A 288,358-nucleotide genomic window follows, 5' to 3' on the forward strand; every position below is an offset into this window, starting at 1 on the left:
TAACATCAACTCTTGTTGTAACAATCATTATCTGTTGACCACACACAGGCACTACACATTACAATAATTATTAATAATTGTTTTATGTTTTATGCTTTGCTCCTGCACTGCAGTGATTTGTTTGTGACCTCACAGGAAAAAGCAGTGCCATCATATTATGTTACTTTCAGTCATTCTGAAGGTGTAACTGTAGCAATATCATCCAAGGAAAATTTTTGAATTTTGGAACTGAGTTTTTAGATTGTGCATAACTTTAGTGAACAATGAGGCCAAAATTTTAATATACAGTGATGTGCAAAAGTAAGTACACAACACTTGTAGAAACGCCTTCAGCAGTAATAACTTAAAGTAATCTTTTCTGTATGACTTCTGTCACATCGTTGTGTGAGGTTCACAGATATTCATTTATTCAGCTCTCAAAGAATCAAGCCAGTTATGAAGGCAATAATGGATATAACCTGGTGCTAGCAAGGTAAAAGGTGGTGTCCAGTGAGAATATAAATCTTTCATATTATCTCGTTTTATATTTTTCAGTTTTGACTAGAGATGGACCGATTCGATACTGACCTAAATTACTGGATCGAATATCAGAGAGAAATAAAAAATGTAATCCGATCCATTAAATATCACAAAAGCAACTCACAAAACTTGCGACATGGCGTAACTCAGCTCATAACCTTAGCCGTTGGAGCAGTATGCTTCACGTGATAGAGCGGCTGTGGCGTGCAAGACCTGTTGGGGGTCTGGTTGAGCATTTGTAGCCTCGCTACCAAACCGGCATTTCATCTCAGAGAAAGGTTTCCCATAGAGAAGTAAAGCAAGTGTGTAAGTTCATCTCTGAATGTTTATAAAGCATTCCCACGTTAAGCTTAACGACCGATATATGGAGTGACTGCCTCTTCTATCTCCCTCCCTCTCCTGCTGCTACTTCAATCATGAATCTAATCAATGATCAGCTGATCAGCCGATCAGCACCAGGATCCTTTTCTAAGTAGCTGACGGCTGGTAACTGTGCGGGGGCGGGTCTAGCAAGATTTTGCCAGGGGGCCAGGTAGGGCATTAACAGGGAAAGGGGGGCAAAAAGACATACATTCTTTCTAATTGTCATGTCTAGCTTTTAATAAACAATTATCTGAATCTTTTTTTTTGTGTCCCGTTTGGATCTTTAGCCATCAGAATTGTTGTCTTAAGGCCAGGCGGATTTATTTTACCAAGTGGATCATCATGGCCTTGCCATATTGGTCCATTTGATTTACCTTTATTATAATTATGAATTTATTTTATTTTCAGTTGCTACAAACGGGACAGACATGACTGGGGGATAGGACAGGGAGAAAGAATGAAAGAAAGAGAGGGAGAGAAAGAAAACCAAAGGGGAGAAGAGACGGTGAGAAGGGGGGGAAGAAAGAAAAAAAACAAACAAAAAAACAAAACACCTGGGTCACTTGTATGGAGAAAAAAAACAGAAGAGAAAGCAAACAACAAAGAGCAACATAATAAAAAAAACAGCACCATCACAATAAACTAGCTAGCAGTAGATATCAGTAGATACTAAATAATAAACGATATTGTGCAGCACGCAAGATAGACAGCGCACAATGTGCTTTGAGGCAGCAGCCAAGAAAGCTGTAGTCCGCGTCTGTGATAATTATCTGAATCTTACAACCAAAGTTTTCATCTGATGTCAAATGTATAGAAGTCCATTATTGTATATCAGAACTATTAAGTCAAATTTATAACATAGTAAGCTATAACACTTTTTCCTTTGGGAAGATACCATCTGTGCAGTCTGCAATTCAGTTGAAGAAAGATATAGAATCTATTTAATTATTGTAGAAAAATAATTGATTTCTGTGCATTTTTTTTTCTTTACACGTGCATTAAATTAAGGTTGATTACGTCAATTAAGCATTGTGAGGCGGAGGGCAGGGGTTGGTTCCCTATTTTTTTTTCTTTTTGCTAGGAGTTGGCAACCCTATTAGTTAGGTTGCTTAATATTTCTACTAAGTACTCTTTAAAATACCACAATAGGAAGGATGGTGTAGGTTTAAGTTTATTAGATTGATCAGTGTTGCTGAACCATGAAATATTTTGGGTGCAGTGTATTTTTTGCACAAGGTATAACAGAATAGCTTTAGTTTTATTTTGTTTTTTTAAACTTGAGTATGAACTTATACAAAATGCAGCAAGATATTTAAAAAAAAAACGTTTTATTGATTATAAAATACCCTATATATAAATATTTATATCGGCAGATATCCAAATTTCTGATATCGGTATTGCACATAAAAAAGTGATATCGTGCCATCTCTAATTTTGACACAGCATGTCAGACAGCATGAGATCTGGACTTTGACTACGCCACTGCAATATGTTTATTTTTTTTCCTTTCAGCTATTCTGTTGTAGAGTTCCTGATACATGACATAGTCATACATCATTATCCTGTTGCGTGACACAGTTGTGGGCAAGCTTTAGCTTTTGGACATATAGACTCACATTTGACTGTGAATGCTTTTTGGTATTCAGAGGAAGTCCTGGTTGACTCGGTGAGATACCGTAGTCACATGTCTACAAAAGAAAACCAAATCATCAAAACAGCAAAAAGTGCCACCCTTTGATCTCACCAGATATTTGTCTAAGTCAAGATATTACAATTTAGTATTCCCCCTATTAAATACAGAAATGTCTCAATGAGTATTTAGTTCATAGGTTATTGCAAAATGTCATCATTAATTTAAATGGTTAATTCTCTGCACTTTCTTAACAAATCCCACAAAATAGGAAACAGAAAACGCAGCATAAAGAAAACTCCTCCAAAAATATGAAATTTGAATTGTTAGCACCATGCTGTATCCTCCTGTTGCCTTCATGACCATCCTGATTCATTGTGCATAGATTCAACAGCATGCTGGAAATATTCCTCAGAGATTTTGTTCCATTTTGACACAATAGCATTGCATGGTTGCTGCAGATTTGTCATCCGTCCCTGATGTGAATCTCCCATTTCAATACATACCAAAGATGATTGACTGGACTGACATCTGGTGACTGTCGAGGTCACTTAAGTTCAGGGAACTCATTGTTTGTTCAAGAAGCCAGTTTGATGTGATTGTGAGTTTGATAGCATTGTGATATGCGGTGTTACCTTGCTGGAAGCAGCCATCAGAAGATGGGTACAGTGTGACGATAAAGGGTGATTGGTATGGTGAGCAACCATAATAAGGCAGGCTGTGGCACGTGAACAATGCTCAGTTGGTACTAAGTGTGACAAGAAAATAGTCCCTACACCAGATATCAAGAGTCAACAAAGCCAGACATTGTTTTTCATCCTCCATTGTCCAGTTTTAGTGACTTTTAATCTCAATTCTCTGTTTTTAGCTAACAGGAGTGGCACCTGGTGTGGTCTTCTGCTGTTGTAGCCCATCGGTGAGACCCCAGAGACTGTAAATATATTACCATGCAGTTTGTGAGGTTACCCCAAGGAAAGTGGCAAACTGCATATAAAAACAGTCAGCAGCAATAAATGAAACACGTTTCTCTTACTAATTAAATCACAAGGATGTCACTGCGTGTTTCCTAATTGTATTATAGTTGATATTGACCAGTTAAATTGACCAAATTGCATTTACTGCAATGTACTCTGTTTTTGTCTGTGTTTTCATCGCTTGCTGGTTTGATTGTAATGGGCTACTTTCAGCGGACATGTAATTACTCCAAGATGTTTCCCAGCAATGCAATTAGACATGCTTTATTTGTTAAGATACCAACTGACAGGGTAACAAGGGAGCTAGTTACCAGTCTTTTTTCTCTTTGTCTAGGTGGAGTGTGGGGGGTAGAAACAGATGGATAAATGAATACATAGACAGTTGCTGATCCAAGGAGAAAATCAAACACTGCCCAAGTAAAGACAGGCATCCTAAAAAAAAAATCACACCTGCAGTCTTTGTACTAAGCTATTGACAATGCTACATCGTAGGCTGGGGAAAGAATCCAGCAAAATGCAGGTCATTGCCAGGTTACAGTGATAATGAGCTGTGAGGTTCTGTAAAATGTATTGTGTTTTTAAAGCATGATGATGCAAGCCTTGGTAATGATGTGTCTGTTAGATGCAGTGAAATTAGCTGCTGATGTCAGCAACTCGTTTTATTGTGTGATTACTCTCACACAAAGCAGACAATGATATGAAAGCCTTGCCAGCAATTAACATAGTGAAATTATTCAGTAAGCATACCTGTTTGCATGAGAATGTTTTATCCTCAAAAGTCTACTGTAGACACAATGGTTATTTAATTTAATTAACACTTGAGGTCAATTCTTCGGTAACACAAGCTTTTTTTGGAGAAACTGTGAAATTAAAGATAGAACCTAAAGACAGGTAATAGCTCAATATCCTAATCCCCTACAACAGATATTGTAAAACATCCCTCATACGCCTACGCACTATTAATAATTTTTGTGATAACCTTGCATGGCGTGTGAAGGTGATTCTCAGTTCTAACAAAGCCACGCTAGTTTATATGTTAATATCCGCACTAAAGTGTTGTGTATGTGTGTGCATGTGAGGTGTGTTATGTCAAATCAAACCGAGCTGATCTCTGGGGGAATCCACTACCTGCATGGCTCAAGGTGATTATCACACGCACACACACACACCAAACGCATGAAGGTGAAATTAGCCATCACACCATCAGCATGGCTATTACCAAAACCTCTGTATCAGCGGCTTGAAGAAAAGAGCTGCAGGGTGTGTGTGAGCGTATGAGTGTGTGCTGGGATTGAACTGGGGCTATATTCCCACTGGTGCTGACTGGGATTGTTCTCGGACTGGATGGATGGGTTTCTGGCTTTGGGCTAGTCCAGGCTGTCTCTTACGTCTTTGTATGAATGCATGTCTTCACATACTTGCCCTTGTGTTCGTCTGTCCCCCCTCTGTGTTCTTACCAGCTCAAGCTTACCCACCACTACACCCCTACACATTTTCATATCATTCATGACATTATGTGCATGACTCTGTGTGACTCTCCCTGTGTTTTCATTTGGCTTTACGTTTTTTCCTCCAGTCTGCTCTTAAATGCTTATATGTCTGTTAGACTGTCACTGTGTCAGTCTAAATTCAGGTGTCCCAGGGCACGATAAAGTAATTTTCTCTTGAAGAGGTGTCAATGGTCACAGTGTCCCAAGGGTCATTTAAAAATCATTGCAGAGATGCCTCTTTAATCATTATGAATGACCTTCAGCAGAACCTTAGCTGTCAGCGTAGGTGTGATTGCATGTGTCTGTGAATGTATCTGTCTAAGTATGTAGCAATGTAGGCATGTCTGAGGGTATATGCATATATTTCTATTTAGTCTGTAAGAGGGTCTAAATGTGTCTGTTTCTGTGTTGGATATTTCATTGAAGGTGATGTTCCCTTTCCCCAAAGGGTCTAATCCTCAGAACTGAAACCTAACTACTTGAAGTTTTTTCTTTGTTAAAGACTTTGACATGTTCATTTTATATTTATTCCCAAATAATATGTGTGTGCTGTATTTGTAAACATTATTATTGTGGGGTCTTTCTATTTTACCTTACAATTGAAAGCATCTCAGAGAATTGAATGGAATTAAACAGCAGACTGACGGGGGCACAGATACAGCTGAATGCAAAAATGAATGATATGTATAATATATTTCTTGGTGGTTAAAACTTTTTTTTAAACCACTTCCCAGGCACATAAAAACACACACTGTGTTGTATATATGTGGACAGATAAAGCTGCTCTCCTCCATGTAGCAGCCACCCTCAACACCTATTAAACTGTTACTGGAGGTCTGACCCTGACCAAATAAGATGCTGGTAAATAGCCTTATCCATTCTGCTACTGATCCGAGAAGCCTGCCACGAGAGGGCTGTGTGATGTCAAGTGGCTGGCAAGGACACACATTTTACATGCACACACACACACCTACACAAGCACACACAAAAACCTTGCCAGTGGTAGCCGTCTGGCAAGTCTTTGTGTAGCACTGGAGATAATGCACCACACACACACACACACACACACACACACACACGATGATCTCTTTCTCTCTACCTCTCTCTTTTTCTCTCTTGCTCCATCACGCATCCACACACACACACACACACACACACACACACACACACACACACACACACACACACACACAGTGTGTGTCTCCTTCATACAAAGGCAGCCAAGGGGGCATATTTGTCACTTACCCAGATGTTTTTCCAAGGTCCCTTATTCAAAGTAGTCAATCATATGAGCAGAAATGTCCCTAACGTGAGCTCCCTTTGGAGTACTGTCTGTGCTCAAATTTGTGTATGTTCACCCATGCATGTGTGTGCAAGGTCAGTAAAGGACACGATATGAAAGTGTTGTTAACCTAAGACACATGGAGGTAATGTATTAATAACAACTACAATACCACACATGCACAGCAGCCACAACAAAGGCAGAAGCCATTTTCCAGGTCTAATAAAGTCCGTCACTCAAACAAACTCAATTTAACTGCTCACACACTTTCTGAATCTTTAAAAAAAGGTTTATTGACAAGTCTCTTAGAAGCACATAAATTCTATGGGAAAGGATGACACTGACTGCAATACGTTAACCAAAATACTGTATAATAAAAGAAAATCTACTTATCTGTATTTTTTTGTTAAATTATCTTATCTAGTTGATTGGTATTAACCAGACGCATGTTTTTGTTTGTTTTTTAAATGATACCCTCTTTAAATTGCAAGGTTTTATATCTCAGTACAGTAAACCATACAGGTACAATACAAATAAACTGGTACTTAACTTGTCTTACAATTAGTTAAATACAGCCTTAGAAAACTAACAAAACATGAAATATTTTACTGTGACTGTGTTATTTATTTAGCAAATATTAAGCCAAAATTCAGAAGCCGTGTGTGAAAAATTAAGTACACCCTTACTGATTGCTTAAGTATTAAGAGCGTAAATAGCACATAATTAACTGATCATCAGCAAATGTGAGCTCATGTATAAAGAAGACAGTTCTGGAGCAAATGCAAAGGAGGTTAGACATCAGCAATGATCCTTAAAATGGCAATTGTTGGAGCTGTGTGGTATTAAGGCCATTTTCAAACAGTTTGAAGTCCAAAATTCTGCAGTAAGAAAGATTGTTCACAGGCTGAAAACATTCGAGACAGTTGACCATCTTCTGAAAGTGGCCATCCCAGAAAATTCACCCCAAAGACAGATCGTGTTTATGCTTAAAAAAAACAAAGCAAAACAAAACCAAGAGCTGCATCTCAGATTCTACAGGCCTCAGTTGGGATGTTAGATTTTAAAGTTCATGACCGTATACAATTAGCAAAAGACTGAACAAGTATGGCTTGTTGGAAAGGTGTGCCTCCTCTCTCTAAAAAACCCCATAACAGCATGGCTAGCTTTGCAAAATTGTATATGACCCAACCACAAGAGTTCTCATTTGTCATTTGAACCAAACGTGGTCCAAATGACTCATCACAATAATTAGTGTCATGTTTGGTGGAAACCAAACACAGCATATCAGCACAAACACCTCATACCAACTGTCAAACGCAATGATGGAGTTGTAATGAGTTGGGCTGGTTTTGCTGTCAACTGAGCACCTTGCAGTCAACCATGAACTCCTCTGTATACCAAAATTTATTTGGTTTTTTAAATATATAAATACAGCGTGTAATATGCAATGCGTTGTTGTTCATGTCAGACCAAATTTATTTTATTTTCTAAGACCCAAGAACTGACCAAGGGTGTACTTTCTTTTCACCATGACTGTACATTCCCATGTGCTATTCTTTTTCTTCTCACCCTCATCCCATTCTGGTCCACATTATTTGGTGAGTTAGTCATGTAAGAGAGGTGTATTTAAAAAAAACATTAAAAATGAGGATTAAAAATGAAAAAGATTTAGAAAGTTACATGTTGGACCTTGTATAGTGTATACTACTACATTTGGAGGTTGTTAGCCTCCTCAACCTTACTCTATAATGAAGAGGTGCTGCCTGCCTACTGAGCTGTCTCGTCTGATAATTATTTTGACATTACCTGCTGAGAGCTGGAAGGGAATTATCCTCCACAGCGTCTGCTTGCCATACATTTTCCATGTAAATGACCTTAGTCACTTTCTTTTTTACTGTAATAACAGTAGATTTAAGTTAAGTTGATCTGTATGACTGCATCCATCACAATTTTGCAAGCACTGATTTAATAAAAAACTTAAAGAGATGAATGGATCTGTTATTATTTTGTCAGTTTCTCTTGCCTGATTAGTTGATCTAGGGACTACAGTTAGCCTAACAGTTTAATTGGAATATCATGAGAATTTTTCACTAAACAGTGTAAGGCAGTTCCTTCCTGTTGTAATCAGGGCATGCATGATTTTTGTATATAGAGATTATCAATAAAGTGCAATAACTGCACATTTGTGTATCAGTTTCTTACTTTAAATAAGTATATTAAAGTGTTGTTCTTTTTTTTAAATTGACCAGGTTTATATCTGGTCATTAAAAACAATCAGATTGCTCTAATGTGCCCTATCATTTTTTTTCCAGAAGTTTTTGGTAAGCTCAGTTAGAGTTCACAATTCAGAACTCGCATTCAATATATAAAAAAGAAGAAAAGAAAAGTCTACAACAACAGTAGCAAACTTGCACTGCACCAAAACCCTTTATAGTACATAATATGGAAATTTGTGATTTTTCTTGGATATGTATAAACTGGAGTAAATGAGTGTGAGAATGCCTTAGTTTGGGTGAAAAACAACCCATCTGTCTTAATATTCCCCATGCTCAGCACAGACAGACTAATGACTATAATGCATCACCTGGAAATTGTATTTCAATAAAAAGTAAGTGCACATGTGTGTGTCTCCCATTTCTGTTTGGAACAGTTTTTCCCTCACTCTGTTTATCCGTATGGCAACAGCTGTTAATTTAACATGCTCTACACGCCACGCGTCATATATGTCTAATGAATTTGCTCTCTTTCCAATCCTGTCTCTTTAATGCTCATACAGTGAATTTGATGGGTGGGGTACGTTCACTTCAATTGCCGTTAAATTTCCATTAAAAACATGTAGATAACACCAGCAGTGCAGTGTGGCACACTGTAGTGGATGGAAGAATGGATAGGTAGATAAACTGAACCATCCAAAGGTTTTCACTTGAACCACCTTAGGTAGAGGTTTGTATTTCATCTTAAAATTTAAGATGGAATTGACGTTACTTCATCCAATACAAATAATGATTACAAAGAAAACAAACAAAAAAACGATTGTCCTTATTTTTACTGCCACATGCTTACTGTTTACACTCACTGTACACTTTATTAGGTACATCTTGCTAATAATTGTTTGGACCTCCTGGGGTTTTGCATTCAGTGATGCTCTTGATTGTAACAACTGTTTATTTGAGTTACTGTTGCTGTAGTTAGAGTTTAGAAGTATTCTGGACATTCTCCTCTGATCTCGGTCATCAACAAGGCACACTTTCTCTGAAGTGGCTGGTGAGTGTATATTGCATTGTTGTGCACATCTTGACTGACACAGAGCCAGTCATTCCAACCATGGATTCAGGAGTCAGTCTCAGCTAGTTTGCCATTCCAGGTGCTTAAACATGATTACTTTATCTTCTTTAACTATATTTTTAACAAATTTCCAAAGAATTTGAAAAGGTTAACAGCGAGCATGTTTGAAACAAAGGTTTTCTTCAGTTTCCAAGAATAATGGCTAGTACAAGTTACATATGAGCATAAATCTAAAAGAAGTGCTTGTTCAGTCTTTGACCTTAATTCAACTACTGCTCACTACAGTGTGCAATAAGTCATTATTAAGTCATGTTTCTAAAATGACTATTGATTTTCTCACACAGCAAGTGCTAGCCAAGAGCAATGACAAAATGCAGAAGCAGAGATAAGAGTGAAGTTTCTATGAGATCAGTCCCTGCAGACGATTAGTTATTATCCACAGCTGCTGATGAATCGCTCATCGCTGTGCTGCTTTGATCACTTTGCTCAAGGTAATTTCCTCTTATTTTGTAGTATCCCTGGCAGAAAAATCAATGACTGTTTGAATTACTTTGAATGGCTGAATTTGTATGAATAGATAAGTAATGACTGAATGATTTATAAGCTTTAATGGGGGGGGGGGCGCTTTCTGGGCACACAATTCAAATGTCTTCGTGAGGTTTAACAGCTTGAACTGAAATACGAGAATCCCAACTTCCTGGCTGCTTGACCTCATCTGCCGCCGTGGCAGATTCCACGCCACGTTGTTGAATGTTACTACTGTCACATTTTAAATACAGTTATTAAAAACACATATTGTGTGCATGTTTGTGCATGTGTATGAAAACCAATTAATCTCTATGTCAGAACATCTGGAAGTCTATGCGTTCGAGTCCATTAATGCCTCAGAATAGAAGAGAATCCGAAAGAGGAAAGATACTCATCCATGCATGCACACACGCAGAGCGCTGTATGTCTCTGATAGCTTCTATTATCTAGGTCTCCCTCCTGGCTGCACATCAAACATGGATGAGCTCCAGCCATAAAAGGCTCCATTTTCCTTTGATTTATACAAGGAATAAAAATCGGAAAGGTGAAAAGTCCAAACCATGCATATTTTATCAGCTCACTGACACCAAAGGCAAGACAGACCAAAAAATTTAACATATAGCTAAACCCAAAATAGACCATGATAGGACCAAAGACGGGAACTGCAATACTGAACCCCATTGATCTCAGTGACCAAACACCTTCTAACCTGATGTGTTACAGACTAAACTGGTAATCAAATTTGATCAACATGGAGATGAAGTAGATGATATGTTTTATATTTGTTCTAAATTATGATGGAGATGGAGTGAACAGATACTGTGTTAGGATCAATAAACCATTCCTCTGGGTCCTGTTTGTCTTATATCTTGTTAAAAGACACCAGTGATACCATCAGTACTGTGCCAAAGAGGGGCTTTATCTAGGTGTCCCTGTGGTTTTAGTTGTTATGAGAGAGAGGGTGAGGGGTTGTGAGGAATGAGTTTGTGTGTGTAGGTGGGGCTGGTGGGGGCTTGTGTGTACTGATAGAGTTTTGGTCACAATGAACATTATTATTATATTTTGTTTCATTGTCGGCCTTAGCAATGGTGGTATATTTGCAGCAGTATCTAGTATCTAAGACAGTTGTTGAAGTGGTTAGCATTGTTGCCTCACTCGTCATTTGGAAACTGTCCTTTGTGACCGTGACATTGAATGGTTGGCTGTCTCTCTGTCTTGGCCCAGTAATGGACTGGTGATTGGCTGGGAAATGCTCCTGCTCCTCTGTGACTTTGGTTAAGCGGTTAAAAAATGAATGTATGTTGAATAAAATTGTACATATGACATTGGACATCTCTGCTTAGACTGCTGTCCCATGTGGCCAAGACCTAGGTATGGGTTAGAAAATGGATGGATGTTTGACTATAGACAGTCGTCAGAGACAATTCCATCTCCTTTCTTTTTGTTGGTTGAGGTCTTAAATATCTGTTAGCCCTATCACAAGCTATATGTATCTATGCTCCTTCCTTCCACCAGTCTATTTTCATATCTAAATTGCTGCACACCTAGCCCTGCTCCCATTCCCTCCTTCTCCTCTCATCCTTCCTTCCTGTCTCCTCTTGTTCCTACTTCCCATCTTCTCCCCTTCCCCTTCTTTCTCCGTTAGCCATCCTGTCTGAATAATGCAGTGGCCACACAGCTGCACTACCATTGTTCCAGCTTCAATGTTAATGTTGTGTCCTTGTCACAATTATTAGGTCACTATCATCCATCAACGCTAATCATTGTCATACAGATACAAACAAACAAAACACATTATGGAGAACAAAGGCACACACATGTAGAGAACAAAGGCTTGTATGGAGCAAAGAACCACGTTGTGGTTTATGACACTCGTGTTAAATTAAATGATGCACTTTGAAAAGGCAAACACAACAGGCACTTTATCATCAGAGAGAAATGAAAAAAGGAAATTAATTTCTGTATGAAACCTTGATCTGAATTTAATGGCAGCATCAAGTCTATGGCAGCATCAAGTCTCAAAAATGCTGGGATGGGGCACCAAAAGAACAGGACAACATTAGCAACTGGTTTCCTCAGTTCCCAGAGGTTTACACTCTGTTGCTAAAATAAGGTGACCATGTCCCAACCTTTTGAGACATTCTGTGTCATGGATGGCTGTGTGGCAGGCAGGGAAGCAGGAGTGGTGGATCCAAAATGCAGGACTCAGACACAGAAGTACAACTTAAAGCGCAGCTTTATTGCTGGGAAAACCTCTTACTAAACTAAACTCACCAAAAGACAAACAAAAACGCTGGTGGACTAAAACACTGTAGCAGAAATACTGAACTGGCACTGGAGACAAAACACACACAGCTTGTTGAGGGTGAACAGACATTAACGACGCAACGCTGACACAAAGACACACTGGGCTTAAATACACTGAGGGAGTCATCAAGGAATTAGAGACAGAAGGGGGACACAGCTGGGAGAAATAAGACCTAACGAGACAGGGAGAGCAAAGCCGGAACACTGACATCAGACGGGAACAAGAACCTTCAAAGTAAAACAGGAAACAAAACACACTTTACTAAGACACGGACTAGACAGAGAGAGACAGACTTGACACTGACCAAAGTCTACTAAATAATCATCATAATCAAAACAGTATCACTGATAAATCATAATCTAGAAAAACACCAAAGCATGAAAAACAGAAAGCTGGGTCAACATGACCCAGAACCGTGACATTCTGCCTTCTGTTTTTATTGACACTTTGCAATGTATCCCAGCTATTCTATTATTGGGGATTAACAATGACAATGTTTGCTGCCACACAAGCAGACTGGGTGAGAATGGGAATTTGAGAGCATTTTATCAATAATAAAACTTCCGCATCTTCTGTGTCGATCACATCGTTGGGGTCTGGTTTTGCTTTAAATTTCTGGATTTCAAGAATGGAGAATGCTTGGGACTGAGCATGGCTCTTTTGCAGGGTCATTTGTTCATCAGACAAATCCTTTTTCCTTAAAGGGTTATGTATAGATTTGGCCCACTACAGGGCTGAGGATGAAGGCTAATATGGATTAGGTTAAATAAGCCCGTTGAAACATGAAAGGCTGCTGATAGCTGATGTGGGAGTATCAGACATCTACTTGTAGAGACCTGAGGCTTTGGGGTATTGGCCGAGTGTGTGTGTTTCTGTGTGTCTGAGTGCTGCAAATGAATCGATAGCGATTAGAGCAGGCTGGGTTCTATTGCCTATTTAATTATCCTCCATCAAACAAACACGGTAGCATGTTAAGATCACTTGGGCTGCAGTTCTTCACATACACACACCCTCACAGAGAGAGGGCAGCAGTCAATTTTATTTTTCAAATAGAAAAAAAAATGAGAGGATCAAGGTCACCAGCAGAGAAGGACAACGGCCCTTAACCCCTGTTCTCTGTTAGGGGGAAATCTTTAAAAAGGTAATCAGCGAGGCTAGTTGGCAAGATAGAATTGAATATGAATTAAGTAAGAAGAATCTGATTTCTCTGGGTTTACTTGATAAGAGTCAGTGTTAGTGTCTTTCCTTTTGGAACTGGAAACTTGGGCAATTGATCTTACGTACTGTTCATCAGCTCAGCCTCATCATACATAAAGCTTTGTCTGTTTTAAAGCATCTGAGCTGTTGTGGTCTACTGCCACCATCTGACTGCATGAATAATAAAGAATGGCAACATGTCAACGTAAAAACAAAACAAGCCATTTGGATGTCACAGCTTGGAAAGAGCAACATGGCCCCTGTCAGCGTCTGACAGACAGCTGTGAGAAGTGTGTGGTGTCTGATTAGTGCCTCTTTCTGTTTCTCTCTCTCTCTCTCTCTTTGGCATGATTACATAACAGGGTATGTCTAGTAAAATCTTGTGTTGTGTATGTGTTGTTACAGTATGTGCTGACTGACTCAGTACATATGTGTGACATAGATTCATCCAATAGTCTCTCAAGGATTTATTAGAGCGTCGTAAAAGTTTATAATCTATCTGCCCATTTATAATCTATAATGGGCAGCCTGCTCTTTCTCTTCTTTCTGCATCTGAGCATATCTTTTAGTAATCTTGGGCTTCTTGTGTATTTGTTTTTTTTCTTATTTCCCTTTTCACCTAATCTTCTCTCTCTGTCACTCACTTGGCTCTGAAACTATTTCTGTGCACTCCGAATTCCAGATTTTCTTTCAGAAATAATCGAGCATTTGTTTTGAAAGCAATGTTTTGGTTGCTTTGCTTTAGCTGATGAACTGTGACCTGACATCATGATAAAGATACCACTGTTGTACTAATCTTCATAAAAATATCTAGTGCTGGGCGATATGACGATATATATCGTGTGGACGATAGAAAAGTGTCTATCATGCCATTTGTCTTCTACCGTTTCTAACCTAATTTTATAAATTATTACATAAAATATATCATTAAACAGCCTGTGGCAGATATATTAGTGTTGTCTTCTCACTATACATACTCTTAACTTTATGCAAGAGAAAATAAAGTTTAAAAAAAGATATTTTTTGCAAAGAAACTCCGTCTTGTGGTTTTGCGACATGGTGCTGCTTTATGTGCATGCTTTACGGTAACTCAAAACGATGGACGTGCGACAGGTTGCAGTTTCATGCCTGGACATGCAACAGGAAGAGACAGCTACACAGGCAGCCCAAGAAGAAGCACTTTTACCGAAAAAAGAGGGGGTACGTCTGTGATTTGGTTACATTTTGGGTTCAACAGCACCAACACGTAGCAGAAGACGCCCATTTGACAACAATTCTGATGGCTAAAGATCCAAACGGGACACAAAAAAAAAGAAAAAAGAAAATGTGGTATCGAGGCCGATAAAAAAAAAAAAAAAAAAAAAAGAAGACGCCCATTTGCAAGCTATGCTATAAAACTATTCCTGCACCCAATGGCAGCACAACAAATCTCTTCTATCACCTACAGAAGGTCCACGAAGAAGAAAACTCAAGAATCCAGAAAATCCGAGCTAAACCAAGTTGTGGAACGATGGGAGCAAGTTGGGAAAAGAAAAACTATAGCCAGCTGAAGATACAGCAGTCTTTCGCACAAGATACGCCGTATGAGAAAACGTTCCAGCGCCATAAACAAATCACAGGAGCCATCTCGCGTTACATTTGTAAAGGCATGGTTCCTGTTTATGTAGTTGAGAAGGACAGCTTTCGTGACCTCATCAAAGTCTTTGATCCGTGGTACGTTATGCCCGGTCGTAAGCACTTCAGTAAAGTTGAGTTGCCACGCTTATATGATGCATGCCGGGCCAAAGTAGAGAAGGATGTTTGCAGTGTCGTGCATTATGCCTTGATGACTGACCTATGGACGAGCAGAGATACACAGCCCTACATGAGCGTAACCATCCCTTTCATTAACAAAGACAGCACCCTCTGTGCTCGCTGTTTACAGACTGCATACTTTCCAGATGACCACAGGTCAGGTGGTATATCGTGATATATATTGTTATCGTGACATAAAATAATTCATATCGTGATAAATATTTTTTCCATATCACCCAGCACTAAACATATCTGTACATGACTATATATACAGTGGGGCAAAAAAGTATTTAGTCAGCCACCGATTGTGCAAGTTCCCCCACCTAAAATGATGACAGAGGTCAGTAATTTGCACCAGAGGTACACTTCAACTGTGAGAGACAGAATGTGAAAAAAAAATCCATGAATCCACATGGTAGGATTTGTAAAGAATTTATTCGTAAATCAGGGTGGAAAATAAGTATTTGGTCACCTCAAACAAGGAAAATCTCTGGCTCTCACAGACCTGTAACGTCTTCTGTAAGAAGCTTTTCTGTCCCCCACTCGTTACCTGTATGAATGGCACCTGTTTGAACTCATCATCTGTATAAAAGACACCTGTCCACAGCCTCAAACAGTCAGACTCCAAACTCCGCCATGGCCAAGACCAAAGAGCTTTCGAAGGACACCAGGAAAAGTATTGTAGACCTGCACCAGACTGGGAAGAGTGAATCAACAATAGGCAAGCAGCTTGGTGTGAAAAAATCAACTGTGGGAGCAATCATCAGAAAATGGAAGACATACAAGACCACTGATAATCTCCCTCGATCTGGGGCTCCACGCAAGATCTCATCCCGTGGGGTCAAAACGATCATGAGAACGGTGAGCAAAGATCCCAGAACCACACGGGGGGACCTGGTGAATGACCTGCAGAGAGCTGGGACCAAAGTAACAAAGGTCACCATCAGTAACACACTACAACGGCAGGGAATCAAATCCCGCAGTGCCAGACGTGTTCCGCTGCTGAAGCCAGTGCATGTCCAGGCCCGTCTGAAGTTTGCCAGAGAGCACATGGATGATACAGCAGAGGATTGGGAGAATGTCATGTGGTCAGATGAAACCAAAGTAGAACTTTTTGGTATAAACTCAACTCGTCGTGTTTGGAGGAAGAAGAATACTGAGTTGCATCCCAAGAACACCATACCTACTGTGAAGCATGGGGGTGGAAACATCATGCTATGGGGCTGTTTTTCTGCCAAGGGGACAGGACGACTGATCCGTGTTAAGGACAGAATGAATGGGGCCATGTATCGTGAGATTTTGAGCCAAAACCTCCTTCCATCAGTGAGAACTTTGAAGATGAAACCAGGCTGGGTCTTCCAACATGACAATGATCCAAAACACACCGCCCGGGCAACAAAGGAGTGGCTCCGTAAGAAGCATTTGAAAGTCCTGGAGTGGCCTAGCCAGTCTCCAGACCTCAACCCCATAGAAAATCTGTGGCGGGAGTTGAAAGTCCGTGTTGCTCGGCGACAGCCCCAAAACATCACTGCTCTCGAGAAGATCTGCATGGAGGAATGGGCCAAAATACCAGCTACTGTGTGTGCAAACCTGGTAAAGACCTATAGTAAACGTTTGACCTCTGTTATTGCCAACAAAGGTTATGTTACAAAGTATTGAGTTGTATTTTTGTTATTGACCAAATACTTATTTTCCACCCTGATTTACGGATAAATTCTTTACAAATCCTACCATGTGGATTCATGGATTTTTTTTTTTCACATTCTGTCTCTCACAGTTGAAGTGTACCTCTGGTGCAAATTACTGACCTCTGTCATCATTTTAAGTGGGGGAACTTGCACAATCGGTGGCTGACTAAATACTTTTTTGCCCCACTGTATATTCTATGCATGGTCACCAGCCTTAGCTTTGATACCAGCTATTGAACAAACATTTGAGTTTTTGCGCTCCACAATGACATTCAAACAGAACTGTAAGGCAAAACGTACTAAGTTCAATTTTGTAATAGAGTCATCATCACCCAGAAGTGATCCGGACTCTGAAAGCGAGCTAATTTAAACTGCTAAATGTTTTATCAGATATCTGTAGGTTCCTCTCAGTAAAGAGCACTTAACACAACTTCATCTGCTAACAGAGACTAAGTGAATTACTTTTTCTGACTGAAATGAGCCTTTTCAGTCTTGCTTGACTTATGTCCTTGTATGTGTCACTTTTTCATCGTGGAAACAGATTTTTTCCCCCCTTTTTTGAGCACAGTTGCACTGCTGTTTAATCCAGGAGACTGTCAGTTCTATGTGAGCCAGTCACCTAACAATGTATCTGCAGGAGATGAACAGGACTCCCACTGCTGGAACTCTACAGCACATACCTAAAATACTGTCTTCTACTTTGCAACTCTATCACAGTGATAAGACAGGCAGTAGAGTGTATGTTATCTGCTCTAGGTCTCACACACAGGACCACTGCAGTATTTCACTTCTTCTCTCTCACTCTCACTTCTCCTTCCTTTTTCTTTTTTTTTTGTTCTTTGCCGAGTCCCGCCTCATCACCTCTCTTTCTCTCTTCCCACTCCTCTGGAGTTCTCTCATCTTTCTCCCCCCTGCTTCATCCTCTACCCCTCTCTACCTCTTTCCCCTCCTCCCCACATGTCTGTCTGTTCGAAACTGGAGCAACGTCTTAATCGAGGCTCCCGGACGTGACGGGAATTTCTAAGCAACCCCAGCTCTGCAGTACAGACACAAACACACATACACACACAAAAACACACACATTCTGCTTGGCAGCCAATTAACAGCCTGCGATCCCGCGCCAAAGGAATAACTGCATGTTGATGAGCTGGCGACCGTGTGCGCTTGTGTGTGCATGTGTGTTTATGATGAGCTGGTGGCCGTCAGAGCCACTTACACAGATAGAAGGATATGTCTTTTATGTGTTCAAGGGAACGAGGGGGATTATGGTGCATTAAAAACCATCTCCGTGAGGGACAAACTAAGACAGTAACAAGGAAGTGTGAATTTGCGCCTGGGATTCTCTTTGTGTGTGCGGCGCTGTCCCGACACTTTCAGGATATGTGGGTGTCGGTGCGTATAAGAAGCATTAGGAGAACAATGCAGATGATTTACTTGGAGCGGAGCCTTGCTTTCTCCTCCTCTTCCTCCTCCTCATCCTTCCTCTATTTTTGTTACTTTTCATTCTTCTCCACCTCCTCCTCACTTCTATCCTGCCTCCACTTTTGAGAGTTCATCCAAAGGTGAATGCTTGACAAAAAAGAAAAAGAAAAAGTATCTTTCCCACTCCAAAAAATCATATATTCTCTTTATCTGTCAAAAATATTGACACCAACCATGACACAATATCCCCGAGCAGCAAACTGCTGTATTTGCCAGTCGAGGTTTCATCATCCGTCTTGTTTTCTTGAGAGACACAGTAAATGTTGAAAAGACTGTGGGTTTAAAACCTGGCTCCATGCTGTTTCTGCCCTACTTCTCTGCATCATCATCATATTAGTCTTTGTTCTATACTCTTAGGAAAGGTAAAATAAGTAAGGATAGATGAGAGGTATAAACTGCTATTAGAAAATCTGACAAAAATAACATTCAGTGCTGTAAATTATCAGTTGCAACATATTACAAGGCATGACAATAATTAATTGATTAAAAATATATCTTTACATATTTTGGTTGGTGTGATTGTTTAGTTTGACGCATAAACAGTTGTTAATTTGTTTCTATGTGCAGAAGTATACATCCAGATGAGGGCTTTAATGTTAATTACCCTTTGGAAAAAACATGGAGTACATCTTGGATTGTGTAGTCTAGAGTCAGTATGTTACAATTATATGTGTATCATTACATCACATGGTTGTGTTATTCATTTCTAATCATAAAACTGTAAAACCACTAGTAGGAAAGTATTATTTTAACAAAAGGAAAATGCAAATTAAAAGGCAGGAAATCACAAAGCAGGTCTGCAAACAACTTGAAAAATAACAAGGAAAATTAATTTATTTATGTATTTATGCTTAGTATTTAATACCAAATATGGTATAATAGAAGACATATTTCAGAGGTATTTCAAAAGTTTTGGGAGTACATGTATGAGGAAGGAGATCCTGCCATCTAGTGGATGAAACCTCAAATTACTGTTGGAAGAATAATAAAAAGGCCCTATGTATAGACGAGGTGTTTCATACTTTCTTCATAGACTTGTGAAAAGTCGTCGATTTTCAAAAAAAAAAAAAGTCTGGTCTGTATTAAATGATTTCCACTAAAAATTGAGTTTAACTTTCGCACCATAACTGAATATTGCTTCCCTCAAATCTAAGCTTGGTAGTTTTGTAGTCTCTTATGATCACTGGTAAAAACTTGTAATGAAGAAATCATATGAGTGATGTCAGAAGTCCTGTGAAACCCTGGAAGAGTTCCCAGTCTTTCACAGGGAGCTGAGATGAATGCTGAGAGAATGAATGTCATTCATGTTCACATTATGCAATCTATAAAGAAAGCATATGTTTGGACTGTGGGAGGAAGCCTGATTACCAAGAAAGATACTTCAAAGTATCCATGATGATGGTGCAGTACTTAGCACAGTTTCTTCACTCTGGCCTCACAGCAACAGCGAATCTACAGCTGGCTGGTTCAGGACTTTATGTGTGTAGTTTCTCACTGAATCTATGTCGGATCTGTTCAGCTGCTTCCTCCTGCAGTACAACAACATGCAAGTTAACTTTACTGGCGATTCTAAATTTGACAAAGGTATGACTGTGTACTTGAGTGATCTTCTGTCTTTCTCTGTGTTGGCTCTTCGACTGACTGTAAACCTGTTCAGGCAAACAAGTCCTTCTTTTGCTGGAGTATGCTGTCGGCAGACACAAAAGCTGTGTGATGGATATATAATCTCAACTTCACTTTAGCAATTTAATGGAAATGAACAAATTCATTCTGAGTATTTACTCATGATGCTAAATTAAATTAAGGGGATATTTCAGAAATGATTATTATTTCATTGCTCATTTGGTCTTCAAGATAAACACACTTTTGTCTGACAGATTTAAAGATACACATATTTATTCAGTCTTACAGTAATGAACAGATTAAATGATTTCAATTGATTTTTCTCTTTACTTTTAATTTTGGCTTTGTCTGACATTCATATTCTTGTAGAAACATTATTGTTGTTTCTTTAAAGAAAAAAGCAGACATATTTAATCGTTTTATTTCTTCTGTCAATCTGGAGAAATTAATAAAAATGGGATTTGATTGTGCAGACCAAAAAAAAACCCACTTAATATTTAACTCCATGTGGGTAGTTTTAATTTTGTGTTGGTTCCCAACAAATGACAGCTCTGCATGTCAAAGTGAACAAGAAAACGTTTATCAGCTCAGGTGTTAAAAAAAATTAAAAACTGTGCATTTAGTTTCCACAAGGTCTATGTGAGCTGTGCTTTTTAATATCCAGCAGCCTATTTTACAAATGCAGTGCTACAGAATTCAAAGAAACATGAAGAACAAAATAAGTATCGGCTAATACACGCAATCATTTTACAAGTCAGATCATTTGAGCTGAGACTGAAAATAAATAAATAAATAAATGAATACTTTAAATATGATAATTATCAACAGCCAACTGTAGCAATTTAATAAAGTATGTTAAAGATTTACAGTTCTGATCCTACATTGAACATTAACTGAAGTCAGTATTCTTGAGAAAAAGCCCCACAAATTGGTTATATGTGATAAATGCATCAAACTGCACTATGTTCTGCAATTACCGTGAAAGAGTATCTAGGCGTTCTTGGATTTTGGATTTCTGGTTGTGTTTTTTTTAAATATCACATTTGAACAAAAATTTAAATAATGTAACTGAATATTTACTTAATCAAAGTAAACAATAAAAACTTGATGTCAGATCTGAAATATGTAGCATTTACGCTTATTACACATTTATATATTTTACATGTTTTTGTCACTGAGGCAGCCTATATGGACATTAGTAAATACATGCGGTAATCAAATAGTTTCACAGAAAAGAAGTGATGTCATAAATCCTGTAAAACAGCTCCACCCAGTGGAGATCTGTGGCAAAGACCAGAACATTCCTGAAGACTCTGGAACTCCTCCACTTAGTATATATAAACTGGGACAGTCTCACTGCTGAGACAGAAAGCAAGACAAGCAACACCAAGAAGACAACAGACACCTGAACAGTGTTTCATCTCACAAGAAGAGGACTCAACACTAAACCCACTGAAGATGCTGTGCTCTCATGGAGTCCAGTCTGCACTCAGTCCATTCATGGACTTCTACTGGCCTGTGCGCAGTCTGTGGCCAGAGATCAAGCCTCTGTTCTACCAGCAGGATCTCCTGCAGAGAAACCTACAGGAGCTGTGCAGCAGTCTGGAGCTGATGGATAAACTTCAACACAGGATCCTGGAGGAGACAGATCCTTTCCAAAGCAGCATGGCTGTGCAGCCAGTTGCCGTCCAGCTGGAGAAAGAGGGAGACAAGTTTGCTCTGATGCTGGACACTCGAGGCTTTTCCCCAGAGGAGCTGTCTGTCAGGCAGGTGGGCAGGAAGCTGAGAGTCAGTGGCAAGACAGAGAAGAAGCAGGAGGATGGGAAAGGCTCGTACTCTTACAGACTGCAGGAGTTCAGACAGGAGTTTGATCTGCCTGAAGGACTGAACCCTCAAACCATCACGTGCCACCTGTCTCCAGATGGGAAGCTCCACATCCAGGCAGCCAAAGCTCCGTGTGTTGAAGAGGCTGAGAGAGAGCTGACTATCAAGAGGAGCTCAGAGGACAAAGCACAGCAGAGTGTGTGTTCACAGGCAGAAGACAGCAGGACAGAGACACACAGCAGCACACAGGACAAACCTGTAAACATGGATATGAAATGATACCAATGTAAAATAAATGTTTTTGTATTGATATTCATTCAGTTTTCATGTGTTGAGAAATAAATGTTATCAAAGCTTAACTATGTTTTCTGTGTCATTCTTTCTAAGTCCTACATTAAAAAGAAAGAAAGAAAAAAAGCACAGAGGAGGATAGAAGGAGTTTTATTGAGGTCCTGTGATCCATGCATCCAAGTTCTCCAGCTCTAAAATTCTAAACTTTATGGCTTTTAAAAATAGAAACAAATGAGGACAAATTGAATTTGGTAGTTCAGACTGAAAACTGTTGTTTAATTCAACACCATCTGGGTTTGATGAATGAGCTCCTGGCTTTATCTGAGTTAACACTTCATAGACCAGGTGGTTTCAGAGTAGTTCATGCAATCTTATTGTCTGTTCCAAAAATGTGACAACACTCGATGTCAAAGTGAACAACAGAACATTCAGTTCACAAGTAAGAAAAATCAAATACTGCGCAATTAGTTTCCACAAGTTCTGTGTGTGTGTGTTGCTTTTCAATTTCCAGTAATCTATTAAACAAATGAAAGTTACAGCCTTCAAACAAACATGAAGAATGTACCAAGTATTGATAAATTGAGCAAATATTTTACAAGCCAGACTATTTCACCATATAATTTAACAACAATTATATACTGCACATGTGATAATTACTAACATCATGCTATTTGAAGTTAGCAAAACACATTTGCAAAAACATATTCTTATTAAGAATTATTAAGTGAACTCGGCACTCTTGAGAAACAACCCATCCTAGTGGATATATGTGGTAATGGCTATATGTTGAAACATGTTCACCTGTTTCTCTACACATTCTTAGAATTTGGAGTTTATGTTATTTGATTTTAATAATATGTTTTGGATTATAAAATTGATTTGAACTAGTGTTTAAAAAATATCAGCATGAACCCAAACATTTTTTGATCAGTAGACAAATAGCTTTTCACATCAGACATGAAGTGCATTCAGTTCACAAGTGACGTCAGAAGTTCTGTGAAACAGCTCCACCCAGTGGAGATCTGTGGCAAAGACCAGAACATTCCTGAAGATTCTGGACCCCTTCTGGGGAAATGGTGTACATCTAAGGCTTACCTCCAGTGTTTGCATTTAAATTCGTATTTAAATCAATGGACTTGTTAAAAACAAATTCACTGCATATATGGTTAGAATGGATATTCCAGTAAATATTGTATTATATTATACTTCTCAAGTAATGCGGAGTTTTGTTCTTTAGTTTATTTTTTGTATTTTTCAGTCTTGGTGAGAGCAGGTTGAGGGCTGAGGAAGAAGAGGTCAATTTCCTGCTCGTCTTTCATCAGCATGAATCAGATATTTGTTTAGTAGATATAGTTTTTCTTCTCAGTCAAAGCAAATGAAAATTTGGGGGGAAAATAGTACATATTTCAAGTCATGGATGGGGATTTAAGTTTTTCCAGCAGCAAAAGTGAGGTTCTGTTCCTGGGAAACAGCTCCACCCAGTGGAGATCTCTGGCAAAGACCAGAACATTCCTGAAGACTCTGGAACTCCTCCACTTAGTATATATAAACTGGGACAGTCTCACTGCTGAGACAGAAAGCAAGACAAGCAACACCAAGAAGACAACAGACACCTGAACAGTGTTTCATCTCACAAGAAGAGGACTCAACACTAAACCCACTGAAGATGCTGTGCTCTCATGGAGTCCAGTCTGCACTCAGTCCATTCATGGACTTCTACTGGCCTGTGCGCAGTCTGTGGCCAGAGATCAAGCCTCTGTTCTACCAGCAGGATCTCCTGCAGAGAAACCTACAGGAGCTGTGCAGCAGTCTGGAGCTGATGGATAAACTTCAACACAGGATCCTGGAGGAGACAGATCCTTTCCAAAGCAGCATGGCTGTGCAGCCAGTTGCCGTCCAGCTGGAGAAAGAGGGAGACAAGTTTGCTCTGATGCTGGACACTCGAGGCTTTTCCCCAGAGGAGCTGTCTGTCAGGCAGGTGGGCAGGAAGCTGAGAGTCAGTGGCAAGACAGAGAAGAAGCAGGAGGATGGGAAAGGCTCGTACTCTTACAGACTGCAGGAGTTCAGACAGGAGTTTGATCTGCCTGAAGGACTGAACCCTCAAACCATCACGTGCCACCTGTCTCCAGATGGGAAGCTCCACATCCAGGCAGCCAAAGCTCCGTGTGTTGAAGAGGCTGAGAGAGAGCTGACTATCAAGAGGAGCTCAGAGGACAAAGCACAGCAGAGTGTGTGTTCACAGGCAGAAGACAGCAGGACAGAGACACACAGCAGCACACAGGACAAACCTGTAAACATGGATATGAAATGATACCAATGTAAAATAAATGTTTTTGTATTGATATTCATTCAGTTTTCATGTGTTGAGAAATAAATGTTATCAAAGCTTAACTATGTTTTCTGTGTCTTTCTTTCTAAGTCCTACATTAAAAAAAAAGAAAGAAAAAAAGCACAGAGGAGGATAGAAGGAGTTTTATTGAGGTCCTGTGATCCATGCATCCAAGTTCTCCAGCTCTAAAATTCTAAACTTTATGGCTTTTAAAAATAGAAACAAATGAGGACAAATTGAATTTGGTAGTTCAGACTGAAAACTGTTGTTTAATTCAACACCATCTGGGTTTGATGAATGAGCTCCTGGCTTTATCTGAGTTAACACTTCATAGACCAGGTGGTTTCAGAGTAGTTCATGCAATCTTATTGTCTGTTCCAAAAATGTGACAACACTCGATGTCAAAGTGAACAACAGAACATTCAGTTCACAAGTAAGAAAAATCAAATACTGCGCAATTAGTTTCCACAAGTTCTGTGTGTGTGTGTTGCTTTTCAATTTCCAGTAATCTATTAAACAAATGAAAGTTACAGCCTTCAAACAAACATGAAGAATGTACCAAGTATTGATAAATTGAGCAAATATTTTACAAGCCAGACTATTTCACCATATAATTTAACAACAATTATATACTGCACATGTGATAATTACTAACATCATGCTATTTGAAGTTAGCAAAACACATTTGCAAAAACATATTCTTATTAAGAATTATTAAGTGAACTCGGCACTCTTGAGAAACAACCCATCCTAGTGGATATATGTGGTAATGGCTATATGTTGAAACATGTTCACCTGTTTCTCTACACATTCTTAGAATTTGGAGTTTATGTTATTTGATTTTAATAATATGTTTTGGATTATAAAATTGATTTGAACTAGTGTTTAAAAAATATCAGCATGAACCCAAACATTTTTTGATCAGTAGACAAATAGCTTTTCACATCAGACATGAAGTGCATTCAGTTCACAAGTGACGTCAGAAGTTCTGTGAAACAGCTCCACCCAGTGGAGATCTGTGGCAAAGACCAGAACATTCCTGAAGATTCTGGACCCCTTCTGGGGAAATGGTGTACATCTAAGGCTTACCTCCAGTGTTTGCATTTAAATTCGTATTTAAATCAATGGACTTGTTAAAAACAAATTCACTGCATATATGGTTAGAATGGATATTCCAGTAAATATTGTATTATATTATACTTCTCAAGTAATGCGGAGTTTTCTTCTTTATTTTATTTTTTGTATTTTTCAGTCTTGGTGAGAGCAGGTTGAGGGCTGAGGAAGAAGAGGTCAATTTCCTGCTCGTCTTTCATCAGCATGAATCAGATATTTGTTTAGTAGATATAGTTTTTCTTCTCAGTCAAAGCAAATGAAAATTTGGGGGGAAAATAGTACATATTTCAAGTCATGGATGGGGATTTAAGTTTTTCCAGCAGCAAAAGTGAGGTTCTGTTCCTGGGAAACAGCTCCACCCAGTGGAGATCTCTGGCAAAGACCAGAACATTCCTGAAGACTCTGGAACTCCTCCACTTAGTATATATAAACTGGGACAGTCTCACTGCTGAGACAGAAAGCAAGACAAGCAACACCAAGAAGACAACAGACACCTGAACAGTGTTTCATCTCACAAGAAGAGGACTCAACACTAAACCCACTGAAGATGCTGTGCTCTCATGGAGTCCAGTCTGCACTCAGTCCATTCATGGACTTCTACTGGCCTGTGCGCAGTCTGTGGCCAGAGATCAAGCCTCTCTTCTACCAGCAGGATCTCCTGCAGAGAAACCTACAGGAGCTGTGCAGCAGTCTGGAGCTGATGGATAAACTTCAACACAGGATCCTGGAGGAGACAGATCCTTTCCAAAGCAGCATGGCTGTGCAGCCAGTTGCCGTCCAGCTGGAGAAAGAGGGAGACAAGTTTGCTCTGATGCTGGACACTCGAGGCTTTTCCCCAGAGGAGCTGTCTGTCAGGCAGGTGGGCAGGAAGCTGAGAGTCAGTGGCAAGACAGAGAAGAAGCAGGAGGATGGGAAAGGCTCGTACTCTTACAGACTGCAGGAGTTCAGACAGGAGTTTAATCTGCCTGAAGGACTGAACCATCAAGCCATCACGTGCCACCTGTCTCCAGATGGGAAGCTCCACATCCAGGCAGCCAAAGCTCCGTGTGTTGAAGAGGCTGAGAGAGAGCTGACTATCAAGAGGAGCTCAGAGGACAAAGCACAGCAGAGTGTGTGTTCACAGGCAGAAGACAGCAGGACAGAGACACACAGCAGCACACAGGACAAACCTGAAAACATGGAATGAGATTTAAAATGACGTCAATTTAAAATAGATTTTTTTTTTTCAATGCAAATGATAATTTATGGTCCTATATGTTTTGGGGTTTTTTTTGGTTTGTTTTTTGTTTTTGTTTTTTTGTTTTTTTAATGTAATGACGATTAAAAATGTTTAAAGCTGAACTCTGTTTCCTGTGTGTTTTACTTAAGTCATATGTTTAAAAAAAAGGCCTTGCCTGAATGGATAGAATGGACATGCCAGTGAACATATAATCGTTAGTATGATTCTGAAATGATGTTTTTTCCCCACTTTTTTCTTATTCATACATTAGTATTATTTTAATTTTACAGAAATCACCAAAAATGAAATTTGATTATGCAGAGAAAAAAGCACAAAGCTTTCATCAATGCCACATGGATTATTTTCATTCAATTTTGATAGTGTTTCATTTAACACTTTAAACTGTTCATCTTTTGTGTCATGAAGAGTATCGATGTTAAAGAAAAGAACCATCATCAGTTCAATAAAATCAGATACTGTGTGATTAGTTTACAGAAGGTCAAGCTTGCTTTTGAATTTACCAATACATGTTGAAGAAATTACTTACTGCACCATTCATGCAAAATGGAACAATAAAACAAATACTAACAGAAACAATTTTGAGTTCAGGTCATTTGTCTTTAAAAACTTAAAACAGTAAACACTTTTGTGTAATCTTTTATTTGCCAGATGTATTTATTTTATCTCAAATTAGGGAAATACTATACATCTATTAATTACCTGCATTAGAAAATCTGAACAAAACATTAAAAAAAGACTTTAGTACATTGGGATTAATGAAGTGAAGTCTGAAATCCTGATAAAAAGATTCTCCAAATTGAGATATATGGGTATTGCAATAAAAAACAAATGCTAGTTTATAATCTGAAATCAAAGTTAAAACGTATGTTTTACTTGTTTTATATGTACATTATCCTATTTTTACATGTCTTTTTTTAAAGTGACACAGCCTATATGGATATTAATAAAAAAAGGCCACAGTGCAGTGACCGTGCTAACGACTGCACCACCATCATGGTTACTTTGAAGTATCTTTCTTGATAATCAATGTTCCTCCCACAGTCCAAACATATGCTTGATTGTAAGTTGTATAATATGAACATGGATGACATTCATTCTCTGTATGCCACCTATGGCAGCTGGGAGCTGGAGAACATGAATGGATGGAATAGATTATATTATTTATCACTTTCTTTTTCTATCATTTATGTGCTGTATTTTTTTAATGTATGAAATAGAAAAAAAAACCCACACAACATGATTCAGTGTTTGTGATGTTTATTTATCATCAGATATAAATCACAATTACACATATAAAAAGAAATTAATATTATTTTAAAAAAACCATTTATTTTACATTGGTATCATTTCATATCCATGTTTTCAGGTTTGTCCTGTGTGCTGCTGTGTGTCTCTGTCCTGCTGTCTTCTGCCTGTGAACACACACTCTGCTGTGCTTTGTCCTCTGAGCTCCTCTTGATAGTCAGCTCTCTCTCACCCTCTTCAACACACGGAGCTTTGGCTGCCTGGATGTGGAGCTTCCCATCTGGAGACAGGTGGCACGTGATGGTTTGAGGGTTCAGTCCTTCAGGCAGATCAAACTCCTGTCTGAACTCCTGCAGTCTGTAAGAGTACGAGCCTTTCCCATCCTCCTGCTTCTTCTCTGTCTTGCCACTGACTCTCAGCTTCCTGCCCACTTGCCTGACAGACAGCTCCTCTGGGGAAAAGCCTCGAGTGTCCAGCATCAGAGCAAACTTGTCTCCCTCTTTCTCCAGCTGGACGGTAACTGGCTGCACAGCCATGCTGCTTTGGAAAGGATGTGTCTCCTCCAGGATCCTGTGTTGAAGTTTATCCATCAGCTCCAGACTGCTGCACAGCTCCTGTAGGTTTCTCTGCAGGAGATCCTGCTGGTAGAACAGAGGCTTGATCTCTGGCCACAGACTGCGCACAGGCCAGTAGAAGTCCATGAATGGACTGAGTGCAGACTGGACTCCATGAGAGCACAGCATCTTCAGTGGGTTTAGTGTTGAGTCCTCTTCTTGTGAGATGAACCACTGTTCAGGTGTCTGTTGTCTTCTTGGTGTTGCTTGTCTTGCTTTCTGTCTCAGCAGTGAGACTGTCCCAGTTTATATATACTAAGTGGAGGAGTTCCAGAGTCTTCAGGAATGTTCTGGTCTCTGCCAGAGATCTCCACTGGGTGACGCTGTTTGACTGGACTAATGACATCACTCGTCAATTGCTCATCCATCATGTCTGACTTCTTTTCTGTGAAACTATTTGATAGGCTGCCTCAGTGACAAAAACATGTAAAATATATAAATGTGTAATAAGCTTTTACTTCAGATTATAGGTTTGCATTTCCATTTAATTGCAATACCCAAAAAATCACCACAGGTGACGGTTCATCAGGAATACAAACTTCACTTGACTATTCCTGTTGGATCAAAGACTTACTTTTGAATATCTTGTTTGGATTTTGTAATACAGGTAATTATTTGGTGTACAGTGTTTCCCCAATTTGACTTTATTTAAAGTTTATTTAAAACAATCTGTACCAAAAATTCTAGACAGTGCGTTTATTATTCCTCTTCCATCAAAATTTATGTTTTACAAATATTTTTATTCTACGTTTTTCCATGAAAGCTGCATTAATAAACGTCTTGAGCATACATCTGTAAATTCAAAAGCAACCTTGATATTGACCTTCTAAGAATTACACACAGTTTTTGATTTTACTGAGCTGATGAGGGTTCTTTTCTTCATGTACAGATGTTCTTCCTGACAAAGAAGGTTACAGGACTACTTGAAATATACTGTCATCAATGTACACAAATAATCAAGGATGTATTGTCTGTAACGTTGTGCCTTTTTTTCCTATGCGCAATCAATTTCCACTTAAAATACTAGTACTAAAAATAATACTAATATATAAATATAGAAGTATTCTCCACTGTGGTCAAAGAACACACAAAAATAAAAAAAACATGGAAAAAAACATCTGTCATTTCAGAATTATATTAACGATTATGTATTCACTGGAATGTCACCTCTATGCATTCAGGCAAGGCAATTTTTTTAACAAAATGACTTAAAACACACAGTTTAGCTTTTATGATATTTATTCATTATCAGATAAAAAATACTAAAGCACACAGAATCATAAATTATCAGCATTGTTGAGATGCAACAATGTTCAAGTGTCTGTTCTCTTGACTTATCCCTTCTGTCATTCTTCTTTCTCAAAAATAGGACTGTTTATCGTCTTTTGACCTCTTTTATAACTAAAAGAGGTCAAAATTCAGCAGGAACCTTCTGGTCACTACCACAGAGCTTCACTGGGTGGGGCTGTTACTCAGGCTTACTAACATTAAATCATCACTCCTGTGTTTTCAGGAACTTGCCTTCATTTGCGTCACTGCAACACTAGATGCCTGTCTAAACTATCATGAGCTAATATTGTCAGATCTAATCTGAGTATCATCTCAACAAAAGCACACATATAAACACATATAAATGTATATGTGTACACATAAACACAATTAGGGTCTTTGTTTTTATACAATGTTTTAAAAAATATATATTTTGTGTTTAGTATTCATCATCTTAACAATCTTTCCTGTCTTTTCTTTGGATGGACTCCTCCAAATGCATTACTCTGAAGCCACTGTCTGCCTATTAGTACTAAGATCAATAACTGAGACCAGACAAGAATGGGCTACTAATATAATCAAGAAGAAAGAAGAGACGAGCGCGCCAAACACTAGAGTTATCCATAAACATTTCAGACTGCAAGTGCGGAAATATTTACTTAAATGTGATCTCTGCTGTTTGTGCCATGCTGCTGATTTATAATGTGTCTATTAATGCACTTAAACTCTTACTGAGTATTTTATCTTTCAAGAAATGCTAAAGTTCATCTTTTTTATTCACAACCAAACTCCAGTGTTACAACATCTATATACCCATGAACATTGTCCATGTTTAAGGCAACTTATAGCGTTTTGAATAACAACTGCATAATTTTACTTTATCAGTGATTTTCAGATTTTCATGACTTGAAAGACGTTGTTTTATGCTTTATGATTTAATACAAGAAGTTGGAAGTAGTTAGCATCATAGATTGACACTAAAAAAACCATTTTTCTGGCAGCAGAGAACATAAAAAAAAAGACAAAGTTTTTTTCAAGGATTACAACCATGTAGATACACACCTTTCAAAGTCAAGCATTGCTTTTTTTGAGGTACAGAAGACATCACATGAAAATTATACATTTAATCAAGCTGTGTTGCAGTTTCGAAGTGAAAGTTAAACATCAGAACATTTTAAGAGAAACTGCTGACTTAAAGGGAAGAAAATAGTGCCAAGAAATTTAAGAAAGGGGAAAAAAAAAAAAACTATGTTCACCAGCCATTGTATAAATACATCTAAATCATTTACAATGGTAAAATATTTTCTATAGTCAAGAAAATAAAACCTTTAAGTTAAAGAAGAGTAAATAAATACAAATGGTGAATAAGGGGCCAGAATGTATGCCCTTAATCTGTGATGCCTTATTAACAAACCCTCTTTGAGGTAGATTGGTCTTCTATTCAGTTTTTAACTCCACACAGGAAATGTCCATTATGTGACCTTACGTAATGTGACAAAGCCTGATTGATATGAAGATGAAGCCAGTGAGTGTGGTTGTAGCAGTCATCCTGTACTCACTGAGTCCTATTTGGTTGGCAAATGAGCCTTAGCATTGACCAGGCAGGTTCCGGAGCTTTTTCCACAAAGTAACCATCTCCTTGGGACTCCGTTTGTGAACAAGCAGAACAGATCTGTATGCACAAGGATTTTCCCTTTCTCCTGCTGGGAGGTCAAATGTTAAAAAACCCGGGTGATGGGTTGGAGAAAGCCCGAGTCTGTGCAGGCACATTCCAAGATACACATCATCAATAGGGAAAAGGTGGACCCTCTCAGACACCTCTTTCAAACGTAATGCAAGTGATCCAGAATACACCACCCCTCCTCCACCAGCATAGGGTGGATACACTCCTTTGTAGAAATTTTCTGGTATGTAGTATTTTGTGGACGGTTCACGGTTTGGCATTGCATTAGTAATCACGTCCCCGATGAACATATCCATCTCAGTTTTCCTTTTTAAAAGTAGCTGTAGTTTGTGTTCCTCCTCGTTCTTGTGCAGATAATCCAGAAGGGCATTTGTTCTGACAAAGACGTCATCGTCTCCTTTGAAAACAAAGATGGCAGTGGGACAGTACTGCTCGAACCATTGCCAGAACAGCAAGTCCTTTAGGGTCAAATTATAAAAAGTATCTCTGAAGTCCCACAGTAGAATATCCCCATACTTCAGGTTCTCTAGCTCCAGGAGATTTTTTAGGTCTGGGTGTGGACCTGTACCTGAGTCCTGCCTTCCAAGAAGAAAGACTGTGCGCACCAATCCACCTTTTTTATTTGATTCCCCTTCCACCAGACCACTGCGTCCCCATGTTTCACGGATTGCCTGCCTATTTTCAAAGTTTCCCACTTGAGATTTGATAGCCATGAGGAGCATGGGAGAGTCCAGATCAAAGCTACTGTTGTCTTTCCTACACATACCAGGTTGGTTGATAAGAAGGGGGTACTCCCTGTAATACATTGACCTGATAAATGCCCTAATCTGTTCTGGCAGCTTGTTTATATCTTGCATGTGAGGGACTGAACACTTGTATGATGTGTTGTCAGAAATACATTCATTGTTAATCTCTGATAAAAATCTTAGCTTTGGGCTTCCTCTGTATGCGAGTTGTGTTTCCTATCAGTAGTGGATTGTGCTCACGGTCCCAAGCATGCTGAAGCTGGTTCCACAGAGCACTGTCCTCCAAACGAAGGTTCCAGAAAGGCCCGAGTGGATGGGAGGCCATAGTTGAAGAATTAGCAGAAATCCCTGGAGCAATATAGTGGATAGTTATTTTTGGCGGAGCGTAGGAGATGGTGATGAATATGGAGATGCCAATATAAATTAAAAGATGGCCAGTCATCATACAAGGCAGCAGACACAAGCACAGCAGTCTCCCATTGCGTTTGCAGCATTTTCCCATTGTCTGTGGTATACAAAGCAGACACACACCTGCACACAGAAAAACATGAGGCTTTCTTTTAAAGATAATAATGCAAAGCAGAGAAAGAAAAATGGCACTGCCTTCACTGTACAGATTTATACAACAGAACGAGTCTCATAAGAGGTTTTATAGCAAACACTGCCATCAACTCAAGGGAGGTTTTTTGTCTCCTTAGTGATGGTCCAGGGAGGTTTATTATCTGTTCTTCTCTACACATTCACAACATCATCTAATACCTACCTGTCGACAGGTACTCAGCCCCTGTAGGAACAATGTGGAAAATGTATTATGAAACAACAAGGATTATTTGCCTCTTTCATCAGTTACTGCTTCCATATTGTATTTGACTTGAAAAGAATGGCCTATTGATTCTACATCTATCTATCTAATTCCAAGGATGGATGAATAGACTAAACTTGCCTGCATCTTTTAGTCTACAAAATACACTTGTTAGAACTGCTACATGTGTTTCCTACAATTCTGTCAAACTCTTACAGGTTTAGGCAAGGGACGAGAGGAAACACAGAAGTACTTACAAGCGAGGGAACTTTCGTTGGTTATGGCGAGTGGGAAAAAAGGCACAGTCACCTGTGGTGTCCACTTCTTGTTTTAGTTTTAGCATCCGGCCTCGTCATGAGCTGGTTATTAAGCCGCAGCTGTGTAGCACAGTTTGTATTGTAGTGCATCATTTGGTCCTTCAGCGTATGGGACTTTCAACCGCAGCTGAGCAACGTGTCCCAGGTGAGTCCCATGCGCATCGAGCATGCGCTCCTTTGGCTCTTTGACGCTTAAGCATAACGAGGGGGAAAAAAGAACAAAGGGATCCACATGATTTGTTGTACTGTCTCCTGCCAACACATTGATTTTATTTACATGCGTTGCAGGTGTAGAGGCTATTTGCATGATGTAGCCAGATTGTCTGGACCCACCCAACCGCAAATTATAAATGATTAGTGGTTTAAGGTTTCACTTAAGTACACACATATACATATATATATATATATATATATATATATATATATATATATATATATATATATATATACATATATATATATATATATATATATATATATATATATATATACATATATATATATATATATATATATATATATATATATATATTCTGTGTGTCAGTATGTTTGTGTGCGTGTAGATACAGAGATACAGTTAGTGTACAAGTGTATTATGCAATTTTATAAAGATAATCAAGGTAACACCGACATACCTCCATGCATAACACCCTGTGACGGACACTGCCTCAGACCAATAGAGCACGCGTCTTGCAACAGGTTACGGGCTAAACAGTCGAGGGCTTTGGGGCTAAATCCCCGGATGTGACCAATAGAACCAGTTGGGGGGCGGGGCATTGTGAAGTCTTCTTACGTTTGTTTTGCGTGAAGCAATACATGTTTGGTTGAGCTTTGAATGAGGAGCCATCATCCCGGCGGCTAGGAGGTGGAAAATACATTTCAAAGTATCTCTGGATGAATTCAAAATGAGCAAGCAGGCTTTTTTCACAGGTACTCCAGTGACTGTTAAGCTTCACTTTATCTCGGTGCTGGGTAAGCGTGTTTTTTTTTTTTAAATAATGAAAGAGAATTGATTTGTAAGCGACAAAACATGCCACAGACCTGTTTGTCTGTGACAAAGTAGCAAGGTTGCTAGCAGATTTTTTCGCACTCTTGTTTTTTGTTTTTGTTTTTGTTTTTTTGAGAGAGAGAGAGGGGGCGAGGTGAAGAGGATGAGGGGGAACTATCAGTCATTCCGAGACAAAAGAAACCCTAATATCTTCACCAATATGTGGCTGAGGGCAAATGACAGCCAGCAATGAGACCAACTCGCCTTTTGTGGCTCGTTGAAGTCTACATCCCCTTGCCATTAAGTAGCGTTAGCTTATTCTTCGAATCGCGTGTGTTATGCAGGCGATCTCGGAGAAGAAGTAACCCAAACAGATCGTTGCAGACATATTATTGTTGCTTATTCCCTTCGTAAGATCCCGATAGTATGCCAGGATTTCGAGTTGACACGAATCAACGAATGGCCGAGGAGCAAATAACAAACGGCCTAATCGGCACGTTTTGTTCTCCTGACTCCTTAACTTGCATTGAGACTTTGTGTTCACTTTGAAGGCTCTCACACTCGCCAGCGGCTTGTCCCTGAGATTTTGTTATTTCGAAAAACCATTGCTTCTCTTCAGCATATTAACCACAACGCTTAAGTGATCATTCATGTGGACCAAACAATTGCTTTTCATTGAACTCAATCCGTTTATTGAAAAAGCCATTAAGCTTTCATCCAGTAGCTGTTATTTTGCGTACTGCAGCTAGAAATATTGCTTGGCGTGCTTTGCTGTTTGGACAGTATCAAACAAACACAGAATTAAGCTTGTAGTTAATTATTTTAAGGAAAGGTCTCTCTCTGGAAGCTGCTCTTACTGTAGGAGTCCAAGGGTTAAGCATTAAGTGAAAATAATTCTTAGAAGGAGCTTGGACTTTCAGAGTAACACACTAAGGATATTTATCCTTTCCACCTGGCAGCTAACTTGAGAAATCTGCATCTGCCAGTAGTTCTGTCTGGATTTATTAGAGTCCATTGATCTGTAGTGCAGCTGTCTAATCCAAAAGCAATGGAGTATACGTCTTGGCAAGACTGAGTCCGCAAAGAAGATGCATTTTCAAATTTCCTTTAGTAATTCAATTACAGTTGTCTCTGGAGGTCCTGTTTGAATTGCACAGTCTGAGCATGTGTGCTCTTCCATCAATAGGCTAGAAAATGGCTCTCTGCAATAAAAAAGACAGGTCTAATACAGGAGGAGGTTACACTTGCGAGTCAAAGCTCACATCAGTGTCCTGAACTTGGTGTTTAGTGTGTGTTCCACATTTCATGAGCTGTTTTCTGCTTAGTTGCTAGTCCAATTGAGGGTGAGGTTGAGGTTTAGAATTGCTCCACTCAGTTGTAGTGAAGGGGAATATCAGATTGAAAGTCTAAAGAAAAGCATCCTGGAAGCTTAAGAGTTTATCAGGAGTAGGTGGGCCAGCAGGTTTCATCTGAAATTCCCTCTAGGAACCTGCTACTGACCAGGATTAAACAGTCCTCAGTTTCCTTATGATAGGGTAATAACAGGTTTTGGTTACAGAAATGCTATAGATTGCTACCTAAGATGGGTGTTCTTCCCTGTTAAGTAAAAACAATACTTTAGCATAATTATATACCCTTTAGTTGTTTCCAAAGCCGACTATATACTGGGGAACAGGATCAAGTGCACCATCCACCATTTGGAATAACAGATTTATATGGGTTAGGATCCTTCAAAAGTTTAGTATTGATTTGTCTAGAGCTGCATTTGTATGAACAACATGCATGTGATGCTGAATAACTACATTAGGGACCAAAAAATTTGGTGTAAATAGTGAAATGCAAGGGGGCTGTACTAACAAGCAAATCCAGTATACCAGGATGAATTGTGATATTTGGGTTCACTCACTCTAACATCGGCAGTCGGGCTAAGTGGTCACACAACGGTTCCTATCAACTCGATAAGTCAAGCTAGGCTTTTCAAGTCTAGCTATGAGCACATTCACACAGTGGTGTTGGCCACATATGGCACAAACATGCATACATTTACTGGTAGCGGGGTGGCCTATTCTACTTTACAATAGAAACAATAATAGAAAACTACAATAATAGAAAATATGAAGTGGTCAAAGACACATGTCAAGCTAAAAGTAGCACATTTACTGCAACCAAAGCAGCATTGTATGTGTCTGGTGGGCATTGTATGTAAATGATATAAATAAGAAGTATATTAATGTGTGGTTAGGAAGACTGGAGCAGCACATAAAAACTCTATTTAAAGCCTAGTAGAAAACCAGCAAGTAAGCTTTGTATATGTAAGTTAGTAGACTTCTCAGCACCACAACTCTGTCATAGAAGCACAGGTTGAGCATTAGCTTGGTAAGATGGATGCAACCCTGGTGGTTTTAGACTGTGTGAGAGCAAGTAACGAACAAAAATATAAACAGAATTTAAACTGGCAGGTAAGTAGAACTGCAAATTTTATACAAGGTCAAAGCTTTATACCAGCCTTAGCGTTCTTTTAGTGTTATATAACTATTTTAAAGGCTAAACAACAACATATAAAATTGCTTAAAAACTGCTAGTAACCACAGGGTATGTCTAATTAGTTGTTGCCAGAAAATGACAAAAGTGAAAGTTATATTAAGTTAATAAGTAGGCAGTGGGTTTCAAAACTTGGGTTGAACCTAAAGTCCCTCCACTAAGCCCCAAATACTGCTTTGTAATATAGGACTGTCATAAATATGTATAAGTGTTGCTCTGTTGCCTGTACTTGAAACATGTTTCTGTAAATAGTGTATTGGTGGCATTTTTTTAGGCTATGTCAGTTAAGTACTCAGATTTTCAAATCAAATGCTGTTCATCATTTCTATATATCTTTAAATAGCCAGTGAAATGACCTGTGAGTGTTGTAGTCCTAAAAATATGTCTCTGTTTAAAGTGTTTGCAAAAGTTAGGTGTTAATGGCTTTAATAAAAAAAAACAATATATGAGAGGTGAGAGATGGTTGTTAATACGGATGCATCAAATTTTTGTGCTTTGTGTGCAGTGGGAGAGGTGATAGTGGAAAGCTGTGATACAAATGATTAAAAAAAACAACAACTTTAAGTTTAAAAGAAATACATTCAATTGTTCATCTCACTTAATATTTTTGTGCACAAATGTTAATGTGTGTTTTCTCTCTGTTTTCTAGGTTTCTTTGGATTTATTCCCCTTCAATCCCTATATTTAGTTTGACTTCTGAAGACCAATGCCTTAGTTCTGATCAAACATTACTCGTAAAAGACATACATACGCTGGGTATATTAACAGTGAGTTCAGACCAGTCAACTATATCACTCCCCCAAACCCTTCTTTCCCAACTCAAGACAGATTAAGAGGGGCATCAGAACATTCAACAAGCTACCATGTCCTCCATCCTTCCCTTCACCCCACCTGTTGTGAAGCGGCTCTTGGGATGGAAGAAGACTCCAGCGGGGAGCGGAGGAGCAGGAATCGGAGGGGTTGGGGAGCAGAATGGAGGTGGACAGGAGGAGAAGTGGTGTGAAAAAGCAGTTAAAAGCTTGGTAAAGAAGCTTAAGAAGACGGGACAATTGGACGAGCTAGAGAAAGCGATCAGTACACAGAACAGCAACACAAAGTGTGTCACCATACCCAGGTAAGATAGGGACCCAGAGATCCTGTATTTCTATGTTTTTTTTTTTTTGTCTCTGAACTGTAGACGCTCATTCACAACAGCTTTGTGCATTAATACATTTATATAAAGCAAATTTTTTCATTTCCACTGAATGGTTAAAAATGAAGACTACAACAGTGAACAATGCAGTTGCTTTTTTCAGCACTGTCACACTTCCACACAAAAACAAATCTGCTGGCAGCATGGAATGGTGTGCCACAATACCGCAAATTAGTGAGTGCAGTGAGGTATATCAACACACATGAAAGTAAGAAAAAGAGTGACAGGCACCCACACATTTGCAGAAAGAAGTCTCCGTTATGCAACAGTGGGTCCACTTCCCCAATACTTTGTGCCATAGGTTAGCAAGGCAGCAGAAGTGAAACCAGGTTGGAGGAAACAGATGTCCTGCATGCATTGCCAACCAAAACCATCTTGTGCTTGCTTTCATTAGAACTCACTAACCTATATGCAGAACTCGGGGGTGCATTCACACCGTCTGCAGAGTTTGCTCTATATTGATTTTTCTCTGATAATCTTTGATTGCATCAGCCTTGTGGTCTTCTGCACCTTAAGAATATGAACTGCCTGAGCTGATTTCAGTGTTTCCTTTGAGAACATTATACCGATGACTGATCATTCGGATGAATTTGATCGAAAACAGTGAAAAGATTAGAATAGAATAGAATAGAATAGAATAGAATAGCCTTTATTGTCATTGTACAGAGTACAACGAAATTGGAGTGCCACTCCCTTGGTGCAAGTTTCAATAATAAATATAAATGTAAAATATAAAAAGTACAAAAAAAACAATCGTAAGTACTCAAACAATAGTATGTACAATATATACAGGATAGCAGCATTAATATAATGACAGTATGAATAGCAGCATAATATAATAACAGTGAAAAGATTAACGTGCCTATTCTAGAATTTATCTTTAAAATCTATTCAGAAATTTTTTTTGTCTTGCACCAGTAGTTTGCACCATCTCGTCTCCTAATTCTATAAAGTTTATTTTCAAATCAAAGATCTAAATGTTATTTAAGTAATAAACGTCTCTGGCTTCAAAGGTAGGAGCATAATGTTGTTGTTTAACTGGTAGCATACTTTTAAGTACTTTCAGATAACAGCAGGCGTTACTAATTAAATAGCTGCTTTTTTTTAATTAGCACTCTGCATTGGCCACTTCACTTCATGAAGCACTTTAAGTCCAGTAAGTTTTGTAGAAATTATGTTATTACAACTCTCAAGCAATAAAGTAAGAGACAACCAAATGTGAATAGCTGTTGAAGCAATGTCCAAAAACTTAAGAATACCTTTGGTATGTAAAGCATTCTGCACCAGTTAACAAACTGTTTGAAATATGATGAACATTATATGATTACAAAAGTTGATGAAATTCTATTAAAAAATGAGTTGTGCAGTTTGTTACAGTGAAGAATATTCTCTTAACAAATTGCAGTTTTTGCAAACAAGTGAAGAAAAAACAAAAGAAAATGCATCTATTTATTCTTTTCATTCTGAAACTGTTTGCCATAATACCTAGTTCAAATAGTCGCTGGCTACCTCTCTTACATATGGCTTCAGTAGATTTCTGTTTGTCACATGAGAAGGTGTTGGAAGTCTCCAGATGAGGTGAGACAAAAAAGTCATGGAAACCCAACAAAGTACACATGATCACCTTTCATTAATTCACTGAGGATCGGATTATTAGAAGCTTCCCTTCTCAAGTGTTTTATGCAATGTAGTCTTTCTCTCCTTTCTGTCTTAAGCCTCATGTTAATTACAAATTATAATTTGGTATTATTTTAGTACCACACTACGTACTTATGCTGACCATAAATCAGCACACTCAGACTGGCCTGTCACTGAATTGATGGGTGCTATTCTTGATCACTCAACCCATTGCTTTCTATTGGTAGCTTTTGACAGATATGGAGAAGAAAAAGAAATGAAAATTCAGATCTAATTTACATCAGGTGTTCAAAGCAATTGGCATTTCAATAACATTTTTCTAGTCCTACATATGTGCTTTAGACTACAGGCCACATTTAACCATACATCCATGCAAGTGTCTTATTCTGTACACTAAAAGCACTGTATCTACCTCTTATCCATGGCCAATTAACAAAACAAGCTCACCTTTTGACTGTGGGACGAAGCTGGAGTATTGGGTAGGGCTGCCACAAACGATTATTTTGATAGTCGACTAGTCACCGATTATTTTTGCGATTAGTCGACTAATCAGATCATCATCCATTGGACGTACAGCGTACAGCTTATTGCACCAGCGGCATCTGGTCTTATATAACTATCATTAGCTTACAGCTTGAAGTGTTTGTGCTAACTAAAAATAAAGACAAGATGGTAGTTTATTAATTTTTAATGAAATTTGCAGATTGTTTCGGTGAAGTTTAATAAACTCCTTGCTTTCTAAAATATAACAGGACACCGGAGTATATTCTCCAGCGTCTCACACTTCTGATAATCAGCTGTCTGCTTGACAGTTTTAGCTGTGCAAAAACTATAACTTTAATCTCAGCCAAACCGATTTACTCAGGAACAAATAAAATACTAAAGAAAGCCAAACAATAACATTTTTAAGTTATCTAAGTGACTTATATATATGTTTAACCTGACTAGCAAAAGACGGCGGTGGGTTTGAAAACGATTTGCCGGGAGTCCGGTGTTCTCACGGCTCTAGTGACCTAGCCCCCGGCTAGCTATCGAGCTAGTGGGTAACAGACGTCTCCGAAAACGTCGGAGCGCTTTTGAAAATATGTGGTGTCCTGATAAACTGAGCAGATATTTGAGGTTTACACAGCTACATTCTCGCCTGAAAATATGTTAAACGTTTATTTTGTGACCCAGAAAGAATAATAAGAGTAACATTAAAACTAACTAGCTGCCGCCATTGTTGACAGCTGCGCTATGAATTCTGGGACACAGCTTCTTCTTCTTCGGGGTTTAACGGCAACTGGCAACCTTTTACATGCAGTGCTGCCATCTTCTGTTTCAGTCCGTTATTACACTCTTAAATCCTACTACTCATTCCTGCGTCCTTTGTGATCTTACAAAGCTTCAAACGATGCGTCGACTATTAAATTAGTCGTCGACGATTTTAATAGTCGACATAATCGTGACTAGTCGACTAATCGTGGCAGCCCTAGTATTGGGGTAGAAACCCATATAGTCACAGAGAATGCTGGTCAGATTTACCGAGAATATAATGGAGTTGAAACTAGCATGTGTCTGGTTTGGCAGACTGGTGCTTTCCTGCTTTCCTTCCATTTTTTTGTAACTTAGTTTGTGAAACAATTGAGGGCTTTGTGAGGTGACCAGAAATGTAAATGCAGCTAATGTGATGGAGTTTGCACTGTATTTCTTTTTTCCTTTTTTTGGCCTTGTAGCACACACAGGTTCACCTTCTGTATTAAGGAATATTAGACGACGTCCTTGGTGGGCAGATAGTTTCTCAGCAGTGCACTCTGGTCAGATTTCTGGCTGAGGTCAGACAGACATAATTACATTGCAGTCTTTAATGCAGTTGTGTAGATGTACTCTGAATGGATGAGCGCGCATATATATAGATAGATAGATAGATAGATAGATAGATATAAAATCAGTACTTTGCAAAAGTTTTAAGGTACCCATCATTTCTTTATATTTTGCTAAGAAACTGTAGAAATATGTGCAGTGATGTATTCAAACATGTAAAAACCTAAATGTAAATACAGTATAAAAGGCAAAAACAGGGTTTGTACAATTGTAGTAGACTTAATCTAACTTAGGCAAGCTTTCTTTAAGTAGTCTTCAGGAATTGTTCTCTTGAAGGACATTCAAAGTTCTTTGGATGCCAGATGTCTTTTGTTTTGTTCTCTGTCTAGATGATCCCTTACCACTTCAATAATATTGAGGTCCAGGCTCAGGGGAGACCAATCAATAACTGAAACTGACAGTTTTCCATTCGAGTGTGTTTGGGATCATTGCCAGACTGAAAGTTGCAGCCCATCAGATGCTTTCCAGATGGTATTGTGTGGTGGATCAAAATCTAATGATACTTTTCTGTAATCATGATACAATCAGTTCTTACAAGATCCCCAACACCTAGGGCTGAAATGCAGCCCAAGCCGTCATAGAAGCAAGATGCAAAGAAATGAGGGCCAGCACAACATTTTTGCACAGTATTGTATGTGGTTATGTACTGTATTCTAAACAGTGCATCTGAAAGTGGTCTAACTGTTGAGGAAGTTGTCAGAGATTTTAGCACAGATGAGAATGGCTCATCATATGTTGTCATCCATGTCCTGTAAATGAAAAAGACAAGACTTGCATGATGCTAAATGTCTGCTGTTTTCTTCTCATTGAGGAATGTAGGTTAGATTGTAGTTTCTGATATAGAACTGATAAAATCATGATAGTTACCGAAAGACATTTGTTTAGACAGTATGTTTTAAGGGTTGTAACTACACAGCTTGGATTCTTTTAGCTGCATAGTACGTCACATCGCCTCTAATTTCCTTTAAGCTCAAGAAAGTGACGATAAAGTCTAAGATTTTTTTTTTTTTTCTTTTGGTCTTTTTGTGGGTGGAGTGAAGGATGTGGAAAAAGGTATCTCGAGTATTGCAAGGTGTTTGTAGGTTTCTTTCTGACTGGAGGTAGGAAACACTGTAGCAGCTCTGCTATTTCTGGAGATAGTTGGTGGTAATGGAAATTTTAAATGACAACAGCCTAATGTTTTGTGCATACTTTGGTTAAACTTGCAAGAAGACTCTTTTAAAATACAGTTCTAGTTTTGTGTCAAATTATCTCCAGTGATCAATAGGTGAATAGATGAAGATCAAGGGTTCCCAGACAGGGGGCTTTTTGACGATGGACTCAAGAGACCTTGTACTTTTGACCTTTTTAAGTAGGAAAGGAAGAAGGCAAAGTGCTATCTGTGATTCTTGTAGTTGTAAAACTATGCATGTAGGGTGATAAGCTTCGAGATAGAGAACCTTGCACAGACAGGCATGACAATCATTTTGCTCTAATCAGACAACAGGATCTCTCACACAAACTCCTTATATGCAGATACACATTAGTGTTGTATCCTTTTTTTTTTTTTTTCTTTTCTCACGTCTTGACACACGAAGTGTTTAGTGATTTTTTTTTTTTTTTTTTTTTTTTTTTTTTAAATGTCCTCATTCACATATCATTCATGTTTAGATTAATATATTTCTTCACATCACACTTCTCATGTTTTTGAAAAAAACATGCCCAAATGTGTGGTTTTATTTTATTTTTATTTGTTTGTGTGTTCTTTGCAGTTGTGCATTTTAGCGGCTTATTAGCCACCTAAGTCAAGTAAATGACAATTGGATGCATGCCTGGAATTGTATTATCTTACGGAGCCATTCTGTGTCACCTGATTGCACCACATCACTATTGTCTGATTTGGATTTGTCTTGCAGTCATCTGTCATCTTGTTGGTCTCTTACTGGGAAACTGAAGGTGGAGCTTTTTCCTTCCTTCATGCCATTGAGTTACCAACTGTACATATCTGTGATTTCATCGTACTAATTTGGAATGAAACGCCTCATGTTTACCATCTGTTTGCTTTCATTTTGTATTTTTTTTTCTTTTTCCACTTGTGTGCGTGTGTATGTGTATGCATGTCTTTGGTGTGCGTGCCTGTGTGTTTCTGTGTCTGTAGCAATTGCTCAGACCTTTGGGGTCTAGGCTCAGGCCACATGATAGAGCAGTGGGACTCAGCAGGCATGTACGGATATCCTGACCACAGCAGGTGAATATACTCACATGCATGAAAAATACAGTGATCCAACAGATTTACTACATATGTCTTCATTATTGCAAAAGTTGTGCAGAAAAAAGTAATGCCTATTGTTTTTTTAAGATGGGGTCATTTCTGTTGTTTTTGTTTTTTAAACCAGATGTAATCACAACTTGTGCTACAACTTTGCATTTTTGGTTATTTAGTAGAGGTGGGAATCACCATACATCCCGCGATACGATATTATCACAATACTTAACGCACGATACGATATTATCACAATACTTAACGCACGATACGATATTATTGCAATTTTTTAAAATATTTTGCGATATTCAGATTCTGTACATAAAGGTAAACTTTATCAATATTCATTTTATCTGATATCAAAGTCTCACACTCAGTCTTTCTCTCATTTCAGTCAGTTTTATTGTTGACAAACTGAACGGTTTGTTTTACAGTCTAGTCCAACTTAACTGAATGCAACCATCTGGTACAATTATAGCTATTCTGAACTATGCAATTTATGAAAACTATGCAGCCCCTTCAGCAACTGAAGAATTTGAAAGTAAATTAAAACAAAATATAATTTTACATTAAATAAAAAAGTTTTAAACTTAATTAAAATAAAACATGTCTTAAATTAAAATAAGTAAACTGTCATGTTTATTGCTGCCAAAAAACAAGTTAAACACATTTGGACAGTGAAGGAATGATTCTTGCTCAGAAAAAGGATCAACATGCTCTGAAGTCAGAGCACAAAAACCTTTTTGTAACAGAATATCGATTTCTGCTGTCCCTGTATCGATACATAATTAGCAAACAAAATATCACCATACTACACAGTATCGATTTTTTTCCCCCACCCTTATTATTTAGACGATAAGGAAATAATGTAGCTGGTCATTTCCACTGAAAAGCTTTCTTTATAGCTTTTTAAATAATCAACTAGCAGGTAGGCTTTTAAAATAAGGTTTAGCCATGCAACATATCCAGTAACTTTTAAAAATATATATATATTAGTAAGCACTTTCAAACCAGAAATGACACAATCACCTTTCAGAGTTTCTGAGAGTTTTTTGTGAAGATCTTGGCGCATTATGAGCTGCTTTTCATCTTCTCTCGCTTAGGTCACTGGATGGCCGTCTTCAGGTGTCTCATCGTAAGGGCCTGCCTCACGTCATCTACTGCCGCCTGTGGAGATGGCCTGACCTTCACAGCCACCATGAGCTGAGGGCCATTGACACCTGCCAGTATGCATTTAACCTTAAGAAGGATGAAGTGTGTGTCAATCCCTACCATTACCAGAGAGTGGAGACACCTGGTAAGGGTCCTTGAGAATTGTGTGTCCTCTTACTTCAAGTACTTTTGGTTCTGGTGTTCAAGATGTCCTTGAACAACCCTATGAGCATGGTAGTCATAGCAAAATCATTGTTTTAGATCTCCTAGTCTCTTTCCGTTTTGTGCTGTTAAAATCAGTCTAAATGTGTTTATATTAGTGTTCATTCGTCTTTTTACAAGATTATATTTAGTGGAAAAATGCATATAATTATATCATATTAATTGGTATAACAATTTCCATCTGTACTTGTCAATAACACTCCTTTTCTCTTCAGTGCTGCCACCGGTGTTGGTCCCACGTCACACAGAGATTCTGACAGAGCTTCCGCCTCTAGACGACTTTACAAACTCCATTCCTGAAAACACCAACTTCCCTGCAGGCATAGATCCTCCTAATAACTATATACCAGGTATGTATGTTTTCCTTCATATTTCAGTAGTTTCACTCATTTGTTTAAAGTAACAACTGATCTTTCTGTGCTAACTCTTGAGCTTTGGTTTAGTATAAAAACCCCTTGGCTTTGTTTGGGTTTTAAGCAATGGTTGCTGTTAAGAATACACATCTTATTTAATGTTCCTTTTTTACAGACACTCCTCCACCTGGCTATATGAGTGAAGATGGTGAAACCAGCGACCAGCAGATGAATCAAAGTATGGAATCAGGTAGATTAGTTGAGTTTAGCACTTGGAAATATCCTTAAGATTATACTCGCATGTAAACTTCTGGATTTTTTTTTTTCCTCACACATGCACGTCATTACAGCAGTGTGTTTTACACAGGCAGTGTTTAAAATGCAAAACAGAGTACAACAAGATGTAATGTGTTGTATGTTTTTGTCATCAGGCTCACCAGCAGAAATGTCACCGAGCACCCTGTCTCCTGTCAGTCACGGCCTGGGTAAGAGCGATTTATTGGTTTATTTATTTATCTTTAGTTTCCTTGGAAATGATCAATAAATGATTCAATGAAAACTTTAAACATTACCACCTTGATTTCTTTCTTTCAGACCTTCAGCCAGTCACCTATAGCGAACCAGCATTCTGGTGCTCTATAGCTTACTACGAGCTAAACCAGCGGGTTGGAGAGACGTTCCATGCCTCACAGCCATCCCTGACCGTTGATGGCTTCACCGATCCCTCCAACTCTGAACGCTTCTGTTTAGGGCTTCTCAGCAATGTTAACAGAAATGCTACTGTTGAAATGACAAGGAGACATATAGGTACAGCATACACTGCCACACACTCAAAAATAACATGGTGTAGCAGCTACTCTGTGTGGGAAAAGCTCTTTTTAAGGATTTTTACAGTGTTGCGGCACTTTAACAATACCTGCACTATGAATCTCAGATTCATTACACTGACGTCCTTGAGCTGTAAATGTGTCTTTACAGAGATTTCAATTGTAAAGGTGCTGTGAGAAATACAGCAGTTCTTTCAGTGATGGCTTTAAAAATCTATCTGATAAAGACATGTTGCTGAATAGGTGTGACTGATTTAAGACTTTCCATAGCACTATGTCCACTGATATTTCACTCAAGTTCAAGCTTTGCTCCAGAGTAAGCCTTTGTGATTTTTTTTTCTGTCTTTTTTTCGTTAGCTTCACATAAATTTTTCTGTGATACATTCTGCAGGTCGTGGCGTGAGATTGTATTATATCGGAGGGGAGGTGTTTGCCGAGTGCCTCAGCGACAGTGCCATTTTTGTCCAGAGTCCTAACTGCAATCAACGATATGGCTGGCACCCCGCCACAGTCTGCAAGATACCACCAGGTTTGTACATGTTTTGTTTTATTTTTTAAATAAAGCTGAATGATTCTTATACAACAGTTTAAAAAGGTCCTGCCTGGTTTGCTTACAAGATACAGTATAGAAGATGTACTTTATTTATCCTAAAGATGTGAATTTTGCAAATGTCTCAGAAAGGTAAAAACTAATCTGGGATCAAAATGAGTATTAAAAAATGTTAAATAAGTAAATGTTTGGCTGACAATATTAGGTAGTAGCATACAATACAGTAAAAAAAAAATCTAAGTTTATAAAAAAGTGACTTACCTAGTGTAGTAGAAACAGCATAGCAGATATCAGATGCTATTAAAGTTTCTCAGTAGCAGAAAGTGCAGTACAGTGAAGTAAATCAGTAAGTGTTAAGTGCTGTGACACTGCAGGCCTGAGATAAACTTTTGAGAGATGATTCTCTGCTAGGCATATGTGTTAATTTGAACACAGTTATGGCATGAACCACAATTTCCTGTGTCAGTCAGTCTGGAGCTGAATCACTCTTAGTAAAAAGTGCACTGCTGCCTGTACAGTAAGTGGTTCAGAGGGCTTCTAACGTGTCCAGCTTGTATCACAGAGGTGGCCTTCCAGATTGGTTTGTTTAGTCTGTTGGCGTCCGACTGATAGAAAATCCCTAGTGTTTTGCTGTACACATTGAAGGATCTCTGCCTTCTCAGGGGATACAACCTGCTCGTGCCCTTCTTGGGGAAAAAAACAAAAAACCTTAGTGTTGGTCCTCCTCCAATGGAAGTATCACCAAACAAAGATTAAGAAAAATGATGGTGCGTGATGGCTGTGCTTTTTGTTTTTTGTTTTTTTTTTAAATTAAAATAGCTCTGATATGTAGACCCCCCCCCCCCTCTGATATTGATGAAATTGAGCTTGAAGAAAGGGAATACAGTGTGACAGTCTTTTCAGACACTCACCCACACTCTGACTCATCTGTACCCATGTAACTTTGAACATTTCATCCCTGGCCAAAAGAGCAGTGTGAACGCTATCATTACTGAAGCACACAGTGGTACTGAAATGCACCACAAAGATCTTTTGAACATTCAGGGGTCAGATTTGTAAGGCTTGTGTAGAATAATTCCTAACATGCAACACACCCACTCCTCACAATGGTTCAGCTTGGTACCTACAAATATAGCACAACTGTGATCTTGCTAATTCTAATATTCAGCTTACTGGTTTTGGAAATGCACATTTATTTAATTTGTTGTTAATTTGGCTTTATTTTTGTAAAATGTTACATGTGCACAAATGTGAAAAATGAAATGTCCTCGGAGTATTTGCATTAACTAAATTAAATCTTTCCTGGTGGGGATTATTAGTCCCACACATCATTTTGTTCGTTTCCTTTTTCTAATGTATTTTTTTTCTGTTTTGATAGGCTGTAATCTGAAGATTTTTAACAACCAGGAGTTTGCCGCACTGCTGGCCCAGTCAGTAAATCAAGGGTTTGAGGCTGTATACCAACTAACCAGGATGTGCACCATCAGAATGAGCTTTGTCAAGGGCTGGGGAGCTGAGTACAGGTGAATTTGTCTCTGAAGCACATGTTCTCTTACACTGCCATCCATAATGAATGGAGGGCTTTCTGGTCCCCATCAGACCAGAGAGTTGCTCAGTAAAACTCAGTAGTGTTGTCTCTCTCTCTCTGTGGACTGCTCAGGAATATAGTGTTTGCAATTTCTGAGCCGTTTAATTCATTTATTTTTCTCTGTAAACTGTTAATGTTGCAAATGTTGGCATGACTCTGATTGCTAACAATATTTTTCTGGTTCTATGAACTGAAAGGCTTAGGCCTACCTTCCCTTTTTAAAAACAACTTTTGGTTGTAATTTTGTGTACACATCAGTGTCCATCTAAGTTCTTTATGCACTAAAAATGAGCTTGTGGGTAGAGGCCACATAAGTGTCACAAATAGTTGTGACAAAGCTTGTGGTTCCCTTCACCTCTGCACATTTTGCTTGCCATGATGTGATGGTTGAATAGTCAGCAATAGAAGTTGTATTAGTTCTCAAGATGTTCTAGGGGGACTTTTCTGAAGCTATTGGACTGTGCATGAAAAAGACTGTAGTTTCCCTTAACACTGACTCATAGCTTGTATACCTTCAAGTTAATGGACTGAACCTAAGTAAATTAGTCTTAAGGAGAAATAGTGAATCAGCAACCTAACTTGAGAAAGTGATGAAGGACTTGAAATTCAAATCTAGGTACACTCTCACTCTCTATTGCGGTGTCAGCAGTATATCTTACATGCAGGTCGTAGAGAAGCAGCTCGTGCAAGATTTTAAGTGGTCATAGTTTGTGTGTGCACGTAAAATGTTAAGTTTTTAGGAGCTAAATGCATGGAACATCATTAACAAAGGATGAGGACTGACTTTTTGCCTTACTGCTCCCCAGTGTTCAGTGGAAGGTAAAACGGGTGCTTTTTACACCCCAAACAGTTTTGTATTTAAACAGAGTAGTAGTTGGTTGGCATGTCCCAAACAGACTGTGAGTGCAGTAAAGGCATCCTGCCAAGAGTAACACACAATGTAACAGTCTTGGACAAACTGCAAACTCAGATGTACATTTTAGTATTTTTAATCACACGTAAGAAATCTCATAATAATGTTTAACATACTGGGTTTTTTTTTTTTTGTGCTTTAAAAAATAAAAAATGAATATTGATATGAAATCCATCTATAAATGCTGCTTATTATCAATAACAAATCACATGAAATGCTACTTTTGTCCCATACCCATGTGCTATATTTTTATCCTTGCAGGCGTCAGACAGTCACCAGCACCCCTTGTTGGATTGAACTGCATCTCAATGGCCCCCTCCAGTGGTTGGATAAGGTGTTGACCCAAATGGGTTCACCCTCAGTGCGCTGCTCTAGTATGTCCTAAACAGTGTCCTGCTTTTGCAGATACAAAGTCAGACATTTCAGTGTTTGAACAGTGTATCCTAAAGGAGAGCACCATGCAGTCTTAAGTGATGTACAAACAACAAAACAAAAACAAGAAGAAAAAACCCCCACACACATTGGACCCGGAGGACAAGAGCTTGACATCACTAATTGACAATAGTGGTTTATTAAGTGATGCCACAATAGACCCTGACTCTGTTGGAACAACTGACACATTCTAGTTCTCATCAAGTGAGATCACCTTGCAATATCAAAATGACAAGAGAGTGATGTCCTATTGGGCGAGCCTACATTTCTGATCTGAAAACCCAAAGCAGGACAGAGCTTTATTATCCTCCTCACTGACACAGCAACAGCTGCTTCGGGCATCGAGCATGTGACCTTCTACTTGCTGGACAGTCTGTCCAACTACTCGTTCAGATCGCATCTTCACTACCTATTTACCACAGCACAACTTTGATCCCATGTCAGTATTTCTGTTTACACGACGCTGACTAACAGTACTACTGCCACTCCAGGCTCACAATCGACCAAAGCCAACTTCACATCTTCATTTTCTGGCGACCAAACTTCCATTTGATTTGGGATGCTCCTCTCTTCTCCCAGTCAGTCATGTGCTGTTGTTATCACTGACCTCACTATGTTGGAATGCAAAGTCTTCTGCTCTTAAAGGGGTTTAATTACTCATGAACCCCATCTTCGCATTTTCTCATGCACACAAACCATATGCGCTTTCCTTTTCCTTTGTTTTCATAATGATAAAGTGTCTCCTCTTTATACGAAGTGTGGACTGGTTGGTGAGGAGTTTCCATTAAATAGTAGTAGTCATCACTAACCACCTAGTGTAGATGATTGGAATTAAAGTTGAGGATTACTTGAAGCAAGTGTCTACAATATGTCACACTAGGCCAAAATTTGTTCCTCCCATGCACCCTCTCTTACATTCTCCTTATTTTATTCCACAGTTACATCGGCTTGTTTGTGAAGAGGAGCTCTGTATAGACTTTGAGATGCACAGGCTTAAGATTAAACACAAGGCTTCACTATTGCTTACGTCTAACAAGAGGAAAAGATAAACACCTATTCCCTATGTTTCACATTTGTGGAAGAGGCATAAATCTCTGCAATAGTGTATCATTATTGACATTTTATCAGTAAGTAAAGTCCTGCAGTGTTGGACTGTAATTAACAAGCATCCTCTATTCTGCACTTGCACTATCCTAAATTAAAAATGGTTGCCTTTCATGTAAAATATAGCAAGGTATGCTTTTAAATTGAAAATATAGAAGTGTTGAAAAGCCTACTCGATTCAAGATAATCACAGAAGAAGATTATTATTTTAGACTATTTACTGTAAAGATTTGGGCCCTTACATTGCATGAATTGGTGTTCATTTGATTTGAAAAATGAATAAATAAATAAAATTTCCTATCTGAAAGCCAGCTGGTACCGACATTGGCGTTTGAAAGCGTTTAAGTATTCAAGCTTTAAGTACTCCACAAGCTAGTTACTCTACAGTTATTTTCTTTACTTGTTTCCTTTAGCTACATTTTGTATTTTCTGAGTATTTTTTACATATAAATATATTTAAAATCTTTAAAGCTTTCTTCCTTTTTATTAGAATTTATTTTTCTTAGAACATACCTTCAGTTTGAAAATTATTACAGCTTGATGACTATTTGTGTGTGTGCGTGCGTGTAGCATAGGATATACCATTATCACTGAATTTACCACTTAAAGCACATTTAGTTATCATTGCGCTCAATGACTGACATTGTCCTAATTGATACCTTTCTTTCTTCAACGTGTGAAATTTGGAGACTTTCACCATATTTAGGCTCTTACAGATGTCATCTTAGTGATACCAGTATTTCATCTCAGAGTCTGACCAAAGATCGGCTTAATCTTTAAATTCACCAGTGGCTGTTTGAGCTCCACAATTAAAGATGAGCATTTTATGGTTAAGTACCACAGCTATTAGAAAAATTAAGGTGTTTCGATGACTAAATAACTGACCTTTTGGATATTGATGTATAATCCAACCGCCTCGCAATGGAGTATACAGCACATGGTATTAATTAATATAGCTCTGTTGCTGAAAGGTGTATTTGTGGAGTTAAGATTCCAGTGTGCAGTGAACAAACTGCATCAAAAGCTGATTGAGTTCCGTAATTCAACACATGCACATTAATTAACAATGAGTGTGTTTACTTGCACACGGGATACTAAGTTGAAGTCTCTGTACTGTAAGTGAATTCTTTACTTGGGATTTTAAGTGGGACATGTAAATATATAATAATGGGACTCACTTGCCTCATTGTTGTGGCTCTTGCTGTCACATTCCCAGTATCCTCATTTTACATTCTCTAAATAAAAGAGCTGTTGTTGGTGTGCACGTAAACACATTCCCATCTTCTACTTGATCAGTGATGCAGATGTGACATATTATTATTATTGCTATTATTTTATTTTTTAAGTAAGGACACCAAAATGAAGGTTTAGCTTCTCACATAATGAGGGCCAAGACATGAAGTCCAGAAATCCTGGTACATGATACATTATTGCATATTCAAAGATGTCAAACTTCAGTAGGTGGGTTTTAGAGCGCACAGTTGATGGATGACGTCTCTCATTAGGCAGTGTACTTCATTGCCTTTATTTTTATCTTTACTTTAGAGCCCTGCCTGTCTTTATACTGGTTTGACCCAGGCAAATGTTGACCTATACTCTTCACCTAACTAATGCTCATCTGTAACCAGACTAAAACCAGCTCAATGTGGTAAATGTTGTTTATCTTTTTGTTATTTATCTGTCAACCTGTCTTATATTTTCTTTTTTTATTTATTAGGGAAAATGTTGACTGGAAGTTATAGCCAGACTTTCCAAATGTTAAAGTGACGATATCATGGTGTATTATTGCTAACCCACGTTTGTTCTATGCAGAAACATTGATAAGGTTTTTGTTTTGTTTTTTCTTTTCGTTTTTTTTCTGATGGCTAGTCATACTGTTTTGTGCGTATTGCCGGGATCCAGCAAAAGCCTTCGCTTCTATTTGTTTTTAAGTGCCACCTAAGACTTTAGCCTGCCCTACAAATTACCAGCTCTCAGAGGGAAGATGAAACCAAATAAGGTTTCATGACGGCTGATTCAACACATTCTGAAGGTCCACATTCCTATTTAAGGATCACGTGTTGTATTATTATTATTGTTATTATTATTATTTCTTTTTGTTTCCTGATTGTGATGACAATTGTGTATCTTCAAATAAGCCTCTTTCAGGTGAATCGTCAAGAAGGTGGTTCTTTGGAGACAGTGAAGTTTCTACATGTCACTAGTGATGTGTTGTTATATAGTTGTACTTTTGTTTTTATCATACATGCTGTTCCTTTTGCTTGCTGTCAATGGAGCATATTCACTTAGACAGTCTCTTAGAATTTGTCTTTTCAAACACTTCACTTCATAGGCTTTCCAACTACCTTGCATATACAACTTCTTACTGTGTACACTAATAAAGCTGTTTTAATTCAACTGAAAATAGTGTCTTGTGTTGCATTGCAAATAGTTCTAGCCTTTGTTAGGCTGAGTGTTCTACATAAATGAATAAAGCTCATGTTGGTGTAGTCATCAGTTAAAACTGACAGTTTACCTGAATTTCTTTAATTTAAAATACTGTCCTTTGTGGTGTTTTCGCTCTCGGCATAAACAGGCTGGTTCTTGTACCTTCAGAGCTGCCTTAATTCTTCTTGGCATAGATAAAACAAGGAAACAGTCCTCGGATGCAGAATTGTCGGCTGCACATCCCAAACTCATACCGCATATCTCAGGTGGTCTGCTGGATTGAAATTTGTGATTGTGGAGGCCATTTGCGCTTTGCGACATGGTGCGTTATGCTGAAAGGGGCCATCAGAAGATGGGCACACTGTGGTTTTAAAGGGTTGGACATGGTCAGCAACAATACTCAGGGAGACTGTGGTGTTTAAACAATGCTCATATGATATGAAGAGGCCTAAAGTGTGTCAAGAAAAAAATCCCCCACATGACTACACCATCAGAACCAACAGCCTGGAGAGTTAATAGAAACTAGACATGATCCTTGCTTTCATATGGTTTATGTCAAATTCTGACCATACCCTCTGAATGTCACAGCAGAAATCAAGGCAACGGTTTTCTGTGTGTTCTGTTAACCAGTTTTGGTGAGCCTGTGTGTAGCCTCAGTTTTCTATTATTAGCTGACAGGAGTGGTACCTAGTGAGTCTTCCTCTATTGCAGCTAATCTGCTTTAAGACACATATTGTGCATTTAGAGATTTTCTTCTGCATACCTCAGTTGTAATGACTGTTTATTTGGGCCATTGTTCCCCTTCTATCAACTTGAAGCGCTCTGCTCTGAACTCTGTCATCAATGAGGTATTTTCGCCCCCTCACTGGATATTTTCTCTTTTCAGACCAAGCCTAGAGATAGTTGTGCAGGAGAATGACAGCAGATTGCAGCAGTTTCTAAAATACTCAGACCAACACCAATGTCACCCCCCCCGCTGATGCTCAATTTGACCTTCACTGAGTTGCTGCACACATTTTATGTGCACATAAAAAAAGTGTTTGTTTTTTTGTTTTGTATAATGAGACATGTTTATTTGCTCTCCCCAGAAGCGAAACTGATAAATATTAGTGTATTAGACCAACCAAATTATGATTAATTAGCTTAGGCCACCGTGAGGACACTTTTAAAATGGATTAGCTGCAAGATTTAGCTGGAATAAGTATTATCTCAACCACAGCTACAACAAGGACGGGCTCTTCCAGCTCATTAGCTAAACACTGAGTTCTTCGATGGATTCAATTAAACAGTAACACTTGAAGAATTTGCATTTCGGAGGTCCAGGTACTGTCTTTGGCTAATGTCCATCCTATAACTCTCGAGAGATATAAGTATAGTAAACTGTTTAAATCAGTAAGTTGATGCACAGACGTCTATTGAAGTTAGCTTTGTTTAGACTGTCTGTTAGAAGTCTTTTAGCTTGTGTTTGCTTTTAAAGCCTCGCTAAAGTGTATTTAGTGAGGCTTATGTGGTGTTTATAGTGTATTGCATGTAAACTGAAGGGCTTTGGTGGTTTAGTTCAAATACTAAAAAGGATGGCATTACTATTAAAAATGTAAGCAAATCACTAGCCTAGTAGCCTAGGTTGTAGAATATGGGTTGGTCCTGATGCTAGATGTCTTATGATTGTCGGTAGGGGGAGGTAGAAGCAAACTAATGAAGCGCCCCAGGGGTGTGAGGCGCAATAAAGAAGCTCAAAACCTACTTTAAAATTTAAATTTGATTTTTGTGTTTATTTATTTATTTGCATTATTTTACTCCCAGTTCACAACAGTATTATTAACCTGTGCACGTGTTAATTTGTAAATGTGTTTTAAGGAAAGCCGGACTGTTACACAGGTACACTACCTGTCTACAAGGACACTGACAGTTACTTAGCGTTGTAATGAAGATTTAAGTAGTTTGTATATTTCTGTAAAAACTGACCGAACCAGTTTGATAATAAATGTTTTCTTCTTTATGTGCACACTCACAAGCATATATACAGACACTGGATCACAACCCTGAAACAGTAACTGATCTGTAACATAAATAAAATGGTAATCTCTCCCTCCCTGAATTATTTATATTTGTTTACTGTCAGTGAGTGAAACCGTCTTTTAACCCCCTCCCTTGAAGTGAAATAGTCTACTTAGTGATATGGTGGTTTTACAGTTAAACATCCCAGACACATTAAAACACATTAAAACCTTTGCAGTTAAAAGGCTGGGTGGAGTAAACAGTCTAGAGAGTGGAGTATCTTTTATATGTGTTATAGTATGTACTGTTGTTGTTGGTTTTAGATAATTGGTGTTGTGATAAAAAAAAAAAAAAAGCAGTAAAATATATTTAGCAACACATTTTAACCTGTTTCGTGTAAATACTCAGCATCTTGGTCTTCCCAGTTAAATTTATGCCAGTACACCTATTACATCTTTTTTGCCTGCCTGAATGAGTAGTCTTTCTAAGTGACCCACTCCATTACCAGAGCATCATTAGGGTGTTGTTGTTGATGCTTACCCTCCTTCCTTATGGTTTGGCCTTGGATCTCATCCAGTCCCCTGAGTCCTCTTACAGTACAGAGCAGTAAGCATTTCCCAAACAAATTAATACCATATCCTGAGTGTGCCTAAACTTTCTGGAAGTGTAATATAGACTATTAATGGTGGCAGTCATGTTTTTTTCAGTTGCGGTGGCAGAAAAGATTTCAATTTATATTTCCGATTGGTTAATAGACGCAAGAACGTTAATTGTTGTGACTGTGGCGTCTGCTTTATGGACTAGATATTGATCGGATGTGCTGGCTATTCATGCAGAGGTTGCAAATGCAAAATATGTTTCCCAGTAACTATGAGAGTAATTCGGCTTGGTAAATTACAGTCAGCAGCAAATATAGTATTTTGCAACTGTGATCTTACTCCAGGCTGTTAGTATGTGTAGTGTATTATGGATTTCACGTGAGCATGAAGTTTATTTGAGTGTAGTTATGACATTTCATTGGTTTTACGACTGCTGCTCTTAACAGTATGGCTAATCTACGTAATGCGTACCGACAAGGGTCTCTCTCAGCTGGACTTATTAGCTTGACTCCTCATCATACATTTCAGCACAGCTATAAATAGCTGTCTTGTAATTTGTTTATCTATTGCTGTCCATGTCTCTGTCTTTGTTTATGTCTATGCATCTAAGGCAAAAAAAAAACAAAAACCTGACACAGGCGGGAGGATTTTTAAGAATACCTTTAACTCTCTCTGTCAGGTATTTTTTAATACCTGGTGATGTTGCAGGGTAGGTCCTGACATACAACCTGTGTGCTGACCCCAGACTGACATCTATCATTAATATGACTTTTTGTTTCTGACGTTGTGTTTGTGCCATTTGACGTCCCAGTGTAAGATTCCTTTCATGGGTTCCTTACATTTCACTTACCTGACCCCTTGAATCTAAACCTTATACGTGCTGCTTGATCCAACCATGTGTGTGTGTGTGTGTGTGTTTGTGTGTGTGTGTGTGTGTACACGAATGATGTGTGTCTTTCCTGGACAGGGTTAAGTGGATGGTTCCTTGGGAACAGTCGATACATGTGTAGATGAACCCTTCTTACTTCTTGGCTTTACATCTTAGAAAGGCACTTTGTGTGTATTTGGGCACCATAGGACCCGAAGAAGGTTGATCATGTATAAGTTATGTTAACTAATTAAGACTGGGCCCTAACCTATGGCTGACCCCAAGGAAATAACAATGAACCATCTAAAAGCCTTTGTACCTGCTTACCTGTGGCCTCTTGGCCACACTAGAGTGTTGGATATCCTGTGTGCCTGTGTGTGTCCATGCATGTGTGTGTTTTGGCTGGCTGGTAGCAGAGGGCTACTCTGACCTGGTAACTGGAGCACGATGAGAGAAGAAACGAGAGAGCAAAGAGAAAAGGACAGCGAGAGAGCAAAGAAGAAAAGAGCCATCTACCCCTCTCTTACTTTCTTTCACCGAAGAGGGGAAAGAAAGTAAGGGGGTGTAGACGGCTAGTCCATGTAATTAGGCCTAAATGAGTTTTCCACTGACTCAGTGGGTCGTGGCAGCGCTGGGACAAAGATATGCTGGAGGTCAGGGAGTCATCAAGTTTGGGGATGGGGCATGGTGTGGTCACATGAAGAAATGAGTGCAGCGTGGCAGGCGGTAGACCTCCTTTGGTCAAGGTTTTTTAGGGGAGACTGACACGACTTTTTTTCCCTGTTTCTTTATGGTTCTAAAAAAAATATCAGATCTTACATCTGAATATGAACAACATTTTAATGTGGGGGAATGCACAACTTAATTTCCCAAATGAAAGTGCATTCCTATGTCCACCCACAGAATTTCACATATTATCAACAGTTACAATTATTCTCATGAATATGTACAATAAGGAATGAGTGACAATTATATATCTGTAATCTGTTCACATATAAAAGTCCCAAAACGGAAGCAAAAGCCATACTTTCTGCTGCCTATTTGCCCCATAAATGTGTAATACATTGTCACCACAGGTGTAATTGTGCAAAAAGATTGCAAGGATACATTCTCTGCTGGAGGAATAACACGATATTGACAGTAATTAATCATATTAAATGACTTGTTTCACTTAAACAAAGAAAAAAAAAGTCTCTCCACTGCATTCCTGTAGCATTGAACATGCTGCTTAACCTGATATTCTATTGACCGTCTTGCTTACTTAACAATCAGCTATCCTTCAATTTCCATTTAACTGATTTACTATCAGAAATAGACGAATCATAGACAGCAAAGCACCTAGAACGCACTTGTCTTCAATATGGATGAAACTGGTGGCAAAGTTACCCTTGAAATAGTCTTTCTATATGAAAGGAATCAACTCAAGAACTCTATTCAAATGTGTTTGTCATTCTTATTGGTGAGTTCTGCTTTAACCCCAAAACGATCCCTCCAATTATGAGCTGTTATGAGCTCTAAGAGTGTTTGTGACGTCGTTATATCATCACCTCAACCGAGTTCAAAAGGTTACTCTGTAACAGAAATGGTCATTAAGGGGGAATTTTTACATGAGATTGTATGGTGGGTTATTTGTAATTAAGATCCGCTCATTATGTGGATGGGAAATATTACACTTAGCTGGGAACACTGAATATCTCTTGTAAAATCTAAATATACTTTCAAGGTTGTTCTTCTACGCTTTCTTTAAAATACAAGTGTAGCTGGTGTTAGATGGTTCTTCAGGTTGAAATGTCCGGTGAGAATGACAGCACAGGCCGATTGCTTCTTCTCATACAACTGCTTAATGGTACAAATTGGAAAAATGAAATTTAGTGCTGTGCACAGATATTCAACTATGCATATAAATGTTTTTGGGGATGGGTATTTGGCTTCAGATTTTGAAATTATAATTAATTTTTAGGTGATTTTTTAAGGCGCTGAAACACACACCATCTCAACCATTCCTTTCCTGCACAGCAGTGATCATGACGCTTCATTTCACCTCATTCTTGCCATCTTAAAGAATTAGCAAGTCTTCATATCTTCACAGCCACTTTTCCTTAAAAAATTGCATAATGATAAATTTAGTGCCCTGTGAGCGCGAGGTCTTGCTCTCCCACCACAGGCAAACCTGTCAGCATACAGCAGCACCTGTAAATGAGCTGTTTGTGGGGTTGTTTTTACAATGATGGAGGCTGTTTGAGCGGAGGGGGAGAAGACATTCTGTCCCTTCTAACCTTTTCACGTTGGTTGAATAAATAAAATTAAAGCACTAGTTGTTCTTTGTTTAGTTTAACGATTTTTTTACTGTCACTTTTGCAGTTCTGAATGTGGCCTGTAAGCTGCTTTTGTCTCCTTCGCTGATCTTCAACCTTTTTCTCTTATTTGTCTTTCCTCCCAATATCAATACATTGTGTGCAATAATATCAGCTAATATTATTCCCTGTTTGTTGCGAAGCAGATCATATTATGCATGTTTGTCTGTTAATTCTGTGTATTAAGTGTGCAGCTGTGTACACTGTGTATTTTCACATCATCTCACATTACTTTTTAAAGCAACGAGCTACTGAAGGCCGTGCGCACAAACAAACACGCACGTGTCTGTGCTCGCACAAACACACAAACTCTCCACCTTCCTAATATTCTCCGCCTCCCCCTACATGTGCTACATGGCGGGGTGTGTGTGGGGTTATGAAAACAGTTAGGCTTAATAATTGATGTTCTGCATTTCAATCAATTTCACCACAGTGTTAGGCTAATTAAGGTTAGCGCTATGCTCCCAGGGGCTGTGTATGTATGAGGGTGTGAGTGAATAAAAAAAAAAAAGTGTGTGTGAGATGGACGGTATATGTGTGTTTTCCTGCTCCTGGGGGCTCCATGCTCCATTTTATATCTCAAAATACATGGGAATTCTCTATTTCAGGAACAAGAGATGAGAGACGGTCCTTTTCTCTCTCTCTTGCATGCGCGCTCTCGCTTGCTGTTTCTCTTCCTCTCTTTCCCTCATTTTGTGTGTCTCTCTCTCTTGCTCACTCCTTCCCCTCTCTCTCCCCAGGCAGGATCCTAAATGCAATTAACACAGCCGCTTTACTGCCTGCTAATTATTAACACACACACACACACACACGCACACACACACTGGAAATGATTATTTTATGCTGGACTAATTTAAAGTTCATTGACAATTGTTTTAATTAATTAAATAAGAAAAGCACACACTTTAAGAAACACAGGCTGCCAGGCAGGCACTGCAGACGTTTGCATATGAATGTAATAATTATCCTCAGTGTGTTTTCGGTGGCTCACCTAAAGCATTTTTTTTCTCTTTTTGTGTGTGTATGTGTCATGTATAGTTCACCCACAACCTTAAGGTGTGTAAGTGTTAATCTGCGTGTGTGTGTTAATGTGTCTCTAAACCCTTTCTGTCAGTATTTAACATTAACTGGAATAACTAAAGAGTGCAATTAAGAAGCAAAGACAGCTTTATGTGCAGCGATTTTTCCCCCTCTGTCATTAAATAGTCAGGGATAGGCCACACTTCCCATAGGAGGCTGGACTGCTATTGCTGCAGATCAGCTGTGTTTGTGTATCAGCACTAAATGCCACATGGTCGGCTTTTGAGGTGCAGGGTCAACCTACACAAATAACGATTGCCTCTACACTTGACTGCACAGTGGTTTTGATATTTAGCAAATCGCTAAAGTGTCAACTTTCAGGTACATTTATGTTCTGAGATAATTGACTACCTGTGTCACAGGGGAGGTTTTGTCTGTACAATATGTCACGTTCTGCTCTTTTATTTACAATGCTTGACAAAACAGTATTTGTGATAATGAAACATCAGCTTAGACTATAGGTTGCAGATCCTCGTGTCTAACTCACAGCTTACATTGCCTCTAGTAAGTTAAATAGGTGCATTTGAACTTGAATTAGAAATGCAGTACAATGCAAAACTCTTCAGCCTTTTCCTTTATATTTTGCTAGCAAAATTAGAAATAGGTGTTTTTTTGAAACATCTAAAAAGATAAATGTAAATAGAATAGAATAGAGTCTGAACAATTCTAACAAACTTGAAAGTCAATATTTCGTCTGACCGCCTTAATTCTTCAACACAGTCTGAAGTCTGGGGCAAGCTTTCTTGTAAAAATAACAATTCTCCAAGCTAATTTAGGCAGTTTTTAATCTTTAATTGTAAGTTTAGATGCATGTTTGATTTGTAACTTTCCAGGATAACTATGGCCTTACACAGGATAACAGTCTGAGTATAAAAGAAAGACACCGATTGTATTCATTGGAGTAGTTTTGAAGTTTTGAAAAGTGCATGTCCAACAGAACCAGTCAAAATACAGGGTGTTGTTTCAAAATGTGGGACCAGGGGACAAGAAATTTCACATTTGAATTCATCATGCCCTCATCAAAAGCCTGTTCCCGCTGATTTTCAGACCACTTATTGTGTAATCTGGCATAACTCAGACTTTTCTCTCTGTTTTTCTTCTTTAAGAATAGCATCTTGACAGCCACTCTTCCACTGAGACCATTTCTGATGAGGCTTTGGTAATTGGATCAACTAAAGGGGCAGATGAATCTCTTAGAGCTTGTTCAGGTCTTTGCTGGATTTTTTTCCTGTTTCTTAAGGACGTGACTTTTGGATACTGTTCGTCTGCTGTTGAAGTCCACTTGTCCAGTATAAAGAAATATAAATAAATGAGGGGTTACTTAAGACTTCTGGACAGTACTTAGAGTCCAGAGTACTTTAGAGTGTTTTAATTATATGCAGTAAACCATAGTTTGAGTCCTCCTTAGATAAAAAAATATTTCCTCTCCTGAAATGATTTTTTGGGTTTTTTTTTATAAGCTAAATTTACGATTGATTGGACCATTTGTGGACAGCCCTTCAGCCATCATTCTGGACTTTAGTATTTGTAACTACAATGCCACTGAAGTGGGCTTGGACTAAGTCTTAAGACTGAGACATCCACCATGGTAAGAAGACAGAGATTGGATATGTACTTTGAAGAATTAATCTAGTACTGCTCTTGTGTTTGATGAGTGAACAGAGTGTGGCCTCAAGTAGCTAGACACCAGGTGTGTTTGTTTAATAAAGTCAGAAGAAAAGAAAAAAGGAGAGCCAAACAAAAGAAACAGAAATACTATAATATAAGATGAATATAAGATGAAAGACTGAATGGAAAGTGAAGGATCTCATATGAAAATGTGTGCGCTTGCTTTTGGTGGACTCAGGTGTTAAAGTACACTCCCATTACACTTAGGAGATGTCAGCCATGAGACTGGAGACACAACACCACCATCTTTCCACCACCCAACCACCTTTTATTAACCTTCTTTGTCTTTTTAAAACCCCTTTCTGCTCTTACCTCACAGTCCATCTTCAGTTCAGTTTTCAACACTGATTGAAATTCAGTATTAACTAGAAATTGTCTGAACTAAATTCTGTTAGTTAAAGCTGAACTTTATTATTATTGTCAAAACTACACTGTGGAGGGGGAAATGAACTCCACCTTATAGAAATCTCCATGACTTTGATTTTTGTTGTGCTTTATAGCATAAATAACCTAAATAAATACATTCTTAGCCATTCTCTGGGTGATGTGAGGCATCTTAAAGGAATGAAATATTTACACTTACAGTTGAAACAGTACTGATAGACTGGAATTGTTCATTTTTAGTTCATGAATTGTTTGAGTCACTTTTTTTTTGTGAATTTCTTACTTTCTAATTCCTCTTTATCCCTTCTTGTGTTACCCTTGCTGGCTTTTACTGTTTTCCACACATCATTTGTTCACTTCAAATGTATGTTTCTAGGTCTAGCAGTATTCACAGTTTATTAATAATCTCTCATTTCTTCTTCTTTTTGCCTATAACCACACAGAGAGGAGCTGCAGGAGGGCATCAGGAGGACACAGGGTCCTGAGTAGGGGGTAAGACCTTAGGCCTGAGGGCACAGAACCATATTGTGGGGTTAATGTGTGTGTCTGTGTGTCCAATTTATTCCTCTGTTGTTCTCCTCTAGCCTGACCATCATGTGTGTTTGAATGAATGCATGAATATGTGAAAGAGAGACACATATGGGGGTATATTTGTGCACATGCTTGTGTGCATGTGTGAATGAATGAGTGCGTGTGTGTGTGTGTGTGTGTGTGTGTGAGTGAGAGTGAGTGGAAGCCCCTGGCCAGGCCATTCGTTATTGATGCTCCTGCCTCAGGGTATGTCGGGGGAAATGGATGTGCGTGTATGTGGGAGTGTGCTCGTGTTCGCTTGTGTGTGCGCGCAGCTGTGTGCATGTGTGTGTACAGGGGGTCATGTTATGTCGTCAAACGGCGGCTGGTGAAAGATGGCCAGCACTGATATGATCAGTCATCTGTTGATCAAGATGTACTGCTGCCTCCTCATCGCAGTTTCTCTCTCTGAATTTCACAGTTAAGTCACTCTTGCGCTTCTCTCTTTCTCTCTTTGTCTTCTTCCTTCTTTTTCCCTGCTTTTTTCTTAAAAATGTCCTTAATTTTGCTTTCTTAAGCAGGTTTCAGAAGCAACTTTTTCTTTTTTTTCTGTTTTTCTTTCTACATTGCTGTATGCAAAGTGTCTTTGTGGCTTGGCATTATCGATGTCCACATGTCTTGCTTTTTGTGTCCCCCTATAGCTTGAATTTTTTGCGACTTATGTCGTTCAATATTCTTCTCTGTCATCTTTCTTCCCATTTTGCCGTTGTCTCTTCCACCCTTGTCTTTCTCTTCCTTTCATTAAAGTGTCGTGTTACATGTGTACACACAGACAAACAGCCAGGAAATGATAAGATATGCTCACATGCTCAGTAACTCACAAATGTTAAAATGCGCATACACATAAGCTAACCTGAGCCTGGTGTACATACTGCACAAGAGACACACAAGCATTCACATATACAAGTACACACGAGCTGTGGTAAGTAGGTAATGTGCTTCAGATACTGTGGTTAACTGTATACACCACCAGTCTAAAGTGCTCTGCCCTGCGGTGAATAGCTAATGGGCTTCAGAGAGTTTGGTTTTTTAACCTTAAGGCGCTGTTGTTTTCTGTGGTTAAAAGATAATGGGGGTTTTACTGTGTGGTTAAGAGCTGCACTTGTGTTTGGATGTGTGTGTGTTTATGCATGTATTCATGTGCATTTGTTTCTGTGCTAGGAGAATAGTCCCCACCAGTGATTTCATTTGTACCGTAAAAATTAAAAATTTAGAGTTTACTCATGCTAAGTTGGAAGTGCTGTGCATTTGTGAGGTGTTATTTCAAGCGTAATCCTGTGGGTTGTTTTTTTTTTATTATGGAATTAAAATAGGAGACAAACAGGAAAGGAATCAGAGTTGTTACTGCGTGTGTGATTTCTCGAGAAGCATTTTGGGAAATGGTCCAGCCTCAAGTTACGAGAAATAAGCAGAATGGATTTCATGTTTATGGGTGCATGTGGAATGGAAAATAACTGCTCTATATGTTCAAATCCAATACAGACTAGCTGTTGTGGAAAACTATCTCTTCTCCCTGCTTAAGCATGCAAGTTAGCGTTTCCACAGTCATTCTAGTTGTTCCACCATCTGCCATTTTAGCTACCAGAAGAAGTGTGCATAGTTATTGAGGAACACAAATGTAACGGTCCTGATGGTAGCGTAGTGGTTTACACATTTGTCTAACAAGCAAAAGATCCTCAGCTTGATCCTGGAATGAGGCACAAATCCCATTGACAGATGTGTCACAAAGAGTCTGTGGTATATAAAAACGTTCAGTGAAATCAAGCATGTACCTGCTCTGGTGACTCTTTGCGAATAAATAAGCAGACAAAAGCAGCATCTGTCTTCTTGATTTGGTTACAGTTGGGGCTTACGTTTTTCCTGGGGATATTTTGCAACCAGCACTGTAACTGCAAGACTTATAACAATCTCAACAGTTATGGTGCCATTATTTTATAACTGTTACATTGTACAATAAACCTTTCCTGCCAGTCCTCCTTTCATTGCCATTTTTGATGTTTGTTTGGGTTTTTTTTAAACTTATTTTTTAATTCATGTTTGCTCAGCCAAAATGCAGAATAGTTTGATAAGCAGTAAATAGTCTGTCTATTTCCTCAGATAACAGATTTTTTTGTTTTTGTTTCAGTGCATTTGTGAGGTGATATAAAAGTCTGCAGGCCTGTGGCATGTCCTGTGAATGTTGGAACTATTATCTGACTCATAACTATGCTGACTTGATTGAGATAGCTAATTTGGCTCTTTAAGGTGTGATTGCCTGTATCATTGTTGCAAATGGCTGTACAGTACCTTCTTATTTAATTTTATTAATCAAAGCTCTTTTTCTCTTTATAATAATACCTTTCTGTAGCGTACATGTAGCATACGGACATAAAACTTTGAGTATGAATGTATATATGTGTAGAGTATTTGCTGGCACATCAGTGCATGTCTTCTTAAATCACTCATCACATTGTCAGTGTTGTTTTCTGTGGGAAATGGATAATGCCTTTACAATGTGTGGTTAGAGTCAAGACCAGTACAGTTCACTGTGCGCTGACCCCAAACGATGCATAATGTAACAGCACTGACCACGCTGATGTATTAGTGGACTAAGTGACTGTATTAATGGTGCTCAGTACAGGGAGGGAGGCACTAAGAGGCCCGAAAAGTGCTTTAAGTGAAGGTGTGGAATGGTGATTGGCTGCGATAGGTGTGTGTGTGTGTGTGTGTGTGTGTGTGTGCGAGCGCGAGCGCGTGTGTGTGTGCATGACTTTTTGGGAGCTAATAGATAGATTAGGAAATCCATCACATTTAAGGACAATTTTCAAGGATTCTTAAATCTTTTTTTCTCTTCCTTTAACGGAGAAATTGCAGTTTCAAACAAAACAGAAGGTGTTTTCCTGTAGGATGCTGAAAGCCTGTCTAAACATTTCATTAATCAACCTAACATAAATGTTTTCAGACTGTGGGAGTGTCCAGAGAGAACCCACGTAAGGAGGGAGAACATGCAAAAACCCCAAACTGACGGTACCCACCCGGCTGTAGAGTCAAATCTAGAAGCTTCATTCTGTTAGGCAACAATGATAACCATTGCACCACTGTGCTGCTATAAATGTGATACAGTACATCAATACAGCCACTGGTATTTCTCAGAAACACCATCCATTACTCAGCATAGTCTCCCACAAATATGAGAAAAGGTTAAATCTTTCCAGTGTACTGATAGCCTCTACTTATGGCTTCCACCAAACTATCATGGATTTGATTATAAAAGTGGTAACTCTGTTAGGTAAGCGATTATATGAATAATACTTTGTATTTTACATAGATGTGTGTGTGTGTGTGTGTGTGTGTGTGTGTGTCTTTTGTTAACTTTTCATTGGTGTAGTTGACACAAAATATGAAAACATATCTGTGGTCCAAACAATTTTGAGTGATGTGTACTGTGTGCTAACATCAGCAAGTTGGCAAGTATCCTAACTTATGTTATCCCATCACAAATAAATTTTGCATATTTGGGGGGGCCTTATAGCCAATTTCCCCAAAAGCTGGCGGCAGTTTAAAAACAAACAACAATGTTTATGGATATATGTGAACTTTAAAACATAGGAAAATTCAGTCCAATCAGGATCTATATAGAAAATAAGAAAACATGCCATAAAAGTGAAAGTTACTGTAATCAAAATCAAAACTTTTGACTTTTGCTGGGAAAGATCAAATGAGAGTCACATTGCTTACTCAACAAGCGTAACTATTTCCACAGTTAAGTCTTATCTAGTGCCATTATGTTTTATGCAATCACAGCATTCTTGCTAAGCAGATTTGAATGAAGACTTACTGCTAGTTTAGGTTGATGCCTGTCTTCAAATTCCTGTGAAGTTCTATGCAGACTGACAGAAGGTATTCACTTTCTTTCTAATAGTTATACTTGCACTCTTCAATCTTGAGGGGGAGTGCCTAAAGTGGGAAATATGGGGGCACGGCCCCTTTTTTGATCCATGTCGGAGAGGATGCCAGTCATCATGACATGTCTGCCTGATTCATGTTTTTGTACTCTATGTAATCTAATATTCATTACTTATACAAGTAACATCATCATTAACTCCCCCTCTTCATCTCCTTTCTTTTCATTTTTTTTTCTTTCTACCTCCCTTACATCCTTGCATCCCTCTTCCTCCTTACCCACATCCATCTGTCATCCTCTCTATCCCCATGCTCCTTCCTTACTTCTTCAGTGTCTGGACCAAATTGTAAACAACTGTCATATCTGGCCTTCTTAAATAGCATTCAAAGAAGGTCCAGAGTGCGCACACACACACACAGACACACACATAGACACACTCCCATGCATATCTCATCAATGTTTCAGATCGAGGGCTGAATATCAGCTAGCTATACTCCATGCCTAGTCCTCACTTATTTACATCCGGCTGCCCCCGAGCCACTGAAACCTCAACACCAACATCAATGATTCATCAGCCAGTGTTTTAGCAAAATGCATACCTCCTCTGTCGATACTGAGGAGGAGAAGAGGGAAAGAAGAGGAGAAGTGAAAGGATGGGACCATGTAAGGAAAGAAGAGAAGCTAGAGAGAGACAAGTGGAGAGTAAAGGGAAGGTATTAGTGGCATCAGTGTAAAAAGAAAACTTGGAGGAAAAGATAGTGGATGAGGAAGAGGCAGGAAAAACTGGACAAAGGAAGAAAAGGAAGGCAGGTAAAGAGAGAAAGTCATAGTGGAAGGTAGGAAAAGACAAGGAGATTGATAAGGAAGAGAAGAAAATGCTGTTAAAAAACAAAAAGAGAGAAGCAATTAAAACATACCAGTGCATCCACTTCTTGCCTCTGCTTTTCTTTCTTTCTGCCTCCAACACTTGATCCCTCTTTTATGGATGAAACACGGTCTTTTTTATCTTATTTTTGTTCGAAATCAATGACATTCTGCAGGCACACTGAGACACAGGAGTCCGATATGTCTTTTACTCTTTAGATTTCAGTAGAACATGAACCCACTTTCCTCTTTATAGATGTTCACAGACATTTCCACATTGATTTTAAAGATGTACTTGCATTTTGAAATTGTGGTTTTATGGTGTGCAATTGCTTAAGAAACATAAAAACAGCCCTAAAGCCAAATGAACAGAATTTCCACAGTTGGAAAAAACAAAAGCAAAAAACCCCTTTTTTTTTGACTCACATGAATCCTGTATTTAAAAAAACCCTACAATTTACAACCGTTTACAACAGCTGCTTTAATATCAGTTTGTAAGAGATTCAAACTTTTTAACTATTAACTATTTTATTAACTGTTATTACATAAATGATGTACCTTAATTACACTGCAACTGGAAGTGCATAATAATACTAAAACGGTTTGATTTGTTACACTGTCTTATAGATAGATGTCTTCCTACTCCATTCAATGATTGAGTGGTCACTGAGATGTGCTTGAGCGTGTGTGTGTATGTGTATGTATTGCTTTGTTTTTATATGTCCAAAATAAAAGGTTATTATCAGCATATTTTTTAGCTAATCAGAAACACACAGTTAAATATATAGTATTTACGAGTATCCGAATCTGAATAGCTTGATTATTAGCAATTAAAGCAAATGCTCAAAAAAGCAAAATGTTAAAATAGAAGAAAAAAATAGGACTGAATAGAATAGCATAGCTACTTTACTGTCATTCAGAGCATTATGTATTTTAAAAAATACAATCTTATATATGTAGACATAAGAATATAAAAGAAATTAGGCACATGAAGAACAGCACGAAAGGAACAGGGGCAGAAACAGAGGCTAGAAGGGATAACTGGCCTTGACTTTGAGGGAGAATTGTTTCATGATAACAAGGACAAGACACTTCTACTGTGTTTTCTCTCTTTCTTTCTCCTTTTCTGTCATTTAGTGCCCAGGGTGAAATTATGATAATAAGAGAAAGGAAAAGCTATTACTGTGGCTGCTCTCTCATTATGTAAATGATATTAAACAGGCCCTCTGTGTGTGAATTTGTGTGTGTTTCCAGTGTGTATTCAAGCCTGAGCAGCTGAGCATGCAGGTGCGTGTGCATGAATGTTTGTGAAGGCTGCCGTGTTTGTGTGCGTGCATGTGTGTGTCTTTGTTTGGCTGTTTGTTCTTGTGTGGACGGGCTGAAAGTGTCTTTCTCCATTGGTGTGTATGTGTGTGTGTGCACGTGTATGTCCTGGGGCTAGGGTTCCTCAGTGCAGTGATTACAAGGTGTCAAACTCCCCCACATTGATTATGACATGTTAATTACACACTGTTTCCACCTGCTTTGATGACACAACACGCACATTAAAAGATGTCCTGCACACACAGTGTCTTGGACGTTGTGTTGGTATGGGGCCCTTGTGAATTCAAGCGAAACTTTGGACATGCCAGGATAAGAATAGGTTGCCTGTGCTTGTTTAAAAACAGCTAGAAGTAACCTAACTATTGTAGCTGTGTTTACCTGCAGCCAAGTGATGATTAACACAATAATTGTGACATGCATGGAAAACTGACTTTATTTTATCTGTATGTTACACACACACACACACACACACACGCGTGCGCGGCGCGTACTTATACACACACACACACACACACACACACACACACACACACACAAATAATAAATAAATAATAAAATAATTAAAAATACATCTTCAAATAAATATGCAATTTAGCATTTTGAACAGTTTGATGCTTGTTTGGGAACAGCCCCCTTTCCAACATGACTGTGCACCAGTGCACAAAGCAAGCTCCATAAAGACATGAATGAGCAAGTTTGGTGTGGAAGAACTTGACTGGCCTGTATAGAGTCCTGACATCAACCCAGCAGACCACCTTTCGGATGAATTATAGCAGCTGCGAGCCAGGGCTGCTCATCCAACATCAGTGTCTGACCTCACAAATGCACACTCCTACTGTAAACCTCCTTGACTCCTAAACCTTGTGGAAAGCCTTCCCAGAAGAGTTGAAGCTATTATGGCCACAAACATCATATTAAATCCTATGGATTAAGAATGTGATGTCACTCAAATTCATATGAGTGTGAAGGCAGACAAGTGAATACTTTAGGCAATATTGTGTAGGTAATCATGTGCACACAACTCCAGATTTTGTATGTTTTTTTTATTTGACAATATCATTGTGACAGTAATAAGATGCTGAATGGCATTGACAATCAATACTCCTGTTTCAGGTGATTTCACATAAAGCAAATCGCACTGGGAAGTATTCTGAGACCCCATTTACAATATTCCTTATGTGATTATGAACACTTCTGAAAAATATTGACTATCTGCTGAACCACTGTTTTTTTCTAGATATCCTTCTGTCTTGCCTTCAGTCTTCTGTTAATGTGTTTGATTTCAGATGCACTTTAATACATTCTTACTTTTATGTGTGTATGTGCGTGTCTTTTTTGGTGGTCTGTCTTGCTCTACTCCATTGCTTGTTTATATGCTTTATACCACAGGTCCTCGGGGGTTTATAAATATTGATTCTTACAAAGGATGGATAGATGCTTGATAGCTTGTCCAAGCCCTGGGAATACACACTTGAGTACATGCGCGCGCGCGCACACACACACACACACACACACACACACACACACACACACACACACACACACACACACACACACACACACACACACACACACACACACAAATAAGACACACACACACGCATTCCTAAATCCCTCTTTCCAAGTACCAGCAGCCCAATACAATCTCTCTCTTATGTGGTACTTTGATACAAAAGCAGTATTTTTAAATGAGAATGTGTGCAATACCTCCATGAATAGACTGTTGTATTGTGTTACAATATCTATTCTACCTCAACTTTGCAAAAACACTAAATAAAGCACTTCCACATTTTATGTTCTTATCTAGAGTTCAAAATCTTGCAGGAATCAAACGTTTGTTTGGTGAGTGATGTTTGTGTAACTATAGAGGTGGCCACATATAGTTAAGATAGATAGCACACAGCTAGTGTCCATGGTTACATCAACAAACAGCATGATTTTCCATTATTTAGTTTTTTACTAAAGGCTAACAGAATAAGATTTTTTATGGCTATTATGAATATTTCTGAGAAGCTGGTAGTGTTTGGTTCCTTAATCAAATGCTCTGTTTGAGCCTATAAATATAAAGATTTTGTGATTCAGAACTTTATTAATTTACAGTGAGGAGCACAAAATCACCATCCACTTTGTTTGGTATAGCACACACCTAGTATCAGGTTGACCCTAATTTGTTAGAGCTAAATTCTGACACCTCAAAAATTTTTGTTTATCAGACCAAGCAATCTTCTGTTGTCTAGTTTTGGTCAAACTGTGCCAATTGCAGTCTCAGTTTCCTGTTCCTAGCTGACAGGAGAGATACCTGATGTGGTCTAATGTTGCTATAGTCCAAAGTTCAAGGTTTGACATGTACATTCAGAAATACTGCGTACCTTCGTTGTAATTAATGATTTGAATTACTGTTGCCTTCTTTTCAGCTTGAAGCTGTCTGGCCATTCTCTTTTGACCCCTGGCCTCAACAACTTCTGGACACTGGCTATTTTCCCTTTTCCAGACTGTACTCTGTAAACCCTAGAGACAGTTGTGTGTGAAAATTGCAGTGGAACAGCAGTTTCTGAAGTCCTGAAACCAAATAACCGTGCAGTGTTGAAAGTCACTTAAATCACCTTTCTTACCAGTTCTTATGCTTAGGTTTTCTTGAACATATCTACATGCCTAAATGCACTGAGTTCCTGCCATGTGGCTGGCTGACTAGAGATTTATGATAACAATCAGCTGAATATGTGTACCTAATAAGGTGTCCAGTAGTTCCATTGTTATGAACATGACCCACAAAATTTGTCAAGCCTACTAAAACATTTGATAACAGAAGACCCTCTGGTTCAAGTACATCGGGAGATAAAAGCTGTAGAATCAAGTGGCTTTATATCATCTACTTAGTTGATGAAGGTTAAACTGTCTCACAAGACAACAAAAGAGAAATCCCATATTGTTCCATATGGTACCTTTTTACTTGCTGTTTCTGTAATCTCAATCAGAAGAACCTGGCAGCAAACATCTAATACTTTTTTTAATATTGTTTTGGAAACTTGACAGTTTTGTGTTCTTAGATCACAGTCTGTCTAAAGCATGCAACAGAGACTCCTTAAGATGTAATTTTATATTCTCCATTAGTGCTAGAGTGTTCAAAGCTAGAGAAAGAGTGACAGGATGGCCCCTCAGAGCATACAGCAGATTGGAGTGAGGCTTGGCTAAAAGTGCAGCAAGACCACTTGAAAAGGTAGAGTGTATGAACTGGAATAATGGGAGACCAAGATCAGACGCTGTTACCCTGATCCCATCTGCTATGCCAGATACTTCTGAACACTCTATAAACCACCTTTCTTACACACTTGTTAAAAGGTCCCCTGTTTGAGCGAGAAAGTGAAAGAGATGGAATAATGAGATGGAAAGATAAAAAGACAAGCTGATTCTGATTCTGTATTTCCTGGTATCCTACTACTGGGTTACTGGACACTTGTAAACACTCAACGTTTCACACACATTTCCTCCTCACACATAGTAAATAGTGTGTGTGCATGCATGTGTGTGGTTCGGTATAAAGATGGATTTAGGGCATCCTGTCTGCATTGTTCCTTTGCTCTGCTATACTGCAGGTATATCTTTGGTGACTGTGTGTGTGTGTGTGCGTGCGTGCGTGTGTGCGTGCGTGCGTGTGTGTGTGTGTGTGTGAGGGGTGGTGGTGGGGGGCAGAATATCGTATCTATCTTAAGTCAGTAAGGCTCTGGCAAAAATACTTTTTCTTCCCCCAAAAAATTATCTCTCTTTTTTTACTCAGTGCTAGGCTGTATTTTAAAGATGGTAGTTCTGAGGCAAATTACATAAGGGCAGCTAATCAATCATCTAAATGTTTATTTAAACTGTGCAATTAAATGACAGAAGAGGGTTTTTTTGATCTACTATAGATTTTTTAAGCCCAAAGAGTTGATATATTTCAATTACTACAGCAACATTTCTTTATCATGTAGAAAAACTAAGACTCATGGTTAAAATTACACTTCTTTTTCTTATATTAAATAATCTCAGGGGTTCTTTACACTGACAGAAAGGCGAATTTCACTGGTCTGGTACACTTGACATCAAAATGTGCTGTATGTGGCCCATGATGTGAAATGACATCTCTGCTATGAAGCACAGCAGCTTCACAACATTGGATCCAAACATTTAGGTCGATGTACAGTAGCCTAACTGGAAAAGATAACGTGCATCTTGTGATACTGAGGTTTTTCCATATCCCCACATAGCACACAGGTCTGGCCCGGATCTGGTGTCAAGCTGGCACTGCTGGCTGACTTCTGGCATGGTAAGTGGTATGTCATCCAGATATGGGGCAGGCCTGGCATAAATGGCACTGTTTATGTGATGGCATGCCATATCTGGCACGATTGCGGTTTGGTTTATGTGGCTCAAGCTCATAGAAAACAGGTCTGGCTCGGATCCAGCATCAAGCTGGCATTTCTGACTGACTGGTGTCATGACAGGGTGTATTTCAACCAGATGTGGGCCAGGTCTGGCAATGATGGCGCTATTTATGTTCCTATTTTCCTATTTTAGTTAGAAGACCCAAATACTATACTGCAATGGTAGCCAACGTTTCAAATGCAGATTTGACAGGTTTGTGAGTGTACACTTAATCCAAAATCTGGTGAGGGTTTACTCATGTTTCCCACCGGATGGCTGTAGCTCAGGAGGTAGAGCAGGTCCCCTACTGATCGGAAGGTTAGTGGTGTGATCAGTGGCTCCTCCAGTCTGCATGTCAAGAATGTGTATGAATGTAGTTAGGAAGCACTAAACTTTCTCAGTTTAGAGAAAGTGTGTGATTGGGTGAATGTGTTGTGTTGTATAGAGCACTTTGACTAATCTGGGAGAGTAGAAAAGTACTATATAAGAATCAGTCTATTCACTGTCTGAACAGAGTTTTGTCATGTCACTTTTGGACTATTATGTTCCGGCACATGGTATTACATGGCTTGATTAGGGTACACATTAGGGTAACGTCTGGGACCAGAGCTGAAACTGTTCTGGGCCAGCACAGGGCCAGCAGTGTGTCTGCAACTGGCCTTGTGCTGGCCCATGTGTGGGCCACTTCTGGCAAACCAGATCTGGGCCACCAAAGGGCCGTCATTCTTTACGGTATGTGGGCCATGTGTAAGCACATTGTGTGGGCCAGATCCAGGCCATACCAATTTTGCTGTGTGGTTTGGATGTGATACAGTTTACAATTTTTCAATTAACCTTTAATTTATTGCTATAGAATACTGTTACAGCCCAGTATGTTTCTATCTCTTAGCAACAGAAAAAAATAACATACCTCCTGTGCACAAAGCAAAGCTTATGAAGTAGTTAGTTTCCCAGTATAATGTTAAAGATCTTGCAAATGAACACCAACTGTATGCCAGATCTTGCCACATAACATTGATGGCTGAACTTAGTAATGCCCTTGTGGTTGAAAATTCCTGCAGAAAAGTTCAAAAGTATTGTGCGAAAACTACCCAGACACTGTTTTAAAAAGCAGTCTGTACTGTTAAGTGTGTGTATGTGTGTTTATATGTATATGTTGTCCACATACATTTGATCATGTTTATATGCGCACATATATTAGGCAAAGAGAGAAACTGGAGTTTATGTGGGTGTGTTTTTGCCCCAGCTTCTCTCACAGTGTGTGTTAGTTTCTAATTCCCAGTGACAGATAACTGGTTGGAGCAGCACCGTGTCAGCTCTGTTTACTCAGGACAGGCCTCCTGGAAATTAGACTTAACTCATAACCACAGGCGCCGATTGTCCTCCTCTACCACACATACTCACAAATATAGGCCAACACAAACACATCCTATGGAGGAAACTATGAATTCTAGATAGATGGGGCACACAAAACAGCATGTAAATGCATACACGGGTATTATTGTACAAAAACAGGCACACACAGGCTCAATCAACACTCACACGCACACACATACACACTGTACCTGAAAACAACTTATTCAGTACCTGTCACCTCTGCTTAATAAATAAGAATCTGGTTTTGTCTTTGTGGGGGATGAGAGGTTAAGGTTTATCTGAGTGCATTCATTTGTATGTGCTTGTGTTTGAGAGAGAAACAGAGATAGGTTGAGCTGAGGAGCGTAGCTGTCTAGATTAACCATCTAGTCGGTGTGGTCAGACCCCTTAATGAAAACCAATAGAGATTCACTCGTCTTTAATGAACAGCACACAGTCCTCACAGCCTCAATTTAAGCTTGCAATAAGACACTGTCACTCATCGTGTATCAGTTTGTGTGTGTGTGTGTGACTTAGAGAGCAACTGAGTGGGCAAGGGGACGTTTTGTCCTTTTCCCCGCTTTGTTTTGCTTTCTTCTGATTTCTTTCTATTTCTTGTTTCTCTTTCTATCTTAACTTCTTTCTTCCCTTCTCTCTGTTTTTCAGCTCCCGCTTTTCTCTGTAAAAGATGGGAGTGTTAACTGCTTTTTGTGTGTTGGGCGTGACTGTATGTGAACCTCATGGAGTCGATCTGGCAGGTGACACCTCTGATCTGGCTTCTGCAACCAGTAAGCAACCCTGGCAATAAGAAGCCACCAAATTAATTACCCTGTGTGTATTTGTCATTGAGCTAGAGAGGTTACACACATCCACGCTTACGATCTTGACTATATTCCAATTTTCTTCTTGCTTTCTAAGGCCAAAAAAGTGTGCGACTTGACCAGTGATGTAATTATTTTTTCAAAATTGATCCTCACAAATATATTTTCTTTAATTGCCTTCAACTGTCTTTAGTTCTAATTTAATTCTCACACTTCTGAACCGTCCTTAAAGCCGAATGTCCTGGTGAATAAACATAGTTTTTAGTCGTAGGCTCATTTCTGGTGTGGGAACAAAGTAACAAGTCAAAAGTCATTTAGGGCTTTTTCACAGTATTCTGTCCTTATTGTGCTTCAGTGCATTTGGCCTCCAAAGTTCAGCTGATTTGACTCTAATGAATACTTTGCACTACCAGGGTATGATTAAGTGAACTATGCCCTGACTAGCTTGAAAACATGTGCCCAGATCTGACTTGATACACATGTAGTGTTATGGCCACCACAGCCAATCCCAGATCTCTAATGATTTCTCAATAATCAACAAATACGAGAGAGAACAGTGTGCCACTGCTTCTCTATTAAGCCACAAAATGCATAAACCCTGCTGTGCTCAGCAAAAATGGTTTTCAAGATTGTGAGTTACATGACACACAGAGCATTCATGAGAGAGGAGTTGAGATGCAGAGACAAATTAAAGCGCACTCATTACCTGATCTTTAAGGACATTGATGGAGGGCAATAAGGCTTAAGCACGGCAAAAGACAGTCCATAGTGTGAGTACACACCTTACTGGCATGGAAAGTAACACTGGCACTAAAATAATAAACCAAATAACATAGTTTAATATTAATACACTTTAGCCAAAGATTTATCTTACATAGTAGTTAAATCTAGTAGGAAAAAAAACTTTTTGATGTAAAATGTGCCGGCTTCAAAACTTTTTTTTCATTTTGTTATAAATATATAACATGTGTGGCATAAATCCTCTGAACCAAGGATAGAGCATTGTATTAGCACAGATGTAAAACAAGGATGATTAAGAGACAGCCCCTCATTAAATATTGGTTTATCATAAAGTCTACCAAAGGCTAAAGAAATCACAAAGAACAATAATGCATTTGAAGATCCTTAGTCATCCAAGTCATGCTAACACAAAGTGCTTAAGCAGATGGCAACAGGGCTTGAGAAGTCTACCTGCTTTCTACTTAAGCACTTAGAACGAACAATAATGCAACACTCTTTAGAAGACTTTGGTACTCTCACCATGTAAATTGAATCGCAGCTGCAGTGAACACAGCTGTCTACTACTACTACTCTATTATGTGTGCCACCTCTTTTCTAAACTCCCAAACCATGCAAACTTATATTTGTCAGATTTAATACATACTGTTTTTTTCTTTTATGACTTAAATCTGGTTAACCTAATGTAACATATCAGATTATCATAATGTTAATAATTAAATAACATATTTTCATATTAATGTTGGTATTCAGCTTTGGTACCACTTACTTAGATTATAGTCTGTGTGTGACCCAGACTATTCAGTAATTTATTAAATTGACTTAATCTCACCTGAAAAAAAAAAGACTTTTGAAGAACAAAAATCATTTTTGAATTAGTGGTGGTGACCTCACCAGATGTCACTTATTAGGTGATCAGACTGATTTAGAGCTATGATAATATGTTTTTATTTGTGTGCTACTGCTGGTGTTCAGTGCAGTTTAACTTCTGGTGGAATAATAAAGTGTGCGATTTGTTCTGTGCTGTCAGGCCACTAAAGGGTAGGAGTGTAAAACTGTAACACAACTTTTTGGAGTATTTGATGCCATGTTTATCGTTTACTGATAAACAAAAGGCTTTCAGATCAGATACAGCAGGTAGCGAGTGTTGGCAAGCTGAGGTAAAATAACAGGTCACACTGTGTTATTTGAACAGCTATTTGACCTGTTTGACCTGACTGTGTTACAACTTGACTGGCAACATGATCTCAGCCTCACTAGACCTGTGTACCATGACTCGTTAATTCAGCAGCTAGACTCACAAGGATAATGAGGGTACTTCCTCTGTGTGTGTGGGTGTGCGCGTGGGTGTGTAAGAGTGAGAGGCGAAACTACAACACCACCACCTTTCCCGCAGTATCAATTTACTACACACAATCCGACTTCTGCGATAGATGCGGTGTTACAGTACTTCTTGAGTTCTTGTTGTAATGTCACCTGTAATTCCGCTAAAACCACAGTTAATTATAGAGATGTGCCAAATTATCCACGGAGCATCAGGATTGGGAGATAATCACCCAGTTGACTCTCATTGGGTAAATAAAATGACATACAACAATGGCATTCATGGAATTTATATACTGGGTCCCATAAATTTTGTGCCCGTAATATCTTGGATTCAGTTTCATAGATTTGTATAATTGCATTCACACCCATAGTTGCGCAAAATTACAGGACCTTTAATTTTATAATAAGGTGATCCAGGTTACTTTATAGAGCATATTTGTACAAATTACACAAAAGAATTTAAATTCAGCAAGCTGTACCTGCAATATTGCTAGCAAAATCAGTAAACGGTAAACAATAACAGCTACAGTATATTGTTTTTTACTTATGTACAGGACTGTGCAGAAGTCCTAGGTTAGCCTTCGTGTATTTATATTTTTCTATGAAAATGGGAAGTAGGTGTACTGATTAACTGAAACATCTGCAAATCTACATGTAAATATGTTATATAAGACCAGAGATTTTTATGCTTGTTCTAACGAGCTTAGAAATCATTATTTGGCACCTTTATTCTTCAACACAGTCCGAACTCTCGTAGGTAAGTGCGCTTGTAATTTCTTTGAGTAATTTCTTCAGGAATAGTTCTCCAGGCTTCTTGAAGACATGCAAAGCTCTTCTTTGAATTTTGGTGGCCTTTTGTTCTATTCTCTATCAAGATGATCCTACAGGGCTTCAGTAATATTGAGGTCAGGGTTCTGGAGAGGCCAATACATGACTGAAGGAGGTATGTTTTCAATGGTGAATCAAAATCTATTGCTCCTTTTCTGCCTTCGTAATTCCATTAATTTTGTCACGATCCCCAACACCACTGGCTGAAATGCAGGTCCAAACCATGACAAACCTTCCTCCTTTTTTACTGATGTCTGTAGACACTCATTGTTATGCCTTTCTCCTTACGCTTGATGATGACCTGAGCCAGTAATTTAAAATTTGGATTCACCACTCCGTTGAACCTTTGCCACTGATTTTTAATCCAGTTCTTGTGTAATTTGGCATTTCTCAGCCTTTTCTCCCTGTTCTCGTCCATAATAATGGCTATCACTGCTACACACAATCCTACCTGTAGCCTCCCTATTTGGAAAGCTCTCATAACTCTCACCCCCCCCCCCCCCCCCCCCACACACACACACACACACACACACACACACACACAGAGAGCGAGAGAGAGAGACTGACTTTCACCTGCACATTTGCATCTTAGCTACATGGCCAGACAGTGGAAACAGATACCAGCATCATCTGAGCCACCCTTGGTACACACTATTACTTTCCACTCTGTTACCTTACCTTCACACAGTGTAACCTTTCTTAGTAATTACCTCAGCTTACACCAACACAATGAGACCTCAAATGCAGTTACCTGTGCAGTGCTGCACGTATAACATCCCAGGCTAATCAAACATTTTATGGACACATCTATCTAAAAGGGAAGTGATTCGTGAGCACAAACAGATAGAGTCAATTGCTAAAATACACTGTTTAGCACAAGAAAATAAGTCATGCCTAAGGAGCCTTTGTTCCTTCACTTAATATTCTGAAGGCTTTACTCCATGATGACAGCATGCAGAGTGTAAACAACTGGCACAAATTCAAAATGTCAGTTGTCAAAGTGTCCCTTTTTAACAACTCTGGCACATTATTTGTGACATGCCCACTAGGAAATACAACTAATGGCATCAAGGTCTAATTACGAGCCAGCTCTGACTGTGCTCCAGGCATCATCCACTGATACAGTCTTTGCCCATAGAAATGTTTCCGATCATGTGCTCTGTCTCAGGTGCTATTTGTCATCCTCTGGCTGAGCATGTACTAATCACTACTATTACATTTTAGCACACTTAAGCAGTGCCTAACGGCTTAATTGTTTCTTTGTTTATTTAGTTTACTTATCAATGAATTATGTAATTAATTTACCCAAAGCTCCAAAAGTCCTTTGAGGGATACATTTTAAGATATGCTTTGAAATTCTTTAGAAAATCTGTTATTAAAAAGGAGATTGCTCTTGATTTGGGATTTATCCCGTTCCAGTGATAGTTCATCAGTCCATCCTTTTCTTATGATCTTATTGGTTCTACATTTGAAAGTTATATTCATACACAGCAAGCATGTGTTAACAGGGCTTTTTTAGAGCTCACAACAAACAATGTTTTTCAGAGATAATGACAAAAGTAATATTTTTATGTGAGGATAACTGTTCTGTGTAATTGTGTCTGTCTGTTGTAATAAGTAATAACACACAATAAAAATGCAGTGCAGAAATACAGATTAAACAATGTTCAGAAATTTGTGTATCTTATGATGACGTCAGTTGCCCATTTTTATATCCTTGTGTAACAGAAAAAAACACATGAACATTTACTTTGGAAAACAGGATTTACAGCAAACATGAGGATGGTGGAGTGGGCGTAAACTGCAGAGCATAGTGGGAACTCTGTCTTCTAAGTTTTTATCGCTTCCTTTTCCCTCAGTGTAACATGGAAACTTGTTCACCTCTCTTTCTTTATGTGTCCTCAGCCCACTCTGTCTTCTTCATCTTCCTCCATTGAACCTCTCCATTTCTTTCATCACCTCCAAATGCCCGAGGTTGATCGCTCAGTCTGATGCTCCCGGCAGGAGGCGTCGACTCAGGGTGTAAGACTATTGGTAACAAACAGAGTGCTACCAAATATAATGGTAGCGCTACATGATTTCTCTAGATTAAATAAATAACATTCAAATGTTCCTATTCCAAAAACAACCACTTTTTTGGGTGTGTTTTTTTCTTTTGCTTCTGTTTCGCTTGTTGGTGTTTATTTATACAGTAAAGCACTCTGAGCTTCTTGTATGCAATAGATACATAAAGTGTAGTTGAGTACACAAACTTATGCGGACATTCCTTAAATGCCGTGCAGGAAATATACTAAATCAATAAATAAGATGAAGTAAATCTGTTCATGTCTGTCATGCATGAATACTAAACATATTCAAAAATGAGATTTTTCTTTGTTCATTTTTAATCTATATTACACTTTTCTTCATTTTAGTCAACAGTAACATGTGCTAACAAATGTATCTACATGAAAATAAATATAAAAGTAAGAACTTCATTAAGTATTATTGAATGATTTATGTAAGCAGAATTTTGTATTGGCATCTCTTACAGTTTAGAAGAAATCGGTTATTTAATGTGTGACAAAATAGAAAAGCTAAAAGAAAAAAATAAACATCTTTGCGTGAAGAGCACTTCGTGTCTTTATCTCATTTCTTCAAACCCGAGCCTTGACTGCGTTGCAAAGTAATAAAGCAGTGCATGGTTTTCACAGAGAGCTAGTAATTATGGGGGCGCTGTGATGAGAAGGTTTTCTCTAGATAGACTAGATTGGCCATTCATTACTAACCCTACACGTACACACAAACACACACAGCAGCGTCAGAGAGACAATGGAGCACAGGCTGATTCAATCTAGGCTTGTAGTTACAGACAACAATGAGATAATCAAGTAGAGCATTACACTGCACAACACAGGGCTAGCTGTGGGAGTATGTGTGCATCCCCACATCTTAGCTACATGTCCTATTACTTTTTTTTTTTTTTTTTGCGCAAAGTGCATTTGGTTTCCACGTCAACTTGATAAAAATTGAAAGATTTTTAGAGGCACAGCAGATTAAATGGGAGAGAGAAAGATGGGAGTTAAGAGCAAACATGTAAAGAAATCAAAAATGTCTGGAAAGTGAAGGAGAAAGAAGAGCAGTAGGGAAATGAAAAAAGAAGGCAAAAAGGTCTGTAATGCAGAAAGGTCTGTAATGCAGACCTTTTTCAGGACCTTTTCAGTCCTGTAATGCAGTGTGAATGTATGCGGGATTCTGTCTCCATTTGTTTTGCCCTCTTTTTACCAGTACTTGGTTTCCCTTTTGCTTCTCAATTGATATGTGCTTGATTTCCAGAAACCCCCTCCGGCACCCACTGGGGAGTCTTTTTAGATTTTACGCTTGGATATATCGGTTTAACTCCCCGTTTACCCTTCTGACAACATGACACACACTACACGAAGCGATGTGCTGAGCTGCCAGTGGAGGATGTGTGAGAGAGGACCCCATGGTCCTCTGGGAACTGGATATAATACAGTACAATAAAAGAAAGGCATGGGATTGTGAGCTGGATGTTTTTATTGTGGCCTAAGACACCTATCATTGATGCCTTCATATATATATATATATACATATATACATATCTGGTTAAAATGTCTTGTAAGTGACTTTAGAGAATACTTGCCTATAAACGTACATTTACCCTAGAGCAGGCGTGTTTAATTAGAAAAAATGAGGGTTTTTTTTTGCAATGATCTTAATTTAAGTAATATCAGTGTTTTATGCTATATTCTATCCATGATATTAGATTTGTGTATATGGGGTGGTGTTATGCTAATGAGACATTAGATGGTTAACACAGTGATGCTGTGGGGGTTGGGGTGGGAAGAGGTCTATCTAAGTAACTGACAGCCAGCAGTAAAGATTAGTGTTTATCTGCACTTTACTTTTATTTAAAAAAATAATGCTGAAATATTCATATTACATCAATATATAACTGTTAAAGGCATAAATATATGGAAGTAAAAATATATCAGAGAGCAAACAAATTAAAATGTAACTAAATAGATATCTGACCCAAGTGATCTTTAATGCCTTTCATTCTGCTGAAACGGTTGACTGTCAGAACATATCTATCGATCCACCTCATCTCTCTCCTCTCCGCCCTTCTCGTGAACCTTTGACCACGATCGCTAAAGGTCAAAGGTCAGGGCTTTGGGTCAAATTAGTGACATTGAAGCGTCGAAAGACCCTCCTGACTGTTTTTCTCCGTTTAAGCAGGCGTAAAGAATGCGATTGTGCAGTTAGATTGATTGGTGGTGCATGCCTGAGACTCGCAGTATTCGTGTGCGTCTGCGTGCGTGTGTGCATGTTGTCACAACACCAACAATGCATTTCAATAGGTCTAATATGAAAGCTGTCAATACTGTTGATCCAAACCACAATGCTTCAGAGGAGGTTATTGCCCTTTGGCTGGTAAAACTGTGTGTGCATGTGTATGTGGATACAGACTGTGTATAGATATGGTATATGTTTGCCTGTGTGTGTGTGTGTGTGTGTGTGTGTGTGTGTGTGTGTGTGTGTGTGTGTGTGTGTGTGTGTGTGTGTGTGTGCGCATCTGCTAATTGACAGATGTTGGCTCTGACACAGCAGCCAGAGGGAAGTAAAGGAACTATGTATTGATTGGCCTAGTTATGACTGTCAGCTACCTGTTCTTGCATCTGTTCTCATAATGATCGTTCATTCCTTTTTTCCTAGTTTTTGTCTTTCATATGTGGGTTTCTCTGCTTACTTCACCTGTGAGATGAACTAGTTTTTGCCTCATTTTACCCTTAATCTGCTTAATATTGACTGTGTCACAAGAAAATGTACCGCCGGTGTGAAATATTAATATTTCCAACTGGTCTCCAAAGACCGCCGCGAATGGGTCTAAGCTTTGAGAAATGTAAATGAAGATGAATTGTAATTTAGTTCCACTTATGTATTCTGAGTGTCAGCTTGTTTATTTTTGTACATTCTAGGTTAAATGTGATTTTCAATACCTATTTACTTAATATTTGGGTCATTACTTTGTCCCAATAGTGTTTTTACCTTGATAAATTGTCCTTGTTGTTGCACAATAATGGAAGGCTTCATATTCACTGTTGATTTTAAAAAAAATCAGGTCTTTATATTACTAGGAAATTACACAATTATTACTGAGCAATAGCACCCTAGTGGTCGTATGTTTTCTTTGTGTGTGTGTGTGTGTGTGTGTGTGTGTGTGTGTGTGTGTGTGTGTGTGTGTGTGTGTGTGTGTGTGTGTGTGTGTGTGTGTCACCTGTGCGTTGGTCTGCATGTTTAAATGTCTACAACAATTTCTGTTTGTGTATGTGTGTGTGTGTTGTGAAATTAGGTGCTATTGAGGGCCTCTGTTTGAAATATCCCTGTGGTGCCTCTTCTCACAACTGGAGATCAAACGGTACACTACACAAACACGCAGACACACACACACAAATCCCTGTAGTCATTATCAGATCCCCCCAGATCCTCTGAAAGCCTCAGACTGAAGTGGAATTTACTGTTCTTTTTATTTACTGGCTATGGAAGGCCTGACACTAGCAACATAAAGGAACCTTACATACACATGTACACACACACATACAAAAAAAGTGTTATATTGGCATCTCAAGTCTTACTAGGATGATCGTAGTGTTATTTTTTATAAATACTGTGTGTACCTTATCGCCTCTTTGATGGGTGGGCCAGTCTGAGCAAAGACTTGCACGCACATAGTAACACATACAGCAGTTATTAACATTTATATATAAAGATTTATTATAAATACAAATTATTTTCATATTCATATATTTTGTTATCCCCGTGTGAATGTGATGTTACTTTCTCTGTTTGCGTTTGTTTTATGCATCACATTCAACACATGTCACCTGTACACAAAAAACGTCACCAGAATTTGCATCTGTTGAGGAATTTTGTTCCAGAATTGCAACTAAAGTCCTTAAAAATCTCAGATAATTAGCTTAACAGATGACAATTCAGTCCAGTAAAGCTGAAGATGTTTTTCACGAAAGCGTTGCTGCTAAATTTTATTTAAAACTTTATTTTTATTTTTAAATGTTTTGTGGTTGTTATTTATCATTCCTGTATTACATATAGATATCATGCAGCATGGTGGTTAGCACTGATGCATGTTTTTCCCGTGGGTTATGTGGGTTCTCCGGCTTCTTCCCACAGTCCAAAGACATGCAATTAGTGGGGTTACGTTACTTGATGATTCTTAATTGGCCCAGAAGTGTGAATGTGACTGCAAATGGTTGTCTGTCTCTCTGTATTAGCCCTGTGACAGATTGGCAACCTGTCCAGTTTAGAGGTGTACCCTGTGTGTTGCTCCATGGCAGCTAGAATAGGCTTCAGCGACCCAGCTGTCCTGATAAGGATAAGTGGAAGAGAATGAATGGATTTATATTCATATTAAACTTTTTCTGCTGTTGTTGTTTTGCATTGCTGCTTTGATAAAGTCACCTGGTACCTCTAAAAGAGCCCTTATCTTTATGAGGGAAAGCACTCCCGTCAGTTCGTTTAAACAGATCACACAAGTTATTTTCATTTTATGTGTGTGCAATTCACAATATAGTGATGTGCTGCACTGTAATACTAGCAAATGTAGCTGTGTGTTTTGTCATATGAGCCCCTAAACATGTAATACCTCTAAAACAGCTGGATCTGAAATGATATTACCTGGTATTGTATTACCTGTGTGTATGCAATCCATGTAGTCGTGTGTGTACCCGGGCCATACACACGTGTGTGTTTCTCTAACTGATCATACTTGTCTTGTGAATGTTGTTGAATGTAAATCAGGTCTATCAGATTCCCCACAGACAGGCAGGTGTAGCAATATTATGGGATTTGTGGAGGTAAACTCTCTATGACTGTGTGTGTGTGTGTGTGTGTGTGTATGTGTGTGTGTGTGTGTGTGGTTAGAGGCATTATGGAGATCAGAGGCAAGCTGGGAGCCTCCAAGGCTATTAGCTCATCTGTATTGTATTGAGACGAGGGTATGTACACATCTGCTGATGACACTAGAGGATTGAGCACTGTGTGTGTGTGTGTGTGTGTGTGTGTCTGATATACACACCTTTATTTTTTTTCTCTTCCTGTGTGTCCCTGCATGCGCCTTTTTGAAACTTCCTCATGTTTGTAAAGTTCCAATATTATTATAATTTGACAGCTATGTTTTTGCCGGCAAATTGTTCAGCTGTGGTAAAACAAATAATAAAAATATAGACACATAATATAAATCCTTTTTTCTCTTGCACGATCTGATCTATCAAGGGAGTTATTGCTATCAAAATGTAAAGCCTTTCAATTTGTGAGTCATAAAATGAAGAAAAAATATGTGAGAAGGAAGTGTTGTTTAAATCACTCCATCTGTGCCCAAGTTTGATATGACCCATTTTGTATACAGGCTTCTTTTTTATTTCATTATTTCAGTATATCCTTGTGCCAGTGACAGTCAGCTGTTATAGCGTCCTCTTTTATTTCATTACAGTTTCTTCCTTTTATCAAAAATTGGTTTGTTCAAGTGTCTGGCAGGTTAAACCAAGTACTGTATTTGAAATTAACCTTGAAACACTTTGTTTCACAATCCAGAGCCTTCTGATCTGCCTCTTTTTTATGTTATTAGCCTGAGCTGCCCTGATTCAGAGTGCTGACTTTCCTTTTTTGTCAACCCACTGAATCTAAGTCAACTGATGAATACAAATGTCACTTAATGTTCCATTAACCAGACAAAAAAGTCATAGAGAGAAGACGTTGATGAATAAAAGGAGAAGAATCCAGCTTCTGTTTTTTTGTGCCAACGTTAGCAGATTTTAACCCACTTTGATTGATATGGCGTCAGAAGTTACTCGATTAAACAGTGTTTCACACTGCATAGATTCCTACTTAAGAGTCTCAAGACCTCTAAATTATTTATTGATGTCTGTTCCAATCTACATCTGACTAAAGAGGACTGTGCTATGTGTGTGGGTGGAGAAGAAGAATTCGGGGGGGGATTGCTGGTCTACAGCGCCTAGAGGAACTTGTTTTCTATGTGCACTTGTTCACCTGCCCATCTTCTCTAATGGGGCTCAGCAGGGAGGGATGAATAGGGCTGGAAGTGGCAACACTGCAATGAAATTGCATCGTGGCAGCTTTGCGTGTATGGGCCACTGTTCTCACAAGTAAAATCCCACCGCTGTCTGTTCTTTTTCAATTCCTACTTTCACCCATAGGAGAAGAAAAATGAGAAAACCGTGTGCAGGCACATATACAGTAATTCGCCAATGAACAAACTATCAAGCAGGGAAGAGGAGAAACACGTATACTCACATGAACATTCTGATAAGGTACCTAGCCAAGTAAGTAAGAAGATATTGGGTAAAATCCTTGGCAAGCAGTTCAAGAATCTTTTTAAAGTTCAGTGGCAAAACAAAGCAGTTTCTTATAAGGTTGCACTCTTTCCCTAGAGCTAACGGATTGGGAAATATACAAGTCTGATTTATTGCAAAGCTGTTTTGAGGCATTTAGTCTCCCAGTGTACCAATGATAAGGGCTCAGTTGTAAAGTGTGGGGGGGAAGTGGTGGAGTGATTGAATACTTTTTACTTCTAAGTTGTAAAACATTGTAATTTATTGTTGAGTTCACAAAGGTAAAGATGTGAAACGTTTACCTACACTGTAACTTGTAACTACGACACTTCAAAATAATATATATGAATATTATATGCGATTGACAGTTTCACTGATTGTTTACAATATTAAAATCATTTGCAATCAACGTGGATTACACTGTTATAATACAATACAAGACCGAGCACTCGCCTTTATAACAAAACCCAACAGCAGTAGCTGCAACACTCAGAAAAACTGTGCAGGGTGAGGAACAAGACAAAGAACCAAAAACATTTGACCTGTGTCTAATTTCTCCATACGCCTAGATGTGAATATCCCAGACTGATCAAGATGTGTCAGAATAACTGGATCCGTGTAGGCTCCTCCTTGCGTCTAGCAGGTCACAAAGGGTCTCCTATGATGCCCTGATAGCCGATACCACAGAACACCACCAGATACGTGCTCGCCTCAAAGGTTCGGATTTGTTTTGGAGAAACAAAAGTAGGTAGTTTTTAAAATTGCGGTCAATCGGTGTATGTTCATGCTGCCTAATACTCATTTTTAGCGATAATAATGAACTACATTTAACAGGTTTTACAGATAACTTGCTGCTGATGAAAAAGATAAAAAGGGGTGTCTGTGCCTCAGCTGGTGGAGTGGGTCGTCTACCAGTCGCTATGGTCGGTGATTCGATCCCTGGCTCTTCCTTGGGCAAGATACTGATTCGTTGGGCCTCTGATGCAGCCACAAGCACTATATGCATGTGCGTGTGATTGGGTGAATATAACTTGTAGTAGAAAGTGCCTTGAGTTCTCAAATTGAGTAGAAAGGTACCATATACCAGTTCATTTATCCTAAAATCTGGTGTAACAGTCAGCCTTTCTTAATCAAGATGTATATTATATATGTTATATATGCATATTCTGCTGAGCTTTTCAGTATACAAAATGTATATTGTAGCACTGTTGCTTTCTACATCTCACAGATTATGCAAAGCCAAGGGAATGGATATTTATTTCCTAACGCTTGCACAAGAGTCAAATACAGCTCATTATCATAAATATTGCTCACTATTTTTTGATTCAGTATACAGTAAAATCTCTCTGGCTGAAGTTGAGGGTATACTACATACAACTCTGATGCACATGCACTCATCTATAGATGCACATGTTAGATTGCAAACTCTTAAGTGAGTGTGAAAGTGCATTTGAATGAATGATGGCTGGGATCAAAGCATCACTGTGACCTTGAGGCCTGAAACACTAGATGGAGGCCTCTGCTGCTGGTTGGATGAAGTTGGATGAAAAGTGGTGAGGTAATTTACTTTGAATTGTGCGGGAAGTGAGCGCGGAGCTTTAGCTCTGCAGGTTGGCCCATGTTTCTCTCCCTGCTGTTTATCAAGGACCTGTCTCAGGGGCCAGGTATTGATTTCTGCCTGGATGAGATGGGATAGCCCTCGAAGACTCAGTGATGGATGGATGAGGAGGAAAGAAAGGGATAAGTGCAGGAGTTACTTCTTGTTCCAATACAAAAGGTTTGTAGAAATGTTTGCCATGGGACATACTTTTAAGTTTGCTTGATCCTTTGCTCCTAGTATAAGCATTAGCCAGAGGACCACATGGGTGTTAAATTTATGTTTGTTTTTCTTCTATTGGAACAAAATTAGTAACTTTCTAACTGTCTTATTAGCCCTGAATTAAAAACAAGTGTAACAGACCGTCTCAGGGATCAAATAAAGAAATCTGAGAATCAAATAAACTCACAATATTGTGTGTATCATTTCCAATATATCAATTTGCTTCCATTTACTTCTTATGTTTTGCCTCCTCTCTTTTTCAGATTGCATGTGAACTCCTGCCAAACTTGGACTCTATATTTTATTTCAGCTGGATTCAAATTATGCTTTTTTTTGGGCTCTCTATCACATACGCACAGTCTTCACTCTGTCGAGGTTGTATAGTTGGTTGTTCCCCTTTTAAGTGCCTAGTGAAAATCACAAAGCAGACACACACACACCTCCTAGGCCCTTTGTCAACTTAACGGCTGCCGATCAATGGCAAGGGGTCAGCCTGGTGATAGAGATGCTTGAAAGTGGATGTGTGTGTCTGTATATTGGTCTCCTTTCATTTGTGTGCTTTCATGTGTCTGTGTGTGTGTTTATTTGAGGGTGTGTCTGTATGTGTGTGATAGAGAGCGGGGCTTAGGACTGCCAAGCGATTTGGGGGATTGGCGGGGGGGTAGAAGGAAAAAGTGGCCAAGATTCATTTTTTCTCATCTGGTACAGAGGGAGAGGAGGGAAGGCCGGTGTGTTATTTTTCTTGGCTTTAGCCCTCACAGCTCTAAGTGGGTATTGATCAGGTGCCTTAATGCAAACCTGTCAAATTAATTTTGCAGGGAGAGAAGGCTGTGACTGCTGCAAGATTGCTTCACCATTGAAAGGGGTAAGATTGTAAGGTGGTGGTGGTAGGGGGTGCGATGGATGGATAGAGCAAGAATGGAGGGGGTAAAGAGATGTTGGAGGTGAGGGGACTGAATTTTTATCATCTAAATAGGAAGTGAGTTTTCCAGTATTTTCATCCTTTTACTCGGAGAGTGTTTTCTTTTACTTGACAACTTGCCACATTTACCTTGTTGGTTCAGTAGTCGATCCTCAGACAAAGGCAACTTATATTTAAGGAATATATGCACAATTACTTACACAAAAATCCACATAAAATCACGAGATGATCAGTATTTGTTGGTGGTTATTGTCAGATCATTTGACTTGTAGTGGAAAAGCCACAGGTGTTACCAGAAAGTGAACTAGCAGGCACAATGCCAGGCATTTTCAGTTTTATTATGTACATCTGTGCTTTACATAATTGGCCTTTAACAGTGTTTTATTTAAGCTTTTGGCTTCAAGCCTGTTTTACACAAACTGTATTGTAGCTACATACTTGAGAGCTCAAGGCCAACACGCTGCTTCATTTTTAGGAAGCACTTTTGTTTTTGTCTTTCTATAGAGTATATTACACTCGGTCTGTATTTTTCTTTACAGTTGTGAAGTCTCATCTTTAAACAGCTGCTTGAGCTCAGGCTTAACTCTGGCCTGATATTTTAACCTGTTCGTTAGTGAACAGCCTGCCAGAGTGTTTCTGAACTGTTAAAAAACAGCCAGTCCTCTGCGTGACTGAGGACATCGGCATGTTATCGACTGCAGTGTGTTTTCTCCAATTTTCACTTCTCTCTGCTAGTTTATCTGATAGCTGTAAGTTTTACACAATAGGCTGTAGCCGCTTTCCATCGACCATCTCAGCTTTAGGTGTGCTTTATGACCCATATATGTAGCACAAAACGAAGACAAACACACCCTCGCTCTGGCTTGAGACACACCACAGTACATGAATAAATTCACGCTAGGTCCTGTATGTACTTCCACAGATGTATGCACATTCAAATCCATGCAAGACTACAAGCACGGAGATACACTAATATCTCAAATACACACACAGACACACACCTATGCACACTGGTAATATGGCAGCGCTGCCTTGAACAAATCATTGTAATAACTTTCTCTTAGGGAAACAGAGCTGCATGACAGAATTATAGTGCTAAGTATTATGTTGATTCAGAATGAGCTTTACAGTGGAGATTTTAAAATATTTCATATTGCAGATGACATTTTAACTATGTTTTAAATTCATCTTGATGAGGTTGTTTAGAGCAAGACGGCGCATCACTCCCAAGTCGCTCATCATCCATCTGACTCACAGTCTGGGGCTTAAATGTTGCTACAGATGTATAAAGGCACTCTTATTGTGATGTGTAAAGTGAAAAACTAATGTGAAGAAATGTTTGCAGTCAGCAGCATCACCAACCCCACTCTCCTTCTTCTGACTATTGAATAGTTAGCTGATATCTGTTTTAAATAAGGTTTGGAAGCTAGTGTCATATATGAGTGAGCTATTGTAGTTAAGACAAAACATTCTGAGAGACAAAACATAAACACAGTGTGGAGAAAACCACGAGCAGCTGGGTGCATCAAAGATACTATTTTTTAAAAGTTACTTAACTTCTAGTCTGTCAGTTTGTATTTGTTAAAAAGCAGTGAAATACAGTGGACATATTTGATTAAGTATGTTCTATATATACTGTTAGGTCCATAAGCATTTGAACAAGTAATATGTTTTTGTAATTTTGCCTGTTTACAACACCACAGTTGATTTAAGTCAGATAAGAATTTGCTAGCAAACTCTTTCACAGCCAGGCGAGGTCTGTTCCCTTCTGTGGTTGATTCTGTCACGGTCCTGGGCCATTTTGACCCAGCGTTTGGAGTTTTAGTTTGTTTTTATGTTTAAGTCCTTTAGGTTTTCTGAGTGCATTTCTATCATGCCTAGGTTGTCATTATAGTTTGTTTATTACACTCAACAAAAATATAAACGCAACACCTTTGTTACTGCTCCCATTCCCCATGGGATGGACGGAGAGACCTAAAATTCATTCCAGATACACAATATAACCATCCCTCCCAAACAGTGGTCACAAATCAGTCCAAATGTGTGGTAGTGGGCACATCTGCTATATTGAGATAATCCATCCCACCTCACAGGTGTGCCACATCAGGATGCTGATCTGACATCATGAGTAGTGCACAGGTGTACCTCAGACTGCCCACAACAAAAGGCCACCCTGGAATGTGCAGTTTTTTGTGCTATTGGGGGTCTGGGGACCCAGAACCGGTCAGTATCTGGTGTGACCACCATTTGCCTCGTGCAGTGCAACACATCGTCGCATGGAGTCTATCAGATTGTCAATTGTGGCCTGTGGAATGTTGGTCCACTCCACTTCAATGGCTGTGCGAGGTTGTTGGATATTCGTGGGAACTGGTACACGCTGTCGTATACGCCGGTCAAGCACATCCCGAACATGCTCAATGGGTGACATGTCCGGTGAGTATGCTGGCCATGCAAGAACTGGGACATTCTCAGCTGCCATCTGCCCTGAACAATGTGAACCATGATTCATCCGTGAAGCGCACACCTCTCCAACGTGCCAGACGCCATCGAATGTGAGCATTTGCCCACACAAGTCTGTTACGGCGACGAGCTGGAATCAGGTCAAGACCCCGATGAGGACGACGGGCATGCAGTTGAGCGTCCCTGAGACGGTTTCTGACAGTTTGTGCAGAAATTGTTTGGTTGTGCAAGCCAATTGTTCCAGCAGCTGTCTGGGTGGCTGGTCTCAGACGATCTTGGAGGTGAACCTGCTGGATGTGGAGGTCCTGGGCTGGTGTGGTTACACGAGGTCTGCGGTTGTGAGGCCGGTTGGATGTGCTGCCATATTCTCTGAAACGCCTGTGGAGACGGCTTATGGTTGAGAAATGAACATTCAATGCACGGGCGACAGATCTGGTTGACATTCCTGCTGTCAGCATGCCAATTGCACGCTCCCTCATTGCTTGTGGCATCTGTGGCATTTTGCTGTGAGACAAAACTGCACATTCCAGGGTGGCCTTTTGTTGTGGGCAGTCTGAGGTACACCTGTGCACTACTCATGATGTCAGATCAGCATCCTGATGTGGCACACCTGTGAGGTGGGATGGATTATCTCAATATAGCAGATGTGCCCACTACCACACATTTGGACTGATTTGTGACCACTGTTTGGGAGGGATGGTTATATTGTGTATCTGGAATGAATTTTAGGTCTCTACGTCCATCCCATGGGGAATGGGAGCAGTAACAAAGGTGTTGCGTTTATATTTTTGTTGAGTGTAGTTTCCCCTTGTGTTTTACCCCTGTGTTAAGTCTCCCCTGTTCTTTATGTGTTTCATGTCGACACGTCATTTGTTCTCAAGTTCATGCTGTCATGTCTGTCTCATTATGTTTCCTGTTTTATTTTGAAGAGGTCATGTATTCCTGTGTTCATTGTGTTTAGTTTTACTCTTCCACTGTGACGTCGTTATGTTTCTCCATGTGTTTCCACTTCCCCTGATCACCTCCTGTGTGCTTTTAGTCTGTGTGTGTTCATTCATTCCTTGTCCGAGCGTCTGTCATCCTACCTTGTCTCCAAGATTATGCATTCATGCCAGGTCTCTATGTCCATGTCCATGTTCCAGGGTTTTGTTACGTTTAGCTCACCCAGTTTAGGTTAGGATTTAGCTTTGTCTTTGCTTTCGTTTTTTATTGCTAAGATCAGCCTTCAATAGACGGCTCGTGTTCAGTTAATATAAAGTCTTGTTATTTTGCGTGTCCGCACTTGGGTCCACCTTCTTCACTCCATATAGTCTGCCTCAGCGAGACTGTGACAGATTCCAAATGTAAACTTGGGACGAATCCATTATAAAGCGAGAGAGAGAGAGAAAGAAAAGTTCAGGAGTAGCCAAGTAAACAACCTAGAAAATCCTTCACAACATCCAGCCAAGTCAAGAGCTGTCTTGACGAGGTTGGCATTTCTTTGTCAAGGTCTACAATCAAGCGATGCCTTCATGAAGTGCTTCATGGCATTTTGGCACAAAATGTCTGAAAGATCCTGCACAGTTCAGAGGAAAAAATGTTTGGACAGATAAAACCAAGATTAACTTGCAACATTATGATGGGGAGAGAAAAGTCTGGAGAATGATTTTTTTTTTTTTTTTGATGATGATGTGACTGCTGATAGAAGCAGCAGGATGAATTGTGCAGTGTACAGGGCTATACTCTCTGCTCATATTCAGTCAAATGCTGCTAAAGCGATCAGAGGGTGCTTCACAGTGCAAATGGACAATGACCCAGTGCAAACTGCAAGAACAACCCAAGAGTTTTAATAGTAATAATAATTTAAAAAAAAACCTTTTTAAGTGATCAAGTTTTTCAGTAACTGAAGGCAGACAGACCCACAAACAAGCAGCAACTAAAGGTGACTGTGGTAAATGACTGGCAGAGCATCTCAAGGGAGGAAACACAGCATTTGGTGAGGTCCATGGGTTCTAGCCTTCAGGTTGTCATTGACTCCAAAGGATTTCCATGAACGTATTAAAAACAATCCTTGTATTCAAATGTATCTTAGTTTGTTTAATAATTTTGCTTATAAAAAGTTGCCGTAATTCATCCATTTAAGGCTGAGAGTCTGCACTTTAGTCACATTTGAATTGTTTGATTTAAAATCTGCTATGGTCATGTACAGGGGGAAAATTACAAACATTGTCTATACCAGCAAGCGGTTCTCTCTCACTTTCAGTCTGATGGTTCAGCTAAGATTTGTTTCTTTCTTGTTTTTTAGTCTAGTTTTCCTTAGTTTTTTTTTTTAGTGTTTCTTTGGTGTTTCTTTGAGCCCCTCTGGCCCCAGTTTAAATGTAAACATCAGCAGAAGCAAAACTTATTCAATTCACATCAGTGAAGCAAAGTGATTGTTGATTTAAGCTCCCCAAATAGAAAGCTCATTTCAAGAAAGATTTCCCATGCAGAGCAGAATTTGCATATTCCTAAAAAACCATTCTCTGCTTTTTTCACTCTCCGGGGCTCACACAAACACTGCCTTCATTTGAATGGTAACTCGAATTGTCTCACTAGCTAGCTAGCTGCTTTGGCACTTGAGATGCAAATGTATTGGGTAGGCGCACGTGTGTGCTTGTGTGTGTGTGTGAGAGATGTATTTGTGCAAGCTGCAGATTGGCTGGCTCATCTCAACAGAGGTTCCATTACCTCTCAGTGGCTTTCATCTGCTCATAGGCGAAAAAAACTAGCATCTGAGGTGAATGAGACACAATCCAACATGCATAAACACACACGCAGACAAATGCACACACAGACACACATAGGCAAATGTACAACTTGGCTCCATACAAAAGTATAGAGCCAAGTGTGTGTGTGTTCATGTGTGAGGCAGGAATACAAATAGATTTTATCACAGAATAGAATAGCAATCGCAGCTTGTGCTGGTGAGTGCAGCCTAAAAGCAGATATTTTCCTACTCCTCATCAAACTTTGCTGTTCAATTAAATAGCATTTCTGTTTCAGACCACATTCACCTTTGTATATTTAATCGGTATTAAGGACATTTTGCCACCATTACAACCTTACAGGTTCACTCTGACAGATTCATTGTCTTTGTAAAAAATAAGGCTACATTCAGCGTTCATGGACAAATAGGGTTAAGTAGAAATAATGACCATCCTCTTATAAATGTAATACCTCATCAAACTTTGAAAGTCAATGAAAATAAATAAGAAATAGTTGATAATCTCTTTAAAAGTCAAGTAAAAGAATAAAAAGTGGTGGCGAGATCTGAGTACCTGATCTTGGTTCTTCTGCAGAATGACTTCAAAATACCCAAGAAAAAGAACAAAGCACAGTAGCTAATGAGAGAATGAGTTCAGCAGCACATGAAGCAGCTGACTTAATTGTCTTCATCAAAGTAGCAGCACACTGAAACTTTATGCATCATCAGATAATGAAGTAATGTCCTAAAAGTAACTGGGATATTTATTCCCTCAGTTAAGAATGATATTTCTTGTAGGAAATGAAGGAGTTTGTGTGCATGTGGCAGACAGATGACGTGTACTAGGAAGGCAGATGTAGACTGTCACAGAGCAGGAAATTCAGACAGGACTGATTGTGTTTAGTCATGACTGACATACACACGCAGGAACAAACACTTATGGAGGGCTGGAAGTTTTGCATATTGTTCTTAAACCAATTCTGTAGAAGTTGGTTTTGGAAAAGGAAATGTGTGCCGGATATCTGAGAGGACCATCTGTAGATCTCTTATTAGTGCTAGTAGTTCCTGACTGCAGTGTATATGTCTGTATGTGCAAAACTTATGCCTCAAAGGAGGCACAAAACCGGAACTTTGTGGAAACTTGATTGAAAGTAAAGAAAAGTTGGCAAAGTTGTTGAAACAGAAAAGATGAAACCAGAAATGTTTACATTGCAAGTTTGAAATTATTTTAGGTTTTATGGTTTTTAAATGTTATCAAACTCAGTTGCAAAATTATGATCCTTACTGTCTTTGACTCTCAGGACGTGTTTTTAAAGTGGAAAAAATAGGACAGAAACAACTGAAAAGTTTTGTGTGTAAGCAAGCTCTTCACCAAAAAACATGCAGTGTTTTAACTTTTTATTGCGTTTCTTATTAGTGGCATCTCCTGTAAACTTGGTAATAGGATGTGTACTGAAATGATCTTCAAAAACAGAGGTAGACATTATATGAAGAGACCAAAAGACACGAGGTAAGGGAGTGAAGCTCGGTGATGGTGTGATGAAAAGAATGAGGGTGAAAATGAATAAAGTGCTGTGTGTGTTTGTGTGTGTGCAGAGGGCTCTCCTGTCAGTCCTTATATCCATCAAAGGCTGCATCCCATTCACAACAACATGACAGAGACGTAAAGCAATCTGCCAGAGCAAAAGCATTTAATTTTGAAATGGCTGCCCAATGAATCCCCATTCAGATGAACAGGGAATAACGCACACGCATATGCACACAAATGATTTTGCATGCATATACTCAAATGTGCACGTATGCATGCACAGATGCCATTATGCCCCCCCATTTATTACCTCAACCCCCACAGCCTCGGGGGGAAAGAGGAAATGTCTTTTTTAAGGATTGAATACAGCGGGATGAGCTTCGCAACTTTAACCTTACATATGCAAAATCCGGAGCTGTGTATTCATGCAGAGAGACACAAAACAGGCACTACAATCAAAAATGTCATTTCCCTGCCACTGTGATGGCTGAGACTCTTATGCTGAGGACAGAATGCTCCCATACCTAGTGGCGCAGAGTTTCCTCACCAGTGTTAAAATGGAAAACTTCAGCTGAATCGTATTAATCTTTGTAAATTTTGATATTCTGAAATTTGTTTCAATTCCTTGGACATATTACCTAAATATCTAGAGGGGTTCTGATCCCAAAGTTGAGAATCTCCAAATGTCATAATGGTTTTAACTTCCTGAAGCCCCATTTTAAGATCAAAACTGCCTTAATACTTCATGGCAGAGATTAATAGATTGTTGGCATGATACCTGCAGATTTGTCGGCTGCACATCCATGATTTGATGTCCTATTACACCGCATCCCAAAGGTGTTCTGTTTCAGTATTGTAAACTCATTTTCATGTTCAAGAAACCATTTTGAGACCATTTGTGCTTTTTGACGTGATGTGTTATCCTGCCACCAGAAGAAGGGTACACTGGGCAGTAGATCAGCAGTTTGTCACTGCAATCACCTCTCTTCCCCATTCTGATACTCAGTTTGAACTTTAACTATGTCTGCCACCTAAATTAATTTAGCTGATGACATGTAATTGGCTGAATATATATTTGCATTAACAGTTGAACAGGTATTACCTACCATAGTGGCTGGTGACTGTATTACAATTATTCCCCTAATGTAAAATGAAGGATCTCTTCCGTGATCTAAAAGTTTAAAAGAAAACCAGAAGCTACATTTATCATTTTCTAATTCAATCTCGTAACAGCCGCCTGTTTCTGTGCTGAATGACCATACCACAGTCTTTTGTTTTTTGTTTTTTATGAGGAAGGTGCTGTGCAGCATGGCCATGTACACACAGATATAGTCAGGTTAGGTTATTTTTTTTTATTTCTTTAAAGAAATTGTTTTGCAGTTTTCCATCACCTAATTACTCAAATGAAACACAAGTTTATGTTACGTTAGGCACATCATTACAGTTTGGTTTCTGATCCTGAAATATGGAGAAAGCTCATCATCAAATGGAAATGGCATTTGTCTGCATTGAGGCACCACGGACGCTTAATGTGTAAATGTAAAAACGCAGCTCAACATGACTTCATCGAAGCACACAAACATGAAATACAATGCACCATAATTGAATCCGCGGTGTGCTCTCCTGTTGTACTTTTGAAAATGGCACTATTGCCTGAAAACTGTTGTTACCGCTAGCCAGATGATGTGAGCTTTTAGCAGCATTGTGTGGCAGACAATGAGGCCACTATTGCTGCTAGCATCAGGTGTGTGTTCCTGATAGCCAATACTGAGATCAAAAGATATATTCCAGTGTATCTTAATTGAATTGAGAAGCGTCTGCAACAGGGCTGAATATCAACTTTAAGTGTGCATGTGTGTGTGTGTGTCTGTGCCATAATTTTTGTATTAGGTGATTGGTTGGTGGTTGGATGGATGGGTTTGAGTGCATATAAATGTGTGCATGTGTCTGCCTGTTAATTGAATTGCGTCTTCTCAATGTCTGAGAGGTGTGCATAACAGAGTGCGTTCATACCATACACCTGTGACAGTGCGAAGAGGCTGATTGTGTGTACAGGTGCTGCGAGTGCGTTTGATGTGAAGTAGCTGAACCTCAGCAACACATGTTTTATCACACGCACATGAGGGAAGAAGGGGTGAAAAGAGGATCATTTTCATTCGGTTTCCTGAGACAAACAACAGTAAAACTAGTGGTACAATGAAGGTTTTTTAGAGAAATTATAAATCATTTCTAGAACTTTCTTTTCTCAATTAAAGGTACTCAACATTTGATTACCTAGGTTTCTCTTTTCTTTGGTGAATGGTGTGATTTGAACAACTTGACTGCCAACATGCAATAACAATCACACATTGTGCAGCGTTTTATTGTTTAGAAATTGCTGAAGATATTGTCACCATCTATTTTCTAAGCACATGTAGGATTTTCACTCAGCTTTTTTTAATCTCTCACTTACTTTTTTTTTCTTGCTCTCCAGTTTCTTCAACTGAGCATTTCCAAAAGAAAGGTGCCTTGGTGTAATAGGGACTTTATTTAGCTTTCACTAAGTTGTGCTGCTAACTGTGCATCTCCCAAATCCAAGACTTTGGACATTCATACATATGGGACAGGGAGGAATGACGGGTGAAAAAAGAACATGAAATAAAAGGCTATTAAAACAGAAAGACGAGAGATAACAGAGTTGCGCCAATTTCCCTCCACCATCTCTGCTTTCCATCTATCCCTCAAGCCATCTCTCTCTCTCTCTCTCAATTAGGAAATGAAAACTGCGATCGTCTTAAGAGGTGAGAGATTACTCTCTGACCCCGATGTGCATCATAGGGTAATTCACAACAAAATCCCCACTTTATGACTTTTACCATAATTAAGAAAATTCAATTCACTTACGACTTTTAAACCATCTTATCGATCTTTGGATTTGTGCAGTTTTCCACTTTTGAAGTAAAAAAAAAAAAAAAAAAGCTCGTATTAACTTCTACAACTAAGATAAAGTCCTAGAGTGTATTAATGTTAAAAGCTTTATAGATGTTTGAGAGTGCATTAATGGTATAATGTTGATCACGGGGGAATCAAAGTGATGCATTTCCATTCAGTTGTTCATCTCCTTTTGCAGACAAACAAATGAATGGAAGCCATAAATGCAAAGGGTTCTGGGTCTCAAAAGTACAGGTTTTGACATACTGTGTATATAAATTTTTACAGATTGCCTTTTTCTGATTCTGCGAGATACGCAGCATGTGTTACTAAAACCCTGATAGCTCTATATTGATTAATCCATCCACACAAGGACTATTTCCTTTTGTGTTTCTTCCTTCTTCTGTCGCACATCCTCCACAAGACAGACGGTTGATTATTTAGCCTGTCACTTGCAGAAAACTTTTCTTTTCTTTCTTTTGAATTAATAAATGAAAATAAAATGCTTCTCGCTCTGTGTGTGTAGTACAACAGTGGGAGAGGTCTGGCGCTCCGTATGTTCCACTTGCCCCCCTATGGAGCATAGAGCCCTCCATCACCCATCATCTCCTTTACACACACAGTGCCTGTATGTTTCTGGTTCTATACTTGTGAGGACCATAGATGGCATTATGTCCAATTCTGTTTGGGTCATTCACAACATCCTATCTTTTAAAAATGTTTCCACTGGGCACCATCCTAAGTTTTCGGTTGGTGTTCAGTGACATCTGGTTAGGTAAGTTAGTATAGTGGGTAAACTGTTATCTTTAATTATCTTTATTTATTTATTTTGTAAACAGCACTGAGTTGTATGTATGAAACCTTTCTTTTTTCTGATTTTTTTAAAAAGTGAAGCCTAAAATGAGTTTTTCAAGAGTGATTTTTATACGAGCCAAACGGACTGGTTTCTAAAAGGTTCCCATTTCTTATAACCATTAAAAGTTAATGTTGTTATCTTGTTGTAATCTTAGCAACCTATTCAAAGCAGTCATATTTTAGGCATGAAAAAAAATGCAGTGATTTTTCTATGATTAAGATTGTGTCGGAATCTACTGGTAATGGTGTCAAATCAGAAAGCACTACTTACAGGTACCGCTAACAACGTTTCTACTTGAAGAGGATTCAGATCACAGAAAGGTTTTCATTAGAAGTTCAGGAGGAATATGACATTTTTCTGTTGATTTTGAAGATTTTACTCAGCCTCTGTGTGTTGTGTGAGAGGCTAGGATCTGAAAAGTATTTGTAGAAATCTATGAATTATACCAATGAAGAAGTCCAGCGAGGAGCACGGACGAGACAAAAACAGGAGAATTTGTGTGTCTGTGCTTGTGTGGATGAGAGGTAGTCAGAAGTGGTTAGAGGAACAGTGGCCTCCTCATTGCCCAGAGGGTGAAAAAGCCAATGATAGCCTTTTCTGCTGCTGCTTAGGTGATAACACATAGTACCACCACCTAATGTCCTTTCTCTTTTCTCTCACACTTTCTCCCTTACCATCTCACTTTACTATCAACACCGGCTTGCTCACTTTCTCTCCCTGCCCTCTACGTATCTGTCTCGCTCGCCATTTATTTCCCCCAGGCCCTCTCTCTGTCTCTCTGCTGCTCTTGTCTGCAGGAATGAATCAGACATAAGAGGCCAAACAAGATTTTCAACCCATTGCTTTTGATTAAGTGACTTAACACAGAGGTCTGCGGCCCGGCAATATCACTAATGGTCCGAAGAAAGAGAGATAGCGTGTTTGGGGGAAACAGAAAAAGACAGAGAGGTAGGGCAGGGAGGGGAGAGAGACAGACGTAGGCTAAATCTCCCACAAGTAGTGCCATTATCCCTGGCTAAAGGAGAAAGTGATTATGAACTTAAAAGGAGCTTTGCGCTCATAGCTTTCTCCACAGCAAGTTTAGTTGGAAAATTACGATTAAGCCGGATTTAGATCCACGCAAATGCCTTTTTACACACAGGAGGCAGAAGGAGAGGAGAGAACCCCCTGTACCGCAGAGTGCAAGAAGACAAACAGCTTCTTTTTTACCATTTCAGAAAGGATTCATTTTTATAAATCATAATCAAGCGCTGAAATTCGCTTCACGCAGAGCAAAAATTACTTTATAAAAAAATAATAATATGAATTTTATTGTATTTTTGTTCTTTATTTTCTCCTTTTGAAGTTCACAGGAGCACAGTGAGGATTCATAAGTTTCTAAACAGATTAACATTGCTAAATTCCTTGTTTGGGTTTTACAAGCAGATAGTTAATTCTACAAATGTTGCTTTTATGGAAATGCTAAACATATGTTTCTACTTATCTGATTTCCTGCACGATATCAAAACAATTTGGCATATGATCGGTGTGGTGACAGGATATACTGAAAGCATCATTTTAAAACATGGAAAATACAATTTTATAATTATCTGTTTGCTCTTTTAGATGATTATTTCTGGAAATGTGATTTTTTTATGCCGTGAATGCCCTCAAAAACCTGACCTAGGTTTGTGTATTTCACCTTTTTTTGTGTGCTGTTTGTTGGAAAACTTCCATTTGTGTGCTTGTATCATCACAATCAAGTAAAATTAAAACAATGTACTTTCAGAATTACAAATGTTCAGGGGAAAACAACAGTAGGTCTTAAACATGCCATAGACATCACTCACATGATCCAGGGGCCAAAATTTTAGATGTGGGGATGTGATGAGCTTTAGAGGACACCGGTGGGACACAAAGTGACATATGAATACCATTACAGGAGTTTGGCTGCTGTGAATTGCAATGGTTAAATGAGGTAACATACTGAAAATGAATTTAGTTGCCTAAATTTCACGGTTATTGCTTTGTGCTCCAGTCACAGTTTCCAAGAAACTAAGTATCCTCCTGGTGAGGTGTGTCCATGTGTTTGTGTGAGGATATGTGTGTTCAGGTGCTTAGGTACTACCATTCACCTGCATGGATGTTTGTGTACGTGTGAGGATGTGTGTGTTGCTCTCTGCACATTAGCGGTAATTATAGTCAGTAATAACCCTAACGAGGAGAGAGGGACAGGCTGCGTTCAGAGCAGCAATTACAAGTTAATCAGCTACCATGTTGTTTGGAGTAATTAGGCAATGCTGTGAAGAGGATTTAGATCTCAGAGATTTACTGCTGCAGTGTGAGAGAGGGTGTGGTACGCATGTATGTGTTTGAACCGGTGTGTTTGTGTGTGTGAGAGTTACTGCAGTCAGCCATGAATTGTGTCTGTTAAACTGTCATCCGTTTAGTTCATGCTTGTAAAATTGGTTTTGCTGTTGTGCTTAAAGATAAATCATTGCCAAAGTCTGTAGTACATTTTACATTTCATTGCAGCCTTTATTTCTTTTACCTAATTAAAAACATAAAAAAATAATTTTGAAACCTGCTATAGCACAAGTGCCGGATAGATCCACTTAGCCCAGGTGTGAAATAATCAGAATGATGCAATGATGACTGGCTCTTTACATGATGGGCATCTTTGAACTTGGGCTGTCTACAAGACTTTTTTCTCTTTTTAGCTGATGTACAATTTTGGGCAACCATGGGTCTAAATAATGAACCAGGAAACTTTTTTTTCCTTAAACCTAAAGATGTAGCTTTGGTTCATAAACTGAACCAAATGGCAACTGAAAACAAAACAAAGCAAAGTACAAAAAAACAAAAAACAAAAAACAAAAAAAACAAACCCTAAAAGCATCTATGGAAAAAGAACAGGCAACATGTCCTCCCAGTGCCTTTGAAGAAGAGCGTGCATTTAGTACAATTAGTGGAATTTGTTGCATGTAGGTACAGCGAGCATTGCTATCACTGAGTAAGTCAAGTCTCCTGAAGCCGCTGTGTGCAAACCTGCTGTGATTCAAGATTCAAGAAGACTTTATTATCATTGTACTTCAGAGGAGAAGCAACACAATTAGATCGGCATCCCTTGGTTCTCCATTAAGAAAAAACAAACAGAAAAAAAACATCCATTGTAAATTAAGTTATAGATAGTAAAAATAGATTAAATACTGCTCATGAGAATTTGAAACAGTAGCAAAATAATAAAAGTGAAAAATTGTCCCTCACAACCAGGTTTCGAAGGATGTTCAGGAGAATGATCCTTTTTATTTTTTTAACCAATAATAATAATTTCATTTTCTACCATACCATCAAATGTCATTACATTGTATATCAAGGTAGTCTTCATCACATAATCCAGATCTATCCTAATCTTATGTCCTAATTACATAAAAGAAGTAAAGGTGTGAGGGGAAAAAAAGCAGTTTAACTACCATCGTAAGTGACAAGAGCTAAATGTCAGTCCACATACAAGGACTGCAGCTGTATTGTTCTCTACTATGTCAACCTCGTTGTAGCTTCTGATTGCTTGGATAAGAGGAGGAAGCTGGGATTCAGCTCTCTGCCAAGTGCCATTTATGCTGAGGTGCTAATAGTAAGGGTCCGACGCCGATACACATACACATGCTTTAATTGTACTTTGTGTTAATGAGATGCAGAGAGGCGAGGAGGAGGGGTGAGGGAGAAAGAGAGGAAAGGAGGATGGAGAAAGAGACAGGCAGAGAGAAAGACAGACAGGGATCAGCCAATGACCTGTGTGATGAAGAGAAACTGCGCTGACAGCTCATTGCCCAGTGCTGTCAACCCTGCTGTGTGTGTGCGCATGTGTGTGTACTTATAGTATGGAGATGAACATGTTCTAAAATGCTTGATTAGAGATACGATACACAATACACACTGAAATTATGCATCAAATTACCATATTGAGTGTGTTTGTGTATAAGCTTTCATTCATTTATTAATATTTAACAATCCTGCAATTTGGTGAAATGACATGTAATTACTAATAGGGCAGTGAAGACAGAATTGCTTGTCTTGATAATTATGGCTCTATTATTACAATGTGGAACTCTTATTTATTTACTTATTTGTTTGTTTGTTTGTTTTTCAAAGATTGGGTCAGAAGAGATAAGACGGGATCGAACCTTTACAGCAACCCGCAGTAATTTTCACAGAGCACACATATTGCAGATTTTATAATCCTTTGGACTGATTTGTTTTTAGAGAACACTAAAATTTTATACATTTTAGTGTTCAAACTTCCAATTTGGAAGAAGCATTTTTATTAATCTCAGAACAAAGCACTTAAATGAATCTCCTGTGCAAAGTCACAAATGTTTATTCTAGGTTTATTGTATTGGGGAAATTCAATGATTTACTGATATATTTTGCTCTCATCTGGTAATTTGTTGCTTCTTTTTTAAAATATAAAAATACTCGTCAAGCTGCTAATTTTATGTATTTATTTTTTATTGTAATCCAATGAATATGTCACAGTTTTGCCATCAGAGATGTCAGTAAAGTGTGTCCATGTGTAAATGATAACAGAGGGTTGGATTGACCTCCTAATTACCACAGCTGTGATGGGAGGAGAGACACAAGGCCAGAGGTTAATAGCGAGCTTGTCAGACAAGAAGGTTGAGAACGCAGGGGGGATAAGCAGAACAGGGAGGAAGAGGATGGCACAGCAGACGAGAGCAGGAGGTTTAGAGGACTAAAAACAAAAGGAGCGAGCAGAGAAAAGAAGAAAAATGGGGATATTATGTGCATGATAAGATAAGGCATGATAAGAGAGGACTGAGAAAAGTAGAAGGATGATCAAGAAAGATTATAAAGAAGAGAGGAACCAGTATTAAAACTACTGGGAGTTCAAAATTTCTGAATCAGACACTTGCAGTGATTCCTCTATACACAAAAATACACACTCAAAAGGTCCTTTAAAACCTTTATTTGCCAATAGACTTGTGCTCCTCCCATTCTGTTGTTGAAAGCAGTTTTTCTAGGCCAATGTTAACATTGTAGTCGACTGTTGGAGAAGTTAAGGCAAAAAAAAAAATCACAATTAATTTGGTGAAGTCCGCTCCAAAACAACAGCAGTTTTCCCTCTGTGTTCATCTGGTACAGTTTTTCTTTTGCCTGGAGCAGCGAGAGGCGATTAGGACGCCTGAAAAAGGGGGTTAAAAGATGGAAATATGGAACAGCTCTCTGAGACAGAGACACACCAAATGATACCCATAAACCAGTTTAACAGGAGCACGTGAGAACTGAACGGAGAATGGCTAGAAACCTTACAAATAAATCCACAGTGTTTACGGGTTGGGTCCTCAAAACCAAAAGAAGTTACTAAAGATTCAAAGCCTGCTTCACTGTGGTGTATAAATATTGCCCAATGTGGGATTCCTGGTTTGGAAACTGTGGTAGTTAAGTACCTTGCTCAAGGGCTGCCACTATCTTCATCTATGAAATTTCCCAAAGCAGAAATCTAATCTATTTGTAGATTTGGCTTTAAGTGGGTCTTAAATTCATTTTGGTTTAAAAATACTTTTAATAATACTTTTAATAATAAGGATTATATTATATATTTACCATGTTTATACTTGTTTTACACTAGTCAAACTTTTTGTTCCATAGAAAAATCATTTTAAGAACTTAACGACTCTGCTTTATCTGTTTCAAATTTTTCATTAAAGCTACAAAGCATGTTAAAATTACAATAAATGCCAGTAAGATAAACAGTAAAAGAGACACTCTTAGATATATTTATAATTGAAAACTAAAAATTGTATCTAGTACATTGAATGAAATGGGGGAGAAAATGGTCAAAACTAATTAAATCAGCATTTCAAGTAATTTAAAATGCTGTTTTGCTGGTCTATGCTCCTTAGGCAGGGTGTTCCAAAATACTTTATCTTTGAAAACTACAAAAATAATTATTACGTTTTGCCCTGGGAACACAACTCATAAAAAGATAGCAGAAAACATGTTGGAAACCCACCACTTGTTCCCGGTCTGGGCCTGCAGTCTGAGAGGGAAGTCAAGCAAGAGCGCTGCAAGTTGGATTGTAAACATTATAGAAACACTGATGGTGGTTTTCACGTTTGTAATTAATTACCTTGATTGATTCTGACTGCAGCTTGCTTTTGAGTGGCATTTCATCATGATGTTCTTTAGTTAATACCCTCACTCCCCACTAATAAGGCAACAATTAAAACAGTCATTTGCATCTAACATTATACCCTCTATTAGCTTGCAAAGGAAAAACGTAGCTAAAGGGGGCAGAGGTTGCTGGAAAAACAAACAAACCTGAAGTTAAATTTCTGTGTGGATTATTTGTGGACGTACACAAATGTAGCTGCCTACACAAAACAATATTGCCAACTTAATATAAGGGAACGGACTTCTACACTCTGTGCCTCTGCGCTGCCCAGCTGATTTATGGGAAATGTGACTGCCAGTTCCATGACCCTGCGACGGTACTCGATGTCTGACCCCTGGTATCCTGACGCACACACTCTCGCTCACACACAAGCCGACTCTCAGCCATCATTCGTTGGAATATGAGTTGCCAAGATAAGGAGGCGGGGGGGGGGGTCCATGGGCTGTCCTTGGGGCTGATTGGCTGAGAGTTGTCAAACGATCACGGCAGTGGCGAGCAGGGGGCCTCACTCCCCCCAAAATCAATTTCAATCAACGTGGAGACGCAATATTATCAAATGTCAAGACTACAGCGGCCCTCGGCCCCCTGCTGCAGCAAAAAAATTATTCCTGACAGCCACTTGGTGACTTAATTAAGTGCAAAAAAGGGGAAAAGAAGAGAAGAGGGGTGGAGGCGATAGTGAAAGTGACCGAAGGAAGGCAGTAAGGAGGGGCGAGGTGGGGGATTAAGACTCAAAATACCTCAATTGGTCAGTTGGTCTTTTTATTTGGTTGACTGATTGTATTGACAAGGCCTCAGAATGATAGCCTCACAGGGGAGCAGTCAGAGAGAAAGAGGACTGGAGACGGCTGCATTCAGGGAGAAGGATGGAGGGAAAGGGAACAGGCTAAAAGGAAGGGAGCGATATTAGAGAGAACCAGGAACATAACACTGGGAAAAGTGTGGCCCGTTAATGGTTGCATAGGAAGAGAGCGAAAAGCAGAATGAGAATAGTGTGGAAAGATGCATAAAAGAGGGAGCTGGAGAAGACAGACATAGTTAAGGATGAAGGCAAGGAAGTACGAGTGGAAAGAAGAAGAGAAGAAGTGAGCAAAAAGCAAAGGAAGAGTGTGGAGACTAAATAGATGGATGGGCTGAGAGAGGGATACAGGAAGGAGAATGGAGTAAGTGGTAGTTTATTGACAAGGATCTCCCTTCAAACACACACACACACACACACACACACACACACACACACACACACACACACACACACACACACACACACACACATACAGATACGCACCCTCCCATCCGCTTGCTAGCAATCTTGATATTGAAATGATTCCTTGGGAAATAAATCACATTTCGATTGGCTGGTAATTGCTGAGGATCGATCAACACGTTCAGCTCGGCTCTCCCTGGGATTTTCTTCCTTTGTCCACATTATCGCACACACACATTTCTGGGATGTCGATGGGGACCGTGAACCTCAAGGGATAACTGATAGCTGATTGAGCGAATCAGTAAACATGAGCTGCTGATTGTTCCTATGCAGATTAATATGAGGTGGTTGATGGAAGAAAAATGAGAGCTAGACTCAGTGATAAAAGGAAAGACGGGATAAAAGATTGATGAAAAGAAGAATTTTAAAAAATAATCTAAAAAGGCACACAAGTTATGCACTAGATAAAGTCAGAACAACATGAAGCAAAAGAACAACCAAAGTACAATATTTATCGTATCATAACCTCTGTTTTATTTCCCATGTGAATGCTTTACCTTTAAAATGTTTTGAAAGTGCTTGGCATCCTGCAAACCCGGTTCTCTGACTCATGAATGAGTAATTCTGATCAATTCTTTAATCAGTCAGCGCTTAGAGGTCCATCTCCCTCATGTTAAAGTATGATTTATAAATGGCTAGAGGTCATTATGACGTTACGGGCGCTTTATCAGGCTAAATGAGAATGGCCTTTCTACTCATGTTCTCTCTATGACAGGGACAAGCAGGTTGTCAATACAGAAATGACCCCGCTCGCGGGCTGGAAAAGGCACATGCACGTAAACACTTGTACACAAATGCAAACAGGGGCAAAGCATACCTGTCTGAACACATTTAACATAAAATGAAGGAACAAGTTCACACAAACTTGTGAGAATAAGACGAATGGGTGCAATTGCAATGCAAAGATGCAAACATGTATATTACAAATGTACACATGTTCCCACACAACTACGCACTGCGCGCGCACGCACACACACACACACACACACACACACACACACACACACACACACACACACACACACACACACTCAGTAGTATATATTCACAACCAGGGAATGGATCAGTCAATATGATTATGTTCTGATTTACAGGAGCAGCGAGCATTGTAAACAGAGGCATGGATTTTTCTGTTTCCATAAAATACATGAGCAATTTATTCACCTTTCAGAGGCAAATCAATGTGATTCTATGACTGCAGAACACATTTCTCTCACTTGCAGTATAAAAATTGGACAGGATTGTTATTCAAACATACTTTAAAACTGAAGGAAAGCTGCTGCTGACTTGTGAAAGAAATTGTTAGTGCGGCAGATTTATTTACAGAGCTGCAGAAGTAAATGTAAATCTGTAACAAAACGTTCAATTAGACTTAATGAGACCAAAAATTCCATATTAACTATGTTTAAAACATAACACCATCATTTCAGATATTACTTGTGTGGGTTTACGGTTCCATTTAGGAAAAGTGTTGTCACATTTCTGAGGCGTTTTCATGTAATATAAGTGCATCAACTGCTTTAAGAACAATTTTGGTTGCAAGTTTTATTTAAAACTCTGCAATAGAGTCACTGTCTATCACACCCAGTGGTGAGCACTGTCACCACACAGAAGGTCAAAGTGTTTCCTAAAAGTTTTTTAGAAGTTGTGTTGCAATAACACAGAAGCTAAATCTAAAAAGGCTAAAAGGGAAAAGGGAGTTTTCACAAATACAGAAAACTAATCAGTGACAGGATAGGGTGGAGGTTAGCTACATTGCTGCACACCAGATTTCTTTATGAATCTCAGTTTGTGGAGATTATTGTTTGTGTTTAAGGCCTTCAAAAGAACCAGTAATACAGACAAAATGCCAATAATCAACAGACTATGAGCATGCACCTGGCAACAGGAAAAAAACCTCTGGTAGAACGTGGGTTTGGAGAGGTGCAGCCATCGGCTGCGACCTGTTGAGTAACAGTGGTGTATAAACACATGAAGAGTGAAGAGGTGAATGGTGCTGTGGGGTCTTTAAGATAAGATGAAGCCTGATTATTCAAGATCTTATATATGAGGAGAAGGATTTTAAATTATTTTCCAATTACTTCTGAGACTCTGAAAAGGGGGACTGTGAATAAAAATTCAGCTGCCTTATTGTACCTTCAAAGAGGTTCGACATTCATTATTTTTTAACTGTCTTAGAGGGTCTTGTTCAAATGTGTGACCATACAGTTTGTAATACTGATGTGGTGTTATTAAAGTCACTGAAAAAAAATCACCAAAAAAGATCAGCCAGCGAATAAAAAAACAAACAAAAGAAAAAAGAAGAAAAAAGTAATTTAGTATTTAAGGCTGTTGCTCTTTGTAAGACTAAGTTCAGAGGTTTGTATCTCACACACCCACCCACACACACACACACACACACACACACACACACACACACACACACACACACACACACACACACACACACATCTACACACCTAAGGGTGCTTTGTGTAAATAAGCGTACCTGCACCCCTGTAGGGAGGTCAGAACACTCATCCATCTAGCTCTGCCTTGGGTCATCATACACACATGCACTTACACACTGTTCCCTCATTCACACACCCACAAACATCTTTTTCCCTTTTCCGTTTTATGTGTCACTCTTACAAACACACACACTTCCACTTCCACCCTGCAGCAATCATTTACTGGTTTGTGTTCAGAGTCTGTTTTGGATGTGTAACACTAGGGATGACATGAAAAGACACAGAATGACAGAACACTGTCCAGAGGTCACTGTGGATGTGCGTGTATGTGAGTGTGTGTGTCACTCTAATGTAGTCCAGCTACAGAAGCAGCCAACACCTGCGGACTGCTGCTCACTTCCTAACGTATTTGTCAAAAAGTACTACTTGTATTTTAAAAAGTTTTTTTTAGACAAATGAGGCTGTTGTCTATTTATGTATTTATTTTTATTTGATGAGTGGCAACCTAAGAAGGGTTTCTATCTAATCTCTTAAACGCAGCTGAACTAAAATATCTTTTTTCTACCTGCTTTGCACCACATATGCCAGATTTTTCGAGAAATTTTTTGTATCATGCTATTGTTAAATGTTTATGCATATACATACCACTGTCACTGTATAATACTCTCACATACTCACAAACATCTTTCAGTTAGTTCAGTTCTGCTTAGACATTTGCTACCTGGATTGAGTTACTGTGGGAACTGGCCAAAAAAGATATCAAGAAATGCAGAGAACTTTGAGTCTAACCAGGCTTCATATGGGCTTTAAAGTTATGTAAATATTAGCTTATTCATCTTTTGCAGTGACTTGTGATGTAAGAGTTTGATGTATTTTCAATTTTTAGATGCTTATCCATCAACTAGTAGCATCAGCGTGCTATCTATATAGCTAGTATATCGATACATATAGCTAGTAAAATGTTTTTGTTTACCTTTCACCTCAAGAAGTAATACATGGCAAAACCATACTGAAATATAACTGTTTTGGTTATATGGGCAAGGATTTTAGTGTTTGAAGTATTATCCTTATTTGAATATAAGAATAATATAAAATGATTTTTCTTTAATGAAACAAAATATGCTTTGTGGTTGACAGTATAACCACAGAGTTAGCTTAACAATCTTTTTTTGTTAACCTTTGTTCTTTAATGCAACTTTAAATTCTGCTGGAATAAGGAAAATACATGACAACAATAAATACAAGTATAAGATGGAGATTCTTCATAAATACATAATGTTTCATTCTTTAACTTTTCCTATTTTGTGAAGGAAATTAAAAAAAAAACATTGATACCTGTGCACACATATGTAGTAAAGACATGTCTGACTTTAAAAAGTGCAGACAGAATAGACATAAAACATGCGGATGCATTTACATGTACATTCATGAATGCATGAATCCACACATAAAGATAAATCAGTGCATTTTAACCACAACATAAAATAAGTTTGCTGTGGTTATGGGGCATTAGCAGTTGTATTTACCATCACTTAACAGAAGTCACTTTGTGTGTTTGTGTGTGTGTGAAAGCTTTTAGTGAACCAGAAACTGAGCAATTCCTCTTCTCTAACTATCGGATTGACTTTATCCTGTCTCTGATTGTTGTTCTGTGGTTCTAGCAAACACACACACACACACACACACACACACACACACACACACACACACACACACACACACACACACACACACACACACACACACACACACACACACACACCTCAATAGTGCAGGTCCCTGCTGATTTGCCCTCCCTACAAAGAGAGCTCCACACCCCGCTCTCACACTCCTTTTATGTTCTTAAATATTGATAAGTAGCTTTGCAACATTAATATCTTAGATGGCTTACAAGAACACTTAAATAAAATCTCACTCACCCTCCCTCTTCCTCCCCCTCCCTCCATCTCTTCCAGCCTGTCACTTGTTTTTCATTTGTGTAATGTGTTTGTGTGGGAAGCAGTGCAGGAGGGCTGTGGGGAAACAAGAGGATTAAAGGGAGTGTGTGTGTGTGTGTGTGTGTGTGTGTGTGTGTGTGTGTGTGTGTGTGTGTGTGTGTGTACACACATGTTTCTATAATGAAAGTGGGTACTTTCTTTATGCATTATAACAATTATTTGCAAAAAAAAAATGTACAAAAATCAACAATGTGGTGCTATGTGTGGCACAAAAAACAGTAGTGCATCATGGCTACGCATGACTTTAAAATTCTTATGAACTGACATTTGATTGACTTGTGAAACCAATCCCCTTTATAGAGACAAATTTTTTAAAATGCAGGATGATTTAAACACATTTTTCCGAGCTTAATGAACTAAAGACGTCCCAAAAGAGAGACTTGCACAAGCACACATGCACAGAGACACACACAAATCTCTTTTTCATTCTTTCCTTAGATGATGTCTGCTAATGCCTTTTCAGATCACCTCTCAGCTCTACAGCGATGACCTCTGGTCTGGTGTGTAGTTAATTCGTTCAAGCATTTATCCACATCCCTCTGGAAGCACAACATATTTGACATTTATTATCTAATTGTATAAACATCTACTTCTTTAAAAACGGGGGTCAACATACAGAAAAAAAGCAAACAACGATGACAAGTGAAAAGAAGAAGAAATGAGGGAAAAATGAAACCTATAACCTGCTGTGAGAAAACATTGATATGAATTCATGTAACAAATGGAGGGTATCTCATTTCATCGTTTCACTTAGAAAAGAAAATGTGGCTCGTTAAAACTCCTGTAGTACAGGTGTGTGTGTGTGTGTGTGTGTGTGTGTGTGTGTGTGTGTGTGTGTGTGTGTGTGTGTGTGTGTGTGTGTGTTTTCCAGTTGTGTAACTTGACAAGATTTAACTCAGAAGAGGTCCTAAGAGGCTGATAGACAGTTTTAAAGGGATTAGAACAGGATTAGAGACCAACTGGGAGGGATTAGCCCCCTGACTCTAATAGCTGCTCACATAACAGTTATCACAGACACATCTGTGACTCACATACACAAATGTGAGGACTGATCTCCACAAAAGATGTGCAAATCTAGAAATGTTTTCTGCAGGAGGAAAAATGGGGCATATGCAGGGGTTTGTGCGTTAGCTGGCATTAGTAGTGAAAGTCCTGCCTATAGTCACTGTAGCGGTAGCAAAGCAATGTGAAGGGTACCAAATGGGAAAAAAAAAACAACCACACGAGCCTTCAATTGTTTTTCAAAGCTTTGAATGTATTCTTTCCTCTTTCTGGTACAGAGGCTTTGTCATGCTCACTGGCAACACATCTAGAAATAACCACCTGAGCCTCAACAAACTCCTCCTTAAATAGATGCTGGTCATACCATCACCAATAAAATTTAAAAGGTCCCCCACAGCCCGGCTACAAAAACCTATACAGTGAAATACTGCTGTTATTTTGACACACCTCACAAATATCTGATTACAAAACACCCCCCAGCTAAACAATATCCAAACTAACTAAATCAAATCAAACTGAAAATTCCCCCCCAGCTCTCATCAGATGGTTCAACCCACTGATTGGAGAACTCCTTTCAGGTGAACATCATTAGGCTATAATCATGTGTGCACTCCATGACTCAGGCCTTCAGGAAGTTGACTGAGAGAGAGAGAGAGAGAGAGAGAGAGAGAGAGAGAGAGAGAGAGAGAGAGAGAGAGAGAGAGAGAGAGGTTAATGGACTTCAAAACAAAAGCATAACAAAATCAAAACTTCCTATCAGACATCGTGAGTGCGTACATCACTTAGTGAGGGAGATGCTCCCCAGCACCCTCACAGTCACCCATCCAGATTTGCTGAAAATTAGAAACGTCGGGGTAGTTAAATCCTGTAATAGCTGCAACTATGTAATTCAGTTTTTATGAACTACAAAGCTTAACAAAGGAATTGTTCATTCCAAACCTTGTACATGTTTTGGAAGATAACTTTACTTACCTTCAGTGACTTTTTAGTTTCAAAGTCAAATCATGCTTTAATAGATCTGTCCACAAACACACACACAGGTGCACACACAGACAAAAAGGCACTCTTGACCACACATTTAGCCAAGCACAGCCTCTTCCTTCAACAAGACAAATATTTGGTCAAGACCGTTCTCCACTTTTGTGTGTGCATACTGCGTATATGTGTGTCGCAGGGCAGTTTTTTTCGGGGGAAGCCAAATGGAGAAGAGTGATAGGCTGACGCACGGTGAGGTTCATCAAAGTCACAGTGAGCAAAGGCACTCATTTTTCATTGGCTGAGGGGTCCCACGCACCTGCAACCTACAGCAGCAAGCCCACCTGAGAAAGAGAGAGGAAAGAGAGGAGGAGAAAGATAGATGGCGACAGAGAAAGAGAGTAAGAAACAAACATGAGGTAGAGTCGCCACAGGAGAAAGCAAGAGCGTGAGGGAGGACGAGAGCAGGAGACACTGGTGGTTGGGACAGTTTGAACGACAGCGTTCTCCCTTTTACATTTCACACCCGGACGCTCCTTGCACTGCCACGGGGAGGAGGCAGGGAGGAGGTGTGGAGTAGGTGTGTATGGTGTGGGTTGGTTTGCTCAAGGGAGAAAGACGGGGAGATATATTCTGAAGATGTTATTATTACACGTTTACCTTGTTTTGGACTCACAAGGGGACAACAAAAAAGATGCAGAAAACATGCAGAGACACACAGAACACATATAAACATATCCACATACATACACCAACATATGCACACAAACAGACATGCTGGGAATTCTTTTTTTTTTTAGTCCGTTTGACTCCTTTGAATCAATTTACATAAATAGCAAATATTATACTGCATCTTCCAAATAGATTTACTTTAACGATACTATCTTTATTTGAAAAGAGATGACAAACAGTGACATATGTTTGAAGCAGAGCGGTGAAACAGAGAACACGGGAGAGGAGATAAACTAGCACAACCATAAATGACAGCCCATCAACTCTACGGCTCGCAGTTGGCACGGCTGTGTTTTGAGCACTCAGTGAACTGGCTGTTCTGAAAGGCACAAGACGGAAAAGTTTGTTTAAAACAAAGCCAAAGTTGGGCAAACTTACTGGGTAACAATCAAGTTGTTACCCAAACCAAACTATTAAAAAATCGACCACTTTATTAGTTACCTGCTCATTTGCATTCAAGCATGGTGACCAAATCACTCCAGTAAATATTGTTCCCAGGTCACATATGTAAAGAGCTCTTGGACATGGGACTGACCCCATCAAGTGTTGCCCATGACATGAAAAGTTCTTCATAGTTTGCAAATAGCAAAACCCGCTGGTTGCAATTACCAACATCTCAGATATTGTATGCTAATGTGCAGTTCTGCCTTAAAAATAATGTGGTGCTGCAATAAAATGACTAATTGGTTTGTTGCCCATTCAAGCTTAGTGTTAGTGATCATGCACTGTGCACAGATCTTAGGACTTATTTGATGGATTCAGTTTTGAATTCAGTGATGCACAAAATCTCCAAAAAGGTCCAGAGTGTATGCATTTAATAACCTGGCTGTTACTACATTTTATTGTATTTTTTTAAAGGGTGAGGGTGTAGGGTGTATACACTTGCTCTTTTTTGGGCACTCTTTTATGTTACCACTCTAATCTTTAAGTAGAATTTTTCTGTGCTTTTCTATAGTAAATTAAAAACTGGGACATTTGTTCGGTTTGTGTGTTTGCGCTGCCTGGTTGTGCAGTGTCAACTGAATCACGTGGAGGTCATCATAAAAGTGTGATGTCCATCGTACCTGTCAACACATGTTTGATTGTATACACACCTCGCTGTTGCCCCTGGCCACAGAAACCCTGCGTCTGTCTGCTATACTACACGCTATGCTGGACCCATCCCTCAGCTACTGTCACACAGGAACACGCAGTCAGAGACATGCACGTGAACGTAAAGGCACATATAAATAGAGTCAAGGCAACAGAAACGCATGCTCTCTCTGTCCAGGAGACACACACATCACTTACACACTCCCTCCTGCTGCTTATGTTCAAGCATACACACTTTCACTCACTTTCACAACAGACGGCTTACATTGGAAATGAACCTAATCCATCACTTGGAACGCATACACACACAGCAAGCTTCGTCACCTTCACAGCTCACCTACTATCACTGTGACATGCCTGCTGGACACTGTAGCTGCTGTGATAAATTCATAAATAGAGAAGTGTCTGCATATACACCCACACATGCATCTGAATTTTACAATACTGACTTTTTTGGTTGATGCTCACAGACATACTGTATGGCTTTCATTCCTTTGTTTTAAGCTACTTAAAGAAAATAATAAACTTGAATTTGTAGTGGGTACACATGCACACAGACACACACAAAACAACTCTTATTTTAATTATATTCTCTTGAGAAAAGGCTGCAGTTGATGTATAAATACTGCACCAATGGGTAGCAGATAAATAGGCTTTTATGACTTTTTAACCTCAGAGAATATTTTGCAATAGTTTTGGAATTTTAACAACAAACATTAAGCTCTTACTTTTCAGGAAAATTACACCAACAGTAAGTATCTTTATCGTTACATGCGTTTAATTTATTAAAACTTTTGCAGAAGGGATATGACTGGGTTTAATTTAGCTTTATTTTAGTTTAAAGGTTACTGGAAATTGTAAACTTCAACGTAACTCTTAATTGAAAATTTTTAAACAAGGTGAAAATTGAAAAATTACTAAATTCGCTGAATTCAGTAGACACATTTTTAGTCAGTACACTAAACCTCTTTGAGAGGACAAAAAATCAACCACTCAAACTCATTTTGCATAGTAAAATTGTCATTTACCAACACAATCAAAAAATATTATGTGCTTTAATATATTCCAGCTTTTTTTGTAAAACAGTAAAAAATGAAAATTCATGGATAACAACAATAATTAACGTTTTATTTTGATTAAAGACATTACTATTAATTTAGGCTACACAAATGTACGTATACAATAGTACTATGTATGTATGTATATGTGTATATATATATATATATATATATATATATATATATATATATATATATATATATATATTAGGGGTGCAACGATATTCGTATCGATATTGAACCGTTCGATACAGTGCTTTCGGTTCGGTACGCATATGTATCGAACAATACGACATTTGTAATTTATTTTATCAACTTTCCTTCTGACAATGCTGTCTGTGTTGAGCGCTCAGTGAATCTGCGTTCGACTACTCCGCCTAGGCTGCACTGTCGAGCGCAGATCCACTGAGCGCTCAACACAGACAGCATAGTCAGAAGGAAGAGCGCAGGGCAAGCTAGCAAGACAGAAGTTAAGCTCTCCTTGCAACATTCAGATCTGGCGTTTGGAATTATTTTGGTTTTCATGTGACGTATGACCCTGAAGGTAAGCGAGTCATGAACTAAAGTAAAACAGTATGTTGGAGGTGCCATGCAATGCTCAATTACATGGGTGGGAACTAGTGTGTTAGCGCAGTTAGCTCGTTAACGTGTTGGCCGTCTAGCCCCATGCACGGGGCGATCGGCGGTAGCTCGTTAACGGAGATTTGCCGTGTTGTGGCGTTAAGGTCATTTCAACGAGATTAACCTGAAAGCACTAGTGGGAACACAACGAATATGACTGCACATTTACGCCGACATCATCCTAGTGCAAAGACAAGTGGAAGCAGACAAAAAAAGCAAGCATGCTACTAACTTTAGCCGAGTCATTTAGACAGCTGTTAGCACATGATTCTCCTTATGCTGCTGAGAATATAGCCCAGAAGAAGCGGATAGTATAGCTTTTATTTTGGAAAGAGACATTTCTCTGTAATAAACTCTCTTTTCCAAAGATGAGTGATTCCTCAATCAGATACAGGGCTTGCAATATCGCTAGCCCGACGTCCTGGGGCTAGCGATTTTTTCAGTCGGGGTACCAAAATCTATCTCTGCCCTGCCCGTCAGGCTATTGTAGGAAGGAAAAATATATGTCAATGCTTTTGCATTCTTTCAGAAATGTAGCTGGGTAATTATGTCATTGGCATCGGTGAGCCACTGTCAATATGTGACATATTGAAGTCGCGTTTGAATTTGCGCTTGTTTTTTTGCTTTCACTTTGCAATCGTGCGAACTGTGTATAGAGAGCGACAGCACTGATCTGTGAGTGATGATAATTTGTGCACCAATTCCTCTGACATCGTCTTATTAATCGTTAGCTTACTATGCAAACATGACAAGTGAAATCTCCCGCAGCAAGCTTAAACATGTGAGCGGTTGATCGCGCAGAGAATCGCTGACCGTTATGTGTGTGTGTGTAAAAGCAGCAGGATATATATTTTAGTTCTGCTGAGCCAAATAAGACAGGTCAGGGTGAAGAAGTGACAGCCAAAGAAAAGCTTACCACAAAACGGAAAAGTTATGACAAATCAGACTATAAGGCAAAAAGAAAGTGCAGCTTTATGGTTTCATGGACAAAAGAATTTCTGTGGCTGCAATATGATGAGCTAAATAACCAGGGCTGCACATAAGTGGTCCGCAGGTGCGCATTCGCTGTCAAAATAAAAAACACGCACAAGGGTTAGGGTTAAATTTAAAAACTGTACTTTTGAGTTAAAATATATATTTATAATTTTAATAAATGACAAATTAAAAAGGCATGAACATTTTTTTTGTATCGAAAAAATATCGAACCGTGACACCAAAGAATCGAACCGAACCGTGAATTTTGTGTATCGTTGCACCCCTAATATATATATATATATATATATATATATATATATATATATATATATATATATATATATATATATATATATATATCTAGTGCTATTGCGTTGTATTGTGCTGGCTCACAGAAATGACTCACTAAGACAACTAAATGGAACAGAGCCACTGGTAATGTTATTAGTTCACCTGTGCTCTTCCCTCTATGATAAATCAGAATATCTCCTTTTGAAATGGCCTTTTATTCATTCAGATGAAAACACTTTCACAACAAACACAACCAGAACACCGCCCATAGCTATGACTGATGCAAGACTCAAACTAAAATTATTTCCCAAAACAACAAGAACACAAAAGTCCTCTGAGAATCACTGGTGTGCATGTTTGACAAATGCTCGCTGGCAGCGCTGCAGTCTCGTCCAGCAGCTTGCTGAAGGCTACAGCAGCGTCGTTTCATGGCTCTCTTGTTACTGGGCTGTAAATTCAGCGGATGGCTCCTGTCTCTGAGTATTGATCCGCTCCGTCACCTTGAACCTCGGTATTGACACATGGGGCGACGCTGAGCAGGGAAAAACGGCAATTTACCGACCCTCAATTATGACATTCATAGATGATGTCACAACAGGGGCATGGGGCTTTGAAACTCGCAGACAGAGACACACGCACACATGAATACACAGTTCGTCAAGGGATTGAATCCATTTGTTTGAGCTTTGCGCACCAAAACACACACCAGCCAACCCTTTCTATCCTAAATAGCATTTAATGGCACCCTGTGTGCTTGTGTCTGATTTTATGTGTGTCTGCGCACATGTACACTATCTCTATTAGTGTGTGCATCACCTCTGACAGCCGTTCTAATGTCTGTTGTCCTTTCATTCCCCAGACAGATGGTTCACCGGACCATGTCATTAGCAGAATACAGTTGGCAATATGTCATATATTACATTAATAGTAAGATAGCGTGAGGCAAAACATTCTGTGCTCCCTGCTGACACCTCTACATGCGTCATCCAGACACATCAGGCACAAAACTACAAGTCATGTAATTACTACACAACAGTCAGGCACATTTTTAACGCCCTACAATGAACCTTCAATTTTGTATTTGTTTGCAAATAATAATGACATTGTATTGAACTGTAGCCTAGAGCACCGTTAGTCAGATTTGTGACTGGGAAAATCTCTTTAGGGAAAATTAAAGAAGAAATTATGTCAATTTCCACAACAGTAACCATGAACAGGAGCTGCCTTGAGCAGTGATCACCACTGTTGTTCCACTGTGAGCTGAGGGTGCCAGAGTCATTGGAAGCTTATCCCTGATGCTGCAGAAGAAAACTGCAAACACAAAACAATGGCCTGGACTTTACATGAGAAGACAATTTATGAGTAAAATTAAGACTTTTAGAAATCATAGCTGATTGTTATCATAACTTTAAAGCTGTGATATATCAGTTATCAGTGCAAGAGTTGATTGGGACAGCGTCTCAGGAAAAGATAGGACACCCAGCTTATATTTGTTGTGATAGTGGTGATATTAAAGAACAATATTATAATAGTATTACTTGCAGTTTAGAGCTGACAAAGCATTACCAATATATGAGTTGGTTGACAAAAAAAGAACACATGAAACCTCAACATACAAGCTTTAGCATTTAGGCAAATGCAGAATTAGAAGTATAGCACTCACGTATGTGCTTTCAAATGAAAAAAAAAAAAAGAGTGAATTGTTATTTGAGGCCATCCACTTATTATGATCTTTCAGTGACCCAACTTTGGGTCCTGACCCTCACATCAAGTACACCGCTATATTGCATTACAAATGGATTTCAAATTGAAGCCATATCAGATGTCACATATCTGATTCAGTAAGTAGTGGCCAGGGGCTGCCCAGCCATCGTTAATACTGTATTCACAATCCATTGATGAGATCATGAAAAACTGTGTATGTTTTTGTATGTGTGTGTGTGTGTGTGTGTGTGTGTGTGTGTGTGTGTGTGTGTGTGTGTGTGTGTGTGTGTATAGCTGCCCTCCTAAGACTCACTCCTTCATGTACTGAAACTCATAAACACACACACACACAAAGAAATAGAGACACGCTCCTCCCCAGGGCCTGAGTGCTCTCTGTGTTGACCGCTGAGGATGTGGGTCAGAATAAGAGGGCAAAAACAGAAAGGGGCTCTTAACAGGACACACAGATGGGCCAGACTCACAAAGACATGCTCACATAAACACACATTCATATATACTCCCTGAGGTCAAGGTTCACCTGCAGAAGCTCTGGTCACTGTCCATCCATCAGTTTTATTACAGAGACAAAAAATGATATGCAGGGTATGAACTGATTTTATTTTTTTGTTTCTCTCCCTCTCAGTGGTACAGCCCACACTAGGTCAGCTAGTGAAAATGATCTATTGTATAAATAACTGTATGAAAAGTGCGGTCACTGTGACTGTTTGCATCTTGTTTGTTTGTTTTCTGAACCTTGAGCGGCCAATGGACAGTGGAGTACTAAGCTGTGATCTGACACTAGCTAGCTTGGATAGCAAGGTGCATTTGTAGTTATATGGGTGGATTACACAGGCACAAATACCTGCTAATTTGTGCTAACATTTATATTCACCAGACTCTTTCTTAGGCACACATTGCTAGTACAGGGTTGGGCCCCCTTTAGTCTTAAGAGCTATCTGAAGTCTTTCATGGCATAGATATGTAAACGTTACTGTACATTCCTCCAAGACTTTGGTGAATATTGGCATGGTAGCATCAAACAGCTGCTGCAGAAATATCAGCAGCACATCCATGATTTGAACCTCCTATTCAGCCTCATCCAAACGGTGCAGTCATCATAAGATGGGTACACTGTAGTCAGAAAGGGATAATGGTCAGCAACAATGCTCAGTGTGCCAAAAAAAAAAAACTCCACACAACAATTACACCACCAGTAGCAGCACCACCACTGGAACCACAAAATTTATTCATTATGTTTTCTTTTGCCAAATTCTGAACCTACCACTGTCAGAGTAGAAATCAAAACTCGTCACACCAGACAGCATTTTTCATCTTCTATTGTCTATTTTTGGTGAGCCTGTAAAAATTCAAACTGATTACAGTTTATATGATACAACATCTACAGGTCCTCTTGACCATGTTTTACAGAGTTGCTGGAATGTGATTGGTTGATTAGATAGTGGTGTTGATGAGAAGTTGAGCAGATGTGTCTAATGAAGTGGAAGGTGGGTATACTTACTATACTATACTGACTATACTAACAGAATACTAGGATTTCCCTGCATAGACATCTTGGCATTCTGTTAGTACAATTATTTTATTCAGTAAATTATTCGTTCATTGATTTGTTCATGTTTTTTAGGCAGTAAACATGCTTTCTTCTTCTGTGACGTTGAGTATTTGATCAAAGGTCATCCATGAGGACTAACTCCTTTTTGGAGGCAGCCTCAGATGGCCATTTTAGGAATTTTTGGGAATTCTGTGTTAGCTTCATTTTTCAGTCTCTGAAGTTGCTGCCTGTATGTGTTTGTGTCATTACTCAAAAAAACGTAATGTATTACACATTATTCTTATTCTACGTTACTTAATTACTGGAATTTCTTCCACTACTCTTTTCATTACTCCGTAAAATATTCTGAAACATAATTACCAGTTAGCAGTATAAACCTTGGGCTTCAGTCGCACACACCAACAACCTAATGAGGACACATATGAACACAAAGTTGACAACACAAAGCAAAGATGAAACCCAGTCTAAAGAGATTTCAAAGCAATCACCACAGTGAAGCAGAGGCTTCAAGTTTGCTCATTTGTTACCTGTAAAAGTTCCAGTTCTGGCTGCTGGGCGGGTTCAGCATTCACTCAGCTTTACTATCACTCTGGGTTCTTGGCTAGCTTTGCGTTAGCATGCTGTCCGTGCAGATGTTTGAAAACAGACAAAGCTCTGTCAGCAGTATAACGCCTCTGTTTCTCTCCTGGACGTGTGTTGCACTTTACAGCATGTTCATGTCCTTTTGTGCAATAAAACATTTCCCTTTCTTCTACACATGAACTGTAATTAGCTGACTGTTGCACAAGTACACAGGAAGAAAAAAGGACTGTTTGATTTGCTTTGTCTTTCGATCCAAGCGGCATGCAGATAACTGAAGACCACTGAAGAAATATCAAATTAGTGATTACTGAAGTAAGTACAGTAACATGTTACATTACTGTATTGCTGAAAACTGTAATGAGATTATACATTAACACGTTACTTTGTACTTTGTGCTATTTGTATCCTGTACAAGTTTGTCATTTTCTCCCCAAGGGCATTTACTGCATATCAGAGAGAACTGAGCCTTGTTTCCCCCGCACATAGACCGTATGTAAAATATTTCTGGAGCAACACATGCACAGTCCTCAATAAAGAACGAAATAAGATGAGCGTACAGTCAAAATTGTAACTTTTCACATGACTATCACTTTGCACTTCTGACAGAATTCATGCGCCACAGTTCAGAGCGAAGTCTCTGTGTGTTACTGTGTGTGCGTATGTCTGTCTCCCCTATTTCTCAATGTTTTCCCATGGGAGAATGGCAGCCATTTTGTCCTGTCACTCCTCCATGCTTTTTTTCCCCTCTTTGCCTGTCCAATAATGACAGTTTAATTTGCCAGCCAATTACACCTGAGCGGTATTTAAATGAGCCAATAAGGACCTCTGACAGCATGACTTGTTGCTCTAGTTAGTACTCAGACGCAGAGGTCGATTTACTCTCCGACTCACAGAGTGATACTGTTTGCACTGTTTGGAGGCTTGCGTTTATCAAATTGATACTGTTTTATTCTTAAAAATGAGATGAATTGCTTTTTTTAAATAAACGTTTTGTTGATTGTTTTGTTTTTACAGTTATGTCATAGTTTTGGTTTGCTGAAAATTAGAGAAGAAAATAGTGTATAGGAAAGAAGCAAGGCACGGTGAAACCAAAAGGCTAAGGGATGGGCAGGGGTTGATCCTAATCCTCTCTTGCCGTGTGTGTAAATAATTTCTAAGCGTCTTATCCTGCTCATTTATATAATGGTGGACTAAAGCCCTGGGTTTGCTTCTGGAGGCCTGAGATATATTCAAACAATCCTGCCTATACCTCTGAGTGATGACCCAATTCTAGGGGTACATTTACACAACATGTGTAATGGTATCTAAATGTGTACCTGTACAATGTGTATCTACCTGGTATACAAGTGACTTTGCAGTCACCACTCTATATGTCTATGTGTGTCTGCACTCCTTGATTAAACAGCTGTTTTAATCTACTTCCTGCCTTCCTTGGGTCCTCCGCCACCCCTGCTGACCATACAATAACTGTAACTGTGCTTTTTAATACCGAGTGATGGTAAGTAAAAATAACCAGAGTCAAATATCTTCAGATTAAATACATCTTTTACAGTCTGCCTTTATCCTGCTGTGGTGCTTTAAGCTCTCCACATATACACACCAACATGGCCATGAATTCACACACGCCGAGTGCATACACCCATAATCGACTGTGGAAATACCATACTTAAAAATATTAAATGTAGTCAGAAGCCTTTATAAATTGCACTTTTAAATATGTGACCTGACCTGAGAGTCCTTTTGGCACCCTGAAAAAATTACTCTGCTTGATGAGAATGTGACAGCATTAAATGATCAAACTAAAAACAGGGCGAACCTGTTACAGTAATGACTCTATGGTTTTGGCCAAAAGCAAAGGACTACTATTTTGAGAGTTGCAGATTTAATTACCCACAAGATGAGGAGTTTGACTCTTACTTAATATACAGTACAGTGTGCAAAACGCCTCCCGTCTTTATGTTTTTCTAGGAAAATTTAAAATGGGTCCAGCAATTTATTGAGATGTGCCAACATACATGGAAATACTGTATAAAAACCAAAAACAGAGTTTGTACAATCTGGAAAGTCAATTTGGTGATGAGGTACTCCCACATTTATTCTTGAATACATCCTGAACTCTCTTAGGCAAGCTTCTTTTTTAATATCTCTAGTCGTCTAAAGTTGTCTTTGGGAATAGTTCTCCAGGCTTCTTAAAGGACATTTAAAGCTCTAACTTGGATGTTATCTGCCTTTAATTCCCTTCTCAGTCAAGAGGATCCATGCTTTCATTGAGGTCTGGGCTGTGTGAAAGAGGTCCACTGTGCGTTTGTGTGTTTTTTCTTTCTCTCCAGGTATACTTTTATTGCATTGGTGGTTTGTTTGAGATTATTGTCATACTACAAAATGAAGCTGTTACTAATGAAATGCCACCGCTGGCTGACATTCAGCCCCAAACTATTACAGAGCCTCCCAAGCAAACTCACTGTTGTACGTTTCTCTTGACATACAAAAACTTCCAAATTAAGTTCTCACTAAGAACTGTTTCCACTGATTTTAAATAATTTTTAAGACTGTCACCTCTTCTTTTGTTCACTTTGTCCAGTTTCCTCTGTATTTTTTAAGCATGCTGAGATATGCCAAGTTTTTGATTAATAGTCCCTTTGGTATTATGTTATGTTTGTCATTCTGTGATGGGAACAAACTATGCACGTTTGCAACTGGCGTCTAGTAATAAAATGCCTAAAGGTACAACTGAAATCTTTTCTTTTCCAGGTTGTGTGTTAAGTGTAGACTTAGACTTCAACTATTGCTCAAGATCACTTCATAAAATTCTTAGGCTTAGTGTTTGTTGTTTTGAATCATCTAAACTTGAAGCAATCGTAGTAAATTACTCACAGTCTTTAAATTAAAAAAAATGGAGATAAGACGTTAAGAAGCAAATAAAAAATTATAGAAATGGGTAAACAGATGAAAGAGACGGTGGGGAAATCACATGGTTTGTGTTTTATCTGTTTGTTAATTATTTCTCTCGTTAATTTTCTTTTGTATTTAGATCCTTGGTTAATACTGTTCATTTGAGATTCCTGCCAATAAAGGATGGAACGGGCTCAAGAAGTGTGATGAGAGAAAAAGAGCAAGATGAGAAAGAGAGAAAGATTAATTATACAGATGCAGAGGAGAAAAACATGTGAGAATGATACAGGGCGATTTTGGCAGTGGTCCAGTCATCATGCTAGGTAAATGATTTGAGTTGCTTATCAAATTGAGGGTTAAAGACTGGTAGCCATAGAGGAAAGCAGCACGCACAGATTGCTGTTCGGTAATGACATTTAGACAATTCAGATTCAGGAACACAAAAAAAAAGAACACAGACACACAGACCCACACACATACCTGGATCAAAGCATGCTGAGCTTTCCCAAGAGCAAGTACAACCCTGCTGTGAAACTGACAGCATCCTTCATTAACTCCATCACACACTTTGTACATGCCCATCCTTCTTTATGTCATAGACACATTTATAGGAAGGGGAAAGGGTGAGAAGAAAGGAGAATTAGTAGACAGGCCAAGATAAAAATGTTAGAGGAGAAGAAATTCATGTGAGAGAAAAGAGGACTATATAAGGATGAGAGGGAAGGGAAGAAGGCAATAAGGGTAACAAGAAAAATTGGATTAGAGGAAAAAACTGAAATGAATACACCAGATTAAAGGGGTGAAGCAAAGAAGTATGGAAAAGTAAGAACAGGTAGTGAGAAAGGAGGAAGCTGCGACAGAGAAACGCCAAAATGAGAAAAATTCATAAGGAATTGAAAATAAAGTAGTTGAAAGGAAAGGGTGAAAAGAAGGGAAAATGTATAATGGAAAGGAGGAAAGGAGGAAAAGAGATGATGGAAAGATGTGAGACAAAGTGACGAGCTAAGACCAAATAAAAGAAAGGAGGAAAAAAGAAAAAAGAAAGAAATCATGAAAATAGGAGAAGATAATCAATAGGACAGAGGATAACATAAAAACAAAAAAGGAAAAGAAACCAGAGCAGGAAGAAGACTGGCCAATATGAAAGAGTACATCAAACGTCTCTTCATTGTTTGTGCTCCATCTGTGTTGCCGTGAACAAAACGGGCATCAGCAGCTCAGTTAGTTAGTTAGTTAGTTAGCAAGGGATTCGGTGAATACTTAGGCCCCAATTATCCACTAAATCTGCCTCTCTCTCTAAATGAGATTATTGCCACATACAGAAGCTGTGGCTCCCATTGGGTTCCATTAACTTTGATTACTTCTCATTATTTACTTACAGCTCTGCCGCTGTTATTGCTTTCACTCTCACACAAATACCAAAAGATGAGGCGAGGGGGGGGCAGCGATGTAAACAGGGAACCACACAGACAGAATTATATGAAAACACATGTAAAGACTGAGGGAGCTGCACTTAATGAAAGCACAAAGAGAAAGTAATGAAGAGTTAAATGACATGGTGTGAAGAGACATAGTGAGAGAAATGCAAAGTTCAGAGGAAAGGCACTGTGCACAAAGAAAAAAAGGCTGCAGAGAAGGAAAAAGAAGGTGAGAAAAGAGTCGAAAGACGTGCGTGCCAATGAAAATAAGGTGAGAGAATGAAAATAAAAGGATGAAAGAATAGAATAAATGACACAGAGTTACACAACTGGACAAAGAGAGCCTTCAACACTGTAATAAGCATTTAATTACATTGCATACGCACTGCTAATGCAGTTTTTTGGGAGAATAGCGTCAAACAAAGGAAGAAGTAGTTAAAACATAACAGAGACAATGAAGAGGACGTTAATATCCAGGGAAATGCAAAAGATGGGAAAAGAGGACAAGAGAACAAACAAAAAAGGAGGAAAACAAAGTTCCTTCATAAAAACTGAAAAGTCATTACTCAGTTAGGCCCTAGTCAAACAGGCCTAGCCACTGCTGGCAACCACTGGTCGCTAGGAAGAAATTAGTATTCCCCGTCTGGTTGCAAGTTTCCCATCCTGTTTCCCGATAATAATAATTCCCAACTATGACGTTTGTAACTAAGGCACTTAAAACTCCCCATCACTTAACCATAGACAAGACACCAGAGAAAAAATTGCATTATTTGTACAGAAGAGCTCCGTGAGCCGCTCTATATGTGAGTGAAGTTTTTGCCAGATTATTTTATAAGTGAGCTTCTAAGAAAAATCTTCCTTTTTTCCACTTTTTTTTCTCAGTGCTCATGTGGGTTTTTAAAAGAATAATGGCATCTGGAACAGATGCTGCTCATTTGGACTGGAAGGCAGTGAAGAACACTGTGTTTTGTCATTATGTTTAGAGAGGTTGTTGGTAATAAAATGAGAAGGAGAAGTGCATCGCATGCGTGTTCATTTTAGATCAGATTAGATTTGATCAGATTACAATTTAAATGAACTACATTTGATCCCTGTGGGAAAGCAGAATTGGTTGGTAAATGGAGTGGAAGAGAAGAGACAATATGTGCACATTTTATTGTATTATTTGTATAATAATAACAATGTGTCTTGCTGTAATTTGATGATCTCCTGAGTAAAAGGTCTGACTTTTATTTTATTTATATATTTTATTTTACATTTATTCAAGGTGGAGATGGCAGAGAGAATGCAAAAACAAAAGAAAACTGAGAGCGAGGCAGAGAGGAATTTAGTCAAACCCTAAACTGCCCACCCCCCCACCCCCCCCCCCCCCCCCCCGTTTTTTGTTTTTTTTTTGACCAGAAAATAACACTCGTGTTTTAAAGAGGAGCCCTCTCTACATAATAACCTCTGCCTCAAACATTTACTGTAGTGGAAAAAGAAGTTTGCGTGGTGGCTGGAGAGCTATTCACTTGTTTTGAGGCCTTGCCCAGCGCTTACGGCACAGTCTAATGTCGTGCACCAAGCTGCTATATAGGCCAAATAACCACAACATGAGTGTATGCAAATGTACTTTGGCGTTGTGAATGTGTGAAGTCTATTGCCACATCAGCATCTTGGGATCACAGCTGTTTTGCCTCTGAACTTTCTGATGGTGAAAAGAGAGAACACTAGATAAAAAGCCAGGAAGGGGCGGGGGAGAAAAAGAGCAAAGAGAGAACTCAGCTCTAAGGCCTAATTTCACCGACATTGTCCCTCGCCTAATTGCAAAATCCCTCTGTCTCTCTTTCCCTCCCTGTCGTGCGGCTCTGTGGCGCTCCAAGGTAAAAAAGAAGTCGGGTTCTAATTTCATTTTGGTTTGTCTTAGGACAACTCTTAGATGTTTAATTCTATCCCAATTTCATGTAATCAGGCGAAAGGCTTCCCCAGAGGGAGGGCATCACAGGCCAAGGCCAGGCATGTGCTATTTGCAAATGTAATTGGTTCACCTTTATTCTGCTCTCTGTGATGTTCGGGCTGCCTTTTCTCTCACTCATTTGTTCCCTATTATCTTCACATCCTCCTTTCTCTTTCCATCTTTTCCAGTAGTCTCGTATTCTCCATTTCTTCCCATCTCCTTCTTTTCCTACCCCCCCGTTCCTCCCCTCTAGGCAAACACCAGTGTGGTTGTTATTGTGATTTCATATTTTCTTCTCATCCCTGCCTCTGCAGCCTCTGGACATTGACTACAAAATCCATTATCATTTGTATATTTTAATTATGCAAATGAGGATAGCTCAGCTGGCCTGTTGGAGGCTGCAGGGGAGAAAGCAGGAACTCCATTGCGGGTGATTACAATTCATCCGCTCGTCTCGCTTTAATTGTAACAAGCTAATTACCTTGTTTCCATTTAGTTTGAACAATGCCGAAAAGAAAAGGGAACATTGATAGCTTTGGCTAACTTACTTGGTAAAGCTAGGTGACAGGCGTGGAAAGGCTAGAGAGAGGAAGGGGAAAGAGGAAGCAAAGGAAGACAAAAAGATAGGAAGGAAGACACTGAAACTATTCTTAGCATGTTCTGAAATGTCAAAAAAAGCTGAATTTTTCTGCATTTCTTTGGCAAGCACCAATAATATTTCTACTAATACACACAGGTTTGTGCCCCAATTTTGTACTGTAGAGGGAAATTGTACTAAACTGTTACTAATTAGCAATGCAAAAATACAATCAATGGAGTTTTACAACCAAGCGTGTAAGCATTAGCTACTACCTTTGGACTCCAACCTTTTTTCCAACATCTGGCTTAAACAAAAAAGTCTTTACAGCCAAAATCCTAAAATGACAGTATCAAAATGCCAGTCCTCAAACCAATAGGTGACATCATACTGGATCCCTCTATGGCTGACATAATGGTGTCAGTCTCTGGCCACATGTTAAAGCGATAAGAGGTTTTCTCATCTTAAACAAATAGCCAAATGATGAAAAAAAAGTGATAGCTGATTACTTCTAAACACTATGTTATGAAAGAGTCTTGATTTTCCTAACTGATTAAAATGTACACAGGTAAAAATGATACTAGATGGTAGTACATATGTGTTCAGATATTCTCTTGCTCTTTTATGTTTAGGCATATTTCTTTAAATTGTAAAATGTACACCATCTCACAAAGAAAGCTTGTCTCCTGAGAAAAAGTTGGGTTTTTGTTGTTGTTGTTGTTGTTGTTGTTTTTTAAGTTCCCTCATTACAGATATCAAAGACTATCATCTTGGACTTTCATAGGTTTAAAATCCTTCTGATGCCAAGCTTGCCAGAGGTGCTCAGTTTCGTATTCACTCTGTTCAGAGGTTTGTCACTGAAATGAGTCCAGGGCTTCTGGGGATCAAGACCAGGCCTCAACTGAACAAGATCTCATTATCTCTCCCTCACACAGACCCATGCGTACACATACAAAGGCACAGACTGTAACGCGTTTATGTATTCACACATGCACACACCTTGTCATGCCACACTGAGCAGCATGTCACAGTGAGGGACCATGTATGTATGTCACCGTGAACAAGATACTGAAGTATATCGCATATTTAATTGAGATTATATATTCTGCTAAAGGAGCTCAATTTGTTCTTACACTGTGTCTCTTACACACACAAACACACACACACATTTGCACTACAGGTGAAAATGTAGATTGGTATACTTGCAACCACAAGTAAATGAACCTGAACACACTTATCTGGAGAGACTTGTTTCCTCTAATTACTAATGGGCACTCCCATGCACGAACAACCAGCATGACTCTTAGAGATGTAGGGAAACACCTGTACGTGCACATCCACATCTATACACTCAGTATTCACCTTTTCTGCTGTCTCTACCAGGCACACTGGCATACTCCTCACCGACTCCCACATTCTCCATGCCCACCTACTTTGCAGTGCCATCAGGGAGAGATTTGAAAGGTATTTGAAACTGTCTTCCTTAATCATTTCCCGGATCCCGCAGGACACTGCGTGACGCGATGGAGGAAGGACTAGGAGAAGAGGAGGAAGAACGAGAGGAGAGAAAGTGATGCCAGACATCAGTCAAGCCTTCTCTAAGGGTTCAAGAGGAACGCCCACTGACACAGTTGAGTGATTGAGTGAGTGAGTGAGTCTATTATTGACCAGAAAAATTTAATGTTTTGCACATTTCTAAAGGGAAAGAATTATGAGTTCAAAATATTTTTAACATCAGTCCTAATCCTTTTGCAATGAGAAATAAGCCAGGCCATAAACCCCCTTTCAGCCATCACCTCCATCTCCTCCAGTTCTGTAACACAACTAATTATATTTCAAATAGATAACGCATCCTGTTGTGGGAAGCTGAATTTACTCCATGACCATTAAAAATTTAATAATTCATGCTTTTTGTTCACCTTGGTATACCTCCTCCTGATTTATTGTTCTTCAGGCACATTTCAGCCAAACACTCAAACAGGCCCTCATTGATCCAAAGTAATTATAACACACGCCAAGTGACCTCCCCGTGTAATTTCAAGATTATAAGCTTGAGGAAAAAGTTTTCAAAATGAAGCCCTCCCTTTGTGGTGCATCGTGGTGAGAGTGGAGGAGAATTTGCATCCAGGTGACCATTCGTCCATTTTCTTAACCGCTTCTTCAATTTGTGGGTGCGGGAGAGGTGGAGCGGTCATACACCCTACACAGGTTGCCAGTCTATCACAGGGCTAACACACGGAAAAAGAAATATGTGAAGATATTTAGAATCACCAGTTAATCTAACGTGCATGTCTTTAGACCGTGGGTGGGCAGCACACAGGCACATCAGATAAATTAGAATTTTAATTGTCATTATACAACAAGAACAAGGAAATTGTACGCAGTCCCATTCAGTGAAAAGAAAACAATGTAAATTTCACATTAAACATGTTTTCTAAATAAGGGGAAAAAAGGAAAGAGTTTGAAGCTGGTCAGTAGATTTGAGCCCAGGACATTTCTGCCAAACATCACACCACCCACCATCCCTGTGAGCTTTCAACCTTTATCAAGAGGACTTTTGTTAGGGCCACTTTTGTGGTTCAGAAACTTCATTAAAAACAAACAAAAATAAAGACAGAAAAAAGTATACTGGTACATCCCCAGATGGGTGTCTGGGTGCTTTTTGGCATATGGACTTCACTGGCACTGAAGGAGCTGTGAATCGGGGTAAAGAAAATTGAATTCTCTATTTACCAACCTTTTCTGAATCTCTCACTTGTTGAGCTTTGGGAAGTCACTAAAGAAATATGATCACTCAGTTGCTCAAGAGCATGGAAAATTACTTTCACAGGATGTCTGGGCCTAGCTTAAGACAGAGTATGAAGCTGGGTCGGCTGATCCAGTGTAATCACAGAGCATGCATTCTTCTTAAATATGTCAGACATTTTGGGCTTGCTTGTTTTATTTTTTATTATTTTTAATGCATTTCCTATATTCTGGAAAAAAAAATGAAGCTTGTAACTATGCTACAACTACTGTTAACAACTGTTTGAAATGAACATACAATGTTTAGAAAATTTATCAGTTGCCAGCAGATGAGCTGAACATGTACTATAATATATGTCACAAAGGGATGAAGCTATAATAGACACCAGGACCAGAGGCGAGGTTAATGGGTTGCTAGACTGAATACTGGTTTCCCCTATTAACTATTTAAACACTGAAAATCAAATACTGCAATCCAAACCTGAACACCATTTATGAACGGAAACTGCCAATTTACTAATCAAATCAAATGTGAAATACCAAACCAGGAAAATATTGCTTCTGTATTTTTTTTTTTTAAATGAGGAGAATAAAGGAGAGATTATTTACATCTTGGAAGATCAGGGAGTATGTTTGACTATAAAACCCTGCATGGTCTATACAAACCTCTGATGCTCTCATGATCCTCAATCACTTCAACATACAGATGTCATACTAAAAGTTAGAGAAGATGTAAATACCAAAAAGTCTGTGCAGAGATGGAAATAGAGAGCATGTATTATCCTTGGCAAACAGAAAGCCATCACAGCCAGTAAAGCAGTTAGTGACTTGATGCCTATTTGACCTGAATAAAAGTTTTAACTGTAAAACACCATATGTCTAAATCTGCTGTCATCTTTAAAAAAAAACCCACATTTACTGACATTTTTCATACACAAGTGTCAGTGCTGTTACAGTGTTTGGACAGTTGTTTGAAAACTACGAGTTATTAATTACACATTATTCACTAGACTGGCTGCTTGTAAAGCAAAATAATACCTTACCCATTTTCTCCACTAATAGAATTGGATTAAGTCATGAGTTCAAACAGAGGACTCGTCTCTGTTTTTAGGCGTGCACTATGCGTGGGTGTTTATAAATTGAGGGCAAAGCACTGTGGGCAGCAAAAACACTTATTAATGAGGCAGTATATTACTCTCAGATATATTAATCAACTGAGAAATAATCAGGAATGAAATCTTTGTCATTTAATTAATAAGGTTTTGATTAGTTGCAGTTAATGTTACAATGCTGCATCAACATATTAACTAGATTCAAGGTGTGATATTATTAGATGCTGGGCTACATTTGCACACTCTGCATAGTGTGCATGATGTGCAACACACATGAAAGTAAAGCTCAGGAAAATATTTGGCCTCTGGCTGAGGATGAACTACAGACTGTACAAGCGTGTCATGTATAAAAAAGACAGGTGCGACAAGAAGGATTTGTCAGTCGTTTAAGGTTGAAAGATGCAGAAAAAAAAGTCGTTGTCATGCAGCAGTTTAGGCATCACTTGGGAAATTATATTTTCTGACAATTCTTTAATGGTTCAGGCTTTAAAGGGTTACATCTAATAAGCAAAGTCATAGATAAAATTGGGATCTTGCGGTGATCAGTGGCTGAGTAGACGAATTGGTTCCTCTAAATATCCCTAATCCAAAGGATAATCTGTAAATCCAACGTGAAACTTTTTGAATGCTCCTCATTTTAGAACTAAGCAAGAAATAAAGACGTGAAGATTGTTTCATTTTCAAAGTTCTGATCTGTGTAAGACTGACATCATTTTGGGATTTACACTTTTCACTTAGAAAAATCAACAATATTGTATTTTCTGACTGTTACATCCAGGTTACCTATTTTATTTTTATAGGCTCATACCAGCATCTCTTCAACTAGAGCACCACAATTGTATAGTTATCAACTCAGAACGCTACTACAGTGAACTACTTACCGTATCAGCATCCCTGTAATGCTTTTAAAGGCTAAACTGAGTGTATGTACTTTAGGTTTCAAGTGACTTTCAAAGGTTTATTGTAGTTAATCTGTGTCTCAATAAGACTGACCATAAGTCTTGTACTTAGCATTCAGCACACATCAGCTTAATAATATTAATTCAGGTTAGATTTATTTATTTATTCAGCTTTATTCAACTTAATAAACAAGTTCAGCGCACAAGGTTCAGCTGGACACTCTCCGGCGAATCTGGTGAACTGAACTGTTGATGCTTCTCAGGATCATACCTAAATATTTTTTTTGTTAATGGACATGGTTTAAAACAACTTGTTGAGCAGCTTAAATACTTAGGCTTTCTTACACACAAATAAATTGCATAAGAATTGCAAAGGGAAGAGCGGCATAGAGTGCATTTAAAGATCTGCTTTTTCTTAAATATCTTATTTGTGGCCTCTGTATTTCAAATACAGCTTAGAGGTTGAGCTTAAAGAGAGAGCAAAGCTGGAATGTAGAAAGAGTGGGAGATATTTTAATCTGTAACATTCACGTAGAGATCAGATATTGAAAGAGGATCAATTTAAAGCCGTGTCTCACATTTCCCTCCTGCACTCTTGGTTGATTATGAAACAAAAGAGTCACCTGAAGTGTCACTTTGCCTTCTTTTTTAAAGTTTTTATTTATTTACTCTATAATGAACAATGCTGCTGCATTATGCAAGTTTTTACATGTGTGCACTGAGCACTAAAAATGTGCCTTTAATGCACCGCATTAACCATCTCATGATTAAAGTTCTGGGCCAATCAGATCAGCAGAAGGCCTGGGATTACAGCAGCAACATCTGGGGGCCATGCTAATGGACTGCATATGTTTTCAATTTTAAGAGTTTGAAGTCAACATGTTGCTCTTGATTTCATGTAAAAGTAGGGGAGCGGGTGAGTGAGGATGGTGGGTGTGGGTGGAGCTGAACGATAACTCTCCCTCACTTTCTTTCTTTTAAAATTTGTCAATCACGACTGAGTGCAGCTGTCATCATTAACCAAAGTACCGTTGATGACAAGAGACCCTCCTAAAGTGTGTGAGTGTCCCTGAGCACTAACAGAAACCCAAATAGCCCCATCTGTCAATTTTACACTCTATGATTTTTACTCAGTGCACACGACTTCTGTAAGAGTAATATGCTGCTGGGATTTTATAAAAAGCAAATACACATGCTGAAGAATATTTATGCTCTCAGCTATGTTTTTTAATCCACATTTTAGAGCGGAAGCAGAGTATTTTAAGAGTCAAACGCAGGTCAGCAGGGCCATTTCAAGGGAACTGGTATTATACTTTTTGATTTGGGGTGAATAGAAAAGTCCAGTTCTTACTAACAATCCACTCTGGTGTGTTTATGAAGCCATGAGATTAAAATTTTAAACAAAGATGGTCTGGCAACTGATAACTTTTTTTCTTTTTTAGAAAGGGATGAAAAATAATGTTTAATTACAGCTGTGTATGCAAAGCTGTGTATAAAATGTTTAGGGGGTATTTCCTTTTCACTTTTGCTCATGCAAATAAATCTTCCGAAGCTGGTGCTGCATAAATGTTCTTAAGTCTTTCTCTGGCTTATTGGTGCACTGAAGGAAGCTGTGCCACAATAATTAGAATTTAAGTTTTATAATAAAGTTAAACAACAAGGTCAAGAGTCACAAACAGAAACGGTTCTCCTTGAAAGTAATAGTTACACATTTTAAAGAACGTCAGCTGCAACAATGAATGATGTGGGACTCAAGTGGGACTGCCGCTAAAATGCTCCAAAATGTGCAAATTTATTCTAAAGGCAAAATGTTTCAGCTTTTCTTAAAACTTGCCATGAGTACACAACAAACAGGCTTCACATTTTACTGGAATACAACCGAGCCAAAATAAATAAATACATTTTAAAAATTTAAGATTTTTTTTAAGTTGATAAACAGGAAATGTCAAACACGGCTATCCATGCATAAAGTCAGCTTTAACCAAATTTCATAAACTCAATATAAAGATGAAAAAAATACAGAAATACATATTATGCTTCAAAACGGTGAATCATCTGTGATATGACTGAGTGGTTTCACAGTCAGACATGGCCCTCCATGTCATATCCAATTTTCTGAAATGAAAACAGCAACAGTGTGAATGCTCAATCTTAGACTTCAGAAATCAGTGGGTGATGACACAGTAGCTGCTTCTATACTGTGGATGTTGTACAATTGTTAAATCATGATTTAATGACCTCTTGATGAGAATCTGTTTAACTTTTTAGCAAAACTAAAGCTCAGTGTCCCAAACGCCAAATAGTTCAAGGAAACAATCACACTCAGGTCATAAAAAGCTGATCCTGTTCATCTGGATGTAAAATTTCATCATTTCACCCCCAACCTTATAAACAGCACATTTGCATAATGACTGAAACTAGCACCACTGACTGACAATGATCAATAATATGCAAACTGATCACTGGCCAACTGATCAGTTGTAAATGGCCATTGATCAATGATGTTCAATGATGATCAATGATGAGTTTTTCCTTCCCACTGTCACCAAAGTGCTTGCTCATAGGGTATTATTGTAAAGTCTACCTTACAAACACCTTGAGGTGACTGTTGTTGTGATTTGGTGATAAATAAATAAAATTGAATTGAACTGAATTGATGTCCAGATGAAAAGAATCAACTTTTAGGGATTTCCTTACCTGGATGATTGAGCAACACCAAGATAAATCACTCTCAGGCTGAGTAAGATTTTAGGGTGCATATTAAGAACTGAAGGACTTTTTTCATGCATAATAACCTACTGCAATGCATGGGGTAATTTCAGGTGCTGCTTTGATTAAGCTTTTCTATGTTTTCAGTATCTTCTTCTAGATTATCTGTATTGAGAACAATTTACCCCTCATCCTACATCTTACCTGTGAGTCTATATTACTCAAATACTGGCACTATATCTAGTGACACAGTGGCAGATCATTATGTAAATGTGACAAATCTTCACTAATCATCTATATGTCACACGTATTTAGGTCCAAGTTTATAGAAGCGTGGAATACTTCAGGCCAGGTGCCAGATTAGCAAACAGGGTGAAGAAGCAGCCAAATGCCCGAAGGCTGAAATGCAGCAGCCTGAGTTTGAGTCAAACCCGAGGCCCATTCCTCTTTCCCCACTCTCTCACCCTCCTGTCAGTTTCCACTATCTAATAAAGGTGAAGGCCCAATAATAATTAAAAATTCGGAATCTGTCAGTAACTGGCATCTTAATCTAACTTACTGCTAACTTCTAATTTTGCACAACCTTGCAAATCCTCTATCATCATTGTCTGGACACTTCTCTTTATTATAATGCCTAGTAGAACAACCACGTTGATCATTTTATTGGTGCTGATCGAATCTGGGTAGTTTTAAACTGTCAGCTGTGCCTCTGCATTTTTGCTTTGGGGAATTGAAAGGGAACTTTGGATGTGGAAATGGCTATGACATCAGACTTAACAATCAGACAACAACATGTTCTCATCCCAGTATGACTAATACTCTTGTTTTATAAGAAGCCACTGCTGCCATCATAGAGATATGCACCAGGCGTCCTTTGGGTCTGGTGCCTTGGTACACTGATGGCAACAAGACTGGATGCAGAGTTTTAAAATGTATGCATAGCAGTGGATTGAATCAAATGTTTGTCTACTAAAAGACTTTGCTGCTTGGATGCCTTCAGGGGTCTCCAATTTTAATTGCTGGTTTTCTTTCTTTATTTTCAAGTTTAACCTACCAAGTTACAATTGGGATCAAAAAGCTCATATACAGCATACAGCACTATACACTGATTAACTCTCCCAAACCTAATCAAAACTTTTGTAAGTCTTGTACTTATGTGACAATAATGAACTACATATGAATGACCCTTAATAGGTGAGAAGTATAGCTGTTTTTATTATCTTCTTTCTGTATAACATCTGTCAGTAGATACTGAAATATCCTAAAGATTATATCAGTGTTTGGGGCAAAATAATCCATCAAAAATAGAGGTGGAAAAACATCTTGTTGGATCTCATGTTTGGCACTGTGTTTTGGGGGATACTTAAGTCAATGAGCATATCATGTGTGTGTGTGTGTGTGTGTGTGTGTGTGTGTGTGTGTGTGTGTGTGTGTGTGTGTGTGTGTGTGTGTGTGTGTGTGTGTGTAAATGTGCACATGTGGCACATGAGCTTGTTTGTCATCATCGAAAACAACAAAGGCTTATGTTTCTGTCATCATTAACGCCCTTAACTCTGTCAGATCACTGCCATGCGTCCTTAATGTCTCTCAGTTAATCCCTCAGTTCACACAATGTTGTACAAGGGTATTAGTGCATCGGTGGTACGAGATCAGGCACAATAATAATAACAATAATAGCAAGAAAAACTGTTTTTGATGCTGAGCTTTAATATGGGGGGGATCAGGACATCACAAACAATACAGATGTAAAATTGATCCATATGTGGCACTCTTGATCTCATTTAGGGGGGAGAGAAGAAGTTGTTGGTCTGTCATTAAAAAAACGTGTTTTGATCGAGCAATTAAATGTGAATTTGTCATTTTTTGTGTAGTTGCATATTAGCTATATTATTAGTTGTGCTGAAATCGTCACATTGTTTTACTTTAAATACATTTTCCTTGAAACTAAATTTTGGGACAAGTTAATTAGAAAGTTACCAAAAAGTTATTAAAATATTTGAGCTTGAATAATTTACTTTGTAATAAAGAAAGAGTTTTCAGGAAATAACAGGCTGTACATGTTATTTCTTATCTTTAAAACCCACTGTGTGAGTTTTAATCTCTGGCTGCATGTGTACGTACAGTACGTGTGTCACATTGCCCGCCTATCTGTGTCCTGCATATGCGATTCAACTTAAGCCAACCTCTTTCACACACACACACATACAGAGGGAGAGAGAGGGAGAAAGGCAGCTAATATTCATTGTTATTTAAACACCAGAGCAGATAAGCAGCTGAACAATAATTATTTTCTGGAACAATAATTATTACCATTTAATTCTGTTGTTTACCATTTTGCCCAGTGGCCCATCTTTAAAAGCCAGCCTCTATCTATAATGACAAGCCCTTGAGCAGAACTACATTTAACACAAATATCAAATAATTAAAAATCAAATAATTGAAAAGTAAAGGTGTGGCTTTTTTTTTTTTAACATTAATTGTCTAAGAATTTGCAGGCTGGTTCTTCTCAGTAGACTGCTTTTGTTCTTGTTTGTTTTTCCATAATTTGCAGTGCAGTGAGTGCGATGAGCATCGCTGGAATCGCTTTGTGTGAACTCATATTTGTGTTTTGTCAAAAAGTGTATTGTTTGAAAAAAAATCCATAGAAGTTGGATTGTTATTTTAGTAGATGTTTAAGTAAGAGGGCTTATTAAAATGACTTGTATCTGCTCCAAAGTTAGTTGACTGGTTTATATTTTATCTAAGACTTATGGCACTTGATCCATAAGTGCAGACTGATTTATATTTTTAAATTTATTGAGACTTGCTGCATTATGGCCAATTACAAAAAGCTCTTTCTAGCGCATGACTTGACAAAAAAGCAGCAAAACAAAATAAATGAAACTATTATAACTAATAATGTTTGTGATCGTGGCTGATTTTGATTTTACTGCCTCAGTTTCAGTCCTCATATTGTGCATTGTGCCTCATTGTCACACTGCTTACTGTGGAGTAGCAAACAAAGCTGAAGCCGTCATTAAAGTATATTTCAAATCCAAAAGAGATGCAGGTAAAACAGCTTGTCGAAAGGAATAAACATTTGTATTTGTGAAGGATTGCTGTATTTGTGCTTTTAGGCCTATCCTGTTTACTTTCTCTTTTTTTTTCAATAAAAACAAGAGCAAAATCTGTTGTTTCCACTTTAATCTGTGATGTGAAGTTGTGTTTGTGAGTGCCTATGGATATGATCACCCCTGTACTGTATGTTTGAAAGGATTACAAGCCGGATCAGAGGATTACACAATTAAAGCTTGCCTGGAGTGAGGGAGGCACACGAATGTGATATTATGACAAGAAGAACGGAGGTAAACTCACACAAACACATTGGCTTAGAATTATGCATTTGTTTCAAGTCATGCAAACACATGCCATTCCCCAAAAACATACAGTGTAGGTGTGTGGAAACAATAAGTGTCATACAGACACTGTTAAATGTACCATATGTAAGTGCCACGTAAAGCTAAAAAATATATATCTCTTTTCTTTATGTTTACTATTTGAATGTGTCCCTGACATGCCTGTCCTAACAACATCTTTATCTGATGCACTTTGAACTTTGCCCATCTATTGCATGGGATCTTAGTAAGTGCAGCGCAGAGTTTTTGGTATTTAAAAGTCGTTTCTTTGTGACCTGTTTTCACAAGCTTGGCTGCTGCCATACTTTGTGTGTAGAGTTTGTCTTTGTTTAAACTCAGGCATGTATCTGTATGTGAGGAGCTAGGAGTGAGACCAGGATTGAATGGCACTGTTGAAGCACATATTTGATTTCATTTGACATGCAGTGAGGCAGCTCAGCAAAGGGCGGTATATTCAAGTATATGCAATATTAAGCTAAATGAATTTTGTATTGAATAGCGTTCAAAACAATTATGCAATGCATGTGAAAAGAAAGTGGGTCAAAACCAAATTGTCAAGGTGTGGCCGTGAGGCAACTTAAAAAGCTTTATTGCTGAGAACCACAAACTCAATCACAAAACAATAAACCTCTGGCGTGGTAACTACGCCGCAAAACATGAAGCACACAGCACATGGGGAAACATGGCGGAAGGACATGAAGACTGGCTACACAGCATAACGAGAGGATGGGCAACAGGTGGAAACACAGCAGGAACAAATCTGACTAACTGAACAGGGGAGGCAAAACAACATAACACACGAGATAGGGTTGAAAATAAAACAGGAAGTGACACCCACTGTGAGAGCCAGACAAAGACACGCGAGCTTAACAGTAGGAGAGGGACACAAAGATAGCGAGAGAGAGCGACAGAGGGAGAGAGACACTAAGGAGTGTGTTAAAGACAGAACACAGAGACAATGAACGTGAAATGACAAGACTGACAAACACAGGAAACACTGAGGGAGCTAAACCAGCACCAATAGGGATAAACAAGAAAAACTAATAAATATAAGACATACTAAATATGAGTCTAGAAACACCATAATGATTAGTCAAGAAGTCCATAAACACAAAGCAATTGATTAATGACCCAGAACCATGACAGAAATTGCTTTTAAAATTAATTTTCCTTGTGTTTTTCCATGTGGTATTTTTTTCTCATAAGGAGCTGTTTCAAAGAGGATCAAATGTTTACATTTCTTTCAAAATGACTCTTAATGTATGAAAAAGTCCAACTACACCACAATGGGATGATTTGATCTTTTACTTACAGAGATGACTAAATATTTGTGGGCAAATTCATGCTGATCGAGAACAACACTGATCGAGGTCAATGATGGCTGTTTCCCTTTATTTTTTCTTTATTTCACTTACTCTGTTTGATTCCCTTCTTTCTTTTCTCGTCTTTTATTTATCCCCTCCATCCTCGTATCCCTCTCTATGTTGTCTGGTGATTAAGAGGTAGTTTAACCTCTAGTCCTCATTAATTATAGACGAATAGAAAAAGCCTGGGTTGTTCCACTTCCTGTCTGTAGCACTAATAGAGCCCTTAACATTCACATTAACATAGCTCTTGTTTACTCAGGGAGATGGACAGACAAGTCAGAAACATGGCCGAGTGGAAAGATGAGACACACAAATGCACCATGTCAATAGCGTAATGCATGCAAACTGCATGAACAAGCCTATGTGGGCACCTGAGTATTACACCCACATGTGTGCGATAACGCATTTAAAAATGCTCCTTACAGCAGCCTCCACTCCTCTACACTTCTGGGATACTGGATGTGACCATGAGCAGACTCCTAATTGTTATCTGTAAGTTGCAGCATATGAGCTAAAAGGAATGTGTAAACACGCCCGCCCACACACACACAAGGCAAAGATAATCATGATGTTAATCATGCCTTTTATTTTTAAATGCACTCATATCATTTTGGAATTAAGCTCTTGTACAAGGTTAAATGAGCAATCTCAATCTAAAAAAAAAAGATCTCCCTCTCTCTGTGTCTTTCTTTCTCAAACACATGCACAAACACACACACACACACACACCTCTTGCTCTCATGCACGCACAGCAAGAAAATACTGTTTGCAGGCCTTATGGGACGACATTTGTGGTAATTCATTCAGAATCCATTTTAACACATTGTGCAGACCTAAGTGCCAATCTTCCTTTTTGGTGAGTTTCCATGATTTTATGTCCCATATAAAATGATGCAGTTTGCTCCACAATGGCCTATTTAAGTTACATTACCGCCGAATATCCCCCAGTAAAGAAAATTAAGCCGTGATACTGAGAGATCATCTTGGTTAGTTATCTTCTCCCCGCCGAGATGTGTCGCTTTGACACCCCACAGAGAGAGCTGAATGATTCTCTTGGACGAGAGATAATAGTCTTGTAGTGCGTTACTTGCCTAAGACCTCTCCTTCTCTTTCCCTCCCTCTCTCTCTCTCTGCTTCTTTTCTACCTTTTAACAAACCTAATCCAAAAGAGTTTTAGAATTTGAGTTGCATAATGCTGTTATAATAATTATCTAACACATCTATGGGTTACACAAGACAAACAATATCGCAACTTTACATAGTAACCTCTAAGAATCATAAAACAAATTTGTCAGGAGTGTGAAAAAAAAACATGATAATGAAGCTGAGAGAAGTCACCGTTACTTCCTTTTGTCTTTTCTTTTTGTTTTTCCACTTTTAACTTGCACTGCTTAACATCATGAGAAAAATCCCCCAAATGCTCCAGTGTAAAAAAAATTCCACTCAGGAAGGGTGTTTCTAAATCCTGTTTCTGGATTATATTCGTAAACACACACAAACAATCTAAATGTACCATTAGTTCTACTGACTTGCTACTGCTTCAAAAGCAGCCTGCATCGCATCAATCTGAGCTATATTCAGAAGATAAAACATTTAAAGAACAATACCGCTGGTTTTACATGTTTTAGCTCGTTAACCACAAAACGTATTATGAGCACTGTGTTACTGCAGACAGCTTTCTATAGCATAAGTTTTTAATAGATTTCCCAGCTTAGAATGGTATCCACGCTTCCCATGAGGGCGAAAGACTTTTATCAAAACTGTCCCACTTCTCCAGTCCATTATGATGCGATGTTAATGCAGCTTTGACCACAAAAATAAAACCAGCTAAACGGCCAATAAAATACATTTCCCATGTCAACAAGCTCTTAAAGTCATCCTTTTGGTGGAAAGTGCACGTACCATTGTGCTCTAGCTTGTGCACAAATGTGTCAAACAAACTGAGAAAACGATAACATCAAGCCTGCAAAGATGGACACACACACACACACACACCAACACACACTCACACACACACAAGCACGCACGCACACAGCCCAGCCCCTTCTGACCTTGCAGGCTCTCTGCTTGGCTTTAAAGCGCACCGTAGCGCCCAGCAGTCTGCCTGCACTGCAGAGCTAATTGGCTTCAGCTCAGTGTTCACTGTTAACGTCTCATTACTCATTCCACTTAAAATAACTTACACGAGTTTGCTTGTGTTCAGGGGTCATTAAAAGTCAAGCAAGCCTTTAATTATGGATCTGAGTCATTCAGTAAATAAAACTGTATCTTCCTACAGCTCCAAATTGTACAGTATCCTTTTTTTTAGTCCTTCCTAACATACCTGTTCACACAGTGAATGCTCTGAAGGACCAAACATCGGGGAAACTTGAGATGATCATGGAAAAACTGATAAGGCTGATAAGTTGATAAAATATTAAATGAAGGAACTCCAGGTGGGACTTCCACAAACGTACTTCAAAACTTAGGTCACCCTCGCAGATGAGTAAAAGCTAACAAAGAGCAGCGTAATAAATTAACACCAGAAGTGGTCAACTTCTTCTCATAAAACAACCTCTTTTTAAATAAACATACATTCATATGGAGACTCAAATCAGCAACAATTATATTGTGAAAGATTATAGAGAGTATATTTGAACACAGTATGTACTTCCTTAATTAATTAAATTAACAGTGCAAGGGTTGTTTTGTTACAAGCTGTACTTGAACACAATGAGGGCCTCTGCACATATCTGAAGCAGGTAAAACATAGCATTGGATACTTACACCTGCATTTGCCTGAAATGAATCTGTAACTTGAAGGATCAGGTAATTATGCAGATTCATGTCAGGAATAATATTTCTAGGACTTAGAAAGCTACAGTATAGACACACTAAATTAAATTGTGTTTTGGGACTTTCTTTACTTAAACATTTGCACTAAATTTAACACCTTTTTGGGACTAAGTTTTATTGCTATGTCAGAGCAACGTTCACACACACAAATCTCTGCAGAGCAGGTGGGCACACAAAATGTGATCAGATGAATGAGTATAAGGTGGTGAATTTCTAAAAGGTGAAAACAAACCAGCGAGAACGTACATGCGCTTATTTACAAACGATTTAAAAGAGCGATGTGCCTTTTTGCTTGATTAAAAATTATTTTCTGTGAACATTGAGTCACGTGAATTTGGCACAATTATCATTTCTCAATAATTCACTGGCTAATGTTCCAGATCTGCGATGAAATATGGGAACCTTTAGTTGTTGGTCTGTTCTGCTAATTGGTACAAGCGCCTCGGGCAAGCTCACATCTAACAAACTGAGGACAGCATCACTCACAGGGCTGAGTCTTGATACGGGAGCAGTTTAAAAATAGAACCATGACAAATAAAATCTAAATTAGAACAGATGGCACCTGGAGTTGATGATTTACACCCACATATGAGAGCACTTGAAACATTAAGATTCCCACAGAAAAGAGAAAAAAAATCGTGTAATACGTAAAAAGAAAAACTGTTTTTGGCCCACGGCTTTAAATAGGCGTTAAGATTCAGTGTAATAATGTAACCTAATAGGCTGTGACAGGGCAGCACTAATGCTGTAAATAGACCAGCACTGTTTCGGTATTCTTTCATTCTAGTCATTTATTTAAACTGGCAAAAATATAAAAAAGTTAAAAAAGTTAAACAAATTAAAAAAATATATATATATAGAAAAAAAGATAATGTAATATTAAACTTAATTACTTTTTCGTATTTTTTTAACATGTGTGTTAATTGTAATGCACTTTAAATCTTCACTGCAGAACTCAGTCGAAGGATTCAGTAGAAGACGCGAGGCATTAAGTGAGGATTTAAACTGGGGAGTGCAGGACGAGTGTGCGCCATATTGTAGCCTACATCTGCCTCTAAATCCGCAATAAATTAATATAAGCTCTGGTGAGTTGTTAGAGAACCAACGTGAATATATTTTGTGGTTAAATATCAGTTTTGTTTTAGATGCTGTCTCGTTTAAAAACATAAATAAATACAATATTCGAACAGCTTGAAGTAGGATGATCTGAATGGCAGTTTAAAAATGTATAAAATACATTTTGTTCTTGTTCTGTAAGTTGCATGTGTGCAACTGTTTCAAGAGAATGAGGGTTACTAATAAAATAATGAAAATCAAATCGATGCTGTGGGGTACTTCAGTCTTGATCCAGTGCCTTTTGAAAAAAGGAGGTGATGCATCTGAGTATGGTAATCACTCTCCCGGGGCATGTTTCACTTATTGACAGATTTGATGTTAAATGTCTCAAGATCACTTAGTGTTGTAGCTCTTAATTTATTATGTTTTTGGACGTGCAGCACTCGCTCTCCTTTTTTTTCATCCAGCTTTGACCCTCCGAGGTCACACAAGCATTTTTTTTTTCCTTTAACCGCAAGATTAATTTCTCAGTAGGGCGACCGACTAATGCATTACGAAAAAAAGTGAAATGTATTCCAACGGGACTAATAGCTCTATTGTATTCCAATACGTCTTTTCCTGCTTCACATGGTTTAGTCATGCTCGGATTTTGATAACATGTCAGAGACATCTCTGTCCTGGAGAAGGAAAGTTAACCCAACAAACGAGTAGCCATTCATTTACTTCATTGCTGTTTATCTGCGCATTATTAGTGAGACCAATATAAAACAAATACATCCAGACATAAAAGTTATTTCATATTCTACATTATTTCACATTCTGCAGCAAATTGCCACATATTTATTTTAAATATCTGGTAACCACGTGGTAAACATAGATAATATAATCATATCTAAATTTTTATTATTTTTAAATAGGCCACTTCTGGGTAGGGTGTTATGTAAGTGTTTGCCAAAACACATTTCTGAAGCAAGATTGGGTATCAGCTCTTGAAGGTAGGCCTACTTTACCTGGTTTTTACACTCTTTTATTCCCCTCGCCCTCTATTGTGACGTCACCAAGCACCATAACTGCGGCCCGTGCGTGACTCCGCTCTTTGCCCCCCTTTCCTACCAGCCCCAACCCACCTCTTGTCCCATTGCAGAGTGTTCCCGTGGCGTCCGTCCGCGAGACAAAAGCACGCGCAGTGACATCCTAAATTGGTTTGAAAAGGAGCAGATGGGGCTCTCGCTCTCCTCTGTGTCGCACACACACACACAGGCGCGCACAGATTTAAAGCAGAGCCTAAAAGCGATTCTGTCATGTTTATCAAGATGCTATTGAGAAAAGATTGGGCGAGAATAAATTACAGGCAATCTCAGTATCCGGCAGCCTTTTAACCAGACTGACAGTTACTCAGACAGATGAATGCGTAATTTGAAATTCGCAAGGAAGAAGTTGGATTAAAAGCGGGCTTTCCAAAACTTTCAGTGTTGATGACTTTTATGAATTATCTGATGGTGTGCAAGGAAATTAATGGGTGACATGAAAGTAAAAATCTAGGGACTGGATGTCTCTCGATTATGTTAAGATATGTCGAACGTTACAACATTTTATGTGTAATTTAGACAAAATAAAATATTAGTCTGCACTGCAGCTTTTATTTATTCAGGCAATTCGGAGCAAATAAAGATCCCTGCGTGTTTTGCCCCCGTGGTAATTGTTTATTTCACCTTCCGACAACTAAGATAATAATAAAAGTGGGGATAAAATTTATTCCAACCTTCGTGTCTTTTCAAAAACATTCTGCTAAAAAGTTCCTTAGAAGTTGAGATACCTCAGTTATAATTTTCAGTTCAGAGACAAACACACCTGTGTTGATGTTTAACGTGTGTGCAGTTTTCTTTCTGAGACTGGTCTCTTTCTTATTCCCTACATAAAGTTTCCATCCTGCCCCACGACGAGCCACAGAAGAATCTGTCCTGAGAGCAACTTTGTTATCAACGTGTCTTAATTAACAAGGACGATCATTATTTGGAACTAGGACTTCCCCATGAGTGCACTCGCATGAAGAGTTAAACGAGATCATTTTGCGGATAACTTCAGATAAATGTGAGGCCGCTAGTATCTGGGTTATGGACTTCATATTTAGGTCTTCGCTTCACATGTGTAATTTGCCTGCATATTTTTAGTGGAAGGAGTAATTCAGCAGTTGCAAAAACACCTGCTTCGGAGCTTGGAGTAAGGGTTTGGTAACAAATGCTCTGAACCCCTCCCGCGGGAACACTTATCCGATCCCTCTGCTGAAATTTTTTAAGGGCCTTTATCAGGTGAATTGCACCTTTTATAGCATCGTGTGTTAGCTGGGTGCATCGCTGAGCCTCGGTTACAACATATGATATAGTTTGCAGTGTGCTTCCTGCTGCCGTTTAAAAGTCCTGGAAACGACCTGCACATGTTTAGACAGTCATATTTCCAAAAGCCTGCTCAGCGTTGAATGTGGGTATCAGCTGCCCTGATAGATATTATTCTGATCCTCAGACTGTCTGCCGGCCTGTCTGTCTGCTGTCTCAGCTTTTATTTTTCCTTTCTTCGGCCCCCACGGCCAAGCTAGTGTTTTACTCCACACCATGTCTGTGTTTAAAAGCCATATTTCCAATTCAAGTCTCTTCGTCGGACCGTGTGTGCTGCCAGCAGTCTCTTTTAACATCAGTTTGGTGGTAATTGATTTGCAACTCGGGGTGTGCGTCCCGCGGACCAACAGCAGACAACCATCTGATGGCAACAGCTTGTAGCGTAGCTATGGTTGGTTCTGTGTGAAAATAACCACTTAAGCTGAAATTAATATTCATTAGGCCGATGATATGGTAAGTAAAATAGCTAAAATTGCGCCCCTCCTATATCCTGGGTTTGTCTTTTTTTAGTGTAGGTGGCTGTTTAAAGTTTGAAGGCGCGCGCTCTGGACTCATTCCGGTGTCGTGCGTATGTTACCCTGGACCTCTGTGGCGTTAATTTGAGTTTTCCAGCGTTTCGCTGACAGTTAGGGAGACGTCATTTTAGCTGTTCACTTGGACAGAGCGGCGCAGTGAGGGAAGGCGGGAGGTGGGAGGTTTGTGTGCGCGCGTGAAGGTGTGCGGGTGTCTGTCCCGGATGGTGGGCTGAGCTCGCGCCACACGCCAATCAAACTCGAGGCAGGTGTGCTGCCGGGTGAGAGAGAGAGCGCGTGAGGGAGAGAGAGAGAGGGAGAGAGAGGAGGGGGGATTAGGACTGCGCGAGGTGTCTCAGAAAAGGGAATAAAGCCGGCGCGAGCGCCGCAGTTTACTCACATCATGAGCAGGCTCTCTCTACAGTTAAAAAGTAAATAAATAAAAAATAGCTTCCACGTGTTTCCCGGATACAAGGTTTCTCGTTTGTTTGTTTTTTACGTGATAAAATGAGTCTTTTAAAGCTGCGCAGGATAAATCGATTTCTCTCGTGACCGGGATATTTTTGACGCGTTTTGGGATTTTCCCCAGAAGCCGAAGGTAAGGACTGCTGATCATTCCCGAGCTTACTCTGGTTAAAGTGTTGTAAAAGTGTAGACTGTTATCGATTTGTGTTACATGAACAGTGGGGACAGAAAATGCGATGCATGTATAACTCACAGTCCTCTATTTCCTTGGAATACATTGTTATTATTATTGCTTTTGTTGTTGTTGTTATTATTATTGTTATTATTTTGTTGTTGTTGTTATTGTTTTAATTTTGTTCTACCGAAGTTGAACGTGAAACCCACTTGTGAAAACTTTAATGGAAGCATATGTGTTTTCTGCGAAAAAAAAAGAAAAACAAACAGCATAAAAAAAGAAAAGAAATATGTAAAGAAAAAATTTAATATAGTAAAAATTAAAGACGGGCTGAATTCTTGAGTTAAAGTTCTGGTATGCGGAGTCCTGCGTGTCGTCTTTATGCTGTACCTATGAGTAGTTAAATCAAACAGAAGAAGAAGAAAAAACACCGCAGTTGTTTTACATTCTTAGACCCAGTGTCCTTTTTCTGTAATACGCAATGTAATTATTAAATTTCTTAGAATGTATAAATGTATTGTAATTTCTTAGCAACGATCTCTTTAATTTAAAATTTTGTGAAATGTTTGTAAAATATTATACCGGTTTTTAAAATATATCACAACTGTGTGTGAATGCAGAACCAACATAAGATGCGCTGTAAGGGATTTATGGAAATTTCTGGCATGCAAATTTGCTGTTTCTAAAAAAAGTGAAAACAATATATTCATAATACATTTACAAAAAATAACTTTTATTCTCAAGAAGCTCATATAAATCTCTTATTTACACTATTCGTTATATTCAGTAATTATCATTATCATACTTAAAATATATGCAAAAATATAAGGTATATTAAAATAAGCACAATAAATAAACACAATAAAAAGTATATGAAGTAACGCACGAATGGGACATCTGAAGTGCCACAGTTCTATTAAAGGCAATAAGATTGGCATCATATAAGCAAAGCCTTGTGAATGGTACAGAAATAATAATAATAACTATATGCAACCTTATTAAAATACCGTATGTGCCATTGGTGGTATTTGCATTATTTTATTTTTAATTTTTTTAAATGATTCTTTTTTTTAAAGTACACTTCACAGCAGTGCTTATGAAAGAGTGTTTCCTCATCCTCCTGAATCATTTTTCCCATTTGATAATTCAAAAATTCGCAGGAGCCACATCAAGATATACCTCCTGAGCATTTAAAAAATATATTTGCTGTCATCAAAACAAGTAACAGCAATAATATTCCATCTGCACAATTCAGCTTCGATTTCTGTGCCCCTTATGAAATTGCAAGAATAGTCAGAAATTAAAATACATTAAAAATATTAAAATAAGCATTTAGCTGTGATGTCAAAATATTTCTAAATTAATTGTTAACTTTCTTAAAAAACAGATTTTGAAAGGGTAATCAGATACATTTAATTAAAATGTTACATTTCACTGGATTTTTTTATTTATTCTCTTTGCTCTCCCTTATCCACTTCTCTGTTATTTATTATTTTGAGGAATATTTATTTGGTCGAAGTGCATATTAGGTAATAAGAAACTCATTTCATATTGCTGATAATACAGGTAGAGAAGCGCTCGTAAACTGTTTTAAAAGGTTATTTATGAATTAATAAATGTTGAACTTTCTTTCTTTCTTTCTTTCTTTCCAGGTTTTTTTTTTACTTTTTATCCGAGCATGGACAAGACTCATCTTTCAAGCCCTACTGATATCATAATGACAAGCTCAACAGGCCCCTACCAACAGGAACCCCTGACTCCACCCAGGCCCACCCATCACCACTCTTCATCCTCTTCCTTATCGTCACCCTCTCCTTCTTCTTCCTCCTCACCACTCAAACCCAACCAGGTTGGCCAGGTCTTCCTTTATGGCGTTCCCATTGTATCACTGGTCATAGATAATACAGAGAGACTTTGCTTGGCGCAGATTTCCAACACACTCCTCAAGAATTACAGTTATAATGAGATTCACAATCGTCGGGTGGCACTGGGCATCACCTGTGTTCAGTGCACGCCGGTTCAGCTGGAGATACTCCGAAGGGCCGGCGCCATGCCCATCTCGTCACGACGCTGTGGCATGATCACCAAGCGTGAAGCTGAGCGTCTGTGCAAGTCCTTTCTCGGAGAGAACTCGCCACCGAAACTCCCCGACAACTTTGCTTTCGATGTAACACATGAGTGCGCCTGGGGTTGCCGTGGTAACTTCATTCCTGCACGCTACAATAGTTCAAGGGCCAAATGCATCAAGTGTTCCTTCTGCAACATGTACTTCTCCCCAAATAAGTTTATTTTCCATTCCCACCGCTCAACACCAGAAACCAAATATACCCAGCCTGATGCTGCCAACTTTAATTCCTGGCGACGACACCTCAAACTAACCGACAAACATCCACCAGAGGAGTTAATTTATGCGTGGGAAGATGTCAAAGCTATGTTCAATGGAGGCAGCCGAAAGAGAGCCTTGCCCTCGTCTTCCCATTGTTCTGCTATGGGTCCCATGAAGAGTCTGTCAGGTTCAGTGGTGCCTCACGTAATGGGACCTGAGCTGGGTGCTCAGAAAAGAACCCGCTTTGAAGATGAGGATGATCTGGATGGAGGGAGTCTTTCTCCTCGTAAGACACCACGTAGTTACCCTGTCATTCCTGTCCCAAGCAAAGGTTTCGGCATGCTGCAGAAGTTCCCTCCTACATCACTCTTCCCCTCCCCTTATCCCTTTCCAGCATTTGGCCTCTGCCAGCAGAAAAAAGAGGACAGTGATGTGCCAGCTGGACAGAAAGGGGCAGGGTTGTCTGGTCTTTTATGGCCCGGTCGAAAAGACTCTTTTTATCCTCCTTTCTGCATGTTTTGGCCACCAAGAGCAGCAGGAGGAATCCCTGTCCCCACTTACATCCATCCTCAGCCCAGCACCCTCTCCTCCCTGACAGACAACCCCTCACTGAGGCAGGCCTTCCTGGATCTCTCAGACCCCAGTGAATCTGGAGCTGTGAGTGGAAATGGAAGTGGGATCAATGCAACTATGACTCCCAGTGGCGGGTCCACCACACCCAAATCTGGGCTGTTTGACACAGAGTGTACAACAGTTACCACCGACCCTCGCCCTGTCACCTCAGAGGGCTGGCTCAAACTACTGGAGAACCCAACTCTCCAGTCAAGGAAGTCAAGCTATGGCTCTGCGTTCCGACCTGTCATCAAAGATGCAGAAAGCATTGCCAAGCTCCACAGCAATGGCGGAGGGGTCACTGGAGCAACGGATGAAGACTTTGTAGTCACCAGATCAGACCAACACCCGCGGCTATCACCAACTAGCAGTTGCAGCTATGGAAGTGAAAGTGGAGGTGATGGGGAACCGGAGGGAGCAGAAAGCGAGGAGGAGGGGGAAGTGGATGTGGAGTCATCAAAGCAAGATGATGAAGAGGAGGGAAGCTTTACAAACAGACCACCACAGACTCAAACCAACCTGTACCTCTCTGCGCTGAGTGACAATGCTGGAGAGGATAGGGGGAAAGACAGAGGGAGTGGCGCAATGTATCCCGGTACGTCCCCTCGATCCTCCTCAGATCCGATCCAGCAGGAGTCTCCCAGCCTGCCCACCTCCCCTCCTGCCAGCTTACCTCTCTCAAGCTCCACCCCACCTCACCGGGAGGACACAGCTTACAAAAACGTAAATATCCCCACAGGCCACTTTAGCTAATTATTATTTAAATGGTGCCGCAGTCAGGCAGTGGTGTGATCTGCATAAGCAGATTGATAGGCTGGTTTCTCCCCGTAGACATGAAAACAGTCACCTCACTCTGATACTAGCTAATAGGCCCAGGTGTGGCTTGTTTAATGGCCACTTTGTGTTCGTTCTCCCTCTGTCACCCCAGCTTGTTAGGGCAACTCTAATCTTTAACCTGTCGACTCCCATGTTAACCAGACCTCCAAGAGGAGGAGGAAGTAGAGGTTCAATTTTGACGATGGTTTTCTTTGGGGGGGGTTAAACTATCATCTAGCAACACACTGCAGATTTATCTCAGTATTCATTTTGAGGAATAAAAGCATAGTCTCCAGTATATTGCAGATTAAATTATTAGTAGTATTAGTATTATCAGAATCAGACTGCCCTGCCTCAGTGCATGTTCCAGTTTTTTAAATTTATTGTCTTAAATTAAATATTTATCAACTATATTTGATTTCCAGGTTCACAAAAACAGAGACGAAGGACTTCCTGCATATGCAACCAAAGACAATTCCAGCATTTCCGGTAAGCGCAAACGTTTTAATCTTTTGGAACAGTTTTTCATTTTAAAGTCTCCACAACACAGAACGCGGCATTGCAGAAATCTAATTAAATGCATTCGTTTTGAAACTGAAAAATAGTTGTTGACACAAAAGTTAAAAAGCACATTAAGCATCATCCTTTTTTTCTCCATCAAATTTGCAACAGCAAATAATCTTTCATATATAATCTCCAGAAATCACTATATTGGTTGCATGGTTTGTTGGACGCTACATCTTCCACCCTGCAGTTGTTTTACGATGTCTCAGTTTCATCAAATGTTTTTTACACTGTTTCATCAAATAGCATTACACAATCTATTTCAGCAAACTGTTACTATTTGCTTCATCAGATGTCCGAGTCTGTTGTATTATAGCATCTTTGTTTCATTTATTGTCTGAGTGAGTGGTTTTATAGTGTCCCTGTGTTCCTGTGAGGCTCATATTCCTGTGACGTTTCATTTGCTCCTCTCATCTCCCACTCTGACCCTTTTCCCGGAGAAAATGTCTTCCCCGTGTTTTCTCGCAGTGCGTTGACAAACACACATGCGTACGCTCGACCATAGCTCCCAAATGCATACACACAAAGGAGACGCACACTTCATGCGTACACTTAGTTATCTCCATGTGTCCGGATAACCAGCTCAGCCAATGGCCCTTACTGAATCTCTCTTCCTGTCTGTCTTCCTGTCTTTCGCTCTCATCTTTTCTCAGATGAAACAAAAGAACAGAATAGTTTCTTTGTACCAGAGACTGAGACGTCGGCCCCGGACTACTGGAGGGAGAACTCAGGTATAAAAACTCACGTTTTTGTATTTATTCTTTTTTTATAAGTGGTTGCAAAACAGCTACATTCAGATAGAACACAGAAAATAAACTAAAGGCAAAAGTTGAAACTGGCAAATCAGGCACTGAAAGTATAATTATTGGGATGGAATGGATACCGTCTGCTTATATTTGGTGTTTGATGACACTGATTATTATTTATATTAGAAAGTAAACCTACTTGTGATTAAAATGCTGATTAAAAACTGACACTTTATGACTTTATTTGCAAAACGACACTGATTTCTTACACAAATGACATTCAGAACAGTTCAGTCAGTGAGGGAAAGCCTTTGACTCTTAAGCTTTATCCATCTCCATCTACATGTCCTCTCAGATGGCAAGTTAAGGGATTCATATAAATACACACAGAGATGAAACAGCAGTGCAAAGCTGCCTCTTTCGCCGCTCTGCCACGGCTCCTCTCTTTAGTGGCGTTGTCGCTAGGGCTGTTACTCTTAGGGGGGCCGTTATAGTTCAACAAGAAAACATCAGCTCAGAGATAAGCAGCCGCGCTGGCAATCTCCATCCCAGACCCATATCGCCCCCGACATAATTGCCTTTTTTCCCCTTTCTCAGCGCAAAAAAACCTTTCCCGTTTGAAAAAGATCACAGCTTATTACCTTTTTATATCTGTCAGGAAGACATTAAAAGTGCTTTATGACATCTGTGCCAACATTTATATCTACCCCCCATTCCCTCAACCCCTACACGCACACACATCGTAATGATCCCTGTGCATAATGTATAATGTATTTCGAAAAATTACACGAAACAAATTAAATGAGACCACCTTTCCCCTGATTGCCAAACGTCTCCCTGGGCGGTGGGAAGCTCTACGTGATTAGAAGGCCTGATTCCTCCGAGTCCCTCCACCCCCCTCCACTGTCTTTAAACTCTCCCTCTGTTTCTAGGGAGAAAAAATAATCTAATTTTCCATTTATGTAATGCAAACCGCCTTGGCTTTGACTATTCACGGTTAATTGACTGTCAAACGAGGTTGTTATCCTCGGGCACTGTCTGCAAATTTGCTTGTCAAATGAGACAGAGAGAGGAGAGGAAAGGAGAGAGGAGAGGAGGAGAGAGGAGAGCTCTCTCTGTTCTAAATGAGAGAGAGAGAAGCATAGGGAGGCTTAAGGAGCCAGGACATGAAATGACTGGAGGAGGATACACATATCGAGGGTGCTCACTTGCTTCATTAAGGCGTTCAATGCCTCATTGTCACAATTCAGACATTAGCTCAAACACACACATGCATGCTTACCATGGCAGACACTGGAAATCTGAAGGAAAAACACAGCATGTAATGGAGATATTTGTTCTGAGGATGGCAGACTTTTAAAGCAACAAGTAGATTTATCCTCCAGGAGTTAAAAAAAAAGACAAAACAGACAGAACATATATTTTATAAAACATTCGCACTATTAACTGTGAGGATGTTTTTTTTAACCATATTTATGGCTTTTAAATCCTGCTTTAGTTTGCAGGAACTACTTGTATTGGTCAAAAAATCTTAACTTTTGTAGTAAAATCAAAACTTTCCACATCTCCGCCCTTCTTCAGCTTTAACAGCCACCAGATGATTGACTCAAATCTCTCTGACTAGATTGGACGAAGCATGATATTACAATAAGAGGCGAGAACAGTAAAGCTCGTCATAGTCTCCGGTCATCATAAGTAGTTTCCATGAACTTGTACTGACACCTAGAGGCCAGAACATGAATTGCAATGCTTCACTTACAGCTGAAGAGAGGAGGAAACTAAATTAGTCCATGACAAAATAAAAACCAAGTAGTTCTGTCCAAATAATGGAGACTGCAGTTAAGTTGTTTTTGCAATACTTCACTTTACACTTACACTTAACTTTGGCTTTCTGCACACAAAGTCAGCTGACTTCTTTTAGTTTCTGAAGGGTTATCACTCTCTTTTTGATCAGTCTTTTGATCAGCAAATTTTATTGTATTTTTCTATTTTTTCTTTGTTATTCATACTAATTTATTAAATGTTTATGGACATTGTTTCTCCTAATTTTTCCTCACACTTTTGCCATCCAGTCTGTTGTTTTTCTTGTTGAGTCTCACCGTGCACATTCTGTTCTCATCCTTATCCTGATCTAACAAACAGACATAACCTCCTTTAGGCGATCAAATGATGCCTGATGCTTTCACTTAACTTCACTTACATTTGTAGCTTTTCTGGTTGCTTTTGAATAACTGATTTCAAGATCATTTATAGTTTATGAGCATGGCCTTAAATTCATTATTTTTATTTGTTTGTTTTGTACTCATTTCCTGTTCGTGGATCAAATCCCAGTTTAGTTAACAATTAATTTCAAAGTTTGAAATTAAGTCTCTTCATGTTTTCAGGCGATCAAAGCCAGGGTGCTGCTTCTCCTGTGCAGCTGAAAAAGGATGTTGAGAGCATGGAGAAAGGTAAGGGCTGTTTGAGCACATCTCAGCTGCACTGACCATAGAAAACTAGTAATCTATACTAGATGGACATTTGTGAGATTGTGAGAGAATATTTTAATGCAACCACTCTCATATTTTCCTTCTGCTTTCTTCTGTCCTTCTGTAGAAGAGCTCCAGAAGGTTCTGCTGGAACAGATCGACTTCAGGAGGAGACTGGAGCAAGAGTTTCACGCTTTGAAGGGCACCTCACCATTTCCTGTCTTCCGTAAGTCAGTTTTTTTCCCCCTTACCCTGATTTCCTTTTAGTTTCCATACTCTGAAGGGCAACTTCTCCTTTTCTGTCTTTCTTACAGTCTCTTACACCTTTACCTTTATCCCCATTTTTACCTTTCAGTTTTTTATTTTCGCCGATTTTTTTTTTGCTCAACCCTTTTCTGTCATCGGCTGTCTTTATCACTCCAATTTTCCAAAATGACAATACACGCGCCACCTAATCAAGGTTTGTTTTTATTGTACGCTAATTTCAGACAATTTTCAAGATCAGATGAAACGAGAGCTCGCCTACAGAGAGGAGATGGTCCAACAGTTACAGATGGTAAGACTACTAATGTTAGTGCTTAACACTGATGGAAATATGCTTTTAAATGACAAATTAAACACCCTTTTTTAGATACACAAATTAAAAGAAAATCTTCATGATTGCCTTAAAAATTGTCTGCAAGGATTTTGAGAAAAAATATAATTAAGACTAATTATGCAGTACTTACTAAAATACAGTGACATCACATCAACCGAAACAAAAAAAAATCAAAAACCGATGAGGAAATGTGCCAGTCAATTCTCTGACTACTGCTAGAGATTGTATGCATACTTGGGAAATCCTTGCCATGGGTTAAAACAAAAACAAAAATTAAAGGCTGAATAAATGAAGCCATCACTAGGACTTGACCGGACACATGCGTTTGCTTATTTGTCCATCAAATGACAGAGCCAATCATCTAGTTTGTCTTTCACGGGTGAGAAGTTCCTTTGCAGCCATCTGAGTGTTTCCGTCGACATCAATCACTGGAGCAGCTGGCAGACAGGCTGACAGACGCTGTTTGTCTTTGTTTTCTGACACATGCCACCACTGTACACGCTTGTGTGCACACAGTGGCAAGGCGTGCGCCAAAACGCACACAAGAACATGCATTCATGTAATCACAAAGGCAGGCGATTATGAATATGGGTTCAAGCTAATTTATAAGCCTGTATGTGCACACCAAATGCACATACTCACGTAAACAATTGACAAATGTGTCTAGAACCAGCAGATGGATCTGTCTGAGAGTAATGACACATTAATTTCACACAGACATGCAAATGAACTCCAAAAAATGTTTAATTTGTGTTGACAGACTTTTACTTTCACCAGCTTGGCTAGAGTTTTGGATTTTCATATTTCCACCAATGATAAAATCATAATAGTAAAGTTTACTTTAGAGAACCTTTTTCAGTGTTAAAGGTATTTCTTTAGGAAGAATGTAACGTTTTATGTCGCGTTTTTGCCTTTCAGATTCCCTACGCAAACATCATCAGAAAAGAAAAGATCAGCTCCCATCTCAACAAGTAGCAAAGAGGTGAATATTTTTCAGTAAATTTAAAATGAAGCTTAAAGAAATGTAAAAATAAATAGTTATCACATAAAAAGCTTTTGACAAGCTGCACATTATTAAGCCTCATATTTACATCATAATAGAGATAATGGCAAGACAGTGAAATATACTTAATTTTCATTTGATTGATAATAAACTGTCTTATAGCATTAACACATTTGGCATTACTGGCTACATTTTATTATAATTTTCTGGGGTGATTCTAAACAATCAGTTAAATCAGTATGGAAAAACTCTTACCCTGAATGTAAAACTAATGTAATTTCCCTTTTTTTTAGGATTAGCACACAGAAAACTGACAGAGACCATCACCGACAGAGAGGATGTGAAACTATATCATACATTATATTACTTTTCGCAGGACAGCAATTATTCTGCTGCTTCTTCGATATCACCTCTGTTAGTTGCTCTCTACACACTGCCTGCTAAGAACTCATGTGAGGCTGTGGGACATCATACTGGTAAAAGATTTCTAAAGTTTTTCCTCTTTTTCCCTGGTTCAAGTTCCCTAACTGAACTTAATTGACTGAAACCTGTGACACTGCGAGTGTGTTGGCAGTCACGTTCAAAGCATTAGCCAACCGGGACCAAAGCAACCTCGCCCTTTGAGGACCACCAGGAAGGCAGTTGTAGATGTCAGAAAACTAATTTCCAGGCATAAAAAAAAAAGTAAATAAAGATTGGATGTTTTTATCTGCCCGTGGGCTCAACTGTACATTGGCCAAACTCTGGATGAAAAAGGACTAAGATAGGTTGTATTTGTATCACCAAGTGATGGCCCTGAAGAGAAACAAGCACGACAACATTTATCTATTATCAACATTTGATCCCAAAGGGACTTCATCATGTTCAACTCTAATCATTCCCTGTAAACACGAGCCACCACCACCAGTTTGTCAGTGGCTGGACACACACAACCTTGGTTTAGTATGTCAGATGAATTAAAATAAATAAATAAATAAAGCACTGATATTTACAATGGTACTACAACACGGTACCACAAAAAACGTCCACATATATATATATATATATATATATATATATATATATATATATATATATATATATATATATATATATATATATATATATAAATTTTGCAGTTTACAACTCTATTAACAGCATTTCAAAACCACCGTTTTTACCTTGTCCTTAATTAATGTCACATCTGATTATATTTAATACTTTATTTATAAAGTCAGAGTTACCTGAAATTATGTCCTGTGTCACATTAACATTAGCAGACTGTGTACCATATGGAACTGAGCAGCTGTAAGACACAGTGAAGGTTCATTCTCCCACAAGACGTTTTCCTGTCGTAACGTCTTATGATTATCACTAAATAAATATTGCTGCCATCAGCTGCAGAATCTGCCTCGTTGTTTTGGAAATGAAAAACTCTGTACACGTGCTTTCTCTCCAGAAAGGGCATCCGAGAGTAAAGGCCTGAAGTTTGTCAGTGTTGTATATTTATATGTAAATTATTTCACCTTATTGTATAAAATGTCATACATGTGAATACTGATCTTCACAGTCATTCTACCTATCTCTCTGTGTGTGTGTGTGTGTGTGCGTTTTGTTTTGTTTTTTTGCTTTTTTTTGTTTATTTATTTGAGTATCAACTCCTGAGACCCCAATTGTGATAATACTATTTATTATAATGTGAAATGAAAAAGAAAGAGACACAGGGGTGGTGGCGATGATGGTGATGTTTGAGCAAAATCAAAAAGAGCAAAAGTGACAACTCACTCATCTTGTTTATAAAATAAATGGACAAAGTTGTCATTTACTGAGAAAATGTTATCATTAGAAGCTGTTATTGCAGATGTATTTCAGAATGTTCTTGTAGTTTCTCTACTATTTATGTGTAAATTAAAAGTCTATATGAAAAACTGAATGTGGAGGACTAGTTCATGTTTGTGTGGAGGACTAGTTCATGTTTGTGTGGATGGAGTCCCTTTACCCAGAACATGAAGTTCTTTCTGAAACTAAAAGCAGGCTGTTAAGAAGATCCCGGTTATTATATCTAAATGCAAACTTATGTTTTATGGGAAGTGTGGTTCAGAAGATGGAGTGGGCTGTTGACTAGTCAGAAGTAAGTGTTTTTCTATATGTCAAACTGTCCTTCAGCAAAATATTGAATGCTAAGTGCATCCATCAGAGTGTGAGTGTGGGACTGTTAAGTTAAACTTGCTTAGCCATAGAAAAAGGTGCTTGTGTAAATGTATGTGTGAATGAGTGGATCAAGTTTGCAATAAGCAAGCACTTGGGGATCTGCATGCATGCTTGTGTTGCCTCTTAAAGATGCTGTAGAAATTTAAAAAAAAAGAAAAAAAAAGGTAAGAGTGAAGTCAAACTGATTTATAAGACCAATTCAAAACAACAGCCGAACAGCTAAAATGGCATAAAACAACAGGGCAGGTAAATCAAATGGAAATAGGATGGAAAAACACCAATAAAACAGTATAAGAAAAGAGTAATTGAGTGATGTGGTCACTTAATATTCATTGCGCGTGTGTGTGAATCTGGCTACGTCTGTTGCACGACGTCGGCATGCCTGTTTACGGCAGCAGCATCTCTGGGAGTGGCGGTAGAAGGAGGAGGAGAAGAAGAAGTTGCCAGCATGGCGTTTACTCTTTACTCTCTCATCCAGACCGCTATTCTGTGTACCAATGCAATCGCTGTGTTGCATGAGGAGAGATTTCTCAGCAAGAGTAAGTGTTTTTTATGTCACGTACATCATATGGTGAAATAACTGGTTAAAAGCAGCTAGCTACGCGTATACATTTAGCAGGCTGCCTCTTGGTTAATGGAGAGGCTCTTGTTTGGGATTTATAAGGAAGAATTAAGGGTTGAGCATTACAGAGAAAAAAAATGCAATGTTTTGAATAACATTAAAGCGGGTGGTCTTTTTTTTTAAACTGGAAAATAAACACGTATACATGCATCTGCTATCTCATTTACTGGTGTTTCTCATCTTTCTTCCCATCTGTCTCCTGTACTTTCTCTTCTCCTTTATTTCTCCGTGTGTCTGCAGTTGGTTGGGGTGTTGACCAGGGAGTTGGAGGTTTTGGAGATGATCCAGGAATCAAAGCCCAGATTCTCAATCTCATCCGCTCAGTCCGGACTGTCATGAGAGGTCGGTAGGCTGTATTGTTCATAAATCCTTAGCAGATCTTAAAAATAAGTAAATGTACTCTCATATTAACTGTAACTGTGAAGATACAACAGAGTAGAGGTAGTGAAGGCTTGAGGTTAAAAACCTGGGGCAGTGCACAAGAGAGGTGAAGAAGAGAGGAGAGATGGGGTGGAGATAAGTGTTAAGAGTGATTTATGGCAGGAAGAGTGAAGGGGAATGTTTAAAAGACAGCAGTGAGACCTGCTGTTTTATATGGTTTGGAAACAGAGGTGGCACAGTTTAAGCTGAGATTTTCATTGGGAGTGACCAGAGTAGCCAGGATTTATGAGTTTCATGTAGTGAAAGAGGACATTCAGAGGGTTGGTGTGTCAGAGGAGGATGTCACGGATAGGGTGCATGACTTACTTTGGACAGACACAAGACCAAAGTGGAGATTTGGGGTTGTTTTGGTCACAGCCAAAATTGGGTCAATCAGGATGACAATGATCCCAATCCCAGCAGCAAATCTACTACAGAATGGCTGAAAAAGGATAAGAATTCAAATGCTTCAGTGGCCCAGTCGAAGTCCAAAACTCAACTCCAATGAAATGCTGTGGCAGGACCTTAAGAGAACTGTGTGCACATGAATGACCACAAATATCAATGAACTGAAGCAACCCTGAAAAGAAGAGTGGGCCGATCCACAATCACGTTAGAGACTGATGAAAGGTGATTTTACAAGTTAGTGAATCGGATGCAATTAGTTTTTGACACACTGCTTCTGCATTTTGGCTTAGCTTTCATTAAATAACTAATGACACACTGTAATATGTCATATGTAATTATTCATTTGCAGTTGCATTTGCCTATTTTTAAGATCTGCTAAGGATTTTTGTTTAATACACAAAATCTTAAAAATGAAAGAGGGTGGACTTTAAGTTTATCATGACTGTCAACAAACTTTTTTTTTTCTGATGTTAACAAAATCAAATAACTTTTTCCTAAATAACCCAGTATTAAGTGAGCTAAATTGCTGGTGTGCTCTTCAATTTTTAATTCACTCTGCAACAGATGTATTTGAGTCAAGAATTAGCAGCTGTAATATTTCTGAGGTTGCTGATGGAATCAGTTTGATTACTTTGTGTTTTGTACTCTTTTGTTTTTACAGTGCCTTTGATAATAGTGAATTCTGCCTGCATCGTCCTGTTGCTGCTGTTTGGTTGATCTTCGCCTACCAAACTTAGGTGGAGGACCACAAACATGCCAATGAAAAGCCACTCGCACAAAATCCTGAACTCTTTGCCATTTAGAGACTTCTGCCACTGTCAGTTATTGGGAGGGCGGAAATGTTTTTCAACTGGCCGGCGCTGAAATAGAAGATCAACTGCAGATTTTTAAATGCAAAGAGAAGAAGAACTGAAAATTAGCTGGTGCAGACTTCCTGTTGTGTTTCATCACCACTAAAAGGACAAAATTGATGTAATTTTGTCGAGGTCATGACCACACAGGATGATGGTTTCATCTTGATCCCCGATATCATATCATTTGCAAATGTTTTTTTTTAAATCGGTATTTAAATAACCTGTTAGTACAGACAGATTTGTTGACACTTCATACTGTAAAAGGGGCCTGCAAAGTTTTTTTGTTTTTTTTTTTTCAAACATTTATGGGGCAACTAACAGCAGGTTCAAAAAGGAACACAATTCACAAATCTCTTCATATATATGTGTTGAATTGATTTGTAATTGGCCCATCTCTGAGAACTGAAAAGGCTAAATGGTATAGATGTAAATTTTAAGCAATGCTGCCAAACGCAGCTCCGACCAATGTATTTTGAACTGTTTACACTTCAGTGCCACAAAAATTGAGATACTGTCTTGAAATAAATGTATCACTCAGTGTTGTGGAATTCCTTATGTTATGTTGCTTTCTGTGTGTGACAGCAGACAAACTTAAACAAATGACATTTCGATAAAACTTCCAGCTGTTTTGTTGATGAATGAAATATTAGATGTGTAGCAAGTAACGAAGATAAATGTTGCCTGTCCACTCTGTCAGGTTGGTGCCGATTTACATTGGTGACCAATGTGAAACTGAATTTAAAAATACGGTAGTGTATGTTACCTGGTGGCTTTACACATTCACATACAGTACTGTGCAGAAGTCTTGAGACACTTCTTGTTTTGTTTTGGGGGTTTTTTTTTTGCTGTTTGTTTTTGTTTCTAAAGTGATCTTGAACAATAGTTCTTTGGGAATTCTGAAGGTCTTTAAGTAGCCTGGAGCCTATTGGCTACACTTTATTTGTTTATTTTCAGAAAAATAGTTGTGTTTGTTAAGCCCATCATAAGAAATGTGCCTAACTCAAGCTCTAAATGTTATAAAATAGTACTTGTACCAACAAGGTGATTCCCAAAGAGCAATTAGCCAAAACCTTGGCAAAGAATATTCTGGCACAGCATGCAATGTGTCCTTAAAAGTACTGAGGAAACTGGACAAGGTGGAGGACCTAAGACAGATAAACCGTATCTGAAAGTCATGTCCTTAAGGAACAGGAAAAACATCATCAGAAATTGTCCCAGTGGAAGGGTGGCTGTCAAGAAGCAGTGTTAAGCAAGGAAAACGGTGAGAAAGGACTGAGATATACCAAATTGCACAAGAACTGAACCAAAAAACAGCAGCAAACTATCACTCGTGGAGTGATAGTCCTCAGTATGTTAGGAGGAGGTCAGGAAAGAGGTGAAATGGTGAGTGTTTACAGTCATCTGTAGAACAAATGGAGGTTGGGGGCTTCATTTCAGTCACTGGTTTTGGGGATCTCATCAAAATGGAATAATGAATGCAGAAAATCTTATTTTACGAGTTCCCTTCACACAACTAAATAAACTTAACTCTATTTATTATTTTCTGTGCTCACAGTGGAGATTTGTTAGTTAGTTGTTTACTTAGTTGTGTGAAGGGAACTCACAAAGTTCCCGACTTCCCACCACCACTGTCATGTGTTAAAAAAACATAAATTACTGAACTTCAATAACTTAGTGAAACTTAAAAGAGTGTGTTTAATATATAAAGTCTTACACTCCCTTGCTCCACCACCACTAAAGCAGTTCATTAGGCATAAAGAAAGCTCAGACAGGACCACTCGAGCTACAATCCGAGGAAACTTGTTTATACTCTACAGACGGACAGCATTTGGGCAGAACGTCCTCTCTGTTAAGGGTGGCCATCTGTGGAACAGTCTTTCTCAACCCATTAGAGAATGCTCGACATTCAATTTGTTTAAGGCAAAGGTTAAAAACTGGTTATGGACAAATCAAGTGTGTGATCATGCATGAGTTGTATAGTTTTAATGTTTTATTTGGGAACAGAATGGTGTGTATGTGTGAGTTTGATGATGGAGTTTTTATTATGGATAAATGATGAATTTTTATGAATTATTATGTCTATTTTTTTATGTTTAAGGACAACAGATGGAAATTAGCCCCTGGCTATAATCTGGCATGTTTACATTCATGTAATTTTTTTTTTTTTTTTACATTTATGTTCATTAACATGCACTGTCCTAAATAAATAAATAAAGTAAGAATTTCATTGCAGCATAACTATTTGTGTTTTGCAGTGTATATGACAATAAACGTCTTGAATCTTGAAAAGTACCATAGGATTTTGACTCTCCTTGTAATACCATCTGGAAAGCTGAACAGCAACAGATGTATTTTTCAGTTTTTTCAATGATTCTATGCACTGCCAGTGCAGTAAAAGCATACCTAGAATTAAAATAAATAAATAAATCACTCAGTCATGGATTGCCCTTCCCAGAGCCCAGGAATCTGTATTATTGAAGCAGCCAACATCCAAAGAAGAGCTTTGAATGTCCTTCATGATGCCTGGAGAACTATTCCTGAAGACTATAGAAAGATTAAAAGAAAGCTACAGTATTACATACACATAATAAGGAATTTAAAATTTTGAGTATTTGTATATATCTTAGCTGGATACACTTAATAAATAGCAACTTTGTGTTTGGATTTACTGGGGAACAAAGGTCACATGCATCACTCTTTATTAAAAGTATTTTTAACAAATTTTCCTTTTTTAAAATTTTACTCTCACTTGACCAAAAGCGAGCACTTGTACCTGGATAAAGGATATCACTGTGTAAATATTGACATACACTATTTCTCTCAACTTCCTTTTTCTCTGTCTGACCAGCTCCACATCATTAATAATCTCCATATGCAGTGAATTATCACCATTCTCTATCCAGCTAAGCTCCACTTTTATTAACATTAGATGGAGGAGGGTGCGAGGGCAAAAGGGGATCTGCTGGAATTACAAGCATATGTTTATCAGAGAGATTTGTGCTGTAAAGCCACTTTGACATGTGATTCGTTTAGCTTGGAGGTCAGGAAAAAAACTATAAGCAAGCACGCAATTATATCTGAATATGTGTCTGCAAAACACAGGTCAGGATGTGTGGTGTTTTGATCTGTGGGCCGTTAATAATAAATCACAAAAATATTTTTTGAAAGAATTGTGGTGAGTCGTGCTTACTTTAGAGTTTAATTTGAAAAGTATTCACATTGAATATAATTTACTGTAGCTATAATGGAAAAATACCCATTCTGTGAAACAATACAAAATATATACAACAGAGTTTAAAGAAAAACAAAATACAACACAGATCAAATCACTGATTACAGTTTTTAAAATACATATTAGATGGAAAAAAGTGCAGGGAAGAGAGAAGGCTGCAGGTGTTACAGGTGAAATTATAATTTAATAACAACAGAGCAATAGCAAGAGCCAGAGGAAGTGTAAAAAGAAAGAGCTACTGAAAATAAACCAGAATTAAAATCAGAAACAGATCAACACGTTAAAGTTGTGTTTTTGTTGGAAGGACCTTAAGACATGTGGGATTAGCTTATGTTTTCATTTTTTCCACATCTATCATGTGCGCTTCAAACTATTTATGCAAAAAATAAACCCAGAAAGCTAAAAAAACCAACAGTTGTTATTCACTATGTGGAGGTAACATGCAAAGAGGATTTGAATAGCGGCCTCTGGCATCCTGTAGAGAGAAGGTCTTTATCGCTGCGTTAATACCTCCCACCATATTAAATCTATCCGAATGCACTGAGCGACCCACTAATGCAATACATCTGTTACTTGTTAGTGTGATGGGACACATATGTTTTTTATTACTCTAATGAGTGATTAAGTGGTTAAGGATAACCCTCTTAACTGATTACAAATATAGAAATTGAAAAAATATAAGTTATAATAACACGACAAAAAGAGATTGATATTGACAAGAGAGAGTGATATTAAACATATGGTACTAAGATAAATTTTTTTCTCTACAAAAATGTAGAACACAAGTTTTTTTTTCTGTTTTGAAAACATAATCCTGTACTGCATTTGAGCTGCAGGGGTCAGCAGTGACCACATAACAAACCCGTTTTAAATCTACGAAGAAGAAAACGTCAACAGGAAGTAGGAGGGTTGCTGCTGATGCTGTTGAAGGTTAGCTGTACTGGCTCTTTACGCTCTCAGTAGGTCAGTTTGTAGCGCTTTTGTACCTTTTATATAAATGGAAACTTTTATCATTAATTCTCTCATTTGGGAATGAATAATAAAGGTTTTTTAAATTATTGTGTCATGTATATAATTCCGAAAACATTCGAACCATTTTCTGTGTTATCACAATGAGTTTGAAAATAATTCATGCACAAAATACTAAAGCTTATTTATTGTTATTGTGTACATTACATCTCTCCTGATACAGCATGTAAACCCAGTTTTTGAAAGAGTGGTTCAGAAATATTATTTAAAATACTAAATAGCTTTCGAAAAAAACCCTTCCCCCCCCTTGTGTTTTTGTCTATCTCCCAAGGACCAAACCTGTTTTTGCTTCAGAGTTTTGTCATGAGATGTTTTAATGCGAATTCTATTCAAAGATGTATTAACAGTTGTATGTATGCTTTTATTCGATTCAATTATCATACGGATAGTACACATTAAAGTTGTCAAACAGACAACACATCAGTTTATACACCTTTTCTCAAAAACCAGCCATTACAATGTTTAGTACAATTAGTAAGTGCTGAAAGCTTTAAATATGGAACGACAAATGTGTACGAGCTACAAGTGTGCCAGATATTAAATAAACATACAAAGTGGAGTAATGTTGTACAATACATCAGGCCTGAATGTAAGAGACTGACAGCCTGTTAAGCTACATCTTTAGGTTATGATTTAGTACCTTTACCACACACATAAACCAGGTTTATTATTTTTATCCTAGCACTTTCTTGACAGTTCAGTATTTTTTCTGTTGTCTGTAGAGATGACTGCAGATGTTTAGATAGGTAGCCTTACACGCTCTGTGTGTGTGTGTGTGTGTGGTTTTAGGTGGGTATTAAGAGCATTAATTGTACCCTTGCACTGATAACTACACGACGCAAATCCAAGTATGTCTAAATAATAGGGACTCATAGCCTGAAATCAAATACCTACAGATCCATAAATCTGCATTCTCGGCAGAAACCCATAACAGAAACTGGTGAGTAATCCTCTCAGTTTGGCCGGTAATCTGACAGATTCTGCCACCACCACTGTGAATTATGATTATAAACATATAATCTCCAAAATAATAAATTGTTATCAAAGAATAAGCTTTTTAAAAAAAAAAAAAAAACCCAACTAAAGCTCCATTTACAGTGGACGATGGTCATATGTAGCGGTTTAGAAATCGTAATCAGATACTGCGTTCCAAACAGGTCTTATCTAATGTGTTATCTAAAATGTTAAGAACATCCTGTATTTGTGCTCTTTCAGATTAGTTCACAACAAGTGAAAACACTGTAAAGAGGATTTTGATCATTAGTTTAAGCAACAACAAAAAGGAAATGTCCCAAATTCCCCAGTTCTGACTTTGTAAATACTACGATTTTTGTCTGTAAATCTGAATAAATGCAGATAAATTTAGATTACAGAATATCATTCACCTTATATTACAATTTTTAGTGTTTCCTTATGAAAATAACAGATTAATTTATTAAGAAAATGACTTCTCGTGACATCATTGCCTTTCTTACCTGTGCAGGCCTCCAGGATGGCAGGCAGGCGAGCGCTGAAGGCTGTGCTCATTGACCTGAGTGGAACTCTGCATATAGAAGACACAGCAGTGCCCGGGGCGCAGGATGCCCTTAACAGGTAAATGGCAGGAGGGAAAAAAATCTGACCTAAAATGGCGCATTGAGAGTCAGGATGTTACTCTATGAATGAAAAGAAAGACTGAAAATTATTTTTTTAAATTACTTGAACACTACTCAAAAACCTTTTTCTGTCTTGTGCTTGCTGCATATCTTTATCTTAGATCAGTTCTTTTCCTGTGATAGAGTGCTGTGAATTGTAAACATGGTTTGAATTGCTAGGTGTTTTCTTTTGTGTTTTTGTGCATTATCAGGTTACGGCAGGCGTCTGTAGCTGTCAAGTTTGTGACCAACACAACCAAGGAGAGTAAGAGGATCTTATTTGAAAGGCTGCAACGCCTCAATTTTAACCTCCAGGTGAAATAGCCACACCCTTTCTTATAGCAGAAACTTTTACTGCAGTGCCAAAAGAAATCAAAATGACCTTTAGAAGGGGAACCGCTGTGATCTTGTTTTGTAATGTCTGTTTTTTCCCAAAAGTAAAGTGATGAAAAGAATGTTAGTGCAGAAGTCAAAATTAGGCGAAGAAAAGCAAAACTGGTGATTTACTTAATAAATCAACAAACTGAAAGGACTGTGATGCCATTTTGACCTCGAGAGTGCTGCCTTATGTGATCTTGAAAAATGACCTTTACTGTACAGGAAAATGAGATCTTCACTTCTCTGAGTGCAGCAAGGAGTTTGTTAGAGCAGAAACAACACAGACCCCTGCTGCTGGTGGAAGACAGCGCCCTGGAAGATTTCACTGGTACGAAGTTGAGTGTGTGGTGGTGTGTGTGTGTGAGTGACGGAGAGGTAGACCTGAATTTATGTTGTTTTAATTATCATTTGTTTCAGTAACCAAATAAGATAAACTATTTATGTTTAAGACATTATAGCTTTATAAAAAATTCTAATTGTCTACAAGCATTTTGTTAAAAATGAAGCACAAAGAATTCATAAATCGATATCTCTTTAGCAGTTACTATAAAATTATATAGATGAATAATAATTTATTTAAAAAACCTCCAGTTATATATTTTTTCTTCCTTTTGCAGGGATTGAGACGTCAGAGCCGAATGCTGTCGTCATTGGACTTGCTCCTGATCACTTCAACTACTCCACACTCAACAAGGCTTTCAGGTGTTAAACTTGGTCAAGTTTATCAGCTGACATATATGTCAGCAAAATCTTCAGTGTGTCTGATATTTTTACTCAAAAATATCAGATACTTTGTATTATTTATTTATTTTTGATATACAGTAGTAGCAAAGCAAGCGTTTTATTTGGGCATATTTGTGCAGTTATGTCTTATTTCTTGAAAAATGAGACCATATAATAAACTTGGTGTTTGTGATTTTGTTTTCTAAAATGTCATTGTTTTAAATGTGTATTCCTTTCAAGAATGATTCTGGATGGAGCTCCTCTCATCGCCATCCATAAGGCTCGCTACTACAAACGTAAGGATGGTTTGGCCCTCGGACCCGGGCCTTTCGTGACGGGACTGGAGTATGCCACCGACTGTAAAGCTACTGTAGTTGGAAAGCCTGAAAAGACATTTTTTACACAGGTGTGGAATTTATTTTGATTTTATTTTTCCTCATATAATAAGACAATTGTTGATTTTATAACAGACATGTCAGATACTTACTTGACATTATAGCATCTATACAATCTTTTTGTGTTTAGTATTTGATTTTTTTTTATGCTTTTTGGTACTAACAACCATTGAAGCCTCTTCTCATTTCTTCAAATAGGCTCTGTCTGATTTAGGATGTAGCCCCAGTGAAGCTGTCATGATAGGCGATGTAAGTATATTATCATTTTTGACAGAAAGTGAGTTTTTGGCTTTCTCTTGTATACAGTATAACCATTTATTGTAATGTTATTGTTGCTGTTGACAGTTTTAGTACCTCTTACAAGATATACTAATGTTAAAAAATCTTTTTTTTCTTCCTAGTGGTAACATTAAAATAAAATGGTGGTCTTTACACTGAGTGGCCCTGTGATATATATTTCTTCACCAGCCTGTGACTGATTAACACCCTCACAATTTACTAAAAGTAGGTCTGTGCTTTTTTTTTTTTGTTTGTTTGTTTTCTCCAACAGGACGCCAGAGATGATGTAGGCGGGGCTCAAAATTCAGGAATGTTGGGTATTCTTGTCAGAACTGGTGAGCTGAGAAACAGTCAGCTTCTCATTTCATCTTCAGCTTTCTCTTCCACTGTGGTATCTTTATTAGAAGCTACATTTCTAGCGACTTCATCTATCATAATTTTTTTTTCTTGTTGCTAACCATCTTCTCTCCTGTTATGTTTTAGGTAAATACAGAGAAGACGATGAGAATAAAATAAGCCCAGCTCCCCACCTGATATGTGACAGTTTCCCAGATGCTGTTGAACACATCCTGCAGAATCTGCTTTGAGCGCCAAGTAAAAATAACCTTCTGGTTTCATTTGCACAAGTAACACTGCTAATGTTTCAACAGTGGAGAGACTTAAGATATGAAATTATTTTCCTCAGAACATCCTGATAAATTGAAAACAGTCATGCTATAGTAGTTTGACTCAAAGTACCAGTCACCATAACAAAAGTTTCGTTGTATTAGGTTGTATATTTTTTTTCAGAAAATAAAAAAAGAAAACAAATGATTAAACCAGCATTTTTTTTTAAATTGTGCTGTTCTAGTGTCAGACAGATTGGTACTCTCTCTCCCAGTCTGTGTATCTGTCTATCAGGTTTCGTGCTGAGTGTTTGGTGTGTTCAATCACATTCAGGAAATCAGCCGTTGTTACAGTTTCCAGTTGGATGGCGGGCATGTCTGTGTCATCTGTAATAGAGAATCAAAGTAAGACAGAGAAGATGGCTGTTGTAGGGGTCAGTCTTGACTTTCAGAATCAGAGAAACTTTATTAATCCCAGAGAGAAATTGAGTTGTCATAGCAGCAAATATACAACAAACAACAAGCACTCATATAAAATGAGTGTAGAAACAGAGATACTGGTAGATAAATATTAAGATAAATATAGAGATATAAGTATAAATATAAAAGGACAAGTATGTTTGCAAATATGTGTCATGTGTACAAAAGTGACAGGGTGCACTGAGGTGTGATTAATTCTGTTCCACATTTGTGGACCTGACCCAAGTGGATGAATTAAAGAGTCTGATTGCAGCGGGAAGGAACGACCTCCTGTAACTTTCCCTCAGACAGCAAGGCTGAAGGAACCTGTTGCTGAAACTGCTCTTCAGCTTGTCCAGTGTGTTATGAAGGGGGTGGGAGTCATTCTCCATGATTGCCAGCAGTCTTGCCAGCATTCTGTCACTGATCACCTCCTCCAGGGTGGCAAGCTTCATGCCAGCAGCAGACTCGGCCTCCCTGATGAATTTCTTCAGTCTGTTTGCATCCTTTGCTTTGATGCCTGCACCCCAGCATGCTACAGCAAAAAAGATGGTGCTCGCAGCAAAAGACTGATAAAACATATAGAGCAGCCTGCTGCATACATCTGAGTCTTCGTAGAAAGTGAAGCCAGCTCAGACCCCTTTTGTAGGAAGCATCCTTACTGGCAGACCACTCCAGCTTGTGATCCAGTTGAACTCCCAGATACTTATAGGATGTGACTATTTCGACATCAGTCCCACCAATGCAGATCTGTTTCTACCACCAGCTCATTTGTTATAGCTACATTCAGCTGCAGGTTGTGTGTGTGTGTGTGTGTGTGTTGTCCTACCATCCTGATGTGACTCCAGAGCATCAAAGATTTTTCCAACTGGTCTCATGGCAGCTTCCTTACATGCCATCTTATATCTGAGCCAGAGTAGCCCTCCATCTCCTGGAAATAAAACACAGAAGCATGTGAATGAACACATTTCCTTCTAGATAACATATATAATTTCATGAAATCAAATGGTAATTGAAAAATGTGAAGCATAATGATTAAACGCCTTTGTCAATGCTTCGTACTCCAGTACAGTGCATAGCTCAACGCCTCCTGTGCAGCTGAGAGGAGGCAGCCAGTGAGACATCATGGCTTGGCAAGCTGGTGAAGAGGTAAGACTCATCCATCTGAACCAGTAACTCGGTCTTTATCCTGCGACTCCCCTCGCGCTCGCCTCTGAAAGCAATGAACAGAGTTTTTGTGGACAGCAGCAGTGGCACATCTACATTTTACTGCGCTTAGTGGTTAAGGTCACCCCATGCTGCTCTCTGGCCCATCACTGACTCAAGCTCATCCAGGAAGATGGTGGATGGAGCGTGGTACCTGGCCAGCTCAAATAGAACCTGCAGACACATGTATTAAATCATTTACACTACATACACGGTCAACATATTGTACAAAAGTCATGTTACTGAAATAAAATGAGTCATTTCTTATCAGTTTTTATGTACTCAAAACGAATATGACAGTCAAAATGCAAAATTGGCTCTAGTTTATCACGGAATGTATGCCATGTAACCACTACGAAAGCTGTGTTGTACATGTAGCATAGCATATATGCGGGGCCCAAGGCTTGTCTTGATCGCCAATCTTGCATCCAAAGTAAAGACGATATGACTTCTTCACTTGAGAAGTGATACTTTCTTCTGGTTGGCAAATGTCATTTCCCCACAAATATAGCAAAAATTGTCCACAGTATTAACACACTTTTGAGGCATTAGTGTTCTGTATTGTAACTAAATGGATAGAATAATGACAGTTTTATGTAACAGTAGCTTAAGCTGTATCCCATGAAGTCTGAAAGATTTCTCAAATTTTCCAACTAGGCTTTGTATAGTACACTGCTGATGTCAGCTTACTTCAGCAGCTGCCTGGCAGTAGTACTGCATTCCTTCAGGAAATAATGGAATAAACTCTGGATGATGTGTACATGATGGTATTATCCAATGTGATGCAATATTACATCATTCTATGCTTATTTAGGATGTTGTTACAGTCCTGCTGGATAAATGTACACAGTGAAACATAGAAAAAAAAAACTATGAAATATCTTCCAAACGAGAGCAAACACAATATTTTCATGCTCATATTTGTGTTCAACACACCAAGACACTACAGATTAGGACCTTTTTAGGTCAGTAACAATTTCAGTGTTGACCAGTGTAATCAGACCTCAAAAAATGAAACACAAAACACAAAGTATAGTATTCAAACATGTTTTTGTAAAATTCTTCCTATAGCTGACAGCCTACCCTGACCAGTTTCTCAGAGTCTCCCCTCCACTTGCTGACAATGCTGGAAGCTGAGATGTTGAAGAAGGTTGTCTTACACTCTGTAGCTACGGCCTTGGCCAGCAACGTCTTACCTGTACCTGCGTGGGTAAGGGAATGTGAAGTTTTCATAGTGAGACCCTGACATTTTTTAATATCCTGCACTTGAGTCCTTACCCGGGGGACCATAGAGCAGTAAACCCTTCCATGGAGACAGGATGCCTGTAAAGAGTTGGGGATACTGAGGAGGAGAGACTGAGTCAAAGAATAAGGGGGAAACATGAATAAAACAGTATAGATATACAACTTGAGTAAATCACATCCTAGCTCAGTATGAGAACACATTGTATTTCCATTTTCAGCACACCAATAGCAAACTGAGCTCTGTGCAAAGAAACCTGATAAGTCTGATTTATAGCTGATCAGTGCTGCAAATACCACACACAACAAATTAGTTTAAATTTTAGGTGGCAAACACAGGCTGGCTGAAATGACCAAACTGACCTATAGCTCAGAGAATGAATAATAATGGAAGCAAAAGTTTAGGATTGTGGGAAGGCAGAGAGACGATGTTCAATAAAACAGGCCAGCAGAATATATACAAGGAGATGGACACATCAGTCCTCATCTTCGTCTGTAAATGTCAAGAGGATGCAGACAACCTGATTTGTTGTCATCATATCCATGAGAAAGGTCTGGGCGATGATGACAAAAGTGTGTGCATCTATTTCTGTGTGTGTGCGTGTTTTTATCTATTTGCAGAAGCACAAATTGTGTGATTGTGGCTGTGTATAATAAATTCTACATGGCATGCCACATGTGTCTTCCTATCCATCTCTGTATCTGTGTTACCATAATATCCCAGGTATAGATTTAATGTCACTCTAATAGACTGGCCTGACCCCACTGCCCTCCTTCTCTTTAAGCCCTTTAAAAGAGATGTATTCAGAATCGAAGATGGGCGACCGGAGCTGAAATACCAGCATGCTCGGGTAGCGGCCGCACCTTAATGGGATAAACGACGGCCTCTTTGACTAATCGCTTGGCATCCTCCAGACCGATGATGTCCTCCCATCGCACATTGGGGCTGTGCAAATAGATGTCCTTTGGAAAAGCATACACACACACACACACACACACACACACACAACAGAGAGTGAGTGATGCATGTGGAAGACATAAGCCAGAAATTGGCCCCCGCACACATCCCGGTTGCGTAAATAGGTGTCTTTTAGAATGAAACATCGGGTAAGGGAAATGGATAGAGCCTGGGCCTTCATTAATACAAAAGATCAATTCATTCAAAACAAAGCCCTCTGCTGCTCTGTAGTGGACACATTCAGCAAGAGTCATATAAAGGATTTTCATATTTTTACATTATATTCCAAGGAACAAATTAAGATAAAATCAGCTTCTCCCCAGGCAAGTTGAGACGAGACCAAGACCGGGACAAAAAAGACTAACTTTTGTGTGCTTTTAAGGGCTGACATGATGGTACTGACTGGCCCCAAAGTCATCTGACAAAACAGCGATCACCTCCAACAACTGTAAAATATGAAATATGTAACTGGTTTCAGTTATACTTTATATATAGATAAAATTGTAACATCAAACTGAAGATTATAAACTTGAAATTGCATCATGTCCTATTGTAGTAGTACTAGTCAAATTACACTGTATGATATCAACTTCCCTAAAATGGATAAGGCCTGTCAACACAAAGTGATATGCAGATCAGAATCAGAATCAGAATCAGAATACTTTATTGATCCCTGGGGGAAATTATTTTTTGTTACAGTGCTCCATTTTAAACCAACATTAAGACAAGACAGACAATACGCTAACTAAGAATAGTACAATATATACATATATATACATACATACATACATAAGTCACTTATAAATAAATATTTGGAAAAGAAACATGTGTAGTTGTAGCAGCAAACAGTGTGTTAAGTGGATGCGTTGTACAGGGAGATGGCCACAGGCAGGAATGATTTCCTGTGTCGTTCAGTGGTGCTTTTCGGTAATCTCAGTCTCTCACTGAACGAGCTCCTGTGACTGACCAACATGTCATGGAGTGGGTGGGAGGTGTTATCCAACATTGTCTTTATCTTGGACAGCATCCGCCTCTCCGACACCACCTTGAGGGAGTCCAGCTCCATCCCCACAACATTGCTGGCCTTACGGATCAGTGTATTAAGTCTGTTGGCATCTGCGACCCTCAGCCTGCTCCCCCAGCATGCAACAGCATAGAGGATCGCACTGGCCACCACAGACTCATAGAAAAAGCATGTTATTTAAGATGTTATTTAAAAGTCAATGGTCACATTTATTTAGTCAAACAACACCATTTTAAGTAAAATTCTGTAATCAAACAATATAAAGACATGTGCACACCTCACTGTGTAGACTGGGGAAACGCTCTTTGTTTTTTGACCAAAAGGTGAGTGCATCACAGAGTCATTTATGCTGTCTAGGTACTTGCTTATTTGTGCATCAGTGCTCGAGTCCTGGCTTGTGCTGCGTTGCAACCTAAATGCCTTGTAGCGTGAAAGAAGACGTTGTTTTGGGGGTGGCGCTGAGTCACTATCTGATAATTCTGTGTCTTCTTCTGTTGGTGCTGCAGGTCCGTCTCTGTCTACCTCTGTGATCAAAAGGTCTGGAAAAGGGTGCACACACACACACACACACACACACACACACACACACACACACACACACACACACACACACACACACACAAAGACAGGATTAGACAGGATGCTTCTAATGATGCTATAAAACCAAAGACAGTGATAATAAGTGGAACAACAAAAACAACAATAACAATAAATTATTATTATTATACAGTAACCTATTAATGACTTTTTAAGGTAATCTCTGAACCTCTTCAGCGCTGGTCCGGTTTCACCATTTTGGACATCTAAATCTACCCAGGTCAGTCCAAACTGGGGGTCGAGCATGGTGGCAAGGAAGTAGATCCGATGGCTAAACGGCTCTTCTGGATCCTTTTCGTCCATGCAAATCTGCCTGAAAATTCCAGAGAACTGTTTCTCTAAGGATCTTTTCAGTGCCCTGACTATAGTTACGGCCTGGGGCATTTGTACTTCCATCTTTATAAGATGATTCTTCAAGTCCAGAACAGTGGGGACCACCATGCTAATAGTCACCTGATGATCACCTTCTGTAAGGTCTGTTGCATCAGAAAAAGGCTCAAGCAAAGCACAAAGATCTTTCAGCTGAGCCCACTCTCGGGTTGAAAACACTAAATTCTCTGTATTGCTGCACATTTCAGTGATGGCCCCGTGGTCAAGTGTGATCAGAGCCTTTAACTGTCTGTAGGTGCTATTCCAGCGGGTGTTGTTTCCTGCTGGGATGGACTTATTGGAGCCAACGTGTGCCTCAAACAAGTCTTTGTGGTTACTACTGCTGTGCAGCAGGTTTGTAAACTTGCTGGCTTTGGCAATGGCTCTAGCTATTGCCTTTACCTCTTTCATCCCATCACTGATTACAAGTTGCAGCGAGTGGGCGAAGCAAGAAAGACGTTCACCCGTTGACCATGGATCAGAACCTTTTGCATCCTCCCACATTGTTTCATCATCGAGGTCACCACTGCTGTCACCTTCAGGGTGCTCTACTTCTGGCATCCTGACTTTAAAGGCCCGCTTCATATTGGATGCATTATCTGTCAGAATGTAGCTTATTTTATGGCCAATGCCATACTCCTCAACTATTCTGTCAAATGCTGAGGCGATTCGTTCGCCGCAGTGCTTCCCTGTGAAACGCCTACTGTCAAGCAAAAATGATTGTAAACTGTAAGAGTCCTTGTTCTTGCAGGCAGCATGAGCAGTAACTCCCAGGAAAGTACGAAGCCTCCGGTCAGACCAGAGGTCTGTTGTTATTGCTACATTTGGCTGGACTTCCAGGGCTTTGATTATGTCACCCTTCAATTTAGTGACAAGGTGAGGTATCAGCTTCTCTGTCAAGGTGGTTCTAGACACAGGAGTGTATTTGCTATCCAAGACATTCAGGGAGTGTCTAAAATGTGGATTCTCAACGATAGACAGGGGGAGAGAGCATCCAACTATAGGGTCCTGGAGGATGGACTGGGTGATGGCCTGTTGCCTGGGTGAATTTGGGGAAAATAAGTGGATGCTTGGAGCAAACAATGATAATTGAGGCTGTGTGGGATTGACCGCTATCACTGATGTTGCAGATCCTGCTTTGTACTCCAAGTACCTACAAAACAGGGAAATAGGAATCTGTAAAACATCGGTTTCTATTCAACCACAAAAACTACTGTATCTTACAAGCACAGTAATTTTAAACCTATCAATGAGGGCAGACCTTTGCATACAAAAGAACCTAATCTAATCCAGTGTGACACATATAGATCATTAGGCACAACTAGTAATAATGAAAATACTGGAGTGTTCAGGGTTGCAAGACCTTAAATAACAAGAACACAAAAACAGTTGAATGGAATCTACAAAAGACAAAATGTCTGTGCATTAACTTTGCAGGTTGCATTAAGCCTCCTCCTGCCAGTCAGCTATCAGACACAGCTGTATTGACAAGAAATGAACTACTCAATAAAGTCTGAAGTTACACCAATACAAAATAACTGTGTCTAATAATGCTAAAATAGCCCCTACACACTGGACTGGTTTAGTAGGGCAACATAGTAGAAAACACCTAAGAAAGTCATAGTCAAAGGTCCTTAAGTTCGATTTAAGAACCTTAGGACTCAGTTTTGCGATCCGTGCTATCTGGACCAGAGCCATAGACCGCTCTGATCTGGACTTCACTGTCGAGAACGCCGCTGTTAGCCGAGCAATGTTATAGGGACACTCTTGAAACCCCCCTACGGTGGCCCCTAGAGACAAAGCACGTACAAACTCCAAAACACGTACAAAATCCAAAACACATGCAAAATACAAAACACGTACAAACTCCAAAACACGTACAAAATCCAAAACACATGCAAAATCCAAAACACTTACAAACTCCAAAACACATGCAAGCTACAAAACACTTAAAAAATACAAAACACATGCAAAATACAAAACACGTACAAAAAACAAAACACATGCAAGCTCCAAAACACTTACAAAATACAAAACACATGCAAAATCCAAAACACGTCCAAAATACAAAACACATGCAAAATCCAAAACACTTACAAAATACAAAACACATGCAAGATACAAAACACATGCAAAATACAAAACACGTGCAAGCTCCAAAACACTTACAAACTACAAAACACATGCAAAATCCAAAACACTTACAAACTCCAAAACACATGCAAGCTCCAAAACACTTACAAAATACAAAACACATGCAAAATACAAAACACGTACAAAATACAAAACACATGCAAAATACAAAACACTTACAAAATACAAAACACATGCAAAATCCAAAACACTTACAAACTCCAAAACATGTACAAAATACAAAACACTTACAAAATACAAAACACATGCAAGCTCCAAAACACTTACAAACTACAAAACACATGCAAGCTCCAAAACACTTACAAAATACAAAACACGTGCAAAATACAAAACACTTACAAAATACAAAACACGTGCAAAATACAAAACACTTACAAAATACAAAACACGTGCAAAATACAAAACACTTACAAAATACAAAATACAAAACACATGCAAGATACAAAACACATGCAAAATCCAAAACACGTGCAAGCTCCAAAACACTTACAAACTACAAAACACATGCAAAATCCAAAACACTTACAAACTCCAAAACACATGCAAGCTCCAAAACACTTACAAAATACAAAACACATGCAAAATCCAAAACACGTACAAAATACAAAACACTTACAAAATCCAAAACACTTACAAAATACAAAACACATGCAAAATACAAAACACAACGGAAGTGCTCCAGGACGCTAGGGGCAGTGTTGAGCTTTTGTTACCTAGTAACTACACAAGCCAGGAAGTACCAATGACCGGATTTGGGGTCTGCAGCCTTAAAGGCCGCATTTTAAGGCCGATTACGTCACAGTGACACGACGAAGACTGTCCCAATTCAAAGGCTGCTCTACATGCGGCCCTCAAATGCGTCCTTAATTTCCCTGAATTTTAAGGATGGGTCGGTGTAGCCTTCATGGCCCAACATATCCCAGACTTCATAGTGCGGCAGTGGTGTGGATAATTTAAAAAACGGCAGAAGCGGAGCGGACAAAGAGTAAACTTTCAGAAGTAAGTACTGAATATTATGTCACTTATTTATGTGCAAATGTTTTTATAATGAAGAACATTAAAACATTACTGTTGGCAACATGTCGGGAAAGTTATGTGACATTAGCGACGTTTGTACTAACTTGGTTTTAAAGCCTTTACTTCAAAATATTTGCCGTTCAATAGCTGAGCTTAATCTTACAGAGAATGTGATGATTTTATGCATAATTAAAGTCAGTCATGTCAGTCAGCTGACGGTTCACTCGTTAAGCTGAAAGAAAGATGCTTTAATCACAGGAGTCACACGTGTCCACTGTACCATCTGGGAATTCTTCTTGTTTAGCACTCGTAATAACACAAACACTAAATCCTCCTTCTCGTGTGCTGTTTTGTAGCAGTGTATACACCTGAGACTGTCACCTGTCTGTCTGTCCTGCACTCTCTCTTTTTTTCTTTCTCTCTGATTGTGGAATAAAAGTATGAACATGTGTTTATAAGTTACACTTGTGTTTGAATCCTGCAGCTTATCACACATTTGATTTCTATGTGTGACAACTGCAAGTGTCCAGAGTGAGGACAGACTGAGGGACCCACTGCTACACATCATCTGTGAGGCTTTGCACCCCTGATGATCCACCAGGACAAACTCAGCAGTATGTGAGGAAGAGGAGGAGGAAGAGCCAGCAGCAGCTGACAGATGGAGAGAATAGACAGACTGTTCCCTGTTTGTGAAGGACTGCTAGGAAAGTTTAAAATAACTAATTGTCTGTCCTGAATCAGTCTTATTAGGTAATGTTCAAATAATTTGATCATTCCAGTGTTTTCAGTGTGGGAGAAAGTACCCAGGGCATTCAGGTTACACACTATGAAAGGAAGCAACAAGTTTAATGTTCAGAAAATAATGTTCAGAAAAATAAAGTATGTATCAGCAGCAGAATGGAACTAAAAATAAATGTTTGTTTCAGTTCTATGAAGCTTTGAGTATTTTGGATTAGTAGTACTGCTGTGTTTGTTGCATCATATTGCTGTAATTGTTTATATGCTTTATATATTCTGAGGTAAGTTGATCTATAGTGTTACATCATATTCTATAAGGATGTTACGTGTTTGTATACTTTCTGCCCAGTTTGACCCATTTAGCAGAAGCCAGCCTGTTTAAGGCTCTGATATCTATTCTGTATGACTTAAAGCAGTTATGACATGGTCTGATTTTCTAACCCAATAAAGGAATGTTTAATATATCAGTCTACCCTTCATTCTATCAGAAACAGTTATCACAGCTTGTACATGTTCTTTTTACACATGTATGTAAGCATTGAGCCAAATTTAGTAATGCCAACATACTGAAGGAACAACATTTGTCTCTTATATATGATACACCTATATATGCACTGTCAATATACATTTTGAACCAGCTGCAGATGTCAGAGTAACAACTGACTGACCCCCACATAAAGTGCGTTACAGTAGTCCACAGGGGAAGAAATAAAAGCATGGATCACGGTTTCAAAGTGCTGCCTAGGAAGAAAAGATTTCACTCTTGCCAGTCGCCTTAAATGATAAAAATGGACTGGTTCAACTTAAAACCAAGGGCAGTAACAACAGGTTTAAAATAAACTTCCAGGGGTTCCAAATGAAAAGAAGAGGACTCACAGGAGCCACTGGGTCCAAACACCAACAAATCTGTTTTCTTTTCATTCAAATTTAAAAAGTTTAGAGCCAACCAAGCTTTAATGTCATCTAGGCATGCCAAGAGAGGTTTTATTCAGATGCCATCCTTCTGCTTCAGTGGCAAATAAATTTGGCAGTCATTCCTATATACTTGTCTTTGAGTGAAGATTTAAGGTGGTAAGACATGTACTGTAAATAACTGCAACTTGAATCTGTACTGAAGCTCAGTATTTGACACAGAGTTCATGTTCACTGCTGTAATAGCTAATAATGACTAATATAATAACCATAATATTGGCCATATTATATTTACATTACCAAAGTGATATGACTTTAGTCTCATGAACAACATTAGCTAATTGTTATTTACTAGCTAATCTTAAATGACTGTTCAGTACAGAAATGAAGACCAACAATCATGTTTTACTGTCCTGTGGTCTCAGCCTCAGATACTTATCAAATCACACAAAGCTCTTGTAGAAACAAACAAACAAATGAAAAAAATATGTTCTCCTTCATTTCTGTCAAACAAAGTTGTATGACACGTTTCCAGCTGTTAGTATCATGGTTGCTAGGCAACCTGGGAAGCGCGACGGAGACTAGAGCCCATGTGTTTGCAACATACTTGCTGTTTATTTTGTAAATCGAGCTCAACACTGCCCCTAGCGTCCTGGAGCACTTCCGTTGTGATTTGGAGTTTGCATGTGATTTGGAGTTTACATGTGTTTTGGATTTTGTACGTGTTTTCGATTTTGCATGTGTTTTGGATTTTGTACGTGTTTTGGAGTTTGCATGTGTTTTGGATTTTGTACGTGTTTTGGAGTTTGCATGTGTTTTGGATTTTGTACGTGTTTTGGATTTTGTATGTGTTTTGGAGTTTGCATGTGTTTTGGATTTTGCATGTGTTTTGGAGCTTGCATGTGTTTTGTATTTTGTATGTGTTTTGGAGTTTGCATGTGTTTTGAATTTTCTACGTGTTTTAGAGTTTGCATGTGTTTTGAATTTTCTACGTGTTTTGGAGTTTGCATGTGTTTTGGATTTTGCACGTGTTTTGGATTTTGCACGTGTTTTGGAGTTTGCATGTGTTTTGAATTTTCTACGTGTTTTAAAGTTTGCATGTGTTTTGGATTTTGTATGTGTTTTGGAGTTTGCATGTGTTTTGGATTTTGCATGTGTTTTGGAGCTTGCATGTGTTTTGTATTTTGTATGTGTTTTGGAGTTTGTACGTGTTTTGGAGTTTGCATGTGTTTTGTATTTTGTATGTGTTTTGGAGTTTGTGCGTGCTATTTGGAATTTGTAAGCGTCTTGGAGTTTGTACATGCTTTGTCTCTATGGGCCACCGTAGGGGTTTGAAGAACACATTATAAATAACAATATTACATAAACATGACCTGGTCATCTGAGGTTGGAAAGGTAGTTAGAAGAGTTTGAAGATGGATAGATGGCTACTGGCTAGCTTACCTTTGAGGGTGTTTGCGCTCCAGGTGCCTGGTGAGGTTGAGGTAGTCCCAGCTGTCTCGGTCAAGGAGACTTTGCAAAACCTGCACTTTGCCGAATGCTTCTTTTTTGCATTTACCAAAAACTCTTTGTGTTCTATGAACGCAAACTTTATGACAGACGAAGTCGCTGACATTTCTGTAACTTACTGACCGGGCATACTGCTCAATCTAACGGGTTGCATTTAGTTGTGTTTGAAGGGCGCGAAAGGCGAAATAATAAAATGCCACAATGTGGAGGGATTTGAGCATGGCTGAGCCACTGTGTGTCGCTGTGTGACAGCTGAGCAGCGAAAGGAAATTAATTGAGGAGCCGGCTCTCGCTCAATGGGAGTCGACTATTCTGATTCACTACAAAGCACTCTCTAAGCACGGCTCTCAGAGATAAAGCTTTTGCGCATGATACATTATCGAACGTTACGCTGTGTGTCATGGATACTGTTGACTCCAAATCTCCCGACCACTATGTTGACCTCAGACAGCAAGACCGAGACAAAAGTACGTCGAGACCAAGACCACGTAAAAGTGGTCTCGAGACCGGTCTCGAGACATCCAACTCTACTTAGTACACAAAATAGTACATTTCCGAGTACTCTGCTTCCTCAGTCTCAAAGTAAAGTTTAGAGGAAAGGCAATGTGCACAAAGACAAAAACGCTGCATAGAAGGAAAAAAGAAGGTGAGAAAAGAGTCGAAAGACATGCATGCCAATGAAAATAAGGTGAGAGAATGAAAACAAAAGGAGGAGAGAATAGAATAAATGACACAGAGTTACCCGAAGGAACAATGAGAGCCTCCTACACTGCAATAAGCATTTAATTTCATTGCATACACACTGCTAATGCAGTTTTTTGGGAGAACAGGTTCAAACAAAGGAAGATGCAGTTAAAACATAATAGAGAGACAATTCAAGGTTCAAGGTTCTTTATTTCTCACATGCATAGTTATACAAGTATAACACACAGTGAAATGTAGCCTGACACGCTCCTCGACATGTGCAAAAAATGGGGGGGGGGGGGGGGGGGGGGGGGGGGTAGAGGAAGAACATTATATATATATATATATATATATATATAGTATATACATTGGGTGAATGTGCAGTAGTAGCAGCAAGCAGGTGAATAGACATCTGACTATTTTACAGAATAGACAATATAAACATATTTAAAATTAAAGGAATTTGGAATGTACATTGTGCCTTGGTTTAGAGCAGGGGTGTCAAACTCAAATACACAGTGGGCCAAAATTCAAATCTGGAACAAAGTCGCGGGCTAACATTAATATTTATTGAAAAAAAAAATCTTCCTCCAGATATGAGAATGAATCTTTTCTTATGGACTCAAACACGTTTTGCTGAAAAACTGAATATGGAACAAGCAAAGTTTAATACTAAACAATATATATATTAGCTGTATAATACCAGTAGGCCAGCTCTAATAGTCATTTGGTATGGCTTCGCGTATTTGTATTAGGTTGTATACTTTTTGTTTTCAAATAATAAAAAAGAAAACAAATGATCACTGAACAAATATTTTCTCCTTGTCAAAAAGAGTTTTTCAAAGCTCCACAGTTATTAAAATGTACACCGTTCCAACCTGCAGTAGCTTGTCACAAATATCCAAAGTATAGGAAACATTTTACGCTAATATATAGTCATTAGTGTAAATTTTTAGTATAGTGCAGGATATAAATTTGTAACAGTAAAAACGAGTTATCATCACTTTTAGTGGCGTTAGTATGAAAGTCTTTACATTCATGTTATGTGTACTAGTGTCAGACAGATTGGTACTCTCTCTCCCAGGCTGTGTATCTGTCCATCAGGTTTCGTGCTGAGGGTTTGGTGTGTTCAATCACATTCAGGAAATCAGCTGTTGTTACAGTTTCCAGTTGGATGGCGGGCATGTCTGTGTCATCTGTAAAAGAGAATCACAGTAAGACAGAGAAGATGGCTGTTGTAGGGGTCAATCTTGACATTGTGTGTGTGTGTTGTCCTACCATCCTGATGTGACTCCAGAGCATCAAAGATCTTTCGAACTGGTCTCATGGCAGCTTCCTTACATGCCAATCTTATATCTGAGCCAGAGTAGCCCTCCATCTCCTGGAAATAAAACACACAAATGTACAGATGTACATGAGTGAACACATTTCCTTCCAGATAACATATATGATTTATGAAATATTAATTACAGAAAAATTGTTAAGCATAACGATTAAACACTTGACAAACTCCATACGCACTTTTGCCAGTGCTTCGTAGTCTAGCACAGTGCGTAGCTCCACCCCTCCTGTGCAGCTGAGAGGAGGCAGCCAATGAGAAATCATGGCTTGGCGAGCTGGTGAAGAGGGAAGACTCACTAGAATCCGCTTCTCTAACCTCCTCAGCATTGCGTGGTCCAGTTCCCTGAGAGAAGATTTATTAGAAACAAACAAAGGCAGATTTAACTGTCATAATTTTATAGCTGTATTAGTAGTCATCTTTTTGTATTTATACAGCTGTGACTTTGAAATCATAACATCATAATCTTGTGTTTGTCAAGAAAATGAAGGGTCTTTTTTCAAATGCATTCAATGCAAGAAAAATGAATGAATGTTAAAATCAGGCTGAGATGATGCTGGCAATAAATTTACGAGGAGGGTTGAAACAGCAAAAATAGTGAGTTGCATTTTTCTGTCTTCCTATTTATTTGTATATGCAACAGAAGGCCAATAAGTCCAAATGTGCATGTGATTAATCTACCAAGGTAGGTTGGAGGCAGCAAGTACAAAAACCAGGTCATCTGATCTGGCTAGTCCATCCATCTGAACCAGTAACTCAGTCTTCATCCTGCGACTCCCCTCGTGCTCGCCCCTGAAAGCAGTAAACAGAGGTTTTGTGGACAGCAGCAGTGGCACAGCTACATTTTACTGCACTTCGTGGTTGAGCTCACCCCATGCTGCTTCCTCTCTGGCCCATCACTGACTCAAGCTCATCCAGGAAGATGGTGGATGGAGCGTGGTACCTGGCCAGCTCAAATAGAACCTGCAGACACATGTATTAAATCATTTACACTAATTAGACATCCCCCCCCCAGAGAATAGTATTCAAACATGTTTTTGTAAAATTCTTCCTATAGCTGACAGCCTACCCTGACCAGTTTCTCAGAGTCTCCCCTCCACTTGCTGACAATGCTGGAAGCTGAGATGTTGAAGAAGGTTGTCTTACACTCTGTAGCTACGGCCTTGGCCAGCAACGTCTTACCTGTACCTGCGTGGGTAAGGGAATGTGAAGTTTTCATAGTGAGACCCTGACATTTTTTAATATCCTGCACTTGAGTCCTTACCTGGGGGACCATAGAGCAGTAAACCCTTCCATGGAGACAGGATGCCTGTAAAGAGTTGGGGATACTGAGGAGGAGAGACTGAGTCAAAGAATGAGGGGGAAACATGAACAAAACAGTATAGATACACAACTTGAGTAAATCACATCCTAGCTCAGTATGAGAACACATTGTATTTCCATTTTCAGCACACCAATAGCAAACTGAGCTCTGTGCAAAGAAACCTGATAAGTCTGATGATGCAGTTTTTATCTATTTGCAGAAGCACAACTTGTGTGACTGTAGCAGTACAATAAATTCTACATGGCATGCCACATGTGTCTTTCTATCCATTTCTGTATCTGTGTTACCATAATATCCCAGGTAAAGATTTAATATTAGTCTAATAGACTGGCCTGACCCCACTGCCCTCCTTCTCTTTAAGCCCGTTAAAAGAGATGTATTCAGAATCGAAGATGGGCGACCGGAGCTGAAATACCAGCATGCTCGGGTAGCGGCCACACCTTAATGGGATAAACGACGGCCTCTTTGACTAATCGCTTGGCATCCTCCAGACCGATGATGTCCTCCCATCGCACATTGGGGCTGTGCAAATAGATGTCCTTTGGAAAAGCATACACACACACACACACACAACAGAGAGTGAGTGATGCATGTGGAAGACATAAGCCAGAAATTGGCCCCCACACACATCCTGGTTGCGTAAATAGGTGTCTTTTAGAATGAAACATCAGGTAAGGGAAGTGGATAGAGCCTGGGCCTTCATTAATACAAAAGATCAATTCATTCAAAACAAAGCCCTCTGCTGCTCTGTAGTCATATGGAGGATTTTCATATTTTTACATCATATTCCAAGGAACAAATTAAGATAAAATCAGCTTCTCCTCAGGCTTATTAAGGTGTGTGTGTGTGTGTGTGTGTGTGTGTGTGTGTGTGTGTGTGTGTGTGTGTGTGTGTGTGTGTGTGTACCCTGCTGACGATCGTAGCTAGTGCCCTCATCTCACCACTCATTCCAGAAAAGCCACTCAGTGGCTTCAGTAGGCGTTCCTGCAACATAGACTTTTTATTATTATCAGTAGACATTTTGTACTTTTTGTTGCCTTCAAATAGTTTTTATTTTGGACAATTCAGACTGTTACCAAAATATATTTTTACACATTTCACAGTTGTTTGAAGCTTGTCTGAATATTATGACCTTTTTTATAAGTCAGTTTAGTTCAAAGGCTCCAGCATAATTACCATATGGTCTGAATCAATCCCAGCTCCTCTGACAGCATCCTGGATTGCACCTTTGGCATCAGTCATCTGCCCCCAAGATACATAAGAGAACATAATAGGAACAAAAGTGACAGCGGTAATTTTGTTTTAAAAAGGGTGAGGACTTCTATTTTATGTTTTTGCATTTGGCACGGCCAAATCAACCCCAGATCATAAAGGTGCTGGTTTATGTTGTAATGAATTAAACATAAACAATTTTGTTAGCATCCTGCTGCAGCATCATCGTAAAATGAAAACCGTCTCATAAATGTCATACAAGAAAAAAATGTGATTAACTTCAATTGGGACGATGAGGTTTGCTTCTGTTCTCAGAGTATTCACTTCTCCAGTACCTTCCTGTTTGTGGCACACTCTCCAGCTGGTGCATTTTTGATGGAGGATACGCTGAGACCAAAGTCCGATGACTGTGGAGCAAGATAGGTGCCATTCTCCTAGGAAATTAACATAAATGTCAGAATAATTGCTAGCTAGAGTACAGAGTTGTTTTGATTTGACTTCATTTTTCCACATTTGCCCGTACACTAGTGGCTGGCTTCTTTGCTCCAGTTCCTGTGTTTGTGTTCCGGGAAGGGTTGATTTCTGGGAGGGGTTTCACAGCTGAACGGGGACTCCTGGGGACAAATAAAAAACAAAACACATGTATTTTTTTAACTGTCATGCATGGACTAGCAGCATGGCAGACTCACTTATTGTTATATATTCAGGTGGGAATCACCAGACACACCCATGATACAATATTATCACAATACTTCACTCATAATTATTATTGTGATTTTTAATATTTTGTGACATGCTGAGTTTTGCAATAACATATTTGCAATTTATCACCCATTTCAACTACAAATTATCTCCTCAAAGTTCAACTTGTCAATATCTGTTTTATGCAATAAGTTTTTGTTTTTTCTGCCCTAAATGTCGCCATAAGACAGTGTCTTTGTTGCTTTATCGATACAATATTGCCACCGAAAATACTGAGATTCGATGTTGTATCGATTTTTCCCCACCTCTACTGTGAGCATGTATGCACAGCATACTTGGCCCGTGACTGACTCACCTCTTAGTTGCACTACGTGTTGGATATTTTCTTTCACCTGGACAGAAAAAAATATCAGAAAAAAACATGCTAAGACTATAAGTTAGTTTTTAATAATTTTACAGAGCATGAGATATAATTTTCATTGCTTCTCAGTGTTTCAGCAGAGTTCTTGCACCTGCTTCTGCTATTCTTCTGATAAGTTTGGGATACTTCTGGAATTTGACGTAGTGGTAGCTCTCATACTCCATCAACACCATCTCCAGATCAATGTTATCGCTAACCTCGAACCTCCTCACACCTCCATTTGTCTCTTGATCCAAGGCCACTGCTGCAGCTACATAGCTGGTGGACAGACACATTGCAAGGAACAGATTTTTGATGTGCTTGTCTTGATGAATTGCACTTCACTTTTTCTATACAGACATACAAATATGACCTTTTGGTTGGTTTGTTACCACTTATTCAATAATAAACCAGCAATGCCATTTTGCATAATGCCATTCTGTTTTGAAGTAACAAAGAGTGAATTTATGTATTCTACTTGCTCTGATCAAAGAAACTCAGCCACCTGTTTTAAAAGTCCGTATCTAAACCTGATGCTAAAAATGTACTTAAAAGAAAAGTTCATCTTTTTGATCACCACTTGATGCATCCACACACACACAATTTTATACTGACCCTTGCCCCAGCAGGTGGTGATAGATGAGGATGAGGAGACTTTTCTTCCTCATCTCAGTCCTCTGCTCATCCTGTTGGACAGCAACAAGAACAGCAACAACAAGAGGACAAAAGGGGAATTCAAATGGAGCTGTTATATGAGAAAGAACTACCAAATAATATTGTTCAATTTGTCACAGGTGTCATGAAGAACAGATATGGTCTAATAAAGACCAATACAGTCCCCCCAAAAGCAAAATATTTTAGAAGAATATTAGGATTTTTTTAACAGAAGGATATGAAGTGTCACAACTTATGGATAAACAAAACTTTAAAGTGAATCACTGAAATGCAAAGAAATTAGCCACTCCATATACAGGTTATAGCAAGATATAACATTTAACAGTATTATTTTAGGCCATGATGCTATGCATAATAGCAAAAGCATTACACAAGTGAGCCACAGCACTCAACAAATACTGGTTGGAACTCCATTCATTCATCCTTTTACTTCGCCTTATCCAATCAGGGTCACCATTAGGCTGGAGTCTGTACCAGCTGTCATATAGCGAGAGGCATGGTACACCGTGGACATGCTGCCAACCTAACGCAGGGCTAACACATTCCTATCTTATGATCAAGTTAAGAGTCATTGATTAAACTAATGTCCATGTGTTTGAATTGTGGGAGGAAGCCAGAGTAGCTGAAGAGAACCCACACAGACACGAGGAGAACATCCAAACTCCACACAGAGACATGCCAGCTGGCCTGTGGATAGACCTCTTTGGGAGGCAAAACTCTTTACCACTGTGCTACCCACGGGCTTTAACTTTATGCCTAATTTCAGTAAAGATGGAAGTCTCAAGAACTGTACTTCTTTAAGCTTGTGAAAATTCCCACTATTGGTTAAATACCTCGCACCTTCCACCTGCTGTTTTTAGAACTTAAGAAACCTCTCGGGTGAAAGATGAAAAACATCATCAAACTTAAAGAAGTCCAACTGCTTTTTTTTTTTTTTTTTACAAGTTCTTAAAGACTGCCATGACCTGGACGACTAAGAACCTGCACAGACAATAAAGATGGAAATGACACTCCCTAAAGTATTTATTTATGTCTGTGGTCTAACTAAAAGTAGCCACTAATTATCAACTAACGAGTTAGCCTGTGCTCGTTAATGCTTCAGTTCTCTTCTCTTCCCTGGTTCAAACATGTGGAGGAGGAATATTTTATATTGGGCTGGAAATACAGGGAAAACACAGTTGCCAGCAGAGGGGGCCAGCCAACCACAAACAACAACCAGTTGACGCTGTCTCTAGGCAACCAGTGAGTGCATGCAGAACTTAACGATTAGCTCGACGGCTAACTACCACGCTCGTGAAAGCGACAATATAGAAATCCCATCACATGTGTAAAACAAATCGACCAACACCTGGATACATATGCCTTTAGCTTAACACTGCTTACAGTACCAGACAGTTCAGTGCCCATCTGTTCACTGCCACTGCTAGTTAGTCACAAGCTGATATCTGAAAACAGTTGTGCGTCAAATTTGCGTAAAACAACAAGAAACAAAAGCCCGTGTTCACTCACCGCCTCTCGGGCCTGGTGGGCGACTTTCATTGACTGATAATTGAGCTCCATTACTGCTGTAAAAATTTCGTAAGGTCGGTATTATTCGTTAGGTGATGGTGAAGTTGGTCCACCGCGTAGTTCTGTCGGGTCTTACGTTCCCCTCGGGGCTACCGTACTTAAGAGTATGCCTCTTTTGTGAAGCAGCAACGGTGGTAAAGAAAAGCATCACCTATGCTTACTTTGAGAATTTAGAAAAATCTCAATGACAAAATGTTTCATTGACTTAAAGTTTTGCAAAAATGAGATGTTAAAAGCTCTTTAAAAGCTAGAATGCTAAAGTTTTGGGTTTTTTTTATTGTTAGGTTTCATTAAACCGCAATATCTTAACTGCCTATATTGCACTTTTGTACTCAATCACAAATGTTTTCCAAGTTTGACATGTAGCCTACTACCTTTTACTCTGATGTTATTATCTTTTGAAAGCCTCCTGTAGAGCTCACATTTGATTTCTTTTCAGGTTGAAACTGATCAGTTGATGTATGTCATCCTGATTATCTCCACTAGAGAGCAGAAGAGATCTATATAACATGCAAGTCACAGCGGTACTATCAAAGGACACCATTTTAAGCTACTTTAATTTATCAGAATGTGTGTGAGTGTTTTGTAAATGTGAATATGGGTGATGAATAGATCCGTTTTGGCTGTCTGGTTTTTGAGGGCATGCTTGTGTCCATCCTTAGTAACTATTGTGCTCTAACTCTTTGTGTGCATGTGTGTCTCCAGGGGCAGACATACACACAGAGACATCTATTTGCACAACTCCAGCAACCAGTGGGAGGACATAAACACCCTGGAATAAGCCAAACAATTAGTTAAAGAGAGTGTTGTCTATCCCATTAGGTGCAGCTCCTGCTCAATCACGCTGGTATTTCAACACTGGTTGTCCAGCTTCGATTCTGAATAAATCTCCCCCAAAGAGCTTAAAGAGCAAAACGGTAATGAGGTCAAGCCAGTCTGTTAGGCTGACATTAAACCTATATTTAAGATAACATGGTAACACACACACACAATAGACTAGCAGGAATAAGGGAATATTAAAGTATATGCATTTGTTGAAAACTTTAATAGGTACACCTGTTCAGTGATTGGTAGTGCAATTATCTAATCAGACAATGACATGTCAGCAGCTCATGGCATCTAGGCATGTAGATGCCATCAAGATGACATGTCAAGGTCACGAGCAGATGGTAGCCAGAATTTGCAATAAACAACATGAAAGGGTGCCGGTGGTATAAAGTTGCACTCAAAAAAATAATTCATTGGATGAACGTAATTTTATCTTGCCACTTATATTCCATCTAAACAAATCATGTTATATTAATCCATCTTGATTGTGTTGTCTCAACACGATATATGTGTGTAGGTTTAACATAATATTAACATTAACATTCAATTAATTTGACTTTTGTTCAATCAACATGTTTGCACCACGTTAGTCTAATTAAATCTATTTAAATCCATCTTATATTGTTTAAACACTTTGGCACATCAAAAATCAGTCTTGTTACATGAACTAGTAAAATATTTGTTTGTTACACCAATGATAATCTTGTTGAATGAATGAAATGTAACTTATGTCTGTAGTACATGTATTCATATTAAGTAATGTTCAACCAAAAAAAGAAATCAATGGATTTACAGCAACTTCCAATCCACCCATCTTCTTAGCTTTATCTGGGCTGCGGAAGTGATAGGGCAAGAGGGACAGGGTACATCCTGGACAGGTCGCCAGTCAATCATACAGAGACAAACAATCATTTGCACTTTAACACCTTTGGGCAATTTAGAATAACCAGTTACCCTTACAACTGCATGACTTTTAACTGTGGAGGAAACCACAGTACACAGAGAGAACCCACTGCAAACTTCGCCACATTGTGGATTTGAACACAGGATCTTCTTCCTCTGAGGCAACAGCACGAACCACCATGGCATTAATCTGTCAATACAGACTTAACAAAAGTAGGAAAGCTATGCTTGATGATGCTTTATGTTGTTGTTCTTGACAAGTTAAACCACAAGAAATAGTAACAGCATACACGTGGTGTGGTTGTCTTCCTCTTGTAACCCCACTGATTTTCCTGTGGTTTGACATCTAATGTGATCTTGTGAATTTCGTGAGTCGACCCCCAAAATCAAATTGGGTGGTTGTTACATGCATAAGATCCAAACTTGTAATTTGAACTAAATAATTCCATGTTTTTATGGTGAACGTAATTAAATCATTCAGCAACTTAATTTGTTCTTGTTGAGATGACATCATACAATCTAGTAAGAGCGGTTAGTTGCCTGGATCCAGCCACTCTTACTAGATTGTATGATGTCATCTCAACAAGAACAAATTAAGTTGCTGAATTTCATGCAGATGCTACATGATTTAATTACGTTCACCTTAAAAACATGGAATTATTTAGTTCAAATTACAAGTTTGGATCTTATGCATGTAACAACCACCCAATTTCATTTTTTTGAGTGTGTGTGGGATATTTTCTTGGCACAATTTGGACACTTTAGTACCAACTGAGCGTTGCTGATGCCCATGCCTTTGTGAGTACAGTGTACCCATCTTCTAATGGCTGCTTCCAACAGGATAGCACACCATGTCACAAAGCAGCTCAGATAAAAAAAATTCTTGAACATAACAATCAGTTCACTTTACTAAAATGGACTCTACAGTCACAGGTCTCAATCCAGTAGAGCACCTTTTGGGATATGCTGTGATGGGAGGTTTGTGTCACAGATGTGCACGTAATACATTTGAAGCAACTGTGTGATGCTCTAATGCCAATATTGACCAAAATCACTGAGGAATACTTCAGAAGGCAAATGGGAGTTCAACACAGTACTAGCAAGAAGTACCTAATTGTCTAATGAGTGTATAATATATACAGTATATATAAATAGGTGAACAAGCAACAGCAAGGATATTCTACAGCTTTAAGCAAATGTACAGCACAAATGCCTATCACATGTGGTCGCAAATTTTGAAGCCAACCTGATAACCTTCTCCCACCAATGATGTGGAGATCCAACCTCTTTTAGATCCAATTAAAATCAAGACACTCAAAAAGATGCTCTGGAAAAGAGTAGAATTCTTGTAACAGAGTTTAATACACTGAATCATATGAACAGCAGGAAAAATACATACAGACATTTAGCAAGAGAATTACAAAGCAGAAAACAAGCAAAGCAAAACCCCAGGGTGTACAGCCTTAAGCACAGACAGCAGAGCAACACAGAGGCAGACAGAGAGAAACAGCAGAGGGGAAAAAGTGCTGGGGTGTCCTCTGGTCCCCTGATATATAGGGACCAGTATCCCCGCCCCCTGCTGCTGGGTAACTTTCCCACCCGTCCAAACACAGCTGCAGGGTTCAGGTAGCGGCCAAGGTCTTGGCCAGAGGCCAGTCAGGACTCCAGCTACCCTTTGGCTTTGGCTTATCACAATAGGTCATGACACGGTCAAACATCACACATTAATCCTAATTATTAAATCTTGGAAAAAACACTTCAGTGTAGGTTCATAGTGTGTGTGTGTGTGTGTGTGTGTGTGTGATTATATCGTATGATATTTTAGTTGTGATGTGTTCAGGATCTCTGTTACAATATTTTTAGGTTTTAGCTTCTGTGAAGGACTTTGTGATTTTTATCTTGAAAGGTGCTATATAAATAAAGTTTTACTTACTTACTTTTACTTATTCTTTTGGTTGTACTTCATGAAAGACATTGAGTGTGTATTAGGGAAGGTTAGTTACCGGAGCTGGAGAGTGAGTTATTTAGGCGAACTCTCAACAGTATTAACTGCCCTGTTACTGTAAAACCTTAATAAACCTCGGTGAAGCAAAATGTCTTGTGCTTAAGACTCTACATGAAAGTTAAAATATCTATGTTCAGTGCACATAGATATATAGTGTATATAGTTACCTAGTTATACATATCACACAAAAATCTACCACACACCTCTGTGTATATGAAACACAACCAGGTTGCCTGAGACATTTACAGACAGAGATGAGGACTGATATATTTGTCTTCTCATCTGATGACCAGATTTATTAAATACCATCTGACCATTGAGTATTTACAATCAAGGATTTGGAGTGTCAAGCTTGAGATTTCACTCATCTTGTGTTTAGCATTGGAGCATCATGGCAAAGGCACTTTTTATGGATTCAATACCATTGCAATGAAATATTAAATGTCATTTCACAATTCTATTATGAATAAGGCAGCCAAGATCAAATATTGACAGCTACTGTTTATATGCCAGTCGTCCTCTCATTGCCTTGATTAAATACACAGTATAGAGAGAAATAAGCAAAACACACTTCTATTAAGTTCAAAGACATTTATTTCTTTTGGCACCGTCAGTTTCATTCTTAACCCCGAGTAAATTGCACATCTGGTACAGTATTACAATTCATCTGAGAATGCACTGCTACTGATGCTGCTTCTAATTAACATCAGTTAGAGTAGTAACAGCACATTTTCACTAGACTACAAACCCTACATAGCTCTTAGTAAGTTCAGCCATTAGCCTGAAAATAAGGCTGTTTTACATGAAAAGATACAAACTGAGAACACAATCAGCAGCAGTGTAAAACACCACAATTACATTTATCCACAGTGCTACAATAGGATGTAGATATTTAGCCCTCCCAGTGGGCCAGTGCAAAATTCAAGACCAGGAACGGAAGTTGCAGATACTGAAGCCAAGTAGCTTGGTCAGAGTCCAGTATTATTCAAGTTAATTTATAGGCTATTTGAGCTCAGAACATTTTTGACAAAAAAAAAAAGTAATCAAGTTTACATAATTAAACCATTCTGTAAAATTAGAAAATGACAGAATTACAGGTAAACCTAGCAGAAGTCTGTAGTATGATACAACCGTGTTTTCCCATTTTCTTACCTTAAATGACTTGCACAAACATTTTAAAGAGTTTCTCCAAATAACATCATTGGTGTCCTACCACAGTATGTACAGTATGTGATGTAAATGTTTTGCTTTATTGTTTGAAAGGATTTCAGTTTTCCACCTTAACCTCCACAGTTCTGAGATAAAAAAAAAAAAAAAAAAAAAAAAAATGTCATAACCACACACATCTAGTCAGAAAATTTGGTGGTTGCCACAATGATGTAGCTCTGAAGAGGAGCTCGAGCAGAGACAGGTTAAAATAAAAATAAAACCACCAAGGTTCGCACAGCTGACAAGACGAGAGCTTTCATTAGCGTATCCTCCCAGGTTTTTAACACCTTCAAAAGACACACGGTACACAAAAGGTGAGCTTTGAATTGGTAAATGGTGGCCAATGCCAAGAGAAGCTTTAAAAGCAAAGAACAGAATTTCTCTTTTTTGCATCTTCTCACCGAGAGTAGCTTAGAGAGCCCGAATCCTAATGCAGCTACATTTACAATAGACCTCATCCGCAGAGAATCTGCACAAAGTGGAAATTGGCATCTAATAAGAAAATAGTGACTTTAGCTGTGCATTATATACATTACTGTAGGTTTTACAATCCAGATTAAACATTGCATATTTATTTTGAAAGATTGGCCTGCAAAAAAACCACTTTGAATATCAGTATTTATTTGTAAAAATCATTGGTTATGAAGAAGTAAACACAACCAAACCTGGTTGCATATATTGCCTTATTTTTATCAAAAGAATGATAAATTTGGCAAAATAAGCTTTAAGGCTTTCATCTTTAAATTGGATCCTAATAATATGGATTTTCTTTCCTTTTATTAGTCATTCTGACTCTGGAGGCAGTCTGAGCTCTCAGTGGAATGTTTAATGACCTGATGCTTAGTTTCACTGTTAAAATCGAGGTAAAGTAAGGAAGGCTGCCATTCAGAATGCAATGTTTGTTTGGGTGATTTGGCTCAGTTTGAAATCTCATGCCAAATGTTACGGTGAAATGGAGTAAGACATTTTCTTTTGCATAGCCTTTATGAGGGTCAAGAGAGTCAATGAAGATGATCAACTGTACCAATGTAAATTTGGATTGTCTACAATTTCATATAAAAATATTAAATGTCAGCACTCTGAATTATCAGCAAGTCTCTCCTCTACCAGATTTTAGTGGTTGGGAAGAAAATGTCACAGCACAAGATTTGATGGTAATGTCCATGTGCAATCATCTAGGACTCTATTTTGCCTTAGAAAACTCCAGCTTCTGTAAGTAGTGTACCAGCCTCAAGTAGCAAACCCTTCATGTAGGCATTAAAAGTGTAGTACATTGTGAGGAAGTCCTGGGTGCTGAAAAAGGTGTCTGCTAAAGCAAAGCCCAGCGTGGAAGGGATGAATCCTCTGCCATACTCCACCATCCAAGTCCCGGCACTCCACTGGACTGACGTAGCCTCTCCTACAGCATGCACAATAGTGTCACCTGTGGGTAAAGAATATGAAAGAACAGGAAAAAAAAAATTACTACTACCCAATAATACTACAGGAGTTTAGCTAATAACATACTGTGCTGTGAAAACTTATTTACCAACAGCCTGATTTTTTTCTCTTTTGCATATTGTTACACCTACATGTTTCAGGTAATCAAATTTTAACATTAGACAAAGATAATTAAAGTAAATTAAAATGTGGTTTAAATTATTTTATTTAAAATGGGAAGCTATCCAGAGCTACCTGGCCCGATGTGACAAAAATAAATACCCCCTCTTTAGGGCTGCACGATTAATCGTTAGAAAATCGCGATCTCGATTCATACTTACGTGCGATCTCATTTCCAAATGACAACGATTTAAAAAAAAAAAAAAAAAAAAAAAAAAAAAAGGACGACGCCGATTGTGCCGCATTTTGATCCGGGACGTACTCTGCATGAAAACAAGCGCTCACTCTTCGTGCTCAACAAATGACAAGGGCGGAGCCTTATACCACGTGATACAGAAGCTGCGCCGTGTGATGCTAAAATTAGCAGGGAAAAACAACGGAGAGCACGTCAGGGATGACGAGAAAGTGACAGGAGAAAATCCGTCCCGGTCAACCACCCAAACATCTATAACGAGAACCTTATACAGCGCTTCCCTATACCCGTCGAACTCTCGCAGGCACAAAGAAATTACGGAGGCTATCACTTATCACCTGACCAAAGATATGGCTCCCATCAACACTGTGCAAAACGAGGGATTTAGGAAAATGATCAACACCCTAGACAAACCTCTCTTATGGCGAGAACCTCTCGCCATAAGAACAGTTTCTTCCCCTCCGCTGTTGGACACATGAACAATAAACGTACGACTGTTCCCACCACTAACACATGACCCTACGCTGTGTTCACTGCATCATTCCATGTTTTGGCACTGATCACCACCTGCACTCATGTATATATCTTTCTACGTAGCACTTTTAATTCTTACTTTTATTTTTTCATGTCTATTTAAGCGCAATTTATGACAGTATGTTTGCACTGAAGCACCGCAGCAATTTCCTAATGTTGTAAACCTGCTCAACATTTGGCAATAAAACCCTTTCTGATTCTGAAACGCTACACAGTGCCGTCCCGCAACTATTTTTCTATTGTTGCACTACCTGCTCTATACACGCAGCATCGAGCAACGGTGGAGACGGAATTTCAAGCAGTACAACATTTTGCGGCAACAACAAAACGTGAGACATTTGTTGTTTTTATGTTTATTTATTGTTTTTATGTTCAGTCTCAACTGTTATGAAGTGCAGTTAATAAGTGCAATAAATATTTATACTGGAAAAGAAAATCGTGAGAGAATCGTAATCTCAATTCTAAGCCAAAAAAAAAAATAAAAAAAAATCGTGATTCTCATTTTATGCAAAATCATGCAGCCCTACCCCTCTTGTTAAATCATAAGAGGGTAATTAACCAGTTTAATTTCAGTAGTCACACGCAGGCCTGATTTCTGCCAGACCTGATGAATCAAGAAATCACTTAAACAGAATCTGTTTCACAAAGTGAAGTCCTCTAAAAGATCTCAAAAAGCAACATATCATGCCACAATCTAAAGAAATTCAAGAACAGATGAGAAACAAAGTCATTGACATCTATTAGTGTGGAAAGGGTACAAAGCTGTTTTTAAGACTTTGGAACTCCAAAGAACGAGCCATTATCCATGAATGGAGAAAACTTGAAATCGGAATTTTCCAAGAGTAGGCAGGTTACCAAAATTACTGCAAGATGACTCGTGCCTCAATGACTATTCCCGGAGGTCACAAAAGAACCCAGAACAACATTTGGCAAAAACATCTTGATCCTCAAGCCTTTTGGGAAAATATTTTAGTGAAGTATTGAAGAAGTTTAACATTTTGGAGGGTTTACGTCCCATTACATCTGTTTAAAAAAATAAAATAACATACTATTTCATAAAAAGAACATCATCCTAACAGTCAAACATGGTGGTGGTACTGTGATGGTCTGGGGCTGCTTTAGGAACTGAACAACTTGCCATATTTAAAATCATCATTCCTGCTCTCTATCAAAAAATCTTGAAAGAAAATGTCCAGCCAATTTGTGCAAAAACAAAACAAAAAACAAACAAACGAAAAAAAATATTATAGTTATTGAGATACATTAAAGTTTCCATTGTGTATAAATGCAAAATTGAATATTGTAATGAGTTAATGCATTACCAGGATAGTATATTTCACTCTTGGTTGTCCCCTCTTTCCACTGTCTGAAGGTTCCAGAAATGATGGTATCAGAAATCTCAGCCCAATAACGACCTGAGAGAAACAGCAAGATGCAAAGAGTCAAAATGATACAATTCAGAGTATTTATAGTTTTCTAAACATACAATTCCAATAGTCTTCTGTAAATCATGTCACAAATCAAATATTATTGTTGGGACTAAGAATGGGACTATATATCAGCATCTCCTAGATTGCAAGGATCAAGTTGTAGCCCACTGTGCAACATTGTAAGGACTTGGACTGGAATGGGGGTGCTTCAGACTGACTTCACTTTAGAGCATAAGAAGGGCAATTCATCCCTTCATATCTGACACCATACTGTAAATAACTCCAGCAGATTTCAACTTTGAGATCAGAGTATCCTGCTCTAGAGTAACTTGTTCCCCAAAACCATTATGTCTGCAGATGTTTACGTCAACTTACACAAAAAAAACTTTTTTTGGAGCTGATCCATCTATGTACCGTAAATGTCGGGCTATAAGCCGCTACTTTTTGCACCAGCTTTGAACCCTGCGGCTTTTAGTCAGGTGCGGCTTTTCTATGGATTGTCCGTGATTTTTGTCATATCGTAAGACGATTTGTTTTGTGTGTTCCGCTGTTGTACGGCACTACGTTGCCTGGCGGAAGGATCGGGGTTCAAGAGTGGTATGTTAGTCACATGTCCGTCCGCCAGGCAACGTAGTGCCGTACGAAGTAGCGCGAAAAACAAACTTCAAAGTAGCGCTACGCGTTCAGCGGGAGTCGTGGATGATGAGCGGCGATAAACTTGCAAGTTATGCCCAAAAAGCAAGTTATGCCCAACTCCACCGGTGGATTCTGACAGCGTGGAAAAGTGTAAAAACATCCACGATCACCAACGGATTTTGAAGGGCTGGACTGCTGCATGATGGAGAGGAGGACACCGCCACGGCCCTTCTGAGGGTGTTCGACTCTGAAACTGACAATGAGGATTTCTTTGGTTTTGAAAGTGACAACGAAGGAGAGAAGAAGAGTGGATGACGAAGCCATCCTGAGCCTGTTTGTATCCGACACTGGAGAAGAGGACTTTGGTGGTTTTAGTGCGCAGGAAGAAGAGAAAGATGGTGGTGAATGACTGACTTTTCTTCTTGTTAAAGCTGTGTCACTGCACCTCAGCCTAAAAGGTAGTCCGAATCTATTTTTCTGGTGTGCTGTAGGCTACTGTTATGTACTACATGTGCAAATATGTACCCATAACTTGTTTTTCAAAATATTAATAAAAGTGATGTCTCCAAACAGCCATCTCTTTCCTGACAATTCCCTTTGTGCATATTCTCTTACATATGATAAGTCAACATTGAAACACCTGCGGCTTTTGGTCAGGTGCGGCTAATGTATGTACAAAACAGGATTTTCCCCTGATTTTAGCTTGTGCGGCTAATATTTAGGTGCGCTTTGTAGTCCGGGAAATACGGTATCTCTCTTTAACTGCTCTCCTTCCTCACCTGAGTGTCCTCCAGTGTCCACCGCAGTGCCAAACAGTATCAAGTACTCTGTGAGAGAGGCATGGAGGACACACATGGAGCCCATCCAGCCTCCAGCATTCACAAACACCCACTGCAAGTCCTCATCAGGGAGGATGTGTCCAGGATACCTAGTTCAAATATACTTTGTTAGCCATTTATTTAACGTTAAAAAACTGATTAATAATCTGAATACCAAGTGAGAGTTTTCTGTGCAAATTTACCAGTTTTGAGTTTTAGTAGGAAAATCGGAGGAAAGTACCTCAAGGTCAAAGAAATCATTATGGACAACTTTCACTTTGGCTTTATTTTAGACCACCAATTTTTCATACAGTATTAAAAAATGAAAGTGAATAAGACATCCATACTATACCAAGAAAGAATGAAGTGAAATGAGCACATGCTGAAGAGATAAGATGCATCATGTTGCAGCTAATAAGTAGCTTAAACAACCTAATAGTGATGGAAATTGTACAGAAGCAACCACAAGCTGCTTGATACATGCAAGCCTGCGTGTAACGGTATCGTTACCTTTTTCTCAGCTCCACCACCACTTTGGAGAAAGCTTGCTCATGGTCCTGTCCTGAGAACAGACACATTTAAAATGCACAGGACATGCAGATATGGCAGTTCAGGCAACCAAAATTAGCTTCGCTTTAAATATAAACGAAATGAAGTGGCAACTTTTTTCACATGCAAACCCAAACTCACCTGCATACTGTTTGGCCAATTTGGCGACGTCTTCTTTGTTGAACACATACTGCTTGCTGGCCAACCAATACCGCAACAACAGCACGGTCAGGACGGTGACTCCGGCGAACACCAGAAGTCTTAAAATGATTTTGAGCAGGGACATGGCTGAACAAAACGCACAGACACACACAGACAGGTTTGGCTACATGCATATAGGGAGGCGGACTGGCGTGGTGCTCCGCTCACAGCCTCTTCCTGGTCAGGTGAGGGAGGGAACTTTACGCTTAGCCAATCATGGGCCGAGTCAGTAGCGTAGGCAGCGCGCGACTCCAGGGTTGCCAGCACAATGCAAAACCGTCTTTTTCTAAAGACATTAAAATATCATATTAAAAAAAAAAAACAGTTGACCAAAGCTAAACATTTCAGGCTGCTGTATTGGGTGGTAACAGTCTAATGACCAATTATCCTTAGTTTGACGTTTTCAGTCTTATTTACTTACTTATTTGTTTAGATTTTTAGAAGTGTGCCATTGCATACCGGCTTGTGCACAGTAGCAACCTTTCGCTTGTCAACAAAACAGGAAGTAGGCCAAGGTTTGTTGTGGACAGTGTTGATTTAGCGTCATACGCTAAAGTCCAGAGAAAGCTCATGGTTCAAAAAAAGAACACCGGGGAGGAGACAGCTGTGAAACAGTGAGTTACCGACATGAGCGGGAAGCAAGACGTCAGTTTTGACCCAAAAGGTACGCATTTTTTTGTGAATTTACAAACGTTAAAAAGCTAATTTCAATCACTCACTATATCCAATGACAGACACTGGATAATGAGTAGGACTTCTTAAATTAGTCAGTTTGCCTTAATGTTTAAGCGTCAAAATGACTTCTATAATTTCCCGAGTTCTTCATTATTGTTTACCAAAAAGGTACTGCACTGGAAACAGTTAAAGCTAAAATGCATTCAGTCATGCTTCGGGGCTTGTTCACTACTCGAATTCACTGGTAGGTTATAGGAGTTTACACAAAGTCTTTAGTTATGTTGTACCCTGCACTTTTTCCCCTGTCGGCCTGACAGACATGCTGACTCTGCCAGCTGTCTTGTGACTGTAGTTCCTGTAGTTCATGTTGTAGCTACAAAAACCTGCTCCTGAATGCTTTTTGAGGTGTTTCTTATAAGTAATAGTAAATGTTTAAATCGGGAATGTCAAACGCATTGTACATCGTGGGTGAGATGCACCCAACTTTGATCTGTCACTGTAAAAAAGTTTGATACACAAATTAAACCTTGAGATATTTTAATATAAGAAAAAAGTGCAGTTTCAAATTCAAATTTTATTTGTCACACACACAACCATACACAGTATGACATGAGGTGAAATGCTTGTAGCTGTGCAATGCAATGCCCGACCATTAAATGACAGTGGTTTTACAGTATTTACAATTTACAGGTTATTACAAAATTTACAGATTTAACTTAGAAATTTACAGTAAAAAAATGTGCAAGTAGCAGAAAGAGATTATAAATTATAGGAAGTGTGCATGAAGAAAAACCAGAGTGCGTGTGGTGATGTGATGTGTGTGAGAGTCCAGTCTTATAGTGATGTGATGTGTGTGGGAGAGTCCAGTCCTACACCTGGTTCAGGGCCCGAATAGCCTGGGGGAAGAAGCTCCTCTTCATTCTCTCTGTTTTGGCCTTAAGGGAGCGGAAGCGCTTCCCAGACCTCAACAGTGAGAAGAGTCCATTGTTGGGATAGGAGAGGTCCATCATAATCTTCCTAGCTTTGGTCTTGCACCGCTTGGTGTAGATGGACAGCAGGTCAGGGAGCTCTGGTTGAATGATGCGTTCGGCTGAGCGCACCACTCTTTGCAGATCTCGTCTGTCCTGCTTGGTGCTGTTCCCAAACCAGGTGCAGATGTTTCCCGTCAGGATGCTCTCGATGGTGCAGGAGTAGAAGTTCTTGAGCACCTTCAGTGGCAGATGGAAGTCTCTAAGTCTTCTGAGGAAGAAGAGACGCTGACGGGCTTTCTTAACCAGGGTGTTGATGTGACAGGACCATGACAGGTCCTGAGTGATGTGGACACCCAGGTATCGGAAACTGTCTACTCTCTCTACTGGCGTGCCACTGATGATGAGGGGTTTGTAATTCCTCGCCTGCTTTGTAGTGAAGTCCACGATCAGCTCCTTAGTCTTGCTGACGTTTAGGAGGAGGTTATTCTCCTGGCAAAGGAAATCACCGTTTTTCTACATGGTAAATAACCTTTTCTGTAGTGATTTAAAGAAATTGTAAGAAATAAATGTGTAAAATTACTGAAAAAGTATAAAACACAAAGATTTTTGTTTTGTTTTGTTTTTTTATGGAAAATGTCCTTTTTTGTGTACCCACTGTAAAAAATACCCAGACATTTCTATTGAACAAAAAGGAACTTCCTGTTGTTTAATTTAATTTTCTATCTGTTACCTAATTCCTTTGGTGTAGCATGGCCCATAGGGGAGGTTTTTTGTTATTAAAGCTGTGAAACGTATGAAAATAAAGTTAAAAGTCCAAGATTTATGCCTTCCTTCACACTTTCCAAAACTGTCCAGTAGGTCTGCTCGATTATGGCAAAAATGATAATCACGATTATTTTCACTGAAATTGAGATCTCGATTATTTGACGATATTTATTTAACAACAACAATGTATTGAATAATGACTTTAAAGATTGTCAAAAAATAATAAAATAGTGTGCAAATACTGATAACAGTGCAAATGTTTGCAATATAAAAAATAAATGAAAAATGTAAACATCTATGTTTAGTGAACTTTGCAGTGTTGCTTTGTGGTGCCGCTACAACATTGTAGCAAAGTTTACACACTATGTCTACTTGATCCACGTCTGACTCCGCGAACCCATAATGTTTCCACACCACTGAAGTTTTTATACCTCTCTTTTCAACCAGCGGCAGTCACTCTCCTCTCCAAATAACTTCTGCTTAGCTTTCCGAGCTTCCCTCGGGTCCTCTTAATCAGTGGTCTCCAACTCCCGGGCCTCGGACCGGTACCGGTCCGCGAGAGTTGAGGCTCAGGTGTGAAATGTATAGTTTTCAGGGTTTTTATCGGTTTTCAGCGTTATTTTGTTATCGTTTTTATCGTTTACTCTGTTTTCCTGGGTCTTTTCATGTGTGTTATGAATAAATTTTTTTTTTCTTTAGTTTTATTCTGTTGTATTTATCCGCGACACCTTTAAGGCCGGTCCATGACAATAGTGTCGGGCATAAACTGGTCCGTGGCGCAAAAAGGTTGGAGACCTATGGGCTCAAAATGTGGTCATAAATATTTTGTACTTGTAAATGGTAAATGGTAAATGGCCTGTATTTATATAGCGCCTTACTAGTCCCTAAGGACCCCAAAGCGCTTTACATATCCAGTCATCCACCCATTCACACACACATTCACACACTGGTGATGGCAAGCTACATTGTAGCCACAGCCACCCTGGGGCGCACTGACAGAGGCGAGGCTGCCGGACACTGGCGCCACCGGGCCCTCTGACCACCACCAGTAGGCAACGGGTGAAGTGTCTTGCCCAAGGACACAACGACCGAGACTGTCCAAGCCAGGGCTCGAACCGGCAACCTTCCGATTACAAGACGAACTCCCAACTCTTGAGCCACGATCGCCCCAAATCAGTTTTGTACTTGTAAATCAGGATTTGTGTGTGTAAAAAAAGATTTGTGCGTGCGTAAAAAAGATTTGTGTGTGTAAAAAAGATTTGTATGCGTAAAAAAGATTTGTGTGTGGACTTAGCCAAAAAAACCCTGCAAGTTACAAGTATGAATTTTGACCCTATTTTTCTTCCTTTCATCTGATTGGTGAATTGGTGGTCAATCACAAATGTAACAATCCAATCAGAGAACAGATGGGTTTGGCTGTCGGAGGGGCGCTTTTTTTGAACTGCAGGTCTTTGAAGGGAATAAATGCCCTTTTACATGCCAACCCAGCGTTTTCCTTCATCACCACGAAGGAAAACAGTCTGTGGTCGTCCGAGTTTGGTGATTTTTGTGTCACAGGACTACGTGTTTAATACAGGGACTTCCACAGCCTTTTCAACAGCGCTGCAGACGCGGGGGGGGGGGCAGTGCTTTGGAAATGACAGTCTTCATTACAAAGCTTTCTTCGTTATGAATTAGCATACATGTTTTTTTTGAACATTTGAAGAACTAGCAAAAAAACCCCACATAAAGTTCACATAAAGTCAGAGGTAAAAACGACAAGGAGCAGGTGCATCTAGTACAGGTAGAGCTGCTGCAAAAACCCACAGAGCTCAGCAGCCAGCAACAAATTCTGGATCCTTTGCTTTTAGTTAGCAATTAGCATTAGCAGCACATCCTGCGTCCGATGTGAAAGGACTTTTATGCTGCGCACTGTGACTCACAGCAATGGTCCCGGGTCAGCCCTGACGTTGTGTTAAACTAATCCTAAAGTAATAATGTTATTTCTAACCACTGATATACCACAACATTATCCTTTCAACAGCTGCTGAAAGTAAGGGGACCTAACTGCTATCGGATATTTATATAGAGATTACCCTTCAAGGACCTGCAGTTCAAAAAAGTGCCCCTCCGACAGCCAAACCCATCTGTTCTCTGATTGGATTGTTTAATTTGTGATTGACATGACATTGACCAATCAGCTTAAAGGAAGAAAAATAGGGTCAAAATTCGTACTTGTAACTTGCAGGGGTTTTTTTGGGCTAAGTCCACACATAAATCTTTTTTACACATACAAATCTTTTTTATGCACGCACAAATCTTTTTTACACATACAAATCTTTTTTACGCACGCACAAATCTTTTTTACACATACAAATCTTTTTTACAAGTACAAAACCGATTTACAAGTACAAAATATTTATGACCACATTTTGAGCCCATAGAGACCGCTGCTCTTAATTGTTGTGACACGTGTTCGAAATGCAGAGAGGTGCGCTCAATTTGCCACACGGAGCAGCGCGAGAGTAAAGCACGAGGGAGGGGCTAATAATCGGCTCAGTCATTTTTAATGATCGTTGAAAGCCCAGATCGTAATCGTGATTAAAATCCGATTAATTGATCAGCCCCACTGTCCAGTGGGGCCAGATTGGAGTCTTTGCCAGGCCAATTTTTGCCCCCGGGCCTTATGTTTGAAGCCTGTGGTTTCAATAATGTATGTGTGTTATTACATTGTCTTGTTACATTTTATCACTTGTCTTGTGTAACTTTAGAGCACCAGCACTTGCGTTACAACCCTCTTAGGGACAGCTGGGTTCTTGTGTCCGCCCACCGCATGAAGAGACCTTGGGCAGGTCAAGTTGAAAGACCACCTGAGGAGCACATACCAAGATATGACCCAAATAACCCACTTTGTCCTGGGAACAAAAGGGCAAATGGAAAGGTGAGAAGAGGCATTGAACAGCATTCTTTGGTTCTGATCACAACAAGTAGTAAATCCACAAACAAGGCATCCATTGGAAAACATATTGATAATGTCGTGGATAGTTCATCTATTCTTCTCTCCATTTATTATTGATGTTGTAGACATTAACAATCATACATAATGCTAAATTGCGCTGTAACATTGCCAGCAGTTCCAAATAAGAGGTTTCTTCACTCCTCATTCTGCTTGGGTTTTGAAAGAAAATGTTTTTTGTCTGCTGTTTTCTAATATCTCTCCAACTGTCTGCTTTTCTCCAGGGGAATCCAGATTATGACAGTACCTTTGTGTTTGAGAATGACTTCCCCGCTCTTCAGCCTGACGCTCCAGACCCTGGTGAGTTCTAGTGCAGTCTAAATACTGTAAGGAAAAGGAGAAGTAACTGCAGTACCTTTTTAATAAAATATTTAAGCAAGTAACTGCAATTCTTTCTTTCTTGCAAACTCGACTTTCGTGTAGCTCTTTAGCTATTTGGTTATAATACTTAAATATGATAAAGTATATATTGTTGTTTTGTTCTTCAGGTTCAGACCAAGATCCATTATTTCAGTCTAAAGCTGCAAGAGGTGTCTGGTAAGAACAAAACTTAATATCTCAATCTATATGTGTATGAAATGCAGTGCTCATAATGAAATGTATAATACATAGTATAAATTAATATGCAGTTGGTAAGTTATAATTTAATCTAGGACACGATGCATCTTAATCAGTGTTCCTTTTCAAAATTATGATGCATTCAAATGTATGACTAATTAAATCTAAGCTGATGACTGCAATCAGAGCAGTCATGCTGAGGCAACTCTTAATTCGTTGTTGTCATCATCTTCATCATAATCAGCTATTAGATGACGCTAATTTTGTTCATCAACGCACTGCATGCTTCCTGTTTTCAGGACATCTTGAACTTGAGCAAAACAAAATCACCAAGCCACCGTACATACATTAGAAAGTGATGTTATTTTGTGCAACCAGCAGATGGAGATGTTTTATCAGTACTCTAGTTTGTAGCTCCTTGGTGCATGAGTGATATTTTCCTAAATCCATCCACACTGATAAATAACATGTCCTTCGGTAGCTCAAAATGCCTATTCCTGGGTGTATCTTGTATTCTACAAAGTTCAACTGAAGAATGTTTTACAACAGGAGTCAGCTCAATAAACGCTGGCTGCTGGATTTATACATCTCCAGAGAAGCTTAAAAAAGACCTAAATCCTTTGTTAGTGCACACTTCTATAATACAATACACAGCATTTTCTATTTCAAAAATTCACAGATTACATTTTTCCCTCTCTGGGTACTTGGCCACACATGATTCTTGCTATGCTATGAATCAAAGATATATAATTGTCAAATTGGTTTAAGGAGTGCTTTCAGGGTAAAATATTAAAAGATGAACCTAAAACTCCAACAGGTTGTGGCATATAGGCCTTTATAAGAGACAAAATGAGTGGTTGAAATTTTTTAAGTGGTGTTTTACTAGTAGCAAACTTCAAGGTGAAAGTGGAAAATTCCACAAGTAAAACTCAACCAATAAGAGTGGACAGATGTAAGAGCCCAGAAATCAACAAAATCACCAAAAATTCACCAAAGTCAATTCAAATCAGACAAAAAAGACCACACAGATAATATAAATACATCTTCAAAGGCAAATTAAGTCTATAAGAACAAAGTAAAATTTTTCTTAAAAAATGCATTTTACTACTTTGTTATAAACTTTATTTGCCTTCGAAGGTTAAATCGAACAAGAATAAAGGGATTTAAATTTTATATGAATAGAGAGTGCTTTGGAGTTTTTTGATATTTTTGCATAAATAATATTCAGTCTGAAGGTAACATTCCCAAACAATCCTGTGCTCTGGGAATTCTTGCTTGATTCTGTCTGACAGCAGAGTTGCATAACTACTGAATAATAGATTTAATCAAAAAATATTGTGCTGGTTGAAAACTGAAGACTCTTCTTTTTTTTTCTTTTCTAAATCCCATGTGCTGGCAGATGTAGAGGCCGTCAGGTGTTGCTTACCACACTCGCAATGTGATGAAGCACAGAAACAGCAGTGACTGACTTAAAAAATATAGTACATTTTAGGGTACTTTTCTTCCCCTGTCTCACTTTAGGTGAGAGTGTGTGATTTTGCTCGCAGTGTGAGGTTGTATTCATATTTGTTCACACATCCAGCATGCTGCTGCTTTCCTTTTAGTGTATCTGTGATCAGTATATGCTTTTGTGGCCATATTAACAGAATAATAAATGTGAAAAATAAAGTAGATCTTTGTACCCTGCAGCAAAGTTCAGTGCCAATTAGAGGGGAGTGCAGAATTGGAAATGTAATTTAGGGGATCTGGGTCACGGAAGGCAATAGAAAGCTGTAGTGCAACAAAAGAAATAAGAACGTTTTTAACACTTTATCATAGTACCCCTCTCAGCACTGTGGTGACAAAAAATTGGTCTCACTTTATTTTACAGATCTGACAGTGTCTTGTTTTCCTTTCTAGGAAAACTAAGTATAGCTGCCCAGGAATATTTCTAAGAAGGACTTTGAAATTTGCTAAAACTTTTAGTAAAAGCAATGTCAGTTGACACCTTACAATAATTATAGTTATTTAATGGTGTAATTTGCTGTCAGTACAGGTGTCTTTTTGTCTTAAATTTAACTTCAAGCAAAAGGAAGATTCAAGAGATAATTAGGTGTTCTGGTTTTGTTGTTGTGTCAGATTTAAGGTAACTTAAGATTATATTTCTTGAAAAAAATGTCTCTGGAAATCAACAATTTCCATCTAATTACTCATTTACTTTAAAGCTTGTGTATACAGTAATAAAACAAAAACAAAAAAACCCTCAATTTTGTTTAAGCACAGCTCTGTTAAGGTCATGCTACAGCATTTCATTTGGGTTTTTACTTTGACTGGACCATTACAACCACCTTGAGTCTTGTCTTTCATTTGCTAATGTCCTGTTATGTGACCCCTTTTCACCCAAACTTTAGATGTCCGACACATGCCCTCAGATTGGACTCTAGATTGCTCTGATATACAGAGGAGTTCAAGGTTAGCTCAGTGACTGCCATGTACCCGGGTCCTGTGGCTGGAAAGCAAACCGTGCTTGACAGTTGTTGTGTTGATTGTTGGTTTTTACACTTCTATATATTCCTGCTATACTGCTATATTTTTTAAAGAGAAGAGGCTTTCTCATAGCAACCCTTTCTAACAAGCCAGACTTGTTCAGTCTTTTTGTAATTCTGCTGTAATGAACATTTAACATGTAGAGTAGTCTGATAAGTACCCCTTAGGTTTTTTTTTTTGCAATTTGTCTCAACATTGCACGGTCTGACCTTAGGGTGAACTTGCTGGAACATCCACTGCTGGGAACATTATTGCATTGTGTTAACAAACACCTGAATGCTTCAGGCCAGCAATCTGCCCAAACATCTGCTTTTACAGAGGTGATTACATTTGCGGAAGATCAATTAATCAAGCGTGTTTTATTAGCAGCACCTGGCTGTTACTCACCCCCTTAATTCCTATAGAAGCAATACGGATGTATTTAATTTTTCACAGGACCTCATGCATTAAAAAAAGTATTTTTGACATTTTACAACAGAGCCCAAAGTAAACTGTTTTAAAAGAGAAAGCTCACAGTTGCTTGATGTTGTGTTAGCTGCGCTACATGGTTTGATGAGCTGGTCAAACTGGTGCACAGTAAAAACTGCTGTTGGAAATATAAATAAAATTTCTGCTCTTCTCATAGCAAGTGCTGATATCTTCAGTGATCCTCTGACTTTTTGCTTTCTATCAGCTTCATTGTGTCAGATGTTTAATTTGTGCTGTTTGTTTACAAAAGTTGGTTAAAATGCCTAAACAACCCCCCACCCATGACCCTGAAAAGGATAAGCGGAAGAGGATGGATGGATGGTTTTGTATGGTGATCTGAAAGCAACCACATGCCATACCACATTAATGGAAAATTAAACTAGTCTTAACCCCAACTACTATTTTCTTAAACTTAACTATACACTTTAAAGATGTTTTGACCTCAAACTTGAATCATTCAGTTTTATGGTTAACTGCCCTCATATATCTGTGTAAATGTGACTCATGTTGGAAACACCCAGCTCCCATCTGCTCTATTAGCCTTCTCATGAACAATGTATAAACCAACATTCAGTTTTGCTCAGAGCGTAAACACCAAAGTCGTGTTCAATTATTGATCACACACTAGCTGCTTGGGCCCAAGAAGAGCCTGCCTGTTGATAGAAATTTCATTATTCTCACTCTGACAGTCAAGTTGATTTTCCTTGCTACTATAGATAAGCCTGAAAGCAAACACATGGAGACATGTCCTCTTGAAGTCACCACTACTACATGTGCGGACACACACACACACACACACACACACACACACACACACACACACACACACACTTAACATCTGTGCAAAGTTGATAAACCATTGTTAACCAAGCTCATGCTTTTTGTTTTTTTTGTTTTTTCTTTTTTTTTCTTAGCTGAATAAACCTTTATTATCGTTAGGAGTCTGGCTCATTAAATGTAACATACGATGTTATAGTTGTGACTAGGGCTGGGTATCGTCACTGATTTCTAGAATCGATTCAATTCCGATTCACAAGGTCCCGAATCGATTCGATCCACGATTCGATTTAATTCGATTCGATTCGATTTAAATCTGGGAAATTTTGACAGTCAGAGATATAATTCAGATCAGAACATTTACATATTTTTGTATCTATAAAAAGGAAGCTGACACTCTCAAGACTTTATCCAAGGTGTGAGCATCACAGCAGATGCCTTTGTGTCAAAGTAGCTGAAGATAAAACACAGAAAAACATGTAGGTGATTTTCCTGGCCTGGGATTTTATAAAAATATTCTGCAGTACATCAAAAACGAAAGAAAACCATTAATTAATCAACATTACCTCTGACGTTACAGCGGTTTTATTAGAGACATGGCTAAGCATTTTGCATTTTGAATAATTTTAAAAAGTTTCAATTTGTTCAGTATTGAACAGCAGAAATGAGGTTTTCTTTTCGGAAGAATGTAAAAGGGGAAAAAACAGCGGCCGACAGCGCTGTAAGCAACAGTAGACTTGTGCATAACAAGCAAGCAAATAATGAAGAAAGCGAAACTGTTCGAGAGAGGGGGGGAGAGGGGGAGGGAGAGAGGGAGAGAGAGAGAGCTGCGCATCGCAATGGAAGCAAAACAGTAAAAGAGTGAATTCATGACGATGTTTATGTGAAGCGTTTGGATCTTTTGCTGCTGATTCGGTCAATATTGTTTGGAGAGAGATCAAACTAACAACTTTAGAATCAGCGCATAAAGGGCGTGAACACAAAGCGCGGACCCGGATCAGCGAGCTGTCGGCTTTCAGCCCCGACTGTGAGAAAGGCGACATCTAACTGATTCTGATCCGCGGGTCGCGCTGTGTGTTTAAGTCTATGTGCAGAATCCCTGTACCTGCTCTCATTTACTGTTTGGTGGTTCTTGAAATTTTGTGAGATGTCACCAGAGATTCTGGCATTTCGGACAAAATAAATTTATATTAAAAAATCGATTCAGGATTTTAATGAATCGATTTTACGTTATCCAAGCCAGAATCGATTTTAATCGATGAATCGATTATAAAAACCCACCCCTAGTTGTGACAACTATTTTGGTTGCTTAAAAAGGTTGTTTTGTTTGGTTGCACAAAGGAAGACTCTCTAAAAATAACGCAAATAGTTGTTCACAGCTGTCATAGAATTCACATTTTTATATATATATATATATATATATATATATATATATATATATATATATATATATATATATATATATTTAGTTAGTTAGTTAGTTAGTTAGTTAGTTAGTTAGTTAGTTAGTTAGTTAGTTAGTTATTTATTTATTTATTTATTTTGAACCGTAGTTTAAATCTAGACTTTAGACTTTATTGCCAGGTGAGGTAGTTTAACTTATATAGTGAACATGAAGAATACACAATTCATTAATGGCACCTTCACTTTCTCACATATCCATCAGCATTTATTTCCATTCTCTTTTTTCCTGCAGACATTTTTTAGGGTTATTACTCTGTGTTCAGTTATTTGGCTCTGTTTTTCATAGACCAATTCCATTCTGTTTCCACTGACTATTTGACTTCACTTTTTATAATATTACCTCTTAAAAACAAGATTGAACTCAACCAGTAGTTGTAATCCATGTCTGTTTGTGACATTCATCTAAATCTAAAAGGAGCAAAATGTCAGCTTTGCTTTTATGTGCAGTAATTTTTCAACTGAACCCCAGGGCCCTGCCAATGTGAGAGTCAACAGAAAATCAAAAGTAAAGGCTATGTAGCTGTATTTGACAGGCAGTTTATGGGAAGTGCATAGCAATGACTTTTACCTTCCCCCAGATTATCACTTTGCTTTAATTAACCAGGAAATTCAAAAACAGAGCAAGGGTCTGTTTTATACTAAAACAATGACATCATTCAATTCTTATTATTCACAAGAAGAGCAACAGCAACAATGTAATGTGTCTTAAATGAATCTCTAACAACAAAAGGAACACATCACCCCAAATCCCTATAAAAAACTAGTGACATTTCCACCGTCTTATCTGCATTTAATGCTACTGTAAGTGCGTAGACTGTTGCCTGGATAGAAGATCGATTAAGCCACTATGACATTACCTTCTGGTGTGCAGGCTAAAATTTCTGAAGACTCAAATTTGCTGTTATTATAGGCATCGTAATAGGTTTTCTTGTTTTTGTTTTTGTTTTGTTTTTGTTTTTGGTAGTGCAGTGTTAAGTTATTAATGTTAATTAATTTTGAGAAGCTGATCCTGGTTAATTAATTCAGCAAGTGTTAGATTCTGTTTCAGTCTTTTAACACCAATAACCACCTTTCCTTCCTCTTTTTCTCTTTTTTTTCATTTTTAAATGCCTTCCTCAGTAAGGTCATGTGTTTCCATCCCTGGTCAGACGTCACGCTCCCTCTCATGAAAAAAGAAGAGGTTGTAAACGTGATAGACAAGTGGGCGGAGCTTGTTGAGGAACTAGGCACTATTTACCCATGGGTTCAGGTATGCAATATTCTCACTTTCTCTGACACGCACACACACACAAACACAGTCACATTATTGATTTTATTTTTCCCAGGGCTGGATACATCTAAAATTGTAACTGCTAACCTTTTTACCCTGTCACAAATCCTTCAATTTTCTGCCGTCTCTAGTTTTTCACGTTAATATGTATTTTATTGGATCACATAAAATTTTAATGACGCCTCCGGTCAAATTCACAAATTCAAACAGCTGTTTCAAATAAAGCAGGACATGGGCAAGATGTCTAACTTCAAATGTGCCACATGCCAAATATTAAATAATATTTTTGGAAGCTTTTTTTTGTTCATTTGTAGGATGTACACTTATTTGGACCCAACTAAAAAATACACCTTTTGTTTCAGTTCAGCATTTTGTCATAATTCCTTAGATATGGAAATTCATATAACACCTAATACTCAGATACTCATACTTGGTGTCAACCAATCCAGCCCAGAAAATGCATGCTGTTTAGATAAGAACAGCTATCTAAATCCTGTGTTAACTTCTGCTGCTTTGTTGTTGTTGTTGCTGCTGTTGTTTTTAGATCTTCGAGAATAAGGGTGCTATGATGGGTTGTTCAAATCCACATCCTCACTGCCAGGTAAGCGATGCACACATTACCTGATTTGGCATATGCACTGCAGTCATGGTGATGCTTGTTAGAATGCAAATGTCATAATGAGTTGAATCGACCATTAAACTGTCTTTAACCTGCCAGCTTCCTAGCAGAAAGTCTGTGTGATGTCTGATTGTGGCCATGTGAGAATAGTCTATCCTTCCTTCTGCATGCTCTGCGTTGGCAGCGACCTCACATTTCAGTAGTAATCTCCTCTTGTGTGCGACATGTGAGAAAGGGCAATTAAAACAATGCTGGATCTAATTTCCCACAAACTTTTCATCTTCATTGATAAATGAAATGTCCTCACAGTGAGAATAAGTGCAAGAATATATACATACACTCATTCCAGCTACTTTCATGTTGCAGCATCAAAACCTTAAATTCTCTTATCACACATTTGCAATACAAATCTGTCTCGTTGGTCCAATTTGCACATCTGAGCGACCAGTTTATGACAATGAAGATGAGAAGTGATTTTTAAAAAAAAAACCCCAACAGCAAAGCTTTCATATAAAAGTTTTTGAGCCAGACAAGCCTCAGCACAGAAGCTGTTAATTGACTTTTCATCCAGAAATTATCAACAATTCTGTATTTGTGTGTCGGTCATTTCTTCCTTTATTACTTTTTCTAAAGACAAATCACACCTTACAGCTTTGCTATTTTCTTGTGCTCATATTTTCCTGCCTTTTAATAAGGCAGAACTAAAACTTGAAATAGGGAGGCATTTCCTGTCAAACTGTCACCTTACTGTGTGATGTTGAGCAAACAACAGAGACAAAATCATAGAGATGTTTTAGCTCTGATAAACACCGCTGGGTTGATTTTCCTATGTTTTTTTAAAAGCATAGTTAAAATAATGTGTTGAAAACAAAGCTGATGTCACCCTCTTAACTCTTAAGCTTTATTAAAAGGATTTCTATTGGCTTAGTTGATTAGTTTCTTCCCTTTTGGCAATCAATGAAAAATAATAAATAAAATCAATAATATGCTCATCACTACACAGAAGCAAAACCATATTAGAATCTGAATCAGCTGCTATTTTCTGAAATATAGAAATGACCAACAGATGGCAGTACGCAACCTCAAAATAACAGGGTTGTAATAGAAATAATCCAAGTTTGTTGAAGATACGTATACTTTCTATACACCAAATTTCTATAATACACTTCCATTACTGTAAATAGATAAAAAGGACACATATGTATTTAGTTTTTCATGTCTGTTATAAAGATCAAGAATCAAACCTGGATCCAGTCTTTGGTGGGGCTTTTTGAAAATGTTTATTATTTATTTATTTAGGATTTTCCTGCAGACTAGATTTCCCTTGCTTTAGACATCAAAGTCCAAGAAAAGAGTGGTTTAAACGTGTGTTCGTCTATGTGTACAGCCAGGCAACCCCTCCAGGCCAACACATACGAAGGGTAGATCTAAGACTTTGAAGAATAATCAACAGAAAATGTTAATCATGTTCTGGAGGCAGCATTGCTTCTGATAACTTTGGTCTCAAAGGAAAAGAGCTTTATGTATTTTTATGTAAGTGGAGGAAGGAAAACATATGCCTCTGGAATAGTGATATAATTTTTTTTATGTAAGCAGTCCAAAGAATATAGAAAATTAATTTTGCAAAGTGCTACGAATTGACCGTGAGGACCAGATATTCATTGAGTTAATATTTATTTCCAGAGTATATATTTTATTTCAGATGTTATACTTGGAAGCTGAAGTAAAAGCCATGATGATGTTGTTATTTGCAGTAAAAGATAATACCTTTTTTTTCAGAAGTTTTATCTTGCCAGAGTAATTACATTCTTTGTTTTTCTTGTCTGTGTTCTCTTTAATTTTCTCTCTTTGAGAATTAGCAGTCTCCTGTTGGCCATTAATTAATGTACACAAAACACAGGTGTACAAATAGACCCAAAACTGCAGATGTTGGCAGGCATGTATGTATCTACACGTACCGGGAAGTATGAAGATAAACAGCATGTGCACATTTAATAAAAACACAACAAAGTCTGTTTCTTTCTGCCTTCCCAGGGTCATGCTTGAAAAAGCATGGTGCAGCCTTTAGCCAAAAGCCATTAATATGAACATAAATCTAGTTTCTACAGCAGTGATTGTGGAAAGGGTCTTATCGCAGCTTGAGGCAACATGCCAGGAAACATTAATAACTTCCAGCTGCTTAAAAGTATTACTTTATTGCATTTGTTTTATTACATGCTAAGTATTATTCATAAATCCAAACCCATGTTAATATGACAACTATTGGGCAAGGTCAGCAGAACTGACTGAAAGGGAAGAAGAAAATCTTGATTATCATCCATCTATTTCCTTCCACATACCCAATTCAGAGTTGTGAGGGCTATGGAGCCTATCCCAGGATCCTATCCAGTCTGTTGCAGGTCTAACACAGAGAGACAGACAAGCATTTGTGCTCACGTTCATCCCTACAGTTAATTTAAATCACCAGTTAACCTAACATGCATGTCTTTGAACTGTGGGAGGAAGCTGGAATACTCAGAGAGAAGCCACGTAGGCACCGTGAGAACATGAAAGCTCCAGCCTGCACTCAGTAGGAACCATTTTGCATTTCCACCTAAAATTTCTGTATTCAAAGCAGGAAAGGTTGACAGGTTCAAATCTGTCACTGTGTTATCCCTGCACTACATTATGGGTAAAAAAAGAAAAAAAGTCTGAAATCAGAAAGGAATCTCCAACACAGTGTAAAGCGGTGGTGTTTAAATCACGCTGCTGTTATTTTGTATATATTTATTTATATTTCTTCATACATTCTTATATAGTTCTATATTGTGTATTTTGTTGTACAGTTATTTTATTTTCAACTTTAATTTATATATTTTATCTTATTCTCCCAGTTAAATTTACCCTTCATTCTAATTTGTGTTGTACAGTTATTTCATTTTTAACCTTAATTTATATTTTATTCCTTCCTAGTTAAATTTACCCTTTTTAATTTTTCATATTTATTTCCTATCTTATTCATAGCCTTTTCCTTTTTTGTTTTCTTTAGGTCACGAGCAGTTGTCCAAGCATTTCACTACATATCGTACTGTGTATGACTGTGTACGTGACAAATAAAATTTGAATTTGAATTGATTTTGATTTAAAGTATCAGAGGATGCCTCCGGTTATTACTCTGTTCATCATATAGTGGAATGATTTAACTGGAAAATCTACTCCTGATGCCTGACACAAATATGCTATTTTCGATTTCAGAACACTATGGAAGACCTAAAAGATTCCAATAAAATTGACAAATATTAAAAAAGACATCCCACTAGAAAGCAAGATCACCGTAGTAGAAAGAAATACCTTAAAAGAACAGACGTATGCACACAAAGCAGCCACATACCTAATCAATATTCTGGTGAAGTTTTCAGTCTTTAGAGGATGAATATACAATGCATTGTCTACTCTGCATCCACACTAATGAGCACAAGTATATGTAGGGAGGCAGTGATGTTCTTAACAAACCCCAAATTAAATACAGTGCCTCATTCAAAACCTCAGTAACAGTTGTCTTAGGCAATCATTTAACGTGCACTGTCAAGTTGAGTTATTTGGCACTGCTTTTACAGCCATTAAAATCCTATATTTTGCATGGGTAATGCAAATGTATGGTCTGATGCTCACTATTATCCATATAAAGCTTCCCAGAATGCAGCTGAACTATAGTGTGAAACCAAAAAAATACTTTTGTTTCATAAATTTGCATGAATATGTTGCAGCATCATTTTCTCCAGGGATGCTCACTTTCTCAATCAGAGATAATACCATTGTTTCATTTAGAGTAAACATAGCCTGGTGGGGAATGCCAGTTGGTGGTTGATGAGAGCAAAGTTTGAACAATTTGTTTGTCTCTGTTAACGATCAAGACAGTTGTTTTATTTTATTTTTCTTGCCAGGTGCAATTATCACAAGAATTTAATTTTGTGTGTACAAAGCAAAAAAAAAAGGTTTCACAGGACTATGAGCAAGCACTTGGAAACATTGGAAAGGAAAACTCCCTTTGAATAGGAAGACACCTCTGGGAGAACCAGTATTGGGTTTGGCTGGTCTGGAACATTAAAACAATGCCTCAATTTTCCCAGGAATGGATGTCAGATGTCAGACTGTGCAGTGCCCAGTGAAAAATTAAAAGCTACATTTCAAACTCATCTACAGGCTTCAGTTAGCATGTTAAATATTAAAATTCCCAAGGGCACAAATAGAAAAGTACCAAGCAAGCATGGCTTGTTTGGAAGACAAACAAGCCATGCTTGTTCTTAAAATAACATGACAGCACATCTTAGATTTGCAAAGTTGCATTTGTACAAACCACAAAACTTTAGATTTTTCAGTCATTGAGTTGACCACAAACTCTTCTGTATTCCAAAATATTCATGAGTCAAATGTGAGGCTGTCTGAGAGCTAAGGCTTGCCCAAAACTGGGTAATGTAACAGGGCAGTGATCCCAAGCACAGTAGAGTAGACAAAAAAAAAATGCAGGTGTCGCAATGACAGAGATTTGTCATTTTTGCTAACTTTAAATTATTTTCCTGGAGTATTTTCACTATGTGTTTCCTTATAATTCACTTTCTTATTTACTTCCTTACTCACTAGAGAGTTTATTCACATACGTCTTAAACCTTAGAGCTCCAATTCTTGATTGGTAGTTGTCGACAAATTAAGCAAAAAGCCCAACAAATGTCAATAGATTATAATTATAAGCATTTGGCACCATATTTGAAACACAGCCTTGGTCCATTTGATTAGTTGCGTGTGATGAGCTTAGACAGTAGCAGAACAGCAGATTTCTAATGTGTAACAACTGTTTCAACTGCAGTAGATAATTTTGAGCCCATGTGCAATAGGATCTTATGACTTGCAAGTAATTCTTTTCCAACAGAAACTTTCTAGACCCACTGAGTGCCTCAGATGAAGACCCAGGTGTCGGCCAGATTTCATTAAGAATAGACAAGAACTTTATTGGAGGCAGAGAGAAGGGTGTCACAATAGTCCAAATCTATTTTTGTGAACCAAACCGGGTTCACAAAAGGTTCTGACTGGGGAGCACATCGAGAAAATACCACTTCAGGGCCAGTCAGTGCTTTTCACATTGATAAAGTACCTGTCTTAATTAAGTTTTAGTGTATGGGAACTGATTTTTACTTTGTATTGAAATAAATGAAAGCCTGTGGCTGCAGGGGAAAACCCATTTATCAATATGAGAAGCCTGAAAGAAAAGAAAGTGTTTTGAAAGCTTGAATTCTGCATCTGTAAAACATTTATTGATTGAGTGATATTGATAAATCACCCTATTAAATAGCAAATGTAATGTGGTCATTTGGAATCAGGGCAGTGGGGAAAAAGTGGGTAGATTCACTTAATAACCCTTTGATTATCTAAACACACTGTAGTGTAACCGCATGCGCGCGCGCACACACACACACACACACACACACACACACACACACACACACACACACACACACACATATATATTAAGTTATTCTATATTCTATGTTTTTCCATCTGTCATCATCATCATCATGATCATAATCAGCGTTCTGCTTTCATATAGGTGTGGGCCAGCAACTTTCTTCCTAATGAGCCGGCCCTGTCAGACCGCTGTCAGAGAGCATACTATGAGAAACACGGAGAGCCAATGCTGCTGCAATATGCCAAACGGGAGGCTGAGAAAAAGGTACGGCTCACACATAAACACATTGTTTTGGTAACCTTTAAAACACGTGAACATTTTTGAAATAGTAATTTGTAATCTGTAATTTAATACATTTTAATTCACAAAATAAACAAACAAAATATATAATAATTAATTAATGATAATTAATAATGTTTCTGAATGATTAGTTACGCCATCAGTTGTTTATTCAATAATTACATTTGGGTAATTTAAAATAATTATATTATTTATTGTATATGGAATTATAACAGCAAGACTTTCTTTTGCCGTGTGTCTAAAACTGTTGGACACAGAGATGGATGAAGGTGTACTGTGGTATCTGTGCCATGGCAGGACCCCATTTTAATACAGTATGCACCCTTTAAGCAAAATTTTCCATTGTCCAGTTTTAAGGTTGTGGATGAGTAGATTTTAAGCATGGTTTGTTAAATCCTACACTGTAGTTTTGGTGCATAAACCGAACTCATTCCATTGTGTAATTTTGTAATTATCTTTTAAGAGAAGTTTAATTACCTGTCAAGTTCCTATTTAATAACAGTAGCTATTATAAAGTGTTCCCAAAGCTTGTATTTTACTCTTCCTGTGAGGTCAGGTTATTATCAGATTCAAAATTTCTAAAGTCATGAATTATGGAAAGTGTATCCAGTGTATTATCCAGAAATTGATGTCTAATGTGTGCTCCACAAGGAGACGTACAAGAGATGTGGTCTCCCAGGTCAAATATGCAACTCAAACCATAATACATGATTCCGAAGGCCTGTTTAATCAAATGATTTTCTTAATATATTACTTCAGTTATTTTTTTGATATAATGTTGATGGAAATTCCTCTGCCGTAGTGTTTTTCTCACCATGACTGCTCTCTTTATCTGTCTACTTTACTACACTTTTCTGCCATGCTGCTCTTTTCCTCTCTCTTACTTATACCTCACCATTCTCTTTTGATTTCCCATCCACATCATCTGCCTGTCTCTTGGTCAGTGAAGCGTGTGATTGGACAGCAGAGATGCTCATTAACATAATGCTGCAGCATCAATCTTCAACCTGCCAGAAGAACAGGAAAACTCAGTGTGGGTGTATTTGAGTGATCTTTCAGTCATGTGTACAGCATCAGCAGCAGTAACCACTGAAGACAGCACTGAGTACATTTAGCAGGTTGGCAAATGTCTTATTAGTGAGCATACACTTAGCAGAAACCCAGAACGAATTGGGAGTGAATTTTTACATCTCTATCTGAAACCATGGAGAACTGGCTTACTTATGCCACTTTTAATATACTTAACCTCAGGTTATATTCACAGCTAAAACCCTTTTTTTGTAAACCTGCTTCACTTTTGTTTATCCACCCATAAGCTACCCAAATACCGTATTTTTTGGACCATAAGGCACACCGGATTATAAGGCGCATTAAACGAAAAAAAAAAAATCAGATCAAATTTTACTCAACTCATTCTTCTTGCTTCCTCCACTTCCGTACCATTGATTAATCAATGTTGAATTCTCTCGCAGCTCCTCCATTCCTGTGTTGTTGCAGTATATTAATGACTAACCTTGTATTGTGGATTAATTATCTCAATTCTCCTGACTGAAGTTTGGTCTGTTTACAGCATTGGGAACTTTTATCGAGTGGAAAAAAGTTAGCGTTCGTCCTCCAGCTTCACTGTTTATGTTATGCTAACATAGCTGTGTCGCTAGCAATCACGTAGCACATCATTATATACCAGCTAGCCGAACTTCAGTAACCCTACAAATGTCACTGCTGTTTACTTTCCTTTCTACATTTATGTTGGAAGTGATAGCTGAGCTGTACGTTTTAATTTTTTCAGAAATCTCTCAGTCAGAACATGCTATATAATGTTTAGGTAGAAACTAGTGAGCTAACTTCCTGCTAACTTAATTCCGTTAAATTTAATAAATTCTGTTTTCATGGATGCCTGGATGTTAAATTTAGTTGTTACACCTGGTAAAGCAGCAACGCTGATCATTTTATTAAAGATGAAAGAATTTAGACAGTGTTTAACTCTGAGTGATGCCGCAGTGTTCGTTTGACTTTGGGACCTGAAGTTGACGGAGTTTTGGACCCAGATTACTCCACGAGGCTCCTGACTACGGTAGCCGTAATGCTCAGACAATCCATCAAGCGGTGTGGCTTCGTAGCTTACCAAAGTCATACTAGAACATTTTTTGACAGAATTTTGAGCCCCGTGTACCACATAAAATCGGTTCGAGGTCAGTAAGCACAACCAGAATTCATACATAAGGCACACCGGATTATAAGGCGCACTGTTGATTTTTGACAAAATTAAGGGATTTTAAGTGCGCCTTATAGTGCGGAAAATACAGTATGCTACCAGTTGATCTTGTTGTAATGATATTACCTAGCTGTGCCTTCAGTTTTAGACTTCCACCTGTAAGATGTTCTTGTAGTTTGATGTAAATTTACTGGGGCAACTATTCCCAATTAAAGTAATGATATCACATTACTAATATCACAAACTATATTTTCTACCAAGATGACAAGAATGACTACATTTTCATGTCTACATTAAACCTGATATTAAAACCTACAGACAATAAAGTCAGAATTCTGACTTTTTTCATAATTCTGAGAAAGAAGACAGAAAATCAGGACTTTCTAAATAAATGTCTTTCTTTGGTTAATTCCTGCCTGCATCCTGTGTAAGGATCTTGGGCCCTCTTCATCACATTTCTCACACTATGTATAACCTACACACCATGACAGTTAATTGCCTTGACTTCACTTTTTTCTATATATTAAAGAGGGGAAGCGCACAACAATAAATATACAACATTATTAAATAGTGATGATCATGGTAGTTAGTTTTTGTTTTTGTTTTTTTTGTTTTTTTTTTACCAGAGAGTAGCCAGAGTAGCTCTTCCTTTTAAAAAGCAATGTTTGGGCAAAGTCAGACTGATGAGCACCACCTGCATACTTAATGTAAAGGCCTTGAAAGACTGATACCAATCATTTTATATAAATATTTGCAAGAAAGGAAATCATTTTTTATCCATAATGTTGAACTTTTTTATTTTACTTTTTAGTTAGGATGATTCATCAGTTAACATTTATGAACACACACATACACACGTGCACATGCACGCATAGACTCAAATAAGCCTTTTAAATATAAAAAGACCCTTAACTTCTTTTCTGTTAGTTGCTAAAGTTTCACTTTTGGTTTGTAAACTGTTCATTTTCCTGCTCATTTACCGTAAATTGTGGTCATTATTATTTTGATTAGATATTAAAAATGCAGCTGAAAGTCACATACAACTAGACAGTGATATTTTTCTACTTGTAGCCTACTCTTGAATTGAAAGCGTTTTTGTTTTTTTTGTAGTTGTTTTTTTTTTTTATGCCAAAAAAGTATTTCAAGTTTAAGAATGGGTGAAGAGCGTTTCAGATTAACTGCAAGGAGTAAAGTAAGACGAAGGCAGAGAAGCAAGTAGATGGAACGAGAGACAGAAAGAACAAAAGAAGCTTGCAGGAGTCGAGTGGAGATAGAGAGAGAGGAGTGAAGGCACAAACAGAGATGCAAAGTCACAAAGAGAGAAAGACATGCAGGTGAGAGGAAAAAAGAAAAAATCAGACAGCCTCTGATTCATTCAGGGAATGAGCTGACCTGTTCTACTGGGAGTGTGTGTCTGTGTGTGAGGGAGATAGAGAGGATAGCATTAAGGCTTTGAGAAGAGCAGAGTAGACACTTGAATCTCCTAGACAGGTACTCATGGGGACTGACCTTTATAAAATCAGTGTGAAAGTAGAAGTGTGTGTGTGCAAAAAAGCCTTGTCGTCTTCTAACGTCTCTCTCCTTCTCTCCCTCTCGCTGGCTCCTTGCTCCTGTCTCTCTGACCTCGTGGTTAGGACCTTAAATTGGCACACTGCCGTGTTTAGAGGACTCTGAATTGGTCTTCGGCTCCCAGGTGACACTCTTGACTTTGAAACAAAAACTTTCTAAGCTAATTGAATAAAACTCCTTGGGATTTGCTGTCCGTGAAGTGTCTGTTTTACGCCACCCTTCGCTTCCTCTCTGTCATTTAATAGCACCTCCTCTTCAATCTTTCCTCACCATTCTGGCTCTCAGTTTTCCATCTTCATTGTGTTTCTCTGTAATTCTGTTGAAAGTACTGAAGACAAAAGAACTTGAGTAGGCTTGAGGATAAAGAATAAAAAAACTGAGAGTTAATAGAACAAAAATAGAAGAAACTATGTAGATATATGTAGCGTAAGTGCTTTTAGGTTAAAAAAATTTTTATGGTTAAAAGCATAAAATGTGAGTCATGGTGATTTGATTAAATAATTTGCATTAAAATATTATACAGTTTTCTTTACAGTGTTGCGCTACATCATCCCTTTTAAAAGATAAATAAATAAAGCGTATGTGGTGAAACAGAAGCCATGGTCTCTGTGGTATTACTCCAGGCACTAAGTAGAATTCTATACAGCAAATTCACTTGATTAGGAGAACTGAACATTTTGTGATTCTGTTAGATTACTTTGTGTTTTCCCCCCACAGTTATTTAACAGCACATTATTCCCTGTAGATCCATTAATTATGCACTAATGCCTTTCTGGGCAAGCTTGTTCAAACCTGTGGAAGAATTATAGCTCCGACTCTTATCTGGCTAGAAGTGTGATTACTGATAATTAGGTTTATAGTAGTATTGCACAACAACTCTAGTTCTGGGGTTAGAAACACAGTGATGGGAAATGACAGAATGAGTCACAATACATTATTTTCTGCTGGTGTGGGGGATGTCTTGAATACCTGGAGGAAATCCAGGGTCCAAAATTCGGCAATCACCGCACAGAAGGTGCAACAAGGGTGAACAACATGCTGGTAGAAACATGTTCAGTATTTAAACCTTTGAACTATTGTTAATTGTTTTCTGTTAGTCTAACTCCCTTTGCTCAGGTTGGATTGTAGGTATGTTGCTAGACTCTGATAAGTTATGATTTCTGATGTGCAAATGGTTGCAAATAAAAAGAGTGAAGGAAATCAAAAATCAGGCAAACTAGGTGTACACTGAATAATTAAAGCACCTTTCAAAAACAGAATTTGCACAGTGCTTTCAGAGGCAAGTACAAGTAGAAATTTGAAAAGAAAGCCAGAGGTTATGGCCAGAAATAAAACTGTAAAATTAAACTGAGGTTAAGAGACAGAAAAACACTGCATACAAAATACACAAGACAGTCAAAAAAGATACACAAATAACAACAAAATAAAGAACAAGAAAGAGAGCGCAAACATCACATAAAAGCAAGTTTATGAAAATGTGTTTTTTGGAATTAATTTGAGACAAGTCACAGATTTTCCAAGACTTATATACTCAGGTGGGTTATTCAAAAGGATATTCTAAGCCTTGAATTTGGAAACACCAGGAGGGCAGCACTTGAGGATCTAAGGCTGTAAGATGGCTGATATCGGGGTAACACATCTGCTATGTAGCCTGGAGCCAGATCAAAACATGCTTTAAAAGTGATAAGTAAAATTTAAAAACAATCTCAAAATTACAAGAAGCCAGTATAGAGAAGGTATGTGTATTTATTTCCTTTGACAATGCATTGTGTTGAGTTGTTGATCTGTGTATTATTTTATTCTTGTCTCTTACAAACCTTATGATTATACACAGCACACTATAAAATCATTTTAGTACCATTTTGAGAGATGTGATTCACTGAGTGCTCCATTCAGCATTATCAATTTAACACAAACTTTACTTTTGCAGTTAGGCTCTGGTAAATCCTTTCTTCTATCAGTGATCCTTGGATTGTTTCTGCTCGTTGACTTGAATTCAACTTGTTCTTTTTAGGCAAGCGAAATCACACATCATACAAGCCTGTGTGCAGTGTGTCAATTAGGTGCTATGGATGATGGAAACCAAGAAGTGCAGTTGTATAGCTGATGATTTTGGCTTTCTGCCACAGTTCTTTTCAGTCTCAATACACTCACAGATCAGATTTCAGATTTCCAGCTTTTATAAATTCACTCTTCACCTGGCAGTACTAAGCAACAGACAGGCATCTTGGCTTCATATCTTTGGTTAAAGAACCCTTTGAGGTGTTAATTTATCAGGTCTGTGCTTTGATAACAATAAGCAGTGAGTTCTGTTAGGAAATACATGCAAACAAACAGAACCTGGAAGTAAAATGCAAAGAGGAAAAAACGATTGCATGTATTCTGTTGGGATTACTAGCCAAGTTGCATCAGATTCATGCTAGTGATTTAACACACACACAAGCATGTGCACACACTTATCTATTTTTGATGGATTGTAATAGCAAGGTCAGGGCTTGTTTGTGCCCATTCATCAGCTTGTTAATTCTTGGCTTCAGACACATTTTGCATATAAACAATTTATGATAATTAGGCTACTTGCTGCGAACAGCCAAACCTGACTGACTCATTATATTACCATTTTGAACCCACTTTGTTACAACATGCTCTTTTCTTTTTTTTAACTTTATGGCTCCTTTTTCTAGTGTAATAAGCTAAAGGGATCAAATTACTACTTTCAACATGTGTAGGGTAATTTTAGTTTAGCAAACATAAGTGTGAATGTTCCTGTGTAGCATCGGGTATATCTTTATGTATCATGGAAATTTTCTTTTCTCTTTTTTTTCTGTTTGCATAATATAAGACAGCAAAACCCTATACAGGTATACAGTATCTGTATGACACATACCATAAAAGGTATAATTACAGTATACAATAATGTGGAAAGTTTTTTTTTGTTAGGAAAATGGGAAATGGGTGCGGCGCAAAACATGAAACAAATGGAGATGCACAATACAAGGCAAAAACTAAGTTTGTACAATTTAATGGGCTTGAAAAATCAACATTTGGTATGATCTCCTTTTATTATTCAACATAGCATGAACTGTCTTCATAGCTTCTTGAAGGACTATTGCCTGAAATGCAGCCCCAAACCATGACAGAGCCTCTATTGTATTTTACAGTCAGCTGCAGACTTTTACTGTTTACCTTTCTCAAATTTGGATTTATCACTCCATAAGACCTGTTGCCACTGATCTTTCTTGTCAGTTCTTGTGTAATTTGGCAAACCTCAATTTTTGTCTCCTTGTTTTTCTTGCTTACAAATAGCTTCTTGACAACCAATCTTCCAATGAGACCATTTCGATGAGGTATCAGTAGATGGGTCAGATGCACCTCTCAGGTCCTGTGTCAGGTCTTTGCTGCACGTTTTCCTATTTCTTAAGGAAATGACTTTCAGATACTGTTTATCTGTTGTAGGTCAATTTTGTAGCCCTGTTCCTTTTTTTGTCGTCTATTTGTTTGATTTCCTCAAAATTCTTAAGGACACACTTAACATCCTGGTGAGATATCCCAAGCTTTTTGATAACAGCTCTTTGGGAATCACCTTGTTGATATGAAAATACTATATTATGCCTGTCAAAGTGTTATCTTTGGCTTTTTCATAAATTCAAGGAAAGCACGTGACCAAAAATACCTAAAGATACAATTAAATGTTGCTTCTTTGCTTTGTTCTCTGTTAGGTGTACACGGGACACTGTTGAGTCATCCCTTGAGTCAGGTGTCTTTTTTATGCTTGAATGATTCATAGGTTAGTGTTAGGTGTCTCAATAAATAAACACACATTCCTATGAAAATGGTCGGGTACAAGGACTGGAGTGAAAATGAATGTAAATCAGCCAATGTACAAAGAAAAGCTTTGGAAGTTATTCAGAAAGGCTGAAGAAACTATTGCTAAGGCAACTTTAAAAATATAAAAAAAAGTCTGGCTTATTAGAACTGAGATTTAAATAAAACCTTGGAGGCTAAAGACTTTTGCACAGCAGAAGTAATTTTGGTTTGTAAAAATGGTAATGTGATGACCTCATGAAGTATCTGGGAAGCCACTTTAGCTTTGTATCAGCAATTTAGGCTTTATATTATTGATATGTAATACATAATTCTGCTTCTTTGCACACTTTAAAACATGTTAATGTGTATCCTCTTAGGAACGTGTTGTGGTGGAGAGTTCTGATTGGCTGGCAGTGGTTCCATATTGGGCAACTTGGCCCTATCAGACATTGTTGTTACCAAGACGACATGTCCTCCGAATCAGTGACTTGACAACAGAGGAAAGAGAGGGTAAGTGTGTGTTTTAAGACTGTCTGTGTGTAAGGATACTTACAGAGTTAGTGACTGAGAGAGTGATACGGCAATTTAGAGTTCTCTGAGGTGAAACTGTGATTGAGTGAAGAACATGCAGCTTTGATTTCTGATATGTATCATCTTCAAAGTAGAAAAAGTATATAATTTTAGACCCTTTTACACACTTTAAGTTCAAAAAGTGTTTTCTAAGCTGTTTAAGTACTATGTAACTACAGAAGAGTATTACCTTTTAATACATTTGTCAAATCCTCCACTATGTGAAATTGTTGTAACTGATTACTTAATTTTTTGTTATTGTTTTGTTTTTGCAATTTCTTTTTGTAAAATAATGATTAACTTTATCTTTCGGTTTTCGTGTTAACACTATTCCAAATAATTAATCACTGTTAAAGTATGGTTTAGTGGTTTACATGCATTTAAGGTTAAAGACATTATAGACATTATATACTTGATTAAAATTGCAAATACATCACCTTTTCTCCAACATATACAGTGGGGCAAAAAAGTATTTAGTCAGCCACCGATTGTGCAAGTTCCCCCACTTAAAATGATGACAGAGGTCAGTAATTTGCACCAGAGGTACACTTCAACTGTGAGAGACAGAATGTGAAAAAAAAATCCATGAATCCACATGGTAGGATTTGTAAAGAATTTATTCATAAATCAGGGTGGAAAATAAGTATTTGGTCACCTCAAACAAGGAAAATCTCTGGCCCTCACAGACCTGTAACGTCTTCTGTAAGAAGCTTTTCTGTCCCCCACTCGTTACCTGTATGAATGGCACCTGTTTGAACTCATCATCTGTATAAAAGACACCTGTCCACAGCCTCAAACAGTCAGACTCCAAACTCCGCCATGGCCAAGACCAAAGAGGTTTCGAAGTACACCAGGAAAAGTATTGTAGACCTGCACCAGACTGGGAAGAGTGAATCTACAATAGGCAAGCAGCTTGGTGTGAAAAAATCAACTGTGGGAGCAATCATCAGAAAATGGAAGACATACAAGACCACTGATAATCTCCCTCGATCTGGGGCTCCATGCAAGATCTCATCCCGTGGGGTCAAAACGATCATGAGAACGGTGAGCAAAGATCCCAGAACCACACGGGGGGACCTGGTGAATGACCTGCAGAGAGCTGGGACCAAAGTAACAAAGGTCACCATCAGTAACACACTACAACGGCAGGGAATCAAATCCCGCAGTGCCAGACGTGTTCCGCTGCTGAAGCCAGTGCATGTCCAGGCCCGTCTGAAGTTTGCCAGAGAGCACATGGATGATACAGCAGAGGATTGGGAGAATGTCATGTGGTCAGATGAAACCAAAGTAGAACTTTTTGGTATAAACTCAACTCGTCGTGTTTGGAGGAAGAAGAATACTGAGTTGCATCCCAAGAACACCATACCTACTGTGAAGCATGGGGGTGGAAACATCATGCTATGGGGCTGTTTTTCTGCCAAGGGGACAGGACGACTGATCCGTGTTAAGGACAGAATGAATGGGGCCATGTATCGTGAGATTTTGAGCCAAAACCTCCTTCCATCAGTGAGAACTTGAAAGTCCTGGAGTGGCCTAGCCAATCTCCAGACCTCGACCCCATAGAAAATCTGTGGCGGGAGTTGAAAGTCCGTGTTGCTCGGCGACAGCCCCAAAACATCACTGCTCTCGAGAAGATCTGCATGGAGGAATGGGCCAAAATACCAGCTACTGTGTGTGCAAACCTGGTAAAGACCTATAGTAAACGTTTGACCTCTGTTATTGCCAACAAAGGTTATGTTACAAATTATTGAGTTGTATTTTTGTTATTGACCAAATACTTATTTTCCACCCTGATTTACGAATAAATTCTTTACAAATCCTACCATGTGGATTCATGGATTTTTTTTTTTTCACATTCTGTCTCTCACAGTTGAAGTGTACCTCTGGTGCAAATTACTGACCTCTGTCATCATTTTAAGTGGGGGAACTTGCACAATCGGTGGCTGACTAAATACTTTTTTGCCCCACTGTAAGCCAATGACAGAATGTTTTTGAACTGTGTGTTACAAATATTTTAGCTCTCAAAGATAAAGATAGATAAAGATAAAATTAAAGAAGAGATCATATTTTAGATATTAGAAGTGAAACTACTGATTAATTGTGACAGATTACTTTGAATATTTTTTTATTTATCTGTCGTGTGTGTGTTTGTGTGTGTGTGTGTGTGTGTGTGTGTGTGTGTGTAATTGTTTGTATACTAATAATTCTGGACTTTTTTCTTTTATATTCCAGTTTCCCTCCAAAATACTGATTTTTTTATTTTTAAATTTTTCAGTTCAAAGTTTTTTTGCTTGCATTTGTTTCTCATTTCACATTTAAAGTTTTTTTTTTCACTCTTACACCCTTGCTTCAGCTTCCCTTCCTCATGTAGTTAATTTTTAACTATGCGCACAGGTATATAAGTATATGTAAATGTGTTCATGCTCCCTATTTCCCACACTATTTGCCTTTAGTCATTATATCTATGTCTGTGTTACTGTTTGTCAGGTCTGGCTGCCATTATGAAGCGACTACTGACCAAATATGACAATCTGTTCGAAGTCTCTTTTCCATACTCCATGGGCTGGCATGGTAAGACAAAAAGTGGCATGGTCGGGGGGGGGAATTAAAAAGAAACAGTCATATTTTTATGATATTTTAAGAGAGTGAAAGAAATATGAGAGACAGGTGGCAGAAAACTTTCAAGATACTTTTAGTTTAAATAAATAGATGGATGTATCACATGTAGACTACTACAAAATATTGTAATATATCCATATAATAATATAAAATGACACAGATTGTATATCTTTTCTTCTGTGAACTGTCACAGTGGATTTTAAATCAGTCAATCAAGGTGTGATTGAAGTGCAGACTCTCAGTTTTAAATCAAGAGGTTTACTAAACGTATTGCCTTAACTGTTCAGCAATTATAGCCATTTTTATGCAATGCCTCATTTTCAAAATTAACTGAACAAACTAACAATTTTAAATATTAGGAGGTTTTCACTACTTTGCATTCAGTTACTGCCTGACATCTAGAACCCCAAATGATGCATTTTCTCCTTTGAGATGCTTTGCTAGGCCTTTACTGCAATCACTTGGCTTTTGCTTTGTCCATCTCTAGTTCTTTGGTTTTGTCTTTAGCAACTGAAGTGCATGCTCTATTGGTTGAGATCAGGTGAGTGACTTGGCCGTTGAAGGATGTCCAATTCCTTTTCCTTGAGAACCTCTTTGTTCGCTTTTGCACTGTGCTTTGGGTCATTATCAGTTTATACTGTAAAGTTCCATCTAATCAATTTTGCATGATTTGACTGAATCTGAGTGATCAGCTAGTGCAGTTATTATAGAATAATCTATAAAAATGTGTGTTTTCAAGTGTTTTCATAGTCAGTATTTAAATGATTTCTCATACCACACCAAATTGGCACCAATGAGAAGTCATATGGAAGGAGGGTGATTAAAATTCTGTCACACCTTATGTTTTTGACAGCCCCGCAGATTTTTAATACTGAAAATCCACCCCACTTTGACCTCATATGCATTATATTTTCTGCAACACAAGATTAAAGATGCCACTTCTTGCCTTTTTCCTTACATCCTCTGGTTTTTCTTTGAGCTTTCAATTGCTTTTCTCCACCTCTTGTTATATTTAATTATTTGTGCCACCCTTTCTCCATTAAGTCAACGTTCACCCTGTGACATGCTTTTTAATAATGGCAGATCGGCATAATTAACATGCAGAGGACTTCTCATCCCCAGTCTTCCACCTATCTCCTTGATCGGTCTTTTCTCCCCAGCATAATTTTGCAAAGGCACTTCATCATACACAACACAAAATGAACATATGAATATTGATCAGCTCGTCCAATGTCACTGGAAAGATATATGTTCGTTAAGGTGCAACACACGTTTTCTGATGTTTAGATAGCTCTTGCTGCAATTGCATCATCTCTGCCGTAATAAATTGGTTGATAAAGTCTCAGCTTTGACATCAGCCACTTACTGTGTTACCACTTTAGTGTGCACTCAGACACATTGAAATATTTACATTTTTAAAACTTCTACAAAAGATACAACCTTTTTGTCTCTTATGTAAAACAGGAGATCTTAGGCTACGTTCACACTGCAGGTCTTAATGCTTAATTCCGATTTTTTGATCAAATCCATTTTTTTTGTCTGCTCATTCACACTACAAATAAATTGTGACAGCAAACGCGCTCTAGTGTGAACCCTCAAAGCGGCCCGCATGCGCAAAAGAAGACATCACACACAACGCGCTCTGTTTAGACCCAGACCAAACAGTATTATTTGACTGTTTCAGACTTTACGTTTCCCAATTTTGCCTTAAGTTATAAAGTTATTTTGTTATTTACATATGGAGTAATAATGATCCTTATTGCTGTTTTAGAGAGGAGCCATGCTTCAAAGGATGCAGATTTCTGTCAGAATCTGCAGATTATACAGTACAAATAAAATGTTCCTCTACACCGGATGGCCAGGAAGCGTTAACGATGTCTTCTCGGGCGCTTCTCCGGCGCTGATAATTGGTGTCTGTTTTGTGTCAGTGACGTAAAAGACGGATTTAATGCGACATGACCGTTCAAACAGCAGACACTTTCTAAAACATCAGATATGTATCGGATTCAGTACCACATATGAAAGTGACCCAGATCGGACTTGAAAATGTCGGATTTGTGCTGTTCACACTGTCATACCATAATTGGATATGGGTCGAAGTGTTCTCTTTGGATTAATTGTGCATCTAGGGCTGCAGTTTTAATCTTAATCATGATTTTGGCTTCTTACAATTAAATGACGATGATCGAGTGATGTTTAAATTGCCCACTCCACCAACAGAACATGAAGCAAAAGCAAATAAAGTGTCCTCTAAATATTCACTGCCTGAATATTTCCCTGAGTATACCAGCCAGTTTTTTTCTGTGCCATGCAGCTTGAAGTTTCCTGCACCAGTCTAGAAAAGTAACAATACATTAAAAAGAAAAAGATGTACAACAAAGTTCAAATGTCTGCCACAGCAGAAGTTTAAGAACTTTCCCTTGAAGTGGATCAACATCCATTATTTATAAGTGCTTTGGATTGAGCAAAAGTGATGTTAACCAAGAGCGAATCATATGCAAAGAGTTCACTGCAAAGTTACACAACTGCCTGGAAACACAAATGACAAAACTACAGTATAACTAATGCTTGAAGGCCAAGAAAAGCAAAGCAGCTGCTGCTAATATAAATTGTCCAGCATTAACAATCCATCCAAATCAAAAAGATCCACTGAAGATGTGAAAATAGTGTTCTGTTTACAGATGCAATGAACAAATTCTGTCAGTAAAATCAATGAATAGTCATGACAAATAATCATGATCTCAATATTGATCAAAAATAATCACGACAATCCTTGACTAAGCAACCCTTGTGTCAGCTATAACATTTGGCAGAGGAGGGATGCTATTTTGTTTGGGTTTTTTGTTTTTTTTTATGTTCTGGGTTGGGCTGTGCTCCTAAATTCCAGTGAAGGTAAATCTCTAAACTTTAGTTTACAATTTTAGACAATTCTGTGCTTCCAAATTTGGATGAAACATGGTTGAATGTCTTTGGTGAGAAAGAACTTTGCTGGCTTACAAAGAGCCCTGACCTTAACCACACAGAACACCTTTGGGATAAATTGGAACAGAGATTGTTGTTGGACGGTAGGATCTCGCTTGCAGTGACTGACCTCATCAGTTGTTTTCCTGGATGAATGGGCAAAGATTCCCATAAACATACTCTAAAATATTGTGTAATTCCTTCCCAAAAGAGTGGAAGCAGTCAAATCAATAGACTTAGAATGAGATATCATAAAAGCCCCTTTAGGTGTAGGAGGCCCATTACTTATTTATTTATTTTTTCATCCATGTAATGTCTTTATAGCATTTTTTGCTAAAAAAAAAAAGAAAAGAAAAAAATGCGTGAAGTCAGAAAAGGTATTTGAATTTACATTTCAGGTTGAACCGATCAAGTCATATCCTCTGAGGAAAGCTGAATTTGTTGTTGAGTTACAAGTCATTGCGAATTGAATATATAACAGTGGTTTGGCATGGAACTGAAGACACGTTTTGCCTTTGTGATGAAATAAATTTACATATTTATAAAATGCTGCAGGTGCCTCTTCTAAATGTTTTGCTGCTCTTTTGTATTTTCAGTTTAACAAATGTTTATTTGCCGTCATGTATTTCAATGCTGCGCCCATTTTTCTTGTACCTCCCCGTAATTTATAACTCATAAGGGAAATGAAAGAACAGCAAAGTGAAAAAGCAAATAAACTTGTGGGAACTGTAGAAAAATATCACTTTTGCAATTTATATTGGATATCAAATATCAGCCCAAAATAAGTTTTCTGAGGTGAAGAAGCAACTTGTACACAAAAGCAAGATTTCAAACTTTATCCAGAAAGTTCTCTGCTTTTTACAGAGGTGCTTCGTGAATGTACTGGCTGATAGTAACCTGTGCTTTAGAAAGTAAAGGAAATACATTACATACTGTGAGTCAAGCCACAGAAATGTCCTTGCATTGTGTTCAAGCTGGGGCAGAGGTTAGCAGAGTGCAGTGATGCGATGAGGTGATGAATGGCAGAAAGGACTGTAGTGCTATCATGGCTGAGTGGACAGAGTGATCCTTGTATAAGCTAAAGGTTGTTGGTTCAATCCTTGCAGCACCTGTGCCCTGTGAGTTGTTTTACTGAAAGGAAATCTCACTGCTCACTGACTAAATGTAAGAAGGCAAAATCAATATTTTATTAATGATGACCAAAACTACTGTATTCCCATCAGTCTCATCTGGTCTTTGCATTTAGTAAGTAACCAAGTAACACATTAAATTAATACTGAGACACAGTACCTGTCAGACATCAGTTTTCCTTTCTCAATACATGAAATTATAAAGTTAGCATTGTCCTTGTGAGCATATCAGTATGCTAAATTTATCATTTAGCTTAAAGGTCAACTCTACTGCTATTTGGTCTGTTGTAATTCCCCATTTTTTTAATTTTTGTTGTGACTTGTGTCTTCTTCCATTAGCATCCTCAGACCAGGGAAGGGTTTGATAGCAATCTGACTGGAAATAATAAACACAAGGTTTTGGTCCATAAATATCTCTTGACAGATCAGTTTCAGAAAATGAAATCCTGTATTTTTAAGACCTACCACCTGAGTTGTCATGCTATCATTTTTTTCTAAAGGAGGTCACTAGGAACAAGGCAGCCCACATGAAAGATAGTTTTAAAAGGCGAGATGAAACACTCCCACCCAAACTGCAGTGTGGTGAAAAGGACAGAGGGCACCAGAGGACACAGTCATCGAATCACTTTCTTCTTTTTATTTTATTTGATATCAAATCTTTGAAGCACTCTAAAGTTGCCTATGGTGAAAGATCCCACAGATCTTGTGTTAAGTTTTGACTTTAATCTTCTAGTCTGTTTCATTTCTTAGAGTCTAAAAGACTCAGGTCAAGTTAAAGCAATGTGTTGAAGGTTGTAAGCAGGGACTCAGTAGCTGCACCTTTATTTTTTAGCAAACAGAATGACTTTGATACATTGGAGAGTTGTCTCAGTTTAACAATTAAGACACAGTATTTCAAAATTAGGCCTTTAAATATTAGAATATTAAGCTAATACATATTTTGTTCGGTTTTGTAGTGTGCACTTAGCCAAAAACCTATAGCCAGGTTTTTATTTACATATTCTGTACTTGCAGACAATTAGGGGATTAAATGCCTGCCTGTTTCCTGCTATGTTTTGTATCTCTTGAAAGATTTCAGAGAGTTATGAATGCTTTATCAACATGGTGCATTGTACTTTTTTCCACATGGCATTCACATCAGCATACTTTTAACTTTTGTTCTATGCAAAATTGCTTCAGTTTACACATATTTAAAATAGACAGCTCATTTCAGATCAATGACATTTCAATTGAATTTAAACCTGGACTTCCCCCCCCCCCCCCCCCCCCCCCCCCCCTTATGTTTGTGCAGTTCTTTGGTGGATTATTTTAAGCATTATATGATTTTAAACATATAGTTAAATCACTGACCCCAAGCTTTCTAGTCCCGTAGGCAACAACTTTACTTTAAACTTTGTTTACTTTAAACACACTGACCTCTCACTCTATATATACAGCACATAGCTTACAGTATATCAGTTTATAGCTGTTTCTTTATTTTAGTTAATTTGGCAGAAGCCAGCTCTTATTATTTAGTGCTGGGCTTATTAGTGTCAGAGTGGTGACACAGAAAGATGGAGGACTGGGTGGATTCTGTTTGATTCACCTGGGAAATAATACATTATATTAAACTACCTTTCTGTTCCTTCAGGAGGCTTGCAGAGAGATGTGCAGCGCATCACAGACAATATTACCAGGCTGAGTAAAGGACTTGAACACAGATTGAGGCAGACACAGTATGCAGGGTAACAGTGATGTATGGTAGTCGTAAAACATCTGTCAGATATATAGTGTTATTGCTTGTCTTTGAAAATTACACTGCTAACTGTTCTGATTTGTGGCCCCATATCCAGGAATATCTGTAACTTTGTTAACTGTGAAATAATGCACCCAGTAATATACTGAAATGCATGCCAGCAGAGCAAACACACCCAAAGACGATTTAAAACTAGGTAATTGTCTTCTAATAGGAACATCTGTCTCTATTCATTCTTTATCTGACTGCTTCAGGCTTTTCTTTGTTCCTCCTTTTTTTTCTCCCCCATCCATTAGTTTTCTTTATGTCGCCCTCCTGTCATCTGTATCTGTGTCTGATCAGACCCCGTTGTCAGGAAACTCACTCAAAAGGAGAAGCTTTCCTTGCGAATACAATGTCCCAAGGGATATTTCATACTTCTTTTGCAAAGATATGTGCCACTGCATTTTTTTCTTCCCTGATCACTTAATTAGCTTGCAGTAAGATACAAAAAATTATTTAAATGCTTCACTCATAAATCAGTGAGTATGTATTGTTGGTCTTGGCACTTAGGGGATTTAGAGACTCGATGTAATAACCCAAATGTTTTTGGAATTTTCTGCAAGTTTTATGAATTTACATATGCGGATGGTAGCAAATTAAAGGCAAAAGGCAGAATTAAATGGCAGACAAACATGATGAGTGCAAATGATTGAATGATCATGAAAGTTATGGTAATTACAGGCTATTGCTTTTGTGAGTCACCAGATCTCAAGCCAGCTGAACAGCAACAGGAGGCACATTTGCACACTTTTTTCTTTAAATCAGAAAGCATGTCCTCACAAAAGCCCAAGTTGGAGGGAAGTTTTTGTTTCTGTTACACTACATCATGGGTTATTCTTTAATTTACCATGTTAGTTAACTGATTGTTAAGCTTGTTGTGAGCTGGCTGTGCATATTTTTACCTTTTAGTGTTCTTGATTGTGCTCTTGTCAATTTGTGAGTGTGCTTGTGTATTTATTTGTTTCGTAGTTTCACAGGCACACTGAGGAAATAAATAATACGGTACACATGATCCACTGGTGGTCTGTTTCAGAAACTCATGATCTCCTGGGATTTTTCCACACAACCATCTCTAGAGGTTACAGAGAATGGTATGAAATAGAGAAAATATCTAAACAAAAACGCCAAATGAAATGACCAAACTGGCTGCTCATCCGGTCGGCTAAGAACAGAACACTAATGCTACATTTTGCACAGGCTCATTAAATTAGATGGTGGGAAATTGGAAAAATGGTCACTGGTCAAATGAGTCTCGATTTTTGCTGCAGCATTTGTATATTAGGGTCTTAGGAATTTGGTATGAACAACATGAAAGCATAGATCCACCCATCTTGTATCAATTGTTCAGGCTGTTGGTGTTGATAGACTGCTTTCAATAACACATCATGTCACAAAGCTCATCGTTACTGGTTTTTATGACAACAACAATGAGTTCAGTGTACTCACATGGCCTCCACAGTCACCAAATCTGAAACCAATGCAGTACTTTTGGTACGTCCTGGACTCAGACATTCACATAACGGACCAAAATACTTGAGGATCGTGTGGAATCAGTGCCACAGAGGCAGTCCTGAAGGGAGGGGGTCCAACCCCTACTAACAAGTTGTACATAACAAAGAGGCCAGTGAATGTATTTTAACATGCAGTGTCATACTGTCCTTTGAAAATTACAGTTCTTAGACTTGAAACATGGTGTCTTAACATGAAAATATGAAGGAGCAGGCATTCATGACTCTTCCACCAAGCCCTTGATGTGATATGTCAGATATATTTTTCATGGCTGCTTAGCATAGGCATCCTTTTTGTACTTTGATTTGCCTTCTTGATTTTCCATGCCACTGCTAGACCAGACTGGCTCTCACAGAAACGAGCATAAACAATTTCACCACAACAGACCAACAGTTTAACATTATATTGTCACTGAAAACTCAGCTCCCATTTGTAGCTTTTATTCTTATTCTTCAGATTGATCCTACACAAGGTTCTTCAGGATCTGTGGACCTATCAATATGAAAGCATCAGTATGCATATATAGAAAGTCTCGGGTCTCTAGGGTTGTGGAAAAAGTTGAACATTATCAACCTTAATCTTTCTGAATAATCTGTAGTCTCAATCTGTAGCAGGGGTGTGGTCTCTGGCTCCGCTGCTGTGGAGGGGTGGTGCAGTGGGCTCGAGGGTCAGTGCCACTGTGGTTGGCAGGGCAGCTGCTGCCACTCTGTAATCAGTTTTTCCCTATTTCAGTGATGCAGGGGCTCGAGAGGGGAGCTGAGTCTGGAGTGGAGAAGCAGCTGAAAAGCTGAGCTCCCACCTGAGGCTGCGCGGGGTCCATTCATTTCACACAATGCAACTCAAGATTCTCTTCTGTCTTCTTTTTTTCCAGGAGCGCCTACTGGCCCATATTTAAAAGAAGATAACTCCCATTGGCAGCTTCATGCTCACTACTACCCACCTCTGCTGCGTTCAGCAACAGTTAAGAAGTTTATGGTGGGTTACGAGATGCTTGCCCAGGAGCAAAGAGATCTCACCCCTGAACAGGTGATACATTTATGCACATGCTTTCATACCGAGCAGAGAACATGAACTTTTGATTTTTCTCATCTCCATTGAGCTTATCCAGACTACAGTCAAATGTCATAGTAACTATTTTTTACTCAAAGCTTCCTATAGTGAGTAACTACTGCAAGGAGAAGCTCAGCATCATAAACTGAATGATATTCAATTAAAAGTCAAAGTTGTGACTGCTAATATGGGACTGACACCTTAATTTTTGATTTACAAATGTTTAGAAATATTAATTTTGGAGATAAAAAGCTAATGTCTTTAAATCAAAAGAAGAAAAAACATGAGTACAGGATTCCACTGATTCATGCTGTTGCTTTGAAAATGCATAGAACTCCATAAAATCGCATAAAAACTATGTCAAACTGCATAATAACTTTGTGTTTGTTGCCCTAGGCTGCCGAGAAGCTAAGAAACCTGCCAGAAGAGCACTATAAAACCAGATAGATCCATGAAAACCAGAGCAAGAAAGGCACTGAATTGTAACAAACTGTGTGAAGGTTGGAAGAGGTGTATTTAAAAGATTTGTTATTTAAAAAAAACAAAAGGCATTTGCAAGAGACAAAAACCCCGTCTCAGAGTTACATGTTTAAGTACCATTTCCGACACAGGGCCGAAAGCTTTTTCTACATGCACCGATCAAAGGAATATGTGAATATTTTCTATTTTCAGTACATATGCACAAAATTTGGTACTGGATTTCTGACTGTAATAAAGGACTTTAAATAAAATGTGTGTGAAACCTCTCCAAACAGTATTCTCCCCTTCCTCACATCCCTTCTGTTAAATACTTACAAACATTTGTTTGGTTATTTTGGAAAGTGTTCAGCCACAAAGGCATTTCCAATATAACCAAACACAGTGTTTTGTTAGTAGTATTGAAAAACTGGGCTAGGTCTAAGACTGTGCTACTCTTATTTTCATTATAATTATTATTTTTATTTTTTCAAATCATAACGTCTTAACATTCAACACTGAAAAGTTATCCTTTTTTCTGATACTAAATCTATGGTCAGTGGTGATGTGGGACAAATTTCCATTGAGCTATTAGAGGACTCGTGAAATAAAATGTTCTACCTGCTACTGAATGAAACACAACAGTAAGTACTGTACTCTTCACATGTTAAATGAGGTGTGCTCTCACTATGATAACAGTAGATGGTACTGTTGTTTAAAAAGTAAGGGGGGTGATTTGGTTTAGGCTGAGACTTTGACAAGGCTTTAGTTAAAAACCATTACCTTCCCAGTCTCTTTTTCTGGTTTTGATGTAGCCAAAACCTTTACAGTAGTGAACATTGCCATTCTCCTTAGAGAATTTATCAACAGTGAGTATGACTTTGCTAAAGTCCTTCTTTGATCCCGTTTTATTATTAATGATTGATTGAAAATGGGGGCTGTAGGTCTTTTTCAGTTGTGGAGAAAAATGAATGGCACAGTGTGTAGCTACAGAACATTAGAGCAGGGTATTTGTATTCATACCATAGTGCTGCACACGATAATTCCCATTGCAGACATTCATTATTCAGCTTCTTAAAAAATTACTGCAGTGTCACAACGGGACTTGCTCATCTTTACTTCCTAAACACGTTTCTTTTTATTGGGATAATCAGCGTTGCCTTAAAACAGAGCCAAATAGCTGATAATTAGCAGAAAACCACACAAATTGCCACATGCTGTGTTCTGGGGAAAGTGTTGTTTCATGATCATGCCGCGTTCCCCCTTCATTATGCAGTAAGCAAGCGGAGTTTGTCTGTGCCTGCAAATCCACAAGAGGTTGAACCCAACAGTGTCAGAAAGCATTGCCGGTACTCATAGGAGTTTAAATAATTGTTTTTCCCTAGTAAATGTAAATCTTTTTAGGTGTTATCTGGTGCTTAGAACTGATTAGATATTAAACTAGTGTGGTGGAAAATCAGTATATTTTAATTAAGATATTTAGCATCATAGATAAAACAATTCTTTATCTGTTTAAAGTCACTTTAGCAAATGTATCAGTTTCACTAAAACTTAGCATGCAATCATGTTGTATTCCTCGACAGCAACTATGAAAATCCAACAGCATGAAACTGTAACAGCATGAAAATCCAAGAAAAATATGGTTTGACAGAATGAATCTTTCAAAGCAAGACAAAAGGGGTCATACTTGCTTAACAAGTTGCACAAACATTTAAAACCTGCAGAAGCACAGCAAACTGCAACACATGGTGGATCGCTGTTTTCCTTTGTTTTTTAAGCTCCTCAAACTCATTTACTTTAATTAGAATGTACCATGTACCTAGGTGAGCACACGTTGTACTAAACACATAGGGGAACATTAGCCAAGAGTTCTCAAAGCCTGCTGGAATCCAAATTTGGCTACAGAAACACAAACATACACTTTAAAGCATCAACACAGGAGTAAATAAACTTGCTTCAAAACAGTTTTCCTTCCTTCCCCCACTTGTCAGCAGTCAACAAGTGACTTCCTGTCACTTGCTGCTAAGAAAAACTGATGATGTGCAACTGTTTTCATCATGGCTGAGTGAAGCAAAAGCAAATATCATCACACATTACCAGAGTGGTACCTTTAAGGACATCATAACCTGTTAATGTTATGTTAATGAGTTACTTATCTCCTTTTCCACACACTGTGCAGCATTTTTGTCTGTAGGCTGGCAGCCGGAATATGCTGTTGCATTTAAGAGGAAACATCAAACATGAATCCAGCAATGTCAGTGTCAATTAGATAAAATAAAATCATCTTTCCATCAGCTTTTCTTTCCATCCATACAGCAGCTACTTCCCCCTCAATCAAGCATAGAAGTGGATTTCAGGCATGCACAAAAACATTGGCTATATTTGCACACGCAATGTCAAATAAGCAATATCAGCTACAGACACACATCACTTTCATTATTTGTACTGCTTCCACTCAACCTCAGCTTCAGTTTTTCTATAAATATTAATGTCGATTCCAGGTTTTCTTAAATTTTATGGTTGAGCAGTAGAGATGTAGGTGTAGTTTATAAACAGAGAGGTTCTTTGGAGTCATGGTTGCTGGTGAGCTTGTGTGTGAGTGTATAACCCTTTTTATGTACTGTGACAGACCTCATTCATTCAGGTCAATATTTATCCAGTCCTCCAGGCTCACCATGGATCCCCTTCTCATCTCTTTCATCACTCCTTTGAGACTCTCTGAGTGTGTGTGTGTGTTTGTTGACAATATATATTTTCTATCTCCACACACAAAGAGGAGTCTGTGTTTGTGTCTTACCCTTGTGAATCTCCTTACTGGCAGAGGAAAGAGGATAGGTTGGCTTCTGTGCCAAATTGTTGTCGCTTGTCTTTATTCGTCACATGCATGTCAAGTTTGTGATGCTTGCAGTCAATCGGGTACATGTCTTTACCAGATTTTTAGGAAAATTACAAAAATGTCAAGCCGTTAGCACTAAAGGGGTCACCAACTCAACAAAATTCATCTCATGGAAATAAAAAATGTGTGTGCAACTGGTCACAGGTTGATAGTCCAACAAAAAGAGCTCGTGAACAGATCCAGCTATCATATTTGGCATTCTAATGTGATCCCGCTTTCCTTTGGCTAAAGCACCAGTCAATTTAGGATGCAAATTCAGGTTGGCAAAAGAGTTTATTTCAAAAGATTTTATTGAAGAATTTGGAACCCACTCCCCACTCATCTGCTGGCTGACCAGAGAGAGTGAAATAAATCCAGACATCGCTAACAGCTCAGCAGACTCCAATTAGAGGGCAGCGTGAGCAGGTCTCTCACCTGCTAATCTGTCACCTCACTGGGTGCTGTAGATCCTGAGATGAAACAGAAGAAGGGGATGCAGGGGGATAGAAAGGTAAGGAGGAGAGCACACACACACAAAACATATGAAGGATGAGGAGGAGGTTGTGGCAACAGTTTCTGAGGACACCGCAGAGTCACTTAATTAGATTTTGAAAAAATAAAACTAAAAATTCACTTCCCACAGGCCGCAGCCTAAAAAAAAATCACAATTTCAATTTATTGTTACATAAGGTTGTTCATTTTTATTGGCTATTGAATTTGATTTTGTTATATTGCAGGATGTTCCTGCAATTTGTTCCATTTTATAGTCTGAGTCCCTTTTTTTCTTTTATGGGGCTCTGACATGTCACCCTCCCACTCATCTGTGCCTGACCACATCAGCTGTGTTTCCTTTGCACTTAGCTCAGCACAGCTCTGACATATTATTGCCTTATAAATGTGCTTTCATTATAACAAACAGTTTCCTGCATGACCAGCAAACACTGGGATTCATTTGGAGTGATGTTTCTGCAAGCAGTTTCTACGTTCCTGTGGGATGCTTGTTGCTAACATGGTCTCAGCTGGGTTGTGGAGCTCAAGGAGTACAATGTAAAGGTTATTAAACCAAAATGATAGTACTACAGTATGTATCACCACTGATGGGAGGGAGGGGGGGGTCTACACTGTTTTTTGATTCACTGGTAGTTGTATGAGTTGAACTTAAGTCATGTGGAAATTATTTGTTGATGCCTTTGCACAGCTTTTTATTCTTGCGGCTTGTGGCAGCAGCAGCAGCTTGTGGCGTTTCTGACTGACCGTGCAAATTAATTTTGAGAATTAACATCAGTGACACTTGTTAGTTATCCTTTTTTAAAGCTCCTGCAGTGCCAGAGGAGACAAATGATAAAACGTGGTAGTCTTTTGCACCCATAAACTACAAGAATAAAAGATAAATCTCTCAAAGACAAAATGGACTTTGGTTTTAGCAGTTTTGACAAAGCTGGGAAAGTGGTCAAACTTGGGCACCTTGGATAAATATGGATCCTCTTTTTCATGCTTTTCATCACTTTGTTGAGTCTTTTGTTGTGCATATTTCTGTATTACAGATGTATTAAAAGGTCGCCCTTACTGCACTACCGAGAAGCTTTTGTTTTAGATAAAGGAAAGTCAAGACATAAGGGACATGTCTGTTAACTGAAAAGGAATTTCTTATAATTACATTTTTCATTGTATTTTCACCTTTATTTATTTATTTATTGTTCCTTAAAGCTTAATTTTAAATCAGGTCAACAACAAAGCTGAGAACTCTCACGGTTCCTAAACCCATGCAGTTCTTCTTTATTTATTGCCTAAGATTTGCAGTGTTAAAAAAAATGCTATTTGAATAAATATGATGAAAAGAAACATGGGAAAGATCACAACAGAAAGACTGTTGTGTGTCCATCTCATTTAAGTTTCTTAATATTAATTCTGAATTAATAATTCTGAATTAATAATTCTAGCTAATTCTGCTCTGTCAAAGTTTTTCAGACATACAGTGACTTATCTCTGCCTTAGAGGTCTTAAAAATACAGAAATGAATAAATAAATAAACGATTAACTAAATGAAATAAATACATAGATCAGACCAGCAACAGAATTCGAACAGAGCTGAAAACTTTCACAGTTGGGTCCCGGAGCCATGCAGAGCTGCCATAATGAAAATGAACAAAAAGTGATGGCTTCTACAGCATGCAGGGAGTTTTTAGTGTGACAATGAAAACACTGCTTTGAAAAGATGCAGCAGAATCAGTGTACAAAAGTACATAAATAAATAAAACAAACAAACAAGAGAGACGGGAGTTGTGACAGAAAAGTCAATCAGCTGATCGTTGATCAGTTTCATGATTGAAGTAGCAACAGGAGAGGGAGGGAGAGAGAAGAAGCAGTCGCTCCATATATTGGTTGTTAAGCTTAATGTGGAAATGCTTTACGAACATTCAGAGATGAACTTACACACTTGCTTTACTTCTCTTGGATAGCTTTCTCCGAGATGAAATGCTGGTTTGGAAGCACGTAGCGAGATCACAGCTGCTTATCTCAGATTAGATCTGAGACTTTTTGAATGGAAAAATGTTGTTATAACTCTGGATGATACCCAGTGTGGTCTTCTGCTGCTGTAGCCCAACCTCAGGAAATCACATGATAGGGTGGGGCTTTGGCTGATTGTGACCTACACCCATTTTAACACCTTGGCTCGTCTGATTAGGTAGAGGATCATTAGGGGGTCCATGGCCCTCTTGGGAGGGCACTCCACCATTTGACCCTAGAACTGAAGAAGTTTCTCAGATGAGAGGTGAAACGTCTTCAAGCAACTTAAAGAAGTCCAGACGTTTTTCTTTCCAATCCAAGCTCCTTTGACTCCTTAGACCAGCGGTCCCCAACTTTTTTTGCGCCACGGACCGGTTGATGCCTGACAACATTTTCACGGACCGGCTTTTAAGGTGTCGTGGATAAATACAACAAAATAAAACTAGTACCGGTACAGAAAAAAATACGATTTATTCATAACACACGTGAAAAGACAGAGGAAAACTGAATTAACGATAAAAACGATAACAAAATAACGCTAAAAACCCTGAAAACCATACATTTCACACCCGGTACCGGTCCGTGGCCCGGGGGTTGGAGACCGCTGCCTTAGACTACCTGGATGACTGAGAACCTTCACAGACTGCAGCCCATCTGCTTAAAGGTTTGACATGTTGTGCATTCAGAGATGCTCTTCCACATTCTTGCTTGTAACAAGAGGTTATTTAAGTTGCTGTAGCCTTCCTATCAGCAATCTGTCCATTCTCCTCTGACCTCAACAAGGTGTTATTTTCCCCAGAAAACTGGCTCTGACTGACTGTGTAGGAAAATCCCAAATGATCAAAAGTGTCTGAAGTACTCAGACAAACCCCCTTAACAACCATGCCACATTCAAAAGGACTTTCCATTGCACGAAGTAATTTTGGGCAGTCCAAATTGTATAGACATTGTATAGATATACAGAATTGGTCGTGGACCAGCGGACCCAACGGTCTGATCTGCACGTCTATCCGACATCCAGTGTTTAGTGGGTTACATCACCTTTCTTGTTTGGTTTAAACTTTAGCTTTCCCCTGTCTATATGCCTAAATATGGCCATTTGGCTGATTATATATATGAATTAACAAGCACTTGAACAGTTGCACCTAATAAAGTAACCAGTGAGTGCACTTGCACTTTATTTTTTAGCTTTATTGGACAGTGGAGAGAAGATAGGAAAACAGGGAAGAAGAAGATACACCAAGAGGCCTTGGAGAAGATTCCAATTACAGGCTCTGCATTAGCTTTTTTGGCATTTGGTGAGCTACCTGCACCCAGTTACTTTGCATTTTATTTTACAAACTGATGATGATTCAGCCTTTGGTTGCATTCACAATAGTAAACTACTGGAAAACACCATTAATTACTTTTTAGGCTGAATCTAAAGGTGTTACATAGCGTTTTAATTTTTATTTTACTTATTCATATATTGATTTTTTTTAATATATGACCACAATACGGGGCAACATTAGCACTGTTGCCTCATAGGAAGAAAGTCCAGAGTCCACTCCTGAGCACTTCTGGCTGGAGTTTGCATGTTCACGTCGCGTCTGCATGGGTTCTCTCTGGGTGCTCCGGCTTCCTTCCACAGTGTTAGCTTTGTAATAGACTGGTGGCCTGTTCAGTTCAATTAAGTTTAATTTATATAGCACCAAATAATCACAACAACAGTTGCGTCAAGGATCTAGGAGTACTCTGCCTTTCGCCCACTGGCATCTGGGATAGGCTCTAGTACCCCCTTGGACCCTGAATTTGATAAGTGGAACGAAATGGATGGATGGATGTCAACGATATACTATAGCCTTATTATTAAAGGTTATTGTGGGTGGTGTTATAAAAGTCACAAGTCTCATTTGTTCTCTTTCCAGTTAGTTTTGCTTTTTCTTCCCTAACTTTAGACTTTTCACTTTCTTTCTTTCATTTTCCTTGATCATCACCTTCATCCTTTTATCCTCCTTTTCTTTATACTTGCCTTTGTCCTTTCCTCCCACACACATAGATAATTCATCTGTATGAGAGCTGACTAAGCAGCTGTTTGTGTTATTGTTGGTTTTTTTATTTTAACATTGACAAGAGAAACAGATACGATCAATAGCCCCACTTGGCTCTGGAGGAGTTTCATAGCTGCCATGAGAATTAACAAGCAGATGGATTTCAGAAACTGAATATTAGCTGCTGCAGCTCAGCACAGACCCAGTCTCCCTTAACTCCACTTCATAAAGCCATAGAGATGGGCGTTGGATTATAAAGTTCATTTGTGTGTTTGCAAGATTAACTGGATTAATCCACTACTATATTCCTAAATCTTTACACTCACTTTAAATATGTGGGTAGAATAAGGACTAATGTACACAGACTTTCTGACCATCTCTAGGGACCCCAAAACATGAAGCAGAAAAAACAATGTGGCATTATTAAGAACAAATTGATCGACGAAGTGATAAATAAAACTGGAACGATAGATAAAACAAAAAAAACAAACAAACACCTGTGAGATATGGCAAAAACATATACCACTAGGGGGGTAGGAGGTGGGCAATGGAGGGTTGGTTAGATCTAAAGAGGAGGCAGATATGCCTCCTCCAACATCAGATCCTACAAAAAAGTTACTTTAATAGATAATGAAACACAAACACACTGAGAGGCTGCAAGTAATAACCTGAGCTCTAGTTAAATCAAGATAGGAAATATTGAACGCTGTATGACTTCTTGTATCCGCCTCTGTGCCTCTGAGCTACAAGAAAACAAAACAAACTAAGTATTTTATCCTGGTGTTTCAAGCACTGTTAAACAAATACTTGTTGACCTGTGTTGCCCACTGCTGCTACAGTTTGTGGATGTTATCTCACTGGCCACTCCATGTTGTTTATTGTCTCGTTTATTGTCTTGTAGAGTTTGTTTTATTACCAAAGCGAGTTACTGAAATCTAATTTAAGCCTCTCTAGGGGGCTGATTTACTTCCTAAATACAAATCAGTTCTCACTATCAGCTCTGGAAAGTTTGTGAAAAGATCTGACCTTCTTACATTGTAGGAGGATGGGCTGTCCTGTGTCTCTATGTTGCTCACACTTTAATCTTTGAAGTGTAGTGAAGCATGTTTCCACCTAACATCTAGCCTGGGATATTAGGCAAACATTTGACCTGCTGAATAATGTCAACACAGTATTTTCACACAGCCACAGATGGTGTTAGAGAGAAAAACACATCTGTGCACATGGTGATCTTCACCTTGATACCTTCCTAATGTTATTATTTTTCATAACTTATCAGAGATGTACAAGATAGAGAGATGAAGTATGATGGTCTTGTGAAGTGAAAAAGTGAAGAAGATTCACCCTGAAACAATTTAACACCCCTGTTTATTGCCGGTATTTTGATATTCCAGTGATCCCAGTCAAATTCAGAATGTGGGACATTATGTCGCCAATTACTGATTTTAATAGAACTACCTATTTCTGCTTTATACAACAGCATTAAATGTCAAATTCTCATGTGACTTGCATTAAAATCAAATAATTGTTGTTTTCTGTCTAGACAGACCAACACCAGTACAGGGTGACACTAATTGGAGGAGAGGCAAGTATATTTCATCTAAAAGCTTTACAGGACTAATTCTGATTGTTTTTTGAGTGTATTTAAGAAAAAAAAAAAATGAAAGTAATGCAATAACTGATCTACCTGCAGGTATGAAGGACATTTATTTAAAATGTAAGAGATTTATATATCTTAATATATAGTAAATATTATACTTATTATAGTATAGTATGAAGAAGAAACAGATACAACTTTGTGTACTTTATTTAGAGGCTGTTTGAAAGATGGTCCATATGTGAGCCCCCCCCCCAAACAGAGAAAACAGAGCAGGCAATTACAACAAGGTGAAGCTTTATATGCCAGAGAATGTGGAGGAGAACAGACAGAAGAACAAAGGGACGGAAACTAAAAAGAAAATTAGGAGAACAGAGAAGGAAGAGCAGGAAGAAGGACAGAAAGGGAACTACAGCAACAAAGAGGGTGAATAGACATCAGTGATTAGTACAGGACAGAGTGGCAGACCTTGGGGACTGTGTATGCCTGTGCATTCGCCTCCGAACAAAGCATCAACACAGCTGCAGCATTAGAAACATCCAATGCTGCCACAAAGATGCACGCACACACACTTTTACAATAACATTTTACCATTGTTGTAAATTGCCAGTTCTTTTCATGCTTTCAGCTTTTTTTTTCTTCCTTTCAGCTTCTCCATTTAGGGGTCGCCACAGTGGATCATCTGCCTCCATCTCATGTCTTGCATCCTTTTCTGTTACACCAACCTTCTGCATGCTAGCAGATAATTATTTAAGCTAAATTCTGACACTAATAATGTATAATAGTTAACATTTTCACATCTTAATAGTATTTGAAAACATTTCCATTTGCTGAAAATAAAGCAAAGCTGAGTCTGATTAAAATGTGATTAGGTTTGTTTGATCATAACCCAAAAAAGCCTTAGATCAACTGACGTTTTGACCAGACGATGGCTCTGTGACACATCAAGGAAAAAATGACTGCCAAATGATTTTTAGCATCATCTGCCTCAGCATTGACCAGGCCCTTCTTTTTCAAGCACATTTCATATGCAAACTGTTGTTGGAATCCAGATCCACAGCATCTTCATCTGCTCGCTTCATATCACTGACTACTGGCAGACTTTGAGTGTGTACTTGCCTTAAAACCTAAAGACTACTCTGAGTATGCAAGTTATCCTTAGCCAAATTGTGATTTCACTTCACAGAAGAGAAACTAAGTTGCCCGACAGAGTGAAGCTGCAGCTTCCAGTGATTCAGCCAGGTGCTGCTCTAGTTGCCGTGGATGCTGCTGCTACTTTAGCTGGCTCAAGTCCAATCTCTCTGCCCCAGCACTCTTCTGTTTGTTTTCTGGTGTCATTGTCATTGCCCATTGGATGGATATGATCACAAATATACTGAAAACTGAGGTAACCATGTCCTGTACTCTGCAGTAATTACAACAGACAGACTGTGGTCAATAGATACAGTTAATGTTAACATTTTCAACCTCTGAAGTCTGGATTGGACTTCTTTATGTTAATGTTTCTGGCTTATCAAACATTAACATCAGCACTGCAACAGCTACTTTTTTGCCACAAATGCACAGCAGCTCATTCAGAATATGATTTGCTGAATTATTTAATAATAAAAATTCCTATGTTTACTGTGTGTGTTACCATGGGAAATTAATGGAGATATTTAGTAAACATCTACAGGATAATTTAGAGTGTCCTCATCAATCTTGTAGTAAAAGTTATGATAATGTTGCCTTCATGTCTGCAGTTTATCTCTACTATTATTTTTCTGCTTCTCATCAAATGTAACTTAATGCTATGACACCTGAATGTAATTATTTTTTTTGTTAAAAATGAGCCTTGAGTGAACATAGTTTCTATATTTTGTATTGACACAATCCCAACAAGTTAGTGTGCAGAGGTGGCCATGAAACAACTTATTTTCCAGGGTCTGACTCTGACTTTTGCACAACCAGTACAATCCCTCAACAGAAGAACAAGCCAATCAATGTTCTAGGAGCAAGTCTGCGTCCACAGCAGCCTGGCAACAGCAGGTAACTAGCCACATAGTCAGACAGTAGCTGATGGCTGCACAGAGAGTCAGCCAACAGCCAGTTAGCAGCCATCTGGCCTGCCAGCAGCTTGTAACTAACTACTGAACTCCATCAGGCTGTTACCAATCAATCACAAGCCAACTGGAAAAAGCCATAAGATAAGGTTCACAAAAACAACCTCACTGAGTCAGAGGTGAGGAAAATTGAAGCATTACAGTAGCTAAGTAGTTTAAGTCACCGTATGTTGTTCATAACTGATCATGATCTTCATCTGGCTCATTCTTTGAGCCTATTTATGGTCTCACCAAAAAGCCAGAGGCTGAGAACAACATGCATAAAGAGAGAATTTGCTAAGATTTCAAACTGTAAATCATTGTTACTTGGGAAAGTTTGCATATACGGCTGTTTGATATAACGATATATATCGGATGACGATATAAAAACATCTACCGTTTCATTTTACGCTATCGTTTGTTTCGTGGTGTCGCAAAATAAACGTTTCCAGTAATATTTTTTCATTGTTTTGATGGTCACTGTAGTGGTTATACTTCGGACAGACAAGCGCCTGTTTTTATGCATTGTGGTTAGCAACAACGACGGTAAAACCATCGCTGTTCGCTTGTTTATTTTCCACATAAACCTTTCACAATAAAACTCAAGAACCTGTTGAGACTTTTCAAAATAAACTGAATCACATGAAATAGTATGCAGTATTTACGGATGAGAAGCAAAAAAGAGCCGTCAGGTGCTAAAAAAATAAATCTTAGACTCAAATGTTAGAACAGGCTTTTCCCCGCAGCACGCCATGTAATAAATACTCAAAAAGAAAACGGTGGCCGTTACAACTTATGTCTAAAAATATATAGTTTCATGCATCGGTTAAAGCACTCGACTCCAGCTACATGACGCACAGCTGGAAACACTTCATGCAAGTCGAGCTGGCCGAGATTCACAGAATTTACAGAAAATGTTACATTTTTGTGATTTATAACGTTATCGGACAATAGATGTCTTATATCGGGATATGAGATTTTGGTCATATCGCACAGCCCTATTTGCATATGTGCAAGCGTGTTATGTAATATAGGGCTGGAGTTTGGTGTTCTAGATACAATTTCATGGAAGCAAAAATAAGTTCATAAATATGTTCCTTTCAGTGGCCAAAATGAAGCAAAAAAAAAAAAATCATACAAATGACAAAAGAAAAACAAAAAACAACTAAGCAATGGCCAGTGAATTAATCATTAATGTGAATAGTTTGTTAGACTGATCTGACTTCAAAAGAAGTTACTGGACTCAACTTTGATGCATGCATTAATCATATCCTTAAGTACATCATATTCATTGCACAGATACAATTTTGTACATGTTTCACGGTACAATCACAGACATAACCCCCACATCCAATGCATCCAGCACAGTTAACAGGTTATTGCCTGTAAAATGACAAATATCACCTAAATGCTGAATGAGCTAAAAGAAAAATAAATAAATAAACAGGCTACAGTTTTACATTACTGATATTTTACTGCATATTTTTATGGTTTCACATTGCAACTTCACCTTTGTTGGAGGTTAAGTGCTGTGCAAAGTCCAAACAGAAATTAAAATTTAGATGCCTTGTAAAAAACACGTTTTTATATATCAGTAAAAAGTGGTTGAAAAACCAAAACAGACAAACATGACCTTTAGTCTGTTCAGTAGTGTCTCACACCAGACTTCACATTGTATCTTTGTGGACTGTATATGACACCGCTAGCTAACATTTATCCCAGACAGCTGAAAAAAAAAATGGCAGCCTGTATATCTTTTTTCATATCAATAGTGGACTGTGCCAGGGAAAATGTCCACAGATAATAGGCATGCTTGGTAGTAGTGATACTGTACATGGCACATAGCACAGAAATACTAAGTAATATTGCCTGGCACAGCACTCTAAATCTCCATGCAGTGCATGTCTGAATTTTCTCTTTGACAATATAATCCAATCATAGACCAGCCATCTGTTGACAATGCTGTAAAAATTAGCACTTGAGTTTACATGTAATTTAATCTTGGCAGTAAGATTGAACATTTCAACAGAAATAAAAGAATAGCTTAATAAAACTGATTAACATCAATAAAAATGATTTCCCCCCCACAGAGAAACTGTTAATGTTATTCCTTCTGGTACAACACATGTAAACACACTGTGGACCTCTTTGATTTGGTCTTCAGCAGTATTCCTTTAGATTTTTGTTTAAAACACTGAGGAAGAATCACTTACAGTATATAAAAGCAGCCCATACTCTGTCACCTGATGCCCCGGTTCCACTTTTATAGACCTCTAGAGAGCTTGTTACTATATTTCTCAGTCTGTGGGAAAATGGGTTTTATCTAATAAAACTGTTCACCTAAGAAAGCATGACTGCAAACCACTTACTGCACATGCTACACATGGATTTAAAGAACAAGAAAAACACAGAGGAAACACAGGTATCATTTGCTGAAACAGCTTCCTGCTGCAAAACTAATATGGTTAGTGAGAGTGTTTAAAAGCCACATTTCCCATTTTGTAATATTTTGTACGGTAAGTTCAGTTATTCAAGTGCAGCTGTGCTGCACTTCTATCTATCTATCTATCTATCTATCTATCTATCTATCTATCTATCTATCTGTCTATCTATGCATTAGTTTTTTTTTTAAAGCTTTTAAAGCTCAACAAATACATCTGTGTTTTATTTTTTTATATGATATGTCTGGATTTACATGATATAGCGGATGGCCCATGACATATAGTGTGAGAGTTATATGTCAATGTGACTGGAGACACTAATGTCAACTCAAAACTGGAAAGTTTTGAGATCTGCTTACATCTATCTATGATAAGCTCTTTGTCTTTCAGATGACAGAAGCAACTTTTGAGTTTATCACCACCTTTTTTCTGGAATAAATTCCAAATATCGAGCTGTCAGCCCTAAAACGCTCAATCTTTACAGTAGCGGTTAAGGGATTTTGAAGCCGGGATATTACCACCCTGATGTCCAAGATAATCAACCACCAACTGCTGGTAACCACAATCTTCCATAGATTTCATAGGCAATTTTAAAGGTGCCTTTGGTAGAGCTGAGGAATAATGCACACCAGAAACCCAGTAAGATCTGTATTAATATTCTCAAAGTAAGAGAATATTACTATAAACTGTTAAAGTGCTCTATATAAGATATAAGCAACGCTTTGTAAAATATTTATTATTTGACTGAATTAATCTAATACATAGTGATAATAATAGCTCAGAAAGAAGGACAATTAAAAGCTATGCACATTGTAATATAGTACCCACAAGTTACCCCATTTACTTTAACTTCACAGTAATGGCACTTCACAGAATGTGCTATGAGTGTACATGTCTTACAACAATGTAAATCATACAAATCAGTTTTTACCTGGTATTTTCAAGAATTACTCATTTACAGTAACTACTGATGCTGATACCAATTTACAAATTTACAGTAAAATTTACAATAATATTTAAAATATTAAAAATATCAAAATATTATTTAGAGTAACTTCATATAGCCTACCAAAAACTGATAGGTGGAACTTTTAGTTGATATAACATTTCTCAGTTTGATCTTCTGTACACAGCACAGGACCATGTTAAGTATCTTTAAAAAACCTTAAAAAAAAAACGTGTTACTTTACAGATATGTGCATACATAGTCCTGCTAGTGTGACCACCTATATAAAAACATGCTGGTCAATAACACTGCCAAGGAGGAAAGACATCACCACTGGTCTTGAAGCTCATTATTCTACATTGAGAAAGACTATTCGCAAGTGGAAAACAGTTGCTAACCTTTCCATCCTAAGGTCAGACTATGCATTGCTTACAAAAACTGGAAAACAAACAGACAAAAAAACATCTCAGATCCTACAGTCCTCATTCAATGCATATTCAATGCTGAAGTTCGTGACAGTGCAATTAGAAAACGACTGAACAAGTGTGGCTTGTTTGGAAGGGTTGCCAGGAAAAAACAGCATGGCTTAGGTATGCAAAGTTGCATCTGAACAAACAACAAGACTTTTGGAACAATGTCCTTTGGACAGACTAGGCTAAAAGCTTTAGCAGTCTAGCTGCTGTTGTTTTGAAATTCTAGCACCGATGTCATTCTTTTCCTTCATGGCCCACCAGTATTGTGGAGCTGTTGTACTAAGTTTGCAGGTGTGTATGATCAAATCTGAAGTGGGGCTCCTGGCAGCTGACAGATACCTCTTATTAGCAAGACGCAATTTACATAGAACAGAAAAAAAGCAGTTCAATTTTGTGTTGTTTTGTTACTGCAAACTGTAGAGGGTAATAAAGAAGAATAAAAAAAAATCTAAATAAAATGCAGAACAAAACAACAAGTACCCTGCGATGCATACCATATTTCGATGACTTACAGTTTATGGTGTTTGATTCCTTTTTAATTACTCCAGTAATAAAATGCTGAAATGAAGAATGTGGTGGGTCAAAAATGTAAAAAAGAAAAAGAAAGAGTTAAGCTTGAAGTTTACATTAGATTTGTTGTGCTTCAGTGTGTAAGCATCAGCGCTGTTAGACACAATAGACCCAAAAGGTAATACACTGCCTGAAAACATGGCTATCAATCATTGGCTCTGTGGAAAACAAGACCATAGTTGCTTATAATAAGCAGACAGGGGAAATATAAGGATGGGAGCAAAACAAAAGTAGCAGATTGAGGTGAAAAAAATGATGGAGTGGATACGAGGGGTGAAGGCAGAGGAGAGTGGAAAACTGACAGAAAGAGTGGTGAGAAGAGAATTATAACTACTGTATGTAATTACTGCAATAACAACCTATTTACCCTGTGTGACCAATTTTAGTTGGTCGATATGACAAGGGGGAAAGACGGTAATTGGTGTCCTAAGAACAAAGCAGATTGAAAAAAAAGAAGATGAGCCCATCAACTTAGATGAAGGCAAAGCGCGTGTATGTGTTTCTGTTTAATTGGGTGCTCATTACAAAGACTCTGCAGAGAGTCAAGGAAAAGGTGTGTGTATTCATAACAAGCTATATTAGCGTGTTCTAGAAAGTTAAGTTCTGTGTGTTTAGAGTGGCAGTATTTTGTTTATATATTTAGGTTCTTTTGTGTGTGTGTGTGTGTGTGTGTGTGTGTGTGTGTGTGTGTGTGTGTGTGTGTGTGTGTGTCTTGTAGATGACAGAAAATGACAGCTGCTGGGTTATATTGGATCTCACAGCTTGGTGAACACTGACCGAGGATAATGAAGTAAGGCTGCTTGCTGTTCATACTGTCTCACTTTATGAACACTCACTATGCCAGCTTCTGTTAGAATTTCTAATCATTTCTACTCCACTTATTTTCAGGCTTTTGTCCAAAGTTGTTTTATTGGTGCTGATCATCACAAGTTGAAACCATGGGTAAGTGTTTGTGTGTGAGTAAGTACCAGCTCTTGTACGTTTATTTTTGTGCAGACCAATTTGAATTTTTATCAGTTTTAGAAAGACAAACCCCCCCCAAAACATTTTGCTTATAACACTGTTAGATAAGGGGAGGTGGAGAAATTAGGTTTATGACTAGATTTAGGTTATCTTAGGGTTATATGGCGTTCAAGTGGATAAACACAGTAAATGAACAAAATCTGAAAAAGGCTGTAATTAAATGTAATTAATTAATTTCATTCTGAATTATGTTGTTTGTGGCAACAAGGACAATTAAAAAATGCATATTGAATGAATATGGCCCCGCATGTGGTTATTCCAAAAAGTCATTAGCAGTGTTGGGTAAGTTACTTTAAAATAGTAACTTAGTTAGATTACTAGTTACTTCTCTCAAAAGTAACTCAGTTACTTCAAGTTACTCGTTACTTTCAAAGTAACTAGTTACTAGGGAAAGTAACTTTGGTTTTACTCAGAATTCTCTTGTTAATGTGTTTCTTCCATAACTTTGCCAGTCTTCTAGCTTGCTTACTTGCCACAAGTGCACTGTGCCACCTACCAATAGAAAGGAAAAGATAATGTATAATGCATATTTCCATGAGAGAAATCCCACGCCTGGACAGTCATTGACTGCTGCCATGATTCTAGCCTACGTCACAGAGTCATGTGCGCCTTTTACATCCAACACAAAAACTGCAGTCGTGGTGCTTTCGATTGTACTCAGAACTCAGAAATTCTGTCTTCTGAATAGGAAGATGTAGGCAACACCAGACTGCAGATGAGCTGCATACAGGGCTGGACTGGGACAGAAAATTGTCCCGGGCATTTTGACTAGAGACCGGCCCGCCATTATAGGAAAAATCATAAAGCCTTTGAATGAAAATAAACACTGTTGTGACAGTGATGTACACTGTTTTGATGGTATATATGCATCAATCTATCAATCGTTTGTCGTAAGATTCAGATAATTATTTTTTAAAAGCGAGACACTTTAAATGAGAATAAGAAAGAAAAGTATTTCTTTGTGCCCCCCATTCCCTGTTAATGCCCTACCTGCCCCCCTGGCAACACTTTGCTAGATTCGCACCTGCACAGTTACCAGCTGTCAGCTACCTAAAAAAGGATCCTGGTGTTATTTGTCTCTCAGAAACAGTTCATAACTTCCCTTCAACTCATTCATGTCACCTAAAAGGTAAACCTGTTTCTCCATCACCTGCTCAGCTCTCATGATCCAGTAAGGACATCTCCTGGTTTCATCTTCATGTTTCCCTCTCACCAGATAACCAAACCATATCATGACCAGCAGCTTTTTTGCAGCTGTGGCTCCAGCAAACATCAGTTGATACTAGAAATTAATATTAAATAAATTCTAACAACAGCTGATCAAACTTAAACGTGCTGCTGTTGTTTAGCGCGACATCCGCTGGTTTCCTCTTTCGGAGCAAAGTGAGCGATAAATAAACAAGAGAGCCGATCAGCTGATCACTGATCAGTTTTCATGATTGAAGTAGAAACGGGAGAGGGAGGGGGAGAGGATGAGAGATGAAGAGGCAGCTGTGCAGCGTAAACACAGAATAACTCCAGCTTTGTGTCTTTTTCATTGTAGCTGAATTACGGGACAAACTGTTCCTTTTCACCTCAATAAGAAACGCGTAATATTTTCTCTGAATACCAGAAGGGACGGTTGGCAACTCTAATAACTTATGAACAAAATAAAGTTCAACATCATTAGCTTCATAGCACCACCCAGCTGTATAGAAACTCCGTTATGCTAGCTAGCACGCAGTACGGAAAAAGTCAGAATAACGAAAATAAACTCCACCTAAACTTGGTTCATATCTGACCCAGAGAGACTGCAGGTCATAACTTCTTACCTGAAGTTCAGTTCACACTTGGACCGGCGGCCGCCTCGGGTCTCTTTTCCTTCTGCGTCCCCTTTCCTTCATCCACCTGCGGGCCTCCACCACTTGCTAATGTTACTGAATCTGTGGAAGCTCCGCGATAGCCACCACACGAAGTAACGAGTAACGACCCTATCTAAATCCCAGTAACGAGTAACGCGTTCCTGATTTTAGCATAATAACTAGTTACCGTGCTCGTTACCACAATAATAACGTAGTTACTGTAACGCGTTACTTAATAACGCGTTAGTCCCAACACTGCTCATTAGTGAAAAACACACTTACTATAATATCTTCTTGCGATGAAAATATATCATTGTTGTGTTCTGAGGTTGTTTTTGACTACAGTTACAGAAAACATCTCCCAGGTCAGAACTGGTTGTGTCAAAAACTGAACTGCAGATTGAGAGATGTGACACTATTTGAATGCAGAATAAAGGTCTGTGAGGTGTATTATGAAGCAAGGTTAATACCTTAATGAACCGTGTTGAGCTTAAAGTCAGAGTTTAAGACGTACCTTACTAAAACCACTGAATGAAGCGCATACTATGTGTCATATTGTCATGAGAATGGAAATGTATTAATCTGGTGATTAATTTATCTTATCATTAGAAGACATAATATACATTTTTACTGCTATGCAGATGACACCCAGCTCTATCTATCCATGAAGCCAGATAACACACACCATTTAGTTAAACTGCAGGAATGTCTTAAAGACATAAAGACCTGGATGGCCGCTAACTTTCTGCTTCTTAATTCAGATAAAACTGAAGTTATTGTACTCGGCCCTGACAATCTTAGAAATATGGTATCTAACCAGATTCTTACTCTGGATGGCATTACCTTGGCCTCCAGTAACGCTGTGAGGAACCTTGGAGTCATTTTTGACCAGGATATGTCCTTCAACACACATATTAAACAAATATGTAAGACTGCTTTCTTCCATTTGCGGAACATCTCTAAAGTTAGAAATATCATGTCTCAGAGTGACGCTGAAAAACTAGTTCATGCCTTTATTACTTCCAGGCTGGACTACTGTAATTCATTATTATCAGGAAGTCCTAAAAACTCCCTGAAAAGCCTTCAGTTAATCCAAAATGCTGCAGCAAGAGTACTGACAGGGACTAGAAAGAGAGAGCATATTTCTCCTGTTTTGGCTTCCCTTCATTGGCTTCCTGTTAAATCCAGAATTAAATTCAAAATCCTGCTCCTCACATACAAGGTCTTAAATAATCAGGCCCCATCTTATCTTAATGACCTTGTAGTACCATATCACCCTATTAGAGCACTTCACTCTCGCGCTGCAGGCCTACTTGTTGTTCCTAGAGTATTTAAAAGTAGAATGGGAGGCAGAGCCTCCATATCTGTTATTAATCTCTGTCCCTCTTCCACAGCATGTCTTTATCCTGTCTTCCTTCTCTCACCCCAACCGGTCGCAGCAGTTGGCTGCCCCTCACTGAGCCTGGTTCTGCTGGAGGTTTCTTCCTGTTAAAAGGGAGTTTTTCCTTCCCACTGTCGCTAAAGTGCTTGCTCATAGGGGATCATATGATTGTTGGGTTTTTCTCTTTATCTATTATTGTACGATCTACTGTACAATATAAAGCACCTTGAGGCGACTGTTGTTGTGATTTGCCGCTATATAAATAAAATTGAATTGAATTGATGCAGAACATGTGTAATTGTTGTTATACTTGATTTCAACTTACTGATAAGTCTGTTTTCCTCTGCTGGAACTGCTGAAATGAAATTGCAGTCTAGTAGCTGCAGTTCCAGCAGTGTAAAGAAGACTTAGCAACAGATTAGAATCAAGTATTGAAACATACATTTTGTGAATTACCAAATAAATAATGCACATTTCCATGGCAATGTGATGTACAGTTTGCGCTTTTCATTCAGTGGTTTTAGTAAGGTATGGCTTAACAACTTGCTCATAGAAAATGTAGTCTATGGGCAGAAATCTGTGCCATCAGAAACTGAATTTGAATAAGTTCAATTTGAATTTGAATTGCTCAGATTGAATCTGAATTGTAACTTGAATAAATACTTTTGAAAACTGAATTTGAATTAGTCTAATTTGAAATTGAATTTATGGTTTGAAAATGATCATCACTAAATTGAAATTGAATTTTATATTTTGAAAATGAATTGATTTGCTTTGAAACTGCATTTTATCCTTTAAAAATTCAGCTCTCGAATAATTTCAGTTTCACTTCTCACCATTCAGTTTCAGTTCTACAATTCAGTTTTTTGGAACTTACATCCGGTTCCAGTTCAAGCGCAGATTAATAGAACTACGTTTTACTAGCGGACTGAAAGTGTTACTGACGGGAATCTACAGCGTCTTGAGCTGAATTAAGACTTCAGAAGTCATCCGTCATGTCGAATGACCAGCGGATAAACTCTCAGGTTGGTAATAAATGTATTACATGTATAAGAACAACCGTCATGTTAACAAATGATAGCCGTAAGGTAACTTTTATGCTTATTGTAGCTGCTAGCTAAAAACGGTAATTTAGCGTAGTTTGCCCTGGATTCAGCTTTGACAACAAATATGATCGGCTGTTTCTAGTAGAATTCCAAAGTTGTCATGTTGTATCCTCTCAGAGTACCCCCTCTGTATGCTTGCAGAGACCCCTACAGTAGGGAAACATGCAAAACGGTGCCCAAACCTTTGTATTTTAGCTTTATTTATGCCTTACACAGCATCCAACTCTTTAGCTAACTTAATAACTTTAGCTAAAGTGAATAGTTAGTCTAATTCATTAGTGCAGCATTACTGGATCACCTCTGTTTGAAGTGATATAATGTGATATACAACTATCACTGAAACAGCAAACTTTGTAAATAAACAAACAACACTTCTCATTCTCTAAACGTTTGGCCACAGCTGTAGATTACACTATCAGTGCTTGTTCACTCTTGACAATAATAACATTTCTAAATTTACTTTGTGCATTTACAGGTAAACAATATCTAATATTTTATCTAAATGACTGCTTTGTCTTTGAAAAGGGTGAAGAGCCTGAGGCCAGTGACAGTCCAGTTCTACTCTAAGTACATCCTTACAGTAGCTCACAGGACAAGGCCACATTCCTGTCCTGCCAGAAGAGAAGAGAAACTTCAGAGTCTTCATGCAGTTCAACCACACCTGTCATATTCCATATGACAGGGGTCTCAAACTCCAGTCCTCAAGGGTCAAAGTGTCATGCAACTTTTCCATGTTCATGCTGTTTTCTACCCCACAGTTACAGCATGTCTGACTGCCTGTTCAGCATATGCAAAAATATATGATGAGTTTAATAGAGCAGTGTGTTTAAAAAAAAAAAAAATCTAATTAAGCATGCACTCAGTACCCTAAGAATTATTATGGTAGTTAAACACAGTGATAGTTGTATATCATATTATATCACTTCAAACAGAGGTGATCCAGTAATGCTGCACTAATGAATTAGACTAACTATTCACTTTAGCTAAAGTTATTAAGTTAGCTAAAGAGTTGGGATGCTGTGTAAGACATAAATAAAGCTAAAATACAAAGGTTTGGACACCGTTTTGCATGTTTCCCTACTGTAGGGGTCTCTGCAAGCATACAGAGGGGGTACTCTGAGAGGATACAAGATGACAACTTTGGAATTCTACTAGAAACAGTCGATCATATTTGTTTGTCAAAGCTGAATTCAGGGCAAACTACGCTAAATTACCGTTTTTAGCTAACAGCTGCAATAAGCATAAAAGTTACTGTACGGCTATCATTTGTTAACATGACGCTTGTTCTTATACATGTAATACATTTATTACCAACCTGAGAGTTTATCCGCTGGTCATTCAACATGACGAATGACTTCTGAAGTCTTAATTCAGCTCAAGACGCTGTAGATTCCCGTCAGTAACACTTTCGGTCCGCTAGTAAAATGTAGTTCTATTAATCTGCACTTGAACCGGAACCGGATGTAAGTTCCAAAAAACTGAATTTTGGAACTGAAATTGAATTGTAGAACTGAAACTGAATGGTGAGAAGTGAAACTGAAATTATTCAAGAGCTGAATTTTTAAAGGATAAAATGCAGTTTCAAAGCAAATCAATTCATTTTCAAAATATAAAATTCAATTTCAATTTAGTGATGATCATTTTCAAACCATAAATTCAATTTCAAATTAGACTAATTCAAATTCAGTTTTCAAAAGCATTTATTCAAGTTACAATTCAGATTCAATCTGAGCAATTCAAATTCAAATTGAACTTATTCAAATTCAGTTTCTGATGGCACAGATTTCTGCCCATAGTAGTCCCGCAGCAGAGAATCTATAATGCACTTAAACAAGGTGTAAATCAAAGAGTCAGTGAAAATACCACTTCCAGCCAATTTTAAATAGAAACTTGGAACATAACCTGCTCCTGACCAAATTCTGTGTTCAGCAGAAGTTATCACGGTGATTTAGCCAAGTAAAAAGAGCTGGAAAACTCTACCTTTCTGAGCTTGACATAGCTTGCTGAGCCAATAATCTCACTTTGTAGCACACCCACAGAGCCTGATGTGCTGGACTGTTACAAATATCACTTCTTTCTTCTAGATGTCAGCATCATAAAACAGGGGATGGGTTTAGTGGATACTGAAGTCTATATCTCAGACGGAAAACAAACAAACAAAAAAAAAACAGGTTTGAACATGTGAGATCCTGGATTCAAGTCACTATTTAGCTGTTTTTTTCTTCACATTCTTGCTATTTAATTTTTTATTTATTTAATTTTATTATATTTAATTAAGCAATAGAAGGTATGCAGAAAGTAGGTCTTGAACTCAAGTCTTCTGGAAAGTCTAACTTTCCTTTAAAGTCTTAAGTCTAACACTGAAGACGTACCTAAAAATTGAAGTAAAAAAGATGTAGAGTGTCAAGGTCTGGCAGCCCTTGCCAGTTGACCTGCTCATTGTGTCCATGTATTATTATTATTATTATTTGTCTGGGCTCCCCTCCCAGTCCCCTATTTCCCTGTTTGTGTGTATTTGTGTTTGGGCATGTGTTTCAAGAGTCATCAGAGTGGGAAGAGTTCCCGCGCTGAAGTCAGCCACACCTGCTGCTCATCAGCCCTCACCAGCTTCAGCTGATTGTCACCATGGGCAGTCTCCCTACTTAACTGTGTGGCTGAGTTTCAGTCGACGCTGGATCGTTGAGCTTACTCCTCAGTGCAGTCTGGGCTCGATAGTGAAAACTTTGTGTGTGTGATGCTCACCAGACTAATCTATGCATTTTGTCTTGCTAGGATTTGGGAACAGAGATTGTCATGGGAGCAGAGCCACTGTACAGATTGGGATTTGTAATTTCACGATTCACGCCACAGACACGAGCACTGTGTGGGATTTCGGCCCTAAATGGGTCCCACCTAGTCAACATTGCTCACTGCACTCAGGTGATTTAGCAAACGTTGTCTGGCAATCATGTGGAGGAGGTCAGTTTGTTTCTGTTTTGGGCACCTAGTACTCCTTCGATGTTAGGTTATCCTTGGCTTTACTGGCATAATCCCCAGATTTACTGGGACCAAGGGCCACGTCTCTGGGTGGAGTACTTGGTGCCACGACAACTGTGCCTAGCATTGCAGTATCCAAACCTCCCGAGGAGTTAACTAAACCTGACCTCGTCGTCGTTCCTGAGATGTATCCCAATCTGGCCAAGGTCAATAAAGATCTGTCTCTATTACTTCCACCACACTGACCTTATGACTGGAGCATAGATCTGTTTCCCGGTGCTCCTCTGGCTACTAGCTGGCTGTACTGCCTGTCTAAACCCAAAAGAGACTCCTCCGGTCGATGCGGGCTTTTTCTTTGTCGAAAAGAAAGACAAGACCCTCCGTCCCTGCAAAGACTTCTGTGACCTAAACAAAATCACCCTAAGGAATAAATATCCCTTATCTCTGCTGTCTTCTGCATCCAAGTTACTGCAGGGAGCCACCATATTTACCATACTCATCCTCCACAGTGCTTACCAATTGGTTAGTATCTGAAAGGGTGACAAGTGGAAACCTGTGTTCCATATTCATCTAGGCCACTTAGCGGATCAGTCCAAATGGCATGACTAAATACTCAATCTTCCAGTGCTTTGTAATGATGTGTTGAGAGACTTTATTAACCATTTTGTTTTTGTCTATGTGGACAACATCCTCATTTTCTCCAAGAGTCACACCAACCATGTGAAACATGTCTGCCTCATCCTGCAATGCCTGTTGGAGAATCATCTTTTCGTGAACAGGGGCCGCTGTGGGCAGACCGGGCCAAATCAGGGCTGTGGGGGAGTGGCCTGAGCCAAAGAATCAGAAGGATCTGCAAAGATTCCTGTGGTTCACAAACTTCAACAGACAGTATATCAGAGACTTCAACAAGGTGGTAACACCCCTAACCCAACCCAAGTCACCAAAAGTTATGTTTCAGGGGTCTCCCTGCTCAGCAGGCTTTTAACCGGCTCAAGCAGCTGTTCTCCTCCGCATCCACTCTGATCCCGATGGAGCTCAATAATTGGGTCGAATAAGGTAAATTAAGTATATCAACAACGTTAAATTGCATCCCTATGCTTTTTTTCTCTTGACGTATCTCTCAGGCCGAACAAAACTAACGCGGGGGATCACAAGCTGCTGGCCATCAAATTAGCCTTGGAAGAATGGAGGCATTGGTTGGAGGGAAGTGAGCACCTCATGCTCATCTAGACGGACCACAAAAACCTGGTGCACCTGCAAGCTGCCAAGCACCTGAGTCAAGCTAGGTGGGCACTGTTTTTGTTTTGTTTTTTTCCAAGTTTTAACTTACTATCATCTACAGGCCTGGATTTCAAAATAAGAAGCTGGACACTCTATCATGCGAGTTTGAACCGCATCAAGAAGCTTCAGACAGAGAGAAGCCCATCCTAACCATCATGTGCATAGTAGGCTCCCTCACCTGGGAGATCGAAAAGCTGATTCAGGAGGCTCAAAAGAATGAACCAGATCGGGGGTCAGGACTCAACAGCCCACTGTACGTCCACACTGTGGGCGAGGCAAGGTCATCCACTGGGCAAACATGCCCCAATTTGCCTGCCACCCCGGTAAGAACTGCACGGTTCAGTTTCTTCAACATCTGTTTTGGTGGCTGTCTTAAGTGAAAGACAAGAATACATGGCCACCTGCTCTGTTTGCATACAAAATAAGGTGCTAAACACTCCTCCAGATGGCCTGCTTCGACCACTACCTATGCCCAAGAGGCCATGGTCTCACATTGCCATGGCTCACAGGAACTGCCTCCTTCATCAGGTAACACAACCATCCTCACCATCATTGACTGCTTCTCCAAAGCTGTCCACTTTACTGTTCTACCCTAAGGTGCACACTGCCCTCGAAACTGTTAAACTGCTTCTGTGCAGCATCACAAGTGCCACTGCCACGACTTGTAGAGGACCACGCGGGCAGCTCTCGTCAGGTCAGTGGAACAGAACAAACATCTCGTAGATTGACATCGTTCCAGCTCCCATCTATTAAGTTGGCCAGAGAGTATGGCTCTCTATCAATTACAGTGGGGCAAAAAAAGTATTTAGTCAGCCACCGATTGTGCAAGTTCCCCCACCTAAAATGATGACAGATGTCAGTAATTTTCACCAGAGGTACACTTCAACTGTGAGAGACAGAATGTGAAAAAAAAAAAATCCATGAATCCACATGGTAGGATTTGTAAAGAATTTGTAAATTAGGGTGGAAAATAAGTATTTGGTCAATAACAAAAATACAACTCAATACTTTGGAACATAACCTTTGTTGGCAATAACAGAGGTCAAACGTTTACTATAGGTCTTTACCAGGTTTGCACACACAGTAGCTGGTATGTTGGCCCATTCCTCCATGCAGATCTTCTCGAGAGCAGTGATGTTTTGGGGCTGTCGCCGAGCAACACGGACTTTCAACTCCCGCCACAGATTTTCTATGGGGTTGAGGTCTGGAGACTGGCTAGGCCACCAGGACTTTCAAATGCTTCTTACGGAGCCACTCCTTTGTTGCCCGGGCGGTGTGTTTTGGATCATTGTCATGTTGGAAGACCCAGCCTCGTTTCATCTTCAAAGTTCTCACTGATGGAAGGAGGTTTTGGCTCAAAATCTCACGATACATGGCCCCATTCATTCTGTCCTTAACACGGATCAGTCGTCCTGTCCCCTCGGCAGAAAAACAGCCCCATAGCATGATGTTTCCACCCCCATGCTTCACAGTAGGTATGGTGTTCTTGGGATGCAACTCAGTATTCTTCTTCCTCCAAACAAGACGAGTTGAGTTTAATTCAATTCAATTCAATTCAATTTTATTTATATAGCGCCAAATCACAACAAAAGTCGCCTCAAGGCGCTTCATAGATACAGAGAAAAACCCAACAATCATATGACCCCCTATGAGCAAGCACTTTGGCGACAGTGGGAAGGAAAAACTCCCTTTTAACAGGAAGAAACCTCCGGCAGAACCAGGCTCAGGGAGGGGCGGCCATCTGCTGCGACCGGTTGGGGTGAGAGAAGGAAGACAGGATAAAGACATGCTGTGGAAGAGAGACAGAGGTTAATAACAGATATGATTCAATGCAGAGAGGTCTATTAATACATAGTGAGTGAGAAAGGTGACTGGAAAGGAAAAACTCAATGCATCATGGGAATCCCCCGGCAGCCTACATCTATTGCAGCATAACTAAGGGAGGATTCAGGGTCACCTGGTCCAGCCCTAACTATATGCTTTAGCAAAAAGGAAAGTTTTAAGCCTAATCTTAAAAGTAGAGATAGTGTCTGTCTCCCGAATCCAAACTGGAAGCTGGTTCCACAGAAGAGGGGCCTGAAAACTGAAGGCTCTCCCTCCCATTCTACTTTTAAATACTCTAGGAACAACAAGTAGGCCTGCGGAGCGAGAGCGAAGTGCCCTAATAGGGTGATATGGTACTACAAGGTCATTAAGATAAGATGGGGCCTGATTATTTAAGACCTTGTATGTGAGGAGCAGGATTTTGAATTCAATTCTGGATTTAACAGGAAGCCAATGAAGGGAAGCCAAAACAGGAGAAATATGCTCTCTCTTTCTAGTCCCTGTCAGGACTCTTGCTGCAGCATTTTGGATTAGTTGAAGGCTTTTCAGCGAGTTTTTTGGACATCCTGATAATAATGAATTACAGTAGTCCAGCCTGGAAGTAATAAATGCATGAACTAGTTTTTCAGCGTCACTCTGAGACAGGATATTTCTAATTTTAGAGATGTTGCGCAAATGGAAGAAAGCAGTCTTACATATTTGTTTAATATGTGCGTTGAAGGACATGTCCTGGTCAAAAATGACTCCCAGGTTCCTCACCGCGTTACTGGAGGCCAAGGTAATGCCATCCAGAGTAAGAATCTGGTTAGATACCATATTTCTAAGATTTTCAGGGCCGAGTACAATAACCTCAGTTTTATCTGAATTAAGAAGCAGAAAGTTAGCGGCCATCCAGGTCTTTATGTCTTTAAGACATTCCTGCAGTTTAACTAATTGGTGTGTGTCATCTGGCTTCATGGACAGATAGAGCTGGGTGTCATCAGCATAGCAGTGAAAATGTATGCTATGTCTTCTAATGATACTGCCTAAGGGAAGCATGTATAATGTAAACAGAATTGGTCCTAGCACTGAACCCTGTGGAACTCCATAATTAACCTCAGTGTGTGAAGAGGACTCTCCATTTACATGCACAAACTGGAGTCTATTAGATAGATATGATACAAACCACTGCAGCGCAGTACCTGTAATACCTACAGCATGTTCTAATCGCTCTAATAGGATATTATGGTCGACAGTATCGAACGCTGCACTAAGGTCTAGCAGGACAAGCACAGAGATGAGTCCACTGTCAGAGGCCATAAGAAGATCATTTGTAACCTTCACTAAAGCTGTTTCTGTGCTGTGATGAGCTCTGAAACCTGACTGAAACTCTTCAAATAAACCATTCCTCTGCAGATGATCTGTTAGCTGTTTGACAACTACTCTTTCAAGGATTTTTGATATGAAAGGAAGGTTGGAAATTGGCCTATAATTAGCTAAGACTGCTGGGTCTAGAGATGGCTTTTTGAGTAAAGGTTTAACTACAGCCAGCTTGAAGGCCTGTGGTACATAGCCGATCATTAGAGATAGGTTGATCATATTTAAGATCGAAGAATTAATTAATGGCAGGACTTCTTTGAGCAGTTTTGTAGGAATGGGGTCTAAAAGACAGGTTGATGGTTTGGAGGAAGTAATTATTGAAGTTAACTCAGAAAGATCAATTGGAGAAAAAGAGTCTAACTTAACATCAATGGTACTAAGAGTAGCTGTAGATAATATTACATCTGTGGGATGATTACTGGTAATTTTTTCTCTAATGATAAAAATTTTATTTGTGAAGAAGTTCATGAAGTCATTACTAGTTAACGTTAAAGGGATGGTTGGCTCAAAAGAGCTCTGACTTTTTGTCAGCCTGGCTACAGTGCTGAAGAGAAACCTGGGGTTGTTCTTATTTACTTCAATCAGTGACGAATAGTAAGATCTTCTGGCTTTGCGGAGGGCTTTCTTATAAAGCAGCAAACTATTTCTCCAGGCTAAATGATGATCCTCTAGATTTGTGACACGCCATTTCCTCTCCAGATTACGAGTCATCTGCTTTAGGGTACGTGTTTGAGAATTATACCACGGAGTCAGGTACTTCTGATTTGAGGCCTTAGTTTTCACAGCAGCTACAGTATCCAGAGTCGTACGTAGTGAGGAGGTGAAATTATTAACAAGATAATCGACCTCTGTTGGGGTAGCGTTCAGATAGCTGCTCTGCTCTATGTTGGTACAGGGCATTGGAGATGATAACAGTGGGTGGATTATATTCTTAAACTTAGTTACAGCACTTTCAGAAAGACATCTACTTTGATAAAGTCTACTCTTCACCACTGTGTAATCAATTATTGTAAAAGTAAATGTTATCACGAAATGATCAGACAGGAGAGGGTTTTCAGGAAACACTGTTAAATGTTCAGTTTCTATGCCATATGTTAAAACAAGATCTAGAGTGTGATTAAAGTGGTGGGTGGGTTCTTTTACATTTTGAGAGAAGCCAATTGAGTCTAATAACAGATTAAATGCCATGTTGAGGCTGTCATTTTTAGCATCTACATGGATGTTAAAATCACCCACAATAATTATTTTATCTGAGCTGAGAACTAAATCAGATATAAAGTCTGAGAAATCAGACAGAAACTCTGTGTAAGTTTACACCAAAAAGTTCTACTTTGGTTTCATCTGACCACATGACATTCTCCCAATCCTCTGCTGTATCATCCATGTGCTCTCTGGCAAACTTCAGACGGGCCTGGACATGCACTGGCTTCAGCAGCGGAACACGTCTGGCACTGCGGGATTTGATTCCCTGCCGTTGTAGTGTGTTACTGATGGTGACCTTTGTTACTTTGGTCCCAGCTCTCTGCAGGTCATTCACCAGGTCCCCCCGTGTGGTTCTGGGATCTTTGCTCACCGTTCTCATGATCATTTTGACCCCACAGGATGAGATCTTGCGTGGAGCCCCAGATCGAGGGAGATTATCAGTGGTCTTGTATGTCTTCCATTTTCTGATGATTGCTCCCACAGTTGATTTTTTCACACCAAGCTGCTTGCCTATTGTAGATTCACTCTTCCCAGTCTGGTGCAGGTCTACAATACTTTTCCTGGTGTCCTTCGAAAGCTCTTTGGTCTTGGCCATGGCGGAGTTTGGAGTCTGACTGTTTGAGGCTGTGGACAGGTGTCTTTTATACAGATGATGAGTTCAAACAGGTGCCATTCATACAGGTAACGAGTGGGGGACAGAAAAGCTTCTTACAGAAGACGTTACAGGTCTGTGAGAGCCAGAGATTTTCCTTGTTTGAGGTGACCAAATACTTATTTTCCACCCTAATTTACGAATAAATTCTTTACAAATCCTACCATGTGAATTCGTGGATTTTTTTTTCACATTCTGTCTCTCACAGTTGAAGTGTACCTCTGGTGCAAATTACTGACCTCTGTCATCATTTTAAGTGGGGGAACTTGCACAATCGGTGGCTGACTAAATACTTTTTTGCCCCACTGTAAGTACCTATGTGAACCGAATCAAAAAAACTCGCACCCCGGTGCTATGGAGGACCACATTTTTGAATTCCAATTTAATAAACTGATTTTCAAAATGCTTTTTAAAAATTTCATTTGATAAACCTTTTTCGAATTCCAATTTAATAGACTGATTTTCAAAATGCTTTTTAAAATGGCGATTCCACTCCTCGTTTCAAAATCCATTTCCCTTTTCTGTTCACTCACGGATTAGCTCAGGGATTAACATTTGGATTAACAGATGGATTAGCAACTTCATTTTAAAAATCCTGCTGCTATTCAAATTATCCAAACCATGGGATGTAAGGAGCTCTCTGATTGGCTGACACAGGTTGGTTGCCTGGATTTTTCTATGCTGCCTGTAATTGGCCTTGCTAGAAGTCTGACTAGCTATCCAAACAGCTAAACATGAAGCCAGGAACTCCAGACAATAGATGAGATCTTATGAAGTTTACTGGTTCTTTCATTTTGTGAAACTGTAACAATAAAGCATATGTGGAAATGTACATTACTCATCTGTACTGTTAACAACAACATGTGCCTTAAACCAATGACCTAACAATGCATTTGAGAAGCTAGCATGACGATTAGCACCGCTAATTAGCATATGAACTGGCAATCTCATTTACATATGAATAGCACATTGAAAACTTGTTAACTGTGATCCATCACACATAAAGACAGCACTTGGAGTGTCTCATTGCTTTTTACCATTAACTACTTACAGACAATGCTTTAACAAAAACCCAAAGAAGGACATGAATGTGGAGCAGCCATCTTGAAACAGCATAGCAAGAAAACATGAACTTCCTGTCTAACTCTTCTTCTACTGTCACAAAATATCGACTTAAAGGGGCCACAGGGTGGCACATTTTACTAACATTTAAAACATGAAATTAATTAAGCAGTAACATAACACTACCGTTTGTGCTCATAGCTTTGTCTTGCTAAGAAGCGTGTTGTCCAAAGGCCGTTCAGCCTCGGGATTTACACTAGGCTCGAAACTTTATGTCGCAGCTGTACAAGCTAGACGTAAAATTTTCATAAGCTAAAATGACCTTAAAATAACGGGGCTACGTGTGGTGATGCTAGTGTTAGCCATGTTAGCATGTTACCTTCAACAGGTGGTCGGACTGAGTAAACAGGCACACAGTCAGAGGTTCAGCTCTCCGTTTCACTGCAGGGTTCCTTCATTCTTCACATATTTATGTCGCGCCGAGTGTAAATCCCGAGGCTGAACAGCCTTTGGACAAGAAGACACGCTTCTTAGCAGGGCGAAGCTATGAGCACAAACAGCAGCATAGTAAAATGCAGGTAGCCAGCCTGTGTCTGTCCAACCAATCAGAGAGCTCCTTACATCCCATGGTTTGGCTCATTTGAATAGCAGCAGGATTTTTAAAATGAAGTTGCTAATCCAGCTGCTAATCCAAATGTTAAACCCTGAGCTAATCCGTGAGCGAACAGGAAAGGGAAATGGATTTTGAAACGAGGAGTGGAATCGCCATTTTAAAAAGCATTTTAAAAATTAGTTTATTAAATTGGAATTCAAAAATTAATTTACAAATGTAGAATTTATTCTACAATTCATTATTTAAAAACAGAATTCTTTATTTCAATGCGCGTGGCTCTTGTGGTCCTCCATAAGCCACAGTGTGGGGATTGTCACATTGTTATTCGCTTTTGTTCACTGTAAATAAATTCGCTGTCTCCTTTTGGAAAAGATCTGCGTTTAGGTCTTATTTTTTTTTTACCACAGACGTGACAGAGAGAGAAAGAGATCTGCACCTTGGAACTGTTTCATAGTATAACCTTCACATACTTTATCCAAAGCAGACTTTCTGCTGAATCACCCACAAGTTGTGTGTCTTTAGGGACCTGCTAGCTGGCAAAGCATTTAGCTTAATTATTAGCATCATCCCACTTTAGACAGAGCAGCTCTCATTTCCAGAAATGGACAAATTTATTAAACCTCCCAAAATATGTCTATCCAGAGTTCAGTCGAGGAGACAGAGTTGCAATATTACACAAATCTCTGTAGCTTCTCTTCTTCTGTCTTCTCCCTCCCAAAAAGCCCATCTCCATCTGCTCCCAGACCACCAAAAAACACAAAATCAACAAAAAAATGATTTAAGCATAAAAATTAACAAAGACAAAACAATACAGCATCCCCAGCTGGATCAAAGAGTAAAATAGAAGAGAGAGACCTAATTTTTATAACCCACATTTAAGTTCCCATTAGTAAATAATTTAATAATCAACCAACATATTGTTGATTAATTATAAAATCAATTAGACAAACCTGGTCTCAGCAGGATGAATGTCAAAACAGTTTAAATAGATTATCACCTCAAAGTCCTACTAACTGTCAGAATCCTCGAAGCGCAGGCCAAGGAGGAGGACTAGCAGCAATCTTTCACTCCAGTTTATTTACCAATCAAAGACCCAGACAGAGTTGTAATTCATTTGATTTATTGTTGGGGTCTTACCCTACAATGTAAAGCACTTTGAAGCAACATGAAGCAAGATTATATACCTTTAGAGCACTTCTTATACCATCCTGTGAGGAGAAAACTCTTAGGAGGCAAGAAACACAGACTCAAAGATTTTACATGTACATGGGCGATGCCCCCACGCGGTCCGATCTGTTCTGCACTAACGTGTGCACAACAGATGTGACACAGAGAGAATCGCACGGGGCTCTCAGTACATCCTTTATTTATACTCAAACAACAACAGGCGTGGCATGTATAGAATTCAATAACAACTCCTTAAAAGGAAAAACCGTTAGCTTATCTGTTGAAACAGGAGGTAGCTGTTTTGCTGTCACAGCACATATTTTCTCACACAATGTCTCACTTCCCTTTCCTGCAGTTGTACAACTCATAAGCTCTTCTTCCTTTAAATGAAGCTACAAATAAACATAACACAAAACTCAAAATCTCCCAACACATCCAAAAGTCTCTCCAGTTATCTTTGGGGGTTTTTTTTCCCCTCAAAATTGTATGAGTATAGGAACATGTTTCTATAATGCAACAAATCCATATACTGTATATGTGAATGTGATAGCTTTGTGTTTGTGTGTATGTGTGTGTGAGACTGTGGATTTAAAACAGAAATGGTGAGTAAATTAAATTTTTGAATAAACAGACCATGAAATAGGTTGTCAAGATCTGATGACACTCCAGCTGTCTCAGATGTTCTGTCTGGTTGAATTTAAAGCATTAAAGTGTGTTTGAGGATTTATGTATGTTGTGAAATAATTTGCATGAGGTTGGTTGTACAAGATTGTGAAACCTGTACTTTGTGACTCAGTCCTTTCTCACTATATGCAATGATTTCACATAACTGCATGTATCTGTGTCAGTAGTTTGTTTTTGCTTTATGAAATTTGGAGAGAAATGTATATGCATCTTAGCACATGCGCATGTGAGCATTGAACAGTTTCCTATTTGATGGCTCATGTACAGATGTGGTTACGTGAGTGTGTGTAATTGAGTTAGAGTTGACATTGCATTTCATATGCATTTGAAGGCAGATGAACAAATATATAGTGTCTGTCTATATATTCCAGAGCACAGGGACTCCTGGATACAGGGAGCATACTCCTTTGAATTTTTGCAAGCAGTATTTTAGTGACATATCAACAGAGTAACATAGAGCCTTCCAAATAGCGCAAAGGGGCACATCAAAGCTGTCAGAAAACATCAAGTGTTCTGCAAAAAACCCTGAAAAAAACTCTTCACTTGCTTTATTGCCTATTTCAGCTTGTTTTATTCCTACAGGACACCTGCTTTGATTTTTTGATGTTTTTTGAGATCTGACTTTTGTCATTTCAGCAGACCAGTATAAATGGTTGCAATGTTGTGATAATATCACAGTTCATATGCACAATGATGGGCTTTAGCTGTTCCTAGGATTGCATTTTTCTGGGCAGAGACCTCAAATGTGGAGCCTGGAATCTCTCTCAGTTTGGGGGTTACAGCCTAAAATGTTTCGGTTGTGCTACTTTGGACTCCAGTTGTTCCTTCAGCCCCTTGTATTTCTGCCGAAGCTGCCATTTTATGCTCATCATCAACTACCACTGTGTCTGGTTGGTTGGCCAACAGCTGCTTGTCTGTCTCAAACTTGTAGTCTCACAGGATCTTAGCCCTGTGGGGGAACTTCTAATCCACAGGCAGCACAGATGTTCCTTTTCACCATCCCAGCTTGCATATTAAATCCCAGTCCTACAGTCCCACTGTAGGACTGGGACATCTTTGCACAACCTGCAATTTGGGCACTGTCTGTTATGGTAGACCTCTGTCTTTATGGCTCAGCTAAGAATAGGTGCTCACTGTAAAATATGTACTGACTATTTGCCTGAACAAAGTTAAAAAAGGTGTTAAGCAATAACAGGAGCAACTGAGTCCTGTTGTGCCCTATAGCTCACCTGTCTAAGCACCAGCTGATATGCCCCTGCCATCCCAAACACACGGTCTCCTTTCCTTCCAGTCATTCCACTGCCACTGTCTAATAAAAACAAAGCAAAAACCTAGAGGTTATCTAAAAAAAACCTACTAAACCTATTTAACTGTAAGTTTATATCATGAAATAAGCTACTGTACATTTTCTTAATCCATAAATCAGTAAACCTTGAAGACAAAGAAAGGACAGTTCATTTTCATTTGTCTTTGCAAAATGTATATATTTCAAATTCATAAACCGATCGATTTGTAAGCATTGCAAAAAAAATATGCAATTGCAGTCTTGGGCGCCAATCTGTTTGCATGTTGGCTGCCTTTTGTTGCATTCTGTTTCAAGATGATTTCACGCCTCATGCTTCAGTATTGTTAAGATCTGAGATATGGGGTGGCCTGATAATGTCCAATTGTGCGTATGTCTACCAAGGTATGCTGAAAAATTAAACTGTTGCCAATCAGATGTGTTCTATAGTTTAATTTACAGTGGATCAAAATCTTTTCAGCATTCATAATTCCATCAGTTGTGATGAGTTTCCAATACCCCTGGCTATAATGCAGCACCAAACCATGACAGAGCCTCCACCGTGTTTTATAGATGATTATAGAAACTCGCCACTTTCTCTCTTCTGACCTCCTATGTTTGAAGCACTGACACTGATTTTTAGTGCAGTTCTTTTTTAATTGGGTAAACCTCACCTTTTTCTCAAAGTTCCCTTTCTTTAAGAACAGCTTTTTCACAGCTACTCTTCCACTTAGACTATTTCTGATGAGCTTTCAGTGAACAGGAAATGAAAAACGCTTTTTTAAAGCCTACCACTTCTTTTATCCTCCACTTGTCCAGTTTCCTCACCTTATTAAGGACATGCTGCAGAGTATACATTGTAAAAATATAAAATTTTATGGATAACTATACACTGTTAACCTCTACACAGAAAAAATACAGGATTAAATTTGGCAAGAATAGACAGATTTGAAATAGCTAACCGATGATAATCGAAATGAAGTTGTTATCTAGCTTCTCTATGAGTACTCTACCATAATAGTGTACTCATAGTGTCCTCTGTGCACACACAACCACTATGATTTAAAATGTGATAGAATCCAACTTTCTTTATCCTTAATATGCCCTCTATATATCCCTCTCCCCTGCGACAAACCTTGCCTTTGCGTTTATATTCTTGACTGCCATCTCCCTCTCTTGATTTTGGCAACGGGCCTCTCCGGTGTCTGAGATTGTCCTGCAGTTATCTTCTGCCCAAGCTTTGACAGATTGCCTCCTGGCAGGACCTTGTCTCAATATCACTAAGGGATATCAGCTTGCGTGTTTGTGTAAGAAGATGAAAGGCAAATTAACAAACTTTTAATTTCAAAGATGGAAACAGGGCGATTAGTGGGTGGAGGCGGGGCAAGTTTATTGTAAAACATTTTTAATAAACATAAATTTATAAATAATCTGCTGTCAATACCAAAACCAGATTGCTTCAGTGTAATTTTCTGGGAGTCACAGAATGAAAATATACATCAGACAAAATGTAGTTTCATATTTTTCTGGTTGAAATGTCAGGGATTGACATTTGGTGGAGCTCTCCATGGTGCTGAAATACAGAAAGCGTTATCCGCAGTGAAGTAAAGGTTTTACAAAGTTAAATATAATAATATATTACTACATGACTGTATGGAATTAGTTTAAGTTGTATTGTGTAGGATATTATAAGGTGCACACAATGTTAGTGAGTTAAAAGAAAGTCACAGACAGATAGATGTAAGATCACATAGTCAAAATTCATTTAAATAAAACATTTGGTGTAACTAATAAATTAAGTAATTTGTAAAAAGCAAGCAAAGAAACATAATCAGTTGAGACCTTGTCCCACAGAGCATGAGCAAACACAGAATCATTCCTGTTGAAGTTTAACTATATTAACACCACTTTTGGATAATATTTCAAGACAACTGTATGGTTAAGGTATTAAGCTTAGGCAGTTTTAATTTATGCATGAAGGGAAAAAAGTAGCACTTTTTGTATTAATTTGCTGAACCTGGGAGGCGATATGCTCATCATCCAACTCTAAAACAATAACAATTTATTTTTTTATTTCTTCTTTTTTATTTTATTTTTTTAAAATAGACAATTTGTTTTCTCATCTAGCAGATCCTAATTGAAATGATGTGTTTACCCTGAATTGTTAACATGGTAAACAAGTTTAAACACTCTTCTCTTATTCCCTTTCTCTGCCAACTTTTGTCTTGGCATTGGTTCAGCACTGAAATGAAGTGAGGAAAGATGTGAGACATAGCCTCCAGCACATTAAAAAGGTATTAATAGATTAGGACCAAAGGACAACACTGCAATTGTTTTGACAGTTCAAAAATACAGCAGGCACTTTTAGCTTTGACAATTATACAGTTGTAACAAATTATAAAAAAAGTATATAATAAAATTATAAAGTGTGCAAAAAATACCAATTTTTCTTCATTGAAGTTAGCAACATAAAATGCACAACATTTGTACATAGTATTTTCTAAAATGCTATGTACAAATGAACAGAATTGACTTTTCAGGATTTCTTTACGTTGATGATTGAACATGCATCAAGAAAACATCCACACAGATTTTCCATGGTGCTGCATATAGCTTGATTAGACGTCATTTTTGGGAAAAAATAATTTTAATGCTAAATGATAGTGGGGTACACCCTGGACAGGTTGCCAGTCTGTTGTAGGGCTAACAGTTAAACTTATCCCACTAATTGCATGTCTTTGGACTGTGGGAGGAAGCTAGAGTACCCAGAGAGAAAATGTAATCTTCTAACAGAAAGAAAGGCCCCAGACAGATGGTGGATTCAAACCCAACACCTTGTTGCTGTGAGTCAATAATGCTAACACACAGTACCAACACACCCTGCCTCTCGCCCTATTGCAGCTGGCATATTCTCCAGCGCCAGAAGGATATTTATGTATTGATTGATGGATCAAATGACAATAAAGAAGAAAAGGTAATCTACTTAAATATTAAAATATTAGCGAGAAGAGAAAAGTATACGTACCTTCAGGATTAGAAATTAATATCAAAGTGTGATTATACTCAGATGCTATCAATTTATGAAGTGTTAGAGGGCATCATGATGCAATTTAAACAGCAAACATCTGTCAAAGTCTGATCAAAAACATATTTGGATTCCAGCGATATTGATACAAATCTGGCTGTAAAAGGTTACAAAAGCATCTCATTGATGGTTAAGCCGCTCCAGTCCACCATTAGACAAACTGTTTATGGGGATAACACAGAACAGCAATGATGTGCTTAGAGGAATATTAGAACAATATTTAGTGAACAGTTGAGCACCAAAGTAAGTTGAATAAAAAGTGTATTTGGGGAAAGAAAACAGCGCTTCAATCTGTGAAACATAGTGGTACCATCATAGTTAAAGCCTTTTTTGTTGTATCTATACAAAGACAAATTGATTTTTGCAAATTCTAAAAACCTGCGGACACCTTTCCATTAACGGAATCTCAAGACCTAGTGTCCCATATATGTCCTTTCACTAAAAGAATTTATTCAGTATGGTTCAAATTTTCTGCTTCTGCTCAAAAAGGTAATGAAATCTTATATTTATGTAAAACAGAGAAGATCCAAAAAGGGTTCACAGCATGTGATGCCGTTATAGTTCCCTGTGTATCGTAATAATGTATTTAAAATCACATAAAAGATCTGAGAGGAAAGACTGAACACACAGAATACCCTCCAGCTTCAACAAATAACCTGATTTTAACCTGGTTATTTTAAATGGTGATTGAGTAAATGGACAAAACAGTATGGAAAAAAGCTGTGCCACTCCATTTCACTATACACAATTTCAGTGTTAATCCAAGCTACAATAAACAATTAACTGTAGATATTTTTGAGAAGTGATTACCCTGCCACCCGTGACTGCCTGCTTCAGTTCAAATCACCCTCATGTCACACGTATTGAAAATCATTTACTAAGTAGCAGCCCTGAGGAATTCACACACTGAGAAAGAACAAACACAGACAAACATGCTGTGCATTGTCCTGCTGGCAGAGAGAAAGGAGGACACCAGGAGTCTCCATCGACCAGCAGTCAAACTTTTAATAAACACGTTAAATCCTTATGGATCCTCCCACTGAGCTGCCACTAAATGGCACTCATGAGGAATTAGCACTAGGCAAGATTAATTGGCTGCCTGCAGAGGAGAGGAGGGAAGAGAAAAAAGAAGGAAGGAGAGGGAAATCTGAGCTGGATGAAAGGGAATAAAAGGAGAATTAATAAAAGACTACAAAACAATAGTAAAGGAAGAGGGGTAAGGAAACTGAAGAGGAAAGACAGAAAAAGACTGAGAGGTGACAAATAGAAAAGTAGAGCAGGTAGGCAGTGGAATTAAGAGGGGAAGTGAAGAGTGGACAAAAAAAGAGCAGATGAAAGCTCTAAGAGGGAGCATGGCAAGACTTTCGATTCAGGGTCACCCCAAGGAAACGTGATGGAAAATTAATAACAAAATGTCCAAATTATCATTAAAGATGGATTAGAACATCTTTATGTTCAGTAGCCAGTCATTCATCAGCCTGCTACTGTGAAAAACTAATTATAAGTAATTCAAAAGTTTCTCAAGAGATACGTCATGTCAGACAAGACTTTTTATATAGGACCAAAAAAAGTTTAAAAAAAAAATCTTTTATTTATGATTCCTTCATGTCTAAAATAGGAGTATCACATGAGTAAGCTTTAATTTCCTTCAAAGTAGAGAGGAGAGCACGTTTTCCCCTTTTTAGATGGTAGATTTTACTAAAAGTGTCCATCAATGTGCCCCCGACCCCCCACCCTCCATTTATTTTTTTAACCACAGTAGAAAGCATTTTAGATTTTTGAAGTGGTGTTGGATTTTCCTAAACAAAAACTAACTGTCTTGTAGATCCCATTGTTATTGCAGGTAATAGAAACAGACAATACATTTTCCAAATGCTTTGTTCTCTGCGTGGTGCAAAAGCATCGCAAATGCTCATTTTTGTGGTTCCAAAAACAAACACACATCAGTTGCTCAAATTTAATAAAACAAGTCTGTTTACTGCTGTGGGTTTGCATTTCTGATTTAGTCATTTTCTGTTTTATTTTGAAATCTCACTTAATTTATTCACTTTGTTTATTTCAGTGTGAACTTTCTGTCTATTTTTGTCCCTCCACTTATGTGTATTTTCTTCGTTCAATATTCCAATCAATCATCTTGGTTTACCCCACAGACCACTAGAATATCAGCAGCCGGATGCCCAATTGTCCTTGTAGTTAAGCCTTCCAGCTATTTTCAACAATGTTTTTCTTCTTGTTTTCATGTTTCAAGTTGATGTCCTTCTGTAGTACATTTGTGCCTGTTTCCTAGATTTTTGCCTCAGGCTTATCCCTTGTTAATCTTGCCTTGTTATATTTCTGGATTCTTGCCAGTTTGGGGATTTTGCCTCTCATTTGATTCCTGCCATAATTGTTTGACATGCTGACTGACTACCCATGCATGACCTCAAGCTTGTTAAATTTTTGGATTTTGACTTTGTCTCCCTGTGGTGTTTGGGATATCTCCTCTTGGTAATGCTCCCAAATGCAAATGGCTCTGTGAGTCAGTCAAAATGTGATATATTTTGCTCATTTTGTACTCATTACCAATCTTATAAAACTTAATGTCACAGCTGATCTAGCTGGACATGATTCACTTTTTTCCTGACTTAAGAGATTGTACATTAGCTTTCAGCTGGTTATATTCTTAACAGCAGTCCTCTCTGAAACTAACCACCCAAAAGAAAAGGCAAATTGGATTCCCTGAAATTGACACACAGTGCTCTCCATAACATTTGGGAAAAAGACACAGTTTTTGTAGTTCTGCCTTTGTACACAACCAAGGTGGATTGTAGGTTAAACAATTAATATATGATTGAAGTGCGTACTTTTAAAATTTTTTATCCCTCATTTTGAAGGTCTAGCGTCATTGTCATCACCCCGCCCCTGGGCATTTGCCCAGGGTGTCCATTGGACAATCTGGCCAAGACGGACACCCAACCCAAGCAACATTTTCAAATTGATACCATAGCAGTGTCTTCCAAATATTTCAAACAAGTTTCAATTTTGTTGATGTCAGAGGATAAGTTTACTGGAAATCTTGTGAATGCCAAAATATCATGCAGCCTTACCATAATAATGCTAATCGACCTAGACCTTTATTGCAGTCACATTCTACTGCAAAACATGAGGTTTTACATTTTGCAACGCTGTTTCATGCTTATTACACAGAAACTACCACAGGTAATTGCGTGGTAATAACTTAGAAATGACCATATTATTAAGTTCTTGTTTCTTCCTTGTTACTCTACTATTACCCCTTTATTACTGAGATGTAAAATAAAGTGCTACCTAGATTTCTACTAGACCTTTATTGCAGTTATCCTTCTACTGCACCAGATTATTGATTTGGTGCTTTTCTGGTTTATTTGGATTTTTGGGCCTCATGTTTAAAATTCAAATTCAGAACCTTGAATTAACTTCAGATACTATATATAGAGAAATAGTAGCAAAAAAACTGAGTGACCTCTAACTTCCACAGTTAAAGCTTCTTAGTATCAGTGTACTTATACAAAGCAGCTCCAAGGCTTTAGTTTAGAGACTGACTAATAAATTTGAGGCATGTTTTGTATGCATGCTTTGTTGATTTCTGGATGAAAAGAAATTACTTGAAAGAAACAGTTACTTCAAAGTGGGTACCCTTTGGAAGTGAAGAAACAGACCTGAACTCAGTGCAGGTTCACACGTGATTTGCAAAACTTTATTGTGCTTCATGCTCCACCTTGTGATCAGCTTCAGAGTGTATATAAATTAATCAAGGAAAATGCTACCATTTTACATTTATTGTTGGCAACATTAAATGTTACTTGTAATTTTTATTGTGCTTGTCACAGTTTCCACTAGACTTTTTAAAGTCCAGTAAAAATATAATCTTATTTCACGAAAGCACAGGTGGGAGCAGTTCAATGACATTTACTCTTATATGTGCTAAATAGTGTAGTCATATGGTTTGGTCTCAGATGAGTGAACTGCTCTGTTGTCTCAAATTCTCTTAAAGCACAGCATGCCCTATAACTGGGAGAACAGATGGTACTACCTGACTCACAAACTAAAACACACACACTGATACACGCTTATGACTTGCTGGGTCAACAGTGAAACACATGGTCTCATTTTAAGGTGGAAATGTACACGTACACTTTCTCTTGGTATAAAGGAATCCTTGTGGTGACAGCTGTGAGTGTGTAACCTCCGATCTTTATCAAAGTGTGTGTATGGATTATCAGTCAGCATGTGTTCAGAGATCTGCTTCATCAACATATGGTTAATTGCTTTATCAATTACCCATGAAAAATGTTAATGTGAGCCTCACTATCAATTATTTAATCAGATATATAACTTATTAATCAAACAGAGTGTAAATTAGCATGAGTCAAGGGCATGTTTAGTTTTAAATCCAAAGTACTTAAGCACAATAACTCATGATCTAACTATTGATGAAATTACCTAAATTTTCTCCGTTAGGATCTTGGCCTCTCTAATGGTAGGTTTATACTGCAGGAGTTTTGGGGGTTATTTAGCCTCTACTCACATTTCCTGACTTTTTAAAGATAAATATATTTAATGTGTAGGATTGTTTGACATTATAAATGGGCTCTGGAAGTTTATGATTATGAATATATCAGCATTTTTTACTCCTGTCAATGAGAAAGAGACTAGTAGCTCACAAAGAGAAATGGGAGGACATTTTCAATAGTGCCAGCAAAACAAAACTGCTCCATTTTTAGTTGTGATAGGTATGTAAAATCAAGCACCTAGCAATGCCATTTGCCTTTACAAACATTTTTGAAATAACTGGTTGTTTGAAAGATCTCTGTGCCTATGAGTGTAGTACTGAAAAAGTAGTATTTATTTATTGTCATTGTCAAGAACAATGAAATTGCATTTGGGGCTTCCATACAACCCAAAAAAAGAAGAAAATAATAAATACCCCTTAAAACCCAAGTGTACATATTTAACCCAGTGTGACTCCAATGCAATAAGACAATCCTTAGCAATAATGTTCGTAGAAATTCAGACAAAGACCTGAGAAACATGACAAAATACAACAATGCAACCCATTCAATATTATTGTACTGTGAGATATGATAGTTATCTATTTAAGAAAGAGGGGGGGGGGGGGGGGCAGGGGGGGGGAAGAGAATAAAGATATGATGCACCAATGCAGACCAGTTCATTGCTATTAAGAAGTTGGATATGGTTATTGTCCGTGAGAGGGGGGCAGAGAGTTCAGGAGCCTCACAGCCAGCGTGGTTAAAATCCCCAGCCGCAATAAAGACACTGTTCTCAAAGGGTGTGACATCTGCAATAAGTCAGTTGGTCTAATTTCTTGTGTTTTCGAAATGTCTCTATTTATTTTAACTACACAATTGCAAAGCGGACTACAGCAACTCAGTGACCCTATGCTCTATCAGTGCTGCTTTGAGGCTGAGTACTGTGGCACAGTGTGTAAAAGTCACCAACACTCTGCTAACCAAACAACTGCAGTTCAGAAAACTCGAGCATTAATATCAGCACAAAGCCTGAGCAGCTCCTCCAGGTATAAGTGGGCTGGTACTTTTCTTACTGCAAAAGGTCTGTTGGTTGAAAAACAAGCTAAAATCATCACCCTTACAACACGTTACCTGATATATGGTATGAAATGTTTGCCACTGACCGGCCAGTCTGGACATTGCAGTGACATTGGAGGAAGACCACCTGTCGATGGGGTGGCCATAACCATGGGGTGGCCATAACCGGTGGCATGAAATCAGCTGGTCCCATCACCACCAGTGTTGGGCAAGTTACTTTGAAAAATTAATTAATTATAGTTACTAGTTACTTCTTCAAAAAAAGTAACTGAGTTACAAGATTCTAAAAGTAATTAATTACTTGAAAAGTAGCTATTGTGTTACTTAAAAAAAATTATTCTGTTCTCTACCTGGAGACAGCAGTTACCTCATTATTCTGACACACAACACAAAACTATCCACAACACTACACACTAACTACACAAGACAACACATTAACTACACACGCCAAACATGCTAAACACCACCACCAAACCCTAATTCGGCCAGGGACACTGGCTGAGGCAGTGTAGGTGGAGGTTAGGTATGTACATGGGGACATACACAAACATCCCTTTATCGCTATGGAAATTACAAGAGCAACACACAAATTCAAGACTGCAGTTAGCTCCCGCCTGATGCAGTCTTTAATTCAGGGAACATATTGACTGGGGTTTAATAACCTGTTGGGGAAGTGTGTGGGATGCTTTCATGACCAATAAGCGATTTGTAGTGTCTTTGCTGCGTTCAGTGGTGACGTGAGGTTGTAGTAGTGACGCTTCTCTTTAGTGACAGAGGCTCCGCTGTCTCCAGTGAAATATTCCATGGGAGAATTCCCACTCTCAAGACGACAATCGACCTTCGACAAGATGATGAAAATCAGTGTTCAAATGGTGCACCCTGACATTGCACTGACCTACCCACATTTTGTGATGGTTAGGGGCAGACTATATCAACTGAGTCATGACAGTCGCATGAAAGAGGAACACACCCAGTTGCTGGTAACAAAAAGCAGCGGGGAAATGATTTTCCAGACTGCTCACTATAACCCCATGATGGGACATATGGGATATGACAAATCTCTGTAGCAAATAATAACGACAAAGGGCCCTTGTCCAACTAGTTTGGGATGTTGGTGTTGTCTTTTGTGGATGTCCAGACCTTTTAGAGTGTTTTTTCATTTGGGTAGGTTCTAAAATAATTGGCATAGATGCCACTTTAAAGCCTAAAGACCACCTCAGAAACCCTTGTGGAGCTGGTAGAGACTTATAATCAAGGGCAGCTTCTTTCATTTTAGTAAAAAGCTATATCCAAATATTCACTTTTTATCGTTTAAAGCTTGTCAAAGAAACCAAATTTGAGAATACGGTTCCATCTAAAAGCACCCAAAAGGAATTCAGAGAGTGATTTGAATCTCCAATAAGATTGTGTTGCTGGAGAAGAGCTTGGTGTTTGATCAGCAAATTACAACAAACAGTCAGTTTGCTCTCATTTGAGATGGTGGGGAAGAAACAGATTGTTTTCTAGTGTTATCGTTCCAAAATATGAGGCATTTATATGAGTATTTGCTTCAAAGGTCCACTCCATAATTACCATAGGGAGCCAATTACTTGCTTTGCCTACACCGATTTATCACCATCTCCCTGAAATGATGTCAAAAATGTTAATGAGGTTGATATCCCACACACTTACAAACCCATGAATTTCCAAGCATTTTCCCTGTGTCCTTGGGATAGCAGGAAAATAATGACTAAAAATTGCACTCCAGGTCTTCTGAAACTGCTTTCAGTTGCCATCAAAACAAAAACAAGATTGCACTCAGAAATAAGTGAGTGGCAAATTAGAGGTCTTGTACAGAAAAGGTTGTCGCCATTGCTTTTTATTTTATTTTATTTTATTTATTTATCTTGAGCATTGCAATTTGCGGTATTTTTGATTAGTTAACGCTGACCACTGGTGGCATTAAAGAAAATAAACAAAAACCTCAATCAATTTACTTTTATCAACCCAGACACTGTTTACAGCCTCTCAAATTAAAGTTTTAGAGAACTGGGAAATTCAGAAAGGCTGCCAATTATGTAGTCATTTATCTCTTGTCAGACAGCTATAGTTAACAAAATGAAGTTAGACTGGTAAACCACAAAGCACAGAAATGAGGGAATTCAGAACTCTAACACCATTTTGTTTCTTTCAATAAGTATGTCATTCATAAAAAGATGAGAAAACAGAGCAGTTGGAAAAAGAGGCCAGCAGCTCAAGAAAAGATTCTGTAAAAACTGTGGACAAAACATGGCTTCATATATTATGTAAACATACATTATTTATCTTACAATTATGACTGTGTCTTTCAGGCCAGCGATGGCTCCGAGGATTTCATCTTCCAATTACAAGAATCCTGCTTGAGGTCTCTGTCTCAGACGCTCTGCAGCTGCCAGCAGCAGAAGGGGAGACCACAATACCAGTGGAGCTAATTTAAAGAAACCCTCTTCATGTAGCCAAAGGCTAATGCTTCTGCCACAAAGTCCAGCCAAATTCTTCATCTCTGTTCGACTGAACTTTTGAGTGTTTTGGATCATCCATCCCAGTAGGAATGATATGGCCAGTATCTTTAACTCTGTTTCTGGGTTTGATAACTTGAGCCTTGGATAGTATTATTATAGCACCATGTTGGTTGACATGGTAGTGAAGTGGTTAGTGCTGTTGCAGAAAGAAGATTCAAACCTCCTGATTGACTGAGACCTGTTTGTGTGGAATGTGCATGTATATCTGCACAGATTTCCCTCCAGCTCCAGCTCCTCCCATGCATGTTAGGTGACATAGTGATTTAAAAATGTGTTGTAGGAGTGAATGGAAGTTAAATGCAGTGCTGAAGTGCATGCAAATAAATTGCTGTATGAACACTTGTGAGAAAGATGAATGTGAATTTATTGCAAAGTGCTCAATAAGTAATTATTTGTATTTTTTTATCTGATTGTAATCCACAATAATTAATACGTTCATGTACATAATAAATCTAAAATACATTGCCCACTTAATAAGCATTATGTTGTACCTAACAGTAACTGTTGGAAGTTTCCTCTAGTCTTGTAGGAAAGTGTTCTGTCTCATGCTTTGGTGAAATGGTGTGTTTGTTCCCATCTGCTTAAGTCTTTTGCCAACTCAAGCAGCTACTGTGGGGCTGAAATTGTGTGAGAGACAAGGTAAATTTTTGGTATGTGTTAAGTTTATGTTTAAGGTCATTATCAGACATTGCTACTGCAGCTGGAAGCACTCTATTAGCATTGTTCTAAATGGGGACTGGTAGTTAGAGAAGCAGAACTGCAAACAAAACATTGCAAGTTATTTCATCTTTAACACAGTTACTGTGTTCTTGACCAAGGCCCTTAAACCCAACAGCTGACGCAGTGTTGCTCAATGTTCAGCAGTTTTGGACTGTGAGTGTGCTATGAAACTGAGTTGACTGGACAGCTTCCACTGCGAATGTGTTTTCAACTGTCTGATTATAGTGTACCTCTAAAAGCAAAGCGTCTTCTTCCTAATAATCCTGTATAAATTACAAAATAAAAATAAAAATAATGCACTAAACTTAGGGGTATTATTTAGGAAATTTTAATGCCTTTAATGTTGAAAACACACACTCTATCCCACACCTTCAAAATCATTGTGCTATCAAACACACTACAAAAGGCTAATTAAGAATATGCATGGCTTGGACTTAACAAGCTCATTTGTCTCAAGCTATCCACACAGTACTAACGAGGCCCTCTGCTCATTAAAACCGTTAAGCTGGAGGCCAGACAGTCCGCTGTCAGTTAGCTAACAAGGTAAATGAAGGAGGCAGCCTGTGTTGATTTTGCACAGGAATCTGGAGGTGGAAGATTAGGCTGCTTGACACTACACCAAGACAGCAAGGCAAAGTTTGTTTGACCCAACAAGCACCGCCCAAAATTTGCACCCAAAAGGGTGCAATCGTACTAGCAGGATGACTCATACATGCATACAGTTGCACTTGTGTGTGCTGCCATGCACCTGAGGGTATGCTAGTGGGAGGTTAATATG

The 288,358-nt window shown here is 38.7% G+C and overlaps 11 protein-coding genes and 1 pseudogene across 18 annotated transcripts; 8 read left to right on the plus strand and 4 right to left on the minus strand.

Annotated features, from left to right (window-relative positions):
- Window positions 1-21,270: 21,270 nt before the first annotated feature.
- LOC113027342 (heat shock protein 30-like) lies at window positions 21,271-22,266 on the plus strand. Its single transcript, XM_026176960.1, has one exon. The coding sequence runs from the start codon at window positions 21,622-21,624 to the stop codon at window positions 22,264-22,266; it is 645 nt and encodes a 214-aa protein (XP_026032745.1). The 5' UTR covers window positions 21,271-21,621.
- A 1,285-nt stretch (window positions 22,267-23,551) lies between these two features.
- Window positions 23,552-24,589, plus strand: LOC113027343 (heat shock protein 30-like). Its single transcript, XM_026176961.1, has one exon. It carries the CDS (start codon window positions 23,945-23,947, stop codon window positions 24,587-24,589), a length of 645 nt encoding a protein of 214 aa, XP_026032746.1. The 5' UTR covers window positions 23,552-23,944.
- A 1,286-nt stretch (window positions 24,590-25,875) lies between these two features.
- LOC113027344 (heat shock protein 30-like) lies at window positions 25,876-26,906 on the plus strand. Its single transcript, XM_026176962.1, has one exon. It carries the CDS (start codon window positions 26,268-26,270, stop codon window positions 26,904-26,906), a length of 639 nt encoding a protein of 212 aa, XP_026032747.1. The 5' UTR covers window positions 25,876-26,267.
- Window positions 26,907-28,303: 1,397 nt separating this feature from the next.
- LOC113027345 (heat shock protein 30-like) lies at window positions 28,304-29,228 on the minus strand. Its single transcript, XM_026176963.1, has one exon. The coding sequence runs from the start codon at window positions 28,946-28,948 to the stop codon at window positions 28,304-28,306; it is 645 nt and encodes a 214-aa protein (XP_026032748.1). The 5' UTR covers window positions 28,949-29,228.
- A 1,618-nt stretch (window positions 29,229-30,846) lies between these two features.
- Window positions 30,847-33,637, minus strand: LOC113025942 (N-acetyllactosaminide beta-1,3-N-acetylglucosaminyltransferase 2-like; annotated as a pseudogene).
- Window positions 33,638-33,722: 85 nt separating this feature from the next.
- smad2 (SMAD family member 2) lies at window positions 33,723-51,564 on the plus strand. Of its 5 annotated transcripts, none has more exons than XM_026174214.1 (11): window positions 33,723-33,782; window positions 37,816-38,280; window positions 43,997-44,086; window positions 45,205-45,398; window positions 45,691-45,825; window positions 46,004-46,078; window positions 46,260-46,313; window positions 46,423-46,635; window positions 47,047-47,184; window positions 48,584-48,728; window positions 49,968-51,564. In XM_026174214.1, exons 2-11 carry the CDS (start codon window positions 38,030-38,032, stop codon window positions 50,089-50,091), a joined length of 1,419 nt encoding a protein of 472 aa, XP_026029999.1. In that variant the 5' UTR covers window positions 33,723-33,782; window positions 37,816-38,029; the 3' UTR covers window positions 50,092-51,564. The 5 variants fall into 5 exon arrangements, with proteins under 5 accessions (XP_026029999.1, XP_026029998.1, XP_026030001.1 ...); XM_026174213.1 differs by lacking the exon at window positions 33,723-33,782 and adding an exon at window positions 34,454-34,609; XM_026174216.1 differs by lacking the exon at window positions 33,723-33,782 and adding an exon at window positions 34,454-34,609 and having other exon boundaries at window positions 46,004-46,066.
- A 3,329-nt stretch (window positions 51,565-54,893) lies between these two features.
- Window positions 54,894-159,443, plus strand: skor2 (SKI family transcriptional corepressor 2). Of its 2 annotated transcripts, XM_026174219.1 has the most exons (11): window positions 54,894-54,992; window positions 63,064-63,112; window positions 131,132-131,254; window positions 150,940-152,948; window positions 153,467-153,530; window positions 154,259-154,336; window positions 156,736-156,801; window positions 156,947-157,045; window positions 157,308-157,375; window positions 158,336-158,399; window positions 158,714-159,443. In XM_026174219.1, the coding sequence occupies exons 4-10, from the start codon at window positions 150,966-150,968 to the stop codon at window positions 158,390-158,392; spliced, it is 2,415 nt and encodes an 804-aa protein (XP_026030004.1). In that variant the 5' UTR covers window positions 54,894-54,992; window positions 63,064-63,112; window positions 131,132-131,254; window positions 150,940-150,965; the 3' UTR covers window positions 158,393-158,399; window positions 158,714-159,443. The 2 variants fall into 2 exon arrangements, with proteins under 2 accessions (XP_026030004.1, XP_026030003.1); XM_026174218.1 differs by lacking the exons at window positions 54,894-54,992; window positions 63,064-63,112; window positions 131,132-131,254 and adding an exon at window positions 148,999-149,245.
- A 1,546-nt stretch (window positions 159,444-160,989) lies between these two features.
- On the plus strand, window positions 160,990-163,469 carry ier3ip1 (immediate early response 3 interacting protein 1). The gene is made up of 3 exons (XM_026176964.1): window positions 160,990-161,149; window positions 161,473-161,574; window positions 162,722-163,469. Exons 1-3 carry the CDS (start codon window positions 161,059-161,061, stop codon window positions 162,775-162,777), a joined length of 249 nt encoding a protein of 82 aa, XP_026032749.1. The 5' UTR covers window positions 160,990-161,058; the 3' UTR covers window positions 162,778-163,469.
- Window positions 163,470-166,995: 3,526 nt separating this feature from the next.
- Window positions 166,996-171,397, plus strand: hdhd2 (haloacid dehalogenase-like hydrolase domain containing 2). Of its 2 annotated transcripts, none has more exons than XM_026174222.1 (9): window positions 166,996-167,109; window positions 168,659-168,768; window positions 169,022-169,124; window positions 169,410-169,515; window positions 169,805-169,889; window positions 170,151-170,316; window positions 170,504-170,554; window positions 170,856-170,919; window positions 171,068-171,397. In XM_026174222.1, the coding sequence occupies exons 2-9, from the start codon at window positions 168,668-168,670 to the stop codon at window positions 171,169-171,171; spliced, it is 780 nt and encodes a 259-aa protein (XP_026030007.1). In that variant the 5' UTR covers window positions 166,996-167,109; window positions 168,659-168,667; the 3' UTR covers window positions 171,172-171,397. The 2 variants fall into 2 exon arrangements, with proteins under 2 accessions (XP_026030007.1, XP_026030006.1); XM_026174221.1 differs by having other exon boundaries at window positions 166,999-167,076.
- Window positions 171,398-184,751: 13,354 nt separating this feature from the next.
- On the minus strand, window positions 184,752-191,401 carry katnal2 (katanin p60 subunit A-like 2). Its single transcript, XM_026174223.1, has 16 exons — window positions 191,220-191,401; window positions 189,651-189,721; window positions 189,148-189,314; window positions 188,991-189,027; window positions 188,457-188,547; window positions 188,269-188,367; window positions 187,898-187,963; window positions 187,628-187,705; window positions 187,162-187,260; window positions 186,662-186,725; window positions 186,467-186,585; window positions 186,269-186,360; window positions 186,079-186,189; window positions 185,580-185,742; window positions 185,337-185,439; window positions 184,752-185,254 (listed from the first exon to the last, which is right to left on the minus strand). Exons 1-16 carry the CDS (start codon window positions 191,268-191,270, stop codon window positions 185,115-185,117), a joined length of 1,551 nt encoding a protein of 516 aa, XP_026030008.1. The 5' UTR covers window positions 191,271-191,401; the 3' UTR covers window positions 184,752-185,114.
- A 4,190-nt stretch (window positions 191,402-195,591) lies between these two features.
- On the minus strand, window positions 195,592-202,344 carry sigmar1 (sigma non-opioid intracellular receptor 1). Its single transcript, XM_026174226.1, has 5 exons — window positions 202,125-202,344; window positions 201,945-201,996; window positions 201,396-201,544; window positions 199,873-199,965; window positions 195,592-197,647 (listed from the first exon to the last, which is right to left on the minus strand). The coding sequence occupies exons 1-5, from the start codon at window positions 202,267-202,269 to the stop codon at window positions 197,418-197,420; spliced, it is 669 nt and encodes a 222-aa protein (XP_026030011.1). The 5' UTR covers window positions 202,270-202,344; the 3' UTR covers window positions 195,592-197,417.
- Window positions 202,345-202,463: 119 nt separating this feature from the next.
- Window positions 202,464-240,971, plus strand: galt (galactose-1-phosphate uridylyltransferase). Of its 2 annotated transcripts, none has more exons than XM_026174224.1 (11): window positions 202,464-202,848; window positions 207,346-207,515; window positions 207,815-207,890; window positions 208,079-208,127; window positions 214,503-214,632; window positions 215,198-215,254; window positions 220,854-220,976; window positions 228,981-229,113; window positions 231,661-231,744; window positions 240,041-240,195; window positions 240,616-240,971. In XM_026174224.1, exons 1-11 carry the CDS (start codon window positions 202,812-202,814, stop codon window positions 240,664-240,666), a joined length of 1,065 nt encoding a protein of 354 aa, XP_026030009.1. In that variant the 5' UTR covers window positions 202,464-202,811; the 3' UTR covers window positions 240,667-240,971. The 2 variants fall into 2 exon arrangements, with proteins under 2 accessions (XP_026030009.1, XP_026030010.1); XM_026174225.1 differs by lacking the exon at window positions 202,464-202,848 and adding an exon at window positions 204,293-204,350.
- The last annotated feature ends 47,387 nt before the right edge of the window (window positions 240,972-288,358 follow it).

This window comes from Astatotilapia calliptera, chromosome 7 (genome assembly GCF_900246225.1).
Source record: "Astatotilapia calliptera chromosome 7, fAstCal1.2, whole genome shotgun sequence".
In the NCBI taxonomy this organism is placed as follows: Eukaryota; Metazoa; Chordata; class Actinopteri; order Cichliformes; family Cichlidae; genus Astatotilapia; species Astatotilapia calliptera.

What these genes read in the sequence shown, in the direction of transcription:
- hdhd2 (XM_026174221.1), top strand. An exon ending in GCGCAGGATGCCCTTAACAG is followed by an intron (nt 168,769 to 169,021) that starts GTAAATGGCAGG and finishes GTGCATTATCAG; the next exon opens with GTTACGGCAGGCGTCTGTAG. An exon ending in GCCTCAATTTTAACCTCCAG is followed by an intron (nt 169,125 to 169,409) that starts GTGAAATAGCCA and finishes TTTACTGTACAG; the next exon opens with GAAAATGAGATCTTCACTTC.
- skor2 (XM_026174219.1), top strand. Translation starts at nt 150,966, where the DNA reads ATGGACAAGACTCATCTTTCAAGCCCTACTGATATCATAATGACAAGC. An exon ending in AGACAATTCCAGCATTTCCG is followed by an intron (nt 153,531 to 154,258) that starts GTAAGCGCAAAC and finishes ATCTTTTCTCAG; the next exon opens with ATGAAACAAAAGAACAGAAT. An exon ending in CTCACCATTTCCTGTCTTCC is followed by an intron (nt 157,046 to 157,307) that starts GTAAGTCAGTTT and finishes CGCTAATTTCAG; the next exon opens with ACAATTTTCAAGATCAGATG.
- ier3ip1 (XM_026176964.1), top strand. Translation starts at nt 161,059, where the DNA reads ATGGCGTTTACTCTTTACTCTCTCATCCAGACCGCTATTCTGTGTACC. An exon ending in GGAGAGATTTCTCAGCAAGA is followed by an intron (nt 161,150 to 161,472) that starts GTAAGTGTTTTT and finishes GTGTGTCTGCAG; the next exon opens with TTGGTTGGGGTGTTGACCAG. An exon ending in AGTCCGGACTGTCATGAGAG is followed by an intron (nt 161,575 to 162,721) that starts GTCGGTAGGCTG and finishes TTGTTTTTACAG; the next exon opens with TGCCTTTGATAATAGTGAAT.
- LOC113027343 (XM_026176961.1), top strand. Translation starts at nt 23,945, where the DNA reads ATGCTGTGCTCTCATGGAGTCCAGTCTGCACTCAGTCCATTCATGGAC.
- LOC113027342 (XM_026176960.1), top strand. Translation starts at nt 21,622, where the DNA reads ATGCTGTGCTCTCATGGAGTCCAGTCTGCACTCAGTCCATTCATGGAC.
- LOC113027345 (XM_026176963.1), bottom strand. Translation starts at nt 28,948, where the DNA reads ATGCTGTGCTCTCATGGAGTCCAGTCTGCACTCAGTCCATTCATGGAC.
- sigmar1 (XM_026174226.1), bottom strand. Translation starts at nt 202,269, where the DNA reads ATGTCCCTGCTCAAAATCATTTTAAGACTTCTGGTGTTCGCCGGAGTC. An exon ending in GGACACTGGAGGACACTCAG is followed by an intron (nt 199,966 to 201,395) that starts GTGAGGAAGGAG and finishes TGTTTCTCTCAG; the next exon opens with GTCGTTATTGGGCTGAGATT. An exon ending in GAGTGAAATATACTATCCTG is followed by an intron (nt 197,648 to 199,872) that starts GTAATGCATTAA and finishes CTTTACCCACAG; the next exon opens with GTGACACTATTGTGCATGCT.
- katnal2 (XM_026174223.1), bottom strand. Translation starts at nt 191,270, where the DNA reads ATGGAGCTCAATTATCAGTCAATGAAAGTCGCCCACCAGGCCCGAGAG. An exon ending in AGTGTGCCACAAACAGGAAG is followed by an intron (nt 187,964 to 188,268) that starts GTACTGGAGAAG and finishes TCTTGGGGGCAG; the next exon opens with ATGACTGATGCCAAAGGTGC. An exon ending in GGATTGATTCAGACCATATG is followed by an intron (nt 187,706 to 187,897) that starts GTAATTATGCTG and finishes TCTATGTTGCAG; the next exon opens with GAACGCCTACTGAAGCCACT.
- smad2 (XM_026174214.1), top strand. Translation starts at nt 38,030, where the DNA reads ATGTCCTCCATCCTTCCCTTCACCCCACCTGTTGTGAAGCGGCTCTTG. An exon ending in GGATATCCTGACCACAGCAG is followed by an intron (nt 44,087 to 45,204) that starts GTGAATATACTC and finishes TCTCTCGCTTAG; the next exon opens with GTCACTGGATGGCCGTCTTC. An exon ending in GGCTGGGGAGCTGAGTACAG is followed by an intron (nt 48,729 to 49,967) that starts GTGAATTTGTCT and finishes TTATCCTTGCAG; the next exon opens with GCGTCAGACAGTCACCAGCA.
- galt (XM_026174224.1), top strand. Translation starts at nt 202,812, where the DNA reads ATGAGCGGGAAGCAAGACGTCAGTTTTGACCCAAAAG. An exon ending in ATCCACATCCTCACTGCCAG is followed by an intron (nt 215,255 to 220,853) that starts GTAAGCGATGCA and finishes GCTTTCATATAG; the next exon opens with GTGTGGGCCAGCAACTTTCT. An exon ending in GACAACAGAGGAAAGAGAGG is followed by an intron (nt 229,114 to 231,660) that starts GTAAGTGTGTGT and finishes ACTGTTTGTCAG; the next exon opens with GTCTGGCTGCCATTATGAAG.
- LOC113027344 (XM_026176962.1), top strand. Translation starts at nt 26,268, where the DNA reads ATGCTGTGCTCTCATGGAGTCCAGTCTGCACTCAGTCCATTCATGGAC.